The 288,358-nt window shown below is 41.9% G+C and overlaps 3 protein-coding genes across 13 annotated transcripts; 2 read left to right on the plus strand and 1 right to left on the minus strand.

The window, feature by feature from the left end:
* Positions 1–77,171: 77,171 nt before the first annotated feature.
* On the plus strand, positions 77,172–233,192 carry FAR2 (fatty acyl-CoA reductase 2). Of its 4 annotated transcripts, none has more exons than XM_087766300.1 (12): positions 77,172–77,294; positions 144,607–144,841; positions 193,619–193,794; positions 196,489–196,668; positions 202,375–202,552; positions 203,464–203,508; positions 208,962–209,080; positions 211,837–211,904; positions 218,283–218,454; positions 223,474–223,603; positions 226,072–226,199; positions 227,764–233,192. In XM_087766300.1, exons 2-12 carry the CDS (start codon positions 144,653–144,655, stop codon positions 227,924–227,926), a joined length of 1,548 nt encoding a protein of 515 aa, XP_087622426.1. In that variant the 5' UTR covers positions 77,172–77,294; positions 144,607–144,652; the 3' UTR covers positions 227,927–233,192. The 4 variants fall into 4 exon arrangements, with proteins under 4 accessions (XP_087622426.1, XP_087622427.1, XP_087622428.1 ...); XM_087766301.1 differs by lacking the exon at positions 77,172–77,294 and adding an exon at positions 77,856–77,982; XM_087766302.1 differs by lacking the exon at positions 77,172–77,294 and adding an exon at positions 78,367–78,453.
* Positions 233,193–263,206: 30,014 nt separating this feature from the next.
* LOC148054722 (uncharacterized) lies at positions 263,207–270,365 on the minus strand. 3 transcript variants are annotated; one of them, XM_087766294.1, is made up of 5 exons: positions 270,289–270,365; positions 269,692–269,764; positions 267,203–267,862; positions 265,360–265,461; positions 263,207–265,279 (listed from the first exon to the last, which is right to left on the minus strand). In XM_087766294.1, exons 2-5 carry the CDS (start codon positions 269,762–269,764, stop codon positions 264,972–264,974), a joined length of 1,143 nt encoding a protein of 380 aa, XP_087622420.1. In that variant the 5' UTR covers positions 270,289–270,365; the 3' UTR covers positions 263,207–264,971. The 3 variants fall into 3 exon arrangements, with proteins under 3 accessions (XP_087622420.1, XP_087622419.1, XP_087622421.1); XM_087766293.1 differs by lacking the exon at positions 270,289–270,365 and adding an exon at positions 269,963–270,092; XM_087766295.1 differs by lacking the exon at positions 270,289–270,365 and adding an exon at positions 268,068–268,133 and having other exon boundaries at positions 269,692–269,823.
* A 9,498-nt stretch (positions 270,366–279,863) lies between these two features.
* Positions 279,864–286,069, plus strand: LOC104021888 (uncharacterized). 6 transcript variants are annotated; one of them, XM_087764474.1, is made up of 2 exons: positions 279,864–279,881; positions 281,114–285,286. In XM_087764474.1, the coding sequence occupies exon 2, from the start codon at positions 281,125–281,127 to the stop codon at positions 282,109–282,111; it is 987 nt and encodes a 328-aa protein (XP_087620600.1). In that variant the 5' UTR covers positions 279,864–279,881; positions 281,114–281,124; the 3' UTR covers positions 282,112–285,286. The 6 variants fall into 6 exon arrangements, 5 of the variants coding, with proteins under 5 accessions (XP_087620600.1, XP_087620597.1, XP_087620598.1 ...); XM_087764471.1 differs by lacking the exon at positions 279,864–279,881 and adding an exon at positions 280,452–280,532 and having other exon boundaries at positions 281,111–285,286; XM_087764472.1 differs by lacking the exon at positions 279,864–279,881 and adding an exon at positions 280,463–280,532.
* The last annotated feature ends 2,289 nt before the right edge of the window (positions 286,070–288,358 follow it).

Consider the following 288,358-nt stretch of genomic DNA (forward strand, 5'->3'; position numbering starts at 1 on the left):
ATGGAGATAGGATGCAGAGTGAAGCCCCAGTTGTTGAAGAGGTGGCAGTCACCGACCTGCTCCTCCACCTGGATGCTCACAAGTTCATGGGGCCAGATGGGATCCACCCGAGGATACTGAGGGAGCTGGCAGAGGAGCTTGCCAAGCCACTCTCCATCATTTATCAGCAGTCCTGGTCAACTGGGGAGGTTCCAGATGACTGGAGGTTAGCAAATGTGACGCCCCTCTACAAGAAGGGTCAGAAGGAGGATCCAGGGAACTACAGGCCTGTCAGCCTGACCTCGGTGCCGGGGAAGGTCATGGAACAAATCATTTGAGTGCCATTATGCAGCAAGTGCGGGACAATCAGGGGATCAGGCTCAGCCAGCATGGGTTTATGAAAGGGAGGTCCTGCTTCAGTAACCTGGTCTCCTTCTATGACAAGGTGATCCACCTAGTGGATGAGGGGAAGGCTGTGGATGTTGTCTACTTGGACTTTAGTAAGGCCTTTGACACTGTCTCCCACAGCATTCTCCTGGAGAAGCTGGCTGCTCACGGCTTGGATAAGTGCACTCTGCGCTGGGTTGAAAACTGGCTGGACAGCCGAGCCCAGAGAGTGGTGGTGAATGGAGTCAAATCCAGTTGGCGGCTGGTCACAAGTGGTGTTCCCCAGGGCTCAGTGCTGGGGCTGGTCCCATTCAACATCTTCATTGATGATCTGGATGAGGGGATTGAGTGCACCCTCAGTAAGTCTGCAGATGACACCAAGTTGGCCGGGAGTGTCGATCTGCTGGAGGATAGGAAGGCCCTGCAGAGGGATCTGGACAGGCTGGATCATTGGGCTGGGGCCAACTGCATGAGGTTCAACAAGGCTAAGTGCCAAGTCCTGCACTTGGGTCACAACAACCCCATGCAACGCTCCAGGCCTGGGGAGGAGTGGCTGGAGAGCTGCCTGGCGGAAAAGGACCTGGGGGTGTTGGTCGACAGCTGGCTGAACATGAGCCAGCAGTGTGCTCAGGTGGCCAAGAGGGCCAATGGCATCCTGGCCTGTATCAAGAGTAGTGTGGCCAGCAGGACCAGGGAAGTGATCGTGCCCCTGTACTCGGCACTGGAGAGGGCACACCTCGAGTACTGTGTTCAGTTTTGGGCCCCTTACTACAAGAAGGACACTGAGGTGCTGGAGCGTGTCCAGAGAAGGGCAATGAAGCTGGTGAAGGGTCTAGAGCACATGACTTATGAGGAGCGGCTGAGGGAACTGGGGTTGTTTAGCCTGGAGGGAAGCAGGCTGAGGGGAGACCTTATTGCTCTCTACAACTGAAGGGAGGCTGTAGCGAGGTGGGGGTCGGTCTCTTCTGCCAAGTAACAAGCGATAGGACAAGAGGAAATGGCCTCAAGCTGCGCCAGGGGAAGTTTAGGTTAGATATTAGGAAAAACTTCTTCGCCGAAAGTGGTCAAGCATTGGAACAGGCTGCCCAGAGAAGTGGTTGAGTCTCCTTCCGTGGCGGTATTTAAAGAACGGATAGATGTGGTGCTCGAGGACATGGTATAGTGAAGACTTGGCAGTGCTAGGTTAACGGTTGGACTCGATGATCTTAAGGGTCTTTTCCAACCTTAACAATTCTATGATTCTATAATTCTATGATTCTATGTATAATCTAGGATGTATATAATGCAGGAGGTTTGGGAAATTTTGCTTTACTCTTTAATAGTAATGTTGCTTACCTGTTCATCTGGGTATGGGGAAGGCACCAATAAATTATCTATGCTTCAGCAGGTTCATCATCATATATCAAAGATTAGAAACAATAGCTGATAATTCTTTGCCTATGATATAGAAGACTTTAATAATGCTGCCTCTTTATTGTCTATATCTGGCTAAATAATTTTATGGAAAGAAGACACATTGCATAGCAGTGATACAGCCAACTCCTGAAACAAGATAGCTGAATAGATAATAAATGCAGCTTTAGGTCTTAACTTCTGTTCTAGACAAGAGATAAGAAAACCTCACTGATTCATTGTGATGATACCTAATTTCTTAACTTTTCTTTCTAAGAAAGATTTAAAGAAAACAACAACAAGTTTTAGGGGGTAATGTTTAGTGGGACTGATATAGCCATCGTTGTATCATGACATGTATGTACTTGAGTTTAAAGACAGTGAAAAGATACTTACAGTGATGACTGACTGGTACTAAGCTTGGTTTGAGTAAGAGCGGGGGTCCAACCAGCCAACCAGTCGCTCACAGAGAGTTTGGCCATTCAGGCAATGTCATCCTAAGGTGGTGTACCAAGGTGAGCCATGCCACATAGAACAGCAGCAAAGGTTTGTGTATATCCAGGTTCCTACAACTGATTGTTGGGTAACCTAAGATCCTGTTAGGTATTATTTTATTTATTGGAGCCAAAGTGTTCTTGGCACAGGAGGTATAAGACATTCCCCTTGCCCTCCTTAAACCTACCATCTGGATCTATTTATGCTTGGTGTAAAGTTCCTAGGAAATGACTCAGTATGACTGGAGGTTGAATGCGCCCTCCCAAAGACGCCAATGTAGACAGAAACAAGTGATAATAAGTTTGACTGTTCCTTTTCTTATTTCAGCAATTGATACATAAAAATGTTTTGAGCAAAGTTGTGGGTAGAGTTAAATTCTATATTAAATCTGACTCGGCATCCTAGACTGAAGTGTTAGCTTTTCTGCTGCTCACCTTGCTAAAACTTTTGCCCCGTGTTTGACAGGCACCTCAGCCAGGCCCTGAAAACTACTCATCCCTAGATCAGGACAGAGCACCACCTATCTTGGTCTTGGCTTCATCTTAAGTATTGTCAGCTTCAGGTTGTTGCAGTCTGCTTTTATGCTTTTATGCTGTCTGCTTTTATGCTTTTTAAGCATATCTGTAGGAGAATATCTAGTTCTCCTCCTCAACAATACTCACCTGCCACTTCTCACACTGTCAAATCCTTCATCAAGTGCAGAAAAAAAAGTCTCCATATAGCACTTAAATTTTCAAATTTAAGTGTTTGCAAATATCTGAAAATTAGGAACAACCTGCCTTGCCAAGGCTACAGAATAAACAAGGGGACTTAACATTTCATTGAAACTATTAAGACATAGCTAAAACAGTGGCTAGTTTCTCTTCTGATTTTTCTAGCCATGGCTGGCTGAACTTCTGAGCTTAGGGCACAGTCTAATAACAAATAGACGAGTTGCATAGTCCTGTGTTAGAATGATACTAGCAGCATTTCTCAGGTACTTGCGGCTATTTCCATTAATTTACAAGAGTTTTACTCCAAATGTTGACTTTTCTGTTTCAATATAGACATGTAGCAAGTGCAGCTTGGGACATGAAACACCTTTCTCATGTAACTGGTGAGTTAGAGCTAGAGTTTTGCCCTGGATCATTCAGGCAGCCTGGCTATCACCTTGATCTGAAATTTTCTATGACAGCTTTTGTTACATCTGCAGCCAAGAGTTTATAGTTGAAGGAGATGAACCCATGCAAGGTTCCACTTCATAATTCCACTGAGTGACTCTTCACTTGCCTTTGGTCTAGTCTTCACACAGGCACATTGTATTATTTGCAAAAGACAATAAAAAATTCTTACTGTTCTGTGACATTGTGAAATAGAGGGAAAAACATGATGCAGTTAAGCACTGTTTAGGCAGGAAGAATGAAACGTAATCCTTGTATGCTTAAAATATGTGAGTACACTTGCTCTTATGTGTGAAGGTGCAGGAAAGATAGCATAAAATCCAGAATAGTTATAGAAAGAATCAATTACTGTATGTGTGAATATGCTAAAATTTTAAACACCGCATGGTAGAAATAAGGAATGGTCAACCATTTCTCCCATCTTTTCCCCTCATCTACCTCCCCAAATTTTATTTATTTTGCATGCTGTAGGGGAAGACATCTGTTTTTTCTTCCTTACTTCACTCAGTGCTCACTTCCATTAGAGTGCCTGAGGAGTTGTGGTGCACCACTGTCACTTCTGCTGGCAGTCTCTGCAAGAGAAGCTGTGAGCTCCTGCATTCCCCACTGCCTCTGGCCCAGGAAACCTCTGCACCACAAATTGCTGGAGACATGGGAGAGTATTCTGAGGAAGTGTAACTGTATTTGTGCTATTATACTCTTCCTTAGGCATCCACTTTGACTGCTGGTTGAAACAACATACCACACCAGTTGGCTGAGCTGCTGTGCCTGCTCTTTTGTTCACCCAGATTTTAGCCTCCACTAGAAACTCTTGATTTAGTTGCACCAGAGGAGGTTTGTGTTGGATATTAGGAAAAACTTCTTCACTGAAAGGGTAGTCAGGCACTGGAACAGGCTGCCCAGGGAAGTGGTTGAGTCCCCATCCCTGGAGGTATTTAAAAGACAGGTAGATGTGGTGCTTAGGGACATGGTTTAGTGGTGGACTTGGCAGTGCTAGGTTAATGGTTGGACTTGATGATCTCAGAGGTCTTTTCCAACCTAAACAATTCTATGATTGTATATTGCATACAGCAATGAACAAAGGGTAGGGCCCCCTGGCCACCAAGATATTCATCAGTATATGTTCATGAAATAGGAGACACATGCTTCCTGCTTGTCCCCCAAGACCCTTACTGTGCTCTTCCAGAAGGGCTAAAAAGGGACAGCAGCAGCCATAAGAGCACAGCTGCCTAGCTGAAAAGGAGCTGTGACACAGATAGATGGATTACAAAACCCCCGGGCAAGCCTGGGGCAAGCAGAAGAGCAATAATGCAGGGCACTTACTCCATGTCTCATGCATGTTTGAAAACATCTAGACCACAGAGCCTTTTTTGTGTGAGGTAAGAGATGGATGCTAGCCAGTGTTTTTCCATAGATGGATTGACAGGCAAATATGCCATGTGTAAAGGCTGGATGATGAAGCAAAGCTGGATGATGTAGCAATTGCACAACTGCAGGACAGTAGTTTGACTGTGAGAAAGAAAGAGGCCTTGAATATCTCCGTTTCAACATAGGTCTCCACAATTATAATAAAGGCGGTATAAGAAAATCAGGCAATCTATGTAAACTGGCTTCATACTGTACATTTACTAATACTTTTGTCCAGAGCAGTTTGTAAATGTCATTTTAGTGACAGGAATGCTTTCCTTATTTCTCATCAATTTTTCCCAGCTGAATTTAATCCTATTACTCCACAATATAAACTCTCTAATCTCTTTCCCTTCTAGTGTTTATATTTTTCAAGCTTCTGCAAAGTCTTACCTTTTCCCCCCGGTCCCCCTCCTTCTTCTGCCTTAGTTATTACTAAGCCAGGCTGCAGACAAATGGTTGGTTGAATCCCTAAAGCAAGTTATGACAGACATGCGTAAAACAAATACACATATACACACCCTCAACCGCCCAGAGCGTAGACAGGATGCAGTCAAAGCTCAGCAATTACTGCTCCTCGCTGCTTCAGACTTTGACACATAATAACATGCTCTGACCTAGCTGGGAGTGTCCCGCTAATCCTAGAAATTTTTTAGTCTTTAAATTGCACAAATGCAAGAAGCTGACACATCTCCAGACTGCATTAAAATCTGGAGAAAAAAAACTTTAAAACTATAATAAAATACAGGTTTTGAAGCTTATTGGGACTGATAAATTCCTTGTGCAACCTCTGTCAGATCCATAAAGTATAGCAGGGATGTATTTGATTCAGTACTTTCTGAACAAGATTTTATAAACCTAGGTTACTGACATAGACAGACATATGCAGATAGATACACATACACACAAGTTTTTAAATGTTCTGGTTTTTTGTCAGATACAATGTCAGGAAAGAAGACGACTGGTTGTGGACTTGGGAGATTCCCTGTTTTCTTTGCCTTGTCCTGCTAAAAATTTTCTGTACAATGGTAGTCAATTCATTTCAAGTCAAATTTTGTTATGATATCCAGTCACATAAATACGCACAGACTGCCCAGAAACATTTTCAAAGGTGCCCACCTATCTAACGTTCAAAGCTGGACACTTCTGAAAGATCCTGTCCAAAATTTGGTCTGCATCTCTTTTGGGGCATTCTCCATTCTCCCAGCTAGAAAATAGGAATCATAAATTCTTTCTTCAGAGTGCGGAGAGGATGATGCAGAAATTAAGTGAGAAAGCTCACTGAGGCTTGAATCAAAAAAGAACAGCTTCTAATAATGGGTTGGGATGGAGAGGTCTTGTATCAAGAGTGTTCTTTGTCATGTTGGGACCATCACAGAGTGCTTTTATTGTATATTTATTTTTAGTTAATCTCCATACAATTATGCCAACGTGTTCATCTTTTTAACTAAAAAGTCTCTCACTTCTTCAGCTGCAAGAATAGTTCATATGACAGCGAAGGGCACTGGTGAAAGTTAACAGTGATGTACATGATCTGATGCTTTCCTAAGTAAGAGTAATAATTGCACAGGGAATTGGTTTTGGGGATGCGTTTGTGGAATGTGAAAGCATTTCTCACTATGGCAATCCTTCCTGTTTGAACTGGAAATCTCTGTATTGAACCATTCTCTGCTTGATCTCTTGTCTATTCCTGAGACCATTCCCCTTCCTCTTTTCTGAGTCCCATCTGCTTAGAGATGGGAAGTTAGCTGTCCCTGTTTAAACACAAAACCAGGTTCACCTCAGACAATTCGCCCCCTGTGACAAATGGGCCTTGAATGAATTACAGCATGTTAAAACTGCTAGATTGCTAAATTGCCTTGTTTGGGCCTGCCTTGCTGGCTACAGTCCTCAGAACTGCTAATAGCATTAACAAATCAACAGAGAACATATCTTTGAGCTTTCTCAGCAAGAAGACCTTTTAATAAATAGTATTCAGCTAAAATGTTTAAAGCAGGTTCTAGATTTCAAGCAAATTCTCATATCAAACACAGACAATGCATGGAATCAACTGGAATAAAAGCTATTGTTGAATTAGTCCTCCTCTGGAAAACTATAAAAGACTTTACAGAAGAGCTGCCTACAAAGAAGCCTTCATATAGATTTCGCTTGCTTGCAGATACATAGAGATTCTTTTGCTGTTGTGTGACTATCTGTTCGATTTTCCCTTCACTGCATATCTGTTTCACCGCATCTAGGCACACTTTTCACCAATGCAAGTAGGACCCACACTGAAAAGAAGAAAGAAAAAATCAGAGTCAATGCACTCCAAGGACCAGTGAAAGTCTAGGTGAGAAAGAAATCTCTATCTGCTGTAACCACAGGCTTGTAGGTATCCTGGAGGAAGTTTCTAAGGTAAACACAGTACTGATAAGGTTTATCAGCAAACGTGTCATCAAACACCACAGTGTGCAAAACAGCCTTGCTGTGAATTTACCCACAGAGACTGTAGGAAATGTAATTCTTCCTCTGCAGCACTACCCAATGCTCTGTACATTCTTGTGGCCCTCTGATATGAATGTGTCTTGCCCAAGGCTGTATCTGCCTGCGCCTGCCCAAATATACGTGTTGGGGATGTACGCCACTCTACCTGCATGAATGCCCAAAAAGCTTCTCACTAGAGATGACTGTTTTCTTGTGAAAAGTGCAGATAAAAGATATTTTTTTTGTTGTTTTCTCTGAAGATTTGACTGTCTTTCAGCAATTGTCTCAGAAGCTTTCATTTCCTGGAGTACTATTTCAAAAAATTTGTATTTAAAAAAAAAATATTACTTTCTGATGAACACTTTCATTTACTTGACATAAAGTTTTCCCTAAAAGCCTAAACTGAAGTGCTTGTGTGGAAAATATGTGATTTGTTCCACTCACTGGAGGTAAAGTCCTGTGAAAATACTGACTGATCATCAGCTCTCCCCGTCACTAGTAAAAAAAAATCTTATGATGGGAATTCTCCTTTTTTTCTCCCTCTGTGCAGTCTTTCCAATATCCTTAGTAAGACCTGGAAAACAGTTGATGAAAGTATAACTTATAACTTTTATTTAGGCCTTATAGGAAGTGGAGGTTTTGTTAAAAAAAAAAAAAAAAGAAAAAAGAAAAGAAGAAAGAAAGAAAACAGATGGATTTTTGTTCCTCTGGAACTAGAAAACTATGACTATTGTATAGGTAAGAAATTGGCTTGCACAGTGTCCGCATCGATCTCTCAAAATTACCAAATGCAACTGGGGCAAAAGCTATGTTGAAAATATGCTACCTGAGCATATCCGTTGACTAGAAAGAGTGAAGTCATAACAGCATCAAAATTAATGGGAATTCTGCCACTGACTTTTCAAAGAGCAAGCTTAAAGCCTTCTACCCAACAGCACTACATTTCTTTGTCCCCAAAGTATCCTGAGCTACATGGTCCCTTTTTTGACTCACACCTCCAATGTGTTCTGTACTTCCCTTTTTCTCCTACATCCTACATCCGCAATGACACAGAATAATCTCTAAATAGAAGCAGCAGGTAAATATAATACTTCAAAGTAAATCTTGTTTTGTTAAATGTAACAGGTGAAGGGAACATCTGCTCTAGTTAAGTTCCAAAATCCATTCTAATATTATTTTTCAGATGCTCATGCGTTTCTTCACTGACACTGAAATTTTCAGAACTTATGCTCAAGCCACAAAGACATGTGTTTCCATCCTCTCATTCTTGAATTCTTACACAAAAAAAAAAGCATAGAAAAGAGACTATGCTTTCTCTGTGAAGAAGTTTAAAAATGGCTGAAGCAAAAATCTTCAAGGTATCTTGCTTCCTAAAGTCCAATTTTGTAAATAATGCCAAGTTTGCGAAAATGGTTCTATTATTATCATATTAAGAGAGTTAAAGATAATTATCTGAATGCACACAGTAAGACATTTCTATTCTTCATCCTTGATGCACTTTCTGAGGATGTTAACTAAGGGATATAGGTGTCGAAGACTTGTTGCCTTTTTTTTCTCATATAATTGTGTAGTAGTTGAGACTACTTTTTCCAGACAATCTGATTTTAAGATCTCACTAACACTGATGAGCCAGATAGGTCTTTAAGTTGTTCAGTTCAGCTGTTTCTGAGTTTTACCTTTCTAACTGAGCTAATAACAACTACAGCTAAGAAAACCACCGTAAGGTGGACACATGGATACAGGCTGGGAGTCTCACTCAGTGTCTGAACTGTGGTTGTTCTTGTGTGCTAGGAGCCTCCCATACCTGCTTCCAAAAATTTCACACCAATGCTTCGTGAAGCTGCACTGTCCTCACATACTCCTTTCCAGGCCAAACATCACAAAACCAGTAATTAACAATCAAAATTAACATTATATGACTTTTCAGATATTTATATCCAGTCAAGTAAGTAGCCAGCCAACACTGTATATTAAAGTTCCTGCAGTACCTTGCATTGTTGTGTACACCTTCAGGTCTCCCTAAAATGTCAGTATCACCTTTGTCCAACAGAAGCAATTAGTAAACCTATTAATTCTATTTGTGGTGTTCAACTCTGGAAATATTCACAGGCAGTTCTGCTTTTGTGTTTTACTGCCACGGTGCCTCAGTAGTGCTGTCCAAAAGTGGAACTTAATGTGCACGCAGGTGGATACTCTGTTTTCCAAAGAACAGTAGCTAACATAGAAATGCACAGAAGACAGAAAGATATTTGGTGCCAGACTTTTTTCCAAAGACACAGCTCCATATAGAGGGCTGCATTGTTAGATTATTTGTATCTGTACATAAATTAAGGTTTCTATTCTTTTTTACTACGTTATGTATCAGTTCTGTAGATTCTTCCATTAGTTCTCCAGTTCCCAGAAAATTACCTTACCTGCAACAGTACCTTTCTTGTATCTCCTTTACAGTCACTAAGGGCATAATGTGGGACACCTGAGTCCTTTCTTGTCTACAGTCTTCAAAGAAAATCTTCCCTGTCCTGCTTCAGTAAGTTCACAGACCACTCCCAACAAAAAAAAAGCCTTGTCACTTCTTTTTTTTTAACTCATCATTCACTTTTTTTCCTCAAGCAATATTAGAAATGATGTTTTTTCCATGAAGTTACTTACTTTTAGTTGATATTATTCTTCAGTGTAGGTTAGCCTATAATTTCACTTATTTAACTTCTATTACCTTGTAGCTTTATTTCAAAGATAGAATGGCTTTCTGTCCGGACCATTAAAAAGAAATTAATTTCATCTGCAGGCTCATGGTCCATTCTGGCTATGAACAATTTGTCTGATGAATGTGAATCTTTGAGAGTCAAATCTCTGAGAGTCCTCTTATCTTTCTCCAAATACTTATCTTTGTCTTGGACTATCATGTGTGTCACAGCTCTGTTTACTGATTTCATGACTTCTGACAAGCTCTGCAAAGCATTCGGCCATGAATCTCTGTTTTCAACAGTCCCCCAGGCCCATTTTTTACAGCTTTGGAGCCTTCCTTAAAGGAGTCAAACAGCATGTTTTATAGTTTTGTTTTTAAACCATTTTGCTTGTGCTTCCCTTTCTCATGTCTTTAATACTGTTCTGTAATGAAATAGCTAGAAACTACTGAAAACAGCAAGTACATCAAAAGTAATTACTGTCGAAAATCAGATTATCATCTGAGGGTCTCTCTACGGTTGGTATTTTTTGTTTACGGATATAGACTAAGGTGCTGTTCAAAATATTATCAGTTGTCCTGCATATACTTTAGAGAGTCTGACTTGACCAGAGTTGCTTCATTCTTCAATTACTCAGTTAATTTTACTGCTGATATTATGCATTACCCAACATTGAAATCTGCTTCAAATGCTAGCTTACTGGCAGTGCAAAACATCCTTTTGCAAAACATAACTAACACATTTCGGTCAGAGCCTCTGAAATGTGCAGATCCCTGTGGTTGCTTGGTTGAATGGTGAATGTTAAAGGCTATAGCAGGAATGTTGATGAGCAGCAAGAACTGAACTGTGAAAAGTTTGTAAAACAGTAGAATTACATTCCATGATATCTGAAATGCCTGTAGCATAGTTAAAACTGGGTACGTTTCCAAAATGTTTGGGTAGATTTTCCAAAGACATGGACTTGACACAACCCAAGTAGGAGATTTTAATCTTTGCATCCTCTATTCCACGTCATCCTCCTCCACTTCAGCTTCCAGGAAATGGGAGGGTTAGGGATGAGTCACTGTCAGTCTCCAATGAAGCACTTCCCATATCAAGACTGACTTTCAAGAGCTTCATTTGCAGGCCAAAGGAACTGGCAGATTTCAGCCTGGTGTCATGCCTGTGCCCTCCTCTCACTTCAGAAATACCACTGCGGAATCACTAAATGACAGTAACATAGTCACTACTATGCTAAACTGGCTTTGGAGAAGAAAGAGTGTTATGCATTTACAGCAGCTTGAAGTGGTTTAGTAAAGAGGTTGTTCATAAGATTTAACCCTCTTGGGTGTATGCACCAGAGCATGAGACGTTCACATATTCTATAAAGAAAAGAATAAAACAAGCCTTAATCTCACTGACTTTCTCTATGCAAGATAGAAGGTAAGGTTTCATGCAAGCTTTTAAAATGCTCTAGGAATAATTTTTTTATAGTTTATGAGGAGAGGGAGGTAAGGAAAGAGGAGTTAAAATATATAATTTAAGCGGCTTCCAAGAAGAAATGGGGCCTTTCACTGATGTTTCAGATGGCAACTGCTTTGCTAATGCCATATTGGCATAGCAGTAATGGAAAATATGCCTCAGCGGAAAAAAAAAGAAGGAGGTTTCATCATTAAAGGTGTGGCAAAAGGTTTTGTAAATCAAACCATAAATCAGTCAACTTTTACTTCAATTAGCCCAGCCAAAAATACTCCTATTAAAAAAAGTCACTTCAGAGTTTAAGGAAAGCCATAAATCATTGCCTAATCACAGATTTTAGTACCTTAGAATAAAGTACCCTCCCAGTACTGCCCTCCATGCTGGCATGTGAGTGGAGTTAATAGGGAGCTTGCCAAAAATTTTGAAGTGAAAACCATAGGGGTATTACTCTTTCATTCAAAAAACACATTAAAGATCTTGGCTATAAATCTTAGCGTGACCTGTGGCACTGTTTAATCAATTTACTTCATGCTCTCAAGGGAGATAGTGTATATGTTAGCCTGTGGTCCCTTTCTGAACATATGCAGTAGACCCTACCACCTTCCTGACAAATGCAACTGCTAATTATTGAACAAATTCACTCTAGTGTTTTAATTAAAGCAGTATTTCTTATTTTAATTTGTGACACTGCGTCAGGTTACTCAGGGCTCTGTGTACAGTATAGGGAACGTGTGGAACAAGTCAAGATGCTATGGCAGTCAGCAAGCTCTGAGAAATAAAAGTTGGTTTCCTTTCCAATTTACAGCAATGTTGTGTATTATGGACACCAGCCTTGTGCATTTGATTCAGGATAAACCTTATATCCCACTTTTCGGAGAAAATCATCCATACCTGAGATGGTCTTTTGGAAGTGGACAATGGATGTATGCCAGATAACATAAAACATTCTTTTTCTGAATCCAGCTGGTTCAGAGACCAGAAAGTCATAGGAATACTGCAGAAAAAGTGACTCCGCTGTGTACTGTACCTTTGATTAGTAACAGAGATAAGAGCATTTGAGCCTCTTACTAATGCTGAATGTCAGCTCCTCATTCAAGCAAGGAAGCCTGCCACAGTTATGCCTGCTCCTCATCCTCCAGAGCACCCAAAAATTAACTGTTGCTCATTATCACCTAGCATGTAACCTTCTGCTCTGCAAATCACTTCACAGCTTAACCATGGCCATCTCCATCTACAACTCAGTATCGCTAGCACCTTAAAGCCCATACATGTATCAGGACATAGAAGGAGCAAGAACAGGAGAACCTGTGGCTAGGAGTCACATCATGGTGTCTGTATTGCTGAGACTTTCCTCAGTGTTTCATGTAGGACTTCTGCTGGCCTTCCTCAGGGGAATAGGTTTTGATTAAGCTGAGAAAGCTGGTTATTTTTCTGTCTTTGCTCAGATTTGTGATGGGCAAACTCCCTTTCTCTCCCAAGCCCTTGGGAGCTGAAAGTATGTATGTAATTCCATCACCTTGTTCTACAGTTAGAGGGTGTTCCTGATGGCAACATGAAACAGTAAGCAAAGATCCACTATTTCTTATTACTTTCACAGCAGACAGAAATAATTAGCTATTTCTAAGCTATCAAGATTTAGCAGATATTCATCTGAGCTCAGCAGTCAGTGAGGTGAATCTGTCTGGGGGAAAAGAAGCTCTTCAAAAAACTGTCTTCTAATATGATGTGGTCTTCAACAAAATAAATCTGGTCTCAAAATTTTATGACTGTCTGCAACTTTGATTTTCTTCTGAAAGCCAAATATTTCTGACCACAAAAAACAAAACAAAACAAAAAACATCCTTTCCATTTGCAATTGGGAAAAAAAGACTAAGGCCAGCCTAGTGGGTTCAGGATTAGTCATTATGATTCACTTCATAAATAGCAATCCTGGTTATTGTAAATTTCCTATATCTAGCTATCTAGTTTCCTTCGGGAAACCTATACTTAGTTGAAAACAGAACAAATCTAAGGCCTCAGTCTTTATATTTTAGGCTTGATATTGAGTGACATTTTGTGGCCTCTTACTGGCTGAGGATCCATAACTTATTTTCTGTGGAAAGTCCAACAAGTCCCTTCTGACTCTAACCATTAATCTTCGAAGCCCTCCATTGTTCTGCATTCCCACCAGGCACAGAGCACTGTGGTCAGGACAAACTCTGTGCTAGTAGAGAAGACTGCAAAGTTATTGTTTGGTTTTGTTTTAATTCCTCTTTTAATGTGTTCAGTTTTCAGCATGCAGCCTCCTTTTGTTTCAGCTCTAGGGTTGGGTTTTCTTTTAGTCATTACTTGATTTAGTTTTCTCCATTTTTCTTATACTTTCTTATACTTACTATACTCTTTATGATACTGCTGCCTGCTTCAAAGGGAATTGGATTTCTTTCATTGTATGTTTTTAACGCTGGCTTTCTTTCATAGTATATTTTAAAATGTTTATCAGCTTTGATTTTTTATTCTTTATAGTGGTTTGAAAAATGTATTTGCTGCTCATGAAAGGTACCAGACCATGACAGCACTAGAGACAGAAATCTTTTCTTTCTGCTACCCTTAGAGTACCTATTTGAATTCTACAGCACAAGGCACTTCTATAAAGTTTTCCATCTTCACAACTACCTCAAATACTGTATAATCCTCCATGTGCTAAGAAAACGATAGCATCTTTTACCTGCATGAACAGAGTGTGTAAAGGTCTTGATTAATTACAAAGAAACATCCAAAGTCTGTGCATGATCTTTAAAGTTTTGCTGATGCCCTCTCAGGGGAGGCAATGAAGCAGAAAAGAAGGAACTTAAATAGGGAAACAGAGGCCATACCCAAGTAATTTGCCAGCAGCAAAGGGGGAAACAGTGCCATAGCCACAAAATGCAGGCAAAAGGATCTGTCTTGTCTTCTGTGGTAGGTATAGAGGACAGGACTAAATGTCCTTTGCCTAATAAATAGCTCTTCCCATTACTCCGTGTGTAGCTTGGAAGAATGTCCCCATTTTCCTTGCCTCAATAAGTTCTTAAAGCCTTAATTACAGAGCTCTGAGAATAGGCTGAGAGAACTCAAGGAGAAAAGAGAACAAAGAGCCATCATCAGTGTAACATAGCAAGCTTATGTTTGGAGACCTTGTATTATTATACTGGCCAACATGTATTCCATGTACCTTGTGTGTCATTTCTCAGTAAAAAGAGTTTCTTTTCAGGGGGCTGAGACCACCCACATGAATGGGAAAGTACCTTGGGATACATGGTCACCTCAGGCAGGTCCACTGAACAGGAGTTTCCCTACTGCTGCTGAGAATTGAATTCATGTTCATAAAAGGGTCTCAAGACAGCATATCTGGACACCCAAGATGGACAGACACCCTTTCCAGGAGTTTCTTAGGACTCTCTGTATAATTCAAGTTTCTGCTTACATACCACCAGTGAGAGTAAAGAGCAGCTGTTAATTTTTTTTTTCTCCTGTGTGTGAGTAATAAAACCTCCTGGTTTACCTTGAAGCCCCTCTAATTGACTCCCTAATACTGCCAGTGAATCACATATAATCCTGCACTCTGCCTGCTTGGAAGTCAGCAGCAGATTCAAGCATTGCAGGGCTTTCCAAGTCTATGCGGTCACCCCATTCATCACTCATGAAAGCGACAGCGAAAGACCCGAATCTCAGGGGACCCTCTCATCTTTACTTTACTCTGTTTGTTTGTTTATTTTGCCACAACACAAGCAGTAGCCCAGGTAGTCTCAGAGGAGACCACTGCTCTTAAGACCAGGTTTTCTAGAAAGAGCATTCAACTTTTGGGTTGCCATGGGCCTTGTTTTCGAATTAGTGAAGCCAAGATTTTTCTCCCCTCCACCACAGCTCCTTTGTTAGCGTGAAATCTAGTAGAAGCAAAGTAAAAGTAGCTCTGTTTATTTGTTTAATAAATAAAAATAATAACAATAACACTGTACATAAATGAAAAGGAAAGGTACTTCCTGTAAATTTCTGAAAGCTTCTGAAAATAGTCTCAGGACTCAGCCAAAATTAATACTGTTATGTAGCCAGAGTTTCCATGAAAGCATCTGTACCTGGGTGCCTGTACAAGTAAAATTGTGCAAATAACTACAGCTTCTTTTCTGGCCAAAATTCTGTTACATCTCAACAAATGAACTCCCTTTTTTTCTTGCTGGAAAGATGGCAGTAACCTTTTTTACTTTTCCCCAAAAGCTATTTAAAACAGTTCTGGTATAAAGAAAATTGTGTTGTTTCGTTAAAAGTTTTATTACTGTCATGGTGTATTCAGTGCAGTAGCCCACTGCCACCATTTGGTTATTCAAGGCACAGACTCTCATGCACTGAAGGCTTTAGTATGCCATGGCCATCTGGCAGAGTTTGCTGCCAAGTAGAGGGAGTGGTGGGGTAGGACATATGTCCATGGCTAAGACTGCTCATTTCAAGGTCCAAAATATTAGTGCAAGCTTTCCTTCTGCAGTACAATAGATTACTAATGAAGATGATGCAAGGCAAGAGCTTGTAGCGCATTCTTTTACCTCTGCCACAGAGCAGCGATGGCCCATGTTGGGATGGGTCATCCCTGGGAGAAGTAACAACATCTCAAATTGCCAGAGCTTACTCCCAGAGGACTTTTCTGTCAGTGTGCAGAGACAGATGGGATGTTAAAACATTGCAGCATTAAGTGAACTGCTCAAAGTCACAAACAGAGCCTGTGGCACCCAGAATATTGAAAAAGGGGTGACACAGCACTGCAGCTGGTGATGTGCTGCCTTAGCAAGGGCTTTGTATTGAGAGAAGTCCTGCCAGAAGCTTGCTCAGCAGCCACTGTACACTGAACCTCCCCTCCATCTTCTGAACTACCATGGTCCTTCACCATCAAATGACTTGACATTACATACAGCCTGTGACATACAGTTCTCTGATGTGCTTTCCTCTGCTTTCCTCTGCTTAGAGAGATGCTGTGTGTTTCTGCTTCCAGTCTTTTCCAGTATCCTGTTTATGAGCATCCTGGAAGCTGGCAAAGCTTAGCTTGTGTCTTGGGAAAAAGATGGCCTCAGGGAAGGAAGAGGGCAAAAGAAGGAGAAAGTGCGATTTGTGAAAATAATTCCTTAGAAACAAATAGCAGTGGCTCATGTTTTGCTGTGAGTTCTTAGAGGTGTCACTGTCACTACTGTTGCTATACACTGCTCTTTGAAAGACTATTTTGATAACTTCTGTTACCAGAAGAGTGATTTCTTTTTTTCACGTCATTTGTACTTATTTTTATAAATATGAGCAAATAAATAAATAAAATAACTCCCCAGTCAAATAGAAGCTCTTCCTCCCAACTGCTTTCATAAAAAGTTAAGTAAACAGATGGGCTTCCTGGCATGTCTGAAGTGGATGTGTATATCATATTGCAGGCAATGGCTCTCTGTATCATCCAGGCAGGATTCACATCTTTGATGTACGGAAGACAGCACTTAAGCTAAATCTCTAGGTAGCCCTGAAATCACACACAGTTGGCTCAGAAATAGAGGCTGGGCTAACTACTTCCTCTCATGCTGTACTGGCTGGTTTGTTCTTAGGAGCCCCTCCTCAGTTTCTCTATACATCGTCCAGGTCAAGCACATCTGGCAACATTCACTCTCAGGAATAAGGAGCCCCAACCATGGTGATCAAAGACAATTACTGCTCCTTCCCAGCTGAGAGATCAACAGTTTCTTGTGCAATGCTATCTTTCTCTTTACCACACAAGAAGGAAAAATGCCAAATATTGAAACAATATCTTTAGAAATCTTTCATGAAGATCAGACTTCTTGTGATTCACCCTTGAGAGGCTATGAGGCAGGCTTCAGAGCCTAGGTGCAGGAAAGCAGCATGCCATAGCATGTCATTGCAATTTTTCATCTGACACTGGACAGGAGGACACAGACACTGGTGCAGTTTTCTCACCTGAAGAACTTCCCAATATATAAAACAGTTACCAGGCAGTTATCTTGCAAAGATCTGAATGTTTAGAGTAGGATACATGGGTCAGAAGCTGAAGGAAGGTGGAGGGGACACCAAACTGGGTTCTATATAGAGTGTACTATTTTGAAAGAACAAAAAATGAGGATTTTTTTTTTCCATCTTGTGACAGGAGGTTTCTGTTTTATTTGTTGATAGCTTATTATTTCTGAGTGCAAGATAGTCTTCCTTGGTATACACCTTTAAGATGGAGTGGTTGGGCAATAGAAAGGAGAACTGCCTCTTTTCCTTGTCCTGATTGTTGGACAAGAGAGAGAGTGAGAAGACTGCTCCTTCCCTGAGAGTATCTGAACAGATACATTCTGGGGTAGGGGGACTGCAAGCATCAACTCTGAGTTGGGGAGAAAATCATGGACTGCTAAGAAGAGCAGGGAGCACACACCGAGCCAGGCCTCCCAGGTGATGGAAAGAGAGGGGCTGTTCCGAGGGACCCAGAGCAGTCTGTGCAGAGCTGCTGTATCCCAGGAAGCAGATGTTGCACATCAAAATGATGTTGTGCTATGAGCAAACCTGAGGGAAACGGTCACCTTGCACAACCAGCAGGGAGAATTCTTGTCAAATTCCTTTATTTTAGTTCAAGTTAACCTGAAGATCTTATTTCTCTACATTGTAAAAAGATCCTTTCTTTAGTTTATATTCTCATAAATCCCAGCTCCAGAGTTTTGAAATTCCTTCTGGTGTTCTGGGGGGATTCTTGCTTTAAGGAAAATATACAAGCAAGTCTCCCTCAAATTTCTGGCTGATTCAAGGTCCTGTCATAACCAGTTTGATCCTAACTTTGGTCAGGTGTAAGTCTAAAGAAAAAGATTGCGGTATTTTTTACTAAAAGAGTGGTAAGAAATTGCTATCCTCCAAAAACATGTTGGGGAAAATATATAGCACTGTATATAACTCTATCTTAGTTTTAATTCCTTCTCCTTTTATCAAAACTGACCTGAAAATTCACTCCTCTACTTTAACTGTCCCAGTAAAAGTCTCCAGCGTAGGCCATTCCTGAAGGTGGTAAAAAGTGCTCTACAAAGACATGATAGAAGCTGAAAAGCAGTTATCACTTTTTTTTTTTTTTTTTAAATTTGCAAAACTTGAAAATGGTGTGAATTAAATATATGCTTAATAACTAAAAAAAAAAAAGCAACTGACAGAAAAGTATGTTGCTGCTGACTGAAAAAAAAACAAAAATCCCAAAAAACCCCCAAACAAACAAAACTCAAAACAAAAGAACAGATTAAACACCCGTCACTCCCCGCCCCCCAAGGATTTTGTAGCTTTGACAATAAGAAAACGAGACTGGCCAAAAGGATTCCTCAGTCCCAGTATCTTGTCTCTGGCAGTGGACAGTAGTATCTACTGACAAAAAGATATAAGAAACAGGTGCATATTTCTTTCGAGTGTAACCTTTCCCTTTACATGCTATCCATTCTTCTGGCAATCAACAGTTCAGAGATTTCCTGACCAGAGGATGAAATGATACTAAATACCAGATTCATACCAGGGCTTTCTTCCACAGCCTGCTCAGTCTAACTTATACCCATCATGATGGCACAATTTGTGAAGAAAACCATTGCTGCCTGTTCAGCCATTCAGAAATTGAACCAAGTTAGAAGGAAATGACTGTATCACAAAAATGGTGTGAGAAAGCTGTCACACAAGTTTGACCTTCAGAAATGCCCTTACCTTAGACGTATGACTGCAACCACACTTCCTAATGTTTTGGTTGTAGTTCTAATCTCAGATTGCAAATAAGATCCTGAAATGCGCCAACTTGGAGAGCCAGTGACAGGTAACTGTCTGCTGAGAAGAAATACTTATCTGTCAGGTAAGCACGTGATAATTGGAAAAGATTTCTGGAGTATAATAGGTTTAAAATTTGTTCCCCGGATTCCTTGGGAACTGGGAAATATGCTTTGAACAGAGGAACTGAAGCTATTGGGCAAGAGTAATTCACTTAACGGCAATCAGTGGTTGTGCTTCAGAAAATACAGCATACTCCCATAATGAAACTGTGGGGTAGGAAAGAAGAGAAAAAGGCCAATTTCTTATTTAGTTTCCTTCTTTTACCACACACGGCCTGAGTTTGCTCTGGGACGGAAAATGGGATCTTCTGGGTATTTAGCTTAAAAAATAAATAAAGCCAGTTCTTCTATTAATTGTCTTAAGAATTATTAAACACATAATTAAACTGCCTTTTCCTTTGCTCTCTCCTATTGAACCAGACTACCATAAATTTTGTAGGAATACCGGAAAAAAGATACTGAAACAGATTGCAGTTTTCAACCCTTTTCTGTGCCTAATGCTAAAAAGGGGGATATAGGGTTTTGTTAACCATATGTTTCTTAATTATCTTCTTGATATTATATTTGAGACTAGGAGGAAGAGGAGAAATTGGGTGACTTGCCAGATGGACTCAAGCAAGGAAATACTGAGTGAAGAGATGGACACCCACAGTTACAAGCAGAAAAGAGATCCTCTTTTTCTGTTTCTCTGAATTTCAGTACTAGTGTGAGGTCCTGGATTGACAAGCCCAGAGACTTGGGTCTCCTGTTTAGCCGCAGAAACATTATACTGTGGGTTAGCTTTCTGTTTTTCCAAAAAAACAGCCACAACACTAGAAATACTTCAAAAAGGTGGGGGGAGAGGAGCGGAGAAGAAGGAGTTGTACCAAAAGATTAACTAGACGGTACAAAGCAAGGGGAACTGAAGGAGGCAAGAACAATCCCATACAACATTCCAAGTGGTGGGCTGAGAAATGGGAGCAGCTGAAGCGTGTTCACCAAGTTGTCGTGCAGACAGGAGGGCAACCCAGGCAGCCAAGCCCATGCTGCCGGGAGGGTGGGGTGGGCTGGGCTGCTGGACGGGGGGCTGCCTGCCAGTGCTTGCTTTGGTGCCACCCGGAGCAAGGCGCTGGCGGAGGCAGGTAGGAGGGAGACAGGGGTGCTTTGCAAGAGTCGGCGTGCTTTCACCTGGGGTTGTGTGGGAGGGGGAGGGAAAGCGGGGTTTCTCCCTGCCCTCCCTTGGGTACTGCACTTTCTCAGGCTTTTTGACAGAAAGGAGCAGTTACATGAGAGACAGGCTGGTCCTTGGAGCAGAGCTACAAATGATTAATTGTATCAAGAAAAAGAAACAGTGTCTCCTTGCTGAGCTTTGTAACGGGCTTCATATAAATTTGCGTGAAATATTATGTGGGATTACTGCAGCCAGCCAGGAGTTCGGCTTCAGGAGCCAAGAGGAGGATGGGACCCCAGCCAACAGGAGAAGCAGGAGATGAAGTGGATCGTGTTTGCCAAGGCTAGGAGGAAAGCCAAACCATAGCTACAGTAGCATAGTAATGAGAAATGGGAATTGCATTCAGCATCGGTTCTTCTTCTTATCGTGATCATTATTGCTCTTAATCTAATTGTCCTGTCCTCCTCCCCGCCCTTGCCGCAGGCCCCAGCAGAATGTAGGATAACAACAGAAGGTAGAGAAAATAGCATATAAGAGTTTAAACATAATCCTGCTGGAGCCCACAGCTGTTGTTGCATGAAACCACTTACCCACCCACTAGTGCAGACCAGACTGCTCTAACAGACGCTCTCTTCTTACCCGGGAGGGATGTAGGGGTGACATGGGGGGCAGAGAAGGGAGAGGGGTGACACAAAATGCCGTTTTCCAGGTAACAGCAGTGCGTTAAGGACAATTAGGGAGAAGTGAGACTTCCGGACAACATTTGTCGGACCCTCCTGCTTTCTCCCACTCCCACACAGTTAGTGCTCACTTTGGTTCCCATCTTGGTTCCCATTCCTCTCCAAAGCAGATCTTGCCCTTCAGAGCTAGAGAGGGCTGCAAACACAGCTGGACCACTGGCTCTTGTCCTGTCCCTGCACCTGGGGAGTCTTTGGTTGATTTAAGCAGAGAAGTCTCACCTGGAGCTTAACATCTATAAACACATAAGGTGTGGCAAAATTTAAACTGCATATCTCACCCTTATTTCCTTCGGGGAACAGATTGCAGTCCTAGACCTGAGTATCCTTCCCAGAAAGCTGTGTCTGGATCCAGACTTGGCATCCTCAGTCTGTAATGGCCTGAACTCAGCCTCTTCCCCCAGAAATAGTTCAGATCTTGAACAACTTTGTGCTTTGGGACTCCTTCTAGGATTTCTGATTCTGCGCAAAAACATCTTGGCCTTTATGTAGCTAATAACTGGTGATGAAGGACCCAAACAGACTTTCTGAATATGCATATTATCACAGCTGAGCTTCATGCTGAAGGTGCTCTGCAGGCAACAGCCCCTCTTGGCAAGCCAAAAGGGAACCTTATCATTAGCTGCGCCAAATGGAGTGGCATTAAGCCTGCTTCAGCCAGACATTGGGCTTTGCCTAGCTCCGAGGCCTTTACACCGTAGGATGTGCTGCTTTCCCCTGGGACTGAGACTTTCTCAGCAGGGGTGGGAAGTGGGGTACACTCAAACCATTATGGAACAACCTACAGTCCCAGCCTGTGTGCACAGACAGCCTCCAGCCTGGCTAAGAAAAGGGTGTGGTTTTTCTCTCTCTTTTTCCCTCCAGCTGGAATGAAATGTGAAATCTTCTCATAAACGCAAACTGAGAGATTCTTGTTTTCTCGAAGGACACAGGGCAAAGACTTGAATTTCTTCTCCCAGCCAACACCGGGGGAGTTCCTCTCCTGGAGGGAGGGTGCTTGCCAGCCTCACGGGGCATCAGAGTGCCTGGAAAAGGGCAGTGCCGCCAGCTGGGGATTCATCCCTTTGCTCTCCAGAGACACCTCCTTAACATCAACCCTGTCTCCTGTCATATCACCTGGTCAGTGTGGTTTCTCTCCTGCCCTTGCTCATGAAGAAAGGCATAGGTTTTCTGGTGTACTGTATCAACACTAGTGCTAGCTCTATGCTTTATTTGAGATTGCCGCTGTCCAGAGAATCTTTAGAAGAAATCATACACAGCTTTCATTAAATGTTTCAGGAACTGTTATGTTTCCATGTGCATAGAAATATATATTAAAAATTTGGCCTATGTCACACATGTAGTCTCACTGGGGACATAAATTAAACTTCGCATGTTTAGAAGAAAAATCCACCACTAAAGTAGCTCCTCTTCAAAAAAGATTTGAAAATGAACTGGTTTTAGGTTAGTGAGAATGATTCCCTGTAGAAGCAGACATCCTGAAAGAGTAGAATATACACAGATGGGTTATCTCTTGTTTTGTTTTCATTTCCTTTTGCAGTCTTTTTGCATTTTAACGAGTTAATTTGGGCACTGCAAACTAATGTTGGCCGTGCATGTACATTCACTAGACTGCCCTGGGCTCTCCCTTTGCAGAAGTCAGGTCAATACCAAGCTCTGCATAGAACCACCTGGAATCTGGTAGTGGTGATTTTGTTTTGTTTTGTTCATCACGTTCTGCCTCTCTCATAGGAAAGGGTTTCTTAACTTGGTCTGAACTGAGACAGAGTGAAAAGTAAATTGTTTGCTCTTTTCCTTGAGGCTGAGCCCAGAGTTTTGTTTTCTTAAAGTGTTCAAATGAGCTTCAAGTTTTGTGATGTGGTGAAATACAATGACCTATATTTCTCTGTTTTAACAAAAGCAAATTTCCTTCCGCTCCCTATACCTCTTACCCCTGCTCAAGATAAACAGATATGTTTCTGTCCATCAGCTAGCAAATGGTAAACTTTGTTTCCATCTCCCTGAGCACCTTCTGAGCAGCCGTCTAACCTTCCTCTCTTTCCTTTTCATGTTTGACAACCACATATGCAGGGTTTCAGGCAGACACTCCTCAGAAGCCAGTACCTCTAGGCTACTCAGGTCCTTTACTGCACATGATGCTGGAATACAAGTAGCAAAGATCAACTCCCTCTACATAGTAGCTCCTCACCCTTCTATCTTTCCCCAAGAACCAAAAGTCTTCCCCTTCACCTGTGAGGGTACCTTTGCATTTGCCTATAAAAAACCCAAAAGTTTTGATTAAATGATTCTGTATAGTTGGTTTTGTTACCTTTCTTCATGCTGCATAGAATGCCCTGATATATAAACAGACGCGTACAAACTGTACACCCTAGTAGAGAGGAGTGTGTTTGCTCCTGGCAGGCAATAGCCTGATACCAGGTGAGATTAAGCAGTAGTAGGAACTGCAGCACAGCTGTGATCTGAGCTATAGAGAATTGGAGTTGAAAGCTGAGTAATAAGCCAGTTTATCTGGGCTCCTCCATAAAAGAGCTGCTGCTGTGATGCATATGCAGCCTAATGGCACTTGAAGGGGTTAATACACCTGGAAAGTGAGTTTTCAAATGAATTCCTTTTCCTCTTGGCCTCAACATAAGGCAGTGCTCTATTAGACTTGACCTTTTTTAATGTGAATTAGCAGCTCAGTGGAACAGGATCCAGAACTCAGAGTCCCTTCCCTCTTCACATCCATGCATTAATGTAACAAAAGCAAAAAGGTGTCAGCAAGGCTAAGAATAACTGAACAGATCTTGTGCCAATTTGGAATAAAATATAGGACCCTCCAGAAGTGGAAGTAACTTGGTTACTTCTGAACTCTAGGTAAGGCAGGCATTTTAACTCACCCCCCTCCAAACCACAAAAAAATGAAACATGGACAAATTCAGGTACTGAATTTAAAATAAAAAATAAATAAAATAAAATTAAATGAGTCAGCTCATCGTTTTGGTAGGACAAACAAGAGGGAATGCCAAATTATCTCTCTAGAATATAAATTACCTTTTCCCTCCTGAAACAGATTTGCTCAATGACTTTAAAATATAAAAGTGCCCCCTCACCCCATTTCCACTGCTGTCCGGGGAGGGTTTTCCCACCCATTCCCCTTGCTCAAAACATTTCATCAGTCTTGTCACCTTGGTCCTACCCTGTCTCTTGAGGTAATGGATGGAGCCCAGCTAGACATGAAGATGTGCCATCCAGGAAACCAGACCAAAACTGGTATGTTTAAAAACGTGTTTGAAGAGAGCACAGGATGACAGGGAGGGGGGAGAGGGGGCAGGGGATGTTTTTCAGCCAATGCTTTCCTTCCCCCCCTTCTCACAGACGCTTGCTGTTGTCCAGCAGCCCAGAGAAAGATATATATATATGCACATATATATTTCTTTTTTGGTGGGGGGGCTGGGAAGGAGGAATGATAACCAGATCCTCATGGCACATATGTCTTTGGGTCCTCATGGGAGCCACAGCTGTGCAAAGAGGGGAGAGTGAGGGGAAAGGGGGGGGGGTGGTGGTGTCCAACTTCAACTTTCTAGAGATGGAGTTATTTTAAGCAATATCTTTGAAACAAAAAAACATGTGTTCTCCGTTCTGCAACGCACCGGGCAAGGCTCAAACACCGGGCTGGGTTGCCCAGGGTCGCAGGCCCCGCCAAAAAAAACAGAGAACTCTGAGGTGGGTCTGAGGCGAAGCTGGTCACCAGCGAGGAGCGGTGACGCAGCCAAGCCTGAAGGAGCGCGCCCCGGTTGGCAAACAGGGACCACAGTGTTGACTGCCCCTCCGGTATTTCCCTTCCAGTGCGCTGCGCGCTCGGTGCGCACTGCTACAAGCAAATGTTCCATGATGCGTGGATGAAGGATTGGGGTTCGCGTACTGGGCACGAGCTTTGTGTGCCTTTCAGGCTGGAATTTACTTTGATTTGTTTTTCAGGTTTTGATCCACCCAGGCTTGGCTGGACACTTTGCCGGTGAGGGGAGTGGTGACACATCGCACCCCACTGTGGTGTCGCGCTGGCCTTCTGGCCCGCCAGCCTCTGTGTGGCCAAGTCCAGTCGCACACCGCTTCCCCGGTTAGCAGTTCACACCGTCGCACTTTGGTGCCTCTTCTGCACCTATAAAAACTGACTTCCACACACCCTCAAAGGCAGCATTTAACTACGGTTATACACCAAGCATAGGTCTGGATGTTAACTTCCTCAAAGGCTAAGTGTTTTCAGACAGGGAAACATTGGTTCAATCACATCCCAAAAAGCCAGGTGTTATTGTTAACCGAGTTTTAAAAGCTGTCTCATCCCAGAGAGGAATTAAGCTCCATTTTCAAGTAGAAACAAACCAACTGCTTTTCTGAGAAAGGACCAAACACCTCCCCCACTCAAAGCTGTCATACTGTTTTTGACCAGGTGGAAAATAACGCCCTTCACCCAGCACTTTATGGAGGAAAACTGGTGCAAGGGAGAAGGATTCCCATCTGCTAGTGGTTTTTGGAGTGTTCTCACATGCTGCTGAAGCTCTTGGGACTCAGAGATGCATACGAGAGGGAAGGGGAGGCACAAGGCCATCCTAGAGTCTGGAGAGAGTAATGGCAAAATCGTCACCCTTTTTTCATTCCTGACTGTGTTCTTGGGAGCCACACAAGGACATATGCATGGGTTGGGGGACAAGAATAAGATAGGGAGAAAAGAGATAATTGCTACCTCGTTTGGTATTTTAAGCTACTGATCTCCAAGTTTTGCACCTAGCATGCAGAAGGTACAGCAGTTGAGCTTGGTGGAACTTCTTACGGTAAGGGTGTTTGCATTTGTGAAAATATGCAGACCGAGGAATAAGGCTTCATTCAAATGCCTTTTGTTCACTAAATGATTATTTTACATCTGAATTTGCTGAGTGCCCACAACTGGAGTCAGAGGGGAGCAGAGGGTACTCAGCATTCCTGAGAATTAGCCCCAGGATATATAAGTATTGCATTAAGTCTTCTTAGCATTTTACAGATTTGGCTGATTTTCAAGATCTTTAAAGCATGACACCATACATTTGTCCTACTTTGTCCTTTGGTGTGGGTGTGTGCCCATGGTGGGAGTGCTGGTATAGGAATTTACCTCAAAAGCAGCCTTTAAATCCAGCCTTTTGTTTTCCCAGGAGTATTTGTTTATACAAAGGCTTTGTTATGGCAGTAAGCACTAATGTGTTTGAAAATCTGTCACACAGTAATTAATTTATCCTCATTGCACCAAGCTCTTAGATAGGTTAGCATTATCCCCATACTGCAGGAAGAGAAGTGAGGAACAGAGATTAACCCATGAGGAGCCTAAGTAGATTGTAGGAGAGCCAGAAGAGGAACACAAATCTCCTGAATTAACAGGCTAATGCCTTAACCACATGAATATCCTTTCTAAGGTTTTATTTGTTGCCATATCCTTTTTCTGCTTGATCACTTAGGACAAAATGACCCGTCCCTAGATAACATTTTATATGCTGGAACTAAAAATAGGAATTCTCTTCTCCTACTCTTAAATTGTAGCATTGTAAGCATACAGCATGGGAACTTGTGTGAACAAAACTACCAGGGATCAAAAGGAAAACCAGATAAAGGCCAAGTGTGGGAGAAGGCAGCAGCTATGGAAGGAAAGAACCTTTGGAAGTGTCTGCAGGGGATCCAGCTCCAAATACTTCTCACTGTTCAAGACTTTTCTTGCCATTTCACTCCATGCCCTTCGGAGAAATAAACATGGGATTGAAGAGTATTTGTTTTAATCCTCACATGTGATGCATGTACGTGCAAAGATTTGCCATGCTATTTCTTTAGCAAGAATTCAGTCACCTAGTTGGAGAGGCACAGACCAAAAGCTACAGGAAAACAATCAGATTTTCTCCATTCACTTCATTAGGTTTTTGTCTTTGCCTCAAAATACAGCTTTGCTATAGTTTTTGAGTGACCATAGAGCTGAAGAAAGCCTGGGGCTGGCGGTTTCTCTGTAGTCTTTGTAAGTACAAGGAATACAAGATTCTTCATACACCCCACTGTCACCTCAGGCTAGTTTTGCAACAGTTTTGCAGTGCCAATCCCAGGCCTGCCAAGTCTCACAGTTTCTGGTTGAAGATTCACTCAGCTGGCTCCTTTCTCACAGCCCCTCATTGCAGGTCTGGCACTTCACTTAGCGTCGCATCGCAACTTCTCTCTGGCTCCAGGAGCCTCTTATACCAGATGGAGCCAACTGGCCTGCCAACCATCCAGTCTGGGACCTGGGTTTCCAAATAAGAGGTGATTCATCTACTGAGACTGTGTCCCTCTGACTCTACCGTCCCAGTCCCTTCCAAGGAATCTGCATAGAGAAAAACCCCTTCAGTGCAGGATGCCTTTAGCCATGGCAAGAAAAGCCTGCCCTATCTCTCTGTTTCTGTTGTGCTTTCACTTTACAGGAATCTGGGTAGTGTTTAGGTGTTTCATTAAGGATTGCTCACTGCCAGTGCCTGCTATGGTGAAATCAGGGCTGCATGGAAGAGTGTATGCAAGATGAAGTCACCTTCCTTAGAAGAAAATGGGGTCCTAAATTATCTTTGGGTCTTGAGGGAAAAGCTGTAACATGCCTTAGAGCAGGGTTCCCAAAAGCACTTGGCTCTGGTATCAGAATAAGCAGTGGCTGTCACATATATGCATGAGCAAGAGGAGGCATTTGGCTGCTCACAGAATTAGAACCCGCCACCTCTTTGGGAATGTTGGCCACAGAGCAAATTTATTGCCATATACCGCACACTTACTCCTCTCCTATTAGTGTGGCTCTGGTGTAAGAGTTTTTCATAGCAGCTACAGAACAACTGGTGGCATTTTGCAATAGTGTAACGTGGGTGGAAATTTCTTACCAGTCATCTGACTGAAACAAAGCCAGGTGTTAGCTGAGATAAGGGGCTACCAGATTCTAGTTGAACTCATATGGCTACGAGCAACAAGTCACTTGACTGTTGTGTGAGAATGTCCCAAGAAGTGGGAGAGATGAGCATGCCTTGGGCTCATGCTTGTAGCTGAGCCCTTTAAAGAGGAACCAGGAATCCACACATGTAGGTCCACGGTCATTTGGGAGAAGTCCAGTCGAAGAACCTTCCGTCTCATTAAAAACAAAACCCCATGAGCTGCTGTAATCGGCAAGTAATCTGAAGGAAGCAGGTAATACTGTCCTTCAGCAAGAACAGTTCATGCATAGTTAGCAGGATTAGAAAAATAGAGCATAATGAGTTTTTTGTGTCTGGGTGGATAATGAATGCTTTTTTAATGTCTACAGGGCTTTTACAGGTGAAATTTGAGCCAGCAAATTGGCATTATGCCAAAGCCAGCTCAGCTCCCCTCTCAAATTGGCTGCAAGGCACAATCATATTCTCTGTTCCTTCTCTCCCCTTTATCTCTTAAAAGGATAATTCCTGAGAATTTACATTAACAGGCAGACTTGGGGAGGGGAGTGGGTAGGAGGGCTTGCTTGCTTACTTTCTGGAAAGTACTTAACTTGAGGTCTTCTGTCTCCTCTCAGGAGCCATTTAGACCTCATTTTTTGCACAAAGGGAGGTGGAAAACAAAATATCCTAATATTCCTTACTCTCTAATCTTTCTAAACAGGCTTAATGCAGAGCATCTCCCTTCCTCCTCAGCCTCTGTTGTGAGAGGCTCTGTTTTGCACAGCTCCCCTGAGCAGTTCCTGAGCAGATGATACCACAGTCAGAGCCAGAGGTGGAAGTGGTAATGTGGAGAAAGAGGCATATTGCTTTCCAGTTTTGCAGTTTACAACCAGTCAGTGACATTGTCAGTGCTCCCTGGCGAGGTCATGCTGTGTTTTTCGGGGCTCTTGTTGGACATGCAGCCCAGGAGCAGTTTCCTCCTGGGACGGGGGCTCAGAAGAGGCTGCAGGCACACAGTCTTGGTGGGAGGACTGCGCATCCATGCATGGATGCATCTTGTAAGCTAGGATATATATGGTGTTCAAGGCAGTGCTTTGGGTGCTCCCAGGGACTTGCAGGCCCTTTAAAGGACTGACCTGGCAAGTATATGTCTGGAGAAGGCACTGCTCTGTTCTTTGTTCCTCTGGTAGGACATGCATGGTGGTGTGAAGGAGGAGGTATTTTCTCTTTGCCAATGAGCAGAGAAGCCTCCTAGAAAACCACCCGCTGCCAGTGTTTCACAGTGAATGTTACCCACATTATCCCTGGCACAGAAACATAGCCAGCTTGGAAACAGACATTATGAAAGAAAAATAATGGCTCAGCATTTCAGCCTCAGTGGTACAATGGGTTTATTTTCACTGCACCATGGAACAACCAGGAGAGGTAAGGTTGCTGAGCTGTACTTCTGGACCTGATCTAGTATCACAGAAAGACTTTGTACCATGTGGATGTGCCAGCTTGACAGGAGCAGCTTGCCACCTTCTGCTGTGTGCTGCCTTGACTGCTGCAGACATCCACATTCACAGTTTTGCTCACTCTCTTCAATACCTCTGCCCTTCCACTGCTTCATCAGAGCAGCAGCTTCCCCTGGCATAGGATGAGATAAGAAAGGGGTGCATTGGTCCTGTTTCTTTCTTTTGTACCAGCAATTCTGACATTTGGAAGCCTCTGTCTCAGTATTCAACTTTGATTCATCTTTCTCTGTTTTACCAGAGGGTTTAATCACCTCAAGGTCATTTTTTATGAGATGGGTGGGCTCTTTTGTCTTTTTTTATTCTTGGAACATCACTGTAAGTGTGATACAGAAGATGGCTGCTTTGAGACTGATTCAATGCCAGGAACATGAGCTGAACTGCTACCTCAGGTCAAAAAGTGAAAATAACTAGGTTACTTTCTTCTTAGCTCCTAGTAGGTTTGCGTTTGTCAGAGAAATGAAACCAGCTGGTAACCTCTGTGTAGGAAAGCTCCAGGCTTCAAACACCACGAGAAAGCTTCTCATGCATTGGCAAGGTTGTGTGTATCTCTGTACACAAACCATCCCAGGACTTTGACTAACTGTTACTCCAATTGCTAATCCTTCACTTTCCTGTCCTAACTAATAAAAATCAGGCAATCATCATGCATGTCCAGCTATGGGCGGGATGCTGCCTTTGTGGTCTGAAAGCCAGTCAATTTGCTGTCTTGATATGGAAGGTGTTTGACATGGATGAAAACTCTGTTTCTGAAGCATGTGTCTGGTTCAGGAAGAAGAAATAATTTTTGAGCCAGATCCCCCAGACAACCTGAAGAGCAGCTCAGAAGTCACTACCTTCTGAACTGTGTTATAAGAAATTTTTATTTAACCTCATTTGGCTTTGACCTCTGTGTCTCCCTGCTTGCATCATATGTTTTGGGGTTTTCTTTTATTCCCAGAGTAACCAAGAGACATAGAGTAAATAAAGGAGCCAGTAAAACAGACAAACAGAAGTATTTGCTAACCTATTGACTCACCATTTCCTGAAATCAATGGGGAATTTAGAAACCAGAGATGGAAAAGCCCTATTAAGTAATCTTATCGATCCCACTGCCAAAGCAGGTTCAAGAATGGGACATTATTAGCCAAGCTACTTTTCAGTTTCCAGTTCGTTCTTTTAAGTGAGTTGATTGTATCTACATCAGATAGTGCTAGAAGAGAACAGTCTAATGACCTAAAAGCTAAAGCATTTGCTTGGCTCTTCAGACCCTTGTTTACTAAGTTCAGCTGATGAGACGGTTGTGGATGATGAGCACTGCCCTTGTACATAGTTGTCGCCCTAAACAGCGATAGTTATTAGAGGTGAGTTTTACAGATAAGTGGCTGAGTATGAAAAGTAAAACCACTAACAAAAAAACAAGACAATGAAGTCAGAAATGGTTTGAGAGGAGAAGCAAATAAGACACAAACAGAACTTGATGACTGAGCAGAGGCCAAATATGATGCTATGAGGATTTGTTTATTTCACACCAGTTAACCCTTGGATTAAACCAGTCAACAATTGCATTCATAGAAGCTTCACAGCAAGGAAGCTTGCACTAGGAAAACAATTCGGGCTCCAAAGTCTAGGGGTGTTCAGCTCAGTAGCTTTGTCCACATTGTTCTCATTGGTTTTGTTCCATTCCTGGTGTTTGCCAAGAGGATCCAGGCTTTTCTATTTGACATCATTTTATTTCACATTAATTTAGAGCTGTTGAAAGGTGCTGGCTTTTCTGTCTTAGATGCTGGCTTCTCTTTATACCTATGAGCCAGGCAGCAGCTCAGCAAGCTTCCCCCAGCTGTCCTGCCAGGACATCCTAGTCCTGAGAACAGAACTCATTGCCCATTTCATTCATCCTCAAACCACTAAGTCAAAGTGATCATTTCACAGATCCTTAGATTTTAAGGCCCTAAAATGATAATTCTGAACATTTATTCTTGTCACCTGCAATGTAGTATGTGAAATTATAAATGGGATATGACAAGTAACAATTTCCACACAGGTAGGTAGGCAGGATTTTTCTACCCCTTTCTCCACTCTCCATCCCAGGCAGCAACAACAACAATTATAATATAGTGTAGTAGTATAATATAAACACTACTGAGAAACTTAATAGAAACTTCATTGGTCATTACAGTAGATCACCACCAACTGTAGCTGAGCTTCATTTTTATTAGTGATAATAAGGCGATCATCAGGTACACCAGTGATGGAGACCTGACCAGGTTTTAATTTATACAATACCTCCAGGAAGAGGAAAGCCTGTTAGGCTGACAGCTTAGTCCAACAGTAAATTATAGAGAGAATGTCAGAGAAGCCTGTGCAAGAGCTGGTGCCTTTACAGTTCAGAGGCATCTCAGGGGCATATTTCCTCTGTGCTGGCACTTCAAAGGAGGATGGATAGTCTCTGAAAGCAAACATTGAACGGTTACCTGATTCCATCAGATCATAATGAGGTAAAACAAACAAGAAATGGGTACTCTTTGAAAGTCAGAGATCATACATAACCAGAATGTCATAAACCTACTTAGGCCTCCTAAGCATCCATGGGACAGAATATAGAAAGCTCTGGGTGGGCTTTTAAGCCCACACATGGAAGGCAATTGACATAAAAAGGTCCCTTGGCAAAAAATAAAATCTTTACACACATGGGAACACCAAAAGGGTTGCGTATAGTTAGTTGCTTACCTGTTTATGTTAAGGTGCTTGAAAAGCACATTTGTGAAACTGTCTTGTTTCTCTCAAGACTTTACTTTCAAGACCTGTGTGATTTGCCATTCTAGCATTTCTTACCAGCTATACATCAGAATAACTCTCCTGACTTCAACAAAAAAATATCCCAAAACCTTTCAATGCAAAGATTAGAGCGGGCTAAGTCAGGAGTAGGCCTAGTTCTGATGGACATCCAGATTAGGCTGTAGACCTCTACTGAAATGAAGAAAAGTAGTCTTGGTTTTAACGGGCAAGGGAAAAAACAGAACAATATGATTGACTCTGTAATTCCCAAAGACTTGTTTTCTTGTTTATGCCAAGCCAAAATTACATCACCTACATTATTCCTTTGCCATCCATCTCAGTTTTCTTCTCACCCCTAGCCAGATACTACTTAAATTCTTTCTCTTCCTCATTCTCCTATTTAATTTTGCCTTCTAGCTGGAAAGAGTTGCCTCCTGAAAATATAGCTTTGCTTAAAATATATATGCACTTAAATGTGCAAACTATTTACAAACACAAATGTGCTATGAAACTAAATATATCATATTTACTAACTATTGTCATAACACAGGAATAAGGAGGTATCTTGGAGGTAACTGGCTTTCATGCATGATTTCCAATTCTGCACCAAAGTGAGAAGCTCTTGTCGCTCACTTGCTTCTGAGCCTGGTCCTGAGGAACAAACACTGTATGGCATAGGCTTTTGTGTGATATACTGCACACTACCACTTGTGTGATATACTGCACATGATAGCAAATTGCAGAGAATGTCACAGACCCAATATAATCATGTATATTAAGCCCTGATAAAGGATCTCCTAGGGAGCAAAGCATCTCCAGGGTAGAATTACAGTCTGATATGCTGCTGAGTGGATTTTATTATTAAAAATACATGGTAAATTATAGGCAACATATGCTCCTGATTTCACTGATTTTAAAAATAGAAAGTGAAAGCTCCCAGCTGGGGGCACAGCTGCTGCTAAACACTAGTAGAAATCATAGCCAGGAGTGTCAGTTGTAAATGCAGCAGGCTGCAACTGAAGCGGTGGGAGAGTTTTGTTTCTCCTTAGTATGCAGCTGGATCTTGGCCGGGGGGAACCTTCTCCAGTGCCTGAAGGGTCAACTGTCTCTTTTCTGAGGTAGATGCAGACATGTTTAGCTGTAAGATTCTCAAATATTGACAGTGCTTAGCCAACACTGTACTTCCAGGAACCTGTTGGTTTTGTCACTATCTTTTAAAATCATTCAAGTCTGAGCACTTAAAAAATGCATCCATATGGACTGTCAGGACGGAGCTGGCTTCATGACACCAGGTGCTGAGGTGAAGAGGAAGGCCAGCTATTGAGGGCTGTTGAGCGCAATTCTCATGACCTACAGAAACAGTGAAGGGAAGAATGGAAGTCAAGACAAGAATGGAAGTGATTTGCCACAGGAATCATGTACCAAGGGGCTGTGTTGTGCCTTTTGCAAAGTGCCAGCATCTCCCCCAAGTAAAGTTCTGCTGCCTTTTAGATGGAAGGTTCTGTGGGAAGGAAGCTATCGTACGTGGGCTATCGGGAGGGACAGCTGTGGAGATCAAGTGCCTCCTCTTCCAGCAGAGAATAGCTTGCGTTGAGTTATCATTGCAAATGTGACAGTCGAAAAACCTGTCCTGTGCTTGTTTGTGCTTTATTTGGGTTGTTTAAAATGCACCTTCTTGCAAAGTCTAATAAATTTCAGATTCAGCTTCCTTCCAATCTTCTGTACAAAGTGGAAGGCTTTTGTTTAAATGGACTTTAAAATGCTAATGTAAACAGTCCTTTTGCCTCTCCCCTTTCAAAAGAGAGAAAGAACAAAACTGTGAAAAGTGGTTTTTAGCCTGTTGGTGAGGCTCTGTGCAGAGTCTGTGTAATGAGAGACTCCAAGGAGAACAGTTTCTACACAGCTGCTGCCTCTTGATCTTTAATTTCTGCAGTGCTCCTGACTTACAGCAGGGAAAATAAGTAATGCTATCTTGTTTAATCATGCTGTCTCCTACCTTGCTTAGCATTTAGTAACTGGACTGGACCACCTAACTTGAGGACCTGCTTTAAAGGCAACTCTTTGATGGCAGAAATCCTCGGTTGGGAAATTTTTGAGACAAGAGCACCCTCTAATGGAAACAAGACAGAAAGAGCAACCACAGGCAGCTACAGTAGGGAACACATATTTTCTCTTCTCTGAGTAATTATGCTAACCTTTATGCAAGAATCAATTCCTCTCTTATTCTCAAAGGAATGGTTAAATATTCTTCCCTTTTTAATGTAAAACAGAGAAGAATTTTTTTCACTGCAGATTAAAGCTTACAAAAAATAACCACCTTCTACTCAGAATCCAAAACCACTTCACCAACCTGAAAGGCTAAATAGCATCTTGGCATCTTCTGGTCCCAGCTGTAAGCTAGAACAGGAGCTCTGGCCGCTGAGGAGGCCAGAGCCCACCTTTAGATTGCTTCTGTTCAGGTTAGCTACTTTTACTGATGGAAACTGCAGCAGCAGTTTGTGCAATTTCTTGCACAATTAGTCTAAAGAGTCCTTTCATACAAACCAGTGTAGGTGCTCAGTGTGAGCTGCAATTGAATTGCTAAGGCTATGTTAGCATGCTTACTAACATATCAACAGAAGTGTTTCACGGATGGTGAAAAGCAAAACAGAAAGGCTATGTCACACAACTAGGAGGTCTCCCAATGATTTTGCTGCCTGCCACTACACGCCAGATCTCTCCTGATTCTCATACAAGAAATGAACGATGGTGTCCCTGCAGAGAAATAAATTCCACGAGTGTTTATGAAGTTTCTTGCCTTGGACTTGCTCTTTCTCACCCTGTGTGCCATCGTGTGGTTACAGGGGGCTAAGAACTGTGAAAAATGCATTTGTCACCGAGGCCCTGATTTGTATGTTCTTACAGTATCAGAGGACTTTTCAAGGGTGCCACCGCATTTGCTCGCCATTTCATCATCAGCCAATTTCATTTTGCCCTGAGCGCCCACAGGCCTATGTGATACAAAGGGTGTGCAAGCCCTACGAAGCCACATCAAAGAGAAGAGGTGTGCTATGTCCAGGCATGCCGGCTGCACCTACTGAATGAAACATGTTCAAGCATTTCCTGAGAAAGTCTGGTGAGTCAAATCAGGCCAGGATCACATCCCAGCTGTGTGCATCTTCTGTTTTTCTTGTGTTATTGGTCAATAAAATAATTAACACTGCTTCAGCTTCAAAAATTGTATGTGTAGATCAGTGTTATGTCTGTATCATAGCATCCACATGGAGGCTGACGTAGTATCGTAGTTAAGGCTGCAAAACAGTTTTTGCTCCAAGCCCAGTGCTTTCCCTCACTCCTGAGTTTCTGAAAGGTTTTACTTTCTAGGCTGAAATTTTCCATCACTGAGCTCAGCCAATGGCTTCTGGGAGAAAGACTGAGGAAAATCCATTTGACCATTCTGTGAAAGTGGAAAACAAAACAAAACTTCTCTGGAAAATTATTTAGAAATATATTAACTTGCACATCCAGTGAGGAAAACAGGAGCAGAAAACACAGCTGTGCTTCAATTAGGAAACTGATTAGAATTTTTTAAGGGCATGATTCCCCGTTGAGTCATACTAGATTTACCCTGATGTATCTCCCCTGATTTCACTTTTCGCTTGTACAGATTTAGGTGACAATGGAGTTAGATACTATTTTACCATGGCATTAGAGTTATCTTTTGATGTGTGCTGTGAATGCGAATGTGTTGTTACTTAGAGGAATGTGAGTATCATCACTGCGTAAGCAACACATACAGTCCCTACCCTTTGGCCTGTGCCGTGAGGCGTAGGAGCTGCCCCGCTTTGTGACACCACAGATCTGCCAAACAAACTGTACTGTTGCAAGTGTCATTCAAAACCTAGAAATCTAGAGAAGACACGAGAAAAAAAAATTCCCCTTGGGTGAATTATATCTAATACAGAGCTCTCACACATGATGATGATAAAGTAAATATTATTTGGTATGTACACCCTGTGTTGACTTTTTGTGCATATGCTTATATTATCGCTAGGTAATGAGGGACACAAGAGGCAAATAGATATTCCTATAGAATAATACTACTTTGTTCACATTTCTACAAATCTCAATAACAGACATACATGTCCCCTTCTTTTTATCTGTACCTGACTCTGAGCAAAAATTTAATATTCAGATGACCCTAAACATAAAGGATGAGTTCCCACACTTTTGTTTTGGTCACGGTGCCTCTCAAGTTACCCACAAAACGAGGCTGGCGAGTGGCAGTGGTGTAGTCATTTGCTGCAGTGGATGCCACGGATCAGGCCTCCGGTGAAACTTGACAGGGTAATGCTGATGAATTGCATCAGCTGGAAGTCTGGCTTGCTGGTGTATTTGGGAACTGTGGTGACGGAGGTGACTAATGTGTTGCAGTGTTTCTCAAGCTTTGAGGCTGAACATCCTGAGGAAACTCTGATCTCAGAGCAAACCTGAAGGAAGTGCCTTGTGTATGTTGTGGGAGAGGAAGGCTAGGAGGATGGATGAGAAGGAAAGGATTTTTAGGGGATTTCTAATGCTCAAGACTTGGCAAAACCAGATCTTGGGACGAGCTCACATTAATAAACAGAGCTTGTTTTGCTGAGTCTAGAGAAAAACTGACTTAGTGAGAAAGAAATGAAAAAGCTCTTGTGTTAGAAGTTTTAAGATGTGCTAGAAGTTTTCATAAAGAAATAAAAAAAACCAAACAAAAAAAAACACAAACAGGCAAAAGTTCACATTTCTACATCTCTTTTTTCTGCTTTTTGTCTTCTAGTCTTTAAACAAATGGGTCTTTTCTAGAGAAGGTATTTAGTGTTTATGTCTTTGGACAAGAAACTTTTGCATGAAATCACTTTGTGAAGCTAACCCTTACCATGGGGATCCTGGCCCCAAGCCTTTGGTGTGGCTGAGCGCTCTTATCCTATGGACAAACTAAATCGAACAAAGCCCAAGTGGGCTGCGGCATTTCTGGAACTCCTCCCTGCTTCATTCGGCTGCTTCGGAGTGATCAGCATGGTTAGTCCTGTGTGATGGGTAGACCGGGGGATAAAGCAATAGCATTTGATTTGCCTGGGGCAGAGAAATTGCTTGGGCCAGTGAAAGTGAATTAGGCAAACTCATTTTACAGGCCTCCATCATGCACTTCTTTAAGAACATCATCCAACTTACCTCCCAAGGAATTCAAGCCTGGAAATGTCAGGAAATGCTGTAGGTCAGGAGAACAATGGTATGATGGAAAAGACATGGAGGGCAAGCTTCAGTGTGACCTAGCACATTAACTGCTCATAGTAGCCACTGTAAGTGTCTCAAAGTACAACTGTTTGTCCCCTGACTTGCGTGAGCAAGACATCACTAATGGTAAAGGGAAGAGTGGGGGGAAACAAAGCCCCTTGCACGTATTGCTAATGCACACAGGCGTTTGTATCTGGAAAGCTTAAACGTGGGAGCCCTCCTGTGGTAGTTCTTCAGAAATATGTTTTTCACCAGGATAAAACAGTCACCAGAAATGTGTTGAAGTCCAAGTAGAGAGCAACACAGTCATAAAAGAAACCTCTATCTGTGCGCGATGGGTATGAGTGTGCATGTATACACAGCTACTAAATGTTAGCGGGCAAGCCAGCCACATGTTGCTTGTGTTGGGCAGATCACAAAATTTAACCTGACCAGCCCCATGACAACTCGGCAAACTAAGCTTAACCTTGAACATCGAAGCCATCTGCACCTGTGTGAGTCTGACATGCTCACTGCAAGCACAGAGCCACTGCTCCTGTTTATTTGAAAGGTTTGAGAGTAAGGCATATTCTCTTTGCACCCAGAGTGTCAAGGTGAACCAGCCAGCAAAGGAAGGCTGAATGCTATATGTGAAGTTACCCCTGCACAGAAGTCTGGCCTGAAGCTGATGCGTGACTTACAGGACTTATCTGAAGCCTCTAAGAGAGCCAGATGGCCTGACTGGGCCCGAAGCCATCCCACACTGCTGGCGGTGAATTAGCAGATCAGGCTGAGAAGTCACAAGAGAGCACATAGGGCAAGTGCCACCAGCAGTGGTCATGCTGTCTGGCAGCTCCATCCCATGGGATGTCAATGAGGTAGTGCCAAGGGGAGCTCATATGGTCACACATGGCAAAGGAGTGCAGATACAGCCGAAGCAAAACTCTCTTTGGGGTTCAGTGATTGCCACCCACCCACCCACCCAGTTCACCCAGTGCTCACTGGATTTACAGCTGGGATAATTACCTGTCAAGCTGCGCAGGGTGATCAGATGGGGGGCTCTTGGGTGTTTCATTCTCTGCTGAATTCACAGTGGTTATTTCTGTCACAGCTCCTGGTGGCTTGCACTGCCTCTGGGATTTGCACTGGAGACTTACAGCTCTGGCCACCCTGGGCAGATCATATTTGTCAGCTGAGGGTGCAGAAAAATAATTCCACAATAAATACTGTTTTCTCAGTATTTGTGAGTGGAGGGAGAGCAGGACTGACCTCTGAGGGAGGGAACAACTCTCCTATGAAGAAAGGCTGAGAGAGTTGGGGTTATTCAGCCTGGAGAAGAGAAGGCCCTGGGGAGACATTATTGCAGCCTTTCAGTACCTAAAGGGGGCTTATAAGAAAGATGAGGACAAACTTTAGCAGGGCCTGTTGTGATAGGACAAGGGGTAGTGTTTTTAAACTAAAAGAGGGTAGATTTAGACTAGATATAAGGAAGAAATTCTTTACTGTGAGGGTGGTGTGACACTGGAACAGGTTGCCCAGAGAGGTGGTAGATGCCCCATCCCTGGAAACATTCAAGGTCAGGCTGGACAGGGCTCTGAGCAACCTGATCGAGTTGAAGATGTCCATGCTCATTGCAAGGGGGTTGGACTAGATGACCTTTAAAGGTCCTGTCCGACCCAAACTATTCTACAATTCTATGATTCTATGATTTCGGGAGCAACACACATTTAAACTGCATAAGCTGGTCATGAATCCCACTCTCTTAGGGTGGTGGCTTCATACCTGCATTGGTATGCACAAACTACTGTAATGGCTGTAATCTATTAACAACAATGTGTTTTAACTGAAACAGACATTTATTAGTTACTGATATTTCACTAAGATGAAGACTTCAAAAGCATCTCTCTAAAGTCAGAAAAGACAGGAATTTCGGAATATTTATATCCAAAGTTACAAAACTGTTAAATTTTAATGAACAAACAAAAAGCCTTTTGAACAGAAGTAACACATATTGCTACATACTGCAAATATACGCACTGGTTAACCAGCACCCACTTTTATGCAGGTTCCAGACCGTGTTCTGAAACTCATTTGGTTAAGCTAGAGCTTAAACAAACTTGAGTTTGCTTATTCAAGGTAGCAGGATCCAAAGGACTGAACCTCAGTGTAATTATTGTGTAAGAGGCTGTGTCCAGGAATTTTAATGGAAAGGACCTGCTTTTATCTTAGATGCTCAAAATAAGAACAGGGATGATGACGCTTTAAGTGACCAATGATCTTTATGGAACAAAGCTGTATAATAGCATAAGTGGGATCAAAAGTATTGATCGATCATTTTTGTTAGCCAGTGAATGTCCTTTTTATTGTCGATTGTAGCTTTTTCCAATGCACACATGTTATAGCAGAGGCTGGCACCCTCCAGTTTCTCATATGTCTTCTTGGTAGTGAGGTTCAATATGACATATTTACATCTGGTTGCCTTTTTTTAAGAAAAGTTGCTGTGTACTAGTATTTGCTACATTTGTTAAGAGAAATATTTTTACAGATAAGACAGTGTTTTATGTGCACTTACGAAGACTAAGAAGAAAACCTGTGGACACTTGTTAAAGTGCTTTCTAAGGCCAAGAAAAGAATGTGTAGAAAACTAGCGGTCTCTAAAATGCTGAAACAATGGGAATTCATACCATTTCATTTCCTTAAATCAATTCAATCTCTGAAATACAGATATATAGAAGTTTCCAGATCATATAAAACATCAGGTTTTCAAATGTTTTGCATCCTAGGATAAAAATGTCAAAATCCTAATTCTTTTCAAAATTATTAAAATTCTTGAATATTTTGTTTGGGATACCTAAGCATTCCTGCTAGGGCTAACAGGCTTTCTGACTGCTTGACTCACTTGGGCCAGTCAGATGGCTAGCAAGGCAGGGTACCTGAAGAAAGTGAGCACATCAGGTGGATTTGAATAAATCAGTATATTCCCAGTCAAGTCCCTATTATCCAGCATTATGCTAGAATCTGGTGATCAGATCCATGAGTGGACTAATGAATTATCTAAGAAGGCCATGGCAAATCATTTAAATGTCTGTCTAACTCTAGCCATGTGCAAAGTGTGTTGCCTGATGGGAATAGAAGTAAGTTTTAAAGTGTAGGTTTAAATGTTTTGACTGACTGAGGGTCAAATGATCCCAAATTTTAATCTTCTATTTAATATGATAACATAAGGCCTTATATTGCAGAATGATAGCCTCTTATTGTGATAAATCAAGGTTTTGTCTGTATTCTTTGTGGTGTCATTAGCCATCATAATCTTCTGTAAGTTGCAGCAGCAGAAGCTCAACGCATCTTGCACGGCTGGGCGCTGCTGTGTTCTCTTACTCACGCCCTGGACACCTGACCCCATCAAAGAAACAGATAGAAACTATAATTTTGGTGTGCAGCACTAAACGATGACAATTAGTAGAACCATTTCTCTAATCTTAGGTGCTGTATTAAAGGATATAAAATTTAATTCAGCCATAAAGAGATGTTTTGGAAGATATTTTAATCTCTCTGGGTTGATGAATTTGCATCTTTGGTAAAGCTAATTGTGAAAATCAGGGAAGGTAAGATTTTGCCTGTTGTGGATAAACACATGCACAAAATATACATGCACAGATACATAAATAAAAATTTAATGCTGTTTTCTTTTAATTATATTTTATTTTTTCTTCCTTTATGTCTTGCTTTGCTCTTATGCAAACATATCTGGAAGAGAAGTTCATGCATGAGGAGATCACATGGAAAAGGCCTAGGGATCACTGATGTTTCACTGTCAGAAGCTTCAGTGAAACTTAACTAACACTTAAGTGTCCGCTGCTGAGGAATGAATCTGACCTATAGTGAACTAATATGGTAAGTCTTGGTATTTTGAGAGTGGCAACAGCTGGCAAGTTAACAGTCACCTACTGTGCAAGCCCAGGACATTTTTTTCCCAAGCAAAGTTTCACAGGGCTTCCTATTCTGAATTCACACATGCTAATAACGTAATTACACATCTTGTTTGTTGCCACTGCCTAATTATAAAATATAATTTTCCTCTCCTAACAGAGAGGAGGAAGTACAAATATTTTTATAAACATAAATCTTGATTATGCAGATTGATATTTACAAAATTAGGGCTGAGGATGCTGTTGTATAAGGACAATTTCCCATTACAAGAAAAAGCAGTAAACTAAAGTGGAAGATTGGGATGTGTCGTAACATTATGAAAATAAAGGAAATCCTTCGAGGAGACTAATGATTCTGAAGGGGTCTGGCATAAGTCCAGCCAGGACTGGTCCTGATTCCCTTGTCCAGGCAAAATTCTTTCTGGAAAGGATTCTTGTCTTATATGCTCCTTTAAAAAGTCTCCTAAAACTGTACTTTTTTGTTCCAATTTTTTATGATTTCAAAATGAGAATGAAATTTAAATAAAAAATGAAAATGACAAGGCCGAGTCTTAAAAAAAATGTAAGTCAGTCAGTTTTCCCTTTCATGCAATATGTTGTAATGACTGACATTTGACAAATGCTCTTTCTGATTTGTACGATGTCACCTCCTTCCCACCTTCCATGGATAATTGTGAAATGAAGCCTTGCCTTAGAATTTTATCAGGGAATAATTACTCCATGGGTATTACTGTGATCAGACATGACCTTGCTAACTGCAGAACAAAAACAGAAAAAGTAATTTGGCTTCAAAGAGAAGAAGTTCTGTTGCTCATGCAAGTATCTTTAATAATATTTACTCAGAAATGTACATACTGGCAAAGAAAAATGTAAAATGTTTTCGTTTCTGCATGTTTGTCCCAGCATGAAAGTCCCTCTTTAATTACTTGCTACAGCTAGCTCCCTGCCAAAAATGGGGAGGAGGGCAGGGGAGGGGGCACATGGGGGAGGGCTATTTTAAAAAATAAGAAGTTTTCAAGGCTCTTTTCCTATTGTTGTTTGGCCATGATTTTGCTCCTTGAGAGATTCCAAGATAGAAACAGCTCTTTGCCATTCTTCACAAGTGGGGTATTGAGTGTGTATGTACAGCAAGCACTGCTGCTGTGGCAAGGAGGTGTCTCGCTCCAGCTATAGCCTTGTCCTTCCTTCTCTTTCTTTGCTGTTGTATGCTCCTGGAGACTTCAGAAAGCTGAATGGTCTTTCTCCTACATACTGTGCTAAATTATCAAGGCTGAGCAGATACTGCAAAGACCCTCAGTGCCGCCAAAATTGCAAGATCAGGGAGCTCCTTGGATCTTTTTGAGTTTTAGTAACAGCCTGTTCCCTTTAACGTGGTTTTGACAGGCTGCATATTGCTTCTCTTTGTACAACCTGTACTTTTAGAAGTAGTAAGGTATTTGTGGGTGTCTGGCGAAGGGATCTCAAAATCCCAGCCAGAATGTAAACAAAATACAGTTCTTCAATAAAATTCAATAAATATTGGCCAATATAAACCTGCAAAAATCAGACTGTGCCATGCAACATTAAACCTTGTGAACTGCTGAAATCCCTCACCTCGAGTCTTTTTCAAAAGCACCAGAAAAAGTATGGTCTCATGTACACAAATACACAGAGACTGTGTTAGGATGGTATGTAGAGGCCAATTAGTGTAGTTGCTCCGTATTTTATGGAGCAATTTCTGAATCTCTGTGCATTTAGAAGATGAGGTCTCTAAACCCTAATTCTATTGTCAACAGTGTTTTCTTTGGAAAATAAACTGCCTTGGCTGAATTTGGAACTGCTCCCAAATTCAGCTTAGTGCTCACTTCCTGATAAATGGCAGTAGAAAATTTAGACCAGCTAACATAAACATTAGCATCTGTGTCCATAGAGAGAAGGTCTGTGTAATAATACTGGGTGGACATCACTCAAAGAATTGTGTAAGCTACTTAAATACTAGAATCCACTGTCCTTTATTTATATAGCCCTGACAGATGGCTTGTCTGAAAAATCCAGCTAGGCTGTAGGGCAGCACTGCTCCAATGGCACTTGTCTAGGTCCAAACTAAAAGTATATTTTGCCCAGATGCCATGGAGGCCTTATAAATGTGATATATTCAGAATTCCTGTGGGAAAGCTTGCACTTCTGAAGATATTATGAAAAAGCAGCTTGTGGTGCACAGGTAGGCTCCCCAGCTGTGGGAGACGTATGCAGAGCCAGGCAGAGAAGGACATGACACTGTCTTTCCTTCTGAGAAAACTTTAACAGCAACTACTGGATACTGATAGGATTACCCATCAGATAGATAGTGCTAAGATCTAACTGAATATCACTGATTCTCGAACAGAAATGTGATTGGACCAGTGCTACCAAGTCACTGCTGAAAAAGCTATGAGGGAGCAATTTCTGTACACAGGGAAGTGCTAAGTTAGAGGGAGTGGGGGGGGGGGGGGGAAAGAATAAAATATACGGGCATCAACTGTCAGAGAACAAAAAGTTCTTCCTTCAAGTAGCATTTGGATGCCCTTGACAGCAGCATCCTCACAATATGCACAACTTGTATCACTACTGTCTTGCAGTAGTGCTTGCACTTCTGTCCACATCTCTCCCTCCATGCTCATGATATCACCATCTGCAAGGCGCAGGATGTGGGGGTTGTGGCGGAGGAGGGGAATGTGGCAATGTAGTGGAGAGATGGGCATAAGTTCCTGGCTGCATGGAGAGAGGACAGAGCAAGCTGCTTGGAGTGTTTGGCCTGTGGCAGGAAGGATGGCCCAAAACCTGTGTCTGATCTCCATGGCCACTGGGCCCATTTGGACTATTGTGTGCCATTTCTCCTTTAGCTATTCTGTACACCTTCCTATGGATGCTCTCCATGGTTGAGTTTTACAGGAAAAGCTGCACTTGTACCATGAGAGGGAATGCCTGTGATATCTGGCCATCACATGATGGCCTTCCAGTTGTCTTGACAGAAAGACCTAGAACACAGGACATATGTATAGAAACTATACAGAATAGGTTTTTTAAGCCTGGAAAAGAAATAATGGGAAAGGAGGTGGAGGTGCTACAGGATAAATACCAGTCTAATGGTGGCAGAAAAGGAGGGAATTCAGAAATTATTATTTGCTATTTCTCATAGTACAAGAAGTAGGGAACATCCAAGGAAATTAGCAGGCCCAAGGGCCAAAGCAAACAGAAGGAAATGCTCCTTTACAAAGAGCATAAATTGTGGAACACATTGACACAGGACATTGTGAAGGCCAAAAATATAGTTTGGTTAAAAAGGAAGCTAGATAAGTTCATGGAGAATAAACCCCTAAAGAGTAATTTAACTGGCATGCTCCAGCTTTAACCTTCTACTGAGGAAGCCCTTGAAATACCTCCTGCTTGAGGCTGCAAAAGTTTGGCAGGGTGAGAGTTATCTCCATCCTTGCTCTGCTCTAAGACTTTTTCCAAAGCATTTACTGTGAGGCACTATCAGAAACAGGACAGTAGACTAGCTGGACCTTTGGTTTCAGTGTCACAGTTCAGTTTCAAGGCACAGTAGGTTGTGGCTGGAAAGTGGGGCTAGAGGTATTTGTACAGTAGAGGCTGTGTGGTGACTAATTACAGAGAACCCAGGGTCTGCACTTTCAGGTCAGGACACCATCTGTGAAGCATTTCCAGCCTCACCACTGGTCTGGTGTTGAGGAGTCTGCTAGAGTGAAAGGTAGGCAGTGGTGTGGCAGGAAAACAAGAGGTGGAGTCCAGGTCCCCAAACATAAAATAGACAGCCAATTCACATTGACTTCAAAATGAAATAATTAAGTGACTAAGTACTATAGACCCATATCTGGGCTCTGATGTTTATTATTTGCATTTCCTTAACCATCTTTAACTTTTTGATATAATTGTATAGTAAGGGAAAGAAAAATAAAAGGAATTTCTTCTCTCTTTTTTTTTTTTTACTTTCCATTTATAACCAAGCAGATGTTTTCTCTATTTTTAAGGAAGGATCCACACATAAAAATTCCTTAGGCAGATGTTTTTCTGTATTTCTCTGTAGCCAGATTTTTTTCCCTTACCCGCAACTTTCTCATTAGTTTAATGCAGCAGTGATGATACAATGGAGGACACTGGTAAGCAAAGGTGAAAATAAGCTATAGTGGTGTCTCTGCTCACTAATTTCACTCATCTGTTTGTGTTTTGATATGCAAATCAAAGATGGGAACAAGCAAGTGTCCTGGAAATGTTTTAGTTCCCTTGAAGTTTTATTATGTCTGACAGGAATTTGAGAAGTTGTGACATTTATCCAGCATTTCCAGACACACTGGGGGCTGGTCAGAATTATTCTAGGTAAACTAATGGACATCTGGCATGCCCCTTCCATCAGGCAGACCATACACACATGGAGTAGGGACCACCCTCACCAAAACCTGCTGTGACGCACCTCATAATTTTCAAGGCAGAAATGCCTTGAATGCTTTTCAATGCCTTCAGAATGGAATAAAGGGGAAGGGACCAGAGGAATGAGTGGTCCTGTGGGGACCCACAAGAGGGACTAGTGTTGGCTCCAGTCTGAGGCGGTAAATGAAAGAGCAGGAGTCATCCACACATTGTCCTCACTCAGCCAAATTTCTCCACATTGCACACTGTTGTGACTCCCTGAGGCTCCTAGCTATTGCTGCTAGTGTTTCAGTTTCTGTGGGAGAGAGCACTCCATTCATACTCTGTTGTATGTCCTTTAGCTTTAAAATGTTCCCAACTGATCTTCCATCCAATGAACAAACCACTACTTCATGTGCTAAAACGTCTTTCAAGAGAAAAGAAGTGACTATCAGATGTCAACATTTAGTTCTTCCTTCTTTACAGTCAAAAGACTCCAAGGATTTTACATGCGAACAATAATAAATGCAATCTGGAAACGGATGAAATGAGACTGGAACAAGCTAAAGAATATTTCAGAGGCAAATGAAGATACTAATCAGTGTATTTTCAAGTCCTTCCCTTGGTGTGACTGGCTGAAAATATTAAAATTCATTGTAAATGTTTTCAGTGTTTCCTTCCTGCCCCTTCTTCTAAACAGAGCATACATCAACTTTCAGAAGTTATAATGATGGTTCAAAAGCTATAGGCTAGATCCTCAGACTATGAGCACTTAGATTGAATCAATGGAGGTACAGCCATAGAAACTAGCTGATTATCTGGCCCACCATATAATACATCAGGGAAGTCAAGTAACAACATAAATTGTAGTGACATCTCACTAAACAACATCCCAGTGATGAGAATTTTCAATGATAAAGCTCATCCCTAGTCATTGCAACTGTTGTTCTGTATTTTTCCCTCAAGCTGCTCTGTACTGACAGGAATGTGAGATGACCTTAGCTCTTTCTTTCGTGCAGAATCAATACATTGCTTGCACCAACCCTGGTCATGAAATGACCATGGACCATGAAATGTTTATCTGACTTGCTTTATTTTATGATACACCGAAAGTATTTCCAAAATTAATCCGGTCATATGGCTGAGATAGCTAAATAGTTACAAAAGTTTGGGCAAACCTGCCAGGCCTAAATGTACTTTTGGTGAGTAGTCACCCTCATCTATCATAACAGCAGCAGCAAGAGCAGTGACTGAAGAAAAGAGGAAAATTGTTTCAGCTTCCTGGGAGCAGTAAGAACTGTGAGCGATCTAGTATGTGGTGGTTCTCCTACTGAGGAGCAGAAAGTCACTGAAAAATATTTTGTAAGGAGGAAGAGCAGCTAACTCCTCTTTCAGAAGAAAACTGCAGTTTGGAAGAGGTTTGCAATAGCGGAGGAATTGCAGTTTGCAAAGATCTTCCCTGAGCAGGCATCTTGGGGTAGATAACAGAGCTGCAGAAATTGGTGCCAATAGCCTTTAGGAAGATTGGGGGTTGGCTTAGATGACCTTTAAAGGTCCCTTCCAACCCAAACCATCCTATCATACTATGATTCTAAGATTACTGCTATCACAGAAGGGGGTTGACAGCCAGCTGCCCACATAGTTTTCCCACCAAGAAATCAAAGAGACTTTAATATGGTATGTATTGCTCAGAGGGGCACATTTATTATTTTTGGTATGTTGTTCTGGTTTTGTCTGCTTTGCCTCCAAGTATTTTTTTTAGATTCTTTGTTTCAAAGTAAAAACCGATGAGTCAGTGAGTTTCATCTAATTTTCTAAGATTTTGAGTGGAGCTGAGAAGCTGTTTGCTAATGATTGCTACAATGAACTCTTGATGATAGAACATAACCTTGGTAGAATGACTATAAATGAACTCCATGTCTGTTTATTTTTATTAATGCATAAAATCACTTGCATAAACTTTACCTACCTACAAGTATATCTAAATCACAGAATCACAGAACTACTGATACTGGGAGGGACCTCTAGAGATCATCTAGTCCAAACCCCTGCTCAAAGCAGGGTCAGCTGGACCAGGTTGCCCAGGAACATGTTGAGTCATGTTTTGAATAACCCCAAGGATGGAGACTCAATAACCTCTCTGGGAAATCTGTGCCAGTGCTCAATCACTCTCACAGTAAAAAGTTTTTGTCTTACGGTTAAATGGATTTTTTTTTTTAATATTGCAGTTTGTGCCCATTGCCTCTTGCCCATCACTGGACACCTCTGAGAAGAGTCTGGTTCCACCTCCTTTAATCACCCTATCAGGTATTTATACACATTAATAAGATCCCCTGAGCCTGCTCTTGTTCAGGCTAAACAATCCCAGCTCTCTCAGGCTCTCCTTGTATAACAGATACTCCAGTCTCTTAATCATCTTTGTGGCCCTCTGCTGGACTTGCTCAAATACATCCATGTCTCTTTTGTGACGAGGAGCCAAGCACTGGGCACAGCACTCCAGATGTGGCCTCACCAGTACTGAGTAGAGGGGGATCACCTCCCTTGACCTGCTGGCAACACTCCTCCTAATGCAGCCCAGGATATCGTTGCCGTCCATTGCTGCAAGTGCATATTGACCCTCAAGTCCTTTTCTGCAAAGTTGCTTTCCATTTGGCCAGTCCACAGCCTGAACTGGTGCATGGGGTCATTCCTCTTCAGGTGCAGGACTTTGCAATTCCCTTTGTTAAATTTCCTCAGATATTTGTCAGCCCATTTCTCCTGCCTGTTAAGGTCTCTGTGGACATTAGCACAGTCATTTGGTGTATCAGCCACTCCTCCCACTTTTGCAAAATCTGCAAACTTGCTGAGGGTGTACTCTGCCCCATCATCCAGGCCATTAATGAAGATGTTGGACAGTCCTGGTCCCTGTATCAATCTCCAGGGTACGCCACTAGTGCCTGGCTTCCAGGTGGACTTTGTGCCACTGACCAAAACACTTTGAGCTCAGTAGTGCATCAGTTTTTAATTCACTTCACTGTCCACTGACCTAGTCTGTTTGTTGAGGAAATCATGCCACCTGCCAGGAATTATGCCATCGTCAATAGGGCTCGGCCCCAGGTTCCTGCTTGAAGAAGATGCGTTGCTACTCTGCTGAGTAAATAAGTGGTTCATTTACCCGACATGCGGAGCAGCTCAAGCTGGGTGCCTCCAAAGTGGGACCCCGAACAAAGAAATCCCTGGGCAATTATACCCTTACAATCTAAATTCCCCATGCCTCACACGACAGTTCTCACCAGTAGTAATATTAGGGTCTGGGGTCTTCCCAGTCTTCATTGGGTCCCTTCATTGTCTCTAGGCTGGCTATTTCTTCTCTTATATCTAAGACTGCTGCATCAGCTGATGATTGTAGTGGCCTTCCTTGCTTCCTTATCTTCCAGCTCGAACCGGCTCTGGGGCCTTCTTTTACTTAATTAGGTAAAAGTTCAGCATATCTGGGTGAAAGTTCACAGCTTGCAGCCTAAGGCTTCAGCAAATTTAGCTACTAATGCTAAGCAAGTTATGCTAAGCAAGTTCTATATAAGTAGTATACTAAATTACACAACACTGTTCATGAGAATATTATGGGGGACAGTGCTGACGTCATCTGGATGAACATCTTCATCTAGGAAAATTCCATGGTATTAAAAGGACTGAGGGCCATTGCAACACCCAAAATGTATCTTGCTCTCTTTCCATGAAACATTATTTTCATGGATTTGAATCTTTTGTTGTAAATTTTTTGGCTTGGTTAGATGTATTAAAATGTTTTATGGCCTGTGGAATGTGGCTATTTGTGATGCAGTCATTCTGTGGATGCAGCTTTCACAGAATTTATCTGCATGCGGTTCAGGGAGCAGGCCCTGCTAGATGTACACTATCTTTTTCCAGGAGCAGTACTCCTTCGATAACAATTCTGGATAATTTAGAGGGTGTTGTTGATATGCCATTGCTTATGCGTATCCTGTTTCTACAATAAGATGTGCAAATGTCTTCCATAAAAGAGATGTACAAATTCTACAAAGTTTTTCCAACAAAATGCAACATAAATATTTGGCTAAGAAATTTTAATCCTGGAATAAAGGTTTCAAAAGCTAAAATGAAAACATTGTCCCTCCCATAATGATCAGACAAGTCACCATGTGCCAGTAGTCACTGCACTCACCTGCAATCCAGTCTAGCATTCTCATCTTCTAATTACTCCTTAATATTTGTAATAAGGTATTTATTTGCAATACCATACAGGTATTACAGAGCATAGCAAATCAAATTCCACAACCAAAAAAAAAAGACATAATTAACAAGCAGCCACTGCTGAAGTAACATTAGAATTAGGTATGTATTTCAGCATAAACCACTTAGTGATTAGGTTCCTGCCCTGGATTTTACTTAACTGTCTTCTGCGGAGGAGGATGAAGGGAGTCAGCCAGAAATTTTCTGTATATATGGAGCAGCTATACAACAGAAATATAAAATGGAACAATTGTGCCTGTATAGAGTGCTTAGTACAAAGACTTTTATCCCAAAACATCTCTTGTTTGTTTGTCTAGTATTTCTAAAGCAATAAAACCTAAAAGTAAAATACCATTTGCAATAAAAATAGAATAAGCAATTCAATTTTTTTTCCAACTTTCAATAGGAAAAATACATTTCTTGTTGAAATCAACATTTTTTTTAGATCCCTGACTTGCCTTCTTGCCTCCCTGCCCCAAACAGAATGCTGCCATACAATGAATTTAAAACCTCTCTGCACAAAAGCACTCTGTAACTACTATTATGCCCATAAAAACATGTGCCTCTGAAAAAGTACACTGACAAAGGTGGAGATTTAAAAAAAAAAACAAACCAACAACAACAAAAACATTGTCCATGTCAACCAAATCTGACTGAGGAGTAAGAGCCTGAAATTTGTGGAAATGAACGCTCTGAAAGAACAGCTGTGAGATCCTACGAGACCTTAGAGAATCAACGTGGAGGGGACACACCTCTAAAATAAGCTTCAAATTTTGCACTCTGTTAACACCAGAGAACCCCACTCTGAAACTACAGGTATAGGAAACCACATTTCATTCCTTCTGTTGTTCATGAAGGAACCTGGATTTTATTTTTTTTCCAGGGATACTGAAGTTGCAGTTCAGCAGAAAAAATGTAGATTTGTCTTAAGACAGGCAAGGGAAAAGGCTCCACAAAAGGAGGTCCAGAGGAGTCTTGAAGGGATGAAGCAACTGAGAGAAATCAGCAAATCATGACAACCTGTAGGCAGAGGGAGCGCTCCTTGTGTGACTGCTACAAAAATGGAAAAGATGTTCAGTGAGGAAAGGAATATGAGTTTGTGAATTGTACTGATTTTTCTAGAAGACAGCAGTTAAAATGAGGTTTGACAGAGAGCCTGTCATAGAGAAGCTATTGCTTTCTTCCCACTAAGCATAATTCTCTTTTAAACAAAAGGTATTGTTCTGTGCAAGGGAAAATATAAAGTGTCCCACCGTTTGTACAACCTGGGAACAAAAAGTAGAAGCAGTTTCTGTTTTCCATATTCCTGGGTAACCTCAGCAAAGCTGGCCGCATCTTAAAAGTTAAAGGAGCTATCAGTGAAGTACTTTTCTCAATTTAGCCATTCAGAATATTAATGTGTGTGCCTGATGATAGAGAAAAATGTGCTTTCTTCACTCTCTTCATCTTTCACCAAACTATTGTGTCCACAATTTCTTTAGTTCCCAAACTCTGACAATAGTTCCAACAAAATCCCTTGTCATAGAATCATAGAATGTTTTGGGTCGGAAGGGACCTTTGAAGACGATATAGTCCAACACCCCCTGCCATGGGCAGGGACATCTATCAGTAGATCAGGTTGATCAAATCCCCATGTTACCAGCAAAAAGCAGGTGCAGATCCCTCAGGGACGAGGTACGACACTCAGCAAGTGAAAGCTTTGGCTTTGTTGAAAGTGTAGCATTACCACAGCAACAGCCCCAGGACACTGATGCTAGTAAAAATGGTGACCCAACACAGCGGAGCCCTTCTTGAGGGTGAAGCTCAAGGGAAAGCACTGCAGGGGTGGGTAATAAAACTTGCACCAACTAACTTATCATACATATGCAATGTCTTGTTTTGCTCATTAGTAACTTGCTGATGTAATGCAGGTGCTGTTGTCTGAATTCCGAGATCTGCAGCTGGCCGTCATGTTGGCGCCTGTGCAAAGGTATGTGCACATGGGGGGAAACAAACTATCCTGGGTTACTGTGACAGGATAAGATGTGCTTGGGACTCTACATACTCAGATGGGGGAGGCAAATTATGCTGGGTTACCATGCCAAAGTCTTCTCACACCCTATACCCCATCCAACCTGACTGTAAACACTTTCAATGATGGGGCATCCACAACTTCTCTGGGCAACGTGTTCCAGTGTCTCACAACCCTCATGGTAAAAAATGTCTTCCTTATGTCCAATCTAAATCTACCCTCTTTAAGTTTAAAACCATTGTCCCTTTTTCTGTCACTACAGGCCTTCGTAAAGAGTCTCTGTTTTTCTTCTAAGCCCCCTTTAAGTATTGAAAGGCTGCAATAAGGCCTCCCTGAAGCCTTCTCCTCTCCAGGATGAACAAACCCAAGTCTCTCAGTCTTTCCTCATAGGAGAGGCGTTCCTTTCCTCTGATCATTTTTGTGGCCCTTCTAACAGGTCCATGTCTTTCTTGTGCTGGGGACGCCAGAACTGGACACAGTACTCCAGGTGGGGGTCTCACAAGAGCGGAGTAGAGGGCCAGAATCACCTCCCTCCACCTGCTGGCCACGCTTCTTTTTATGCAGCCCAGGATACGGTTGGCTTTCTGGGCTGCGAGCACACATTGCCAGCTCATGTCCAATTTTACATCCACCAAGTACCACCAAGTACCCCCAAGTCCTTCTCTACAGGGCTGCTCTCAATTAGTTCATCCCTCAGTCTGTACTGATACTGGGGATTACCCTGACCCAGGTGCAGGACCCTGCACTTGGCCTTGTTGAATTTCATGAGATTTGCATGGGCCCACTCCTCAAGCCCATCAAGGTCCCTCTGGATGGCATCCTTTCCCTCTAGTGAATCAGCTGCACCACTCAGCCTCGTGTCATCTGCAAACTTGCTGAGGGTACATTCATTCCCACTGTATATGTCATTGATGAAGATATTAAATAGTATTGGTCCCAGTACAGACCCTTGAAGGGCACCCCTCATTACCGGTTTCCACTAGGACATTGAGCTATTGACTGTAAACTCTTTGGACATGGCCATCCAGCCAATTCTTTATTCACCTAACAGTCTACCCATCAAACCCATATCTCTCCAATTTACAGGTAAGAACATTGTGGGGGACTGTATCAAAGGCCTTACAGAAGTCCAGGTAGATGACATCCATAGCTCTTCCCTCGTCCACTGATGCAATCACTCCGCTAGAAGGCCACTAGGTTAGTCAGGTACAATTTGCCCTTGGTGAAGCCATGTTGGCTGTCTCTAATCACCTCCCTGTCTTCTGTATGTTTCAGCATATCTTCCAGGAGGATCTGCTCCATGATATTACTGGGCATGGAGGTGAAGCTGACTGTGCTGAACCCTGTCTCCTTACTTGGTACCTACGTTAACTGAGATTCCCACACGATGCCTGTTGGGTATTAGCTTTGCTTGAGCTTCCTTAGCTTCCAAGATCAGACAAAGCCAGTGTGGCCTGGCCCTGGTCCCTGTGGCTCCACACCAGCCACTAACTGGCCTGTCAGGGCAAAGCAGCAATGTCATGTCTGTCCCAAGTCTGTATGCTGTCCGACACTCCTCGCCTGTCTGTCATTGGGCACTTCATGCTTGTTAACTGTGTTGATTTTTTCTCTATTTTTCCGAGAGCTTTTCTGGATGCTTTGTGGGGTTTTTCTGTCTTTAATATTTGTGAAGGTTTTGTCATTCCCTCTTTTCTCCTCTCATCCCCTGCCCACACAAATCCTGTAAAGAAGCTGGTCACATCTGGCTCCTCATATGCTGCAGGTACAAAGCTCGAATCAGGAAAGTTAAAAAGTGAGGTTACTAGGCAGTCTACTAGCGATGCCTGAAAGCTTGGTTTCTGGAACACTCTCCAGACTCTATTATGGGTTATCACCAGCCAGTGTGATACAACAGATTTTGATAATAACAAGCATCCTCTTCTCACAGAATGTCCCTGCTAATAAGGGAACAGACCAGATAAACAGAAACTACTGACCTCAGAACAAGAAAGTCCCTAAACTTATTTAAAAAAAAGATAAAAGAAAAAAGTTGGAAGGGGCAGCACACTTCACATCCCTTGGTAACAGATTTTCTTAACTCCTCAGGTTCGTGGGTAGTCCAAAAATCCCCAAAATAGTCCAAACCAAAATGGTTATTTATCATTGGTGCTATTTATTGATAGCATTCCTCAAATCCACTCTTGATAATGCATATAATAGGTAATGGCAATACAGGCAGTGCATGTGGTGCTGCTCTCTTGCTATTCTTGTTCTGTAGGCTAAGAGTTGTTTTTGAAAAGAGCAGCTTTCTGAACATCATTTTAGAGGACTGATGAGTTTCTGCACTTGTATGAATCGCAAAAGACCCTTAAAAAATTCCCTTACTTATATCATGTTTGAGTCCTGTCTTCCCGTTGAAAGGCACCTACTTTTATGGAAAGGTTAGCTGCAAAGTGTGTATGTGAAAAAGATGTGTTAGCTCCTTCTATTCCATGGGGATACTTTGGTGGGATGCACACTGTGTGTCACATGATAGGGAAGACGCTGCACAACCTCTTCTCTCACCACCCCTGGCCATCAAGCACATCAAATTAACTGTGACAGCTCAAGCTTCTAACCCCAGTTAAAACAAGAGTTGCCTTTTATCTTCACTGTCATTTAACATGAGTCAGCTAGTAAGTTATCTGGTCTAAGCACCTCCTTTTTTTGTTTGGTTTGGTTTCTAAAGCAGCCATGCTCTAAAACACTACATTCATCCTCTTGTGTCTACAGAACAAGCCACAGCCGTCACGCGGGGCTGTTCTGACATACCTTGTGTGTTGCAAAAACAGAGCAAGCAAGGGGAAAAATGCCTTTGTCTCCTTGACTCATGTATTTTGTTACTAATAGTTTAATCGGACCCTACTGCAAAAACTGGCAGAGCCAGCTTTGCTGATGATGGATGAGGGAACTAGAAGGTTAGTGATCTGTCTGGGCTGGAACCAAGTTAACTAGACAGACTAAGGGAGTTGTTACCACCCTTCTCATCCCACATCATAAGCATTTCCTGGGTGTGCTGTTAGGGCCACATGATGGAGAAAGTAGTTCAATGGTGAATCCCTTGCATACACTGTGGCTACACTCCTCTATGCTGGTGAATAAGGTGAATTAACCCCTCTGATGTATCCTCCTTAGCTTTAGGAAGAAATAGTTCTTCATACATGCACAGATATTCTCCTGCATTTACAATACTACTGGGTTGCATCCTTGCATGTGCAAAGGGACAGGTACTGTGGCTCAGATGTATATCCTCACCAAAAAGCTGTTTGGGAGGTTTAATCACTGAGCCTTCTGACTGTTATTAAAAACTAACCAAACAGCTCACGGTGCAGCTTAATGTACCTTGCTTGGAAAACATAACAAAGCAAAATGGAAAATTAATCTCCCCAAACCAAAATGCACTAAGCAACTGTAAATTATCATAGGTTTCAAAGGAGGTGTGCCCTGCTCCAGCACTATCAAAAACTGCTTTTGATGAACTATATGGCAGCAGTATAGTCACCTCAGTGTTCTGCTGAGTGAATTTGTCTGTAATTAAAAGGGGTTCAAGAAAAGAAAAAGAACAGAGGAAAATATTCCATACCGTTGCTTTGCACCTTATTCAAGTGGAGGTTAGATACTACTATTCTGTCTTGGTAGCATTTTGTGCTGCTGTAATTGACTGTGCCAAGTAGATGGCAGCAAAGAAGCCTTTTAAGAGTAAAAATAAAAGAGGACAGAGTCTACCAAAGCATGGCAGGGTAATAAGCTGAAACCAGAGTATAAAGGGAGGCATTGGTAACTGAGAGCACCCTAGAACTGCTACATAAGTGCATCAGACCATGCAGTGCAATGCTGCAGGATGATCTGTTTTCACCTAACAGAGTTAATTCAGTTGATTAAATCTTACATGTTTGTTCAGCTTTGAAAATGGAAAACAGTACATAAGGCTTTCTCACAGCAGCGAACTTTAGATCCGTAACGACAATCTTATTAGGCTGTATCCAGAGAAGTGATTTTCAATTTCGTTTAGTTGCAGTCTTTAACAATTTTTCACTGCAGGTGCAAAATCCTGTAAACTGAACTCAAATATACTGTGAAAAGGTTTGCTGCTCTTAGGTACACCTTGCAGCACCCTTAGTTGTAGCCATGGGTCACAGGATGAGATTATTGCTTTACTGTTGAGGAAAAAGAAAGGAGTTGCTCTAGCATGCCATTCAGGACTGAACTGATGCGCTGCGTCAGCCTCTGTAGGAGCCTCCCTCTTTTCATTAACTGCCAAAGGGCTATGTGAAGACAGGTCTGCTCTGTCTGAAGCTACCCGTTGTGGGGGGAAAACAAAGACAACTAAATATATCACTTACTATCCTAATCGTTCACTCTAATCAGGATCTCCACTTCACAGAAATTTAACACACACGCACGCACACCACCACCACCCTCATCCCTCTCATTTCCTGATGCAAAATTTTATTTATCTAATGAATAATATTTAGGGGGAGGAGGGTTATCCCACTTTGTTTTTCCCATTTGTTTGTTTTCTCTTTCGCTGAGCCTTACTCAGATCAGACATAGGACACCATAATCACTCGGATAAGATGTTCTCTTGACTCTTCATGTTTTTCAACACATATTAAGCATATATGAACTCCTCCTGAACTATGTATATTTAAAGGTGACCTTGCTATTTTCTCAGTGCTCTGTAGTGTGACAGATTTGTCTCCATGCAAAGTCAGCATGGTAAGACGCATAAAGAGAGGCTGAATGGAGATTCAGAGATGAGATTAGGCGGCTGCAGACTGAGGCTTGGATGACATCTTGGGTTATTACTTTCCTACCTAGAAAGATATATTTGATAATTACATGTGGGAATATGGATGAGAATGCCAGGCACCTCAGCTGAGGAAACTTTCTGAGCGAGGAGTGGAAGGGAAGAATGAATGGAGTCATTCAAGAGGATTGAGAAAACCGGATAAAGAGGAAAAGTGTATATTTCAAAAGAATTGTCTAACATAGATAATATTCAGTCAAGAAATAGTTTTGTTGTTTATGCAAGGGGTTTTATTTTTGCATGGTTTGTATCTTAATGATGTATTGCATCATTTCAATGTCTTTTATAATGTTGGAATATCCTTTTCTTCATCAAATAATTAAATACAGTAGCCAATCAGTACCAAGTGAAATACTTTTTTTTCCCCTCTAAACACTTGCACATTTATGCTGTAGTAATACTAGTAACAACTGGTCTAATATACTATTATTTGATTTAAAGAAGAAGATATTTCAGTCATCATTAAGAGACAACTGGCCATAATGCTTAAAAAACACCTCTACTGTTTTATTTCACATGAAGTTAGGTCATCAGCAGTACTATTGGTCTAATGTTGTTATTGTTATTAAGGAAAAATCATTAAATACTAATACTTTCTTAAAAAAGTAATGTTCTGGTTGACACTTCATATTTCAAACTGCACTTTTAAAAATGGCAAATTCCCTAAAGCGATTTTCTGAGCTCTACAAAACAAAATCAAAGGAAAACTGGTTCCACAACTGGTTTTCATTCCCAATCTGAACAAAGACAAATTTGAAAACTTAATCAGAAAATAGAAATCCAAATCTCAATCAGCTCTACTAATGAGTATCTGCAGAGTACTTCATTGTACAGACAGTTTATATGATCCTTTCTGGCTTTTTTCTCACAGAAGAGCTGCAATAAACTTATCACTTGTAAAATGTCCTGAGATATGCACTGGAATTTGGTATGATAAGATATAAAATACAAGCCAACCTTTTGGAATTTAATAACAACCACAAACTTGGTATAAAAAGTGTTTTAAATATCTGAAAGTTTTATCAGCCCTTCTCTTTCTGCTGAGGAAATTGAAACAGCAGGGATTGCCAGGAGGATGGCAGAGATGGGTACAGAAAGCAGGCATCATGACTCCCAGGTCTTTGTGTTTCTTGGTCTAGTGGTTAGAGTACAGGTAGTAAAACTAAATGGACCATGAAGAAGCTTTTATTTAAACACGATAGCTCAAGAAATGAATAGGAAATATATTCCAATTTAGAGAAGGTGCTTTAGAGTTAAATAGATTCAGGAGCAATGCACATGAAATATTTCCTCTTTAAAAAGATTTGTGTTCATGGTATTGAGCTTTTAAAACTCATGTCATAGTACTAAAAACCCCTACTGGGATCCAAGGCTTTAGTGGTAAAAATAAACTGTGTTCAACACAGTGCTATGAAACTATTTGTTAGATGGACAAGGGAAAAAAAAAGAACTAAATCAAGCAGACATTAATCTGGCATTTCAAGTAGGTCAGCCAGAGCAATGCATTTTATTTTTATGTTTTATTCATGCTACCTCTTTCTCCTCTCCCCATCTCCACTTAGAATATACAAACGATTGAGTCACAAAAGCTCTGTTTCCAGGCAATCTAACTCACAGCAACAAGCAGAACAAGTTTTTAAAAAATCCATTAAAATATTAATCTAGAGAAGAAAAGTGCCTCCCTTACAGAATCTGGAAGAATGGGGCTCCAAGGGCAGAAGATGCCCCAGCCCAAGATATTAAATTTGACTCTGAGAATGTGATGCAGCTTGTGATAGCTGGAGGTCGCCAAAACGTATGCCTAAACATCATTGCTGTCAGCGGTGTATTTAACTCACTCTGTTAAGTGTTCCTTTGAAATCACTGCAAGAATTGAAACAGCATCTTTACCTGGTATTTCCTTTGGGGGTCTGTTATCAAGACATTTGGGCATCTTGTGCCCAATGAGACTTATTCAAGCCTCATTTTTTTGTCTTGATGTACAGATTTTTTTTTCCTTAATCCATTTAATAATGAGTTTGGAGAAGGTTTTTTGAGTTCTGTATTGAGCTGTCTCCTTTTTCAAGCTGCCAAAGCTACCACTAGGCATGATTTTAAAGTCTCAGTTCTAAAAATCATGTCCCAGGTTTACCTTTTGTTAATATTTCCACTGAAATCATAAGACAATTTTTACCTAGCTTTCCTTAGAGCCCTGCTGGGACACGCATATATGTATACTGTCTCTCCTGCGAAATTCCTTTGAATTTCAGAAAGAATGTTGTAAACAGGATTTTTCACACTTTTTGCGAAATGCTGGAAGTCTGCTTGCTTGGGTGTATGCACAGATTTTATTCTTACAAAACAGAGGTAGTCTTGCTTATTTATAGCAACCTATGTTTTCAAAAAGAATTTAGACCTTGATCCAACAGACCTTTAAATCCACATGAGCTTGTACCTAGCTGTATAGTCTTAGCTAATAATACACTTGTAAAGGTTCACAGGTTTTGTTTGTCAGGAAGAGTATATGTCAGAAAAATGTCTGCAAGTCTTCACGTATATTTTTACATCATTCCCAAAGTGCTCTGGCTTTAGTAAATACAGCTAAGAAAATAAACTTTGAGGGACTATATTCACACATTGAAAGTATTTTTAGAATTTTCCTCTGCTTTAAATTATCTGCAGCTTATAAAAATGTTTCTTAAAAGCTAGAGCAACATATTTGAAAATGGTAGGCAGCTGAAGAAGAAAAATGTTTCTGGAAGTAAACAATTTCAAAAATTCCTATTCTCTCATGTTCCATTTGAGGATTTTTGTAAAAGCAGATTGATTAATCTTCCTGTCACATTTATGAGGCTGATATGTTTTAATATATTCATTTTCCAGAGGGAGAAACTGAGGTTTAAATAAAACAAAGCGAAGAGATCATAGTAAATGTACAACAGTCAAAAATAACAACTAGATACTTTGCCTCCCCACTCACCATATAAAAGGTTCTTCTTCTGTGCTCAAGAATGATCAAAGCTTTGGCTAATAGTCAGACAAGGTATATTAGAAGCAATTCATTATGTGAGCATGCTAACCCCAAGGGCATGTTTTCATCCCAGCACAAAGATAATATTACTTTGCAGGCCTGAACACTGACAGCACATCACCAGAGAAATGCAAGAAATCTGCCTTGGAAGCAGCAGAAAGCTTGAGAAGTACATCTCCCCCAGTGAACTGACACCAGCAGAATCCTTACTAAACATATTTAATGCTGCATCGTATGATTACCTAATGTATGCTTGCAAACCACTGTTGTGTATATTTATTTTTGCTTTTCTGTAGTATGACGTAAAATGCTGTTTTTCTTTAAAGATTATATGCAGCAGGTTTTAGATTCCTCTTACATATGGCTTTCAACTTTGTTGTGATGAATAGAAAAGGCATATATTTTCACTGCAGTTTAAAGCCATGGCAGGAGTGCACTTTTTAATTCCCTCAGAAGTCCCAGGAGCATTATGTTAGATTTTCCTTCCTTTCCTCCTTGGACTGCAGCATTTCATAGACGTACTCTGAACCCTCACATTTTTACTGAAGCAATAGTGATGATGAGTGTTTAGTGGTTGTATCATTTCATGCCCATGAATTCAATCTTGAAATTAGTATGACTGAAGAAAGACAAACTTAGTTTTAAACATTTTAACAAGCTTTCTCTCAGTTACTCACATTTCTTACGTTGTCAGCATGATACTAATTCTCTACTCTTCCATATTAACATTTCAAGTGTAAGATGTTAGGATAATCTTTTAGTATACTAGTTTAAAGTAGATGAAGCTAGATTTTTTTAATATGAAATCTAGAGATATTTTTCTTGGTTGATTTATTTTTTTCTTTTTTTTTTTTTGTTCTTTTATTCCTTTCTGTTTACCTTAGAAGCTCAATTTCTTTTTTCTTTTTCTTTTCCCAGTTCCCTTTAAGAAAATCTTATTAACATTCATAAAAGAAACAATAACAAAATGCCACAGAAACCATATGAAATTCTGCTGAAGAAAATGTCATGCTAGGAATACAGTGAATAATGATGACTTGATGTTTCAAAGCCCATGCCAGGAGACTGGTGGGGATGAAGATTGTGAGGAGTCCAGGAAAAGAGCAGCTACTGTTGCCAAGTAAATTTCCCCTTCAGAGTGGAAAGCTGTCATCCTGTCTCTATTAGGACTTCCCTTCCTTTCTGCCTAATGATGAGGAGCATTCAAACAATGCTCTTTTAATATTTTGGAGGTCCAATAAATGTAGGACATTTGCATACGTCCTGAAGTCTCATATCCCCTGCTCTTCACCCCATGATTACAAGAAAGGTTTACATGATACCCCGTCATCAGCCTGCAAGGCTGCTCAGAACCATCTTTTTCTTTTGCTCAATACTTCAGTGTCTTTGCCTTCAGACCCAAACTGCTCTCCACAACTAAACAGGAAAGCTGAGTCATGCAATGCGTTTTCCTTCTGAGGAGTAGGCAATTGTTTTCTCATACTTCTTTCAAAGCTGAATAATAAATAAGTCTCCTTTTTGCATCAGACCCTGTACCTTCAGGAAGGACAGCACTTGGCCTTTTGCATTGCAGATTTTAAGGGGGGTGATTTCTAAGCCAAATATATTGCAAAGCTAGACCTAGCTGTTATCTGAACAAGGAGTGCATAGAGATGGGGCGCCCTGCCCAAGTCAGATAGTGCAAAAGTCCACCAGCCATCCCAGGTGGGGTCTAACAGCTTCTATGGGTCTCTTCAGCCTCCACCCCCGCAAACTAAACCTGTACTGGTACCTTGATTCCTGTTAAATTTCAGCTTACATACTGATCTTTGAAAATCTTCCCCTTGGCCATTAGGCAGAACAAAACTCCTTTGGATACAGCCTTTCAAAACATCAACTGTTTTTCTCTCACAACGGAAACCTACTCACTACCATTGGCAGCTGTTGGATATTCAGTGCTAAACTGGGAAGAAATCTAAAATTATTTTAGAAGCATAAGTTTAGACTGTAAATTTTGGAATGCAGTAGAGTATGTTACTTGAAATCCTCCTGACACCTTTTTATACATCCTAATGCTATAAAAAAATATCTAACGGAGGCACCATATTACCTTAAATAATGGATGTTTATATACTTTAAATGAAGCAGTAGCATCAGTTGCAAATGTTACACTTCATTCTCAAAACAGAAACCTTTGCCCCCGTGTTAAACATCTGGGACAGGTTCACTGTGCTGTGATGCCGGACCACTTTCTATCTCTCTATTCAAAACACCCAAAAGAGAGAGGCTTTTCCTTGATCAGCCTTCTTCTGTGGTAAGGCTCTCCAACGGAAGAAGGTAAGTTTGTCTCCCCTCTCTCAGTAGCAGCAAAGTGGGGTGGTGCAACAGAATCTGTATGTTTAGGGATGGGGAGATTTACAGAAGGACTCAGCTTGGGTCTGAAACACACCGAGAGCAGACGTACATATCTGACATGGTCTCATATGAGGGAGCATTGTGAAGAGTAGCTTTAAATATGCTTTCTGGAAGAGGTCCCAAAGAGATGCATGCTTACCGAGGTGGGACAGGCGAGAGTGGAGTACAAACCATGCTCTCACATAGAGCGAAGTGTGGCTGGAGCTGGAAATCAAGTTGATTCAACAGAAAGTTAGACTCTTAGCCCACTAGAGTGTGGGCAGTCTAAAACATGGGCCATTTGCATTTGGCTAGAGCCTGGTAAGGGGAAGGATGCCCCCACTGCTGGGAAGAGCAAGGTCTGAGCTCAGAGTGGGGGTAGGTAAATGGCAGCAGAGAGGCTGAGAAATAAGCACAGCTGTGATGAAGACTCCTTCATGTTGTGTCCATCTATGGTCAGGGTCCTTTGGAACCAGCTGGGACAGGCTGTGTCCAGCATGGGGCAGGCCCTGGTCTCTTCTCACAGAGGTCACCCCTGCAGCCCCCACTCTACCAAAACCTTGCCACCCACACCCAATAAAATCTCATATAGCTTTAACGCTATAAACTCAGTGAATACCACCACGTCCCATGCTTGCAATCCACTTCAGCATTTTACTACTGCAGAAAGTCTGTCTTCCAGGGGACTATGAGCTTGGTGGGGCAAAGACTCTTGTCTTGCTCTGTTCAGTGCCTCACCTAGTAAAGCCTTGACTCATCAATCAGACTTGATTCAGAAGTAGGAAAAGTAATCCTGCAAAAAGCCTGGATTGCTGAAATTGTCTTTGATATCCAGAATTCATTATATAAAAACTTCTAAACTCAAGAGAGCTGCAAACAACAACAAAACTTCTTAGAACTTGATTTCAAATATACTTTTTAAATCTCTTTAATCTCAGTGAAATGAGTGCAAGATTATCGCTCTGTTAGTTTCTTTGCTTTCTATACTTGTTACCTGTAATTTCCCCTCTCTTTCTGTATGATGCTAGACAAGCAAATTTACCATCCTCTCAAGCTTTCCTTCTTTTTCACACGTACAAACAACTTCTTTTTATGTAAGAAGGATGGGGTGGACATTCTCAGTAACCAATTACAAAATCACACATGCAGTTTGGAGTTCTTTGTTGTTTTATTTTACTTTGAGTTTTTTACATTTGTAAGTGCTAAAGCTCAATCCAGATTTACATATTCAGAAACCTCCTTTGGCCACACTTGTACAATTTAAGCAGTAGAGCCTGAGAAGCACCGCAATTATCACTAAATGTGTTTCCAGTCCTATATACGTTCTGCAAGAGCCATGCATCCTGATAGCCCAAAAAGCACTTGGTCAGAAAGTATTTATGTATAGAGGAGGGCAATGCCTTTCTCTCTCCTTCCCTTATGAGAATGTCTACTTAGTGCCTTGCTGTGTTGCACACTAACAACTGACTTGTGTTACCTTAGTCAATGTTTGACATGTCTTGACTCCATGTGCCATCCTATCAACTTCTGTTATAGCAGAACATTTTAACACAATGTAGTCAAAATGCGGGCTTGAGTAACAGAGCTCATCACAAGTCTGACCAGCATCACTTGAAGCTCAAGAGATGGTAGGATTTAGCAGACAATGGAATTGCTGAAAGTCCACACGCACACTCTGTTCTGAGCTGTTTTGGGCTCAAGGCTCTGTTATTTCATGTGTGCACATGGTGGTCTGAGATGGAAATGAATAGCATTTGCTTGTCTTGTCTTGCTTACTTTATGACTCGAAATGAGTTTTAAAGCCATTGACTCTCATGTTTCAATAAACAGTTATTCTTTATTCCTAATGGAGTATTGAATGCCCTCAGGATCAGGATCTTTTCCCCACCGCCCACCCCCAAATGCCTTTAACTTTGGAAGATAAGAGCTTAACCAGACCTTGTGCAGAACTAGAAAAATTGCCATCAAGTGGAAATAAACAAAACATATAGATAGCTGTTGAGGAACAACACCCCTTTCTGCAGGTATATTCCACTGTTTTACTAGTTCAAATACAAGTGAATTTTTAATACCAAAAGCTAGATCTTTTGTTAATTCATGATACCTGATTGTGCTGTTAGTAACTAAATACAGTAGTATAGAAGAGAGTGAAGTAGCTGATTTGGAACCAAGCTATCATTGTATGCTATCAATCACTGATGTTCTCTAAAGGCAAAAAAAATGATTTGTCAATATGATACAAAACATTGCTACCAGACTAAGAAAGAAAAGATCCTGGGTAGCATGTGAGAAAGAATTATTGATAACTGTAGCTATTATCGCATTGAACCAAGAAGGTCATGTCTGTGATACAATGTGTAGGATTGAAATGTTTAAATATATATATATATACATATATATTTTTTTTTTCTCTCACTATGTTGCTGTTGAGTGATAATGAAAAAGACAAAACAAAACCATCCAGTCATCTCTGTCCAAATTACTACTGGTATTTGAGCTTTCTGATCTTTGTCTCAGTTGCACAGTTGATTGGATATGGTTTCTTCCTTTTGTTCTGGTCATCTGACTTTGATATTTACTGGTTCAAAACCAGAGCACTTTGAAAGACAACAGCCAAAATAGCTGAGAGGCCTATTTGATTCTGAAAAACTGAAAACTGAAAACTGAAAAAACCTTGATCTGAATTGTATTTCTGGCAAATTATTTCTGCAGTCCTGCATAATTAGTAATTTAAGGCTCGTTTTTTGTTAAACTGCATGTATCTTGGTTCAGCTGTGTTTACTGTGATCTGCACAAGGACTGGATATTTTACTGCAGTGAAAACAATGAATGAAGGAAGATCATCAGAACGATTTAAGCTGCCTGAAAATTTGACTCCTTAGGTTCAATCATTTGCTAATAAAGGGTTTTATTTAGTTAAGTTCTTCAGGCAGCCCAAGGATTTGACTGTTGGGATGTGTAGAATGTGATTTAAGCTAGCAATTGCCATTGTCCCATTAAAGAAAAGTAAATGGAGAGCAATGTTGCTTCAGGGTGTCTCTTAAAACACACACACACCCCTTTTCACTGATTTAGGTGATTTTTTGTCAATAACAAAAGGATGATGATCTACTCAAACATATTCTTTTCTCTGTTTCTTCTTACTGAAGAGTTAGATTGGGCAAATGCTGGGAATAGACATCTGCAGAGCCAAAGGAGCAACATAAATCTTCTTGAGGAGGCTACTTGAGAATCAAAGCCACAGAACTGGAAGCTATTAAACCAGAACAAAAACTTCCATTTTTCCGTCCTTTATTCATCAAGTTTATCATCATTTGTGACCACAGGAAAGAACAAAAAATTTGTTTTCTCTGTAACACAACCCTGCTGTAACCTTTGGCAACTGGTTGCTTTTATTTGAGCATTTTTTTAATGTTCAGAGTCCCTGAAAGCAGGATTATACTTTTAGGTACACATCAATCACTTATTGGCTAATACTCATAGTAGATAGCTAGAACTAATGTGATACTAGGCTAAGCACTAGTATGCCTACTACTCCCATGCAGGCAGTTCTTGAGTCTGCTGGCTGGGCAGCAGACAATCTGATGGGAAACTGCTTGTCTGTGCTATTTATAAAGGATCATCCTTATTCTTTCTGAGTTGCCTTCTGATTTTATGATGTTTCATCTTGAGGTCCGACACTTTTCCATGTTGCTGTTTTTTCTCTTGATTCACTATCCCTCTCTCAATTTCACTTAGGTCTTTATTTTCTCTTTTCTTATCTTGCATGTGATGCTCTTCTACAGCTCAATAAAAAATCATTTTTGCAAAGCTAGCCAAGGTCATACAGCCTGTGCTTCTCAGTAGGGGGCTAATGGTCAGGGATCGGTGAGCCCCTGTACTATAGATCATGCAACAGTCATTTGTTCTGGAACTTTATAGGTGTTTTGGAACCCAGTAATTAATAATATTTACCAGATAATTGGATTATAGCCCTGCTTCTAGTGATTTATTAAGGGTTTGTCACACTTTGAATCCTTCTGCTGAAATGCTGAAACTACCTACTCATACCAAGACAGTTTATGGCAAGGATTACATCAGGAAGAAATGCCAGTAAGGAACAGAAAATATTTGAAGAAAGAGCCTGTGCTATCAAACTGCATGAAGACAAAACATCTGCACATGTTAAGAAATTAATACTACCAAATGAGACATAGAAATGAGAACCAGAAAATCAGATTAAAGAACGTGTTAAACATTTTCTCCTTTGTATACGAATTTGTAGTAGAACTCTGTATTTCTGATATGGATCTGGATTTTTTTTAATACTAATTTGTATCTTTGCTAGCAGAAATACTTCAAATGTGCAAAAGCATTTAGCCCTTGAACAATGTTCCTGCTTACTCACTCCCTGGTAGTTCCACTAGACTCATCTTTCCTGGCAAGCTTCAAGCAAGACATCTGCTATGTCTTCTCTTTTTGCAATTCACTTTAACTGTCTTTTGTGCTGGTATTTACTCTTGTTTGTCCCTTGTTTTACAATGGCATTACAAATCCTACAAATAACTGAGAAGGGGCTTTCAAACCATCTTGCATGGCCTGCTAGGCCTCACAGATTTGATGCCAGTATGCTTATTGGACTATGATCTACTTGTTTGTGCTGTTGCACCTTGCTGTTGGCTTTCTTTATCTGATTCTCTGAGTTGTTCCTATATCTATCTGGACGCCACTGCACTGAAGTGGGTGACAGCTGCATCAGTGCCAAAGACCTCCTTGTCTACATATGGCACTGCTGCACAGTTGCCTTCAGCTTTGTCACTGTCGCTCTTCCAAATCTGGAACTACGAAGTGCACACAGTAGCTCACTACAGGTTAGACGGCCTTGCCTTTGCTCTTTGTGGCTTTCTCATAGCTGAGCTTAGTCTTGCTTGCCAGTGTTAGTGGCCTCACACACTAAGCCCTTTTGTTAAGGAATAATGCTTCATCCCCAAAGATGCAGATGGAATGATACAATATTCTGTAGTAATTGTATGAATAAACTGGGTTTGTGCTTTCTTTAGATTAGTTGCCACTAATGCGGCATAAGGTATATGACACTTTCTCTAGTATTCTCAAGGAATATCTGGTAGTCCATATCATGACCTAGACATCAGCAGGGAATAATGAATAGCATGATTGTATATATGAAGAACTGAGTGCCTTCAGAAAATCTAGTGCACGCCTCTGACTTTCTGCAAAATACCACTAGGTGTCCTCTCATAGTAACTTTATTCACGTAATATCTATCTAATGATATTCAGGGATGTGAAAAAACAATAAAATTAAAAAGCCTTGTAAATGCGTACCTCAGAACTGATTTTTGGATTGACATCTGCAAGGCTTTTGAAGCTCAGTTTCATTTCTGAAACACAGGAAATATGGCGGTGTTTTCAGCTCATATTTCTCTGAGGTATTCATCCAATTTCTAGATCACGCTATTTTGGATAAAGATCAAAATAATTTGGAGAAATAATAAAAAATATGCTATAGCAGAAAACTGCTAACGTGTGTCTGTCACCTGGAGATTTACAGATCATCCAATCAGGAAATAACCAATTCCACCTTTGGAGGCCTATTAGAAAGATATCAGTTGAAAGATTACAGTACAAACATTGTAAGGTCTATGCTTAAAAAAGCAGGATTAAGGCTTATGTGACAAGGAACCTATTTCTGGATGGCATCAAGCACTTCACAGGAAGTGGCTTGACATTTTGTGATGTCAGGCACTTCAGACATGTACAGACCGTTATTTGTTTAGGCATAATTTGACCTGAAAACATGAGATGCTTCGTTAATTCTTTGCAGTGCTATGACGTTTCACAGCTCGTTATTCATTATTCAGCACTGACACTGAATTGCCGAAAAACAGCAGCTAACTTCAAATCACAGAATCATAGAAATCATTTAGGTTGGAAAAGACCCTTAAGATCATCGAGTCCAACCGTTAACCTAGCACTGTCAAGTCCACCACTAAATCATGTCCCTAAGTGTCACATCTATACATCTTTTAAATACCTCCAGGGATGAGGACTCAACCACTTCCCTGGGCAGCCTGTTCCAATGCCTGAATACCCTTTCAGTGAAGAAATTTTTTCCTAATGTCCAACCTAAACTTCCCCTGGCCACAACTTGAGGCCATTTCCTCTTGTCCTATCACTTATTACTTGGGAGAAGAGACTGACCCCCACCTCACTACAGCCTCCTTTCAGGGAGTTGTAGAGAGCAATAAGGTCTCCCCTCAGCCTCCTTTTCTCCAGGCTAAACAACCCCAGTTCTCTCAGGTGCTCCTCATAGGACTTGTTCTCTAGGCCCTTCACCAGCTTCGTTGCTCTTCTTTGGACACGCTCCAGCACCTCAGTGTCCTTCTTGTAGTGAGGGGCCCAAAACAGAACACAGTATTTGAAGTGCAGCCTCACCAGTGATGAGTACAGGGTGATAATCTAAGTGCCGGGTCTTGCTCTTGGATAACAACAACCCCATGCAACACTACAGGCCTCGGGTAGAGTGGCTGGAGAGCTGCCTGGGGGGGGAAAAGGACCTGGGGCTGCTGGTTGACAGCCGGCTGAATATAAGCCAGCAGTGTGCCCAGGTGGCCAAGAAGGCCAAGAGCATCCTGGCTTGTATCAGAAACAGTGTGGCCAGCAGGAATGCATCGTGGTACATTAGCCTGACCTTCTCAAATTTCTGATTTCCTTGAAACCTTTTAACCTTTAAATTTCTGTGCACTGCAGTTCTTGCACTAGTGGGATTATTTTTCTAAATTGACATTTGTCTTTCTTTTTTTATTTGCATTCACAACTTGCCATCTTCTCCATCCGCTCATGCATTAAGACCACATGAGGAAGTTGGAAGTGGGCTAGATTACTGTCATTTAAGAAATCTACATGTCCAAAGTCTCTCGGCAGCTTTCCATTGCATAGCTATGATTTTTGTTCATCATAAACAGCAGGTCTGAATTAAATTCAATCAGGCTGACAGGTGACAAGATCTGTTAATATCATCTTCTTACTTTTAAACATTAACTGTAGGCTTAATTTTTAAGTTTCTTTTCAGAGTCCCTAATCTTCACCTGTACCTTGGGTGAAGGCTAATAAATTATTGGGAAAAAAAGTGAACCTGCAAAATGTGAATTTCTTGTATTAAGAAAAAAAAGCAACAGTACTTAAATTAATTAATACCCTTCCACCCCCAAGACAAAAAAAAAAAAGGGAAAAAAAAAGTTAAATATTTATCACTAGCAAAATGATTTTTTAAAACTTGTTTGTAATACATGGCAATTAATCTTCTATTTGGAGTTTGACTCATTTATTGCTTTTCAAATGTCTGTTACTCCACTAATCAGAATTTTAGGATTTGTCTAAAAGATGATTCAAAAAACATGTCTTCCATTACATTTCAGTTTGCTTCACTCACTTGGTGTACGTTATAGAATCATAGAATTATTTAGTTTGGAAAAGACCTTTAAGACCATTGAGTCCAACCGTAAAGCTGGGGACAGACGTAGTGATGGGTATTAGGTGGGGTATAGTGATGGGTGTGTGACCCTTGAAGATTAGCGGACCTATCCTGGCTCAGCATGGGTAGGAAAGAGGGGCTGTGCATCTGTGTGACTGCTGTCACGTCAGCAGCATTGGAGCATACCCACAACCCAGAGAGTGTTTGTGTGAGGACAAGTTGGCTGAAGTCCCCATAGCCTTGAAAGAAGACCACGCTGGAAGCTCTGTGTGGGCAACTCTGTGAGTGTGCTTCCAGCCTCCCGCATGGACAGCAGCAAAGCAGAATTTCAGGTGAGCAAGTCCTGAGTCAAGTTTTATTTGCTTCATTTTGCTTCATTTGTGCCATCACCCAGCAACACAGATCATGACTCTGGCCTAATAAAAATGATATTAACATGTGTGGTGTGTGCACACTGGCCAAGTTGTAACTATGGGTCTTATAAAAGTTGCAGAAGATATACCCTTTCCCGATCCACAGTAACAACCTTATTGGAGAAAAGATTAGAGGGCAAGCTGACTTGCTAAGTCAGAATATCAGAACTGTGTACTGGAAGCCATAGAGATAACAGGTGTTCATTTAACATTTGGTTGCTAAATAAGCATTTATGTAAAAGAAATTTCAAACCAGTCCCTCAGATCAATGAAGCTGGGCAGCCATATGTAGGAGCGACTGGCTGGTTAAAATTATTTTAATAAAGACATGATTTTCTGGTATCATCACACAGGGCTTAGAATAAACTTAATAGTTATTGGATTTGGGTTTTTATTTTTTTTATTCCCATAGGCCTCCACCCACAGTTATTTTTTTCATGATAGCTAAACTATCTCTGTGCTGCTCTGCCGTCTGTTTTATACATGTGCTCTTGGAGCAGGTGATCCTGCTAGCTGTGGTTCAGAATCTTCATCCGAATAAGCAGTACATTATCAAAATGCAATTGAGTGATAAATGTAGAATTATATATTACCTAAAATCAGCTCCTCTCAGAAGTTCCCTTCCTGTATTGCAGTGGTAACAGGGCAACTTCAGCCTCGAAGCAACATAAATATCATGGGTCAAGCTGCAACTTTTTAAAGCTATGGGTAGAAATTTCTGGGGGGAAAACCAAGGTTAATTAATTTTGTATGCTTTGTGTTATATCTCTTTTCCTCTCTGGATGGAAATGATTGCTTTGCTCAGAGTACCTCACAAAGATTGAATCGCTCTCATTGCCAAGAATTCAGAGAAACACTGATATCTGCGAAGGAGCCAAAGAAAGCTTACCTTTTAATAAAATGAAAACAAAACAACAAAAAAATTTATGCTCAAGAGTGAGTTTTGAGAACCTGTAACAAGAGTTTCCCAGTGTATCAAAGTACTTGCTGTCCTCTTCAGAGGAAACTGCAGATGTTTTGGCTCTGTACTGTTCTCATGCTGTTCATCCTTGTCCATCTTATCCTAAAAAAGCATGTAACACTTGTTTTCTATACACTCCCTTCAGACTTCAGATAGATTATTATTGCTTCTCGAGCTGATCAGCATCTGGAGAGTACATGTGGAAAAACCCTATCTGAGACCTTCACATACTCTTTTGGGGTTCTTTAGTCAGAAATACAATCTCAAAATGAAATGCTGTAGTTTTCTAAGCAAGCAATAAACTTTGTGATTTATATCAATCATGACTAGAAAACTGAGTTTGAAATAAATATTTCAGGCATGGCGTTTTAAACATTTGTTTAAAAAGATTTTCCACAGCCAGCTGGGAAAGATCCATCGTGAACCTAACGAGCCCATGCTGAAACGTGTACATGAGGGACCGCACATGTGCATTGTGCTTAGCATCTCCTGGATGCTCCTGCAGGAGATGGTCTTGCTTCAGTAACTGTATGATTATGACAGCAGCACCCCCAACCACATGTGGAGACACTTCAGGAGCAGTGGCTGGACCTGCCCCTACCTCAGAGTTATTCTCCATGTTCTGTTTTACTCAAGTGACTTCGAAGAAAATCATCTTGATGTGAGAGAGGAAGGTGGCATTGAAACTTACCTTCACAGAAGCACAAGGTAGAGACTGACACAGAATTCTCTTAAAGGGTATTTTCAAAACAGTACTCATTGCATAAGTTTGGTACTGTTAAATGAGTCCTTTTAACTAAAAGAAAGGCCACAAAATTAAACATCAAATGCCCTTAGGAAAATAATTTCTTAAAAATGTTATGAATCATTCCTTGTGAATGCCAACATATTCATTACTCTGATAAAGCTTACTTTCTCAAGCAAGTATAAAACCAGAAATGTTATCATGATGTCTTTTTTCCATTTGCTTGGAGAAAGAGTGTTTCACATAGGCTGTGAAATTTGAGAGCTGTGTGGCCTCTTTCTTGCCCAGAGGGTTGTGCCATGGACACGGTGAGGAGCTGGAACAGTATGAGCTGTGCATATTTAATGAACAGAAAGAGTTTTACAACGTGATCAAATCCTTGCCTACCTGAATTTTCTCACATGCTTCTTGAGATGTTCTTTGACTAGATCTTGATCCTGGTTAAGAGAGCCTTTGCTAACAGTGTGCCCCAGGAGAATGAAGAGATGTTTTGTTTGGGGCTGCCGGATATGATGTCAACCCCAGATTTCCTCATCTACTAACTAGCAGACAGCAAACCTCTCTATAAGATAGTTGTTAAACGTGCAAAGTGTGCAACATTCTAAGCTCTTTCCTGATATGAGTAGTATATGCTTAGGTGGCAATAGGATCTAATGCAAGACTGCATCATTTTACCTGTAAGCATGATCTCAATTGTGGAAATTAGAACATATCTTTGCCCAGATAAAGCAAACCATTTTTCTGTCTGTGGGTCAAAAGCCAAAGCAGTTATTCTCATGTCTCTGGTAAACCAGGGATGCTGGTCAGCACTGCAGCTAAAGCCAGGAGTCGGAGAAGTCTTTGTCTGAACTGAGGAACCGTCTTCATACCCTCACGTAGCTGAACTTGGGAAGAAGAGAAGTAGTTTACATTTCTCGCCTTGATGATGCTCTTGTTGAAGTTGAGGCCTCCTCTGGTATCAAATAGGGGAAGCAGGACTAACTCAGATGTACCAAATAGGATTCACATAGATATTAATGAGTAGGACTGTAAATGTTAATACTTCCTTGGTTGGTGTAAAGGGCATCAGATCTTCCCGACAAAGTAAGGATGAAGACTCCAATTTCTACTGTTTTTGAGGTCCATGACCATTACATCTAATTCAATCTGTGAAGTACTCGTATCTGAGAGTATATACACTTTCCAGAATAATCCTACTAGATTTCCTCAAGCTTTCAATAAAATAAAAGTATTTTTCTCTGTTGAAATGAGGCATGAAAAAGGCAAGCTTGAAAAAAGTTGTTGAAGAAGGCTGAGTGCAACTAAAAACCAGGGATAAAATAAATTTCAGCAGACAACTTTAGCAATTTCTATTAGAAAAATAAACAGTAATATTAAAATGGCTGCTGAACCTTTACCCTTGGATTCCCTTAGATTTCTGATATGTTGATAGCCCTAAGCATCTGGATTTTTTTTTTCCAGTTTATAGATCTTCTGGGCTCTTGTACTATTTCTTCAGACTAAGCTGCTTTGCTCACATTTAAAAGAAACGAACAAAACCCCATATCTGTGCTTACTATTTCCAAAGTTGTTGAAAAGATTTTTGTGGCTAATAGTAATTCCATGTTTGGGATAACAGCTAACCTCAAAATAAGCAATAATACTTCTCAAGACCTGGTCACAAATGTTCTCTCCACCTTTTTAAGACTCAAGATGAGTACTAAACTGATTTTGGGAGCTCAACCAAGTGTGGGCACCATACAGAGTTACTGCCAGTGATGTTTATTTTAACAGCAATGAAGTTCTTTAGTGCTTCATCTATTAAAAGACATCAGCATCATAGAGTGGCTTTTAAACTAATCAGCTGTCATGGGATTTTTTTTTCTCGTAAAACTAAGATATACCACAGATAAACTGCAACTAGGCCAGTTACTTGACTATAAATTAATTTCTTAAGAAATTGTATGCAATTCATTTCTTTCTGTAAATGAGCAGATCAAGCACTTCGCTCTGGCATTTAGGTGAAAATATACCCCTGATAGGATAGGAGTCTTTCACTAATGGCTTGTGAATGAGTTGAGGTTTGTTGTTAGGTATTTAAGTTATTACTCTGTGTAAGTGCTTCCTTGGTTTTGTGCTCCTAAGGCTTTGTTGACATTCTCTTGAGGTCTCTAACTTTTTAATGATGTAAAAGTGTGTAAATCAAGCTTGAGGGAAAATGAGTTTCTTGGGTTTTGGCTTTTTTTCAAGGAGACAGTACGTACTGTTAAACCTGCAAAAGAGGTACATTTCATTTTTAATCCATAGGCTATTCAAAACAAAACTTTTCATACCTAAACCATACTCCTGAATTTGGCATATGAAGGGGGAAAGAACCACAAGGCCTCACCAGGTGATGTTTGTGCTTTGGCCAGTGTTGAAATGAGACACTGAGTAAGACTATGTCAACAGGTTACAGTAAGGCATAATTGCATCTGCTACAGATCTGCAATTGCAACAGAAAGATTATTGACTGACCTTGAAGGAATTAAGCTGCTCAACCTTCCCTAATTTCCATGAAGCCATTGTAAAGTTCCTTAGTTCATCATCCATAAAAGATGAGCGGTTTTGTACTAAGGCTAATCTGTCCCAAAGATACTCAGTTATGTGTTTCAAACATTCAACTCTTTCATCTTGATCTTCTGCCCCTTGGTAATCCATTAGATGTAGAGTTAGGGCACATTGTCAAAAGAAGTGAGGGAAATGCGGTTCCAAATCTTCCAGTACTAGCTTCATGGACCCTCGTCAGGCAACTTCCCTTAAGCAGTTTTGCATCAAATCATTTAATGGTAGTTTGATGTAAAATTTAACTTTCCTACTTTTACGTCTTCCTTATATTGCTTTAGATAGAAGTTCAGGTGGATGCAATCTCTAGAAAAGTCGGTTTCAAACTCGTGCCTCATCCTTGTGATATGCACTAAAGTCCCAGGCTTGCAACAGCTCTTTCTCCAGCTCAGTCACTGCAATTAATGACGGAATTAAGAAGGTTACTCAAGAAAGAACAATGAAGGTTAATCTCTCTCATTTTTCCCTGAGAGCAGAGTAGCCTGGAGAGCTTACATTTTTTACTCCTTTTAAGCATTTGTGATGTAGTACTTTAACTAGCTAAAAGGTATTTTTTTCAGCCAAGCCTCTAGATTTCCCCCAGCATTTGACACATTTGAGAGCTGCATTACTACCTTCAGTTCATTGGTTCAAAGGGTAGCCTTCTCAGGTTGGCACTGTTTTAATGATTCTTTCTTGTTTCTTCATCTCCTTAACCAAATTATCCCCTCAACTTTTTTCTAGAGATTTCTGGGAAGCTATTGTGAACTGCCTTTGACATGCTACCTCTTTAATGTCCTAATTGGCTCTTAGTTGGGAACCGTTCTTCAAGACTGCCTGCTTTTTCAAAACTTCACAAAGGAATTTCTACAGGTTCGTAGATTTGAATGTACTTTGTCTCCCATGCAATGATGTCTCTTGAAAGAGTTTCTGCAAGAACTGATGCTTATCAAGTTCTCTATTCAATGTCCTGAAAGATAACGCTAGCAATAGTTCTCTCTCATTCTGTTCTTCCCCAAAACTTTCCTTCTGGTTATTTTTCAGCCTGCAAGTTCATCGTCTTTGAACAAAGCCACCCCTGACTGCCTATTCTAATAATTCACATCTTTGTCTACTCATTCCCCATTTTGGTGCCAGGTAGTCACCTTCAGCTGGCAGTTCAGGTATGGCTTTTTCAGTTTAGCCAGAAGCCTGGCCAGTCTGTCAAGACAGATGTTTGTGTTAAAGACCGTTTACTCAGAATTATCCCAGCAACCATCAGTCACTCTCTGCACACAGCTGGGACTTCCTTGGGTAAGAACCACTTCCTGTGGCTTCTTTCTTTGCAAGTTCCCTCCTGCTACATTTCCAATGAATGAATCCGAAACTCCTTTGCTAGAATCATAGAATCATAGGTTGGAAAAGACCCTTAAGATCATTGAGTCCAACTGTAAAGGAAATCGTAGGTTGGTTTTGCTTGTAAAGGAAAAAATGAAGTTGAAGCCAGAGCTTCCACTCTCCTGTTGAGTTGCTCCAGTCCATTGAGATAGCATCCACTTATTTGTGAAGGCAGCAGCCTTTCTTCCATCTATACAAATGATGAAGCCGATGTACTCTACATCCCGCCCCTTTGCATGGAATGAATTCCCTGAACGGCTCTATCTGACCCCATGCATATAAGCCTACTCCAAGTCTGTAGGTGTAGCGTGGAGAGCGTTTGACATAGATCTCATGTCCTGGGCAATTTGGACTCTTATGGTCCACATTGGTCTTAGAGCCCTATGCCCAGGTGTCACATTAAGAGTAGTGGGACGTGTACTGTAGGGACACTAGCCAGAAGGAGGTGAAAATGTGAAGGCTTTGGAGACTCCACCTAGTCTTACAGGCTTTAACTACTAGCGCCCAGGTGTGCAAACAGACACAGGGAGCTCTCATGTGGAAACGGCAGGCACTTGCAGCCTTTAAGCTTCTCAGGAAAGGAGCTAGAGGCTGGAGAACCTGCAACTGTGGTTGTAGTACCTAATCCCTGTGCGTGTGGAGTTCTGCTCACAGCTCTGATACTGATTGAGTCATCATTGGTCATCTTACCCAGCCTCTCTGGGGCTGGCTTTCAGCACTAATAAATTGAAGACAGTTAGATAAACACAATCTTGTAAAATTAATTAATGCTTGTACATACCATAAGTGTAATAAGAGGATATAAAAGCACCACATCTTGCTGATTCTCATGTTGGGTTGAAAAGATCTTTCTAAGGGTGTATCTTCTATAGCTGAAGTGAGAAAATTAATATTCTGGCAAAGGTAGGTATTCGTGGCTGAGTAGGTATGCTGCATGTCTCGTTTTTTTCCTAACGCTTGTAAGACAAATTGTGTAATTAACTTAACATGCCGATTTTATAACTCTGTTTCTGTGTACAACATTCTTCCCGATCATTTTAAGCACAGAGGTAAACTCTGCTTCAAGGTGAAGAGAGAAGGAGGTGTAATAACCTTGGAGGACACCCGAGGGACCACCTGCCCTGCCCCTTCGTCGTGGATTTAGAAAGCTTTCGGCTCCCCCTTCCCTGGCCGTCTCCTTGCACCGCCCGGCTGCGCGCAGGGGCCGCAGCCCGCCCCCCCCTCCCTGCCTGCCTGCCTCCCTCCCGCAGCCCCCGGCTGCCCGCTCCCGCCCAGCGCTGCCGCCCTCCGCGGCAGGCGGAGGCGGGGGGAGGACGAGGGCAGGGAAGGGGCTCGGGGAGGCGCTGAGGAGCCGCCGCAGCCGCCGCTCGCCCCCTGCGCGCTGCCCCGGCCCCAGCGAGCCCGGAGGCGGCCGCGCCGGCAGAGGAGCCCCGCCAGCCCGGTAAGGAGAGGAGCCCTCCGGGAGGGAGCCTTTTCTCGCCCGCTCTTCTGACTTCCTCCGAGGGCTGCTGCGGCGTGCCCGGGTACCCTGCGGCACGGCTGGCGCGGGGGAGCGGCGGAGGCAGGCTGCGCAGGGAGGGGGTAGCGAAACGCGGCTTTGCCTGGCTGCTGCTGGGCGACGCCGGCAGCGGCGGGGAGCGGGGAAGGAAGCGCGGCCTGAGGCGGGGGGCCACGGGGCCGAGCCCTGCCGGGGGTGGCCCCTCTCCCCCGCCCCCGGTGTGCTTGGCGTGCCTAGCGGCTCCCGCTGCAGAGCCGCGCCGCTTGCCATTTAGCCTGCGCTCGGCCGCAGGGAAGCAGGGCCGGGCAAAGCGGAGGAGCCGAGCCGAGCGGCCTGAGCGGGTCCGCATGCCCGGGCCGGCAGCCTCCTCCCCGGGTACGCGCGGCCCCGGCCGCTCGGTGCGAGAGGCGGCGGAGGGGAAGGCAGAGCAGAGGCGCTGCTCCTCCCTCCCCCGGCCGGATATATAGTATCAGACCCAGAGGGGGAGGAGAGGGGTGTAATTTTTTTTTTTTCTTTCTTTCTTTTTCTCTTTTCCTCCTCCTTTTTTTTTTTGCCGGGAGTTGCTTGTGTGCTAGGGAAGGTGGGGCAGGGGTTTGGAGACAGGAATTGATCGGAAAAGCGGTAATTGAAGGTAACAGCCCGCTGGGGGAAACTGGGGGGAAGGAAAAAGAAAAAATCGAGGATGGGAGAGAGGAGGAGGAGGCGGCGAGGCTGTGGAGGGGTGATGCCCAGGAGGCGAGGAGGGCGGCAGGGGGAGCCGGCCGGGGGCGGCGGGGCCGGCCCGGCCCGGCCGCAGCGCCCGCGGCTGCTGCGGTGGCGGGAGGCTCCGCCGGGGCCGGGCCGGGCAGGGCAAGTACCGCGGCCCGGGGGCAAGCCCCCACGGGGGCAGCGGGGAGCCGCGGGTGGCCGGAGCGGCGCGGAGCCGGGCCGGGCCGGGCCCCCGGCGCTGGGCGGTGCCCGGGGGGGAGCGGCGGCCCCAGCCCAGCCGGCGCTTCGGCTTCTCCTCGGGAAAGTTCAACCGGAGTGCAACGCGATGAATGAGGAGAGGAGTGTGGTGAGCGGCTCCTGCTCTGCTTCACAGCAGGGTTTCCTCCGAGTAGGGGTAATCTTCAGTGTGATGCTATAAAAAAAAAATAGGAAGATCTAATGTAATTTTAGGGGAGGCTTGCCTTTTTGTTTTCCCTGCTGTTAGGCCCATACGTTTTTTTTTTTTTTTTTAGAGTGTAGTATTAGACAGCAATAGAGTTATAGTTGTATGAGGAGGGCTCCTTATTCTGAGCCTTGGTGCTGTTTTCTGTCTCTTGATCGGGAAATTACTGGATACCCCTACTGCCCACCCACCCACATGGCACCACAAAGATTTAACCCAAATTTTGTTACAGGATCCTGTGAGGATATCCTCGGTTTTCTAGAAACTAGAGACACGTGACCTTGTCTTGTCTTATACGGTCCTTTACAGTAACGGTGTTACTCAGAACAATTTGCTTTTACGTGTTTGCCTCGGAGCCTTTTAAGGGCATAACTACAGAGGCAAATAACTGATGACAGACCATTATCTTGCAGTGGGAAGCAGTAAAACTAAATGGGAGTTGCTTCACCCAGAAATATCGCACTATAAATTCAGTCAAAAGACTAGTTTTGTATCCGTTTAGACTGAGATGTTGCTATCTTTGAAGGTCGTTATTGGATTAGAAAAATGTACTCCAAAATCCATATCTGCTCTAATCCTGGTTCACTTGAATTTGTGTTGAAATAAGTGTAAAATGGAACGGTTAGGTGATCTCAAAGGTGCAATAAAATGCATGGCCTTTCAGAAGCTTTTAATACCAAAGCTCATGTTGCTTTAGCACGTTACTTTAGAGTGTAACTTTCTGCATGTGCTGGCGTTCTGGGAACCTTCATCTCCGCTTGATAAGAAGCTGATGGCGATTCAGAGATCTGCTGCTCGAGTTTGTTTTCATTTGCATCTACTGTATCAAAAGCGTCATCGTTTCCTTCTTACCTGTAATGTTCTTGAACAGGAAAGTGCAAGTTCTGTTCATTACTGTATAAAGTACTCATCTTCTCTGTAAAGTAACTACATAGTTTAAAAATTACACTGATAGTTGCTTTAGAGAAGCTGTAAAATCCCTGTTATAATGTAGTGCTTTAATCTCCAGATCTATTGTGTTCTCTGCCTCTGATAAGCTATAGTTTTGTAGGAACAAGTTTTTAAAGCATTTCCTCTGTGGTTTGGGGTGTTTGTCTAAGTTAAAGTCACCATAAACTTCAGTATATAGGTGATGAGAATAGAAAATTTGGGGGAGGGAGAGATGCACTCACTCAAAGGTATCTGAATTAAACATGAAGCAATAGCAGATTTAGGCCAGCCTTTTACTATATTTAGAGGATGTTCGAGGATGCATCTGATACTGTAAGGAAGCTGCAGATTCCTCAGTTCTGCCGATTTGGGTTTCGGTTCTAATCCCTATTAAGGCTTGTTTAGATTAGTGGTGGGGAAATGTAGTTTTAAAACATATTGAAAACCATGTAAGAAAGGCCTGAGCAAATAAAACCCGTAGCATGTCAGCTGGGCAAAAAAAGAAGAATCTAGAGATAGACTGCCAGAAAAGTAGTAGGGAATGGCCTGTTAACAGAGACACAAAGTTTGCGGCTCTGTTATGGAGGCAGCTTTGACTGATAAACTTGCAGTGCTTTCCCCAGAGTCAGTTCGGATCTGACAGACCTGGATCTTGGGGGGTGGATGGGTGGGTGGATGAGGCTGGGGAGGTGTGGGGGTGCTGGCATGAAGAACATGACAGGGCAGAAGGATTGTGGCAGGGAATATGGGTAAGATGACCAAAGGCACAAAGACTGCCATTTGGTCTGCGTGGTACGGTAGAGGAGCATGAATGAGTGTCCCATGTCTTCATAAATCTCTCTGATACCGCTGATTTCAAGTCCTGTGGCAGTGCAGGTCCTTGCTCCAGTGGGGCAGTCTGCAACATTAGATTGTAATTGTAAAAAAACTTTTCAATTTTTTTTCCTTACATTCCACGTAGGAAGCTCCTAATTCTGATTAATTTGCCAGTTTTTTTCCCCAATGACAAATAACTTTGATTTCTACAAGGGACAGATCATGTAAATGAGGACATAGGGAAGAAGAAAAAAAATACATGTTTTGAAATGAGAAAGGGAGGAGAGATACTTTTTTTTTTTTTTTTTTTTTGTGATACCACAGATCTGAGTAGTTCATAGAAGCTGAAGGGCACTGGCGAGTAGCTCAGTGGGGTTGGGGAAACTCTACTGATGAGTGCTCAACTCATCTGGGGACTATTGCTTATCTTAGTATATTGTTTAGTTTTGCTGTGTTTGTAGAAAAATGTTGGGGATAATTGCTGCAGGGGATAATGTTTGCATTGCTCTGTAGCTGCATTATTATCCCATTATTGCTATTAAAAATGATATCATTCTTATTCCCTAAGGTCCTGGGTCCACAAGGGAGGCTTAAGAAATGAAAGTTTGAATATTGCAATGCTGTCCAATGAGATAAACATCTTCTAAGTTATTAGCGGTAGGTCATGGAAAGAGTTAGGCATCTCCAGACGTACCTAGAAATAAGTATTGTCTGAAGCATGCTCACTTCCCTGGCACAGCAAGCTGTTACACAAAGGCAGTCCTTGGCTGGGAGGTGTTCACCTGTATTAAGGTGAAGCTGAGTTGGAGCTAACCAAAACTTGCCTCTCTGCAAGGCAAAGGCAGTGGTTCAGCAATCATTTTAAGTTGCCATAAATGTGGGCTCCTGCCAAAGGGTCTGCCTGCCTGCCTGACCTCTGGCTACGCATTCCTAATCTTGCGCTTGTGCTGGTACTATCACTTGTGGCCAAATGCAAATCTGCTCTTGTTGTTGCTGTTGGCCTGGTTTTCAGTTGAATGAGTTCCAGGGTTGACTCGATGCATGACTAAAATGCACCGAGGAGTCAGCAGAGACGTGCACTTGGGGGAAGAGCAGGCTGGTCCTCGTTGCACTTGGTAGGAGTCCCATTTGGACCAGATTAAAAAGATGATGGACCTGCAGCCTAACAAGCTTGCTCAGTGCAGTGTTAACACTTCTGCATGGCTTCCAGATTGGGTTTGGCTTATATCTGACCAATTTGGAGAGTGAGGAGAGGTACCTGTCTGTCTCCAGTCACCTGTGTAGACAAACTCTTCAAGGGCCTGACGAACAGAGTGAAAGAGGAAACTTGAAGGACAAAAAGGTGTTTTAAGTACTTGTATTCTTGAAGGAGTTGGGGCCTTACTCTGGCATGCTAAAAAATTACCTCCCTCTGTTCAGGATGTAGAGCTCTGAATTCAGGTCTTGGGATCAATTCTGCCACTGACCCAGTTTATACCCTCACCACCACTCCTGTTGCTTCTAAGTCTCCCTAGCCTGTATTTAAACTGCAGATGGCTTCAGCTACAGTCTCTCCTTTTTACTCTGTGTTTCCACATGGCCTGTGCTGATAAAGCCCAGGTTTGGGCTTCATATGAATATGAGCCAGCAGTGTGCCCAGGTGGCCAAGAAGGCCAGGAGCATCCCGGCTTGTATCAGAAATAGTGTGACCAGCAGGACCAGGGAAGTGATTGTCCCCCTGTGCTCGGCACTGGTGAGGCCGCACCTCGAGTACTGTGTTCTGTTTTGGGCCCCTCACTACAAGAAGGACATCGAGGTGCTGGAGCATGTCCAAAGAAGAGCAACGAAGCTGGTGAAGGGCCTAGAGAACAAGTCCTATGAGGAGCACCTGAGAGAACTGGGGTTGTTTAGCCTGGAGAAAAGGAGGCTGAGGGGAGACCTTATTGCTCTCTACAACTCCCTGAACGGAGGCTGTAGTGAGGTGGGGGTCAGTCTCTTCTCCCAAGTAATAAGTGATAGGACAAGAGGAAATGGCCTCAAGTTGTGGCCAGGGGAAGTTTAGGTTGGACATTAGGAAAAAATTTCTTCACTGAAAGGGTATTCAGGCATTGGAACAGGCTGCCCAGGGAAGTGGTTGAGTCCTCATCCCTGGAGGTATTTAAAAGACGTATAGATGTGACACTTAGGGACATGGTGTAGTGGTGGACTTGACAGTGCTAGGTTAACGGTTGGACTCGATGATCTTAAGGGTCTTTTCCAACCTAAATGATTCTGTGGTTCTATGATATCGACAACAATAATTTCTCAGCATGGGATGGTCAGAGCAATAGGGAGCAGTCATGGGGGAGCACTTCCCTAGTTTGCTCTCTCTTGTGAAGTCTCCTGGACTTTTGTGAATCAGTCCCCATGGACTGCTCTGTAGTGCCACCGTGGGTCACCATGCACTTGTGGCATCTCAGCCCTCTTTATATGCAGCCATGTCTGGCAAAAGTTCACTTTCATTTTGTTATCTCAGCAATTTTTTCCATTCAATTTTTGAATGGTGAGCCTATAACTCATGGTGTTTTAACACCATCTGAGGGACACGTTTTGTCTGTTTTTTGTGTGTTTTGTTTTGTTTTTTTTATTCTCACGTTTCAGTCTTCCTTTAGAAAATGTAGTTGTCTGGGTGATACACAGTGTTAAAATTACAGCTAATTAGGTCTTTACACAGTGAAATAGTCAATAGTAGGATCTTGTGTGTAGGCATGTAATTAATGTTCTATTGGTAATTATTGAAAACTGGAAGTCCCCTCTCCCTCAAATCTCTGGCTACATTCTTTTTTGTTAAAGCAGGAGACATATCGAAGGTCTTGCAAAAATACTTGTAATTCGACTATAACTGTGTTCAGTTCTAAGCTTATATTAGCTGTCTTTTGCAAGAGTTGCTTGTACGTGTGTTTCTCTGTGTGTGTAACCATGCTTAGGCAGTTGGAAGAGACTGGAAATTGCCTAGGGCTCTGTTCTTCCACCCATGCTCACAGAAAAAGATACCTTATGTCACAGAAATACACTATTGTGTTTAACTCCAATGTTTTCTCCTTGCTGAAAGTAATTGTGGAGCAGCTGTACCCGAAAGAGACGCATATTATAGGTTTTCCTCATACTTAAATTTCAGTTTTAACCCGTTACACCAGTATCCGTCACATATCTGCTTTGAGAAGCAGTTAGTTGTCCTGTGGGGTTAACGAACAAATACAAAACTTGATGACCAGTTAATGCATGCAAGAATGGCAGGACTGTTTGCAAACTGGGTGCTTACAACTTAATTTCTAAAGCTGTCTTTCAGCCTTGCCTTATCCAAGCCCAGATCCATGTTTTATTGTGCCCAAAAGTGAGAGGCAATTTTACCATGGGTTGTTCTCTGGAAACAAATGTAAGTTTTTGATTCGAGGTTTGAATGGCTTGTGTCCACCTTTACAGCAAACTCAGTTTTCACAGCTGTTTCTGCAATGCTGTATAAAACTGGATTGACAGCTCCCCTTTTTGTTTTATCTTCCTGAAAGCAAGCATAAACCCCGTTGACTGCCGGAAAGAAAGGTTCCCTGATTTCCTGTAAAGAATGTGGATTTATTTTGCCGTAGATGGTTCAAGAGGGCCTTTTCTTACTCAGGGGATACTGAATATAAATACATTGTAGTGTCACAACTGTCTCTAGAATATTCCTTCAGAAACTACCTTGATACTGTGAGTGAAATTATGAAAATATAAATTGATTGCAATTTTGTAAACAATGCTATAGATTAACAATAAGGGAAAGATTCTTACAAAGCTATATATTTATACAGTTTAAAGAAATGGAAAACAAGAATAAGCGTTACGTTGACGTTGAGTCAATCAGACCTGGTTCTGAGGAAAATCTGAAAAGCAGAGATGCTATGTAGGAAAGGTACTGGCTGTTTTCAGGAGCCTAATTCCTACAACACACCTTAGTAAATCATAAAAGAGAGATTCTTAATTTATTCACAAAATGTGTAGGTATTAGCAGAGCACAGCAGTCTTCTAAAAGGTTCTTTGAGACGGGTGTACTGTGGAGTTAGCAATGGGCTATACAGATGGGTTTGATAGTAGCCAGAGGTGGTACTGTTTAATGATTCATTGGTGGTATATGAAATTGCCCGAGTCATCTTTATAGGTGTACTGTGATATCTCAAAAGAGAGTTACAACTGGCTTTAACTAGTGGTATGCTACAGCTGATGCCGTCTGCAGAAAAGGACAGTCTGAAGATAGCACTGTTTTCTCATTAGTCTTTGCTCCCTAAGCACAAGTAACAATGACTTGGAGAAGCTTGTAGCTGCAGCAGTCAGCACTGTTTTGGCCAAACACACAACCCTCATTTGGAAGTATACTTTTCTGTTACTGCTCTCATTAACATATGAAATAATTTTTTTGCCCACTCTATCTGTTTTGAGTTTTTATATTAATAATTCTGCTTCTCTGAGCTTTGCTCCTCATTGCAGTGTCACTCTATGACTAATGACACAAAATTATTCACCACTAGTGAAAGTTTGTTTGGTTGTGCAGGGTTGAAGCATCTGAGATGCCTCCTTCATCACCAGGGCCTTCAGACACAAGAGCTAGTGCTTTCAGCCGAGGTCTGTACTGGAAGGCAGGCATGTGTGCCTGGCTTCAGCACTGGAGTGTTCAGTGATGCTCCCTCTTGGATATCCTCCTCTGGTGTGGTCAGAAGTAACACGTTCAGAAGCAGCTCCCAGAAGCAAAGTGGTCATGATCTGTGGTGAATAACCGTAGTGCTAGACTGCCGAAACCAGGAGCTCTGCCTGCTCTGTTCCTGGTCGGGACCAGCAAACACAGAGGTGGTTTTGTGGCCCTATCTGGTGATCACCCGGCTGGTTAGCTTGTATCAGTGGCTTGCGATGGGCTCGGCTTCTGCAGCGAGGCAGAAGCAGTTTGGAGGTGGGATGAAGAACGTGGGTGAGTGAGCTTTGCCGATCTTATGCTAGCTTTGTGGCAGCCAGCGAGGTCGGCTGCTGCTGGCTTGCTCGAGTGAGGCGAGGGAAGAAGAGGAGGGGAAATGCTTTCCCTGCCAGTATCCTGTGGAGCCGCTAGGACGGCGGAGCCAGGGACTGCCGCAAAACTTTTCAAAACCATCTGCTTTTACCACCTGTCATTGCTTATTCACAAACACGCAGTCTTACTGGGCATTAGTATTAAAAATCTTTCTCTTTAAGTATAAAAATAAATATGTTTCTTCTGAAATTCCCCCATTATATGCCTATAGCTCAAGTAGGGGGCTATTGAAGCGCTCTGTCGTGAAGGAGGGGAGAAAGAGAGAGAAAAGGACTTGCCTGCCCAACATAAAACACTTTCTGATAATGTATGTGCTCACAGTACTGTCAACGGGACTTATTTTTGTTATCAGCTGGTCTGAAATGTATGGCATGATTCTATTTAAACCTAATTTTAAGGACAATTTTGAGGGTGAAATTTTGTTACAGAAGGAGCCCTTAGCAAAACTTTTATTGCCTGCACTGACATCAGCTTCTTCATTGCTTCTAGCTTTAAGTCAAGGGGAACGTCACAGTCCAGGACTGCTTCTAGATTTCCTTTGGCTATTGAATTGAATGTCATTGCTGCAAAGCACCCAACTCCTTTGTTGGACGAAAAATTTATGAAGAGATTGAGACTGTTGGTCCCCAGGCCATTAATAAGATACCCAAACTCTCACGTATTCACATTTCTAAATTGAATGTGACAGACAGAATTATACCCTTAGTTAACCCTCGCTTCATATAACTGCAGCCTCACTGCTTTAATTCTTTCTGATCCTGCAGACTGCAAAGAAACAATTTGCTTGCTTTTCTGACAAAAGATCTATTTATGCAAACCTGGAGCTCTGATAGCCATGTAGTCTAACACTGCATGCAGTAAATTCCACTTCATTCCTGTGACTGCAGCTGGAACTTCTCAACCTAGCTCTTTATGTGCCCTATGATCCTTTTTCCAGTAATGTACATCATTGCTTTGATGTGGTTCTGCTTGTACTTCCCTATGGAGCCCTTCAGTTTGCCATCTGCAGGAAGAAATGAAATCCCAGGTCAAGACGTTACAGACATTGAATGACACTGTCTTCTACTGGTGACCTCCTTCAAGCCCCCATTGCTGCTCTCTTTATTAGATACTTCAGAGCAAAGTGACTAAGCTAATACACTCCTAGTATGGAACAAAATGTCAGTGATCCCCTCTGCGCTTTTGTTTTGTGCCTTTGTTTGCATTTGAAATAAACTTGATGACACTGTTGCAGAGAGGAGAGGGCAAGGAGCCCAGAGGTACCAGGGTGTTTATGCCATGCTCTGTTGTATGTATCAAAACAACCATCAAATCTTGCACCTAGATGCGGCAGTCAAACCTGTCAAGTCAGTGGAAAACCTTCAGGGTTCTGCAGGTAACCAGTAGCTTTTGCCATAACACTGTCTAGTTGTAGTTTTAATTTTTTTTCACTGTTATGTTTATGTTCAGTGACTGCTGCTTTGTCCTGTGTATCCTCAAAGCAGCCTGTGGGTTTCTACTATACTTGAATTCAAGGTTTCAGGGCATCCTGAACAATATATTGATTTGATGGGAAATGCTGGATCTTGATGCATTTCTCAGTTAATATTTTTTTCATCTCCCCTATTCCTAATCACTGTGTTTTCTTCCAGGCATTTTGGTGTGTTCCTTTGCCTAGTTCTGCTCATCACCAAGCTGACAGAGGAGAGGAGTCGTGTCCTTAAAGACTGATTTCATGCCCGAGATGTATCACTTCACCTTCCTTTTGGCCTATCACTGACCCTACATTGCTATGTAGCATCAGGCAAACTGCTAGCTATGTATTAATCCCTCTGGCTCAGAAAAGAATTTAACCCATCTCCACCATATTTTGAAGCTGTCTTGTGTTTATGCTAAAATGGGTGCTTTACAGGCACCTGGTTCAAATCCTGCGCGCTGCTGTTTGCTATAGAGTCGAAGTCAGTTGATAACGCAGAGAAGGGATGTTCAGTTCCTGTACTGGAATGCTCCATGCATGGGGCATCAAGTGTTTTGGTCCAGCATTTTTTTCTGCTGAATATTTGCATTGGACCATATACAACTGCAATGGAAGCAGTTGCTCATCTGCAGAGGGTAATACTGAATTCACTACCAATGGAAAGCCTATTGCTTTGGCTAGCTCAGGGTTTTTCAAGAACTGATTAGGCGTTGCTTACTGCTGATGAACTCACCCACAGAGAATTTCCAGCAAGCAAGTCAGGGACCAGATGAAACTATATGCTTCCAAGATGATGTGAGAACATCCCATATTTAAAGATGAGGTCTCTGGACTCTATCAACAGAGTGATACTGTTGAACCAACCACTTCTGCAAATCTAAACTCTGATCTGACAGCAAGTCAATCACAGCATGCAGATGTGTTAGCTGCTCATACTATACCACTTGGAGGGGGTCTTGCTTCTCAGGTTCCTTTTGGAAAACCTTTGCCTGTTAATATTACATTTACTGCAGCTTTGGTTTTCAAGTAATAAATGGTCGTATTTCAATAGCCACCTTTCTGCTGGTGAATCATAAAGAGGCTGAAGTTGCATTAATACTGAACACTTCTCTGAAAGGCTAGATTGCCCCCAAACCAGGATGGTGACATATGTAGGAGGACAGGTTGCTTTGTGACTGCCTCTGCTTTGCTCTTGAAGTTAAATATGATTTTAAACTTTCAGTCCTACAGGTTATAGGCTGGCACATCTAACTATCAGTAGTTCACCTTAAAAATTGGGTAGACAGGTTGAAAAATGAAAAAAATAATATGCAATGCCAGAGTTTCCATCACTGCCGATAGATTGCATCCTTGAAGATGGTAAGTTCTTGCCTTCTGAAGCAACAGAATCTGCATTTATCAAAAAACAAGTACTCTATTTGTCACTAATATTTAATTTCCATGGCAACCTACGTAACTCTTGTTCTGGGAGATGAAGTAAGGTGATCTGAAGCCCTTCATAGGAACTCATCTCTGATCTAAGGTTCATGTGTTCAAAATGTTAAAACAGTCACCATACTGTAAAAGTAAAGCTATCTTTCATTAAATGACAGGGTGCCTTCAGAGAGAGTAGTTCTCCTATTTTCCACACACGCCTACACCTAATGTGACTAATGTGATTCTGACTGTGAGCCCTTAAAGTGCTATGCAAATAAAAAGTGGAATTATAGAAGTAGGTCTCATAGCATTCTTAGATATATAGCAGGAAACTTATATCTTGTCTCGTGGGTAGCAAGAGTAAGCTGAATTTATTATGTCTGATAGTTAGAAGTAATCAAGACAATAGGATTCTTTTCACGTGGTGCATGCAAGTCCTTATACGTCCTTATAGGTATTTTTTCAGAGCTTTGTATAAATATCACCCTGTACTGCTGACTCATTTATAAACCTAAAACGGGCACCTCCTTGCACTCCTTTTTTTCTCTTTTTGTCTGTTTTTCCATCTTTGAAACTCTTACCTGCTACGTACAACCTTGTGTCCTGTCCATGCAAAATATAGTGCACAAAATATTCTGCCTGGTATACTTCCAATGTAAATTGCTCATAATTGCTAATGGTAGCTTCCTTTAATTACAGAATTTTCACTAGGGTGTCCCATAGGTGTTGTTTTTTTTTTTTTTTTTTAATTCTGTACAGTGTTGTGCAAAAATACTACCAAACCAGATCTTTCCACTTGCACTAATAGAGGTATTAGATCTATATGACACTTGTTTTGAAGGTTCAGGAAGATTAAGGCCAGGAAAATACGTTAAGAATAACTATAATTCTGTGATGAAAAGGTCATACTTCATTGCCTTATGTTTTTAAAATGTAAAGTTTTCCATACTTTCTCCTTCTGCCCCTTCACTAGGAGAGCTAGCTCTCCAGTCAGACTCATTACTCTGTCCAGTTTGAAGATTTACCTTCTTTTCTTTAAAAAGAAAATTCTGAAAGAATCTGACTGAAAAATTAAGATAAAATATATCAGCTTTCTGTTTTCTTTGCCCTCCTGTTCATAAGCTGTAAACCTACAACTGTAGAAGCTACTTTTTTGTGTTGAGTGTTTCTTCATTGTTCAAATCAGCCTTTTAATATATTGCAAATAAATATTTGGTGTAGTGTTAGCAAGGGAACATATGTTCTGAGTCTTAGGGTAAACATAGAAATTATATTAGTATATCTCCACCAGAACTGCATGATATGAGAATAAAACATTTTGGGCCACAGGTGAAGTGATCTCTATCATTTTGAGAATGTTTTCTGCCAGAACATACTGATTTTATTGGTATAGTAAGCCTCTTGCATCTGTACTTTGTTTTCACTCATATGCTCATTGGAGATGTGCATTTTCCATGTAATATTGTGGTATTAGTACTTGAAAGAAAAGGGGGCATATCAAAGGACACAAATGATAATCTGTGGTGCAAGGGTATGTGGAAATTACGTAAATGTGGTGGATTTCAAGTCACAGATTGGTCTGCTGGTGTGCCATGTGCTGAATGAAGAGGAGCAAGACAGTGCTTTGCACTTGTGTTTCCCACTTCACTGTGAACAACGAATATGATTTTAACACTGTACAAATGCATTGTATTAACACATGGTGTAGGGTGTAGTGTTTAAAAACTGCATATGGTGGAAGTGGCTTGCCGCCTTCTGTTCTAACTTAGCACTGAGAGTTGGCAGCAGCACAGTGGGATTTGTCTGAAGACCTCTGGCAGCAGTGCCCTAGAGAACATTTGGGTCCACTTGTTTTTCAACTCAGAAGCAAGTAGTGGCAAGTCTGCAGCAGATCGTTGGTCCCTCGTAAATTCAGAGGAAAGGGTATGTAACAGTCTTGTACTCAGTATTCAGGGAGGTTGCCTTGCAGGTTTGTCAAGACAGCAGTGAGATCTCTAGTGTCAGTGAAGGGGACTCTTACTGGGTCTCCCTCTGTCCCCTGAAGGAACCACATCCTAGCAGAATCCGAATGAAACCTAGTAATTTTAGACCTGTTAAGCAAGTATAAGGTCATGTGTCAGAACGGTGAGTTATTATTTTTCTTCATTCCTTCAGTTATTTTGGAGATACTGTTAAGAGTATGGTCAAAAGTTTTTTCTTTGTGCTGTGGGTATTTCTTAGCTTTCTCCTCCCTTAATCAGTCTTTAGAAGCCTAGTGCTCTGAAGAGTTGGGTTCTCTTCATTCCAATATCACTGGCTACTTGTGAGAAGTACTTTTTGCTAGATGGCTGCTCATTAAGATTAGGGGGTAAAGCACTTTCCTATTTTATAAGGGTGAGGTGAGGGTAAATACTGTTTTCTCAGAGCCCAAGCAGTGTGGAATTGAGTGTGTGGGCAAGAGATGACCTGTCTTGCAATGTGGTCCACCAAGCAAGAGGCCATGATAAATTCCTATTCCAAATATGATTTTGTACAAAAGCAAAGATTACCTAGGAGAACATAATTAAGCAGTGCTGCACAGGAAACAAAGAATATTTAACTCTTCAGAACTACTCAGAAAAGCTGGTTATATTAAAATCCATCAGGTTGGATGGGATTTATGTTAGCATACTGAAGAACATGAGCGATGCAATTGCAATTCTGTTATCTGTGAAAAAAGATGGCAGAGAGGTCCCTGAAGACTAGGAAAAGGCTATCATTACACTCATCTTTAAGAAGAGGAAGAAGGAGAGTCCAGGGAACTATAGGCCAGTCAGCCTTACCACAATCCCTGGAAATATTATGAATCATGTCCTCAGGGAATTTGTTTCCAAATGTGAGAAGGATGAGAAGGTAATAAAGAACAGTTGACCCAGATGTACCAAGGGCAGGTTATACTTGACCAACCTGAGTGCCTTTTGCAATTAAATGACTAACTATGTAGATGAGGGGACATCAGTAGATAGAGCATTTCCTGACTTTGACTTCAGTGAGGTTTTTGTTGTTATATCTCATTAAGGAATCTGTGGAAGTATGGGCTGGAGATATAGATTGTTAGATTGAAAATTGCCTGGATATCTGGGTTCAAAGAGTAGTCTTCAATAGCTCAGTGTCTCATTAGAGACAAATAACAAGTGGCCTATGAGGGATTGGACCAGTAGTATTACATCTTTCTTAGTTACCTAGATGGTGAGACAGAATGCACCCTGAGAAGAGTTGTGGATCATATTAAATTGGCAGGAGAGAGAGTTTAATACACCAAATGGTAGAAATTCAATTCAGCTGGACCTTGAGAAACCTGAGCTTTGGGTTGACAGAAACCTCATAAGTTCAGTGAGAATAATTGTGAAGTTCTGTGCCTGTGCAGATTAAATCCGTGCAACAGTACAGGCTCGGAAACAACTGGCTGAACAGAACATCTGTGGGAAAGCAGTGGGATATTATGGTGGCTGTCAAGTTGAAAATGAGCCAGTGATGCATTTTCATTGCAAATAAGGCAAATGGCATTACAAGTATGGCCAGCGGATCAGGGGAAGTTATTATTTTCCTCAGCACTGTTGAATACTGTGGTTCTCCGGTCAGTTTTGAGGTTCCTCAAATGGAAAGGAAGATGTTTAAAAAATGGAGAGAGCATGCAACGGAGGACTACTAAGGTGATTGGAGCCATGGGACCCATAATCTATGGGGAGAGGTTGAGGACGTTGGGCTGGTTTAGTCTTGAAGAGGAGTTACAATGACTATGGAACTGAACTTTTATTAGTGGCAGATCATAAAAACAAGGGGTAACTGTCACAAGTTGCAGCTTGAGAAGTTCAGACTGGACATTAGGAAAGAAGTTTTTCACCAAGGAGTAGTGCAGAACTTCCAACATGTCACCCAGAGAGGTGGTGGAATCTTTCCTTGGAGGTTTTCAAGACGCAGCTAGACCAAGCTGTGGATGACCTGATCTGGCATTGGTGACAGTCCCTCTTCAAGCAGAGAGCTGAACTAGTGATCTGCAGAGATCCCTTCCAACCAGCTTTTCTGTGATTCTAACTTCAAAGAAGTTAAAGTCTGCCTAGGACACCAGGGCTGTGCAATGCAGAGGAAAAATTTTGTAAGGTTGTGACAGTTGTATGTCCACAGTGGTGGATGTGGAATGGTGGACAATGGAAGCCCCTCTTCTACAAAGATTTCCTCCCTACCATCAGCTTGTATTGTATCCATGTACAAGGTGTACTTAACTTTATATGATATTATGTGGTTTTATATTGCTTAGCCATTTTCAAATTTCCTGCTCTTTTGACATGCCTTTGGGAAAACCACAATGTTCGCATGACCACAAGAATCTGAGTAATTTTTATTTCAGTTGAATAAAGATTATTTATTAAGAATTACATTTATTTTAGCCATTCCTTCTCTCCTCCTAGATGTGCTAGGAGCTGTAGAAATGTATAGAAATCTGTTGTTCAAACTAATTTGTCAGAAATAAGAAAGAAAGAGAGAGACATGAGAGAATCAACTGTCAGGATCATAATAGATCTGTTTTCATAGATCAGTGTTGATGATTGATTGTTTTCAATTGAATGGATTCCTTCTTTTAAATCTGACTGCAGTTGTGAGCGCTGCAAGATTTAATTGAAGGAGCCAACTCATGGAAAGGGGAAAAAATAGTCTACTCAAAGCCAGGATAATTGGGAGTATGGTTTTATCAATAATCCAAGGTGGGAGTGGAGACAGACAGAATGGGGTCAACCTTTGCATAAGAAAGGAAGAAACGCCCAAAGTCCCGGTTCTCCAAACCCACAGCCGAAGTCCCACTGCTAGAAGCCTGTGGGTGGGAATGTCGTGGTGTGCCCTGGGCACCAGCCCTCTCTTGTGGCTGGCCCGGAAAAGGTATTGCAGTCATACGTTGGTCATCGTTGGTGGTTTATCTGACTCTTAGATAAACACCAGTGCCAGCTGCATTGGGGGTAGAGCTATACAAACGTGGCTATATCACTTCAGGGCTGATTCCAGTCCCAAACCAGATTTATTTCTTTCACTTAATGCCTGAGCCAAGAAACCCTGCAGGCCTAAGATTGCTGGGAGTCAAACCAGTTTAGGGGTATCAGATCTCATTTACATTGCTTGTGATTACATAGAGAACAGGAGGGGAAAAAAAGAAAACCCCCAAAACATTCTGTGTACTGAGTCCATGAGGAGTCAGTTTGGGAAAGCCTGGATTTAAACTCTTGACTTTAGCTGATGTAAGCTGATTCAAGGAACAACACTCAAGTAACTAAAACAAACAAAACCTTACTTAACGTGCGGGCATGGTCTTTCATTTCCTTGTTCAGTGTGTTTCTGTGAAATATTTGCCCGAACTACGCCTATGTGATTAAAATAAGCATTGCTGTTGATTTACTGTACCCTTTTCTGCTAGAGTGCTATGTCATAAAAAATAATGATATGTAGAAATAATGGTCTGAGTAGATGTGGATTTCCTTCCTACGGTTGGTATTGCTATAGCAACACTTCCCTCCAAACCATGACTAATTACAAAAGTTGCCATTGATCTTATATGTGGGAAATTATATCTGTATTTAGCAATGAACACCCTAATGTCAAGTGAAATAAATACTTGCTTTTCCTATCGTCCCCCACCAAGCCTTGATTTTCATTTCAACAAAATAATTTTATTTTTAGGAAATCTCCTTTATCAATTTTTCAGGAAGTTGTTGCTAGATGTGAACACAGTTTTTCTCTCTCAGGATTTAACACGTTTGTTACAGCTTAGTTTAAGCATCTACATTTGCTGCAGAAGTTTTACTGGAAAGATTTTTGGTAGGAATGTCTCTGCTGGATAAGTTTTCACAAGAGGATAATTAGTACCTAGTCTAGATCTCCGAGGAGACAAATCTGAAAAAAGGAAATGATTTACATGTGGAATATCTTGAAAGTATTTTTCAAAGAGAATATGTTCCTGACAAATATTTCTGGTATAAACTTAAATCTCATTATTCATGTAATAGGAGGATGTGTATGCTTGTATTTGTTTTCAATCCAGAAGTAGAAGCAGCAGCCAGGGAGTAAGTGTATGCACAAGAGCTGTCTAAATAGAGAGTGTGGGAAGCAAATCAGCACCAGGAGGTTAGATTTCTTCTGGCGATCTTCACTGGGGCTTCCAGATGTGCAATTTAGGCCTAGTCAGTGAGAACTTCACTGAGAAATGTCTGTTTTCTTGCGAACTTCAGTATTGCAGAGGCAATACAAATAGTGCAATGAAACGGCCCTCTCAGAAGAACGCATTACTCAGCTTTCAGTTTCAGATAAACCGTGCCACAGAGGCGTGCTGGCTCCCATGCATGCTAGCTCGTTGCAGTGCCGTGCTGATACATCTCTTCAGCCCCCGGGGCCAGTGCTAGCCCAAAAACAGCTTTACAGCTTTCCCCTGCAGTCTGAGCCAAGAGCTTTTTGCCAGCTGTGGAGTTTCCATACTACGAGGCATGAGAACAGAGGGGATGCGGGGCAAAATGCGGAAGATCTCCAGTTGTTTTATATTGATCCACATGCCATCAGCGTTTAGTGGGGACTAGTAAGTTCAACCAGCAAAATTTAGGCTCTTCTGCAGTGTGGTCTGAGTCCTGGGGGCTGTAATAGCTTGGGGATATATCTGGTCTGGCACTGCATCCAGGCAAGTGTTTTTCAGTAAGGCTGAGCTGGGAGCAGCTCAGTCCTTTCAGCAGGTGTCGGCCTGCGTTTGGCTGGGCTTGCTAGTTCATCTGTGCCGCCTCTCCTGCTGTTTGGGTCACTCTGCACTGTGGTCCCTAATACGCCTTTTACCTGTCATCTTGGATATGCTGCCTGAACGTGAACTGTATTTGACTAGAGCCAGCAAATCCAAATCTGATTGTTAGACTATGAGTATAAACCTCCAAGCCCCTAGAAATTAGCATATATAAACCTAATTCTGATTAAACTCCCTACATTATGCAAGAGCATTTATGAAATGAACTTAGGAAATACAGAGTGACAGCAGCTAAGGTAGTAGTGCAATATCATGTAATCGCAATTTGACCTGGAAGCTGAGGGTTCATTGTTACAAAAACAAATGCATAAACCTGTTTGGGGCTTTGTAGTTCTCTTTTGTAGTGTAGAATTCCTTGGATATGATCTTCTATTTCTCCAAACCTCTGAGCGGCCCAGCCGGTAAATCCCAGCAGGGTTTGCAGTAACGAATGATAGGCACGTAGCTTCGAAATAAGTTGTAACATTACCTGGATTTCTTGCTCCTGTTTGTCTTGTAATATGTGGCTTGTTGGTTTAGGCCGTTTTAAATTCCACTTTGTGCTTAGACTTTGGACTGGGTTTTATTAGAATGATTGAAGGCTCTCAAGCTGGAACGTGGATACGGTTTACTGAAGGACCTTTTTCTACGTAGTATAGGTAAGAAGAAGTGTTCCTGGGCCCCTTGTACCAAAGTGACACTGTTAATATGATCCCACCCCTTCTCTCTCTCCCTGAGTTATTGAGAACGGACTCATCTAAACCTCAGGCTGTAACTCACGTGCTCCTCTCCTGAAATTGCCCCTGCAGAAGAAACCCAGTAATACCTCTCTCTCAATGTGCTCGGCATCCTAGACCAAAGGAAAAAAGAGGCTCTTGTTATGCCATAAAAACACGTAGAGTAGACGTAAAATCAGTTGTGTCTCTGGAGAGAAGGAGAGGGAGTGCAGCATATGGCTAACGCTTTATCAGCAGGGAGCATCACATTGCACAGATGTTTTTTGGAACCTGAAAATGTTTAAAACGAAGCTGGTTGCTATGTGATTAGCAGCAGCACCGTGTGGACATCTGAGAGTCATCAGAAACATACCAATGTCTCTAAATCTTGTAGTTAAGCTGGTTACAAGTTAGTTATCGCAGGAATCAGCATGGGCTTTATACGTATAATACGTGTACAGTCAGCTCCATATTTGGAACATTCTTCATAATGGTAATTTTATATAAACACCAGCATGGGATTACAAAGTATAACATGGCATTTGTAGGCAAAACTTTTTATGGGCAAAAACATACCTAAAACTGGGTCCCAAAGGCAGTGAGCCACTTACCACACAGGTCTGTTAAGTCTCATGCTTTATGTGTAAGACTGGGTCTGTTGGTCTCTCTTCCCTAAAGTTCTGTATTTGTGGATGGCTTCTCTCTGGCTCCAGGCTACACCTGATGGCGAGAGTTGGTGGAGCTGGAGAAGCATCATTGCACTGGACTGTCCTGCAAGCCAGGTGTTGCCTCCCAGCAAAGCCTACGTGTGTCATGTTGGGCATTCAATGTTCGCTTTCTTCGTGATCTGAAAACTTAATGCATGCATCACAGGACCCTGATGTATCACATCTTTCCTCTATGCTACTGCAGAGTCTGTCTCTCACATTGGTGTTGGAATAACCTGGATCATGTCAAGTGATATTTTATTATTTCTTGAAGTTATAGATTAGATCTGCAGTGAAAGTTCAGCAGAATGAATGATCTACCTTGGTTTATGGTGACGGAGATTTTTGGTTTATTTTTTTCATGTGGTTAAAAAAGGTGTTTAAGAAAACTACAGTTGCAGAGAACTTGATAAGCAGGCTACAGAAATCTTTTTTGTGCAGCAGTGCAGGATAATTTAGGAAAACAAACAATTGTTAATGTTTGTTCTGATTTCCTACTAGAGAATACAATATTTCTAACTTTAATATCATGACTATGGCAATGTTCTTTCTAAGACCTTAGCTCATACTTCAGAAGATAGGGCTGCATATGTAATTTTGCTCCTCTCGCCACGTTTCTTGGTCCTGAATTCTGACATTGTCAAGTGGATTGTTTTCATAACGGCTAAGCAACAGCAAAAACCCAAACCACAAAGCATTATTAGACCAGCAAGCTGCATTTCCATGGCCTCCTACCATGAAATGGAGTCAGTCTGCACGCTGCAAGTGCAGCGAACTGCAGAAACATAATTTGGCAAAGTTTGAAGGCAAAAATTTCTTTGGTTTTCTTTATTAGAGTCTACTGTCTTATTAAATCTCATAGTTGTGAAGGCAGTCGGCTTGTTTTTATGACCCAGAATAATTTCAAACCTCAGTAAAGAGAGTGTACTGTCCTACCTGTTAGGTAAATGCATAGATTCAGTACCTCAAAACTGCTTTGCATTTCCTCCAAATGCTGGTAAGTAATTGTTCCTGTATGCTGCAAACTGGAAGGGAAATGCGTTACAATGCTGGATGCAATTTTATTAAATGACTCAAATAAATGGTTTTCATTCAGGTATTAAACTTGTCAACAATAGTAGTTTAGGGTTTTTTCGAAGTTGTTGAAAATGCTTCATTTTCTAGTTTAAAGTGCATAAAATGCTGCATAAGTACAACTGGGCAGTAAACTGTCACTTTTCTTTTTAAATTTGTCCACTGTAAATTTTGCTTTGTTTAATGAAGCCTATAAACTGAGCAGATGAATTGGGAGCATGTAACCTTGGAACCCTTCCTCCGTGCCTGACTCATAGACACTGATTTAGCTTCAGGGGTGATTCTCCTTGGATTCTGTTATCCTCAAATGGCATCAGTTTTGCCAGGCTCAGCTATTCAGGAAAAATAAATCATGTCCTCAAAAACCATGAGAAAGTACTGAATAAGAAAACAATAGGACAAATGAGCAAATCTGTTTGAATTCATGGTCTTTAGTCTTCTCACTGCAGTAATCGAGGCTATAAAAGCAGAATTCACATGTAATTAGGGAGTTCAGGAACTGGCTATTCAACAAAAGCACTACTGCAAGGATTGTTCTAGTATTACTAAGGACAGGAATACTATAATATGGGCGTAGTCTGTAACAGATACTTAGCCATAGCTAAAAACAGTATATGTTGTGTTGGATGATGTCTACTGGTTCTTAAATATTGTGCAACTTTCTCCATGCATAACCTGTCAATTCATTCTGCTTATAAGCAAGGCAAAGTTTGGTTTTTTTATTTAGTTGAGGGAAGTTGCCACTGAAATCACGTAACAATTCATTTTTTTGCAAAAATTGGTATGCTATGGGTACAAAATGTGCCAGGAAATGTAGTTTAGTTTATCTTCTGGGTTATTCCGTGGTGCAAAATACAGTCACAGCTGACCCAAGAAGATCATGACAAGGGACAGCTGAACTCTGTATAGCTTTCGTTTTGATCCTTGTGGTTTGTTTGGTTTGGGGAAACTTAAGCACATTGTTTCTTTTGAGCACAGTGTACTTGGCCTTGTTGGTGTTAGCTCAAAGCTAATACTGTAAATAAAACTGAGTTTTTGGTGGTATGCAGTCAAGTGCTCTTTTGCACCCTAGACTTTGGTTTTTTGTGTGCTAGAAGTAGAAGGGGATGAGAAGAGCTAGTTGTTGCCAACTCGTTCACACATGTGCAAGAATCTTAATTTATCAGTCTTCTTCAACCCCTTGTTTTCCCCATTTTTCATTTTAAAGCTTGTCTTTTGATCGTTGCGAAAGATGGAGAGGGAAATTTAACAAGTTTTACTCAACCTCATGCGACAGTCATCTGTAAACTTCAGATTTAAGAAGTATAGGTCTAACCACCTTTTAGCAAATTTGGTCTGGGTAGTTAACATTTCAAACCAGACTAACTTTATGCGGCTTCTAGTGTGAGATTTTGTGCAGTTTTATTTAGTAATAAACACCATTTAGCTGCTGCTGATTTCATCTTAATTAATCTTACAGCTCCTAGGATCATGTGTTTCAATACAGTCATGGTGAACTTTAAAGTTAAGATCTGGCAATCCTATGTGTAAGCATCTCCTGAAGGGTGTGTTTTGTTGTTTCTTTTTTTTTTTGAGAAGGGAATGTTTATTCTCTCTGTTTCAAAAGCTTCCACATCTAATATGTAGTGTTTTGATTTACAAAGCAATTTATTTGCATTTTCTTTTTCATTAAAAAAATCATTGAGTGTAATGGTTTTCAGTTGCAAATTTGTACTGGCATGTAGTGGTGTAATCTTTGTTTTGACTATTTGCCACAGCCCAAGAGAGATGAAATGTTTTGGAACATCATGCTTTTGCTGTCTGACAAGTTTCCTCTAAGAGAAAGCAGACAGACATTCGTCAGCAGGAAAAGAAAGGGCTAAAGGGAGGAATGCACAACAACCACCATTGAGAGTGTCAATGTTGTTCTTTTCATGTAGGCTTGTGCAGGTACTTGTGGTTGGTATCTGATGGCAGAGTGAAAAGATGCTGAAGTTCATTCAAAGTGTGAATTATCATAGGAGTTAAAGACAGCATTATGTTTTATTTATTAATATTTTATGCTTAGGCATCTTGGGCTTTTGAATATTCTGTGTCTTCTGTCTACACCTGTGATGCATATTCGGTTAAAGTCCTGTTGTCTAAGCAGGTACATATAGTTCTAAATGTCTTTGAAGTGATAACCTTTTAGAACTTTATAATTTGTTTCCATTTGAAAGATGTGCTTCAGATACTGTCCTGAACAGGAACACTTTCCAAAATCATGGATTTAATGAGGGCATCCTGACTTATTCCTTGCTATGTTATGGCATGTATTATATCCTTGTAATTCTCTTACTAGCTCATTCATTCTGAAAGTCTAGCAATGATTTTTCAGATACGAGGCCAATAAAATTAAACCAATTTGTAGCTTGTGAAGGATAGTCAAGCAAAGAGAAAGTATGTGCCAAAAAGGAGTGTTATGAAATTTCTCTATAATTGTTTTGAAGAGGTTTCCTAACAAGAGTCCTTTCTGTAATGATTTTTTAAAAATTCCTTACGCTCATAGGAAGTTTAAAAAATTCTGCTGTAGCATGGATTCCAGATGCAAGAAATTCAGGTGCATTATTTCCTTTAAAAGAAATGAGTGTAGAAAATAATATTTGAAGTGGAAAGCCAATCCTAACAGTTTGTTATGGAGCATTTACCGCACCTGTGTATAGTGTCACCTGCCTTAAAGATGATTGGCAGTCTGCCCAGAAATAATAAAAGGACATCCATTTCTAGTAGAAAGAAGGTGTTGCCAAGCTGGCTAAGGGATGCTATGAATTTGGTACAGCAGCCGAACCTCTGGGAATTCAGTACTACTCTACCCATAGACCACCAGCACCCATTTCAGCAGACCTGGCGCTTTATCCCCATATGAATTGCCTTTTTTTCTCCCCCCCCCCCCCCATCTTTTGCTTCTGTGAGCTTTTATTAATGCTAACTTTAGAAGTTCAAGATGGCCTTGGAAACATCCTTGCACTTCAAGCCCTAAGGCTTTCACAAGACTTTCTGAGATAACCTTGTACTGCTCAACCCTTTGCTTCTGCTGTGTTCTTCCAGTGGAAACGGTTAAACTGATGATGTGGGTTTTCTCTTTAGGTGTGGTTTTACTCTAATAAGTGGCATGCTCTTATGTAGGGTACAGTCTATAGCATGTTTGAATTACTTACAGTGCTTGATTTGATTACCTGGCAGTTGGGAAGTTTGAAAGACTTCTCAAAAAAAATTATTGTAGAGGAAATATATACGCATAATTTCTTGTTGTTTAATTGTGGTTAACAATGTGCCCAAATAAAACCACAAAACAAAACCTGTGTTTCACTCCAGGAAGACTGATACTCACTGTGCACTAAAATTCAGAAAAACATTTCATTAATTACAAAATTATGTATCTTGGGTGAGTCTCTGGTGGACCATTGACTCTCCTACCTTGAACTGTGGCAGCACTAACTGCCACTCAGCTGTCCTTGCTAATGTACAATTAAGCCCAGTTTCGTAGTTTCGGATGTCGTTTGGTTTGGTTTTGGTTTTGTTTTTTTGTTTTTTTTTTTCCTTGCCAAGCAGTGCATTAAAGCAAAACCACTTTTACACATGCATGCAAAACATGCTTCAGTGTCATCTGAGTCAAACAGATGCTTGACAACAGAGCAGAATTCCGCACTGTGCTTGTTGAGTTAGTAAACTTTGGGTACCACAGATGCTGACATGGAACGGGTATTAAAAGTAACCAGCTTCTACTGGGCATTTCCCTCAAAGGCAAAAGTCAAGGGACTGCAAGAAGACACCTTCCAGTTGATCAGAGCCCTAAAAATCCTACTGGAGCATGAGCTGCTCTTCTCCTAGGTCACTGCAGATCTTTGCAGCTATTTCTGGATACAGCTCTGAGACAAGAGAGGAACTGGAAGGGTTGAGAGCATCAGTTGTGCTCCTGTTGGCAGCATCTTCTGTCGCTGAGTGCTGGAGGCTGAGGCTGAACCCAAAGGGATTGGCAGGAAGCAGAGCACGCTTGGAGGAGCTGCCTATGCCAAGACGTGATTCTTTCTTTTGAGGTTTGGCTAGAGATGCAACTCCTGGAGGGCAGTTCTGCTGACGTGGCGAATACCAAACTGCTATTCAGAGCTGAGCAGCTGATATAAATTGAAGACAAGAGTGCAGTGCTTTGCAAAATCCATGTGCTTAGCTCTCAAAGCTGTTTTTGAGAAGATAAGAAAACAGAGAAAGGCTGAAGATGCCACTTCCACTAAGCTATATGCCTGTATCTTTTAGAATTAGAACTTCACTAGACTGTAAAAGGCCCACAAGACCTGGTAAATGTGCGTTTGGAAATTCGACAGGGCAGCACCCTCTCCATAATCCCTAAGTGGGTTTGAAGCTGAGCACTACTGTATTATTTCTGTGATTAATGAGAACAGCTAAAACCTAATAACATTATGGAACATAGTCATATCTCTCGCAGGCTTCCTTTCAGACAACTGAAAAAATTTTTACAGCTACTTTTAAAAACTAATTTCACAAGTTGGGCTCTGAATAGAGGTAGAAAAGTTAGGAATTTGTATTTTACTAATTCTAAGTGGAACTGTGCAGAAGGAAAAATTCCTTAGGAAGGGCAGTTTTCAGTTTGGCTTGAAGAGAATGTAGTAACTTGGTTTGTCATGATGTCTTTCTGATTTTTAACTCTGAACAATTTCTGAATTTATAAACATCAGACGATTCCTTGTCACACATTTCATTTGACAAAGATCTGCTCCCCATAAGCGCCAGGGAGAATCAAAACAACTACCTTAACTTCAAACTCACTGTTATTCAAAATAGTGCCTTTGAAACTGTTCTGACATTTGGCCGCGCACCCAGGTGCTGCGTTTTACAGCCTAAGGCAATACATTTACATACACGGCAAAAGGAGATCTGATAGTCAGATATAGTTGGAAACATTTCAATAAAACAAATTTTGCAGATTGTCTGCTCCGGCATATTTCTGCCTGCCTCCGAAGGATCCGCAGTGCCTGAACGTTGTTGTTCTGTGGGCAGTGCTGGCATGGCGTGCTGCGAGGCACTAGGCAATTTGTCATGGAGAGGGAAAGGGACAGAACCCCGGGAGCCGCAGCTCACGGGGAGGCTTTGACCTCAGCCCTCGTCTGCAAGCATCCCCCCACTGGAGTGATGGAGCGGAGAGCTTCGAGGCTCCTTGCTGAGGACCAAATATTAAGATATTTGTGGGTTTATCTTGGGAGGGGTAGACTGAGTCAAAAACTGACATTGCAGGTGTTTGGCATAATTTAAAAAGTGTTTTGGTTATTGTTGTCCTTTTTTAAATTTTTTTTCTTTTTTAAATTTTAAAGGGTTGTGGGGGTTGTTTTGCTCCTGGCACCGCGTGTTAGTCCTCCTGGAAGGGCACCGCAGCTGAGAGCTGCTCGGTGTTCCCTACATCTTGCTGTGAATATACAGTAGCATTTTTGAATACAAATACTGATAAAAATAGTAATTATAAATAATTAGAAAAGTCTTTGCCTAGGAATTACTATCTATCCACCTACAGGAGCACTGTAATGCTGTAAACTAGCACTGAATAGAGCATTACGATGCATGTGTGCACCTGCATGTATGCTAAACACCTCTTTCCTGATTTGTGTAACACCTGTAAGAGGATAGAAGGTGGGGTTTTTTTACAGCCCTACCCGGCTGCTAACCCTTGTTTTTAACTCTAAAGGTTTTTGGTTCAGGTGAACAGTTGTTAGGATTAATGGTTATTGGAATTAGGGAGAAATGTACCATTTAACTGCAGTGCAAGCATGACTGTGTATTCAAGCTGACTTACTACTTTTGACTGTTCTTTAGCAGTGATCATGCAATTTGGGGCATACTGCTTTGTCTCTCTTTTTTTTAAATCCTGATAAAACTTTAATTGTCCCATTATCCTCCCACATGTTTTGCTCTCTAGCAGGTCTCAGGGATGGAAATGTACTTGCTACAAAAGTCAAAGGTGAATAAACTAGGAAAGGTGTATGCAAATTTTTTTTCATTTGGATATGTTACATATTTGTTATAAGTCTTGTGTTTCCTGAGATCTCTTTATTTATTAGGGGATATTTTTTTGTACTGGTGAGCCTAAGAGATGATCAACAAGAATGCCTTCTTTTACCAGCTTTTGAAGAATTTTCACCATAGAAAGGAAAAGGAAAGAAGAGAAGGAATATCTTACTTTTTTTGGCCCCAAGCATTCTGCAGTAAGAATTGCCTCAGCTTCTGTCAAACATGATATTTTACCTTCCTGGTGAAAAGCAGTAGTTCTCAATGTGTATGCAGCATCCCAGCATGACAGGCTCAACAGAAGCAAACCGCACGTGACAATAGGAACACCATGGGAACTTCATCTTATGTCTCAGTGGTGGTAATACATCAAGGTTTTTGTGATCTCTCTCTCAGAGAGCCTGAAAAGACAACTGTGTTTATATTTAACGGTAGCTGTTTGGTTTGGTTTTTTTTTCATCTTGGACTCTGGTTTTATTTTATATTTCTCACTAAACTGTGCGTCTACCAAAATAGGAAAATTAGAATGTTTTCATTTGTATTTATTAATAAATGCTGGCACAAAAACTTCAAAGGGGGGTAATGATTAGATAACATAGGAGTGACAACACGAGAGTAATCTTGAATTACAACATTAAACCTAAGGGCAAAGACATGGGAAGTTCAAATAAGTGCCAAGACTTGTCGTCTACTCAATTTACTGGCTGTTTTATGTGTTTCATGTTGCCCCAAGGTAGGATGACATGGAAAAGAGCAGAAGGTATCAGCATCTATAAATTCTTCTGATTGGTACCTGATGTTATTCTCCCTGCCTTCCAATCTCAACACCCAGTGTGGTGCACAGTATGAACCCACTCCTTTCCTAAGCAGCAAATTGATCAAATTGGCATAAGCAGTGTTTCTGAACCTTTTCTGATTTGTGAAAATTAAAATATATACATCTCTATATATTCTTTCTACCTCTAGATTTTGGCGGTCATTCATAGACCCCCTTAGGAGTAGTCTTTGGCCACAGTCTAGGGCATCTGGATCAGTCGCAGAAAACCAGGAAAGAGATGTCATGAAAGAAGAGCGTTTGTTGCCTGCTAGTTCGATAGTGTCAGGCTGAGAACATCTTTATTGTAAGGTATACAAAGAGTGATTTCCAGCAGAGAAGACTGAGCAGCTGTTCCTTTCCTTGCTCACCCTTCAGAGCCACTGATTTCGCAGATCAAAGTACCTAGAGTTTTATTGCCATTAATGTGCAGGATGTGCACGTAACAAATCTCGTTGCTGGAGATGGGAAGAAACGAACAGTTTCAGTCACCTATCATGTCTGCCCACCAGCTGGGAGGAAAGTGAGTGATTGCTTTTCTAAACTTGAGAGCTAAGCTTCAGGAAGTGACTTTCCGTAGTAGCTGGAGTACCTGTGTGAAAGATTAAACGTAAAGAGCAGCCAGATGGGGACAGCTGGAGGCATTCAGTGAATGCTGTTTTAAGATGTTTCATAGCAATACCATAGAAGAGCGGGAGGCTTAATTAGAAGTTGTTAACAAGTCATAAATCTTTCTTAAAAATAACTTTTATGTGACTTCCTAATTTGGCCTGTCCAGGTACAAAGAGTAGAAGCATTTAATGGTACCTGAGAAATGGAAGGAATCCTGCTGTGATTGGCTTTTTATGTAATGCCATATTTTTCATAAATGAGATATACAGAAAGCTTTTCCTTTGCTCCCCCCCAATGTCCTAAAACAAGTGGAAGCCTATGTATTTTGGATTGCTGGCTTGTGGCTCTATTTTTTATTGGATAGCAGTTATTAAACATGCTTTTTCATTTCTATACATGTTTCTCTGCTAGCAAAAGAATATTACAAATACATGGTATTTACAGGTATGATTTTTTTTTTCCAGGTAGCTATTATAAAAGCTCATGTGATACTGTGCCACACTGGGTGTGTCAAATAGGTACATGAAATTAATTATAAAAGCTGCCATACAGAAATCATTGTTCCTGCTATGAGGTGTTAAGTAGAGCTAATTGGAATATATTTCCTTTCAGATATGCATACTTTTACTGTTAAAACATCCTTCCAGCTACTGCTTTAAACAGTCGGGCTCTTCTGGTCAAGAACTGTCTTCTTGGTTTATGTTGGTGCAGACTTAAGTGATGGGTTCTGGGCCCATGGCTGCAGTTTAGCAGTGTGAGTTGGAAAAACAGGTTTTCTTCATCAGCTTTCTGCACCAAGCAAATACACTTTGCAAAACAGATTAATAGAATGAAAAACACTGTTTCTCTGAAGAAAAATAGGTTTTAATTTTCTGCCAGCCATAATGTCGTCTCCTTGGTTTTTAGATTTGTGTTGTTTCTTAGCTGGGCTGAGAACTACACCTCTTCACCCTTGGAAGGGATAGTTTTACTCCTGTAAATGTGTCTATAAAGAAATTACAGTCCTAAATCACCTGATTCATAGTTATCTCCATTTATTAGGTACTAAAGCCCAAATGCACATAGAATACCAAGCTGTTAGACGGGAAGCTTCTTAAATCACTGAAAAAATTATTAGCATCGAAGCTGGAGTTGTAAGTTGTTTCTCTTCCCTCCAAGAAGAGGGAGTTAAAAGTCTTCCTTGGGAAAAAAGCATATTTATGGTTAAAGAACACTGTGTGGGCTTAGCTGTCATATCTTTCCATTGTTTTGTTTGTCCTTTTTTCTTAAAATACTGGTAGATATGTGTTTGTATAAAAACTCCACCTGCCAACTATTTTTCTTCTTCCTTTCCTACCTAATCAATCTACTAGTAAGACTGTAATTAAGAATTAGGGTTGCAGGGGGTGTAAAGTGGGAGGGACTAAGCATCTTGTATCAGATATCTATAATGTATTCTTCCACCCTTTTTTCCTCCTGATGTCAGACAACAGCAGTAACAAAGTGATAAAAACCCTTCATCTAATCATCCTCCGCCCTTCCATATGGATCACTGTTTGTTATGCATGGTCTTACCACTCTATCCCTTTATCAACTGCTATCATCACACCCATTTTATCAGCCTCAAAATGTTAATCTGCAGCTTTGATATTGTTCTACTGGTTGCTTGCATCTTGCCATGGCACAGTGCCTTCTTTTGTGAAGTGCCTGACATGGGGTCATACTGCAGTGCAGAGGCATGCTAACATAGATGAAGGTAACAGCTGTGCCTTGAGGCAAGGGCCTCAAGGTAGCTCTTGTAACAGCAACCATCATCCTCATATGAAGCAACTGCTCTTCCTTGCACCGCAGCAAGACAGGCTATCATAATTGGGCTGTGTGCTATAAACTCTACATTACAAAGAAACTGATGTGTGGATTCAGTCCACCCATCTTGGGATTGCTTGGAAAAAATTGCCTTTCTGTCTGTCTACTTTCTGTGGGTGCAGCAGCACACACCCATGATAAGGCAAAGTTCCTAACATAATTTGGGGCACTTGTGAAACACTGGAGGATGTAACAAATACTGTAAGATACGTGCAGACCAAACAAGTTTCACACACTGCACGTGAGCTCTGGAGTAGTATCTGTGCCTTACTAGTACTTTTCAGGGCAGTGCCACAATCATTCCCTTGCTCCATGTTTCCACGTGCAGTGTGAAGGGTTCAACCCAGTCTGGTATTTTTTCACCAGCTGTGTCTCAGGCATGTTGACATGGTAAGGCAATGCAACTAGGGAACCTTGCTTCCAGCATTTTCTTCTTCCTGCAGCCTCCTGTGGTGATACTCCTCTTGTTACCGTATCTAGGTTGTGGCGACCTGTATGCCAAGTGAGGAAAACAGTGTTGGGAGACCTGTATTCGGATGGTTAGCCAACCACTTTGCTCAGCAGCTGCTTCCCAGATGTTGGTTATAACAGTTGGAAGCGGGTACTTCATCTTGCAGCAATCTCATTAGTGAAAGATACACCAAAAATGATTTTCTCCTCTGGTGTGCTAAGCAATGGGCAGCAGCGTGCAAGCCAAAATGAGCATGTATGGATAGATACCAGTAACACTTTATCTTGTTCCAGTGGAGATGAGTCTCGTCCTCCTTTTCTCTGATTATTACCTGAGAAAGCTGGTTATGTTCTGTACTTAACTGGTTCAGTTCCTGTCCCCCTATGTTTTTCCTCTACCTACTCTCTCCATCGTTTTCGCATATAGCAGGCATGATTGCCATCGTTGCCATTTCTTTGCTGAAGGCCTTGAGACTACTGGCGTGGCTAATAAAGCCTGACAAACATGACCAAGACCACCTGGAGGCTCTCAGGTGGCTATGCACTGGGCTTCTCCACCTTCCTGGTTTTGGGAGGTGTTTGCACAAGGTCAGCACAGATCCTTCTGGATGGGAGTCTGTGGCACACCATACTGGGAGCATCCTCCTGCTGCATGCGTGAGGCTGTCTTTACCCATGGAGACCACCTAGTCTGTGCAGCAATGCCTGTACAAATAAAGTAATGTAAGCAGTTAGTCTTGGCATGTTGTTGGCGAGGTTTGGTGATGGGCATAAAAATGACTCCAGCAAAGTTGGGTGCTACTGGTGGGAATTCAGTCACCATGTAAATACCAGTAAGGGGTTGGAGAATCCTAAAACTGTGTGTGTGTGGTGAGTGTTCTCTTTACAGATCAGTCATTTCAGAGGTGATCAGAACAGTCAGGAATGCTAAGAAGGAAAGATTTTTGGATTTCAGGTAACTGAGCACAAGGTATAACATGCAAGGAAGACTGAGGTGATTTGTGCCATTAAGGCTTTCACATCAGACCAACAAAGCGTGCAGCTGCGTGTAGAGGAGCAGAAAAGTGCCTATAGCCACCTGTGCCATAGGAGATAGACAGCACTTATGCTGTGTTAGTAATATTTAAGGATAATGTCCTTGGAGTCAAGATTAGCAGAGCTTTACTTTATTAAAATTGTTGCAACTTTGGAGTCTCCGTGATCTTAAACAAGAGTTGAAGGCACATACATAATATAAGCCTATTGTTTCAAGAAGGTAAAATAGCAGAAGCAATAGTATACAGTTTGTAAATTTTCTGTTGGCTAAAGCAATGTTTCATTAACACAGGAGATACAGAAAGGGAGAGTCTCTGCTTTTAATAGCATTTTTCAAGGATTGCAGCTTACTATAGCACGTCTGTTAACTGTCCTCCACCTTGCTACACCACGATACTTGCACTGGCAGATAACAAAAGCCTGGTGATAAATGAAGAGGCTGCATTCCTATGCAGGTGAGCTGGGAGAAGCCAGAGCCCAAGCAGTTCTTCCATGTTTTGATTTTCACACCCATCTGGGGAGAAGGAGGGAATGCATTGCAACTTGGATGCGGGTGGCTGTGGCGCATGCTGGAGATGTTTCCATCCCTCTTTCTGGGCCAGCACCCCCAGTTCTGCTCCTGATAATGTCTGTGTGTGCAGGTGGGAGCTGGGCAGAACGAAAAGGAGCTACTTCTACATGGCCTCTTGTTCTTTTCCTTTCCTAAGCAAGCATTAGACAGGGTGTTTTTCTACAGTTTTTTGAAGTATGGAAGAATATAGCTCATTTCTGGGCAGTTTACACAGGCAAAGGTGCAGTTGTTGGATAAGGACTATTTGCTGCTCTAGCTAAAGAATTCAGGCTAATCAATGTTCAGATCAGTGCTAGCTCTGAAAAATCAGAGAGGAAAAATGACTGGCTTATGAATTTGAGGAGGAAAACAGTTCTGGTTAAAATAAACTGTTCAGGTTGCCACCCCACCTCCCCCCAAGTGATAAACAAAAGTGATAAATGTTAAAGCAAAGCTGTTCCATTTTTGAAATTTTGTAATAAAATATTTAGGGTTTGGGGAGCTTTTTTATTCCCCCCCAAATAATTATATGAAACTGACACCAAAAGTGACCTAACTCTAAAAACATTGGCATCACCAAGATCTTCATGTTTCACCAAGAAACTTTCAGTCAAAAGTTTTTGCTTGCCTCTAGTAGCACTTCCTAATAAACTTCCATCTGGGTAGGAGTCAGTGGAGATGCATCAGATTACTCTTACATTTAAGATGCTTGAGCTCAGTGCCGATGAATCTGTTTCAAGGTGCGCGTGTATTGTGCTGTCTTCACCATATCATATCTGACAGCTAATATACCATAAGGAAACAACACTGCATGAGCAGCCTGTTTCACACAAGGGGAGTGTACTCTGATGAGCACATCAGGGGGCTAAATCAGGGGCATAAAGGCTGAAGACTATGGATGTAGCTCCATGTTGCAGCCCTTCATCTGCCATGTCTACCTGTCCCTAGTAGTCCAACGGGGGCCTCTTCCAACACAAAATTTTAGGATCATCTGCTTAGTAAGATCTTCCATCTCCCTAGCCTTTGAGCTTCTTTCATCACTCTGGAGTACTTAACCTACAGCACATAATTAAGATATTTTTGAGAATATCTGTTTATTTTACAGAGATTGCAGTGACAATTTAGATGCTTGTCTGTCTTGGCTTTGCAAGTGAAATTGTGACTCTCTGAAATCTACTCTAATCTACTCTGGTTTGCTTCTCAATTTCTGCTTGAGGAGCAGATACCTAGTCTTGTGGGAGCATCACAGGTTGGTCTGTCTTCCTTCCACACCAGGACGGGGCTGTAGCTGCCCTAGTAAATGCATCATCCAGGTTTTGCATTAAATCAAGCCTGTGGACCTAATTCATCCCAGCAGGTGATAAGGAGCACCAATTCTGTTCTTCAGTCGGCCCCAAGAAAATCCTCCTCACATTAGGAAAACTTCCTATCTAGCCAGCCAGCTGTTTTTGAAACACAGTCCTAACCCTCAGAGCCGGAAACACGTTTGTCTGCCAACTGAGAATCAGACTGTGTCGCTTACTCCCTGCACCTGAGTGATGTTGCATTACAGAGTGCATCACAGCTGTCTTCCTGCTCCTACACCCTTTTTCTTGCAAAACTTCATTATATCTTCATTTCCTCCTCCCTTTTGCTTGGGATCCCTCCTGCTATATTTTCAGAAGGGCACTGGTTCCTGAGAGCAGTTCTGCATGGACCAATCTAGGAAAAAAGTCCTAGGTCAATTTTGGTAAAATATTGGTTTGCAATGGTTAAAGCACTTTAATTTCTGTAGCCAAAATCCAATCATATCCATCTAGGTCTGACTCAATAGCCGAGATACCTGTTTCCAGGTGAATCAAGTTGGGGAGAGCCCTCAGTATGAGGTCTGACCTGTAGTGACAAGCTTTAACGTCCCTGTCACCATGCCCTTGATATGACTGTAAATAGCCATCATCTTAGGCTTAACGCACTGACACCACTCACACCTACTGCTAAGTGGAATGCAGCCTTTAGGATGATAAAACGCCTTCTAAATATATATTCCAGAAAAGAAACAAAACTTCTACCTTTTGTTTTGTTATGAGAAAATAGCCAAAATTCTAATAGTTTTATCTAAAAAATCGTAAACTTTGAAAAAGGTAATGGACAGGTTTTCTAACATCCTCTAAATACCAGAAGCACTGAGTAAAACTGTGGTGTTTGAAAATCCCTTCTAGTATTAATGTTATTTATTTGCATCATTCTCCCAGCTGCGTTTCTCCTAGATGAGCTGCATTTGTTTTCAGTGTGAGAACCTTCCATTCCCATCCCATTGCCACTGGAAACACTGGTACCCATGTGGAAAGACTTCTTAGTGGGCAGGATTTACCTGTGTAGTTACACGCTTTTCCTCATGAGAACATTTACCAGATTTAAATAAAACTGTGACTAAGCAAAAAGAAGTTTTTTCTTTAAACTTTCTTTGAGTTACTGACAAAATCTATCCTGACAATCCAAAGAGGAGGAAACACCACCACCCCTCCCACCCCAATTTGCTTGGCAAACTCCTGGCAGAACCTGACAAGATTTGAGCTTTTTGCGTGCGCACGTGCGCGTGTGTTGGGTTTTTTTCAACTATCTTTATGAAACTTTGCTCTTTGGTGTTGCTGGTGAATAGGGCGTGCTGACATTCAGCAGGTAGGCCTGGGAAATGGCAGAGGCATGGAGGTCATTTTGGTGCCTTCATAGGGTAACAGTTTCATCTAGTCAAGGTATGGTTTGACTAAAACAAGAATTAAAAATTAAGGGTCTTCCTGTTCAGGAAGAGAAATTGTCTCCCTGTTGCAAAGACCCATTTCCCTGGATGTAAAATAGTCAAAATAGCAAGGTGCTGCCCACAGCTCTAAGTCTTCTGCAGTTCTAAAAGTTGCACATATTCACATTTATGTTCTCCCTCTTAAATCACTTCTGTTTGTTTTCCAGACGTCGTATTTTTCACACGTATCCAAAATGACTGTCTGCGCATCCAAATCCATCTCTCTGCTTGACTTTAGGAGGATCAGTTTGCTCCAAGTCTGTTACTTTGTGCCACTTGCTATCTGAGATGCTCTGTCCCTTGTGTAAAGTGGTCGCTGTTAGATCAAGATGGGGCAGAAAAAAAAAGACAGCTAAGAGATTATGTTAGTTAAGGGTACGTCTGTGCTGCTCAATGGAGGGCTGTGCGAAGAGCAGTCACTGGGCTGGTACTTCTGTCTGTGTCACGGCAGTACCATGGGGCGTTATGAGCTTAGATCTTCAAAGGTACATTCAAAACTGTCAGCTGGCAGCACTGCACGAGGGTTATAGGAGCAACGTTAATTAAGCAAGGAGCAGCGCTGTCTGGAGCTGATTTTATCACTCCCAGTTCGGGAAGCAGCTTGGTCACAGCTGGACCAGGGCATCACTGCAGTTCTCTGCTGCAAGGTGCAGGTCTGCTCTGTGGTCACTTCAGCAGGATATAATCTTGGCTGCTGGTTCTGGTGCTACAAATGAAAAGGTCTGGTAAACACAGCTCTACAGAAAGCAAACTGTGTTGCTTTGGTGAGTGTATCATGTCTTTAGAGTACTGACGATATGGTCATTTTTGTTGTTTTGTGGGGAGAAGGGATTCTCTTTTGGGGTTGGTTTGTTGTTTCCTTACACTGGTGTTTTGTTTTTTTATTAAAAAAACAAAGGATCTGTTTTTTGTGCATAACAGAAGAGCATTGTGTGAAGAGCACTGTTAAGCATGGTAGATGTGGAATGATACGTGCTGGCTGTGTTTTATTGTTTTGAAAACAAACATGCCTCTCCTCTCTATCTGCAGTCTGCTGATTCAGTTGAAGAGGCAAGGTCAGCTTTCATTTCTCTTCTCCATTCCTTTCTTTCTATATTCTAGAAATATTTTAGAATATTCCTTGTTCACTGCCAGAGGGCTTTGTGCTTTCTTTGTTGCCTGCTGGGCTCAGCTCTGCAGTCACCCAGGGCTCCTGGGTGCTTCCTGCAACTTCTGCTCCACGCCCCACTGCATTTTGAGCTGGGACAAATAAAAAAGCCTAATAGCTGGGAAGGAAGGAGGTAGGTTACAGGTATGCTATAGGAGGAGGCAGGGTTGCCAGCAGCAAGAGGACAGATCATATGGTTGTATTTCTGTTTGTGTGAAAGATTTAAAAACTGGCCAGTGACCCAACAGTTAAAGTGATGGTGGCTCACATACCGTCACAGGGGACTTACCATACCTCACGCTGTGAGGGACCGCAGCCGATTCGCTGCAGAGAATCACAGCAATTCAGGCGCTTTTGGTGACATCAGATTTCTGAAGAGCGCAGCTGGTGCTTGGCAAAATGAGAGCACCCACTGCACAAGAAGAGTCAAAGCCGTGCACCAACAGAAGACCAGACCTCAGCTAGAATGGGCTCCTGCTGAAAGTCCAGTTAATACCATTTCACAGTGGATCACTGAGGGCCTTTCTGAAGAGAAGGAATTAACACCTTCAAATGCCGCTTGAAGTGTCTTGGGCAACAAAGATTTTAAATCACCTCCCAGTTAGATGACTGTTGCAACTGAAAACAGGCAAATCCACACCTTTTTTTCCAGGCTATTGCAAAAGACTGAAGAGGAGTTCGTTGTGGTGACAAATGTCACACGGCTTGGTGTGAATCCTTGATTCTGTTGAAAGGAGCAGTCCTTCACCACTGACTGCATTGGAGCCAGGATTTTTGTGCCTTTGTGTATTTCACCATCTTCTAATCTCAGGAAGGGACTGGGAGCAAAGAAAGCATTGCTAATATTTTCAGTTACAGTTGAGTATTGTCCACGGGCAGCTGTAAAATAAGACCATTTTTCTCTCATGAACTTCCTGGTCATCTGCAGCTTTGGTGGCAGGTGATGGATGATAATGTAGCTGTTAGGGCAGCCAGACAAATGAGAGAATTTGGAAAGCTGCCTTGCCTGAACAGATGTTCCTTTGCACAAATTTGGAAAGCCCCTTTGAACAGATAGTATGACCAGCTCACCGTGTTTAATGGCTTTAACTTTCACGTCAGAGAAATCAACAATTTTGAGGATGGAAAACTTCTTAAAGTACCTTTACTGTGGTCTAATTTAGTCAGCGAGAAATATAGTAAGCACCCAATTATGATATAAGTAAAAGTGACAGGCCTTTATCCTATTTCTATCCCTTTCTAAGCACAGCAAGAGGATTATTTTAATGAGATAATGAGTATTTTACTTTGTAGTGATATTTGGAATAGAGAAATTCGAGGAAAGACCTGAGGACACATCCTCAGATGAAATGGTAAATATTGTACCATTATGAAGCCAGTCAATTTTTTAAGCTTTCCAATGTTTGAAGTATTTCTTTAAAAGCAGATGTATGCTGTCTATCTCTGAGAGTACTTTTCCTCTTCTTGCTTGCACTAAAAGCGATACCTCGCTGGCTTAAATGTGCTGCCACCGATTGAACGTTTGCTGTGAATTCTGACCAGCAGATCTCATCTCCTGCATCCCACAGATGTCCGTGCGTGAGTGCAGCCTTTCCTGATGCACATGGAGAGAGTCCTGGACTCGAAACCTCCCGTGTGTATTGCTGTGTGCAAATGTGCTTGCTAAACACCTGGCCTGTGGAGGAGTTCCTTTGATGTCTTAGGAATGGGGACAGAACTTAGAGCTCCTGTTGTTGCATTTCTGAGAGCTTATATGGTAGATGCTAGGCTTGAGAATAGTGGAATGAGGTCCAAATGATTTATTTAAGGATTAAATATTTATATTGTGTCAGGTTTTTGGAAGAGCTCCCTACTTAGCTGTTCCCATATAAAACCTGAAACGAATCTGGCCATTAAGAAAAAAGGTTCCCTTAATACTGCCAAAAGATTAAACCTAATACATACTTGGTAACAGAGAAAAAGCCTGGTTTCTCCAGTCCTAACTTCATTGCACATGTGAAGGCAGTCTGAGGCTTTTCACAGATTCTGCCAGATGTGGTTATCCAGCAAGTTCTTATTTCTAACTATATGCATTTCTGAATTCCGAATTACAACAACAGTAAGCCTAGGCTTGGATTTGTTGGAGCAATTGAGTCGGGAGCGTTCCTCGGCCTGCCCAGAGCTCAGCTCTGGATGGGGGACATGCCACCTGAGGGAGTTTGGGATCGGTGCCTCCAGAGCAGCTTCACTGGCAGTAAACATCAGGCTTTTCAACCTTCTAGAGTTTCCAGGTGAATGCTGTTGAACCACTCTTATTTTCTCTCTGTCGTGTATCTCCCCACCTTGCAGCCTGCTCTCCTTGGCCTTCCGTGCTCCCTTGCCCCTCTCCGACCTTAATGTAGTATCAGTCCTTAATGCTGCGTGGCAGAGCAAGCTTCCCTTCCCAACGCTCAACTAAATGCATCTCGTTCCTCACTGAAGAGAGGGGCAGCCTAAAAACAGGTTTGACGCTGCCAGTGATCTGAAGGAAACATCACTCTGATATCACTTTGCTTTAGTGTTATTTTTTTAGTATCTACAGATGTTTCCTTTGCCGCTGTTAAGTTTGATGAAATCTGTTTGTATACCAAGTATCTGGGAGTACCAACAGCCTCCCTGAGTAGGAAGAGCTGCAGATAAAATGTTATTTTAGATGGCTGGGTTTAAGTGTGTGTAATGCTGTCTGACTGGTGCATGTTAACCAGAAGGACAGGTGAGGAAATCCTGTTTCAGATTATAATTATTCAGTGTAGGTTGCAGCTGAACACTGATCTCTCTTGCTAGCTTTCCAAACTAAGTGTGGCTTTGGGGAAAGAATGGACAAACCAGTACATACCCTGTCCAGATGCATTCGCAATTTTGGCTATTTCAGTTTCAGAGTTAGAAGAAGTAGGGTACACAAGTCTCAAGCCTCTACAACTACAGAATTGTCGTACCTAATATTGGAAAGTCATGAGTCATGTTATCATCCTGTTCCCATTTTCCTCCCTCCAAAGAGATCTAAAATGATAAGAAGCTGCATGCTTAATGATGCCCTTTGAGCCTATTAACTTTGCAGGACAGGCTCTTTCACTGGTCTTTGTACAATTAGAAAATCAGTATTTCAAGTGCACAGAAAAATGCTTTTTTTCCTGAAGACTCCTCAGAGGTCAGTGACTTTTCTTACCCTCCCTTAACCCCTCAGATTCTTTTAGTCCCCAGCAACCTCTGGCTACACTCATAGTCACCCTCTCTTTCCTTTCCTCTCACTCTGCAGCCTTCTGCCCTCTCTGTTCACAGCTCCCCAGAGTACACAGCTGGTGTGCTAAACTGTCTGCCCTGTTAATGCTTCCTTGTCCTCTGCTTCTCACTCCAGATTTGTTCCTCCTCCAGCTTATTCTGGAATCCCTCCTTAAAAGCATATTTCTTGAACACCAGGCTCTTTTTTTGCCCAAAGGCTCCCAGTTTCACACCACATCCCCCCAGTAGGATATTATCTTCAGTCTTTGTCCACAATTTTTGTTTTCTGCAGTATCATTCCTTACTGCTGCGCATTCACAGATCCTCTCACTGTCTTCTGTCTGGGCTGTAAACAAATAACAATAAGCCTGGATTTACAGTAACTGAAAAATGTATGTTAAGATTTTTCTTAATAGGGCAGGTTCCATCCTCTTATAGAAGCTGTAAAGAAATCAAAGCCCATTTGGCTTTTCGACCAAAGATGGCCTCCTTCAATTGTATAGAGAAAAAAAAAGGATACAGTGGGCATTTCGGACATGTATGGGAAGAAATAATAAGCCTCTCCTTTATTAATATCACAAGTAATAACAAAACCCACCACCTAAATTCAGATGTGTGTGGGGTCAGTATGAGTCAGTGTGGAGCTGAGTCTACAGGCAGTTTTGGAAATTTTTATCTTTTCTCATCTCAGATGATGGATGCCATTTACAGCTGTAGTTTGGGAATAAAGATGTAGAGGAGCACATTTACTTTGACTACCATTTTGTGTGAGTTCTTTCTGCACTTTTCCCCCGGCTTCCTTCTGTTGCATATACAGGATTCAGCCTGACTTTATTAATTGCCATCAGAATTTTACGCAACAATTCCTCAGCATCTTCAGCAACTCCAGCAGCTGTTTTCAGTTTCTGTTTTCTCTAAGCAGCTAAGAACAAGGAATTGCTTGTAGTTGGGCAGCAACTAAGAAATTGTTTTGTGTATGTTTTGCAGAAGTTTCTTGCTTTACAGCGTTTCTAATATGTCAAAGGGAACGCACCCAAAACCAGGTACATCCTCGTTCCAGCCTAATGACTAGGCACTGAAAGGATCCTGTAGAAGAATGAAATTCACCATAGCAGATCTTTTCTGCTCCATTTTTCCCCATTTGGTTTCCAACTGTCTCCTGGACTATTTCTGTGCATCTTTGATCAGATCCCTTAATTTCCTAGTGCCTAAGTCTAAATTTAGTACAACACCATTTCTCTACCTTACAACGATACAGTAAGTTGGAAACTCCTTTGTATTGCTTGGATTAGAAAAGAACAAAATCTGGGAGAAGTTAGTAAAAATCTTTTTGGATTTGGTTTTGTGGATTTGGCTTTGTGTGAGGTTGTCCAGAAAGTCTCCAATGAAGAGAATTGGAGCCCGGTTGTTTTAGGGTCTAGTCTAGCAGAGGCCATTCTTGAACTAAAAGCCCATATCATGAGGTTAAATTAATTATTACAGTGTATATTGTAATAAATACAGCCAGCTGTCTTGCACCTTTAACAGTTCTGAAAGTAGATGGACATCCCTTCCCTTATTCCTTAACTGTGAAATTCCTCAGAATATGTGGGAAAGTCAGAGGGTGAAAATTTGAAGCTGTGGAGTGATATGAAATAATTTCTGTGTAAATCTCATTCCAGTATATACTGTTGCACATCTTAACAACAAAGATGTGTTTCGTGCATTTTAAAGTAATTTAATTAAAGTCTACCAAAGCTATTCAGGCTACCTGGAAACTCAGCTTTCATAATTTATTATGGTACCATTTCTCTGCAAGTCTTCTTTTGCTGAGAATCGGAGAGTTCTGAGTTTCAGCCATGCAGGTTTCCTACTTTACAGGGCTTTTAAATGTTGCATCTTTTCTGGTTTGACTTTATGAAGAAAAGAAAAAATGAAAGAAAAAAAAAGTCAGGTCAAGCTGATGACCTAGGAATCAGCATTTCATTGAAACTCCTATATAGCTACCCCGGGAATGCTCTAGGGAAGCAGCAGTTTCTCTATATTTATTTTAAAAGTGGAATATTACAGAGCTAAGGAAAAAAGCACTCAGGGGAGAAGGAAAGAGATCTGCAGAACAGGAGAGAAAAGCCCAGAGCAGCAGAAGTGTGATGGCTGGTCGAAAGACAGAGAATGACCAAGACAACTAGTAAATATTTCACAAAGCAAAGACAAAATATCTTTTTATTTATCTTTTACTGGTCAGGAAAATATTTTCCCTTAAAAAAAACTTTTCAGAACTACTCAGAAAAAAGCTTGCTGACTAACACCTTTTTGCTTTTTTTTTTTGACACATCAGAATATCTTCAATTGAACCTCTTCTTTTATTTATATAGTGTCTATCTGAAACTCCTATTCATCTCTAATCATCTCTCTGCTCTAGGTGAGATAAAAACTGATTTATTTCTTCTGTTAGCAGTTAGAGGTCAGTATTCCCTGGCAGTTTTGTTGATAGTATTATCTTTATATAAAAGATTTCCTTTCTGCCAAATCCCATTTGTTCTTTTTCCCACTTCAGTAAAAGATCTTTCCTTTTTAACGTATGTGTTGAGTGAGGAGCAATGGGCCTTCATTCCCAGCTCTTGGTGAGAAGCTCAGGCAGAACTGGGGAGACAAACCTCCATGAATGTCCTTTGGCTGAAACTGCCTTTCACAGGTGGACTCTGGGATGGTTTGTTGCCCAGAGGTCCTAGTTTCTTACTTTGGGTACTCTTTCCTTCTCAGTTTTTGGCCCTTTTTGGGCCAGTGTCAGTAAGAGTAAAGCAGTATAATGCAATCACTCTGCCCGTGCATCAGAGGCACCTCAGAGTTAAGGGCCCAATAGTTCTTGCTCCTCACATATTCAGTAGGGAGAGATAGGAGTATCCAACAAGGAGAGTTAGAGTCTCTTTCCATTGTTTTTTGCTGTCTTTTTTTTTTATTGTATTTTGGGGGCTGTCCTCATTACTGACCTTGAGGGAGCAAGCAGAGCTATTGACACAGGCAGCCAGGAAGAGCACTGGCTGTGCATGTAAAGGAGCCACTGCTCATCCCAGCTTCCCACAGAAACCTGCATAGAAATATGACTGCAGTAGTAAGAGTACATTTTGGGTTATCATTCCAATAAAACAGCGCTTCAGAAAGATGTAAAAATCTGCTCCCAAGGTGAAAGGAATAGAACAGGCCAGCTCACAGGCTGTGGCTTCCAGACAGTGAAGGCAAAGCCTTTGTCTTTCTTAATCGGTCCACCTGCTTGGGCACTCCCTGATTTTAGTCATTCAGTAGCTATTTGGAGGCTTTCCTGATGCTGGAAAGATAAAAGTATTTCATTTGGGTTTTCATAAGCCTGTCATTAAGCAGGCAGTGTTCCCTTGACAAAAAGGAATTGTTTTCTGGGGAGCAGGTTTAGGCAGGAGACTGAGACATCTCAGGAAAGGCTCTCTGGCCAAAATAATTATTAGGCTCCATAGTAACCTATTGTCCAAAACCAGGATTTGTTGTACTAAGAAGCTAGGTGTTTGATTAGTGCACTAAGAAAAAAATGTATACAGAAGTTACATAACTCCATGAAACTCAGTGTTTTTGAAGGTATTTTTATTTCTTTATGGAAAGAGTTCTTTTTGTAGCTTGGAAAAACTATCTGCATTTATATCTGCCTATAATGTTTAAGTTGTTTTTGTCTAAACTGCAGGATAATTTGCTTTGAGTTTTGATTATTATTTTTTTTCATCATCTTCACAAGCGTTAATCAAGACTGTTTCTAAGGCCTGCACTCAGGGATATTTGCCCAGAGGTCAGCATACCATTTACAGCAAGCAAAACTGAATGCCAGCACAGCAAAGAAACTAATCTTCAGCTCCCCTTCCCCTTTTATGTGTTTGTTTTCTTCTTCCTTGTCTTTTTTGAAGGAAAAATGATATGAAATGTGGTTATAATCATAGTAATAAATAATTATGGAAGCATAGAATGGTTTGTCTTCCACCTCTGGAAGTTTCTTTCTTCTGGTCCATCCTGAAGATGATCTCGACATTTGCCTTTTACTGTCCATGAGTCGGTTCTCAGTCTACATGACCTTCCCAAAATACTAGAGTATTTTCCCCTGATGACATTGGCAAGCTTGTTCAGCCCCCTTGGATGCATCCCATTCAGTCCCACAGACTTGAGTAGGTCTGCTGTGCCTGGGTCCCTCACTCCATCTTCCTCTACCAGGGGTAATACTTTGTTCCCCATACTCTGCCACAAGACACAGGCACAGTTCTGAGGGCAGAACTTGCGATTAAAGACTGTACATTTATATTTTCTGCACAGACTTAGCAGAAATTTAGAATATTTCCTCTACTGAAGTTATGGTTTGCTATCTAAATATCTGTGTATGGTCATCAGGACTTCAGTAATTAAGCAGGAAACAAAAGAATAGTGATGGAACCCCAGTTTATCGGATCCCATGCATTAGGGTTTGGCATTTTTTGCAGATAATCAGAGTTATTCTCCTCAAACTAGACAAGATGAGCTGTTACTTCATCAGATTTTTTGAAAGGTTGCCATTATACTGGAATGTACTGGGTGAGTTGCCGCAGTGCATAAGCAAAAGGGAATGAAAAAAGAAAGAAAGCTAATTAGAAAAATCTCTTGTGTTTAGTGTACTTTCATCTATTGTATAAAAATATGAAATGTAAAATATTGTATATTAAATGTAGACACTTCTGCGTGAAGTTGGTCTAAAGAAGCTTGCAAAATGGAGATTTTTATTTGACCTTTAAGTTGCAGGAAACCTGAAGTGGTTTTAAAAGGCTTGTGAAGGTTGTTTGTTTTTTCTTTTTTTTTTTTTACTTCCAAGGTGAAGACTTTTAGCTTAATCTGTCTTTGCAGTTCTGGCTAATTTTACTTCTATGATTGTGCTGTGCCAGGAGAATGCAGTGGTCAGAGCATCTTCTGCCCTAAGATTCTCCAGCCCCTGTAACTTGCATATTATCTGCCATGAGAGAAGAGGTGCCACTCTAAGAGAATAAGCAGTGGATTTTATGAGCAACCTAAACCAAGTTTACTTTCTACACAGGCACTCCAAAGAAGTTAAGGGTTGACAGTGGGTAATAAAATTAAGTTTGGCTTTGTGGCATGGTGGTGAGAGAAAGGGAGGAGAGATGAGAAAAAGGCGGATGCAGCTCGGTGGTAACTGGGTGCCCAGGCTACTGAGAGCAAAAAGCGAAATGGAGGTGAACCCAATGTAGTTTCACGTTTAGGCAAAGACAGTGATGCTTTCCCATGAGGGAGAGGCGTGATGCTCTGTCTCATCTATCTCTGATAACAGTCAGCAAACCAGAGGGAGTTTTTTAAAGAACAGCTTAAGTAAAAGATTTGGCTAGGAAAGATATATGAGGAAAAATTCAATAGTAGAATACATAGCAAATACTGATTGAGATGGAAGGAGGAGGAGGAATAACTAGAGCTGATTTAAAACTCGGTGTTTCCTTCCCTCAGGGAATTCTGCTAACTTCAGCATTTATCTTTATGCTGGATAGGAATAAAAAAATCTCATTTTTGTGCTAGAATGGAGGGTTATGAAAAATGTTGGTTTTCAAAAGGATGGTGTGGGTTTTTTTTTTTAAAAGACCAATTTGACATTGTGTCTTCCTCCACTGCTTTTGATGAGTCCTGGGAACGGCAATTCAGAAATGTCCTCATTGATCACTATGAGCTGGGGTCACTGGCCAAGCACTTTTGTCCTGGTGAATCAGATTTATGTGCCTCCTGCTCTGCATCCAAAGAGCCCTAGCAGAGTGGAGGTCACAGCATACACCAGGATTAGCATGCCTGTGTCTCTTGGGAGATACGGTCCATCAAGAGGCCCCGCTGATAGTGATAATGAGAGCAAGAGCTACGTAAGCTAGAGCTGTCATTTGGCATAGTGGCAATACAGGTGGATGCAGATCAATGTCAAAATGAGACAAGATTTGACAAAATGACAAATCCGAGTAGATTCTGAGTGAGCTTGGCTTCAGGAGAAACATTTTGCTTCAGCAGTTTTGATGGAAATAATCTAAATATTTCAGTAAAATGACTGAAAATATGTTTGTAAAATAAAGAAAAAAAAAAGAGAAAATTACCCATAAACCCCCAAACTGGCTTTCCCATATAAATGTAGAATCAGCAAAGTTATTGTATGTTGTGACATGATGGAATAGCTACATGTTGTGTATAACAAGTTGAGGAAGCCATGTGTGCTCTCAAAGGAAAACTGCAGCACATGTAATGGTCTAGGTACAAAAAGGAGGGTAAAATAGATAGTTTATTGAAGCTTATTGAGATGAAAAGCAGGTTTTATAGAGAGAGAAGCAGGACATTTATGCAACACTATATCAGATTTAATTCAGCTGTGTCACAAAAATCTCCAGATCAGCATGTGTACTTCATCCATCGGTTGTACGACAGCCATCAGCTGTTACCCTGCAATGAGTACTCTGTGAAAGGGACATTTATTCATGTGGGATAGTATTTAATCAAGATGGTCTTTATGTAATTTTGAGGAAGAACAGGCCTCCACAGTAGCTCGCACAAATTTCTGTCGTCGTTGTCAGTCTATAAAACATCTGCTCTAGGAGTCACAGTAACAGGAAGGAAAACAATTAGCTTGTTTCAGGTGTTATGCTGCAAAGATATCAAACTGATATTTGATTATTTTTTTAGCCTGTAGGCTGAAGTGACTACTGCATGAGAAATGGAAGTTACAGTGGATACGGAATAATGACGTGCAGACGGGTCAGAGTTGGTCCCTCGATGCACAGCTTTGCTCCAGGGGACCAGCGTTCGGCCAGCTGCCGAAAGCCCCGCAGGAGACAAAGGCTTTTCCCGGGTCTCTGAGCCGGGAGGTTCCCCATGCCGATGGGCAGCACAAACACGAGACCGAGGGTGGAGATCATTGAGCTCCTTTCTTTTTGAGGTGGTTCATGCCCTTCTCCTCCCATCTTTCTGCCTACAGTCCCCTGTGAGTCAAGGGAGGCTTGTTTCGATAGGAGGTTAGTAGATACTCAGTCTGTTTGCTTAGGATTGTGGTTTAAGGTGCTTATATAAAAAAGAGCTTGTTGCTTTTACTGTGTCTTGACTGTGTCAGTATTGTTCTTTGTAAGCAGCAGGACAAGTTATGTGAGTAAAACATACATATTTTCACTTGTAGTTTACAAAGCTTTTCCAGAAAATATGTTGGATGCAGCTGAGATACGTGTATCCTCTGTGGGGAGAGAAAGCAATTTTTATTTTGATTCTGAGTTTCTTGTGCTTTCCTGCTGGACTGACTGGTTTTGCTCTAGGATAGGGCATAAGGAAGAACTGCAGCCCGAAACCTGTTTGCTTTGATATGCGGAGAAGAACGTGAAAGCATCATATTAGGCTATTTCAGTGGAAATGAAGATATAATGAACTCTGGAATAGGAGGCTTTTTTCCTAGGCATTAGGAAAGGAGTGCTAAATTGTCTTAATAGATTGTGTTGTGTGCATATCAGTTCTGCTCTCACAGACTGAAACCTGAGTTATGATGAAGTTGTTTTGTGATTAAGTGACTCATCTTTCTGTTCAACTGAAAATTAATAAAAATGCTAAATCGGTTGCGCAAAGAACAGGCTATATCTTCTAGAAAGAGCTGTCAAATAAAAAACTGGTCATGTTGCCTCATCTTAGCTATTGTGTCAATTTGTCTGTAGCTGTTGCAATTCTTCTCCTGTGTTTTATAGTACGCCATGACTGTGTGTGTCCAACGTATCTTGGAGCCATTGTATTTCCTAATAACTAATGACTTCTCCTGCAAACCTTACAGTACCTCCCTTATAGCAAATAGAAAGGAGGGACTAGCTGATCCCTGTCCTATGCTATAAATTGCTAGAGAGTTTGGCTGACTTTCCTGACTAAACTGACTGCAGGCAGGTAAACTTCTGTAAGAGCTGATGTTTTCAGGTAAGCCATGTTCCTAAATCCTTGCTCTGTAAGTGATGATAGACCTTCTCTTCCATGCTGGGTTGGGATTCCCAGTCCTCGCTTCTCTGTTATCATCTCCTCAGTTGGGACTTGCTCATAGAAGCGGTGGATTAAGGCTGGCGGTGGCTACCAAGGTTTTGTTTTACTCCTCCTTGCTTGGTGACCATGGAGGATCTGTTCCTCTTATAAGCTTCCCAGTTCAGAAGACAGCACTGCAGGTTGGACAGAAGGGCTTTGAAGGGAAACAGCAAAGCACCCATGAGGAGTTGAAAAGATGGCCTGAAATTATTCAGGTGAGACTTCATGTGAGTCCTGAGGAAAGTTGTTTGTAACTGTTATGATTGCTAAATTTTAAAATTGGAGTACTTCCTGAAAAAGGTAGATTAAATGTTCCTGCCAAGAGGCCAGAGTTTCCCAGTGTGAAGGCCTTGGCAACAATACAGGAGAAACAAATTCTTGCTTTTTCCTGCCCCTGCCTCTCATCCCACCACTGTCTCACAAAGCCCTCAGCGGTGCTGACACAACTCTTCTTCAAGCCGCGTTGTAAACCAGTCCAGTGAATTTGTTTAACTCACAACTTGATCCCACACAAATTCTTCCTGCACAAGTAAAGGGGCAAGAAAAATACGGCCTGAGTTGCTAAAGGTAAGAATTTCTAAAAAAACTTAAAGCTGCTGCCAAAACCTCTGCGTTTAGCCACAGTGCTACTCCAGAGACTGATGAAAGAGAACAGTTGAAGATTAGTGATGGTTTTGCCCTGTGAAATGCAGTGCATTGATTATTTCAGTCTTACTGTCAGAACTGAAGAATGTTGCAATTAAGGTTTATGATTGTTCAGATTTAGCAAGTTAATTGGCCCAGGCTCTGCCTCGGAGTTAAACTTCAGGTGTTGTAAATTTGGAGGGATCAACCTGCTGTAAAAAAATTGTGGCTGCAGTGTAAAGATGATCTAAGAGCTTCAGTATCACCTATGGGCATCTCTGTGCTCTATAGTGATCAGTGGCGCTAATAGCTTCTATGGAGCATTTGACACCTGGCTAACCTGACGTCTCACAGCCGGCTGGGAAGCCCGGCATGCAAAGGTGCCTTTCTTCTACTTTCCCTTGCAGTTCATCATTTATCTTTTAGGTCATAGGTACTAGTTTTCTGTCACTGTTTCTAAGGATGATCTACTTGTTCTGTGAAATACTTGATTAAAGTTCTCTCTCTCCTGCTAAACACTATGACTTTCTAACCTGAATTTGAATGCTGAAGCTTTCTAAAGTTCTTGAAAATCTAAAAAAAATCACTGACTTTTATTTGTAAGAAACAGATCATCCAGTCTCTTTAGAAGTGGTCTCTTTATGCTGTTTGAGTTTTGGGTACACAGGATCACTATATTGCATTTATTCTTCAGCCCCTTCACTTGTATGTGAAATGTGTGTCTTGACAGCAACCTTTTTATCCTCTGTGTTATTAGAAGATTTCAACTAGATCAAATAATTTGCAAGTAAGTGTCATGTAAATTAAATTTTTTCTCCAAGCATGAATCGCCTACCATGTCTGTACTGTATCTATGGTTAAACTTCCTTCTGTCAAAAGACTCTCTCTATATTCACAGGCACGATTTCTTTCCCCTCCGGTTATTTAGGACTGCATCTCTTGCAGGACATCTCTGTCGTTCAGTTGTTTAGATCCAGATTTCTTGGTGTGTGTTCAGTATAAAATCAAAGAGGATGGATGTGGTGGCGAAACCATTAAATCTCCCAAAACCTACGTTGGCTTCCAGTGCAAATTAAGGCTGCCTCAGTGCATTGTTTTCTGTGGCTTCAAGCACCCTTCTGATAAACTGAGGATCCTTGGGTCATACCATTTCTCTGACTGCCACCTTTTTTCTCTGGTCATCCTATTGGGAAGGGGTCAAGAAAGGGAATTGGCAAAAATTATAACAGAGAGCCTCTGTAGACTGTGATTACGCAGCCAGGAAAAATTCTCAGGAAGCCAAATATGCTGAGTTTGGGGCTGTTTTGTACTGCCAGGGGAAAAAGACATTTCTCCTAAAATAGGATTTTATGGTACAGAGATTTAAAGAAATAAAATTTTGAGCAGAGTGGAGCACCTCTCCTGTTTTGTTTTGCTTTGCTTTCACAAGCAACAGAGCAGTACCACTTTTATGCTATCAAACTGGAGAGAAAAATTGATTGATACTACCTCTAGGCATGTTTGTTCCCTACTCCTCTTTTCCCTAAGAGATGTACTTGAGCGGGAGCCCTACTCTGGGTGCATGTGTGGGTAAATATCTCTGTATGCAGGAGGTGTCCTGCCTCAAAGACTACTTTTTTGCAAGGTCAGCATGTGTTTTGGCTGTTAATAATATAACTTTTTCTTTCTTGTGGCAAGCATAGTGCAGATATGTGCTACATGTTATGTCCCCGCCCAATTAAGCTGTGTATTTTGGCAATGAATTTCCAGCCTGGCAATCTGCATGTAACTCACTTCAGCCCTTCTTAGTAGGACTCTTATCTGGACCAAAGATTAGTGGTAAAAAATCCAAGATGGAGAATATCCAACAAATGTTGCAAGTCTTGGAGGTGAATAATTTGTGTCTGAAGAATAAGGACAATAATGCAATTGGTGATACCTTGAAGAGGACATTGCACCTTTTGGCTACAGTATGGAGAAGCAGGGACTGACAACAGTTTATTTTTTTTAGCCTGCCATGCACATATGTTGTTATACCAAGTCCCTTGACATTTATTTTCACAGCATCTCTGGGGTTTGGGCCGAGGACAGACTCTGAACCCGCTTGGGATTTTCCGTGCATTGCAAAGATCCAGAGCCTGAGAGTCCTGACTTAAGATGCAAATCTTTTGTGTTCTGCTTGGCACAAATTAATTAACAGGGTGGTTGAACTTATTCTGAATCTCAAAATTTTAAGTGCACAAAATAGAGAGATGTAAGATAGAGTGAGCCTCCTTTGGGTGTCTTAGTGCAACGGAGCTAAAAGCACCAAAGCACCTTGGTAGTGTTTCCATTTCAGAGCTAGTAATGTTTGCTTGATATTTATAACCTCAGACTGTGAGCTTTGTCTCCAAGACCATGAGGTCGTACAAAAGTCAAAAAGAGCATTATTTCTTGGAAAACATAATAAAAAAAAAATAACCAGGAATTGAGTCATAAGTTATTTTTTCTTAAATGATATGGATAAATCCTTTTAGAAGGGTTCTCAATGGCCCTTTATTTCTGTTGTTATGTTTGATCAAACATTAATGCTTATGTAGTCACAACATAGCTAAATACCTTTACCTTGAAACATAACAATTTCCTGTCTCTGCAAGAGAGGGAAAGGCTTAAAAAAAAAATCAGGAGTCACCAACACTCTGTATTTGTACCTAAGCTTGAAATCACTGGTGCACAATAGCGCAGCATTTACTGCAGTGTTTTATACTAGCATAATGTAATTAATTGACTCGCATCTATTTTGAGATATTGCATCTCATGTATATTTTGTTACTAACTTTCTGAAACATCAGTAGCTGCATCTATGTTAAGAGAAGACTGCTGCCAGAGAGCAAGTGGCCGCATTCTGACAGACAGCTGCCTGTAAGGCTCAGCACGTGTGTAGATGGGGTGCTGCCCGGAAAAATCTGGGCGCATACCTGACTCCATCTGAAACATGCCGTATGCCTTTGCATATGTATTCCTGTACCTCTCTCTGCTATGTGAAGCTATGCTAATATACCATTTGCAACTTTTCTTGTGCATTTTGAGGACCGGTAGGTATTAATCAGCCCAGAGGTGATTCATACCACTAGGTAGGCTGTATGGCTTGATATTTTGAGGGGTGAGGATCATTGCGGTGGCAGGAGGCTCGCTGGGTGCGGGTCCACAGGATTGTACTTCATGAGCTGTGTGAAGTCAGCGCACGTATCTCGTTTTCAGGATGTATTCCTGGGTCTGTAACTAACCTAATTTAAAATTATTCCAAAATTTAAACTGTGGGTTGACTGTAAGAGGACTGTGTGGGATTCCCTGGAAGTAGGAAGAATTTCTTTATCTTACAGATCATGGTAGGATGAGATTTGGGTGGGAGGGGGTGAAGCCAGCATTGCAAAATATGTGGACATATTTCTTTACCAGATAATTAAGATTTTTAACTTCTAGTCAGTCACTGAACAAAAAAGGAAAGAAAAAAAGTAATGAAAAAACTTTATTCAATATAGGAGCATGTAAATTTTGAATGCAGTTTCTTACGGACGAGAAGGTAATTTGTGATCCAGGAAAACACGTGCACTAATTTGAACCTGGTGCTGATTACAACAGGATTATTCAAGTGCTTTAAACTTAGCTCAAACTTTTCATGAACATTTAGAACCAAATCGTCATTGAATTACTTCTTTCCAGTCCCTCCTTGCATTTCAATGCACAGCGGATGTATTAGGTGACATTAGTACAGCCTGACTTCTGTTTATTCAATGCTAGATTTTTTTTAACTTCTATAAACGTGCCTTGTCATCTCTCATCCGCTTGTCATCTAAATGTTGGAGAAGGGGAGAAGAAAAAAATCGGTCCCTGTATGTGGAAAGGGAGGAAGAGTTTTCTCTGTGCCAGTATGTGCCAGCCAAGAGGCATTTTCTATTTACATTTTATTGTCTCTTCTTTCTGGAGAAGTGTGTTTCAAAGGCTCCCAGTGCTGCAAAGCTCTCTGCTGCCTCATTACGCAGAACCGCGATGTGCTGAGCAAAGTTCCTTAATGCAGCTTTAAGTAACCCCAGGGAATTCTCTTTAGTTTCTTCTTCCTGCTCTTTTCTCTTTATCTGAAGAGTAAATGTTTGTGTTTCTTGGAGAACTTTGGGGAGAGAAATCTGCAGACTGTGCTGCCTATCTTCCACAGAAAATGAGTGAGGAGATTTAAGGAGTTTATTTTCCTTGCAGTTTGTGAGAAATTCTAATTTGGAAGGGTATTATTTTGATCTTCTAGTTTGGCTTCTTCCACATATAATTATCATTTCCCTCTTGAATCCACAGTTTGGTCTGTGTGCCTCTTGAGTGAGAGGAATAACTACCTGAGAAAAAAACCCAAACAACGAATGAAAACTCACCAAAAAACCAAACAAAAAACACCAACAAAAATTTTTTTAAAGACTTTTTTTATTTACATATGCACATAATACCAATGAAATTGCAGTACTGCAATAACTATTTTGATAAAATCAATGTATTTTACAGCATATATGGTCTTTCTTGCTGTTGTGCTCTTTGGCTTGTGAAATGGAAGTTACTTCTGACTCCTGTTCTAATATGACCTAAACAATTTCAAAGAACTGAACACAACTCACAAAAAGAGAAAAAAAGTGGCAGCTTGGCACTGCATCATTAATTCATTAACAGACCCTGTGAATTGCCTTGCTTCTAATCATGGGAATAATAAAATACACATCTACTTTGTTTCTCAGGGGTATTTCAGAGATCATTAGTTAATGTGTATAAAACAGGGTATGAGTGAATACACTGATACAATAAAAGAATTTTTAACAGCATAAGGGAGGGATAAACATTGCTATGCTGTGTTTGCTGTGACTGTGTTTGCTGTATTAGTGGTGTACGTACACAAATCCGGAAAAAATATTTTCATTCCAGTAACTTCTAGGTGACTCAGCTGTGACCAGAGACCTATTCTGACCGGTACTATTGCACTTGCATAGTTCCCATCCCAAAGGGCTTGGGATGCAGCAAATCTGTAGTCTTTGCTGGAGGTATATATGTTTCAGAATATTGCACCTATCTCTGTATTTTAAAACAGCATACTCGGGCTCGCTTAACATTTGCTTTTTAGTTTTATTTCTGTTTTCTCAGTCTGTTTATCCTGATAGAAGGGGGAGAGATGTGCTAATTAGAACACTTGGAAATCCTTAAAGCTACCTGATGAGGATCAGGAGGTCACAAAACATAAAGGATCCAGATAATTCTGCATAGTAACACACTGTAATACATACGAAGGAAGTGGACAGAAAGGTATTCTGCTAATTAATCTTTTTTTTCTTAATAAAGCACTAAAAATACTGTTTCTGCATAAGGCAGTGAAGTATATTCAAGTCTCTCCATTTCCCTGCAGAGCAGTTACCAATTTGTTAGCTGACATTAGTAGCAAATAAATCAAGATTTCAAAATGGCAATACAAGCTTTTTTCCTTTCCCACCCAGAACAGGATTCTTTGCATTATATATGACCTTTCGCTTTGATCTCTTTTCCCACAATACTGAAGGACAGCGTCCACCAGCTGAAGGGTAACTAAACTCTCAGAAATTAAGTAAAGGTTATATTTAGTATCAAGAGTGCAATCAGTTGAATTATGAAAGATTTTCTCGCTGTTAGTAGCATGAGTTCTGCTTGCTCTTAACTGGGTTTCAAGTAAGGGAAGAGCTGATGTGGGCTAGAAAAAGAAGTTTTAATATATTTGTAAGAGCAAATAAGACTGTGATTTCTGCGTTTTGTTGATACCTTCTTACGAGCTGCACCTTTAAACTTTATCTCAAAATATTATGGCATTGGCTTGTTGCATATGAAGATCTCTTAGGGACTGACACTGAGTAAGTTGTCAGATCTCAAGAAATGAGAGGCTCTCAGTCCAGTTCCTACTGAACTAGCTGCTGCTTGACAAAAGCCCACCTTCTCCACAAGTTTTGACTGGGACCCGTGTTAGCAGACTCCATTGCCAGCTAGCCACAGTGTGCCAGTTGGCAAATTCCATGAGAACTATAAATTTTCCAAGGCACATGAGGAGACCCTTGTAAGTTGTTTTTCATTTCTTTCAGCTGTTGGTTTCTTCTTAGCCTTAAGGAAACTATTTTTTGGAAAAGTTCAGTTTCCACGTCATCAGTGTCGAAGATCGCTAGGATATCACCCAAGAGTAGTTTGGCTCAGTGCGTTTAGAGATCACAGAATTACTGTAAGTTTTAAGGTGCTCTGGGTAGTTCTGGGCATAGCCCAGTGAAGGGGTCTCTTGAGTTCACACACTCGGTTCATTGTGAGATGTAGGTCTACTGGTAGAAGCTGAATGGGAAGTCCCCCATAAACAGACTGACTCAGATACTAATCACAGAATCCTACAAACTCTTCTCTTTGCTGCTCTCTTGCCTTTTTCTTATTTTTTTAAAAAAAGAAGCTACGTGAGACTGCAAAGCAGTCTTATCTTTCTGTTGGTAGTAGTTAGCATCCAAGATACGTTCACCCTCAGCCTACCCGTGTTCAGTAGATTTCCTTCAGTTTTCCACTTTGATCAAACACTAGTTTACTCTGTTGAAAATCCTAGCAGCTACCTTGGAGCTTCCTATTAATACAGACTGCTTGCTTTCATATGGCTAGTGAAGCCTCTGGCTTAGCTGGGCTTCTTTTGTATTCCCTGTTCAAGTTTCCAGAGAAGGCAGCCTTCTTGCTCATGCTGCTCGTGTGCTGTGTTTGTTGATCCCAAGAAAAAAACCTCCTGAGCTCTTAAGATGACATTTGCTGTGAGAAGGCGCAGCGGCAAAACTAGTAGTCTCACTGTGCACTTGTAGCCTCTGAGGCTTTCATCCCCTGGCCCCAAGCTATCCTACAGCCTCGGAAGCAGCAGCAGCGGTAGTCAGCTGTGCATTGTAACTCTGTGCATCTCTCGTCTCGCTAGAAGCAATAGATCAAGGATTAAAGAGGTCGGGAGTGCATCCCCCACAGGAACAGTCCGGCAAAGCAGGGGAAAAGTCTACCCAGAACGGTGAGGTGTAATGGGAGCCAGAAACACCACTGAATCTCTCCGAAATGCCTTCTGTCTCACTGACTTCTGTCTTAAGAACCAGGATGCTTTGCTTTTTTCCTGTATTCTATATATAAAGTCTAAGGGTTTTTTTGCTGTTGCGTTTCCTCACCCTCTCTTCAGAAATAGGCAAGCCCCATACTGGTGTCTCCACTGCCCGCCTCCCAGCGCTCCACGCGTGGGTCCTTGTAGGAGGAAGCGGCTTGCTGGTTTCTCCTCGCTGTGGTGTCTGTGCATTTCCAAGGGGAGAATGAGATGTTTGTCAGTCGATCACATTTGCACAGCAAGAATCATGACATGGCAGCATCCTGCCAAACTCTGAAACAGCTGCAGCTCTGCTGCTGTAGCTGCCTTAGTACACACCCTTACGCTGCCTGTGCGAGGTTGTTATTTTAGTGCCAAGGGCTCTGGCAGCAAATATGTCAGTGTATCGCGGTTCAGATTCAGGTAGTGCCAGAACTGTCTTCAACGAAATGGGATGCAGGGAATTACTGGAGAGCTGGTCACTGCTGCTGGTGTTCTGGCTTGCTGCAGAATAAGCCAGCTAGCAGCATGCACTAAGCAGCGTAAAATTCCCTGCAGACTTCCTGGAACAAAATAAGCTTTGGCTGCATTTCTTCCCTGTTCCTGAAGGGCTTGATCCTGCTCTGTCTGTGGAGAACTTCACTTGACAGGAGAATTTTGCATAGCAGAAGCCTGGACAGCTTCTGTCCTATTTCAGTGGCTGGACACAACAAATGAGTGCTGCTGTTGTCTGATGGATTGCTAGGTGCCATCAAATGCTCTAAGCTTGAACAATAGAGAAATGTGGGAGAAATGGGAAAAAAATTTCTTTTTGTTTGTATTTAGCCTGAGTTTTGATGCAATGATGAAGTAGAAGATGTACAGGCAAAACTGAGGTATTTCCATTGATAATGCCCTCTTTTAGGTTTCAATATAAAAAAAAAAAAGACTTGATGGTATCTTAAATCTTTGGGTTTGAAAACCTATATCTATATTTATATATGCTTTGCTATGAAACTGATAGTATAGGCTCTCACGTCCATCTGGTCATCCTTTTAAGAAGATTCCTCTTAATGGGAAATATTCCAAGTGTTTTTGTCTTTCAACTCCATCCAAGGCAAGAGTAGGGTTCTAGGTTGCTCTTCATAAAACTTGAATATAAAACTGCTCAGACTGCTGAGCTTAGCTTTCTATTGGAAAGAGAAATGATTACAGTTATTTAATTAACCTTAAATCTGAGGCCGAACACAGCAGGTAATTTTTTCCACTTTGTTAGATGAGAGATCTAAAGTGTGAAATTTCATTTTAGCTTGCTGTCACAGGACTGCTAGACTACTTAGTGTAGTCACCACGTTTTTCTGTTAAGCAGCATACACCACATTACTATGTTACCTAAGCTCATCAAGAGGTTTCACTAACAACATGTCAAGAGCTTCTCAGCTGATAAGTAGTTTCCTCTGTCTTATAGGGGAGGTATTAGCAAATTTGGACATTATGGAGGGATGGAGGAAAAGGAATATTTGTTCCATTACCGCTTATAAAACTTTACAGTAAGAGGTATTCTATAGCCACTAGCATGTAAAAGATAGTTGTGGTCTTGATGACCCAAAAATGGTTGCGACTCAAGGAGAAACGCAGTTAACAGATTGTTGCGTCTACAACCTAAAAATGGTCTTCTATGCATGCGTGCATGTGCAAACACAGGTATGTGCATACACATTACTAAAGAAAAGTCTTCTTCAGTAGAAGCCTGTATGCTTTGGAAAATCCAGAGAAATTGAGTGGAGGACTCTGAGGTCATTAGAAACTAGAGAGGGTAAACGTGTGTACGTTTGAATCCCTACAGGTTGTTTTTTTGGTTTTTTTTTTTTTTTTTGCAGCTAGTGTCATTCAGTCATTTATTAAATATTTTGCATTTGTTTTGGAGCTTAACAAACAAAAATATGTATTATTCTGATAAATCTGCACAGGAGTACAAAGCTACTCATCTTTTTATTTGCAGCTTCTACTGGACATAGCTGTAAAATAGTTGTAACAATAGGAAGGTAGCATGGCATAGACAAGTGTTCATTTTTTAAAAACATAGTCATTTGAGGGTCATCACTGTGACCACGTTCCTGGTACACTGTACTCAGCTTGTTCTTTTGTTATTTTCTGCATTTTTTAGGTTTTGTTATAAAAACATATAAATGCAGTTCAATTTGATTTCATTAAGACTGCTAAGCATTGTGCTTATGTATTTACCTGGGAAGAGAGCTGGATGGAGTGACAGTAGAAGAGGGAGAAATAGGGGTAAAGCAGGAATCCCTCAAGAAGGTAGTCTATCCATCATTACATGACATAGATTTACTTACTAGATAATGCTTTACTTCGATCAATATTTCTGCTATCTCAAAATCATGAGTGAAGACCGTTCTTTATGTCGTGACAATGCCTTTGTGAAGAACATGGTTGCTGTAATCACATGAATGTTTGCATTGCTACTATCAATCACTACTTTTTTTTAATTTGTTACAGAAATGCAGGCAGTTTTTTAATACTTTCGGTTTTAGTTACCCAGTCTATTTTGGGGCCACTAAGGGGTGGTTTTCCATGAGTCCTGGAATGTAGAAATCGTCCGGGAGGGAGCAGTGCTGCTGCTGGTGCTGGCCTTCACAGCAACTGTGCTAGTTGGACTGTTCCAGAAGCGGGGCTTGAAAAAACCACCAAAACACTGCAGCCTCCTGTTACCCTCAAATTGTATGCAGATGTTCTTAAACTGCATCAGTCGTAGAATCAAAAAATCATTTAGGCTGGAAAAGACCTTTAAGATCATCAAGGCCAGCCTTTAACACAGCACTGCCAAGTCCACCATTAAACCATGTCCCTAAGCACCACATCCACACGTCTTTTAAATACTTCCGGGGATAAGGACTCAACCACTTCCTTGGGCAGCCTGTTCCAATGCTTAATAATGCTTTCAGTGAAGAATTTTTTCCTAATACCCAACCTAAACCTCCCCTGGTACAACTTGAGGCCATTTCCTCTTGCCCTATCGCTTGTTACTTGGGAGAAGAGACCGACCCCCACCTCGCTACAACCTCCTTTCGGGTAGTTGTAGAGAGCAATAAGGTCTCCCCTCAGCCTCCACTTCTCCAGACTAAACAAGCCCAGTTCCCTCAGCTGCTCCTCATAAGACTTGTGCTCTAGACCCTTCACCAGCTTCATTGCCCTCCTCTGGACACGCTCCAGCACCTCGATGTCCTTCTTGTAGTGAGGGGCCCAAAACTGAACACAGTACTCGAGGTGCGGTCTCGCCGGTGCTGAGTACAGGGGCACGATCCCTTCCCTAGTCCTTCTGGCCACACTATTTCTGATACAACCCAGGATGCCATTGGCCTTCTTGGCCGCCTGAGCACGCTGCTGGCTCATGTTCAGGCGGCTGTCAACCAACACCCCCAGGTCCTTTTCCGCCAGGCAGCTCTCCAGCCACTCTTCCCCCAGCCTGTAGCGTTGCCTGGGGTTGTTGTGACCGAAGTGCAGGACCCGGCACTTAGCCTTATTGAATCTCATACAATTGGCCCCAGCCCAACGATCCAGCCTGTGCAGATCCCTTTGTGGAGCCTTTCTACCCTCCAGCAGATCAACTCTCCCACCCAGCTTGGTGTCTCCAAATCCAACTCTTCCCACAAATAGTGTAAATGATAGTGCCACTATTTTTGATGAGGGGCAAGAACAAGTGGTGGAAAAGGACAGGAAGTCTTCGAATACTGTGCTAAGACATGCTGGATGCTAATACAAAGTTATCAACTGAGATCTCTAAAGGAAAATCTATGTCCCAGACCACCCCGATACCCGGGAGAGATTCACAGACTTTTGACTTAATCACCGAGAGACGTCCCTTTTGCAATGCTAAGATGCAGTGTGATTGGTGTGCAATGCAAGGGTTTTGATTTAGGGGTTCGGGAGAGGACTGTGGGTTGTAGAGATCCCAGTCACAGCAAAAGGAGAAGGAGCAAGGTGATAATGGCTGTGAAGAGTGAGCTGGTGGAAAGAGAAGGGAAAGGATCGCCTGCAGAAATGCTCTGACATAGAATGTCTGTATTTAATTATGCTGAGGCAGAGCAAAGACTGTTTTCTAGTCCTGATCTATGCACAGCACCTAGGCTTTGATCGTGTAACCTGCTCAAAGGCTTTGCAACAGCTAGCTCTAAGTGAGCGCTGCTTAAAAGGGAGAGTGGGTACAGATGCTGACCTGTGTGATACAGAAGGGAGCCTGCAGAAACTGCTCCTTTGATGTCACTGGGAGCTGCCGTTCTTACCAGTAGGCTAACTAAACAGGGGTAAGGCAGAATATGTTCATATTCGAGCTACTGAGAAATATTTGTTCTTTAAAATCCTATGTCACATATGTAGGTATGTTCTTATCACAGTTGCCCTGTCTTAGCTCTAAAACGCTTATAGGCTTGTTTTCATCAGTTTTAGAGAAAGCATAGTGAGACTGAGAGAGACTAACAGGTTTCACTGAAAAATCAAGAGGCTGCTCCTGGGTTACATCAGTGGCCCTTATGCTTCATTCATTCTTCTCTAATTCTTAACAGTGATTGAACAGTTCAGACTACTTAGGAGAGTCAGCTAATCTGTGCAGCTGTGCCTATAATGCTTAAGCAATGACCAAATCTTGAAATTCAGGCTTTTTCTCTACATGTGGGTCTGTTCCGTGGGCAGCTATCTAGCCCAGAAGCCACAACTCCCAGTGGTTTCCAAAGGACTGAGAGCTGCTGTCCGCATGTCGTGTAACATTCAGCAGTTCGCAGGATCCGGCTGTGCACGCTGCTCCTTGTCTCTAGCTCTTAATTATGCTGTCACACTGCACTGTCTCTTTAGATTTAACTGTTATAAATTGAAATGAATTGCAAAACTGGTGTCATTTTTCAAGTCATGAAGCGTTTCCGGGAGCAATGAGAGTTTTTCCTTGCTTGTCACTATTTGGGTATGCTGTTATGGAATTGAGTCGGTACTGTTGGCAAACAAAAAATTATTTGAAGTATATTAGCTGGAGAAAAGTGATTTAACCTTCAGGCTGCTAGCAACAACATTTGTATTCGGTGTAAATTGCTTGGAGCAAAATATCTTTTGTAAAGAGGATTATCATCAGGAGTTCAGTCTGGCTGTAAATGTGCCCATCTTTGAATCACAGGGTTTTATTTCTTTGAGCTGTATTAGCATCTATAGTGCCTGTACAAAGGATGGATTATGACCTTACTTTTAATTGTGTAGCTAAGTGAGGGAAGGTTTATCTTTGCCTGTTTGCTATTGTTGTTAGGTTGTTAGTGCTATTAATAACTATGGAAGTTTAGCAAACCATAAGGATCTTTTAATTTGTTCTTAGATCAGCCATTTTAACATCCTCTTCGCTTCATTTTCTGCCATCAGTAAAGTCTCCCCTACCTCTTCTCAAACATCATGTACTACACAAATCTTTATGTGCCTAAAGGCCTTTGAAAATATGTTACATAACTTCAGTGCATCCTTGTTGGTTCTATCTGCTTGTTCATGTTAGCAGCGCTGTTGTCAAAAATGTTGTGCAGTGTTGAACTACAGTCTGAGTCACTGTTATTTATTACTGAAAATGCAGAAAGCATTTTAAATATAAAGGCTCAAATCTAAACTAATTCACGTTGATCGCAGCTGAAACGTTGGTCATTGCAGTGGAAATACACTGATTGCGAGTTTGGCCCAATAAATTAAATCAATGGAGCTGAGTGACATAGCTTCCTCCCAGTGTTACTGAGAAGCCAGGATTTAAGTCACTGTGATGAAAAGCAAGTCACTACTTCATCTATTGCTAGCATGCATGGTGTGGGACTCTGCTCTGTGACTCTAAGATCCACAGCATGCTCTATTACTTCCAGGTGTCCTGGGACTAAAAATAATTTGTGAAATCTCTGAAGCAGAGCTTGGTGCACAACAAAACCTTGACATCCATATAAAGTATCTCAAATGACAGAGCATGCACGACTAATGCACCTGCATACGCCTGAGACATGAATTGACGGATGCTGTTACATCCCATGTTTCTAGTGCAAGCACATAAATGAAACATGTAGATGCTTATTACATTTTCCTTTGTCTTTTTAATTTTTATTCCTTAAGCATGGAACAGAGCATTCTGTTACTGAAGGAATCAGATGGTTGGAAAGTTGCTTTGTTTCAGGCTGGACTTCGCTCCATAGGTGTGCTGGTGTGCAGGTGTTGAACTTCTAACGCTATTCCCGCTTACTCATCCATGCAAATGTTCTCCTTGGATTATACTGATTTGCGTCAAACCATACAACTGTTATATATGCATTAGTGTTGGAGGAAAACTGCTTGCTGTTCAAGTATCCACCTCTACTGGCCACCAAAGTGAAAAGATCAGGTTGTTCCTAAGTTCTACAGTCATAATCATGGGATTATTTACTTGCTGATGATTAACTAACAAGAAATTATACACAAATGCTTTCAGGCAAAGAAAACATATTAGAAAGAATTGCTTTTATATATTGTAATTATGTGCATAGTTTGTGGAGTCTCTGTCACACACCCTGGGGGGAAAAAAAAAAAAGAATTATATGAAGATACATTGTTCAGGCATGCCCAGTGTTCAGTCCATTTTAAACTCATAAAATAATTAATACATTGAGGAAGCAAACTGATGAGATTGAAATAGGCTGTGACCACTTTATATTGCTGCTTCTGACTTCAGCTGTCAGAGGAATTTTTCTTTCTCTGCATGTCCCAGGTTAATTATGACTCCTCCAGAATCCTGATTAAAGAAAACTGTTCTATGTATGATTGGATATTTGTACCCAAGATTAAAAATTTATATTCAGAAAGTGGCCAAAAATAGTTTTGTCTTAAAGGACTCTTACTGTCTGTAATTTTGTTTTAAAAAATATTGTCATTAGTTGTAATTTTAGTTGAAGCTGGTACATTACATTTAATATGATGTCTAAAAGGCTCATCTGAGCAGTCTGATCCTCTTGTTTACAGAAGTTACATCCCTGCATAAAGTTGTGAAAATGCACCAGATACAGGAAAACTCATCAAAACCAGACTAGGTAGAAAGAGATGCCAGAGAGGCTGTTTGTGAATTTAAGTATATATATACAAGCATACAGTCCTGTGCTCTTGCACACAACTAAATATCTTTTTTTTCTTTTTTTTTTTTTCTTTTTTCAATTTGTGCTGTTGAGTTGAAAAGGCAAATATCTCAACAGACAAGCTTCTGAAATGTCTGCTGTCCTAGTTGAGTAAGGCATGGAAATCTTAGCAGTGGTCCAAACCATAGTGAAATATTAACAGCCTCCAGTATACCCATCCTTCATTGCTCATGCTCCATTTTGCCATCTCTTGTTAACACCCTGCAGCCATGGATCTGCTCTGGGCAGCAGCAGTAGCAGCAGTCGATGAGGTTCAGATATACATTTCCCTTCCCATTGCTATGGCTTTGATAGCAGGCTAAATCTTGGGATTACATCCTTGTAAACTGAATGCAGATTTGGCATCATTGAACTGTGTGGAAGATGAGGACAGTGTATTAGTTGTTTTGTTAAATATCCGTACAATTGTATCTGTTCTTGGTGGGGGGAAGCTCTGCTCTACTCTTCTGTTGGGGATATGAGGGTTTTCTTGTGCAGGAGCAAAGTATTAGGTTGGTAGGATTCCCACCTTTCCCTTTTCTTGTGCTTTGGCATATGCCCCTGGCACAAGACTGTGGCTTCGTAATGCAGTGCCGTAGGTCGTCCTTTAGGACTGATCCAGAGGAGACTGTTACAGGCATCAGTAACAGAGCTTTACCCTTAAAGCAGCTTGTGTACTTGTGTCTGCAGAGATGCTCAGTGTGACTCCTGGCTGGCTGTCCAAAGAGTGGTTTTTTCACACTACGGTTGGAGATGAGTCAGCATCAGTGAGATTTATACTGCTGCAAAAACGCTGTGTTCAGTAGTTCAGATGGCATCAGTGATCACTTTCCTGCTCTAATTAGTGTCTAAACCATCAGTTGCCTGTAATTAATCACTTGAACAGGGCTTCAGGAAGCCCTTGTGTGGGCTTTTCTCCACCATTCAGTTTGCCTCCAGTCACTTTTGGAAGAGACAGGAACCTCAGGCTCTGAAATAGTTTTTATCCTTTTTCACCCCAATAAGGGTCAACTCACTGCAATTGCTGACCATGGTTCAGACTTTGAATAGTTTTCTCTTACCGGATGCTTAATCCCTTACGACTTAATTGACTGGGAAATAGTTAATGCCCAGTATTGACTGTTTATCCCTTAAAATGAAAAGCAGGGTATAAGCTTCTGCAGGAAACAACTTTTTCTTCGTTTACTGAGTGTAAAAAGTCAAAAAGGAATGCATATAGTTCTTTGTATTTTGAAGCAGACATCCAAAGGGTCAGGCATTACTTGGATCACGCCCTTTGACCTTAGAAATCCTTTGGTTCATTAAAATCTCCATAACTTCTTCAGTGCTTTCTTTACAAAGGCCAAGCAAAATCAATTAAAACAGAGAAGAATAAATTCTGTTACAAAATCACACTCTTAAAAATATAAAAACCAAAGATGGTTCTGAAAAGTAAAAAAAGTCAATATTCCCTGACTAAGTTGAAAGGAAAATATCTTAGCAATTTCTGTAAGGGCATATCCTGAATATAAACGGGAATCTGTTTTTGAATTTGTTACCTAGTAAAAGCCTCTTGAAATTTGCTTAGACAGTGGAGATTCAGGGATCTGTCTTCATATCGCAGATTGCAGCATTGTGGCTTTTGTGTCATGATCTCACAACATCAACTTGTTTGTGCACATTAAACAAATAAACAGATTTTCTTTGCTGATAATTAGCATGGCATCAGATGGATGCAAGATTATTGCATTTTCTTCTAAATTAGGAAAGGGGGGAAAAAGTACTGCAAGGAGACACAAAGCTGATCCCATAATAAGCAAACACCATCTCATTCCTCATGGCTTTTTATTGTGGATGAAGCCCTGAGCAACCAGATCCAACTCTGAAACTTGCCCTGCGAACTATATGATGCCTGACTTGGACTGCTTTATTACAGAAAACAGAAAGGATGTGGTTTTTCTTACCGTGTCTTTTAACCCTATAAAATTAAGCCAATAATCAAGAGGAACAGCAGATTGCATTAGTTCAGTTTTTCTGTGGCTGTGTTTGGTGCTTCCATTTTCATCATACCAGAATGGTTTGGAAGATGCAATTGTTTTCCTGACTTTTTTGAGACAAATGTTTAAAATGGTCTTGGACCTCAGACTACATGGGGAAAAACTGTCAGTTAAGTGTGTGTAGTCTTTGCCAGAAATATTTAACGAAATCTGGCTGCATGGCTAATGTTAGGGACGCTTCAAAGTACTGTGATTTTTTCTTTTTTTTTTTTAAACTATTCCAGTAGGTATGGAACATCTGGACAAAAGAAATGAAGCCCCATTTGGATAACTCAAAGAGAGAACCCAAATGAAACAACATAAAAAAATTTATGTCCACATTCTGAAATCTTAACAGTTATTCTTGCAGTAGTCTACAATTATAATGCAAAGCACTGATGTTTAGTGATGCAGGTTGGAAATGTTCTGTACTACTGAATTGTGGGAAGGAGACTAATTCCTGTTAAACACTGCGGTAATATCCAAGTCTGCAGTGCGAAGTACTTTATAATTGTACCATTTTTCTAGTAGAATATTCGGTGAGGTTAAATAGATGCGATCTTCTGAATATGAGCTCAAAGCAAGTATCCGGTCACTGGAAGAGCTCCTATATTTCATCATTTTTTTCCTTATGTTCAGTAGAATTTGTATGGCCTCTAGTGACTAGGACTTCTCTCATTAATTTTTCTGCTTTGCAGGGCATGTGTCGTACCAAATTTCTTAAGTCTTTTGCCACCTACGTCTTCGTCTGGCTAAACTAATACCTACTTTAGGACTTACACACCAGGTTCTGCAAGTTCCTGTCTTCCAATATCACTCAGTTTTTCCAAACCTGAATGAGATGTGACATTTTATTATAAATAAGTTAATTATCTAATAGTTTAACCTGTTTGTTTAACTTCCCAAGTGGCTAGCTCTTTGATAAGAACAGGTTTTTAATAGGCCTAGACGAGCCTGCTACATTCATTTAAATTGTGTTCCAGGCCATATCTGAAAGTAGGCTAATACCCGAATTCACTGAGCCAGAATACCCATAGCTACTAATCTGTAAAACAGTGTCCTTCAGAAGTTTTTCTGCTTGACCCACTTTCTAAATTGGATGGCACACCTGATGATTTGTTACGGATAAAGAAATTTGGGGATTATCATTTGTTCGATACTATGTACTGCAGTCCCAGGCAGCACTGGGAAAGAAGAACAATGTTTTGTTGGGTTTGAGTCCCTAGTTTATCTGTCTGAGCTATAGCCTATTAGAAATACGCATTCAATATTTCCATGTAGCAGTACAGTGATTGTGAAAACTGGCAAATTGGTATGAATGCAAAGTCAGGTCTGGGTAGGTGCATCAGCTGTAAACCCAGTTAATGACAGCACATTAACACAGGCTGTGGGCTCCTTTTCACTGTTGTGAGTGGTAACGACTTGGGGATCGCAGTCCAGCTAAGCACATTCCTGAGCGTTGCAATGAACACAGTACACCTTGTAAGGGTTGATCTATGGTACTTCTCTTGATTCACATAGCTGGTGGTCAGTTTTCTGGGGTAAGATACTTTGCTCCACCCTGAGGAAGGCATGGGCTGTAGGACAAGCTATATTTCTCTCATGGTCCCATGCGATGAAGGGAATTTAACCTATCATCACATGTAGCTAAGGTTCTTACAGTATTTTAAATTCTTTGCTGTTGTTCATTTCTGTTGGTCCAAGCCAAGGACTCATATAAGATGTTTCTGTATGAAGGCTTGCAGGTTTTGCTCTTAAGTTAGGCTGCTTCACTGTCCCTGAATCATAGAATCATAGAATCTTTAAGGTTGGAAAAGACCCTTAAGATCATCGAGTCCAACCGCTAACCTATCACTGCTAAGTCCACCACTAAACCATGTCCTCAAGCACCACGTCTACCCATCTTTTAAATAACTCCAGGGATGGAGACTCAACCACTTCCCTGGGCAGCCTGTTCCAGGGCCTGACTACCCGATCCGTGAAGAAGTTTTTCCTAATATCCAACCTAAACTTCCCCTGGTACAACTTGAGGCCATTTCCTCTCATCCTGTTGCTTGCTGCCTGGGAGAAGAGACCGACCCCCACCTCGCTACAGCCTCCTTTCAGGGAGTTGTAGAGAGCAATAAGGTCTCCCCTCAGCCTGCTTCCCTCCAGGCTAAACAACCCCAGTTCCCTCAGCTGCTCCTCGGAAGACTTGTGCTCTAGACCCTTCACCAACTTCGTTGCCCTCCTCTGGACACGCTCCAGCACCTCGATGTCCTTCTTGTAGTGAGGGGCCCAAAACTGAACACAGTACTCGAGGTGCGGCCTCACCAGTACCAAGTACAGGGGCACTATCACCTCCCTGGTCCTGCTGGCCACGCTATTCCTGATACAACCCAGGATGCCATTGGCCTTCTTGGCCGCCTGAGCACGCTGCTGGCTCATGTTCAGGCAGCTGTCAACCACCACCCTCAGGTCCTTTTCTGCCAGGCAGCTCTCCAGCCACTCTTCCCCCAGCCTGTAGCGTTGCCTGGGGTTGTTGTGACCAAAGTGCAGGACTCGACACTTAGCCTTATTGAATCTCATACAATTGGCCCCAGCCCAACGATCCAGCCTGTACAGGTCCCTCTGTAGGGCCTTCCTACCCTCCAGCAGATTGACACTTCCACCCAACTTGGTGTCATCTGCAGACTTAGTGAGGGTGCACTCAGAATGGTTTATTATGTTTCAGAAATGCAAGACGGTTAGTGAGAACAGGGAATCTTTGCAGACTGCAAAAATGCAGCAAATGCTATATTTCTGTCTTGGTATATTTGCATTTTGTTAGCATGCAGTTGACTCATGTCATGTTGAGAAACTTGAAATGGCCAACAGAGACTCTGAAGCTTCTGCAGGAGGAAGAGAAGATGTTTGTCATTTAATCAACTTAGAGTTTGAGTTGGGATGGCTGGGGACATGTAGGCCTGAAAACCACTGTATCTAATTAAAATACTTAACTGGGACACTTCATGTGGGAGCCTAGTCATGTCAGTCCCCTTATATAGTCAATGCATCTCCAAAGGGCAGTTCAAACAATCTAAACTCTCCAGAGAAAGCATATGACATCTATGCTCCTTAGAGTTAAGTGGGATGAATTTGAGGCTTAACAGCCAATAATGGGTGATGACAGACACACAGGAGCATGGTATTGCAGTCTTGCAGAGCAATATCATTGCACTGTATCGTCCGTCAAGGGGAGCTTTCTTCATGGATTTATTCCAAGACAAGAGGAAAAGGCTGAGCATATTGCAAAGTGGTGGCTGACAAGAAAAGGAACTGCTTGGAACAGTGGAATTAAAGTGGAAAACTTTAATTTCCACCTGCAGTGTTTGTGAGGAGATCTATTTCTACTTTGTCTTGTAGGGATGACTGCATATCTTCATGGCTGCCACTTCACAGTGTACAAGACAAATGCTATTCAACTGCAGTGAGCATCTACTGCTAGGGGGTCTTGAACAGCACAAGCTATGTTCTAAACTGTTGCTGCTGCGTACAGCTGTGGTATAATATGGAGGATGAGGCTGAGCTTGATTTTTTAAGCTTCTCAGATTAACCTTTTTAATTTTTGTGGGTTATTTTCATAATAAAGGCCTTTAAAAGTATCATCTTTAAAGTTGCCATTGATTGACCTAATGTGAGCTGCTATAGCTGACTGGGAAAGGTTATCTCAGACTATAATTCCCAAATAACTGATCTGTGTCTTGACTCAAAAGCCTTTAAAGCTTTATTTCTGCATCTTCTCAGGTACCTTCTGCAGGAAGTTAAAGGAAGGACAGAACAAGAAAGCACCATGTCTTCAGTTTCAGCTTATTACAATGGAAAGACGGTACTTATCACAGGAGCTACAGGTTTCATGGGCAAAGTACTGGTGGAAAAGCTTCTGCGGTCCAGCCCTGATGTAAAAGCAGTTTATATACTTGTCAGGCCAAAGGCTGGACAATCAATGCAAGAGAGAGTGGCCAACATGTTGAAATGTAAGGTAAGTTTCTATATTTTATTCTAGAGTCTAATCTGAAATCCATTTAGCTGGGTGAAGCAGAGGACTCCTGTTGTACTCAATTCATGAAAAACAAAATATCATCTTCTGCTGTAACTTGTGTATTTTTGTTGTGTCTATAACAAAAAAAAAATCATACATGAATGCACCTGGATCTATCTTATTTTGACAGGTAATGCAGGATTTTTCAATATAGTGATGTAATTCTTCTTCTTTTCTGCTTTTCTGTTTGTTGAGAATTATTTTTTTCAAAAAGATATTCTTAGAAATTCCTTTTTGCAAGAAGACTAGCATTTTGCTCTCATGAACTAACTCCTTTCCTTCACCCGCTTTCAAAGCATAATGCTTGAACATTCAAAAGTGAAACTGTGAGTCTGTCACTCCCGACTCCTTTCCCTTATTGGGGCATTAAACTCATTTCATAAGACAAAGCCTAGTGGCAAGGTATAGCGGGCTGTGCGTTGCTGCAGAACAGTAGAGCATCTGCCATCTTCTGATGTCAGCTCCAGTTTAATCTTACTTATGAAGTGATAAAATACTGTAGCATTTGAAAAGGGTGCTTTCTGAAGTTGCTTGCAGCAGAACACAAAGGCTAAGACAGCCCTGTGAGTTGAAGAACAGACCTGTATGACCTCCACCTGTGTGGGTGGTTTTGGTGAGGAAAGCCAGATCTCTAGTGTCAAGAAGGATGACAAAACCCTTTGCTGTAGTGAATGTAAAGATTTGTAAGGAGACGTTACTAGACCAGGTATCTAGAGTGGAGTTAGCCTGAGGACCTCAAGGTCCTCAGGAGCTTAGGCCAGTGGTGAGGTCATGAACTTCCTCAGCCTCCTCCAGCTCTGGTAAGTGCCAGAGTTCAAGCTAATGGTTACTGTCAACGTGAATTTGTACATAGCTGATGTGAAATGAGGGGAGGGGACAGATCTGGCCCTAGTAGGCAAAGAATTACTTGGAATTAATCCAAGAAAGATCAATGTATCTTTAGAGCATTGGTCTAAAACGTTGAACGAGGCTTGACTGGAAGAGTACTCCTCCTAGTTCTACTGGAGTTAGAGGTAAAATAGGGCTATAGATAACTTACTTAGAGACAAGTAGGTCTGGAGAAGGCTTGTGTTTTTCCTCCTAATGTTTTTAGGTATCAAGCTAGAAAATCTTGAGTATGTCCAACAACAGAGTTTCGGTTTTTTCTATTTTCAACAGAGGGTAGGAGGTTATTTTCCTGTTCAGGAAAAATTATGATATAAAAGGAAACCACCACATTGGTTGCTTTTTGCAAGTCTGTCTAGTGCACAATTTTTCATTACTTTTCCTTTCAATTAATGTTTTTCAGCTGTTTCTACAGCTTTCAGCACTGAAGACTTGGGACTGAATACCAAATGTGGTCTGTTGGCATGGTTTTTTACCTTTTTTTTTAAGTCACTAAGAAAATGGCAAGCCAAGCTATTTTTCAGGACTTCTATAAGCTTTGTTTGCATTTTCTGCATGAATATTACTGGCTTATGCCTTTAGTTGGCCACCACAGCTTAGTGGTGGTGTTAGCTATAGGTGAGGTTCCTTAGCAGCTATTTTATTGTTCCAGCTGTACTAAATGTACCCTTTCTTTTCCTAGCATGTGTCAGCAGTTTTAGACATGTCAACAGCAAACAGGACTTGATAACCTCTCCCTGAACCTTTGAAAGCCTGCTTCAGTGTGTTTCAAATGAACAAAAGAAGGAGGCAAGTCTCTAACTTAGGTTGCTGCAGCCTTGAAAAGAAAAAAAACTCTAAGGGTATGCTCACAACTCATTCAGGTCCCCTCAAAGAAAGAGGTTTCTTTTTGATGCTGTTCTTTTTAAAATAAAACAAAAATACTTCCCTAAGGCAGACACCTAACTCTTCAAGGTTATTTCCATGTGAAAATGTTGACAGCCTTTGTTTCTTTTCTAGATGTGAAACCGTTAATTCCAGTAACTGTTAATTTCATGGCAGATGAAGAGGGCAAGAAACATTATTCTTAACATTTTTGCAGATTGTTTCCAGTTAATTTTGATGTATGTCTTTAAGCCACATAATCAGTCATTCACAATCTAGAGATTCTGCTTTCCATTTACAGTTGTGGTTTGTATTCTCCAGTTTGGGAAACCCCTGAGCTATATAACAAATAAAAAATGCAGCAAAAGCTTGTTCCAAGTCTTCAGGCAACATTTGCATTTGACATTCCTGATCATAATCTTTGATGAAAAATGCATATATTTGAGTATGCACAGGAAAATTCAGAATAAAATCCCTTCTCTTCCTTACGTGTACATATATAATTTCTAATCTCCATGGCATAATTATTCTTTTCCCCCACAAACTGTTGGATTTAATGCAATGCAGTGTTTGTATCTGGTTTTAGGAGAAAATACTTTATTTCTACTTTCATATTCTACCCTATGTAATCTTCTCTACTGACCAATCACACATTCGCTTTGAAAGTAACTCTTTCTTCTTTCGCATTATGCCTTGACCTGATATTATCCTCTGGAATTTCTCATTTTCACATCCAGAAGAGAAGTTTCCCAGGAACCACAGGAACAGAGAAAAACAGGTTGCCAGCTTCTAAATATTCTAGACAAACAGACAAAAATAGTATTTGGGATGAAATAAGATGAAAGTAGAGAAGTAGATTGGCAGGAATCAGTTGCACTGCATAATGCTTAGGTTCTTCTGGTAAGGTCCTCTGGGGACTCCTGATTTTTGGTAGTGCTTAATATATTAAAAGAAATTGCCTATGATTTTTGATCTCTCTTCGTATATCTCTTAGCACAATCTATGTAATTTTTGTGGTTTCTATCATATCTACAGGGTTTTAAACTTTGAGATGTCACATTTATGAACTGTCTTGTTCACAGTGTGTACATGTAAATGTGCTGGAAGATTACTCTTGTTAAATAAAAAAGCAACTGTAAGTTAAGAAAAGGTGTGAAGGGGCAAAATGCCTTAGTTTGTGCTTTTAAAATGTTTCTTATCTGGAATTTTTCAAATTCTGAATCCAACATGAAGAGTAAAATACAAAAAATAATTTGGGCATAAATCAGAACTCTTCCACTGTATTCTGGAGTAGCTGAACAGATGGCATTGAAATGTAATATAATGCTGGTTTTCCTCAGATCTTGTAAAATTAGTTTTACATGAAGATATGTTATAGGATTAATGCAAAACGTATAATGAACAGATACTCAATTATCTCAGCGTCAACTCCAAAATGAACGTGTGCATTGAGGAACGTGTGGCTCACGGTGACCTTGCCTATTTATGAAAGGAGATGTTCTATTTTCCAGCAGCGAGTCCCTAAGGGAATCAAGCTATTAGCCTGTGCTTAATGAAATGCCATGTCTGCATAGCACAAACCGCAGCTGTTTGTTACACATTTCAGTATCATCTGCTTCACCCTGGATGTGTCCATAGATGTGGATCACAAGGCAAAGCTTGACAGCGCTGTTTTACTTGTTAGTTGATGGGAGGTATATATTTATCAGAGGAAGGAAATTGTTTCAAGGAGTATTTTTTGTTGTCTAATGCCTCTGCGTGCAGAAATAGGCAGGAATGCTTGAAGCAGTTGTCTCAGATTCCCTGGAGAGCAGTTACTGGGTTAACGCTGAGTCACTGGTTGTAGCTTTCCCGTTGTCGCAGGGAGAGCAGAGCTTTTTCCATGGCCTGCGTGCAGTGAACTAAGGCTGCTTGCTGCTGCCAGGCTGTTTCTCAGGTCTGTTTGTTCAGTGCTCCTAATCAGAAAGATCAGTCAAAGTGGGGATTGGAAAAGACTTGTTAATGTCTCTGATAATTCAGAGAGAAAATGGGGAGGCTGCTGAAAGTGGGGAGCAGATGTTGCTGGGTGTGACCAGAAATACTGTAAAATGCTACTGCTTTTTCATATCGTCCAACCACAGTTAACCCTTACGGTTAACCTTTATAGTTACAGTGGATGGTACAGATAGACCTTCTCTTCCCTGCCAGGCTTTGTCTGGAACCAGACATTATGATGGGACTGACGACTGAAAACAGCAGAAGTCCAATGTTATCAGACGCCTTTGCCCCTTCAGTATTTCTTTGTCACGCGTGCGATGCTTATCAGTAAATATACAGCAGGACCCTCTGTTAGCCCTATAAATTTCCCCAAATCATGCTAGATTTCTCTTTTTCCATCTCCCTTGACTGTCCCTTTCTCCACTCCCTTGCTCATGCGTCTTCCTCATCACCATAAGCAGTAAAGGTTCTCCATGCCAAACCAGTGCAGTGTCACTCCCTCTGGAACAGTGTCCCCTAAATCTGCTGTGACCACTGCCATGGTGCGTAGATCAGTATTCAGAACAGAGTAATGAGTTTTTTTACTTGATGGAACGGGATCCCACTTGCTCAGTAAGAGGTCTGGAAACTGCTAATTGGAGTGAAACAGAGCTGAAGATGTTTTCTGTTCTATTATTTATTTAGATTTTGCCTCACTTTTGTCAGTAGATTATGAGACATAACTCTGGTATTTGTGTACCAAAGGAACAAATCTGTCATTTTAACAAAAACTTGTTTCTTACTTGACCCCATGGTTTTTAAACCGTGTGGTAGAGAGGAGCTAAATCTCAAGGATGGTAGCATAACTGACACAAATGCAGGCAAGGGTCTCAAACCATTCTGTGCCTCTTTACGAAGCTAACACCATCTGCTGCCTTGTTCCATTTCATTTCTTTCTCTTCTCCAATTTGTGTTTTTGTTTGAAGGAGGCTGGTAATGTTCTGCTTTATATATTATCAGCTCATAGCCTGCTTCCTACAGCACAAGGAAAGGCCAACAAGACAGCTAGTGCTTCCAGCAAGATAACCGTTCACACTGGACAAAAAAAGAAGCCACCATTAGTCCTGAGTTCAAGACTCACTCACATGTCCCTGGTGTCACTTTCTGCTGTTGGATGTTTGCAGCCCTGCTGCTGCTGCTGCCCCTTGGCTCTAGGCTCTGCTGGAACATGGGCATCTGGAACAAGCAAAGTGCAGTGCTGTTGCCTTTTCTGGGTGCTGTGCCAAAGCTGCAGCCTTGTATGGTGACAGCTCCTCCTCATTTGATGGACATCCAACCCATGTCATAACTCAGGGTGTAGAATCTCACCTGTCAGCTTTCAGCTAAGTTGGGAGATATGGCAGCCCTGCCTCCTCTTTCATCTGTTCTGCAGGCAAAGCCATGCCTACCAGGAGGCTAATGGAGAAGCTGAGAAGCACAAAGGCCCATCTTATTATCAGTTAGCATCAGCAGAACTTGGTTTCCTACACCTCCTTTCTCCTTTGCACTTGCACAGCTGTCAGCACAGACTGCATTCTGCAGAAGTGCTGGAAGGGCAGCTGGGTGGAAATGGCAGGGGTTTTTTAATTTATTTTTTTTTAATGCACACTCTGATGTCAGAGAAGAAACCATGGTAAGAGCAATGGGGAAAGAAAGATGGTGGTTGAAATTGTGTCCTCCGTTGCATCAGTCAGATAAATTCAGGCCGCAATCTGCTGAGGAAGAAAGAATGTCTTTGAGTGACTGAGGCAATTCCCAGAGAAAAAAGGCTCATTGCACAGTTTCATAGTCATACTGCAGTTTCCATCACTACTTAGTATACATGGATGCTGCACAGTAGCTTAGAATTTCTTCACACACTGCATAAGTTGATCAGGGATGCATTCAGAGTTACGGATTTAGAACAACCCTAAATCTTTGCTCTGTGTGTTTTGTTACACTTATACGTGACTAATGACAGTATTAGAAATAATAATAACTACACTTTTCTGTATATAATGTACTACTTTGCTAAAAATTTCCAATGTGTCTGGTGAGTCTGATTCATCTCGATGCCCTTTTGCAGACTGATTCCCTTTAGGATACTTTAATTTAGAAATGTTAAAAATGGAGCACCTCAGATCAACAGTCAATTTGAAAACGCTTGCATATTTGAAAACGCTATGTCCATCGTCCTTTTTTTAGGACCACAGACTTGTTCTGTATGGTTCTGTGTACATACAAAAGCAGGCATGAAAGAAATGTGGGGAGGTATCTATACACCATTCTCGAAAGATGAGCCCTCATTTTTTTAATGAAGCTGGAGAGAAAATGTGGGTGACAGGATTGTGATGCAAATTAGACATCCAGGGGCAGAGAGAGGAAGTAGTTAAATAATGAGTTGGTGATATTGCTAAAGAAAGGGCTTATGTTTTGGTTATGAGAAGTTACAACGAACATCAGGACATCCAAAAGGAGAGATGTCAGCGAAGTTCAAAGATGGCAAAGAGAGAGAGAGAAGTGGGTCAAGAACAGAAGAATAAGGGGGTAAGTTTATGACATAATGGTGACACTAGTGGAAATCTTAGTAATAAAGGAAAAACAGTACAGACATGGAAGATAAAAGGACTAATAAAAGGCTGCAATAATATGAAAACTTAGGAAGAGATCCTGAAGAAACAATTAGAGGAAAAAAGAGAAGACAGCAAGTCTGCAGATGCTATCAGAGATAACATTTGGAAAAAAAGAGTGTGCAAAAAGCATCAGAAGGAAAGTGTGAAGAGTAGGGCATTAGCGCTGGTGAAAGTCAGGGCAAGGGTCTGGAAGAGAATGGGGTTGAGGAGCTAGAGGGAGGAAAAAAGTAATGGAGGACTAGAAAAGGATGTTGTTAGGGGTGAGGGAGAAGAGGAAACCTTCTTTTCTGGTACTGATATATTATAAATTTAATTTGCCTTATGTTGGCATTCAGGAGCCATAGCTATGCAAGCACAGGTCTTTGTCCAGAAAGTCTTTCAGTCTGAATGAAAAGCCTGGTAAGGTCATGAGCAGAAAGGGGAGAAGTAGTTTAGGGTGATCAGAGAGCCCACAGGAGTGAATCAATACCATGACTTTTGAATTATAGAAAGGTTTATGCCTGATTTAAAGCCGAAACCCTTGTGTCTGTCTTAGAGCTCTGTTGAATTCATTGTTTCTCCTATATTAAAGTGATCAGACAATGTTTTCCTGCTTATCCCAAATTTTGTTAAATATGTTAATCTTCATTGAGCTTTTAGGAGTATGGGAGAGGAGTTTTTAGGCCTCATTTAAGACAGTCTGTAAAAGAAGTCTTTCATCTTTCACTTAGATGTTACTTTTAAATTTTTTTGTGGTCATTTATTGAAAAGGCAAAGTAATTTGTTGATGAATATCTGTTGAACTACACAGAGGTTATTCTCTACCCCTCTGTCTTAATTGTGTTGCAGAATAGGAGAGGTTAAGTATGAGAACTGCCCATCCTGTTCTCTCTTCTCCGCAGCTCCTGACAGTTATGCAGAACTACTATTTTATTTTGCACAACAAGCTCTAAACTCCTTCTTTTGTCCAGTTAAGTTGTCCATTTCTCTCTTGCTCTCTACCTGTGTCATGACATCATGTAGACATCCCTGTGGCCTGACTAATTCTCTGTTCCTCCCAGCCACTAATATCAAGAGTCTGAAAGAGGTACTGTTCTCCAGTTTCAGGGGAAAATAAAGTCTCCTTCTTGTCTTCTAATTAAGATCAATCTTTGATACTGTCACAGTACAGTAGCTATTTCCAGGAAATTTCATCTCCTATTTGAATCAGTAGGGAATATGATAAAACCTCTGTAGCGTCCTTTAATATTTCAAAATAATAATTCTATTCACTGCAGTTTCAGCTAGTTTTTTTGTGAACTCAGAAATGCAAATCTCCTTCCTTTCTAGCTTGTTTTCACACTCCTCTCTCTACAGCTTTTCACAGGATCACAGAACTGCTGACGTTGGCAGGGACCTCTGGAGATTGTCTAGTCCAACCTCCTGCTCAGAGCAGGTCAGATAGAGCCAGCTGCCCAGGACCATGTCCAGCTGGGTTTTGAATATCCCCAAGGAGGGAGACTCCAGGACCTATCTGGGCAACCTGTGCCAGTGCTCCATCACCCTCACAGTAAAACAGTGTTTTCTTATATTCGGGTAGGATTTCATGTGTTTCATTTTTTCCCCATTACCTCTTATCCTGTCACTGGATACCCCTGAGAAGAGCCTGGCTCCACCTTCTTCTGTACCCCTTACTATAAGGTATTTATAAACATTGGTAAGATCCCCCTGAGCCTTTTCATCTCCATGCTGACCAATCCCAGCTCTCTCAGCCTTTTCTAATAGGAGAGGTGCTTCAGTCCCTTCATCATCTTCATGGGCCCTCACTGGACTTGCACCAGTATGTCCTTCTCTCTCTTGTGCTGGGGATCCCACAACTGGACGCTGCACTTCAGATGTGGCCTCACCAGTGCTAAATAACGGGGAAGGTTAATCATATGGGCAGTGCTGCTGGCAGTTAAGTGTTGGGTTAATCAGTTCTACAGTGCTTCCTTCTGAGGAGGAGGAACCCATCCATCAAATCTGACTTCCAGAGCACTCTATAGATTCTCTTAACAGTAGCAACAGAGGCAGAAAAAGACTGTCACCAGGAGTTTCAGAGCATCTTATATGCCATAGACCAAGACTGAAATAATATTTTTTCTGTCTGTATGTGTTTGGAGCACAAATAAGTTATAGATAGAATCATTTAAGTTGGAAAAGACCCTTAAGACCATCAAGTCCAACCACAAACCTAGCACTGCCAAGTCCACCACTAAACCATGTTCCTAAGCGTCTTTTAAATACCACCAGGGATGGGGACTCAACCACTTCCCCGGGCAGCCTGTTCCAATGCTTGACAACCTTTTCAGTGAAGAAATTTTTCCTAATATCCCATCTAAACCTCCCCTGGTGCAACTTGAGGCTGTTTCCTCTTGTCCTATCACTTGTTACCTGGGAAAAGAGACTGACCCCCACCTTGCTACACCCTCCTTTCAGGGAGTTGTAGAGAGTGATAAGGTCTCCCCTGAGCTTCCTTTTCTCCAGACTAAACAACCCCAGTTCCCTCAGCCGCTCCTCACAGGACTCATGCTCTAGACCCTTCACCAAGGCATTTCTCACTGGGAGAAGCTGGGTCCCTCATTAGACGGTTTCTCCTTGCATGCCTGCTTGAATCTCTCCTTGAAATATCAGGCTCTGGTCACTTACAGATGCGGTTCTCTGGTATTATCAGAATGGTTCCTCCTGATGTTGTCCCTTAAAAGTAGAACTCACAGTGCCTTGAAGCTCTAGGTGGGATTGACCTAACTGTATGATGTGTTGTCTTTTATTACAACAAGCGATATGGCTGAAATACAGACAAGCTGTGGGCCCTGCCATTTGTCTGCTGGTCACAAGCTCTGCTAGGTGGTACAGAATACAAACCTCAGTTCTGTCACCGCCGAGGAGAGTTCACAGCTTAGTGCTCCAGCTTTGCAAACTGTCTTCGGTACTTCAGCTCCTGGGGGGTATTTGCAGTAGTAAAGTCAACTTGTGTTTCTTTTTTTAAATGTACTGCAGTTTAAAATTTTCTCCCATTATACATTGCTTGCAATAGTTACACAATAAATCACAATGAAATTAAGATTGTTTAACTGACATAAACTGCTAAATGAAAAACAAGGACACAGCGCTAAATGAAACTGTAGAATCAATGTGAATTATTCTCAGATGAGTAATTTTTTGAAAGCAGAAATGCTTCACAATTCATTTCAAGAGTGTTTGTCTTTCATTTTGTGAATTAAAATGTTTTGGTGTCAAAACGTGACACATCGGTTTCCACATCTTTTACTAGAAACAGCTGTTACAGGTGTTGAAATGGCACATCCGCAGAGACCAGCAGAATGACAGCAACACAGATACTTGTCCAGGTGCTAAGGCACTTGCAAGACAAACCCAGCATGAAGTACGGTGGCCCACCATCACTGTCTGACCAGAGGCCACCCGCCTGGCAGTAGCTGCCACCTCAGCAGAATGCTGCTTTGCAGCCCTCCTGTGCAGGAACCCCATCTCTCTTACCAGCCTCTTACCACAAGGTGCCTATGATCTTTGCTAGGTCCATGCACAGAAAATATATCTTGTGCAAAGGGTCTAGAAAGATCTTTTTCTGGAGCTCAGCTTTCTATGCGCCTGCTTACTTGGCTGCAACAGCAAGGGAGTTAATGGTTTCTGTCTTGCATGTCATTATTCCACACAAATACCCACCACCTACAGAATGATATGTAAAAGCTGGCCTTCATTTTTGTCTTCTTGGTTTCATACAACTTTTCCTTGGCCTGGGTTGGAATCACAATAAATCATCAGATTTCAAAAGGGTATTTTGATTGGTTGGTTTTTTACTTAACATCACTTCATGATGTTAAGTAGATCGTGATCTAAACAGCAACACTTCCAGGGGAGAATATAGAGCCTCAAATATAAATGTTCCAGAAGAATCCCGCTAGCCAATTGTATGCTAATGCATCTGTTGCTAATGCAATAAAATAAAATTTTAAAAAAAGCTGAAAAGAAAGGAGAAATCTCTCCGTTTCACATTAGATCTCTAACAAGAGATGTGCACAAATTTAAATATAAATATTCAAGTATTCTGCTAAATTTGTAAAGATACCATGCTTAATTTCATGCAGTTCTTTGAGAACTCCAATGGCCAGGAACCTCATTTTATCCAAGGGACATTATAGACAAACTTAGGCAGTAAACACAAAACTGTGCTCTGCACACAAATGCAAATGCACACATATGCATAAAGGCATCCTCTTTCAAGCTAGCCATTTTTGTTTTATTTAATGGCGGATATGCCAAGGGATTAGTTTGTTAATGATGGTGTCTGCAGTGAAGAATTCTGCCAGCTGATAAATGACAAAATAAAGAAGAATTCAGCCCTTGAAGCAAATAAGCAGGCAGTATATTTAGAATGGTGCGATTTAAAAAACGCTCAAAAATAAGATTTTCTCTTGTCAATAACAGCCTAGAAGTTGCAGTCATGCTGCGTTTGCTGCTGTACGTAAAAAGAAATGCATTTTTAGTTCTCCTTCAGCAGTGATATTTTGGGACGCTTGTAGACTGTATCTACTTAACAGTATTTTTTCTTTGATATGCAAGGGTGTCTTACAGAAGAAGGAGGGAATCTCATCAGGGAATTAGCAAACTAAGATTGCAGTAGAGTCACAACTTTAAAGTATCTTCATAACATTGCTTGAATTTGCATTTATGCCTGTGTGCTTTCTGGTTTGCAGCCAAGGCCCAGTTCCTGAAATTAGTGGAATTTCTCTTGGTATCTTCATTTAGCTTTGGTTGAGTATCTTGTGAAGGGTGGATTTCAAAGAGAAGGTGGGCCCAAATAATAAATCACAGTCGTCCTTTCAGTTATATGCCATTGCATTGGATTTTCTTTTTGCTCTGGATATTTTGTTTCTTATAGCAAAAATGTATGTATGAGTTTTATTTCACTGCCAATACTTCAACTTAGAGATGATAGCAATTTAGCCATAGTAAGAAGTGCTTGATACAGGAATGTAAATGCAGTTAATCACTCTTCTGTATCTGGGAAACCAATACTGTCTGACTCCAGTCTAAAATTTGCCTTGGAGGATAAGCAAGTTAGACAGTTTCTGGGTTTGAAAGCTACCAAAAGCAAGAAACAACAGTTTTATTGGTACTGCTGACTCTCACCCACTTCTTTTGCCCGTGTGATTGCATCTGAGCTTGACCCTGTGTGTGAAGTTGGAAATGGAAGTAGTATCATAGAATGGTTTGGGTTGGAATGGACCTTGAAAGGCCATCTAGTCCAACCCCCCTGCAATGAGCAGGGACATCTTCAACTAGATCAGCTTGCTCAGAGCCTTATCCAGCCTGACCTTGAATGTTTCCAGGGATGGGGCATCTACAAGTAAAGGGAAGATTTAGATTCTCAATTCCACAAAATTCACTTTTACGCTAGTCACGAGATGTCTCCATCCAGAAATTCATCCCTTTTTGGATGTCGATCTCCTTGCCAGCAGAAAGCTTTCAGCATTGCCACCACTGCTGTCTGCATATCCTAAGTGGTAAAAGCCAAGGAAGTTGAGAGAGCATACATTAGAGGTATGGAAAAAATGTGGCGCAGGGGAGAGTGAGGGTAAAGAGTTCAGCATGGCATTTTCAAAGAGGACAGGATAAGTACAAAGAGCATTGAAGAGAAAATCTCCACTCCACAGGCTCGGGAGTTTACATCAGTAACAGAAATCAGTTATTTCCCAGCAGCTTTTGCTGGCATCAAGGCCATGGATCAACATCATTAGAGAAGTCCTGTTTGGCATCCTTTGTAACCCTCTGATTTCTCCTGTATCCCAGTTTTGCTCAGGCACACAGGAGAGCTGATCTTTTAGGCAGCTGCACAGCATGCTTTTTGTTCACAGTTTTGCCAAGTGACCCGTTCACCAACAAGGCCTTCAGCAAACATGTTTTTAAACAAGGTTTGTCATTTTGCTGGTGCCCGTGACTTGGCTCTTGACATGTGCGAGTTGGCACGATTCCTTTTTGGGCTGTTGCACTTCAGAAGCACTGGATGCCGATGGAGCTGCTCATGTACCAAAGCTTATATGCGGGCTTGGGTTTTTTGCTTTGAATTGGGGCTGAATAAGGACACCTAACGTCAGGCAACAACTTGGCCTGCAAATCATAGTTAAGAATGGAGGCTTATCTTTTTGTTAAATGCGTCGGTAGTGGAGCTATCAGCCAGCACCCAAAGAGCAGAATTTGCTATTTGGTCATTCAACAAAATATTAAGTCAAGTCATGTTTCATCCTTCATGTCCAATTTTATTACATGCTATCCCCTGCTGCTTCTTCCAATTTTTCTTAAAGAAAGCTTTTCTGTTTTCCTAAATTTAACCCTGGCCTTCCTTACCTGTGTTTTTTCTTATCTGGTAGCTGACTATGACTGAATGATGGAAGCTAAAACCAATTTTATGTCAGAAGACCTTGCAAAGAAATGAAGTTTGTTGTAAACAAAACATTTCAGTTTAAGAAGAAATCCTAGATACAGTGGGGCAGAGTCTTCAGTCTTCTATTTTGACTTTTCAGTCGAAACCTTCAGACCTGATCCCTGGGTAGTACTTTCTACAAACAAGGTTGTTAAAATACTGGGGAGACGGTGGGGGGAATATTCTGAGCCTTAGGACCCATAAGAGAGAGCTCCCACTTGTGACACAGTACATCTTGATATGCATAGTCCAGAGCATTTGATCTTCTAGGCATCCTGCCTGCAAAGAGGAGTCGCTGGCTCATGCATCATCCTTCTCCCAGTCCCTGGCATGGAGCTATGACTGGAAGAGTGAGAACAGATGCAGGGTATCCCTGTATACCAGAACGCCATGATTGCCAGAAGCTGGTCATAAGGCTGTACAGGTACTGACTGCTGCAGTATGTACCAAACAATTGACCCCAAAACTGATCCTCCAGAACATCAGACAGCTTGAAAGTTGGCTGAAGGTCACCTTCGACTGCAGTTTACTCTAGCAAATCCAGCCTATTGTTTTTATTTCATTTACCAAGCCCATTAGGACTGCCAAGTATATTAGGGAGAATGCTTTAAAAAATGTGAAGTTCTGACTTGCATCATTGCATACACAAATCAAAATGTCTGAATTGTGCCAAGGAACCCAAGCGTGCAAATTGGTTTTTGGTAATTTTCTGGGGGACTTGTATTAGGCCTTTTGTGTTCTTTCAAGGGAGCCTGGGGTGGGGGTATTATTAGTGTTAGCCTGTTGTAAATTGATTTTACTTCTTGAAAGAAAAACTGCTGTGGCAAAGCTGCTCTTCCATTCGTAGTTAAATGTGAATGATGGTGTGATTACAAACAGCAACTGGTTGACTGCAGCCAAACATTCAGAGTAAGCTGGTCTGATTTTGCAGAGGAGAACCCTGGTAATTCTGTGAACACAGATGATTCACTGCCACAGTCTGCACCGTGGAGGTGGCTGTCCAGAGCCCGTTGTTTCTGACCAGACTTGTGTTTGATATGGAGTTGGTATAGGGAAAGGGTTACTGGTCTAACTAAATATTTTTAAAATCAAGGCATGCCTTATGCACTTTGTTGAAAATTATCATTAGACTGATTTTTAATCCTATATTTGCTTAGTTACTATAAGCTTCCACTTTAAAAATCCTAACTGTAAGATGACTGCTTCCAAGGTGTACTTTTGTGATTGAATGTTTTCCTACATCACCGCACCTAGTGCCACACCATGCCAGGTGGGACTTTGTGTCAGTTTGACAGGGTTTCGTGCATCTCTGTTCCTGCCTGGCTGCCACAGCTTGTGCCCGTACTTCTCCTGAGATGGAATTACATAATTTCCCATGTTTTTATTGCCCTGCGTGTTTATGTCACCTTACCACAGAAAGTTAAAATACCTGCAAATCTGCTGGGAACCTGCAGCAAGCAAAGTGACAGTGGCTTCTAACCTACAGCTACTGTGGTTATTGACGTTGATTGTGTTGGTGGAGGCTGTGATGCTGAGGTACCTGAAGGAAGAGCCTGGGTATTGCAATGACAAATATTTTACGAGCCTTGCAGTATTCGTTTTCTTTGAAGAAAGTTGGTGCGTCTTTCACTGGTGCGTCAGTCTTGTGCTGTAGCTTGGGTCTGTTTTATCCTAAACTCAAGGAGCTTGTGTGGAAGCAGGTGCCACTGAAGGGTTAACAGAGTCTTGCCTTGCATTGATACAGACTGAACTGGGTGAGTTTTGCCAAGTGTATGGCTCATTACTTACAGGCGTGATTTAGATGAGAGAGAAAATTTAGAATGATCTCCTTCTCATACATTAAGCTTTGGGATAATCGCTGGATTAAGTAACTAGTTTGCCTGTCAGTTCCTAAAATATCCCAGCAGGCATGTGATGGGCAGTGGTGTTGGAAGAGTTCAGATGTGCCCAAAAATAAATTGGTAGGGTCAAAAGCTTGAGCTTGGAGAATCGGTAACTTATTTAGTGTTATGTGCAGTAAGGAAAAATGAGAACTGGGAAACCAGCTGATGCCAGTGCTAATCTGCTCCCACAGTGGCAGCACACTGAAATGCTTAAAAGAGCATAGAATTATAAAAACACAGAACTGGAGAATAGCAGAGGCCCAGAGGATGCACCAAGGGCAGTTAACAAAGGATAAGGGCTCTGGACTGAGACCAAGGCAGGCATATGCTGCAATGCACAGCACTTTGTACCTGTGATAAAAAGAAACAAGGTTGGTCGCTGGCAGAATTTACCAAAAATCTATGGTCATCATTTTTCTCCCAGTCTGCTGGGGGCATGCATTTCAGAGGAGAAATTACTGATTCTAGTAACTTGCATTTGTCCACGTCTGATTGCACCAAGATTTAAAGGCAGGGACTGTGCTTTTTTCCGGATGGGACTTCTGGGCACTGCTGCAATATAAATAGCAAATAATAATAGCAAAACCAAATAATGGCATGTTGCTTGTTTAAAAGCCAGACAGACCTTTGATACTAGCTAACTGTGCGTGTACATTTGATCTGCATTATCGTGTGTTTTCTTCTCATCTCTCTTGCCTTTCTGCTGGTTGTCTCCTTTTGTTGCCACCTTGTCTTAAAAGTGGGGTTCCAGAAATTAGTTTAGGGGCAAGGTCTGTTACTTTGGTTTTGTATCTGCAAAACCCTAAACTCTGTTTTCAAGCCTTCATACTAATGCTAAGCTCAGCAGAACAGGAGCCTGAATCTGGCTCCAAGCTGGGCATTACTAGGCATTAAAATTGTATAATACGACAAGTATTGCATAAATATAAGCAAATATTTATGGTGAACAGTCAGTATCTTCCTAGTAGGGAAGGAAAAAAAAATGTCCCCCCAAATAGTTTTTGGCAAATAAAACATGGATAAGGATGAGCAAAATGGACTTTTGTATTGAATTACCTGGATTGCTTTGGTGGAGCTCCAACACCAGGGCCCTAGAAAGAGGAAAAAAAAGACAAGCCCCAAAATATTTTGGGATGACCTCTTCTAAAATAACAATTCACATTTTTGGTTCAGAAGGATATTTTTACTTTGAAAATTATTTCAGATTTTTATTTTTAAAATTGTGGAACTAGGGCTCAAAATTACAGCAAAAAATTCTAGTCAGTGACATTTTTGTTTCATTTCATTGAAAATTTCCCCTTTGATTCAAGCAAAAATTAAGTTATATAGGTTCTCTCTTTGATAGTGACAGCATCTTGAAAAATTAGGTGTCCAGAGGGCTCTGTAGTAGTTTCAAGTTTAAACTAACATTTGTTTATGAAAGGTGTGTAGCACACACAGTAAGCATGTAGTTAGACTCCTCACTCAAAAGCTTCATGATCCTGTCTGTAAACCATCTCAGTCTGACCTCTTTAAACCTTTTAAAAAGTACTTTGCTTTCTATTCAAGTTATTTGAGTGTAAACTAGGCTGCAAGAACATACAGTAGGGGTGCAGTAGGGTAACAGAAGGTTTTATCATACTGCTTTCTGCAGTGACTACCCCTGAACCAAGTGCTAAAGTCATGTTTCACAAGACCAGGTGAATACGACTGTAGTGCTTCTGGCATTGCATGTGCACTGACACCTGAGGAATTAACTATCTGAATAATTTGAGCAGGAAAAACACTTTTATGTGTAGATTTCTGTTTGGGGAGGTTGCTTGCTTAAAGGAAATAACCTTTTAAAAAATCTGCTCTGTTACCTAGTATGTTGTATCCATGCTGGAAAGCACGCTGTCTCGCTGATGTTTGTCTCCCTGTTGTATGTGGGCACTTCCCAAGCTGCTGTCCTTGCTATGATCTCCAGGAAGTTGACTTTACTAAAAGCGTGTATGTGTGTATGTTTTGCAGCAAATTTCTTTGCCACAGGGGCAAAGAGAGTATGAAAAACTATATATTTCATTTATTTGAGAAGCCTCCAGGCTTTCGAGATTCTAGAGGACAGCCATTCTTATGGCTGGAGAAAGGCAAATGTTGCACCCATCATCAGAAAGATCAAGAGGGACAATTCAGGCAGCTGTAGACAAGGCAGTTTCTGTTCCTGGAAAAATCATGGATTGAGTTTTCTTGGAGCACATTTCTGGGTACATGAAGGAGAAGAAGGTGACTGAGAATAGTCAGCAAGTATCCTTGCCTTGACCAACCTGATCGTGTTCTGTGATAAAATGGCTCAATCTGTGGATGAAGGGAAAGCCATCGATATCGTTTACCTTGACATTAGCAAAGCTTTCAGCATAGTCTCCAACAGTATGCCAACATCCAGAGTGGGATGTTACAGTGAAGATGGGGAAAAGAAACCTGGCTGGACAGTCAGACTGCAAGGGTTTAATTGGTCATGCTCTGCCTGGAGGCCAAGTATAAGTAGAATTCCCTAGGGGTTTATCTGGGGACCTGCCTTGTTTAATACCTTAAAAAAAAAATGTATCTCCAGGTTATACTGCATTCTTTATGCTAGGCTACTGATATCTGGCTGTGCTTTCATAAATATCTGATTTGGGAAGCTGGAGAGGGGAAACAGAAGAATAACCTATTCTGCATCTCTGTGCTCCTGAGGCCTGGTAGCTTTCCCTGGTCTTTTTATACATCTCTTGGCTTCTACTCTCTTGCCACTAATGTGCAGTGTTCAGTACAAGGAAGTTTCTGTGTGCGAGAGGTCACTCACTAAACGAACCTTACTCAAATAAGCGCTTCCAAGTGCGTCAGGCACATCCTGGCAGGGTGTTTTAAGGCACAGGAATTACTGCAATTGGTGATGGTGAAGCAAGTGAGCAGCTGGCAGCAAAGGGATTGAAATAGATGCAGTGCCAATAACAATACTAATATGTAGCTTCCGACCAAAGGTGTCAATGGCATACTGGAGGCCCGGTGTGATTAAAGGTCTGGTATAATTAAAGCTCTGATTCAGTGAAGGGAGTATGCACCTCTTTTAGTTTGGAGATGTGAAAGATACATATCAGAACTTCGTATTCTTCCTTCAGGACAACTACTTAAATATCTAGATGAATCATAATTTCAGTCTACCCCTTCTGTCAAATAAATTAATATTATTTTCCCTGTTTTAATGAGGGACAAAACAGATGTACAGCTTCCAGATCCAGTGTGGCAAAAGCCAACCTATTATGAAACTTGTAGTGAGTTCCCGTTAAAACGAGGGTACTTTAAATAAAATACCTGCTTAGGCATTTTCCTGAAGCAAGGTTTAATTGACCTGTGTCAAGCTCCACAGCCTGTCAGTGGAAAGCAAGCAAGGGAGCTTCTGTCTCTTGAGTTCTGATTTGTGGCTTTAACCCAAAGACCTTTGAAAGCAGGGTTAATCTTCCCTAGCTTTAGCTTCTGAAAGAGGCATTTACTTAAAGGGTGCAGTTTCATGATTGACCTGAGCCAATCGAAGTACCTGCTGACTCCACCAAAAAGGATGGTTTCACCACATGCCACATGATCTGGATACTTCCCGTATGCTGCTGTTAGCCCTTATAGACATCTATAACAAATCAGGTAAGCAATTGGTCTGACTGAAAACTCACAGGCAACCCTTTCCATTCCCTGCACAAAAAAAAGCCCCCAAACCTGGCAGCAGTAACCAAAAAAATACACCCTCTGGCTGAAGATGTAACTCCTGCCTGTACCAGGTCAGCTCCTGATGTGGCCATCAAACACTGGTAGCAGCAGACAGGAAGGCAGGGGAGAGGCTTGGACTGTCAGTGGCAACATGGAGTGGGACTTAGGCTCTCATAAGGAAAGAGGGTAAGTACACATGCATTTAGTCTTAATTCTTTTGCCTAATCTGGGCAGCATTTTAGACTGAATGCCTAGCTTTTGAATGCCTAAAGCTAGAAAAGATGTTCCAGGTGTGTGAGGCATGGAGAAGAATATGCCAACGAAAGAATACTAAGCCGTGATGTCTTTTCCTGTGCTGCAGGTAAAAGCTCTTACCCAGCCACAGGATTCCACGTTGCACAGTCAAAGAAAAACAATGTGTTTTAGAGCTCATTCATGTGGCTGCTTGTTCAAATATGCTTTTGCCAGCAGGTTTCTCAATCAAACTTCATACCTAAGATGCAGCTCAGCTTTCTAGGTACACTATTCAAAGGATGTTACCCAAGTTTCTAAGAACATGGAGGTGGAGCTAGTAACTTCTAAAATATTACCATCATTATCACTTGACAACCTACCATGTCACACACTCTCTGCATACATGATACTAGGAGAACAGTGCATCCTTTTGAGAGCTAAGTCCTAAACCCACAGCACACCTTCTCTGAGTTACTCAAGGATTCCTCTGTGGAAGTAGTGCTTGCTATTTTATAGTTCTTAAAGAAAGGGATTGTCTCTGCACGGGGCTCATGCTATGCTCATTAAAGAAAGGACAGTCAGGTTTTGATTCTTATCTTTCCACTGATTTAAAGTACTAGTCCTTACCTTTTCACATCAATTATCAAAATACCTGACCATCTTTTTTTTTTTTAATCTGTGTGGAATAAAGAGAAGATTTTAATCACTTTATAAATATGTGCCAAAATATTGCTTTAGCATCTCTTCCAAGCATCAAATAAGTAGTTCTTTAAATGTAATACGTTTGAAAGACTTACACTAAGAAAGGGTGCACAAGAGATCAAGGCATGGAACTTCAGAAGGGGAAAAAATTATTGTATGTGAAGACTTATATATGCTAAAAATACATTGTGACATGTTCTCTGTAGATATTACTCTCATTCTAGTATTTTTAACCCAGTATATCTGATCCTTTAAAAGCTTGATGTCTGCTGCACATCCTGAGTGCTGATTTTGCTTGTGTCTGTTTCAGCATGAGCAGAAATACAAACTGTGATCAAAGTCAATGTTCTAGTTTTGGTAGTGATGTCCAAAGGACATCAGAACTCTATACGCTGTATCCTGAATACCAAAGAAATAAAGAATAAATCAAGTTTACTGCAATTCAGAATTGTTAATGTAGTGCCTGTATGATTTTGAAGGAGTTTTATCAATGGAAAGTCTCTGAGCCTTTAGGGAATGGTAATTAGATTCTTCTCTGACACATTTTTTCCATGTGCACAGTACATTGAGTGAGAGGACAGTAACCATTCTTAGCAGCACAGAGACCTTGATCTTCAATAGGGCATGGAAGCAGTACATCATTCTGTCATCCTTCCAGAATTCTTCCTTGTAGCCCTTCCTTTTGAAGCTTGGAAGATTATCATTCTTTCTGCCCTTCCCCCATTGCTTCTTCCTTTTCTTTCTGACAGGCAGGCTTTGTTGCTTTGGGGCCTAGCAACCCATTTCCCCACTTTCCACTAGCCCCAGAAATCTCCAGGGAAAGTTTTGATCGCAATATCACTCTAACATCAGCGATTCTGGCTGCACCATTACATTTCCAAGTCAACCCTGACCCAAATCCCGTGTCCAGCTCTTCTTGTATTTTCTGTTTAATGATCTGTAGACCATTACAACCATCATCTGCTCAGTTCCTTCTTCGCATACCTCCTTCAGCTCACAGGATTGTCAGGTCACCTGTCCCTCCCATGTACCCCAGCAACTATAGTCACAGTAAGTAAATTCTTTGCCATTTTAGCACATCATTGCAGATGCAGAAAGGGGAAAAATTAGAGGTGAATTTGCTGAGGTTCAGGGCCTGCTGATTATGTGTTCCTGTGGAGAGTGAGCCATCACCACATTTGGGTGATGGCCAACAATTCTCTTTCCTCACCAATCTACACTTCCAAGGCTCACTTTTCCCACTAGGAGCAACGCAGGTGCTTTCAGAGGTCACACTTTAAACAGGGTGGTAGAGCTGCACTCTTTCCTATCAGCAACCCGGAGTTTTAAGTGCAGTCTTTCTGAAAGTTGGAAGAAATGGGTGTACATCTTGTATGTTGGATTTGGGCTGGGGAGTGCTGTTCATCATACACAGCTGATGGTTTGCACCTGCTTGTTCACTCGCATGCAGAGTCTGGAGAACTGAAATAAAGCAGCTTGCCTGAAACGCTCACAGCTAGACAGCTTTCACAGCCACTGCTGATTAGTTTAGAATAGCCAGTCTGAGTGTGCCTGCCCCAGAGGGTTCCCCGAAGAGCTTTCCTGACTCTTTGATATGCTGGAACGGCTGCTGGCCAAGGATGTTCAGAAGGAGAATGTTTGGTTATATCTTAACTTGGCAGTTGTCTCAACTGGTGCACTCTGCACATATGGCCGGACATATGTCACGCTTGAAAAGAGGTGACTGAGAGATGCCACTAAACGTGGTGCTGGGCAGTGTGCTGTCCCCTGGTCCATACACGCTACACTGTCCACCTTGCTGAAGAGCCTGCAGTAGTCTGTTTTCCTTTGGCTAGCCTGTGCCCTGACGAGTGTTGAATAGTGTTTTTAATAGCCTAGTTTGCAAAGTGAGAGGCAAGCATTATCTCCACTGATATCTTTTGACGTTTGAGTAAAGCAAAGAGGGGGGGAATGACCTCAGTTGTTCAACAGCAGTCTCTTGTTAGAAACAAAATCTTAAAATAGTGTTTTTACAGCTTGTCGTGGCTTAACCCCAGCCAGCAACTAAGCACCACGCAGCCATTCGCTCACTCCCCCCTCCAGTGGGATGGGGGAGAGAATCAGAAGAGTACAACTGAGAAAACTCGTGGGTTGAGGTAAAGATAGTTTAATAGGTAAAGCGAAAGCCGCGCACACAAGCAAAGCAAAACAAGGAATTCATTCACTACTTCCCATCGGCAGGCAGGTGTTCAGCCATCCCCAGGAAAGTAGGGCTCCATCACGCGTAACGGTTACTTGGGAAGACAAACGCCATCACTCCGAACGTCCCCCCTTTCCTTCTTCTTCCCCCAGCTTTATATGCTGAGCATGACGTCATATGGTGTGGAATAGCCCTTTGGTCAGTTGGGGTCAGCTGTCCCAGCTGTGTCCCCTCCCAGCTTCTTGTGCACCCCCAGCCTACTCGCTGGTGGGGTGGTGTGAGAAGCAGAAAAGGCCTTGACTCTGTGTAAGCACTGCTCAGCAATAACAAAGGCATCCCTGTATTATCAACACTGTTTTCAGCACAAATCCAAAACATAGCCCCATACCAGCCACTAGGAAGAAAATGAACTCTATCCCAGCCAAAACCAGCACACAGCTATATCAGGCATCTTCTATAAGACAGTGCTAACTCATCTCATGCTTACTCTTGTGAATACTGATCAGATATGTACCCAGTAACAGCCTGTCCGGGAGGACCTGGCCAGCTGACCTTAAAGCCCATCTCCTTTTAGGAAGCAAGGCCCTTTATTCCATACCCCTTTGTATGTCTTTTCTCCCTCTCAGCATAATACACATCCCTTACTCCTGAATGCCTGTCTTTCTCCAAATGGGATTAACTATTTGCTCTCCTTTCCTCCCTCCCTCAGGTGAAGAGTTTTCTGTGCACCTCTCTTCCTCGTACCTGGACAACCATGCTAGAAACTTATTTCTCACCTTCCTTTTCATCCTTCTCTTTTAGTTCCTATTTTAATTACTTTGGTTTGGGGCTGCCTAACCTGTATGAACTGGTTATCTCCTGTTTTTAGGTATTTCACTACAGAGTACAAGCACCCAAATTGATGTTTCAGAGTAGAATAAGATTTGAACTAGCATTGTAATCTCAACAAATCAACCAGTTTAAGTACATTTGTATTTTCCAACTGCAGCTGCAATGTGAACCCCATATTCAACAGTGTCAGAATCTGGTATCTCACTGGGACAGAGGATGATCTTACGAGATCACTTCCAACCCTGTTTTTCTTCATTTCTACCTGTGAATGATAAACAATGCTATTTTTTTTGAAAGAACACATGCACACTGAGGCCACAGTCTACCCATGCAAGATGCTGAGTCACTTACCTGAATGCCATAATATTAATCTGAGAGTCCTTAGCAGTTCTGGGGAAAAAAAGAGAACTAGAACTTGTAAAATTTACTGCCCCATAAAAAGGAAAGCAACAAAACAGCAAGTCAAATACACAGCTGAATTGCGCTGCAGATATAGTAGCCATGCAGCCCATGGCTACTAAACCACAGTAATGCTATGTATTTAGGGTTTGTCCAGCCAGGAAGACTTCCCAGTAGAGCTACTTCAGTATCTTGATATGCTGAGCTAACCCCACTTGGGGCCCTAGAATAACTTTTTCACTTTTGCTCGTGTCTTTCTGGAAGTGGTTTAGGCGATATATATCTCTATAATGAGAAGTTGTAGTCACAAAGATATAGATCAGTTGTTAAACTGCCTGATGGAGACAGTTCCTACATCAGGCAGCTGACATGTTTCAAAGGTTATCATTTTACTGGGAGCCTTGAAACAGGTGGTGTTGCCCTCAGATTGTTATCAGAGAGAAGTGTATTTAATGTTAATTTGCTGTAAAATATTAACCATAAATAAACTTCAGTGGAATTTGTTGTGGACATGTTCCCATCTCCTGAGATACACTGCAAATACACTCACATCTCTGGATATAATGCATGTCACGCTGAGAACTGAAATGCATAAAATAAATGAACTTGTGTAATGTTCACTTTGCTATCAACTGAGTGAATTTTGCTGCAAGCTTTAAGCAAAATGACAGCTTCTTCTTTCTCTAGCAATTTCAGTGTTGATTAGTGTCAAATGATTATACTGCTCTTAGCCTATCCACAATTTTTTCATAATATTGTAATATCTCCACCTAGTTAAGTTCAGGAGAGGAAGGTGAACCCTTATGATGTTCTGACATTCCTGTTTGGATGACATGATTGGAAAAGTTTCACCTTTCTCCCAGGTAATCTAAATTGGATCAATCTAAGTGGATTAACACTAGAATAAAATTGTTAGAGCAATGTTAGAATTTATCTGGACCTCCATTTCTAATTATGTTGCCATGACGTTGTGTCAAAATTTGATAGATCAGCCTGCAGACCCACACTGATTACTTAAAACTCATTGTGTGAACAGGGGTAAATCAAGCTTTAAGCACTGCCAGTGATAACATTAGGACGCCAGTTGAAAGAGAAAAGGTTTCTAAGCAACATCTCAGCGAACCATAGACCATCCTGTCCATCGGACATTTTCCCTTGCTTTTGTCTCCTTCAAGACCATGTGCCGTTAAGTCCTGGGAGCAATGTCTAACCCCACATCATTGCTGTGGTCCAGCCCTCCTGCATCTGTGTCTCTTGTGCCTTCCCAGCACCACCACACACCTGCTGCAAAGGAAATGGGTAATAAAATAGTGTTTATTACCACCGAAACAAAGCAGTAACAAGGACAGTAAGGGAGGAGTATCCTGGAACAAAAACAAAAAAAGCAATAACCACCCACAAGTGAGGGTGCTGGGAGCCTCAGCACACTGTGCTGCAGGAGCTGCTGCTGGCAGGGACCTGGCTGGGTGGCACTGGGGAAGTGCCAGGGGTGGGACTGGTCAGCTCCCAGTGTCCTGGACCCATGCAGGTCAGGAGGGTAAAAGGTGGGAACAGGGGTGCCATGAAGTGGTCCCCATCCAGGTCACAAGCAGCCTTCCTTCAGCGCTGCCTCCAGATGCAGGCTCTCTGCTGTCAAAGTTGCAGTGATGTGCTAATTCCGTCATCATCCCGTGAAACAAAGCGCCGACATCAGGTAACCCCTTGGCACCTCCGGCCTGCACTCGTTCTCAGCCGTCCTCCTGAGAGCACCCATCAATTTCTGTTTGCATTGCCTTCAGTGCCTAGCACCACGTCATCAGAGGAAGACTTCTTTATCAGCTTTTTGCAGAAATTAGATAAACATCATCCTCTCTCCTCTTCCATTCTTTTCCTAATTTCAGTGTAGACCATAGAGGAAGGAATTAAACCTGTTTATGTGTAGTAGGAAGGAGGGGATGGAAAATTAGATCACAAGTTTGAGGGAAATAGTCATAGCAGACTGCTTTTTTAAATTATGAACATCTAAAGAGAAAATTCACAGAGTACGTGTTGCTCTGTAGGAATCAAGGCAGCCATTTCAGAAGGTCAGATTCAGCTCATAGCAGTGTCAGTGGTTGTGCTTTTACACAAGCAAGGCATGTCTCACTCCAGTTTTGAGGCTATTAGGCCTCATTCATCACCCACTTATTAACAAAAAGCATAGTCCTTAATCTCTGCTCCTGGTTGCCACGATCGTTCCAGGGTGCGTGAACTGAAGGTGCCCTGGAAAGTAGGATGGAAGGACACTGGAGTCGTGGTGCATGGCCCAAGAAGAGAAATTTTTAGCTTTTTAATCAAATGTACACAAAGTGCTCTATACACAGCAGAGGAAGGCGTTTACTAGTATGCAGTTTAAATAGGAGGAGAGGAGAGGAGTAGAGAAAGCATGGGCTGGGGCAATTGCAGTGCATGGCACTTATGGAGAAGAGCATATTGCAGTCAGGGAAAGATGAACTATAGCTGTTAAAAAAACGAACACACTCCTGTATGTCCTTATTTTATGACTGACATGGCTTAGGAGGGGAACTGGGTGTTACAGAGAGGGAATAGCTCCTAGAAATCTTCTCTAGTGTCTGAAGGATATTATTAGTAGTATTCTTAAAAAGAGCCATACCCAGCCTTCTGGCACTACAGAGGTTTTGGAAAAGGTAAAAGAGGAGCAAAAATACTGTAGTATGGGCTCATGTGAATGTCCTGTGAAGAGGAGGGGGTCCTGGGAAGGAGAGAGGAACCACCATGATTCCCCATATTTTTCCTTGCCAAGGCACAAAGAAAGAGCGAGCAGCAACACGACTGAGGACAAAAGCAGAAACAGCAGCAGTGATATATCTGTGAGTCTGTGTAATTTCATTAAGCATTACAAGCAAGGCTTCATTTCAGTATGCATGAAAATATCCAGCTGCTTTCTCCTCCTCTGTACCAACCGCTTTTTTGGTAAGGAGCAAAGCCAGGAAGGGACAAGGCCAAGGCAGAGTGCCTCTGGCCCAGGGCAGCGCCTGTCCGTGCGGCTGGGACCTGTGTTCTGTCCTCTCTACGCACTCCAGTCTGTATTGCTCCTTGTCTTCAAAAAGCAATGGCATTGGTGATTGATCTTTTGCAGTCCTCGTCACCTTCTAATGCTGTAATTGTAGAAAATGCGGGTATCCTAATGGGTTACAAAATCTCACCTTTGGCACATTTGATTAAACACCTGCACAGGTATTCTTAAACTCTTCCTTGTTTCGTTTTTGGTTTTGGAATGTGTTTGTGCTGCTGGAAATGGCAATGTGGGAGCCCATCTGCTTGTTAGGGATAAATAGTAAAATTGTAGATTATCTCCAGTAGATATTTGTCAACATTGCGCAGACTTGTACATATACAAATCTGGATATCACGTTTGAAATTAATTTGAATACGTTCATTTAATTTATTCTCCTTTAATCATTGCTACTGCTTTTTAAACGTCTCCCTTTTGGGGAGGCTGTTTGGGAAATAGTGATTATTTTGCATGCGTTAAGAAACCCTTCCCCCTGTATTAGCATGGATTTCAGTAGGAAAGACCAGATGATAAAAGAAATCAAACTGATGGGCCAGGAACAAAGGAAATTGTGGGCTTGGCAGTGAACCTGTAACCTCCAGCAACAGTAGCTGGAAATGTTTCCTTGGAAACCAGGCTGGAAACCAAAATCTGTCATATTAAATTTTCAATTTAACTGAAAAGCCAATTGTACATGATATTAACTCTCCCTGTGTGCCATTGTGTATTTTAAATAGCAGTGAATAACCTGAAGTAGATGCACATAAATGGGAGCATGTTTCTTGTTGCTGTGAATCTGTACATTGTCTTCGATTCAAAGGTGAACATTTCCCCAGTGACAGTAGGAGAAAGCAAATAATTTAAGTAGAAGTCACAACTTTCACACAGAAATACAGGCTGTTAAGTTACCCTTTGCGCTAGACTGAATCAGTTGCAGGAGAAATGCATTTGTATGTAATTTGCCAAAATAAAATGTATGGTTAGTTTCCTTGGGAGGTTCCAAAATGATATTTTAGAGAATGTGCTTGATTCATTTATTAACCGGGGGCGGGGGGATGCTGAGCAACTATTGCAAGAGCAAGCAAACATTTTTGATGCTAGAGGCCCAAAGGTGCAGCTAAACTGAAGCCTTGCTTATGTCTGCAATAAAGTGCAAAGATTAACCTGCTGCTGAAGGGGACATGAAAACACAAGCTCTAGCAATCCTAAAGCACTGGTTCCCTGCTGCTGTCCATAGCAGTGACATACATTTAGCCTAATGCAATTGAATGTTATCCATCCATTTACACAAAATGGGCAATATGAAAAGCTCTTGAAGAGGTTCTTTTGAGATCTGAGATCCTTCTGTAAATGTTTTTCATATACCATTACACTCCCGCTTCAGCACTGATTTGGGATCTGGACTGTATCAAATGAGAGTTGACGCAGCTGCCTCTCTGTTGATCTGTGAATTGCAGAGAAGATTCTTTTGATTTTCTACCTTAGTTGCTATACATGTATTTATGTCATTTGCCAGCGTCTGCCTCAGTCTCACATCAGCCACTCCTTGGTCCATCTCAGATGTGTCCTTTGAGGACTGTTTTCACTGCTTTCCTGTTGTTTAGGTGAAACCCCTGGATCACCAAGTGGCAATTTCCACATTTCCTTTGTTAACTCTGCAGGACATGTTAGGATTGCTACCTCTAGGTAGTTTTCCTCCAGATAAATGTTAGCTACTGATTAGAATGGGTCAAAAACAGTTGGGGGTGGGGGAGGGAAGGCATGAAGAGCAAAGCAGTTATTTGTACCCTCTTTCCTTGTAATCTTGGAGCTGGAAAGAGTGATCTTCCCAGCCTGCTTGGAGGCAATCAGAGGCATTCTCCCATTCACACCACCGTTGTTTCCCGTAGGGCTGGTACCCTCTGGGGCTGGCATTGCTCTGCCTCACCCATGCGCTTCCCCCTTCCTTCTCCCTGGGGACCTGTGGTCTCCTGGCAGCCAGACAGAAAAACAAGGAACAGTGACAGAGTACCTACAAAAAGAATAGATTCTTCCACAGGCCTGTCACCCGAGCTTGTTACTATTCACCCCAATGTATCCTGCCTTTATTAAACACAATTTCTTATGCTCCAGTATCAGAGAGATAATATTCCTAATCCTAAAATGTGTGTGCTGTATTTTTTTTTAAACATAAGTTTGACTTTGAGTCAGTGCCATAATTTTAATGTTAATTTGGCACGCAAATGGCAGCTCTCGGGAAAGAAGCACTTAGTTAAGGAAGGAGTATCACCTTTTAAAGGATTTTAAAATAGCTAGGTTCTCCTCCCAGTTGCTGCTTAGTTATGTGACCTTGGGTAAGTCACTTCAAATCTATGTGTCTGTTTCCTCCCCTGAAAAATTATATGGCTTTTCTTTGTAAAAACTTAGTGAAGAAAAAGGCTACATAATAGGTATTAATGGAACATTTAATCAAAAAAACTATTTGCAATCCAAAAGATATGTCTGGAGACCCTTAGTTACCCTTCTGTCCCTCCTGTCTTAAATCTAATCTGGACGGTTCAGGGACATGTAATCAGTGCCATTCCTCGGCTGCTCACATAACTTTGAGACCGTTCTCTTTCAGTTTGCTTTCTGTGGGCCGTGTGCCTATGGAAACAGGGAGTTCCTTGGAATGCAGATGCTCTCTAGGAAAGCAGTCAGCTTTGTATGCTTGACAAGAGATTGCTCATGCACTAATAGATGTTCAAATCCCTGGCATCAGGAGAATCAACACAACATGAAATGAGAGTGGCCAAAGCCATCTATGCTAAAAATAAATAAAAACAAAATAAGATAAACTCAGTGCCCGGCAAAGGGGACATTCAGTGAAAGTAAAACGAAGTTCAACACTGAAAAAGACTGTGTTACTAAAGAATAATTGGATTCTGGAATTAATTGTATGTGTTGTTATTGAGGCAATGAAATGAGGTTTCAAGCTGCACTAAACATTTGTATGGATAAAAATATATTACGAGTAAAATATATATAGAAATACACTGTTGTAACTTAAACACTTAAACCAATCCCTTCCTCCTATAAACCAGGATGAGACCTGACTGGGAAGATGTGATTTCCTGGCTGCCTGATGCAGAATGCTTACATCTTTGAAACATCCCTTGTAGCTGTTGTCAGATGGGGGCTAAGAGCAAATACACCTCAGATCTGCTCCTGCATGGAGCAGTTCTTGTGCTCCTGGATAATTTCTCTGCCTACACCTTGTTTTGTGCTCCTGTACTCTTGACAGGAGCTGCATTTAATTCACGCAGTGCCCCTTTTCCCTTCTTTTCATTAGTTTTCATTCAAAGAGCAAGGCTAGATTGATTTCAGCTCCAAAGGCATAGCTGAGCCCCTGTAAGGTGCCAGGGCTCCTGAGCTGCAACACTGAAAAGAGGAAGATCCAAGAAATGCCATTTCTATTCTGAAAACTTTAGCATTTTGTTAAAAGAGATTAGATTTTCTCTAAGGCCAGCAGCATGCCTTCAGGGGGTTGGTTCTGCAGGTCATTTTCGGAACTGAGTGGAAATACCGTATAGGTAAAGCGCAAAAGAAATGCTGTTTCTTTGATAGCATCCCCCTTAATCTGAAAAGAGCAATTAGTTTTCTCACTCCTTCCCAGTTTGTTTTCTGGTGAAGGCATGGCGTGTGTTTACTCATTCACTTCTCCGCTGCATTTTGTCTTCTTGCTTGAGTGATATAAGTGAAGGTGACAGCTACCCAGGGTGCACTTGATCCTGGTATTTGGTGAGGCATGAACGCGTAGCGCAGGCTGCAGTCTAGCTTCTCAGCTGTCGTCTATGTCCTGCACTTTGGATGAGGCCCCCCAGATAAGGCCCACACTTCGTTGTTATTATTTGGCAGATGTAACAGATTTGATGCAAGATGATACCTTCACTATAGATCTATTAGCTCTTTCAGTTTAATCTGATTAAACTCTCCCAGACACTTAGGTAAAGTAGAAGGGATGAGTCTGAGTCAGAAAGATTAGGTGACTCCTGCATGATCACGAAAAGGTCAGAGGCAGAGGAAGGAATTTGAGGGGCATCACCTCTAACTCGCACATAAACACATTTAATGAAATCAGGGCCCAGGCTCTGGAAGAGGAAGGAGGGCTGGTACAGCCTCATTCACTCTCTCCCCATCCCCACTTATTGCACAGGTCTTGAGCTTTTGGTACTGTAGCAAGAGAGTGTGAATCAGCAATCAGTACAGAGTGGGGAGCTGAAGCTGGTAGATCCATTTATAAATCCCAGATCAGTGTGTGCCCTGGTTTTGGCTGGGATAGAGTTAGTTTTCTTCCTAGTAGCTGCTATAGTGCTGTGTTTTGGATTTAGGATGAGAATGTTGATAACACACTGATGTTTTAGTTGCTGCAGAGTAGTCCTTACACTAAATCAAGGACTTTTCAGCTTTTCATGCTCTACCAACTGAGAAGGCTGGAGATGCACAAGAAGCTGGGAGGGGGTACAGCCAGGACAGCTGACCCAAACTGGCCATACCATATGATGTCATGTTCGGTATATAAACTAGGATAAAGCTGGCTGAGGGGACACTGCTTGGGGACTGGCTGGGCATCATTCGGCAGGTGGTGATCAATTGCCTCCTGCATCACTTGCTTTGTATATTATTATTATTATTATTATTATTATTATTATTATTATTATTACTTAATTATATTTCATTTCAGTTATTAAACTGTCTTTATCTCAACCCATGAGTTTTCTCACTTTTACTCTTCCAGTTCTTTCCCCCATCCCACTTGGGGAGGGAGTGAGTGAGTGGCTGTGTGGTGCTCAGTCGCTGGCTGGGGTTAAACCACGACAGTCCATTTTGAGTAATCACGTGTTATTCTATGCCATCTAGGTCATGCTCAGGTCTCACACTTTCCAATACGCTCCAATTAATCACCACCAATTTTCCTTTCTTTTGATGTATACACACAGATATCATTCCCTTAGTTTATGGGCCATCCCTGCAAAATGTTCGTTATGTTCATTTAGTCCATGACTTTGGGCTCCATCTGTCATAACAGTCCTTCAGGGCAGGAGAGACAGTGTGTGGTGTTGGATTGTTGCAGCTGAAGCCAGTTCTGGCTCCATTATCCCTACACTTTGCTCAGTTTTCATCCAAGTTCATCCTTCATTAATCTGGGTGATTCTTACTGTAATACCATTGATATGGCATACAGCCACTATAGAAGTGATGATATACGATGTTATATAGCAATTAACATCATACAATGTAATTTATTGGCTATTTTCACCCAAAATCAAATCCCTTTGAGGTATACATTGGACTTCCCCATCCTTCTTCATCACCTATCAGGTGCACCCAGGTCCTTGAGCAAAAGCAGACCCACAAATGGGTTTGCCTTTGCCCGAAGCAGGAATAACCCAGACTGTCTTCCCCAGCATATTTTTATGTGCACTACAGGGACTTTATCCCCTTCTACAGTACATAAAAGTTTTGACTGGGCAGGGTCAGCCTGATTGGCAGATCCCCTAGTGTTGACCAGGTGGCCTTTGCTAAATATGTATTCCAATGTTTGAATGTCCCCCCACCCATTGCTCTCAGTGTAGTCTTTAACAGTCCAATTGTATTGTTCAGTTTTCCCGCAGGCTGGTGCATGGTAGGGGATGTGATATAGCCACTCCATGCTGTGCTCTGTGGCCCAGGTGTCTATAAGGTTGTTTTGGAAGTTTCTGTTGTCTGACTCAATTCTTTCTGGGGTGCCATGTTGCCATAAGACTTGCTTTTCAAGGCCCAGGATAGTGTTCCGGGCGGTGGCATGGGGCACGGGATATGTTTCCAGCCATCTGGTGGTTGCTTCCACCATTGGAAGCACATAGCACTTGCCTTGGCAGGTTTGTGGATACCTTTCCTTCACACCTGACAGGAGTCGCCTCCAGAGGCCGAGGACTTGCGCCCGTTTTCCAATCACTTTTTCAGTGCCCCCTTCCATAGAAAGGGATCCCAGCTGCTTGGATTCCCTACCCTCTAATTCCAGGCTACTGGCCCCGTTATCCCAGCATCGGCGCAGCCAGGTGGCAATGTGCTCGCCTGGATGACAGCTGAAATCTTTTCTCCTATCTCGCAGCTCACTCAGAGAGAGGGATTGGGTGGTTACCATCTCATTTATGAGTTCTTCCTCTTAACCCCAGCCGCCGACTGAGCACCACACAGCCACTCGCTCACTGCCCCCGCAGTGGGACAGAGGAGAGAACTGGAAGAGTAAAAGTGAGAAAACTCATGGGTTGAGATAAAGACAGTTTAATAACTGAAATGACATATAATTATAATAATAATAAAAAAAAAAAGAATATACAAAGCAAGTGATACAGGAGGCAATTGCTCACCACCTGCCGAATGATGCCCAGCCAGTCCCCGAGCAGCAGCCCCTCAGCCAGCTTTCCCCTAGTTTATATACAGAGCATGACGTCATATGGTACAGAATATCCCTTTGGCCAGTTTGGGTCAGCTGTCCTGGCTGTACCCCCTCCCAGCTTCTTGTGTATCTCCGGCCTTCTCGGTTGGTAGAGCATGAGAAGCTGAAAAGTCCTTGATTTAGTGTAAGGACTACTCTGCAGCAACTAAAACATCAGTGTGTTGTCACCATTATTCTCATCCTAAATCCAAAACACAGCACTATAGCAGCTACTAGGAAGAAAACTAACTCTATCCCAGCCGCAACCAGGACAGTGTGTTAACCTCTGGGTCAGCTGCCCTCTCTACCTGAAGCATGGATATTTTACTGCAAGGAAACCTTCAATATGAACTTTCACATAAAAAAAAAAAAGAGCTATGTCCTCAGCTGAAATACATGGTGTCAGTGGAGCTATTCCCAGGCTGTGTGATCAGACTGTCTCCATTATGCATGAAGGGGAAAACAATAGAAAAACAGTGTTTCCTCTCCTAAATGTTTCTCAGGTGACTGACAAACAGAAGTTGGACAGATTTCCTCATTTGTTGCTTGTGATGATACCACCATGGCTTAGAGCATCATTTCTAGGATTAAATTCTGACTCTCAGAGGGAAGGGTAGACAGGTTCACTTACCCTCCAGAGGCAGTCCTTGAGTAATGGGTATTGCACGTAAACGCTTTATAATAATTATGAACAAAGACATGAGTACTTGTGTTGTCTCCCTAGGGATTCATGTCACATAGCTTGTTATAGTCATTTCTTTCCTAATAGAAGAAACTCGTTGTAGGCGTAATTCTACCATGGTGTGTGGGAGGGAAATCTTGGGGAACAGATGGTTCTTGATGAACAGACTCTAGTGACTAAGACCAACTCTCAAAAAAGAATGAATCTATCAAGCTGATTTGCTGAAGAATAGAAATATGAAAGATAACCATAATATAAACACAAAAATTAACTATGAAGCAAGGCTGCCTGTTGTATACTTGACAGTGGTATTTCTCCGTGGTAAAGAAATTGCTTTTCAATAGCTCTCCTATGCAAAGGATTCTCTGAGCTGTTTCTTTTTAAAATGCTGATGTATTTATCATTGAGCACAGGAGGGCAGAAAACCAGCCACTTGAAACTGGGAACGAAAATAAAGAATTCTGCATTAGCAGAAATTTTGCCTCCACAGATTTGCGTCTATCTGCTTGAAGGTAGTGTAGGAAACCATTGAGAATTTCTGAGGGAGGTCAACGTAAGTCTAGTTTTTACACGGTATCTCCAAAGGTCTTGAGAGAAAAAATAGAGTGGAAAACTATACCAGGGGATGACCGGTAGGTACCTTTGAGCCACTGGTAGCAATTTAGATGTGTTGCCTTGCCTGGGCTGCCTTCTATGACCAGCAGGTCACTAGGCAACTGCCTAGGATCCTCAAACATGGGAGGAATTAAAGCAACAGGAGACTGTCCCAGATGTGTCCTGCTGCAGAGCGGTGGGAACCGCAAAGGTGCAATAGTGATTGCCTGCCTGTGAGGCTAGAAGTGCCCCTCTCTGCAGCTCTCTGGGGAGGTGGTAGTTTGCATAAAGAAAGACTCCCGAAAACATCATCCTGTAGACCCAGTACAGTTAAAACGGACAAATTCTTCAGTTAAGCTAATTTCAGTCCACTAGCGTTAATAAAAACGTACTTATTCCTTAAAGGTCATGGTTTAATTATCAGTGCCGATAATGACTTTCATGAGCAATACAGAACAATTTCTGACACCAGGTTGCTGAGCGGGTGGATTAAAGTCTCTCCCCATGAAAGAGATTTTCCCCTACAAAAGAAGTACCCAGTACTGTGGACTACTTGCTCAGTCATGAGTAATCTCTTAAGAGCGCCTTGCCAGCCATTTGATACGTTGGTGTTTCATTTTCAGGGTGTTTAACCATCCCACCAGCTGGGAATTAATTCGATAAACAGCATCTCGATTTTATCAGTGTGAGAACTGAAAGCAGTTAAATAAGTGGCCCCTTCTTACTTGGCAGTATTTTTTCAGGAGTCATTTGGTCGCTATATTTACTGAAATGCAATTTCAGGTCTATTAGCCCTGCAGACGTAGCACAGCTCAGGAGGAGATTATTTTGAAGTCCAAATCTACAGCGAACTTTTTAATTTAGAGGTGGCCGGAGTGTAGTGGGAAATTCTCAACCAGACCTATAAACCAGTTGTCCAAGATACTCTGCTGCTGCTACTAAATATGAAGCAGACAAGGCAGAGTTTCACTTGGGTTTAATAGAAGCAGTACTAAGCAGTCTGAGACTTAATACTACTTACCTTTGGCATTACAGTAAAAATGTCCATTTCTTTAAAAAATTACTGTATGTGCTCTGAACCATTCTTAGCTACAATAACTGAAATGTAACTGCAGAACTAAAGGCTACTCATACAAAACATCCTGCAGTAATGTTTCAGAATTGGCATCTGGCCTTGTAAAATCATATTCTAAACTGACAAGGTCTTTTGAGCAACATGCAAGGAAATGCATATCTCCATGGCTGCAACCCCAAACGTATCCCTTCAGAAGTGGACTTTAATCTTGGATATGATCTCCTGAGCTTCTTTTTGTATAAAGGCACATTGCTGATCCGTACCTCGTAGGACGTAAATGGCTCCAGCATTTTCAGTGTCATTGTTCATTAGTCGTTATTTCTCTTGGTTCAAAGAGTGATGATCGGATATTATTATATAATTTGAGCCTCTTCAGGAGATGCTTTTACGCACGTGGAAGGGAAGGAAACACAGTGTTTTAGAGAGTCATCTCTTCCAGTGTAAAAGGGAAGATATTCTTGGTTTAGTATGTTTTTACTCTATCTGAATTAGATAAAATTGCAATGCTCTGAGTGATGAATTGAGTAAATGATGGAGAGATAATAGCTGTGCTATTATCCTTGGAGAGAAGATGCCAAAACTGAATGCTTTTCATTTGAAAGGGATGAGCCGCCATAAAATGTTCAATGTAAAGAAAATTGCACGGACTGGGATTTTCCTCCCAATACTTCTTTCCTCAGAGCCCCACTAACCTGGTGAGTTAAAACCACTTTTGCTGCAAAAGAGTCTGAAAACAGCATACCGCTGAAGTTAGAGGAATCCGTATATGAGATACTTGGCCATTAGCTTGCATACAACTGGAGAATCCAGACACAAATTCACCATTAGGACATGTGCTACCTCGGAGACCATTTTCTGCAGCTATAGCACAGCAGTACTTACACTTCCCTGCTTGGGCACCCCATGTAGCTGCTCAGGGGATCACAAATTGCATGTGGAACTTGGGGTCCCAAAGAGGCGGAAAGTAAGTGATATTGCAGTACCAGAAAAAGGTACTGCAAAAGGAAAGCATGGGGGAAGGCAGGGGACCAAGAGAGTAAGAGAGTCATCATATCATAGAATCATAGAATACCAGGTTGGAAGGGACCTCAAGGATCATCTGGTCCAACCTTTCTAGCACAATCTAGATGAGAATGGCCCAGCACGATGTCCAGCTGAGTCTTAAACATGTTCAGCATAGACCACTTCCCTGGGGAGATTATTGCAATGATTGACTGTTCTCACTGGAAAAATTTACCTCTCGTGTCCAATTGGAATGTCCCTGGGAGTAACTTGTACCCGTTACCCCTTGTCCTCACCATGTGACTCCTTGTAAAAAGGGAGTCTCCATCTTCTTTGTAGCTCCCCTTTAAGTACTGGTAAATGGTGATGAGATCACCTCTAAGCCTCCTTTTCTCAAGGCTGAACAAACCCAGCTCTCTCAGCCTATCCTCATACGGCAGGCTTCCCAAACCCTTGATCATCTTAGTGGCCCTTCTCTGGACCCCCTCCAGCCTGTCCACATCTTTTTTGTATAACAGGGACCAGAACTGTACACCGTATTCCAGGTGTGGCCTGACAAGCACCGAGTAGAGAGGGATAATGACTTCTTTATCTCTGCTGGTGATGCCCTTTTTGATGCAACCCAGCATCCTATTGGCCTTCTTGGCCGCAGCAGCACACTGTTCACTCATGTTGAGCTTCCTGTCCACCAGGACCCCCAGGTCCCTTTCCACAGAGCTGCTCTCCAGCCAGGTGGATCCCAGTCTGAGCTGCACTCCTGGATTATGTTTTCCCAGGTGCAAGACCTTACACTTGTCCTTGTTAAACTTCATAAGGTTCTTGTTAGCCCACAAGTTGCTCCATCACAGTTGAATTCAGTGGAGAAGATCGGTTCATGCTGCCATGGTTCCCTCAGGTTGACCGGGATGACACCGTGAAGCCATTCTTTAAACTCTTTAAGATCATAATATACCAGCAGGCTTGCCATTTTTTTACACAAATGTGAGAACGAGAAGTGTCATGAGCTGAGCACAAAGGCAGAGAACACAAAGATAAATGTTTTCTTACTCTGTTAAAAGTGCTCTGGAGCCTGTGAGTTACAGGTGTCATTTGGTGGGAGGATGGAGACAGAGACCGGTTGGGTGGGAGTCTGAGCATCCATCTGAAGACAGGGTGAAGGCTGCCCCTGTTGATTAATGGATAGAGCTGGTCTTTCAGGCTGGTGAGCCAAAGGTGGTACCCATATGTTGCTTTATGAGTCTGACTCTCCCCTTCAGGTTGCAGGCTTGAGGCATAACTGAATTAAGAGACTATGATGTTTTTAAATTAAGCAATGCACTACTAAGAGACTAATAAAGCAATTAAATGATAATTAGTCCAAAGGCACACACAACTATAAAGCTACTAATTATCATTCTTAAGTCTTATGAATCACACCCAGCTACTATTGAATTACAATTCTATTTCCCTTCCCTTCCCACTATTTAGAATTAGGATGCAAGTCTATCCCTCCTTTTTCCACTCTCACACACCAAGTTTTTCAGACAAAGATGTGATGGAGGCTCCAGCAAGTTGTCCAGTGGGGGTCCCTTTGGCATCCTTGTGGACTTGGATTCAAAGGTCAGCTTCATCACCATCTGTAGGTGTCCACACTCCTACTGACAAAAAAATCCTGTCCTCCTTTATGCTGTACCTGATTTTATATCTTATCTCCCAGTTTTCTATTTCTGGATGCATCTTTTCAGCAGCCTTGCACCTCTCCTTCTCCATCCAAACTCCTTTCAAATAAACAGTCTGTTCCCAGTTACTTTTTTCCTAGTTGGTCCCATTTCTGCTGCATCCATACCCAAGTTCGGTGGTTTTTTTTCAGTGCTGTTACTTAGGCAATCTTGACTTTGTATTGTGTTACTTATATGGTTGCCTCGGTACAGGTGACTTTGCAAGACTTAGCACCCCAAAACTCTGCTACCAGTATCCAGTTCATACTGTCATCATATACACTCACTAAGTTACCATATACACTCACTAAGACAAATCATTTTATTTTCGCCTTAACTCTTCCACCTAGTTCCAATTAAGCACAAGCAGTTTCTTATCTTGTGCATAGTCTGCATACCACAGCACCAGAGGAACGTATTTTTCACACTCTGGTTTTGTGCTCATGTAGCCTTGTTGTACTTGAACTGTTTTAATCTCTTTCCTCATTCCCAGTAGAGGCTTTACTTAGTTATGAGGCTTGGTGCTCCATCAGGACCTCCTGCTTACAACTTATCGCTCTGTAGTAATATCTACAGAAAGCTGTATGCCCTGAGAATGCTAACTTTACAGGCCATGTAGTTTGGGGCAGATCTTTAAAAATACACATGATGTGTTGTTTTTTTCCCCAGAGAATCTGGGGAATTGATGGGCTGCCTCTACCGAGTATGGCAGAACAGGTGGAGACTTAACGTAGAGATGAGTTTTACTTCCCTCAGTTAGATACATAGCCAGGATGTACAGCCTCATGCAAGTAGTATTTGCAGAACATTGTGTTTTTCTTATTTGTGAAACCACTATGTGGGATGAGAGGTCCATTTCAGTACAGGTAGTTGTTTGTGGTATGTTCTGATTGTTTCTTCTTCTCTCCTTCAGCCAGGGTTTTTCACTGGTAGATTAAAGCATTAAAGTAATTTATAACTTCGTAGGACTAGGGCCAAGGTCACAGGCTCATTAATGGTAATCCCTACTCAGGCAGACGGGGAGACTTTTGTGTACAAACAACTTTTTGTTTTTCAACCTAGTTGAAAACGTTGCTCATTCTGGTGGCATATGGGCAAGTGATTTGTTACACCTGAAGCATAATTAGCCCCAGTGCTCATTTTTCTGCCTTGTACGAACTGGGTAGCATAAAATTAATTGGTGAAATCTAGATCTAGAAGCCAAGGGCAGGGCATGAAATGAAAACATGAATGCCATTTCAGCTTACATGAATTCTCCTCTTTGGTCTCCACTGGAAGGAGTATGAGCTGAAAATATATTTGCAGAAAGAAGTAACTTTTCTATTAATAGATGTACAGTATTTGGGATATTTTGTGAGTGAGATGAAGACTGCAAGTCAGCGTGAAAGATGTCTTGAGTCACAGATCCTCTGATCAGAAAGTTGTAACATTATGGCTTTACCTGGAATAATTAATAGGAGTGCCAGAGATGGTAAGTCGGGGTTGTAATGGCTCATTACGCTTCAACAGTCTCTGAGAGATGCCAGAGTGAGCTAAAACCTGAGCCTGGCTGAAGGACATTTACGGCTTTCCTGATCCTCTTTAAAATGCATGCGTGTTTCCTTCCATACTAAAATATCTGGATTTCTCTACCATTAAAAAAAAAAAAAAGAAAAAGAAAAAGGAAGAAAAAAAGAAAGAGAAACTCCTACCTGACTGCAAACAAAATTCATTCTTATCTTTTACCGCCTTATAGAGGAAGAGTCTTGCAGGGTGCGTGACAAATCATCTGGCTTGTCTCTTACCATCAGCCCTGTCAGAGCATTCTAGTCAGGTACAACCGCAGCGGCAGGGTAGGGAGAAAATTTTCACATGGTGTAACTGAGCCATCTGTGGCAATGCTCTGATCTTTGTACCGGGAAGTGAGCGACATCTGCTCCTGGTAGAAGTGTTACTATCACAAGCTGACATTAAATGGCCCTCCTAACAACAGGTATCTTCATTCTGAAACAAGAGTACACGTCCTGCTTGTTGAGACCCAAGCTAGTGGAAAAGGGAGTACACATGCTGAAAGGCTGGTATGGACTTCATGGGCCAAATTTGCCTTTTCCTTACATCAGGATAATTTGACACAGTTCAGTGGGACTGCTTATATTTTTTTTTATACCCATGCCAGGAAGAGGTGAATTTTAAAAATATTTATTATGGGCAGAACCAATTGATCCAAGCACTGTCAAAAGAGGTCTTGAATACAGAAAGCGGTCCATATTTTGTATAACATGTAAGGAGGTTGGATTCAGAGAGAAGGTCTGAGCTGTGAATCCAGATGTCAGGCTCGCATGTGGGCTTCTGCAACCATTTCTGGAGGGTTTCCACGGATTCTTCTGAGAACTGGCCATAATCAGAGGCATTAGTTACAGCTGGTGTCCGGTAAGAGTGGTACTTGCAGAGCTACACTGCATTGTAAGTAGCTGGACACTATTTGGGCAGATGGTTCTGTCTTCTTAAAGTTTTAAATTCCCTAAGCTGTAGGCTCCTTGGATGGAAATCAAGGATTACTTGTAACTCTCTACTTCCTTGCTGGCTTGGAATAGTGACACTACAGAAAATCGGTTTATAATGGTAAAGTCATCCTTTTTTAGATGTTTTCTTAGAATCTCAACTGTTTTCTTCTTCACTGAACTTGCTCTCTTTTTCACAAATGCTTTCACTTCTTGTAGTGTCCCTGCTCTTCCTATTAGTGTCATAAATTGTATTACCTTCTGTTCATCTCCCAGTAATTTTCCAGTCTGTTTACTTACTGTGTGTGCTGCATGTAGCCTTACTATGAGAATATGATTATAGTTAAGTGACAGCAGGCAAAGGAAGCAGATATTTGACAGGCTGAGGTACCTGGGTGTAGTGCTTTTCTTTTAAGCACCAAACAAAAAATTACATTGTCATGATGAACATAACAAAAATGTATGTGGAATGGCATAAGAAGGCTGAAATATTTGTATTGGACATGAATACAAAAGAAAAATGATTAAATGAGAAATGGTCCTAGGTAAATGCAAAACTTCCATGTCTAAATGGTTGTACTGTTTGACAACATCCATAAATTGAATGTTCTTGGGACGAATTTCAGGCACTGAGACCAGCTGCCATGACTTTCTTACCTTCCAAAACATCATGGCCACATCTGGGATATCTGTTGGGAAAAGCCCTGTCCCATGCTAACTCCTCACTTGTGACCAGGGACTTGTTCATCTTTCTGGTAGTTGTTTCAGGCCAAAATTGTGCTAAGACCCTTCTAACAGTGGAACAATATAGATGATTGAGTTTCTGTGCCCAGGGCATAACCGGGCACAATTTAATTTCCAGGTATAGATGTTTCCACAGAATTCATTGGCTCTCTTGGATGGTGGAAGGTCAGCACAAGGCTCTTACCATTGGCTGACTGCCTGCTCCTCACATCCCAGAATCTTCTAGCGTGGTTCATGCTAGAAGAGTGACTTACTCTTCTACTGTACTCATTTCCCAGATGTCCAGTTCTCTACACTTGAGTGCTATCTCACTACAATGTTTAAAAAAATCTTTTTTTTTCTATTTGAGTAGCTTTAAATATTTGATGCATTTGTCTTGATTTGTTGAACTTCTGTTGCATGTGATTTTTGGGGGGATTTTTATCTCCCTTACACTTTTAATCAAGGTGAATTTTGGTGCCCACATTACCTGTGATCCTCTTCATGATGGCATTCTCTCCTTTATGCCTCAGGAAGAGGTCAGGGATCTTAAATAAGTGAGTATGGAAGTGCAGGACATCCACCCTAGGTTGCCACAACTGCTGCAGTTATTCCTTTGGAAGAGCTCTTTTGTGGGGCCCAAGTTCAGAGCGGAGTATCTCAAGACTTTCCCAGATGTACTTACAGGAGTTGTAGGGCCCAGATGCATCCACGGAGTTGTCCTTGAAACAAAATTTTGAATTGCGTACCAGCTCTGTGTATTATACAGGTTATGTGCTGGTTGCCTCAGCTGTATCTGTGTGACAGCTAATGTGCCTGGTTATCTTCTTTGGAAACAGCATTGTAGCAGAAGGAGAAGTACCCTCAGGGTCTGGCTGAGATAAGGTTGCCTGAATGTCTCTAGTCGTGGGGATCCCTCAGTGACTTTTTGGCAGAGCTTTTTTTTCACTAAAAAGTGACATTGAGTTACTGTGCGGTCTAACATGCAGAGGCACCACCAGGCAGACCCTAAGACTTCTGTGGGGCTCAACCAGTTCCAGTCATCAGAGGATATGATCGTTTGTATAAACAAGGACTACTACACAGAGGTGATGCTGATGGTGTTGTGCTGGGTCAGCTGTTGTGCAGCTGGCCGAGGATGCCATCCTGCTGTATTTCATCTGTGATGGCCACCTCATTTTTCACATCATTCCGTCCTGTGAAGCTTCTCAACTGAGAGTGACTCTTCTGCAGCCAGGACTGCATCTCACTCATTTGCAGGGCTGCACTGTGTCTTCTTTCCTTCTGTGTGATCTAATGAGCCAGGCATACCTGGTCAGCCAGATGTGTAGTTGCGGGTAGCTCTGTCTGGACTGTCTCTCCCTACTAAGGCTCCATGTGAAAGGGGGTCGTATCTGAAAGCACTCTTTGCAGCTGCTATCTACATGTGGTCCCCTCACTTCCCCACAGTCTCACTCCACACCATCATCTGCATGACCATACACATGAAACTTATATTTTCAGATGGGAGGAACCTCAGAGTTCTGCACCTGTGATATATAACATGTTTTAATGTAATTATAAGTGTGAATGCATTAGAGATCACACTGTCTAGTTGCTCTGCCAATCCCCATAGACTCCTAAAAATCAACCTGATTTTTGTTAGGAACTTTCAAATGGGAAAGTAATTTTTGGTCATTTCTTTAAATGTCTCCAAGAAGTAGGCATCTATGTTTGACCCAGCCTTTACTCCTGGTTAGCCTTGGGGACTCAGCAAACACTCCTGAAGTTCCCTGGTGCTCAAGCAAATCTGGCAGTGAAACTTCAAAGATCTCTAATTAAGGCAATGGGTATGCAAAAGCAGATTCAGATCCTATGTCTGGATAACTCCGTACTTATTAACATTTCCAAGTACATACAGTGATTCTTTAAGAAATCGGTAGTGAATTCTGCATGGCAGGAATTGAGGAAGGGAAGATGGACGGGACTCTGGTCATAGCCTAGTGCTCCTGCCATCGTTTGGCAACTGACTCCCCTTGCACCTATGCCCACATTGGGACATAGCTATGGAGGAGGGATGAGAATGAAAACCATTCTGGAAAATGCAGGGGAAGAAACATGTTAAATGGTTCCTGTAGGAAAAGCTCCAAGTGTTACCATCCTCCTTCCCTGCACTTAAATTTTTCCCCTGTTTTAAATGTCAAGCATACCATCAAATGCTGGTAGTGCTCTCTATCTAAGTACCACACAGTGGCACAAGAAACATCTGTGATGAATGTAGGAAAGCTCCATATTCTGTCTGTGACTTGTCCACCCACCTATGAGATGGTACTAGAGACCACAGAAAGCTTTTCCATGTCTGTCAAGTGCCTAATGCTCCTGTCTACAACGCCTGTCTCTGAAAGAGCTTCTTTACTCTTGCAGATTAACTGACTCGTAACCCAAGTGTTCTTGCTAGAAAACAGCTGGCTTTGTCAGCAGCCAATTTTCAAGGAAATTGGCTGTTTAAAACCACATCCTAAGTAGCTGGCTATACATATTAGCCTTAGCTGACCTATATTGAAATTTACTGTCTGTCATCTCTTTGTTTCTGTAGTCTTTTATCTTTAAATAATCAGCTGCTTTGTTTAGTAGATGTTGGTCATGGGTACTGTATTTCCACTACATTAGCTCTACTCAGGGGAGAGTAATAGCTCTAGATTGAAGCATAAGCCATTTGTTTTCCCATAATGAGGAACACTCTGCTGTATGCTTTCTAACTGATTAAATGAATTATGTTTTGTTTGCCTTGAGAAGAACCATACTTAAAAGCAACTTTCTAAAGAGGAAATGAGGCAGAGAGCGAAGAAGGGGGAAAAAAAGGTTCTATCCTGATGAATGCTTCCCGAGCTGCATTTTCACACATTTCTTGACTGAGGAATCCTGATGCTTATTGCTGGAAATGTACCAGGCTAAAAATTAATTGCAGGCTAATTACTTTATGTCAAGAAGCTGCCCAATTATTTCTCAAATTTGCTACAATGGCAATTCTAAAAGTAGTTATGTACCTTCCTTTAGGGCTGTATTGGAGGATTTTATCAGTGGCAAACACAACTGGGATAACACCTTTCATCAGAATAAAACTGCAGAGATCAGGTGTTTTTAAAGAGTTATTTTCATTACTTTGGTACCTGCAGTAATTCAGATTTGTGGTGGTCACTGATGTCCATTTATGATACTGCCATTGAAATCACAGAGGATTATATGCACCAGGGTGTTACTCTGTGTATCTATATATAGGCTGTTCCCTAGCATTTATACAGCAGCACTCTGTTCAGAAGAGAGACTTTTTAAAATTATTCCACAAACTCAGTGGGACACCTTGTTCTTTAAAGGAATTGTTGCCACAATGTTTTACCCCTTGGCTTATGTCTTGCTTAGAATAAATCATATTTCCTTTACAGAAGCAATTCATGCTTATGTTCTCCTGAATTATGCTAATCAATCCCTTCCATTTCTTTATCTGAAAGGACGGAAGCTTTTTGCCTTTTTTTTTTTTAATTGAACTCTCTCAACCTTAATCTTCTCAGTAGTTCCTCATATATGAGATTCATTTTGTGGGAATTCTCTGATTTTTCTCCATTTTAAATGTTCTCATACAGTAATGCCTTGAAATCTGCATACTATAATGTAAGTTACCATCTTTTGCTAATCCTCCTAGAGAAGCCTAATATCCCAGCGTGTATTAAACACACCTGGCCCTACTGTGCACCAGAGAAGACCATTTTTTATTGGTCTTACCAAAAAAAAAAAAAAAAAAGCTGGCAACATCTGGTTAAAATTGCGTGATTTGGATTGATCATTGGTTTTGTACCACAGGAGGAAAAAAGGTTACCTTTCTAGGTCAAACGTAAAAACTTGGTGCTTTCTGGGTCAGTCACCAAAGTGTTCGGCCCTGATGTAGCAGAGGGAGAGCTGTGAGTGCGATCACTGAAGAGGCAGTCTGTTGCAGAAAGGAGCCACAGCGAGTTACAGACTCCACTGGTATCGTGATGAAGAGCAGTAGCCCACCTTCACCATGGCTTGCATTGGTGGGACATGTTTATTCAGCACTTCAGAAGATGAATCCTTCACATTAGGGGAGAGCACAAGAAATAGATAATGTTACCAAGCGAACAGAAGAACTCTTTCCTCTCCTACTTGTGTTTCTCAGTGAAGTGCCATCCTGCATGCTGCCTGCTACAGTAAGCTGTTTTTTTAGGGGTGAGGACTGATACGTCTAAAAAAGGAAGGACTACCCAGGCTTCTTTGAAAGGCAGTTATAAGACCAAACACATGCAAGTTCCTTTTTAAAGTAGACCATGGCTTAGGCACTCTACTTTTCATTATTTTTTATTTGCTTCACTTAAAATGTCTCCTGAGGAAGAAGCAAAGCCTTTGGCATTTTACATTGTTCAGTGTTTCCTTTATTTTTCAGCTGCACTGTTCCATAGATGTGCAATTTGCCCTTTCTTTGAGGTTTTTGTATCTTTGTGGTATGGAAAAATTTCTGATTGAAAGATTGATGGGCAGAAATCTCTCTGAACAATTACATGCTTTAAGGCAAGAGCAGAGAACAGTGAGTTACAGATGTCCTTCGGGAAGGGAGATCAAAGCTTAAGTAGGCAGGAATAAGGAAAGAGATGCCCATCAAACACACTCAAATATAACACTGGGAGAAATTCTAGATGTCCTGTTTTCATAATAAGTGCTTGACAATGTAAATTGAAATCACAGAGATTAGATTATTATAATAAATGGGAATCGCCTGATTATAACATAAGAAAAATTCAGCAAATTTCAGAGTGAAATTCTCACCTCTGTTGAGGGACAGCACAGCCTATGGAGAACTTGCATCGTATTTTGAGGATTAAAATGAGAATAGCAGCTATTAGGTTCATTTACTCTTTTTTGGTCAAGGCAGCAGTGTTGCCCCTGGAATGCATTAGGATGCTCAAAAAGACTCTGAAAGTAGGATACTGATTTCCCTCAGTTTAGTTAATATTAGACAACTTGAAATCAAACATCTTTCCTTTCTCTTCACTATAATTCTGTGGCAATTCATGTATCGCGTCTGGAGTATTGCTGACTTGGCCAGTGTTTTCATGCAGTTCCAACCGTACAGCACGCCAGCCCACTTCTATCCATTGAATATATTTTGTATTGGCAAATGGCTTCTAAAAAGAAAAGATGGAACAATCCTTAGGCCACAGGCAGTTATTGGGGATTTATTATATATGCTCTGGGTGAGTTAATCAGAATTTAGAGATGCAATTATTGTCTACCTGCAGACTAAGGATCATCTTTATGTTAAGCACTCCTTGAGCTCTAGGAAACAGTATAGAATAAGCTGCATTTGTTTTGTCTTTAAATCTTCTTACACTTTCCTGTAAGGCACTGACAAGTCTGAAATCATCAGATGCCATAAAAGAGGCAGCAGACTTTGATTAAACAGCTGCTCCTGTTATCTGATTTAATGGTGACGATGAACTGAATGTTCTTGTGATCCAGAAGGTTTCCTAAGCAGTATGCTGATTTGTGAGCTTGCATTTAGAAATTGCCTTCATCCTTCAGAGAAATGCAGTGAATCATTGGAGGGGGTGAAAAACTACAGCTGTTGAGTGGCATGTGGTAGTCGGCAATACCTAGCAGTAGGCATAGAAATACTGAAAGGAATATTATCTGCGGTGGGAATGTCAGGAGGAGATGGCATGTAGGCAGAATATAACTGTCCAAATTCGAGCAAGGCTGGCACTGCGGAAATACTACTCTTCTTTTTATATACCATGACTGAAATGGAGAAAGGGCTGATTCATTCTTTCTCTGCCTTTGCATTGTTTATGCCAAAGTTAAACAAGTACAAAATAACTCACTGGGTGGAGTTTTACACTCTCTTTGCAATAGAACAAACAAATGCAGATTTGTTCCTAGAACTTGTTAAGAGATAGCTTTGGTCTTACATGGGTTCTCTGAGAAATCTTTCCATTTTGTGTCTCATCAGGATTTGGTCGTGTGCAGTCTCTCATGAGATGATGCATATTTGGACAGCCACTCTAGCATCCTCTTGTTAGAAGGCAAGCTTTTTACAGACATTAATGCTGCTAGTATACTCCCAGTTCTGAACATAAGTCATTGGGAATAGAGTTCCTACAGTCCAGCTGGCTCTCACCAACATCTTTGTCCATGATTAGCTTTCTCTGCCTAGAAATGTATTGTCTGGCCTAGAGTACATTGCTGAAATACGCATGTAGTTGGGTGCAACTGAGAGAAATTAAATGACATTTTCATGTCCTAACTTTTGTTAACTTGCTCAAATTTCAGATTTATGAAGGAAGGATGTGCAGCTGTGTGTTAAAGAAAAATACATGAAGTCAAGTACACAGTGTGCTGCATAGTGGGGAAGGCTGATGATTTTCTAATCACTTCTTTATCCCTAAGAACATCAAGGTTTATCTAGATTTGATTGTCAGATAAACAGAAAGATGGTAATCCCTTAGTCAAACAAGAAACTGTTGCTATTAGTACCAATTTGATCTTTCATACATCTTTTTTTTTTTTTAGTATGTTTAATTTATGTCACACAATTCATGCTCTTACATAAGTCAAAGACAGAACAACCTCTAGGAAAACAAGAGACCATGACAGTAAGGAGCTTTACAAACTTTGTGTTACTGTTGAGTAAGCTACAGAGTAGAGGAAACAACCAAAAACCACAAAGCTACTGAGAAGCCAGCTGGCCCATCCTCCTCCCCCAAGGCGGGATCAGCTATTCCCTGCCTCTCCTAGCACTGCTTATCTAGACAGTTCTTAAATGCATCCAAAGGCTGTGGCACACAGCTTCCACCGGCAATCTGTCCCAGTACTTCGTCATTCCTGTCAGTAGGCTAGTTACCTTTGAAGTGTGGTTATCCTTTGAAATCTAGATGATACCTCTTCAGATCCCACAGCCTCTCTATTCTATTTATTCTTTCTACCCTTCTTGTTGTCACTCTGCCCCCAAAAGGGAGGAGCTTGTTGGACTTCACTGTGACTGTTATTTCAGTTGAAGTTGCTCAAATCCAATAACGCTGGCCAGCAATACAAAACCTTTAGAACAGACACTTCGAAAACTCAAGATGATTTTTTCAAATCTTACTCCAGCAAACTCACATAGCATTTTGAAATTCAGACTTCATCTTCTTTGCCTGTGAGATTTACCCAATGAAAGGTCTCCAGGTGTAGCCTACAGTAGCTGTCTGCTTTCATGGCGCAAGCAGAACTACACCCAGACCTGCTGTACTGTTATCAGTGACTCTGAGCTACCCACAGAGTAACAATGGGAACTGAGGAACGGCTGTTTCTACACAGACACTTTTCAGGTGATGACAGTATTGATTTCCTTTTCCTTTCAGAAGGATTATGCACAGTTGTCTTGCTGTTCAGGGTACCTGCTGTCTTGGATCTTAGGCAAAGCAGGGTGCCAAATGCTGGTTTTGGACAAGCCATCAGACAGAATGTATATGGAAATGTAGGGATTTTTTTAGTGGACAGATGCACAGTCTTGTCATTCTGCAGAAGGCTGGGCAGAAAACCTGTATTGGAAAGAGCTATGGATCATAGACGTAGGAAAAAAAGGGCTGAAAGACAGCTTGAGAGGCCAACTAGCTGCACACTTGCCCAGTCATGCAAAATTGCTGGTGGCAGTCAGCAGCCTTAGCAGTATGGGTTATTGAGGTTCGCGATCTTTCCATCCCAAAGGCAGCTCCCTGCAGGACTCATCTGACATGAACAAAGAGTGACAGTCGGCAAGGAGCAGCAAAGGAAGAGGAGGAGCCAGAATGTGCCCTGCTCCCCTCCTCAAGTCCTTTGTAGAACCATCAAGAAAACTGCTTGAGTCTAATGCTTCACAGGCTTTCCCACTCCATACCCTGCCCTCCTCCTTTTCAGCTCCTGTTATGGTCCTACAGGCAGGCTTTGAGGTCAAATAGCAAGTGGTTGCAGGAGATGTGGAGATACAAGAATTTCAGTGGCTGTCCCAGGAAATGAGTGGTGCAGAGAAGATTCATTCATCTCTTCAGGGAGATGCCTTACCTCCTATATTTTTGTTCTGTTTCCCCTGTGAGATTTTCCCATGGGAGGGAACAAGTGAATTAACTATTTTATCACCTCCCTCTGAAAGAACCAGGCATTCTCTTTTGTGCCAGTTTCATTGATTGATGTAATCAAACTGGCTACTAATCAAAGTGATCTCAGTAGCCTAATTCTGTACCTGATCTCTCTCTGTTTGTGCTTCAAGGTCTTTGACAGGGTCCGAGAAGATTGCCCTAATTTCCACGAGAAGATTAAGCCTATTAATGCTGAACTCACTCAGCCCAAGCTGGCCATCAGTGCTGAAGATGAGGAGGAGCTTCTGACCCGGGTCAATATTGTCTTCCACTGTGCAGCAACAGTTCGCTTTGATGAACCCCTGAAGTACGTCCTGCTTTCTGTATTTGCTAAGCATGATTCAGAATGCACGATAGCCCATAGCACACCATTCAGTGCATCTCTTGTATAGCTGTGGTAATAATTCTCCATTCACGTTTTCATGCTACATGTGGTTCTGTGCTGAATGTGCAATGTAAATGCTTTGAAAATGTCATGTGCATATGTGCATCAAAAGTGAAGTATCTTGGCAGATTTCCATGGGAACAGAAGGAAGTACTGCAAGCTTGGGTTGTGATATAGTAAGGGAGTGAAGTGTGACCTAAAATTGGGATAGGGAAAAGCGCGTTTTAGGTCAAGAGGGAGATGTTTTGGCAGAACTAGCTGGAGACAGCTTGAAGTGAAACTATGTTGTGTCTGTCTCTAAAGCTGGTGTTAATGGCCTTTCTTTGTCAGTGAGTAACTGAAGAGGGAAATGAGATGCTGTTGAAGGAAATAGCCTATCACAAGCTTTAAAATACCCAAGACTCGGTGTAATTAACTGTTTAAAATAAATGCTTAATTTCTGAAGGAGCTCCCTTGGGAGTGCCTGTCCAGGCAGGCTTTCCATTAAGAAAGAACAGCAGAAATAAGCCACTAAACCAAGACTGGATGTGTAAGTGCTTCTCTGCAAATTGTAAAGGTCAACAAACCGAGGTGGATGATCTGGATTGCCAGATCTTCACAGTTCTTTGCGAAACACTAAATCTGTGAGAGTAGAAAACGCAATTTTTAATGTTGGTCTTCATTTGCTCGTATGTAGGCTAAATAGATATCCACTGTGTCCACCACAAATAATTGCTTTTTGCAACAACTGATTAGAGAACCCACCAGAAAGGAAGCAGCTCTTGATTTAATCTTGAGCCATATGTAGAACCTGGCTCAAGATATAAGTAGCAAAGCACTGCACTGCATTAATAGCCCTAAATGTTCTTAAATCAATACCCAAATGAACATGCTATAAAAATACATCGCAGTGGCATGACACATCAAAGGGAAACTATGTTTTTAATGAGGAGGATAGCTAGAAAGAAGTTAAAAGAAAAAGTTAAAATGGTCATCTGCTTGCAGGCAGTGTAGAAACCATTTAAAGGCTGATTGCATGTGATCTGTTAAAATCTCTCTAACAGAACAAGGAAAATCCAGCATGATTAAACGGCAAAATACGAGAAGTTGTTAAAATCAAATTAATCCTAAAGTTCTAGCAAGTTAAATGTGAAAGCACAATATTGCTGCTCAAGTAAGAATTTTGAGCAGCAGCTTGCTAATGACACAAAAAAGTAAAAACATTTTTTAAACACAGCAGAAGTCCAAATCCTACCACAGAATATGTAGAGACGATAGGTAAGGGAGATGCAAAAGCACTGCTGTCAAGATACTAGAAAAGCAGCAAAGGAGAAACTAAATGACTTACTGGCATCAACAAGCAGTACATTTAGGGAATTCTCCAGATGGAACTCTTGAGGGCAGAAATCTGAGAAACTGTGTTATATTGAAATACTAGTAGATGCAATTTTAATATAAATAGAAAAAATAAAGAATATCAAATCACCACGATTAGATGATATTCCCCTAGAAGGCTAAAGGAACTCTGAACGTCTCAGCAGAAATCCGTGCTGGGCCCGTATTCCGAGCACAATTCTGTTCACCCGCTCTCAGAATGTGTACAATCGAATAGAAATGTACACAGAAGAGTAACTTTCATATGAAGGGTGGCTAAAGTAGACGTATTCATCCTGCTAGAAGGGCAGGAGGAAATAGAAATCTATAGAAAATGCTATTCTTTAATAGCAGCATGCTAAAAAAAAATAAGTATCTCTGGCTTTAGATATTGTGATCCAAACATTAATCATACTCTTAGGTTCTGTCTTCATTTATTTGGACTATTTACAATTTCTTTTCAATGGCAGCGTAATTAATTTCTTTAGTGTACGCTGTACTTAATAGCATTATTCATAATCATGCACATGTTGTTGAAAGCTTTGACTCCTGGGCTGAACAGATTGCATATTCCTTAGCCTTTTCCCTTCTGTGCAGGCAAGTGTCTTTCTTCCAGTACAGAGCATGTAACAAAGTTGAACGTCTGTTCACTGAGATCCATTGCAGATAGTCTCTAGGACAACTTCTAGCTATGCTGGCTGCTTCAAGGTCAACCTTGTTAACCAGGACTCTTTTTCTGTTATGCTTATCAGTTCTCTTCTCCATTCCTTGAGAATTTAAGCTGTTATCTGTAATTGTGTCTTCTTTCAGTATGAATCCGTTTTTCTGGGCCCAAGGACCCATTGCTTCTTACTGAAACCATGTGTTCATCTGGTTTAGCAATGGTCCCTTAAGGAGAAAGTCGAATGGGTACCATAGGAACCATAATGCCTCAGTGGTCATGTGTGTTGGAAATATTTGTTCCAGGAAGGGGTGGCAAATATGTCAGATGTAGAGTTGTTAGTGAAATGTTGCCTCTGATCCTTTGAATTGAGTAAAAATATTTAAAAATATTTGAGAGAGATTCTGTGGCCAAAACAGCGAATCCAATGGCGTTGCTTTGAAAGCTGATTTAGCCCTTGCATTTCATTGAAGCCTTCCGCTCTGCTGTGACCCTTTCTCTTCCCTTACTTGCCTTTTCATTATTTGGGGTTTGGATAATGCTCAGCTTTGATATATTCTTTCCAGTGAAATGCATTTTATTCTTTCCCCTGCCCTCTTTAGACATGCCCTGCAACTGAATGCAATGGGCACGCAGCGGCTCCTAGAGCTGGCCCGACAGATGCAGAACCTCGAGGCCTTCATCCACATCTCCACCGCCTATGCAAACTGTGTCCGGAAATGCATAGACGAAGTCATCTACCCGCCCCCAGCTGAACCCAAGAAGCTCTTCGATTTAGTAGAGTAAGTAGGAACTGCATTGCCTCTTCCAACGTTGGTTTTGCTTCCTTCTGCAGAAGACCTCTGAATTGTTTGTATAACCTGTCCTGTGGGATTTCTGGTCATAGTTGCTGTTATTGCTGTATGGCCTTGTCTATATGCACCATGCCAGCAAGAAATGCTGGCCATGATAACAGCGAGACCAAGGAAAGAGGGAGCTTTCATTCTAGGTGGTTTTGAGGGGTACTTTCCAGAGAATGCCATTCAGTAGGTCTGTCCTTTCTGGATTTTCTCTTGAAACTAGCTTTACTGAGGTTTTTTGAAAAGAGAAGAAATAGAGACTCTGTTTTGGAGTCTTTTTGTCTGAAGAGCTGATGAAGCCACACTTTATAAATATTTGGTTGAGCCTAACAATACTTCTCCAAATACAAAAGTATTAGAAAATAGCATTAACCTCACTTAATAACCCTGTGATTTCAGCTACCTCTATTTTTTTCCATGTACCGTTTCAAAAAAGACTGTGTGATTTCATGAGCATTCAGCATTGAATAAGTTATGCACAAGTACATTTGCTATCAGGAATGGAGCTGTGATGCTTCTTTCTGTAAGATTCAGCTCTGTTGCTACCTCAGTAAGAACTGAAATTTTTCATATACCTTATATTCGTTTCTTTATCTCTTCAGCTTCCCAATGTTGTTTCCACTTATTTCAACAATCCTGTGGTATTAAACTGGGGTTATATGGGGATGAGTCAGAAACAGGCTTTTTTAGAAAGAGTTCAATGTGAGAATCCAGGACTTCAAGGGAAAAACAAGAAGTCTTGTTTAACTGAATTTACCAAAATGAAGAATAATTAGAAAGAATAATAAAATCTGCTGATAAAGGCCCCAGGACACCTTCCCCTTAGAAGAATTTTTCCACAGCTGTAACTTTGTTTTCATTTGTTTTCTATTGCTATTCCACTTGTGTGATACAAGCAACTGACCTGTGAACTAGTAACCCAAAGAGCTGGTATAATATCTTTCTTCTCCTTGATTTAGGGTAATAAGAGATGAGATGAATTTATGTCCAGCAGGAGAACCACTGAGGTTTTATATCAAAAAATTGTTTGCCAAAAAAAAATTTTGGCTAAGCACTACTCCAGAAAATTTAGTACAAATCAGTGTTTTCTTATTTTAGTTTTTCCAGTAGCCCATATTCTTGGATGTGTTTACTTCCAGCTAGTAGTCATCTATCATTTATCATTTATTCAGCAAGTGGAGCGTGATAAAAAACATGAGAAATGTCCTAGTGCATTAGAGCAGAGGGCTGCCTGGCCCAATATCTTGCCCTCAACAGTGGCACTGGGAGATGCTGTTTAGGATAACTACACAAGCCTGGATACTTTTTGCAAGCCATTCCCCTTGTAGCCTCCCAGAAACCAGAACTGTAGTATGAGGGCTGTTACATCCTGTTATTTTTTGACCCATTTTTTAATCCATTAATTTGTTTAATCCCTTTTTGAACTTTCTGGTACTCTGCCTCTGCAGTCCCCTCTGGGAGCAAGTTCCAGAAGTTTACTAACTAACTGCTGCGTAGAGACGAGCTTCCTTTTACCGCTTTCAAGCTGTCATGCTAATGTTTTCATTGCATGTCCCGTAGTTGCAGCATTGCAGTATCTGCAGTATTTGCCCTATTCACTGCCTCTGCCATGCTGTAAATCTATATTGCATTCACCCTGGACCTTCTCTTCTGCAGCCTGAAGAGTCCCAGAATTTTTACTGTCCCCTCATATGCCAACTGATATGTCTCCTTGATAATTTTAATTGCCCTTTCTCTCTGCGTTTTTTTAACTCTGCTCCCTCCCTGAGATACAGGGGCCAAACAGAACTGCGTGCAGTACTCAAGGTGTGGTCATTCAAAGTTTTATTTAAATATCTTCAAAATGACACCATTTTCTTGTTCTCAGTACCTGATGATATCCAACATTTCATTGACTTTTTTGTCTGCTGCTACTCATTGACTTGGAGATTTCATAGAGCTGTCAGCTGTGCTTCCAAGAGCTCTTGCTGAGCTGCAACTTCCAGTTCTGAGTTCAGCAACCTCTAAGACCAGTTTAGACTGCTTTTCACTGAATGCATTAGCTTACCTTCGCTTACAGTGAAGCTAATCTGCCACCTTTTTGCCCAGTCACTCAGTTTTACAACGTCCTTTGGAGTTCATCACTATCAATATTACATTTCATTGCCCCAAAAAACTTACCATCACTTGCAACTTTGGAAACAATTAGTGTTGATGGCTCAGATAAAAAAGACTCCAGCAAAGGACTGAATGCTAATCAGAAACGTGCAGAAGTGCCTGGCTACCCCAGAGGTTGCTACTTCAGCTGCTTCATATAAGACACTAAGAATTTATTTATCATAGTTTGCATGTGCAGCAGAGAGGATGATGTTTGAAAGGAAGGTTGAGCGACAGAGGATGGGCATCAAAAGATGTGTTCTTTGATGTGTTTGGTTGTTTTTTCTTAGCCACATGATTAGAGATGGTTTTTCTTTTTTACTACATTTTTTAATTTGTTTTACAGTTTTTCCTATGTCCCATACTCCAGAAGTTCACAACCTTCTGGTACTTTTAGTGAGACAGAAGTCACAGCATGCCCTCAGCTAGGATGGCATCTGTTTCTTTACAGTATTTGCAGGCAGCGTTATAATTGCTCACAGCAAAGACAACCACTGCCTTCAAAGGCACTGAAATCAGGTGGGCCTTGTTGACAATCACTGTCGTCAGGGTCATAGGTTTGCAAGGCGTTCTGCAAATCAAAGGCAATATATGAAAGAGATGCATAGGGTTGCAGAGCGTGTGGAAGAGCAGGATAGGGAAAGTCCCTGTGATGTTGGGATGACATGATACAGGCAGAATGGGAGAGAGAAAACTCTGAGAGACTGTGAAGGGGATTATGTGGAAAGAGAAGACAAAGCAGGGCTGGAAGGAGATGGGAGAGATACACCTTTTATTATTTACCATGTAAGTGGAAGAAATAATATGTAGATATCTGGGTAAAGAAGGTTTCAGAGACAGGAGATTAACAGATATTAGCATGTTACCTTCAAAAAGGCAGGGGAGGAAAAAAAGGAGACAAGAAAATATAAAAAGGAGACAAGGAAATGTAAACAACCCTTGTCTTAAAGTGGTTTTCTGCAAGTGCATTAAGAGGCATGATCACACAACCGGATGCAATAACAGATCCATTTAATATTGCGTTTGGCCATGCAATTGATATATGCTTATGATTCTTTATTCAGTTGAAATCCCAAGTAGGACTCCCAGCTGTTTCTTTTTCTGTTCTTATCCTCCTATTATATTCCTGCTTTCCAGTATCTTGATACTTAACCTGCAAGTAAAGCCTTAGGCCTAATCTGTGTAAACCGAAAGTCACGCTTCTAAGTGCTGCCAGGCCAATAGAGGAAACATAATCTGCCACATCAAGCAAGGTTTGCATTAATCTAAAGCTGAGGGAAATCAGCTTTGAAGGGTGCACTGAGGTAAGGAACACAGCGCACAGCGAAGTGTAGGCTGAAACAGAACTGTTTTCATTATTGCAGAAAATGTAGATTCATCATCACTTACAAGAAAGAGAGTCTTATTAATGCAAAGTGATTAACACTGAAAGTTATGTTTTCCTATGCCAGAGCAATTTGGTGCGTATATGTGGTGAAAGAGGAGGTTACTAATTGTTCTGTTTAATTTGCATCTCTTGTTTTTATGGGGCAATTGCAGCAGTGAGAAAAAGCAGTAGCTTTGTGATTTAGCATTTCAAAATCTTCAAAGTAGGTCACAGAGGAGTGGGAACAGTTTGCCTCCTGAACTGTCAGCTCAGTGCTCCTGTGATGGTAATGCTGGTAGATCAAATCACCTGGTAGGATGGTACCCTTGAGACAGGCAGGAGCGTGGTCCTCTTGATGACCACTTAAAGTAATGCAGAGGCCTGTCTGGAAGGATGAGGGCAAGGGGAAATTGCTTCTCCTTGTACTTCTACACTTGTCTTTGCGAGAAACGCTAACCTGTAAGCCCCTGTTATTAAAAATAAAAAAAGAGAGAGGAGGAGGAGGAGGGAAAAGAGACTTGTACGCAACTTAATCTGAGTTCCCAAATGAACCTAGTCTTCCTTCAGGCTCTGCAGAAATAGACATCTACTTTTGGTAGGCTGGTAATTAATTTCTCAACAGATTCAAACAATGGCAATTTATGTGAGACCCTGAGGAGGCTGGGTTCAGTGGCTGCCTAAACAGGCTTTGTAAATTAAGTCAATATTGTGTGCTGCTTATAGCCTCTGTGTAGTTCAACTTCATATTTTCTGCCTTGTTTCTGAAGCATGGGACTAGGGTTGCAAAGGAAAGTATTTGTGCTTCCATAAGGCTTTTTTATTTAAAAAAACCCGATTGCTATATACTAAAAACTGTCAGACTCTTTTTAACTAGTTCCAAAACTTAGAGATTCACTGAATTCAACCCTCCCCTGCAAACTGTTTTGCAGTTTCCGTGAATCAGTGTTTTCTCATACAACAGTTTTCTTGTAATATTTCCATCTGTCTGATGAGAGCCATCTGAAGAACTGTGTGCCACCTGAGCCATCAGGTGTTCTCATGTTTAAGCTGATATGATCAAGTAATTCTCCAGGTGTGACAGTCTCCACCTTATTCCTCTCCCCTTGACCTCCACCTGTTTCTGAAATTGGAGATGTGGAGAGGTGAAGCAAGGATCTGCAGGAAACGGTATCCTTGCAGTGCCCCTGGGAAGAGCACACCCGTTCAGTCTGAACTATAAGTTCATTGACTTAATTACAAATTGGATTATAGGAGTTAATCTTTGATTCTGCGGTGTAACACCAGACTGCTGAAAGCCTGTCAGGGATTGGCAGCGGTGTGCAAGGGCTCTGGAAGTACAGCCAGTTCCTGTCCTTTAGACCCAAACGCTGGCAGGACCAGTGATGTCTTGATGGTATGCCAGGGAAGAGCCTTTGAGCCTTAGGCCCTTGCTGCAGCACCATGGTGGTAAGGGCCACTTTTTTAATGGTATATATGTAACTACTTCTGATTGATTAGATATTTGAATACCTTAAAAAAAAAAAAAATACTTGGTGGGGTTTTTTCGTAAAGCCGCTAACACTGACAGTGTCTTAATTTCCTAGGTGAACAAGACAGTGGAAAGCCAGTAGGAAGGAGCATCTAACATTGTAAACTGTGCTACTGGAATATCTCTGTAGTACCTTGTTCTAGCTTTTGAGACCTTTGTAATGCTACTTGACTCAGTAACTCAAGGTTACCAGGAATCTCCTGAAATGTACTTGGGAGTATATAGGGACCGTGTTGGCTAAGGATGAGTGCTACTTAGTGAGAGTGCTAGGTTGGAAAGCTCCATCAATCTGTAGACCACAGCTATATCTACGTTACAGTTTGTGGTGAAGTGTAAAGCACACAAGAGTTTGCTTTAGAATGAGATTGCATAGATACCTGACGTTGAGCTGGACATCATAGCGTGAGGCTACCGAGGGTTATTTTGCACTTTGAAGACAAAAGTAACTTTTCTTCCAGAGAGCTGTTCTAAATCCAAACCAGTTGCTCCTTGCTTTATCGTACGTGGCTTTGACTTGCTTATCCTTTGTTTCAGGTGACAGTTCCTGTCTCGCCGGTTTTTGCCTCAGTCTTTTCTCTCTCTGCGTGGTGGATAATGACATTCTCCTTGTTTTCCATAGGTGGTTGGATGAATCTATCATTCAAGATATCACACCCAAGCTGCTTGGGGACTGGCCCAACACTTATACCTACACCAAAGCCTTGTCCGAATACCTGATACAGCAAGAGAAAGGAAACTTGAACATCGCTATCATCAGGCCATCCATCGTGGGAGCTAGCTGGCATGAGCCTTTCCCAGTAAGCGTGAATACATTGCAATTACCTACTGAAAGCCCTTTGATACAGCTGTAGCTGCAGTACTGTCAGGAATTTGTCCTTACTTGTAGCAGTGTCTGCTTGAGAAACAAGTGCTACAGTTCATAGGAAAGTGCGTGGAAGAGATGGAGGACCTGTGCTGGAGTAGAACAGCAAGCGTTCTTCAGCATCTTCAGGAAAGACTCTTGCCTGCAAGTGGAAAGAACACATTTAAGCAATAATAAGAAGAGCTGGGATAATAATAGTACAAAATGCTGGACTTGCAAACTACAGTTGTCCAGACAGGCACACAGGGGAGTTTCTGTACTAGCTGGGGAAACATGAGATCTGAGGGTCAGTCACAGTCCTGATGCATTCTGGTTCAAGTCTTTGCATGGTCTAGTGAGCCTATTAATGAGGTCCTGACGAGCACCCTAGACCTCACGGGGTCCTTGAAAGCATTTGATAATGTCATGTGCAGTTACCTAGTAACTGGATAAAATCAGTCTCAGTGACATCTGCGTGTTGTATGTCAGAGGGTATATGACACACAGACTGTTTCCAGCAAGAGTGACAGCACCAAGACACTGTAGTGTTTAAAGCCAGAGTTTATTCCTGTAGCCAAGTTATTATAAGAAAGAAGCGGTTTCTAAAAACAAAATTTGTTTCTGTTGTTGATGGGTAAATTGCAGAGAGTATGAGGTATCATACAATGCATCCCCTATTTAAAATCAATCAGGTACTTCACACTGGTTAGCTTCTTGGCAGCTCTCCCAGGTAGGCTGGCATCCGTCTTAACTGTTGTCTTGGTGCTTCTTTGTCTACACCACAGCATTGTAGCCCTTTCGCCATTTCGAAGCCTGTGTAAGCAACGTGTCACTGAAAGAAATGATAATCATTCTTCTTTGTTGCAGGGTTGGATTGACAGCTTCAATGGGACAAGTGGAATATTTGTTGCGGTATGTCTATATATGTTACCACTTAAACTCCCCTTAAAGTGGAGTTAGAGTTACTAAAATAGCAACTTTAAAGTTACTCTAAAGCCCCTGTTAGAAATTGTGTGCAAAAAAGGATCATAGAAATTTTCTGAATCTGGTAGAAAGATGTCACACACTTGCCGTACCTCTGTTTGCCTGTGGGACCCAGAAGACTGTCTATTTATGCTCTGCTCAAAAAAGGACATTGAAAGAGTATTCATGGTGTTTCACTAAACGTGAATTGTACTTTTTATTTTTGGACAAATTTGGCCAAATTTTCAAAGAAAGGGCTAAAGATGCATCCTTGAAAACTAGGGGTAACTCACAAATGTCAAAGCTTGAATCTTAGAACTTAATTTTACAGGCTGGATTACTGCTACATGGCAGCATTACTTATGCTTTCATTTATTTTCATATGTATTGATTCTAAGTCCACTGCTATAGTTTGTGACCACTCTACAATAACAAAGACTCTGGGTCTCATTTGCCATTGCTTTGTACAGGAATTCTCCGTGTGCAGAGTACATCTAAATAATGTGTGTAACTATCAATTCAGACTTTGCCAGTCACATGGATAATTCACTATATTCTTGCTTAACCCTGCTGTAAATAAGTACTGTGCAAAATGGCGAGGAGCAAACCCCTAAGATAAATCATTAATAACTTGATAAAATATTCCCTGTAATATGAAAACAATCATTACAATTTAACATATGAAAACAGTAAAGTTGCATACCATTTCTCCTGGCTTGTATTTTTTTTTCCTGAGCTAAAATCACTGCCTTAGGTCTATTTGTCAATGCATAACACCGTATAGCTATGAGCAGATATTTTTGTTCATGTATGATTTGTCGAACTTGATTACTTTGTAAAATCTATATTGTAATCAGTCTGATGCAGCGTATAAAAGGATAAAAGTAGTGTGCAATCATAGGAGAGCAGAATAAAATCCAAATATCTTGTTAAAAAAGCTCATTTGTACCTGAAGTAGAGCATAAATAGAAACTGTTACAGTTACTTCTGAAATCCAGAGGACTAAGTGAAATCAGTGGGTATATCCCAGCTAATGCTTTTATCTGAAACCCCAGTTACACATTTCAGAGACACTCAAAAGCCCCCGAATGCATCATTTGTGTTCGCAAAGTGTTATTAGCTCCTATTCATCTCACAGTTTCTTTAAAATAATTGTTTCTCAGCCCTTTACTCGTTGATGACTGCTCATAAAGCTTATACTACCTCTCTCTGCTCTACACACAGCATCTTGTGCCCTTTTCTGTGTTCTTGCATCATGTCTTGTTACCATGATAAAGAAAGGTTTTGCAGTTCCTTAATTTTGCAGATCCATTCCTTACATTTTCATGTGACAGGTTGTAACTTCTGTAATGATATCCATGAGGTTTGGTTTTTTTATGTTTACTTTTCAGCATTAAAAATGTCTATCACAAAAATTTATCCAGACTTAGTTTGCAAGAAAGACATTATACAAAAGATTTCCATTGTGTTGCTCTTTATTCCTTACCAGTGAATTACCTAAGTCACAAATTACAGCAAGTTGCTATCATACATGTATCATATGCTAGCATGTTATGAAACACAGGCCAAATTCATGTGCTTTCAGCCATATAAAAACATGCCCATCAAATCTTTTGTAATTTAAAAAGCATTTTTTCCCCTTCTTTTTTCTTTTCTTTTCATCTGTCAACAAGTAAAAAACACCTAATGGTCAAGTATTTGGAACTTTTGCCCATATATCAATCTTTTTTAATAGTGTCCACTTTAGGAACTTACAGTGGAGCTTGCATATAGTTTGTATGCTTATCCTTTGCCACTCATACCAGTAACTAATATTTTCTTTCTTCAAAGCAAAAATTTCTAGCCCTATTGAATGCAACAGCAAACTTAATGGTGGTTTCACTTAGGCCAGTTTTCACACACAGATGCCAGCTTGTATCATTATCCCCAAATTAACTCTATGGAAAGTAAAGATTTTGAGATTCTAGGGTCACTGTAGTAAATAACTTCCCTTTATATAAAAGCTTTGACTTGTACTCAAATAGTTTTGAAATAGAGATGGTATTTTTTGGTTCAGGATTGAAGCTCTGAGATTCTTCAATATAGGAAATAAAGAGACAATGAAATTTGTGTCATCTGCACTGAGCTCTTCAGTGATTAAATATGAGGATTTGATATGTAACTATATCGAGACTTAACCAAGAAAAAGACAAAAGCAATGACAATAGGTGCAGGGTGTAGAGGCGAGGTGGTTGTCCGTGTCCAATGCTTCTTTGGCCCCATGGGCAGTAGTGTTGGCTGCCGTCAGTCAGGAGCAGAGACTCCATGATGTGGAGAAGCGAGGGGGGATTGCCAGTGCTGACAGACAGAATTTGTCTTGTGCCGTCTCCAGTTGCTACTGAACTTAGTTGGACTGGTACTAGTTTTCCGTGAAAGGTATTTATTATTAGGAAGCCCAAGAGACTTTTGGTCTTCTGAGGGGGAAAAAATAAATACACGTTTTGAGTTAATGTGCTTGGATATGGTGAATTGGTAAATCCTGTTTGGTAGTTTGAAAATTAACCCTTGAGCATGGGAGTTATGCGTTAGTTTGATTACCTGGAAGTTGTTTGATTACAAACCAGCTGTCTTGGACAACTGTATTTCAAAGTGTATTTATTAGTCAAGTAGCTTTATTAGCCTTAATTAAGGAAGGAAAAAGCAAAAGGGAAGTGTTTTGGTGTTCGTGGTGTTTTTTTTTAAAGTCCCCCCATACTAAAATATTCACTTTCAACTTCTAACCCAAGCTCATCTTATATGGAGAACAACCCCCAGATTCAGATTTGGCTCAGGTGATCTTTGGGATCATCTGAGCAAAATCCGAACTCCAAACCTTGCAAAGATTTTTTTTTCTTTTTCCCCCCTCAGTCATCACTGTAATATTTGAGTCTGATCATTTCATTCCACAAATAGATATATTTCTTTTAAATATTCATAAAATATGGGAGTTTGTTGTTCTTGATAGGCTAATCATGTTTCTTTTACCTACAGTTGCTCCAGCTGCTGTGAGGAGAAGCTTTGTTGATTGAAGAACAAAATTAAATTAATTACATTTCCGCTGGACTGTAATTGAGGCATTTTGTCTCGCTGTTCATATTATGTGTAATGACCTTCCTCCCTGCAAGGCAGTGAAGCTGTAGGGCAGAACCGTGGTTTAATTCATGTTCTGGACAGTGACTGGCCCCAAAGCACTTCAGCTGGGAGGCTGTCCAGAAACGTGACTCAGACCACCAAATGGTTTCGGAGGCTTCAGCTAAAGTAGCTTCTATTTCACGAAAAACATGTCAGCAACTCCAAACAGAAATCAAGCCATACCTGATAAAGACGTACCAAATCATTTCCAATGTAAAAAGTAACTTAAAACACTTAAACCTGAAGTCTTTATTAAATACACAGTATATTAAATATCTAATTCATTCATGTGCATATGACCATCACAAGCTGCTCTGAATACAGGCATATTTGCAGCACATCCATCAAACTTCCTAGTTTTGAAGCCTGACCTCAAAAAGGTCTTTAGGGTACCTATGAAAATGTGATAGTTGATCACGCAGTGGTCTCCTGTGGGCATGTGTTCACAGCAGTGAAAAATTCATAGCTGAGCTTGATTGCCTCCTTTGGTTCTTTTTGCTTTTTTTCCCCTTGAAAAATCAGTAGTAGGAACAAAAAAAAAAAAATCATAGGGGTGTTTCAAGTTAAGGTTTTAATGTCTAAGCATAACCGTGGTTCAGCTTAGGGCGGCAGAGGTAAACTGCATGCCATGGGGTTGAGGAGAATGCTTGGAGTCATGTGGGGAAGCTTGCATCGTTGCCTCTGAGTCTGGCTGTCTGTGATCCCTCTGCAAGCTGCACCAAGGATGAGACACAACCGCTCATGAAAATTAAATCAGTCATAAGTGGTCTTCCCTTACTTGCAAGCTGTGAAATGTAACAAAACCACCTGACTATAGAAGGGGAAAGAGGGGGAGAGAAAGAGAACAAAATAACCCAGATAAACACCTCCCAAACAGGGGATGTGGTGTCCCTGCAAATCCACTGATTACCATTAGACAATGGCACATGCTTTACGAGTTACTATCAAGTCTTAAATGCTTTTTTCATCACATCTTTCTTCTCCCCAGACTTCATGCAAGTGGTTTTGCGCAGCTAGGCACTTCCTGTCTAGTTGCTGTAGCAAAACTTTATCTTTCACAGCTGGAGAGATATTTCATGATGAAATGGGAGTCTCAGGTTGGAAGAAAAGAAAAATTCACTAAAAAATTTGCTTTGCCCTGACTTTTAAATATTCCTGAATCTGCAGAGCATATTCCTTTGCCCCTTCACTCAGTCCTTCCCTCTGGTTTTACATGGATCTAAATTATAACAGTTTTTTTTCCTTCCTTGCTTCACTAGTGCTTTTTTATCTTCCCAGCTCTTTCAGTGGGCCCTCAGCTTCTACTTCAAACTCAAATTCATCACGTTTTATTTCCCACATACTAGATAACTTGAATGCAACTGTGACTCGGCTGTTGCAGTTTCTTTTTTTAATTGCTCTGTTCAGCCCTCATACCGGGCACACTAGGTTAAGTTCCTTCGCCCCATTTCACCTCCAGGTTTCTATGTTTCTGAAATGTCCTGACTGATTCAGTCTGCCACGGTGCCATCTGTTCATGTAAGCCTCTTCCAGCCTTGTCTCTCCTGTGGAACCTCCAAAGACTAATTGGTCATCAGGGAAACCCCTTGATAAGCATTCATGTTAAATATATACATTTTGGGGAGCCTGACCCCTGACAAATGTACTTCCAACCAAAGAAAAATGAAAATCTTCTGTTCTTGCCTACCTCTTCTCTTTGGTTTTCAGTACTTAGTATTTTCACTCATTCATTTCCTGCGTTTCGTTGTATGCTGAGCTCTTCAAGGCAGGGGCCACGTCTTGACTGTATCTTTGTGCTTAACTGACACAGCTTTGGAAAACAGGAGGGTGCGAACACATCCAAAGGAAAAGGAGTCAACTTTTCAAAAAGCCTATCGATGTCATTTCCAAAGTGACTGTTGTCTTTGAGGGACACTCAGACCTCTGTCTGCCTCGGTCACTTAAGAAAATGGAACTTCGGGTATCACAGGGAATTTTACTGCAGTGAATTCAAATATGTTTCTTTTTTAAGGTATTGAGTTAACTAAGAGTCACAGCTTTTCTTGTTATACACAGCACAGACGTCATCATGTTTTAGACTTCCTCTGAAAACGCAGAGCAGTGGGATCCATGTGAGATCCATCTTTGTTTTCACAGAAACCAAATAACCTTCTGCAGCAGATGCCAGGCTTGAAAAGTGTTAACGTGACAGTCTGTCCTCAATCCAAGCTGATGAAACCTTACATCAGTGACTGTTTTCCTTTGTCCCACAGGCAGGCAAAGGGATTCTGCGGACTGTCATCGCCAACAACGAAGCAGTGGCAGATATGATTCCCGTAGATGTTGCCATCAACCTCACCCTCGCGGCCGGGTGGTACACTGCTGTGCACAGGTGGGAAGGCATCTCGGTTTCTGCCGGACTTGGGCATTTACTGCCTGCACCTGGACTTTAAAGGGAACCAGATACTAATTGAAAACTTGTGCAAGGGCCTTGTTGATTCATTTTCTGGTTCATGTTTTCTTCCCCAGGTTGGCAAGGACTAAGAGTGTAGCAGAAGCAATAAAGGCAGGCTTTAGAGTTAGGAAATCTCTAAAGCTACAGGTGGGACCAGTTTCTCAGAACAATGTAAGCTCAGCTGACAAGTCTGTCTTTCAGAAATCACTTTTCTGAAGTCCAAGAACTTTACTGCAGCTTTGCAGCAGCTGTTTTTTGGGCCTCCTTTCTTGGGCAGCTACACTGAGTCGCTTTTCAAGTGGCTTCTGGAGTTTTCGTGGTGAAAATGCTCTGCATGTTTTCCTTCAAAAACACGGCACAATATAAATATATTATGGGCTCATATGATAGGGGAGATGATCTAAAAAAAACCCCATTCTTTGCATTGTTGAAAAGGGTATGTGTAAGTGACATTAAGGTTTTAAGATCTTTTCCTGTGAACCTCTGGCTCTGACCTTCAGTCATTAGTTAGGAAGTGCTACAGAGTAAACCACATGAATTATTCTGGAGGTTTATGCAACTCTGAGAAACCAACACCAGGCAAATAAAAGGGAGAAATATTTTACTTTGAAAGACAGAGTAAGCCCTCTGAGCTGAGGGTAGAGAAGAGCTGCATATGTAACCTAAATACAGGGATCCTAAAATGATCTTACAAGGCAGCTCACCAGCTTTTCAGATTTATTTTTCTGATCATTTTGTCCCCCTCCATCAGCAACAGACAAAGCACCACGGTCTGGGGAAAATAAATACAGCTTCTCCTTACACACACACATCCCTGAGAGCCCCCATAAAGCTGGAAAAGGAGATGAATGTGCTGATGAGCGGTATATCAGCATGTGGGTAGACTTTCCTGGCTCTGGCCATAGTAGAAGTGCCATTTTTTCTAACTTTTCATTGGCGAAAGATACATGCTTTTCATCTGGTTCCCACACAAATAATTATTAGGCTGAAGGAGCAATTGCAGAACTTGGTTTAAAGCTTTGTCTAGCTGAGCACAACCTCAAGGTTAGCAATCTGTAAACAAAAAGACAAGAGCCTGAGCCTTCTGTAAATTTAATTTCTCTGAGAGAGTTTTGGGTTTAGGTGCTGTCTTGAAGAATAGCATGTATGGTTTAAATTTTTAAAATTTTTTTCCAAATCGTCTATTTAGAAAGTATCCTTCAGAGCAGATGACATTACTGAGGGCAGTTCAGTTCTAAAACTTAGCAGAGAATTGCAATCTTCATTACATAGTGTAGAAGCTCTACAAAGCTCTACACTCTACCAAGGTCACCGACTCAGCTGGAGGGCGGAGAATAGAAAAAAATCAACAGAGAGAGACTCTTCACTGGAAGCTGGGAAGATGGAGAAATCCTCTTCATTGGTGTTTAATGGGCCTGACGCACTGGAGTAAGTGGAAGTCTATGCATTCACTTCAGTGCACTTTGCAACAGGCTGTGTATATGGCTCAGCACTAGGTGAGTTTTCTATATGGGCACATATTACAGATTTAGTCCTTAGTGAGCTGCCGTATTGATTTCCATAATGCAGAGTTTCCCTACATTAAGCACTGCTGTGCATTTTTATGTTTAACACTCTATCAGGCTTCTACTCAGTAATTAAGAGTTACAGGAGATCATGGATTTGGAGCTTGATACATGTCTATTAGTCCTAACCATCCGTAGAAGTCTGCTAGGGGTTAGTAATAACGATAATACACAGTCAAATGCCGTGATTTCAAAGCATTATTAAAAAAAGCACCATTAAAACTGTGTGGTATCCAAATGCATTTTTCAGGTATTACTGTGCGAGATTTTCTGTCCCAGGCTTAGGGGTTCTATCTCCTGGTCTCTTCGGTCACAGGAGTTTTGAAAAGAAAAGCTCCTCATAGCCAGCCTCCCCCAGTGGAGAAAGGCACCCTAGGAGCACTGAGACACTGTATCCTCCAGCCAAGCTCCTGTCCCCTGTTCAAGGCCAGATCTCACTTCTTTTATCATTTCAGCAGATGGCTCCAGCTGCTAATGCAGAGTAAGGACAATGCTGTATTGATGGCCTCACTTGCACCCTTGGCAAGGCAGGCTTAGATCAGAAAAGCTGTTTGACTAATTCTTGCCTTGTATCAAAGGAAGAAATAAAACAAGTACGATCTATGTTCAGTTCCACGCGCAAATAACAGCCAAGCTTTATTTGGTATTAAAATGAGAATTTTGTTGAAATGGATTGATTTCTAATCACCACCCTGACAAAGGGAGTTTAAAAGTAACACAAATCATATCCATTAAGTAAGAGATTGCAAAATACACAGTGTGTCCCTGAGGTTGGCTTGGGCCAATTATTTACAGTATACTAAGAGAAACTATTAAAAAAAATATCAGAATTTAGTTAGTATGCATGCTTTTCTTATTGTTTTTATAATTTTTGATACGTGATATATGGATGATTTTTCTTAAACCCCATCTGTCTTAATTAACTTCATATGGTCTTCAGAATCTGACTGAATCTTATTAAAACTTTGTGGTTTATACTACATTTTCATGTTTATGAAAAATGACCTGTGGTTTTTTTTTTATGAGCTGATATTACTGTTTCTTGGGCTGTTAGCTTTCGTGCTCCATTAATAAAGCTTTGGGTGCTTTTCTTCACACCTTAAAATAATACTTCTTTTTCTTTTCCAGACCAAAAAACCTGTTGGTGTACAACTGCACAACAGGTGGAATCAACCCTTTCTTCTGGGGAGAAATGGGTAAGGTCAAATTTAAATCTAGAATGTGTCAAACATCAATAGCATTCTTCAGGCAGACTTTGAAAAGGTGGTTCCTACAGTTAGGTGGCATTCAGCATCTGCCATTCAGACTGCGTGTGGGAGGCCCAGCTGCAGTCAGTGAGGGACCTGTGAGCAAAAGCTCCTGGTGCTGGGCATTCAGCTCAGGAAAGCATCTATTCCGTTTTCATTGTGGGTGTAATCACATAACAACCCAGCAAAGTACGTGCTTTGCTGCACTGAGGTATTAAAGTGATGGAAAAAGGAATAGAGAACCAGTCCCTTCATTCTATGAGAAGATGCTCTGCATAGCCGTAACAGGTCGTCTTCCTTTTCCAATTGCTGGGGTTGCTGGGTTTGGGGTACTTCTTGTGCTTTGAAATCACTTGGAGAACCTTGATAGTGAATCTTGTATTCTTATAAAGGAAACTTTAGCTTTCAGAACACAGAAAACCAGTATATTAAGGAAGTAGAGCCGCCTTTCTTCCTCTATCTGTGAAAAAAATTCTAAACAGAAATAATTGGTGTAGACTTGAGAAGGCAGGCCTTGAAATGACAGGTGTGCTTCAAGAACATTTTGCCTTTTGTTCGTGAATTTTGTCAGAGGAAGAATTCAAATTATTTTTGTGGCTGACTTTTCTTCAAGTGGGTGTGCTTCTGAGGTAGGAGTGAAAGAAAGGGAGACAAATCCTGACATCCTTGCAGTGGAAAACTCACACTGAAGCCAAGCAGCAGAAATATTACATGCAGTCAGTACATTCATGGACAGATGTACGGGGCCTAATTGGCTTTCTGTTATACATTAATTCATATCTTCGTGCTTTAGATACAGGATGCTGGCAAATCACTGCTGTGGTGTTTCACCTTTCAGCCTTTGCTTTGCATTTGTCTTTGCATTATTTAAGTGGCAAACTCTAAGTCAGCAGAGAGTCAGACCATAATTGCATTTTCAGAACAAGGCTTATCTGAAAATCCTACTAATGTCCTACCATGAGATTTGATGAAGTGATCTAGCAGGGAAGAGGTTTCAGCAACTGGCTGAGCGGTGAGAAAATCACACCAAGTTCCTGACGTATTTTTTTATGAGGAAATCTAACACTGTAATTTGTCACAGTCTGAGAGAAGAGGTGATGCTTCATAGATGATTGTTGGAGAATGTAGCCAATCTTCATAACATGTAAAGTCAGATCTTCTTTTACACAGGAGTAAATGCAAAGCTCTTCACAGACTGCTATGTTAGGCAACAGCCATCATAGCACTACTACCTGAGGTTTGCCTTTCTTAACCTGTTTGCAGTGTAATTTTGCTGATGAAAAGAGCAATGTATTAATGCATTGTAACTGATCTTATTCTGTGACTTTGCTCATAACTGTGGATTTAGCAATGAAATCATCTGAGTGCAGCAGAAGCTTGCATAAGCAGTTCAGCTGCGTGATGGGACTGAAGGCAAAATTTTCTCCTTGGGTGACACTGTGGAGCTCTTTCTACCACATGTTGTATCCACAGTTTTCCCAAGAGCAGCAGGCTGCAGAGGGGTATTAGGTAGACTCACAAAGAGGAATTAGGACGGACTATCGAAGAGCAAAATTTTGCCCTTAAAGACGTTGCATGGTTTAAGAAATTAGTTTGGGAAAGGTTTATCACATTAGGATGTTAGGACTGCAGCCATCCAGTCTGAATTCTCAATTCAGTCTTCTACCAATTTCTTTTTGGTAAATACATACAATTCTAAAATCTGCTTTATATACAACAGACTTTCTCAACCCATTCATATTACTTTCTCTGTCTACTCACTATGACATGGCTTCTAGGCAGCCAGTCTCATGGCACGCACTTCCAACAGGCTTTTCAGAGCCATGACCTCTCTGAAATAAGAGCTATCACCGAGTAGCCCAGCCCCTGCACAGAAGGACTGAACTTCACCCACCAGTTCCCTCCTTCGCAATGGGGCAGCATCTGCCACTCGAGTTGTCACTTTCTCTTTTGAAAAGCCTGTTTCCAACTGTGTTTAGCTCTGCCAACCTTTCAGGTTGAAATAGTTGAGGCCATGTGTCTACCTCCAGTGGTTTTTCAGCTTTTTCAGAATTTTTTTTTTTCCCCAGCGTGAAAGAAGCTGTTTGATGCAAACATACAGGAGACACAGGATCAGCAGAGGGGAAGAGAGTCTGATCAAGGAGTCTGGGGAGGCCGGACTGGCACAGAGTCTGTAACCGATCATCAAGGTGGAGGGTTGTGAGAGTGAGACTGGAAGCTGATGAGAAACAAGGGTGGGGAATGGGAGTCATCTGGCGTGGGACTGAGCGTTTTAGTGCAAATCAAACATGGGGTTTGCAAAGGGGAGGACCTGGACTACCTGGTTAGGGAGACTTACACCAGGACCAGCTGTAGGAAGACAGGCCAACACAACAGAGTAGGGATTTTTCAGGGGGAGAGGAGGAAAGGAAAGAAAGATCAAACAGAAATTGAGACAGGAGTGGGCTGAAGACGCCCTGGGTAGGGAACAGAAGTGACTGAGATGGGGACATTTTGAGTGCAAAGGTGATGAGCTTGAAGGGAGGGAGGGAGGAGAAAGAGAATCTAGAAGAGAATTATTTGAAAAATATGTAAGTCTAGTTAAGAGCTTATGCTTAAACATCCATTGCAGACCAGTTTATTCTACCAGTTACAGATACAGACAAACCTCTAGTGTTAAAAGGAACCTTAACTGATTTCTTTCTTTTCCAAATAATGCTATGCCTTGGGATTTTTTTCTTATTGCCTTCCATTACTGCTGTTATTTTCCCTGCTATTACCAAAATGTGGTTAGACAACTGAGTATTAATCTGAAGAAGCATATTCTGCTTGGCTGCAATGTAAGTCTTGCTAGTCTGACTTTGTGAAGTACATTTTGCAATTTCTGCTCAAAACTAAATGTCAAAGCAGGCTTTAAAATGGTGTTCAGCATGGCAGAATTTAATTTCAATTTATACTTGACAGTCTATCTAGGCAAGACGGGTGTCTGATTCTCCCCCTGCTAAATTTGCCTTTGAGTTGTAGAGTTTACTGCTGTGGTTTTGTGCTGTGGTCAGAGGGAAAGACCACCCACCCGCTAAATCATTTCAGTAGCTCCTAGAGGTGATGTGTTTCTGGTTCGGGGTTCTCTGCCTGCCTGACCTGTCTGCCCGTCTGATTCTTTCTCTCTCTCTCTCCAAAACAAACTGTTAGAGCATAAGAGGCTTGCTACGCTTGCAAAGTTGAACACTTCCCAGAAATGAGGAGATAGTGCTGAGTCAGTGCAAGCCAGGGTAAGGGAGGTTCATGAAGAAAGCCATCCGTAGCATTAACTCTTCCAAGTTACGCAAAACTGGTGTTCTCCTGACTTCCTTCCAGAAAGTGTTTCACATTGGTCTCACTGCCTTTGTATGTGCATTTTAAAGCAAAACCACTTTCATTCCTGACTTTCAGAATTTTTCTCGAGTTTTCAGCAGATATCTCATCTGTTCTTGACATATGTGCTTTTCGCACTGAGTAATATCACAGCATAATACTGCAGCTGCTTTACTACAGCTGCATTTACCTCTGCAAGCCTTTAGTAACCAAGATAAGAGTGTTGCTGATTCGTGTGAATTTGGTCTATGGTCGATGATCTGAAATGGCAAGGGCTGCATTTTCCACTTACTGATTAGTTCTTTCTTGCTATCCTGACCAAAGATGCCAAAAATGCAAAGAGAAAAGAAAGGCAGTAATGTCTTTAACGTGTTTCCAAAGCGAAACCTTCTCAACCAGTTTAAAGCTGAAAACTAGATTGGCAGTATATTAACATCAGGATTTGAATAAACAGAGCCATAAATGTGTTCTGCAGAAAATATCAAAACTATCACAATTCCAAAATATCAGTGGTTCCCAGTGAAACTGATAGGTTTCTGATAGGAACTGAAGTGACCAAATGAAGCTAAGTCAACTTAAATATGGATAAGCAGATGAGAGTTTGTAAGTAAACTTGGATTTAATGTGTCTCTTGGAGAAACTTCCTTACAGGGAGAAGCAGCAGAGTTCATGCGATTGCTCTCCTGATCCATGAGCTGCTTGAATGGGCACAGCTATACAGCCCTGTCCAGACTGGGAGCAGATCTCTCTATGTTTAAGCCCACTAGGGCTTTGTCCCAGTATAATCGTAGTAAATGGCCATGCTGCTAACACAGAGGGAAGAAACCCCTCCTGCACTGCTTGGCCAGACACAAACTCTGCCAAGAGCTAGGCCAGGACAGCGGCTTCCTTCCCAGTAGCCTATCCGAAACTGTTTATTGCCACTCTGCTTCCAGGAGTAAACACCTTTCCAAATCTTCAGTAAAACCAGTCCAGCAAGCCCTCCCTGCCAGGCACAACTACATGGGAAAGTTTAAATAGGAGGTTTTTGCTTATCCTTGCCATTTTGACAGAGCATGTGTATGTACAGCTCTGCCAGCACAGCTGGGACAGGTGGCAATCCGGTTGGTAAATCTGCCACTGGGAAGAGCAGCCTCTCCCCAGCTGGCAACGCTGTTGACATATTTATCAGCACCCTGCGTGGATCCCCCTCCCGGGGCTGGCAGCATGGCTGATGCTGTGCTTCACCTCCACAGATGCTCTCCTGCAGATATGTGTGCTCAGCGTGTCCGTGGTCTCAAAGCTCTTGGTGGGTGCTCGCAGCATGGAGGCAGCCTCTCCACTGCCCACCCGGTCCTCTCCCTGTTAGATTGTTGTGGGTCCTGTACGTGGTGAGCGCAGCTACAACAGTAAATAAACTCTCTGTTTCTTTAAAAAACTAATCCACATTCTTAACCTGCTGCTGCAGAGCTGGGGCTTGGGGCAGAACCCAGTGGGGTTTAGAGAGAAAAGACAGAAGGAAATTGTTCTTCTAGAAAATTTCACTTCTGATTATATAGCAACAGTTTTGACACTTGCACCTTTCATTTATGTCAGTGAGAGAACACACTGCACAGGGTAAGATTTCCATACTGCAGCCCACAGGATGGCCACAAGATAACCACATCATTGCAGTGTGGCTACGTGAAACAGAAGGGATGGCAGTCAGTTCTAGCTATTCAGATGCAAGATGAGTTTCAGGAGAACTGGTCTTCAGCCGTTAAACTTGCAGCATACGGGACACAAAAATTAACAGTGAACTTGCACTGAAACTGAATTGTACTAGTTTAAAAGTCTTTGTTGTCTAAACTTAGCAGCTAAGTGTCTAACAAGTCTCCTCTAGTTGCTGTTATTTAGAATGAGTACAGCAAAAATCACTACTTGAAGTGCAGTAATGAGCTGACTGCAGATACACAAGAGGACCGTCTGAATATTATGATTGGAATCTGCTTATCTGAGGATGATCTGGATATTTCTTCTGACTTGTAAATTCTCATCTGATTTTCTATTTGTAACATAAGCTTAGAGAGTAAACTATAATATGAGCACAGATTATGTCGTAACTCTCAAATTCATTTTTAAAAAAGTAAAAAAAGCCCACATATTCTTCTTTGTTGAGCTCACTGGTGCTCAGGAATAGGAGCACCATCTGTTTATCAGTCCCTAGGATGATAGTCTTATATGCAACTACTGCAGTTCTGTTAAGTCTCTGCAATATGCAAATGCCCCAGATATGCACATCTCAATGCCACTTCTGTGGCACTGTGCCGTCGCAAGACCTCAGAATCAGGCCCAGCGTATTTTGTCCCTTCACATACAAAGGGAATGAAAGATTACTACCCTATCATTAGTTTTCAAGTTAAGAATGCAAGACAGTTTGCTGCTTTAGTGCAACCAGCGCTCCTCTGACAACAGGCTGAGGTATTTGGTGTTGTGGGTCAGATGTGGTTTGAAAGGGTATAATGAAGTCTTTCTAGAAGCAGCACCCTACATGTGTAAGTATTGACACCAGCCCTTTTGAAAATGTCAGAAATTAGAAATGTCATTTTTGTTTTGTTCTAGCAGATCAAAGTTTGTTTTCAGTGATCTGAAGATACGTTAACACATCAATTTTTTCTACATCTACTGCAGGTGAAAGCAGAACTGCAGTTCCTTGGTTTGAAGCGTTTCAGGCTACAACTCCCTGCTTTTCTTCCATTACGTTTTTGCGTTTTGATAAGGAAGTTTTTGTCTGCCGCTATTAAGTCTAGAGTCAGATTGTATTTCAAATAGGCGATAGATGGAGTCATTAATTGTAATGCTAGAAGGGACCATGAGATGGTCTTGTCCAACCCCTGGTTACATAGTCTGCAGAACTGTAGGTGAAACACGTTAAGCACCATAACCTGGGGTTTACTGCAGCATGTTGGTATGGTTGTGCCCAACTCAACTGAAATTAAGTGCCTGATTTTAAGTAAAATGCCTGTTCCCTTACAGAGCAGTATGTCATGTCCACGTTCAAAAGGAACCCACTGGAGCAGGCCTTCCGAACACCCAACACTCACTTGACGTCCAACTACTTGATAAACCAGTACTGGATAACTGTCAGTCACAAGGCACCGGCCATACTCTACGACCTGTACATGAGGCTCACGGGGAGAAAGCCTAGGTAAGAAACCGCACGCCCTCAGCCTCCTGCACGCCTGCCACTGTTATGGAGAGCAGATCTCTAACAAGTTCTGAGAACTGGCTGCCTCAGCCTGGAGCCCCTGCTCTTCATCTGGAGGAGATTGCTCAAAAAGAAAAGGAACTGCGTGGCTGTAGCTAAGTATAGCCTAGGGTTCCCACTCTTTCCAGTACCTGGGGGACAGCACCTCTTTTAAACTCAGCTTTAGAGACTTCAGAGGTTCCCAAGCCAGAAGAAGAGGACTGATAGTTACATTGTCCCCTGTATAGCAAGATTTCCACCATTGCAACTTTCTGATGTGATTACCTCTATCTGTCATGAGTAAAGACTGAAGCTTGCATAAGGACTTGAGACTGGCAACATTTAGAACATTCTAATATTTTTTTCCCATAAATCAGATGCATAATTAGCAGTTGCCTGCACTGGCCCAGCACCCTGAAATCTAGGACGTTTCTGAGTATGAATAAATTCTGAATTGTATTTACGAGGACAGTTTACCATTACAATTGGTATTTGAGCCTTGGCAGTGTCATGGCTTGGAGGAACACAGGCACACGTGTCCCATGTGGAAGGAATCGTGGTGTTAATAACTCAGCCAACATCATCCTTTACTCCCTGCCACCACAGAGGAGAATTTATTGTGCAATGTAAGAGCGGCATGCCAGCACTGTGTTGATGTCAGCTGCTCTGTGCTGCTCTGCTAGTTAGAAAGCTGCCTTCAGCTATTTGCAGGGAAATCCCTGGCTGATGTATTGCTCTGATTTCTCTCTGATATTCTGCTACAGAGGGAAATTGGTCCATAAAAAGAAGTCCAGTTTTCCAGGAGGCAAGAATTACCCTAGAAAAAGAGGTAAACTGAATATGAGCAAGAATAGGCTGGAATCTCCAAACTCTGTTGAAACAGGCAGCAGTAAGATCTTGGCATTGCCATTACACTTGACGTTTCTTTTCATAAAGTTGATTGACATAAGTAGCCATTGGACATTGGCCACAATACTGTACTTAAATTTCAAATAGAGCTCAGCATGAACTCATGCTGAGAAAGATATCTTCTTCTGAACTTCAAGATTTGCGACCTGAGCAAACAGGGCGCAGCAATGAACTTGTGAGTTCACCAAGTCTTTTTTTTTTTTCTTTCTTAATATAATTCCCCTTTTCTTTTTACATGATACTTAAGCTCATGCAGGTATTGCTGCAATGTGGTAGAGAGCATAGCAGCAGCTCATTCATTCTTTTTTTCACAGCTACCTAAATATCAGACCTTTATGGTCTAAGGGCAATAAACTACATCAAATAAAAAAAAAAAATGTGTCACTGAACCTGCTTTAATGTTTCCCTTTAATTTTTCCCTCTGCTTCAAACAGAGCACCTAGGCTTAACTATCTTCCCACTTGCCACTCCTATCTATTGAAGTAGAAGCTATCTTCACGGCAGTTTCTCAAATTCTTTCCATGACTCTACCAGATTTGCAAGCAGAAAGGAAAAAATTATTTGCCAGGACAAAGACTCAGGCTTCAGTTCTCTACTGTATCCATACTCAACTCATCGTGAGGTGATGAGTTATCATATGGAATAGGTTATCTGGGAGCTGGTTAAGGTTTTGCAAGTCTACTGTTTATTCAGGGCCAGCCTATGACCTTCACTGATTTGAATTGCAGGGTAGTTCAGAGGAACTCAGTTGTAGTTCCTCCTGTAGTTATCACACGCAGTACCCCATCTACCAAAGGGTAGGTACAAGAGTCATCTCATTCAGCTTTAGACTTTTATATAGTGCCTCTCCTGAGAAGCTTACTTTAAGTGTTAGCGCATTTCACATAAACTGCCAGATGTCTAGCAAAACTGCCCTAAATGTCTTACTGTTATTGCTGCACATCCATCCATAACTTAGAAAATGATGTGTTTTATATCATTAGTAGTCTCTTGGGGCAATCTGTCACACCTGAGAATCTGCTCATGCAAGGCTCAGTGTGGGAGCAAATAAAGAAATCATTGCTGTAAACAGTTTTCTAGAAGGCAAGACGAATTTCTGAAGTGTAGCTAGTAAAGCTATCAGTGACAGCTAATGCTTGCTTTTTTCCTCTCAGTTCCTCCACAGTGGAGAATGAGATTTTCTACAAGAAATCTTTGCCATAGCCTCTCAGAGGCTGCAGAAAAGAATGTTTCTACTCAGTTGACGTTCTTCAGTAGACCATTCCTTCACCCAGATTAGTAAATATTTTGAATGTGGTCACAACATTTGAGCTCAATCAGTCAGCATGAACCACAGTTTTCATACATACCTCTTTAGATGCTTCATTTCTCTTTTTGACCCTTACTTTTAGCCGCTCAGATATGTTGCTTTGGGTAGATATACAGTCAGAGCTTATTCAGCCCACCTTGACAGAAGGCCTATTTTTCAAAGCATAAGTAGGGACACACAGTTAACGCTCATGATTTTTTTCTGATGGTTTCCATTAACCATCAGCACTTTAAAGATATTGATGGCTTTTAGGGAGCCAGTTTGAGGGGCAACTTCAGATCTTCGCAATCTAGCCATATACTTGGTTTCCCAAGTTCCTAAAAGGTATTAAAATATTCACAAAGCTTTGCCCCATAGTACTTGCCTCCACAGGCACAATCAGGAAGATTAATCTGAAGTAGTTTTAAAGTAGTTTAGATGATAAACTACATTCAGTCAATGTGCACATAATTATTCAGAATGAAGCTTCCCTTAATCTGATGGTTTGCTTTGCTTCTAAAATGAAAGCCACTTTAATTCTGAGTAGGAGTGCCTATGTAAGGTTTTAGTGCTCTTTCAATTCGCTTTGGGTAAGCTGCACAGTTCTCTGAATTGGTGTACTCATTGTGTCTTTTTCTGCTGTGCTTAGTGCTCATCATCGTGGCAGTCACATCTGCACGGAGAGAGGCCAGCCTGGCACCATTCTTCCCCAGACTGCCACCTTTTATTTGTCATGGCGACTTTGTAACCCTCTGGGCAGCTCAAAATTTCTCATGAAAACAGCTCTGTTTTCCACAGAAATCAGCCTTTTAATGCCTTCTCTTGCCCTTATACAGTCTGAGAGAACGTGGTGTTCTCTCAAAATTGACCGAGCGCTGTACATCACACTTTAAAACAACTGTCTCCCAGAGGCCTTTTGTACTCATGACCATTGGGACAACTGTAAAATAATCCTGCAAGGTAGGACAGCATTACTGTCATCCCCTTTTATATAAAAAATGAATAATAAAAAAAGGCCAAGACACACGAGAGACCTGAACCTACATTTCCAAAGTCCCTGTTAAGCAGCCGTGCCCCTGAAGCAGCTTTCATCCTCACCAGGACACTCATGCTCCAGGAAGATGGTCAAACAATTCCCCAGCCCCCCCAAAAAAAGCCTATGGACTTGGATGATTTTCAAGGTCATCCACCAGGCGTGCATGCTGTTAGATCCTTCCTGTATAAGGAAGGACATAAAAAACACTCCAAACTGCCACTATATTATGCAGAGAGAGGAATGGCCTTTAAGAAAAATTAAATAAACTTTTTAAGAGAGAGAGATCAAAAAAGACCAAAGACATGAAAAGCATGCTACCAAGCTGGGTGTTGCGGTTGATACTCTAGAGGGAAGGGATGCTGTCCAGAGGGACAGGCTGGAGAGGTGGGCCCATGCAAACCTCATGAAGTTCAACAAGGCCAAGTGTAAGGTCCTGCACATGGGTCAGGGTAATCCCAAACATGGATACTGGCTGGGCAATGAGTGGATTGAGAGCAGCCCTGAAATGAAGGACTTGGGGGTATTGGTGGATGAAAACCTGAATATGAGCTGGCAAAGTGCGCTCACAGCCCAGAAAGCCAACTGTATCCTGGGCTGCATAAGAAAAAGCGTGGCCAGCAGGTTGAGGGAGGTGATTCTCCTCCTCTCCTCCACTCTGGTGAGACCCCACCTGGAGTACTGCGTCCAGCTCTGGGGCCCCCAGCATAAGGAAGCCATGGACCTACGCAGGCGGGTCCAGAGGAGGGCCACAAAGATGATCAGAGGGCTGGAGCACCTCTCCTATGAAGACAGGCTGAGAGAGCTGGGGTTGTTTGGCCTGGAGAAGGCGCCAGGGAGACCTTATAGCAACCTCCCAGTACTTAAAGGGGGCCTACGGGAAAGATGAGAAGGGACTCTTTATCAGGGAGTGTAATGATAGGATGAGGGGTAACGGCTTTAAACTGAAAGTGAGTAGATTTAGCTCAGATATCAGGAAGAAATTCTTTACTGTGAGGGTGGTGAGGCACTGGAACAAGTTTCCCAGAGAAGCTGTGGGTGCCCCCTCCCTGGAAGTGTTCAAGGCCAGGCTGGATGAGTCTTTAAGCAACCTGGTCTAGTGGAAGGTATCCCTGCCCATGGCAGGGTGCTTGGAACTAGTTGATCTTTAAGGTCCCTTCCAACCCAAACCATGCTATGATTCTGTCTGAAAACTGGAGTTGAGCAATTGACTTCAAAGCTTGTCGATGCTGCAGATGCAGTCACCTCTGTACTGGAGCTAACTCCAAAAATCAGAGCCTTGCTTCGAGAGCCAACTCAGAGAACAGAGGAGCATTTGTGTGGTAGAAGGAGAAGTATCCACCTTGGGAGGCAAGCAATAGACCTTTGTGGTTTTGCAATATCTGCTGTGCAGACTTCATACTAGCTCAAATGTGCTCTTTACCTCACACATGGTATGTGATGTAGATGTGGCCTCCAACCCTTGTTAGTTCAAGCCAGTAAGTTAGGCATCAGTCCTGCCCTGGGAAATGCATGTTTGCACCCATGTTCCAGCCAACAATAAAAGCTGGACAGCTGTTAGGCTCAAGACTCAGCTGGAGCAGTTAGACTTGCTGAGCAAGTTCTCAGCCTGGTGAGCACCAGTGCAGCACTCATCAGGAATTGCCATGCCTATTCATCTGGATTGGCGAAAACACCTACAGAGCAAACCAGCAGCTTTTGCATAAGGTCAAACTTCCTATCCACCTCTGATGCTCCTCCTCTGTTTCAGAATGATGAAGATCATCAATCGACTGCACAAGTCTATGATGCTCCTGCAGTATTTCTCCACCCAGTCCTGGGATTGGTCTTCAGATAATATGAATATGTTAATGAGTCACCTTAACACAGAGGACAAAAAGGTAAGTATGTCCTGAATATGGATTGCTAAACTCCAGTTCTGTTCATCTGCAGCAATTATTTTTGGTATACTGTTGAGCTTATGAATGACGTCTGCCTAGATGTCTGGAATTGACTTTAACTTGAAATAACTTATTTCCTCCTTGTTTTATTAAATAACTTATCAGGAACCTTCCATTTATTATAGGAGAATGGTTTCTCCTGAGGTGTATTGCTCTTTCTTCTGAGACAGGTCAATCACTGCAGTCTTTCCAGTTAACATGGCACCTCTCTACCTTTTGCTCTTGGGCTTCTATTTGGCCTGTAAACAATCTAGATTTGTTTCCACAGACAAAATGGACTGTACAAAGGGAACATAACTTTATATCCTCAGTGACCCAGCTGTACTCAGCCCTTTGAGTTGGAGAAGTTAAAAGCACCATATGTCACAATGGCCACTTTACTACTTCCCATGTGGTTTGCTACATAGACTGGAATACCCAGTGGACAGGAAAGCTAAGGACATTAGTTTTTTGATGGACACATAATATTTCTCTTTCTAAGAGGAAAAGGTGAATTCCAGTTTTCAAATCACACCTCTGGGCCCTGAGAATTTCAGGCATCCCCTTTCATGGCGTGATATGACCATGTTAACTGATGCGCTGTAGAGGGGGGGCCCCAGAAAGAGTATCACTGGTAATGCAAAGATATGTGCTATGGGGAATTTCATTGTAATTAATTAATCACTGAAAAACTGCGTAGCATTCCCAATATCTTCTCATCCTAGTTTTCTAACTGTCTCACTTTTGGAAAACTAGGAAGCTCCTTTACAACATCACTTTCTCCCTCATCTCTTCTGGCAGTCTGTAGCTTTTGCTGGGTGATCTAGATGGGAATTACCTGAAAGATTTTGACATTTTCATCCACACTGGTTTTAATGGGCACCGCACAGGGAAACTTACTTAGTTAATAGATAGTGTTTTACCCTGAACAATATGAAAAAAGTTCTTGTTTGATTTAAGTCTCCAGAGAGCAATTACTTTGCAGGATGTCAAGCCCTGCTGTAGTCTTTATAGGTTTGAAATACTACTCCTTAAGAATGGGATTGTAACTGAAAGACTGAAGGAATACAGAGTAGATTTGTGATAAGCTTGAATGCACCTTTAGTCAGTATCTCCTTGCAAAGAGATACTTAGGCATTCACATCAAACTGGTGTCACTCACATCATGAAATTCTTGCGCAGACTCCCAGTAGTAGAATCAGGAGTTTTCTTCCCTCGTCTGCAGAGGGAATGCATGCAGCCAGTTCTGACTTCTAAGGGCAGTGGCACTGCTGTGACTACAGCAGATGTAGAGGGAACTTAAATGGTATGATAGGAGTTAGTTCTGAGGCAGATATAAACAAAAAATTACAGCATCAAGGACTTAATGCAAGCTAGACAGAGTTTCAGGCTTACCAAGCTGCTTATGAGAACTTTGTGAGATGCACCGCATCCACTGTTGCCACTGCTGCGTTGTGAGCAGTATTCAAGCTAGATAGTTTATGGGCGGCACACGTTCTATACATATCTGACAGACACACCAGATCTACACCGTAGCTAACCCCCTGTATTTCACAGAGTTAGTTAGCTAACCCCTCGCTGCTCAAGTTATTGCTGGTCTGATACCAAAGCTCTTGCACCAAAGCAAATGGCCTGGATTGGCATGGGGATGAAAGCAAGTTATTTTTCTGAGTGTCTTCCCCTTTAAGACCCTGTAAATAAGAAATGCCATTCACTTCACTCATCCATTAAAAAAAAAAAAAAAAAAGTCTACAACAAAACCTCTTCTTTACAAATCCTTTCTTTGCTCTAATGGACAGGCAACTGCCTGAGAGCTTGCTAACAATTTTTCCAGTATAAGCATCTGAAATTAACGGGGGTAATTAGCTCTGCAATGTGATTTTTTGATGCCAAACACCAGAGTAACCCATTTCTTGGACTTCTGTTGATCTAGCTGCTGAGAGAGAGAGAATGTAGCGCAGCAGAGAGTAATACTGATGCAGAGGCACCTGTTGACTCAACATCCAATTCATTTATTTACACATAATTCTAGTCACTCATTAAAAACTGCATGGAGGTTTTCATATGAATCCATTCACCTGAGTGGGATGGCATTTTTCTTCCACGATTGTATGTGTGTATGTGTATGTGTACATACAAATACATGTATTTATGCCAAAATTGCCACCTGAAAGATAAACTTACCTTTATTTTCTGCTAGCTAGCATTAAATTTCTGCTTGCTTTGCCCACATTGTAGCTGGGTAAGACTAATTGACAGCTGTGAAATACAGTCTGTTAGTGCCCACGTCTTCTTGGAAACTTGGTGACTTTAAGAACTTCAGAGAGAGGGTCTTGCCAGGAACAGAGGTCAATGAAGAGTTGATGCTTAAAGTGAACATGTTTTGAACTCTTAACGTTTAATTTCTGCTCTTTGTCTTTAAATCCCAGTTATACAACTTTGATGTTCGTCAGCTGCACTGGTCAGAATACATTGAAAGCTACTGCCTAGGTGCTAAGAAGTACTTGCTAAATGAGGACATGGCTGGCATTCCAGCAGCAAAGCAGCACTTACGAAAGTAAGTCATACCCAATGACAAGAACAAGAGCTCCTGGCTACCTTGAATGGCTTTTGAGGAAAATTATTCTAGTTACATTGCAATAATTATTGTTGAATAATACAGAGATGAACATAGCATAGCTTATTTCTTATGGCAGAGGGTTGTCAGTATTTCATTCTTCCATCCTGTAAGAAAAAGAGGACTTCTGATGACACTAACGATCAGGGGCTAGATATTATGCCTTCCCAGCAGACGACCAAGTAAGGAAGTTACAGTGCCTAAGAGGAATACACGAATGCAGATGATCTTGGTCATTCAGAATTGCAATACAAAAATAAGGGTCAGATTTAGATTTTGTGAAGCTCCTAGAAGTTTTTAGCAATTCAAAGACATTGCATAAAAACTTCAAGCATTTGTATGATTTTAAATTTCATTTTAAAGTTGAAGTTTCTAATTCCCTGGGGGCAATGGGCAAAAATTCTCCAAAATCAGTGGAGAACTTATGCATTCAATCCCTGGTGACGGTTTAAGAGAGTCTGAATGAGCAGTTTGAGATTGTCCTTCTATTCAGTTAAAGATTGTGCTCTTCCTTTCTCCAGCCCTTTTACTGAGAAGTGCAGGCAAAAGGAGAAGGAGCAGCTCTCTTGGAGTTAAGAGCCTGGTTGTTTCCTTTAAGAAAACCATTCTTGTGCACTCTTTTATGCATTCTAGAAGCATAAAACAGCCTGTTGCCATAGCAAGGAATCCTAAACAAGCTTTTCATTTATGGGTCATTTTTAAAGGATTTATAAGAACCTCTGTAACAGGCCAGTAACTGCCTCATAGTCTAAATAGGCGGTGTGGTATAGTGCAGTGATAAAGTTTACCAAAAAAAGGACTCTTAGAAAAATTAAACCAGTCTTGGGGACATTAGGTACAAAGCTTTCTTCCCTTGGTCAGACATTGTGAAAGTGAGAATTAGAGAACTGCAGAAACTTTTGCGTGACAGAAAGAGGACAAGGTGATTAGCATCTTAAAGACCCAATAATACCATTTAAATATATGGTGTAAACTGTGCCCTCCCCCAAGCCCCCAGTGCTGCGGTACTGCAAAAGTGAAGACCATTTATGATCATTGAGTAATTTCCCAACATAAAAGGCAAGGCTTCACCCAAATAGGAGAACCTTATTCATCAGCTCCTGCGAAGGTCCTCTAGCCTGCCACCAGTCCTGGAAAGTAAAAAACAGCCAATATACCAAATCAAAGCAGAAAGTATTTGACCTAGACTATCATAAAGAGACAATTCTCAGTATGACTTCTGTTCTGGTTTGAAATGAGAGTACACAGAACAAGAGAGGCTTGCAATGCAGGTATTCCACTTATTCCATTAATTATTCATTATACCGTAACTTCAACACAGTCCTTGGCAAGACAGTAGGGACATCTTAGGCACAGTGTCTTCACTAAAATAGGAATGGAAAAAAGCCCAAGGGCCACTTGTAAACAGGATTTCTTACAAAATTACCGGTAGCAAATGAAGCAAGCTGGTAAGCTTTTTGTTGTTTTTGTCTTTCTCCATAAGACGCCTCTGTCTCTTTCTCAGGCTGAGGAACATCCGATATGCATTCAACACCACCCTCCTTGTGATCATCTGGCGCATTTTCATTGCAAGGTCACAGATGGCTCGAAACATCTGGTACTTTGTGGTGAGCCTCTGCTACAAGTTCCTTTCCTACTTCAGGGCATCCAGCACCCTCAGGCACTGAAGCCGTCCATCAGCAACCAGCCTCTTCCAGAAGGACGTCCATCTCCTTTAATCAGCAACTATGGGCATAGGGGTCTGAAAGTAGCAGAAAAATCCACTCCCTCCAACAGCAGCCTGCATTTATTGTGCACTGTTATATGTTCACCTTTTTAATTTTAACTAATGCTTTAATACATGGTGGTCTTTCTTCTGCAGGACCAGGCCAATTTTTAAAGCCATAACTGAAGCTTTAGGAGCAGGTCAAGCTGGAACCGTTCATCTAGAGTATGATGTGCAAGAGTAAGGATTAACCAAAGTCATTGTCTTCCCATGTACTACCTAGGCTATCTTAATCCCATCTTCTTCCTCAAAAGAGGCAAATTTAAAGCATACAACCTTGGAAAAAAAGGATGCCATCCGAAAAGACCCAGCCAAGGAAATTAACCTGTAAGAGGTCTTGCTAAAGAGGCTATTCCTTCATTCTCATTCAGTGAAATGGTACATTATTGAAAAACATGATTTCACATTTTCAGTTTTTCAAAACTTACAGGGGGAGAAAAGATCAGTTACGCTAGGCCAGTGAACACGCTGAACACTTTTCAGATCCTGTCTTGGTACTGAGGACTGATACTTTCAAGCCATAACTGAAGACACACATAGAATTCATGTACCTGTGTTAACTCTACTCACTCACAAGCTGCTTTCTTATGGAGTGGTATTTTTTCTTTCTGTGATTAAGGTTGCAGTCTATTAAAAAGCCCCATTCTTGCATTTATCACATTTGCTTGGAACACTTTTTTGGCTTGAAAAATGCTGTATTTGCTCTGAGGATGAAGAGAAGACTTCTTAAAAGATTGACGGAGAATTCAGAAACTATTATTTTTGAGGAACAGGTCTTTTTACCCCTTGGATTTGTTTGCAGAAAACCTCTCTCCCTGTAGCTCGAAAACAGCCTGATACTGTCCTTCACGCTTTCATTACAGCTAAATCACTTTGCAGTTGATCACTTCCACTGGCAAAGAAAGTGTAAAGACATGTATGGAAGAAATCCCATCAGGCCAGTTCTGCTGCCACTCCTGTCAGTAGGAATTTAAAAGTCTGAAACTTGTTTTCATTGAGAATAGGAAAGGTTTCATTGACTTCTGTGTAAAAACAGTCATGCACTGTGAAGGTAATGCATTTTGTCCTACGTTGTAGTTTAGAAAGGAACCCAAGGATCTTCTTAACGCTCGTGGCTATTGAAGATACTTGTTTCACCTAGTGAAGTATGAATTCCTGTGGGGGGGACAGAGAAGGAGCGAGCCTTCTTCAAAGTAGCTGGTGCAATGACAGCCTTAGTGTAACAGCAACAAATTTTCAGATTTTCAAAGTCAAATCTAATACTGGAATATTTTTTATTCAGATAACACTGAATAAGCACTTTAAGATTATCAGACTTTAAAGCAGCTAGTTTTTTTAAACAATGCAGCATCCATTTCTCTAGTCTTGTGTCATGCTAGCTGTCTGAAAAAGTAATGCTACATCACAAAAAAATGACACAGTTGCTCTTTTGAGAGCTGAGAATAGCAGAGTGTTTACAAAGCTGGCATTCTTCAAAAATTATACTTGTTTTTGGCAGTGAAGGCAAGAGCAAATTATGATGACAGTATATTTATATCTTAGGCCTCCAAGCTAGTTCAAAAGTCTTTCTAAAGGTGCAAGGAATTCATCTTCCCCCGTATGCCCCAGAGGTCGAGTTTCAAGCAATTGCCAAAGGATGCCTGCAGCAGAACCTGACCAGAAACATGGTGTCCAGAATGGCAGAGCTCCAGCATTCCCTAGCAAAGGCCCCCGTGTTTGTCACACATTACTTCTGATCTATGCTTAATTAGGTCAAGCACCCGGTTTACAAAGATGCAAATTTTTAAGCTCTTGCTTTGAAAACATACTTTCAAAGTGAAACCATGCTGGTTGTTAGCTATGTGTTTTCCAACTTCAGAAAGCTGGCAGCGCATGCTGTGCATTGCAGGTTAGCAAGGTATCACTGCCTGGGGAACTAGGAGCTACGGGTTCAGGCACTGCGGACCAGACATTTCATGTACAGTGCTTCCGTAGCAGTGTATATGGTGAAGGTTAGCTGCGTTATACTTTGCTAACTTGGCTATGCAGGGACTGTGGCTACCTTTGCGGGGTAAGGCAGGTTGCTGTAGGGATCCCACTAGAAAGACTGCATTCCCTCAAGTACATAACCAGGTCATCAGCCAGCTTCCAGTCTTCTCATATGAAAGGCTAAAAAACAAAAGAAAACTGCAGATTATTTTGAAACAAACTTTCATTAAAAAAAGTAGGAAAGAATTTTAATTCATATCGTAAAAGTCTTAAGTGCCTGCCTTATATACAAAGAGAAGCAACAGCTAAGGGGATCGTAAGTCTTATGCTCTGCACATGACAGACAGAAACTTGAGTCTCTCAGAAAAGTCAAATACTGCAGACCTGCTACACCTACAACTGGTCTACATCAGTCAGTTCTACTATGAGTAAAGTGTCCTGCCTTCCCTACCCCAATGCTAGTCCTGCCATGCATTCCTCACATATGCCTGTAGGCATTCATTTATTTGCACAGGCTGTATTGTCCCAACAAGTCTGAGACGTACCTTTGCTCACCTGAGCATATCCGGACCCGTTTTCTGTACATTCAAAAAGATGCTTCAGGTTTCACTCAGAACAATGGTGATATCACGTTTTAAAGCTCTTCAGCATTTTGCTGAAGGTAACAGCCACACCAAAGCTACTACTCAGCCCTGAAAAAACAGCAGGAGCTGCTTGAGATGTTGCAGAAACATAGCTGTTGCAGATGGTGTATGCTCTTCTGGAGACCTTTCATAGCCCACGCAGCATTGCCAGCAGCTGGCTCCAGAGCTCTGGCCTTGCCTGGGGGGGAATCAAGCTGCTAGCTTTTCTTAACACAGACATAACGTGCAGTCAAACTCGAATCTTTAATCTGTTTTCTTGTGGCTTGAGATGTTTTCACGTGATTGTCTGAACCACAGAAATATTTCAGAAAAACCTCAATGCAGAGAGTGATGCGTGGCAGTGACCTTTGGGTGCCAGTCATGACTGCCATCATGTAGAGCTGGACCTGACATAAGAACTTGTTCTCACCTCCAGCAGTGACTTATCTTTGATGTTTTACTGTGTGCTCCTCAGTGTATTTGTATGTGCTCTGAAGAAACCCAAGCCTTGGGGAAAATACCTAAAAAAAACGCACCGAGTGACAGCCACTTCCTTTCTTCCCTATTCTCTCTCTTGCTCTTTTGTGTACACTCACAAGCTTTTGACAAAAGAAAAGCCAAATACAGTTGTTATTAAGTTAAATCGGAGGTCCTGTGGTGACCATGCACAAATTAACGTGAACAGCTCAAGAGTAGATACTACTCATGGCTGAAGGCTAGAGCTTTTAATACCTGTGGTTGAAGCAGGACTGAGGCTTTTTTTTCCTATAGAGATAGCATGGTCAGTGCTATGGGGAGGAGGAGGAGGAGGAGGAGGAGGAGCGTTCCTGCAGCCTCTGCTCATAGGCAGCAGAAGCATTGCTAGGCACAAAGCATCCAGCTCAAGGAGAAAAGAGAGACTCAAGGGATCAGAGAAGTATGAGCTGCCAAACTCAGAGGACTCTGCATCCCAAGGAGTGGGGGAAGAACTCCATCAGCATTTTATCAGTTTGGGTTCTTGTAATAAAATGTACGAACTAAAAGGCTCTTCTGTCCTTCCCCCAGCTACCAACAGGCAGCATAGAGAACAATATTAGCAGTCATTCTGCACAGCCACAAAAGAAAATATCTGCCACAAGACAGTATAATGGGATTATCCTCTGTAATTGTTTGTACCCTGTGAACTTGCAGTGTTATCTATCCCCTCACAGTGTCAGAAGCCTGCAGTGCTGCTACAGAAATAACACAGATCACTGCTGAACTCAGTGCACTGTTCTGTTAGTACTATGCATATGCACTAGTCTGTAGGCTATAGCTATGAACTGCTGTGCGAAAGCAATGAAACACTGAATATCATTTCACTGTCAAAGAGCAATGGGCATAAGCTTGCAATTAAGAACTATCTCTTTTTTTATTAAATTGCGATAACAAAAAAACCCCAAATCCCTAAAATTAATCTGAGTTTAAACTCCGTTTTGACTAACAACCAAAGCTGTTTATCTCCAGCATGTCTGTTACCAAAAAAATAAAATTTCTCACCCCTCCACCCTCTATCCCAATAACTTTTTTAAGAAAATACAATTCTTGCTTGGTAGAGGGGAGCAGTAACAGACATACTGGTATATTACAGGGTGTTGGCACATTACCCACCTCCTCGAGAAATTTGTTATTTTACATTTTCTAAGAAAACATGATTATGTATGCCTGTGTGTATAGTTATATCTTTCACCATTAGTCTCCTCATACAACAAACAGAGATGGTAAAAACAGCAGAGCTCATATTGAAATGTCAGGCTGTGCTTGTTTGGTATGCACTGGCCCAAGACGAAGTGATTAAAACCCACCCTAGTTTCCAGTGTAAAGGAAATCTAACCTGTAGTACTATTAATCAAATCATCATCATGAATAAGCAACTGGGAAAAGAGGGAGGGGGGCATTCTTTTGTTTGTAAATAAGCTACAGCTTCATGGTCGAAAGCATGCTGTTGCTCTTCCAGCGTTGATGTTCTACCGCAGAAAGCAAGGATGAACTTTTATTACAATTGGACCCTTTATTCTAGTGCAGAGTAAATAACATACTGTACATTCCCCAGAAGCTAAATGGTGAATATCCCATTTGATTACAATGGTGCTAAATATCGGTATGAAGGTGGTACAGACTTACTTAAGAGAATTTAAAAAAAAAAACAAAACAACATATTTGGGGAATAATTAAAGATGTACTATCCCACTTTTCTCTATTGCTTAAAAGTCAACTATGAATTGAGTTGGTTTGTTCAGATTAAGATGAAACTGCTTATAAAAGGTTTCTTGTCCTTACATAATCTTGGCAGACCCCAGTTTATAGTAAAATATGTACTCTCCCACTGTCCAAAGTTTATATGGTTCTATCTGCTATTTCTATTCTCTTGTTAGCTATGAGACAACTTACTGTTATAAATCTTAATTACAAAGTTTCTAATGTTAAGGTGTAATCTTTTGAGCTCTCAAATCAGATCAAATGGTAAAGTCACAAATTACGAGAACCTCAGCCATAAAATTGTTAATATGATGTTTATGTTATTTTAAACATTTAATAAAACAAAATATTTTAAAACTATGGGCACTTTGCATCGCCTGAGTTGCTAAAGGAGATGGTTACTTGCTAGCCAGTGCAGTTCAGCACAGGCTGCATGTGCATCACATCTGTACCACATCTGTACCACAGCTGCGGGTGTCGCAGCCTGCATGGAACGGCAGCCCCACCTACAGGCAGCTGCCAGCACAAGGACCTGCTGCACAGGCAAGAGGAGAGAAAACCCCAAATTTTGGAAGTAATGACTCTGGGACGTCAACCCAGATGATACATATGACCTGGAAGGGTCCATCTCTGATAAAGTGTCTTCCAGAAAGTGATAAGTCTTCCGCAAGGACAAATTGGTAATAACCCGACCAACTTCCTGAACAAGATACCATTTGCACCTGAGAATATTACCCCAAATTCTTAGTTTTACAAGGTAAGGACTTACACTTGGTGTTAACACCGTAATGTTCTTCTGGCATAAAGAGCTTTTAAAGTCCAGAGAAATATGGTATGTTTTTATTTCAAGACCCTATCATACAGCGAGAAAAGTTTAAGGATGTTGTTGCATAGGCATGCGTGGCGGGTAGGAAATAATCATGGCTTATAAGTGTTTCCAAGAAGCGTACACAATAATGCTTCAGGCTGTTGGGTAAACTCTAGCAATTCTCAAGATTGCCAAGAACATTCTGACTCTATGACAAATACTTCACTGTACTTCAAATGATGTCTCTGAGGCCATTTGGAAGCACTGGCACAGTAAGATAATGAAATCACCTTGACAAGTAGCAGGACTAACTAGAAAGTTGTTTGTTTGTTTTACAAGTAGAATAGTTCCTACTTTTTCCAGTTCTGAAAAAAAAAATCTTTCTTGCTGAAATAAAATCGTCACAGTTGGGAACTTCAATAGTCAAAAATCTCCAGCTGCCCAAAGCAAAGACACTGTCTCAAGGTCTGAGTTCAGGCACTCTGTCAGTGTATTTGTGGACAAAGAGAATGTTGCATCCCTCAGAGGTTTCTGCTATCATCAGCTCTTCAGGGGGGAAAAAAAAAAAGTGTTTATATTTTAACATTAAAGCTTTAGTCTAGCAAATGTTTCCAGCTATCTGCATTGGAAGAACCTGAAATCAAAACACCTCCATTCCCTTGGCTGCTGCAGCAATTCTGTTTTCAAATGCATATGCCCAGCACAGCCTACCACCAGTCCACTCCCATCTCCTCTAGCTGGCCTGCTGGATCTGGGCTCATTCCCCAACAAAGAGTCATGACAGGGATATTATCTTAGCTTCTTCCAGTGCTCAGCAGGAGCACAGTGGGATCAAACACCCTGAGCGCTGAACATAAACTGTAATTGTTCTTTGTTTCAGTACCTCCATTTTAATTCTAGTGACTGCAATACCTTGCAATAATCTCATTTCAGAAACTTAATATATACATACAAGTATATATGCCTCAATACATATGTGTATAATTATATATATTATACATATGTCTGAGGTCTGGTGAAAATATTTGGCATTTATATATCTGCGGATGAACATACGAGTGGACATAGACAGACAGACACACACAAAATTTTGGAAGGCAGGGAAAGAGGGCAGATTTAATCTAAGTAGGGTCAAATCCCCATATAGCTGCATTTCTGGAAAGGGAGAGGAATGGAATTTTAATATTGATTGCCATTACAATTATGTGTAACAGGAGGGCAGAAAGGTGCAACTTTGCTGTAAATAGTGCCACGCTATGCACTGCCAATGGATGTAATGGGACACTAATTTAACAGAAAACGTAGCCAGAGCTGCCTTAATTTCACTACAAAGGTAACCTATGTCTTACCTTATTTTTAAAATCATACATACTCAGTGACCAAAACTCTTGGGTTTTTGTTTTTTTTTCCAGACATTATTTTGAATGCTAGAAGTTAAAATGCCTTTCAAAAATGTCTGTTGTTAAATTCCAAGGGGGCTATGGGGGACCAAGACTTTGAGGAGGTAGATGTGGATGGACGAGTATTTTTCAGTTTCCATCCAACACTATTCAAGAAAAAAGCATTTTGTTATCATAAAATTAAAAAAAAAAAAAACTTATAAACTTGTTAGTTTTCAAAAGAATTGTTTAGCAAAAAGCACACTATGAAGTATTTTCACCATGTATTATTGATAAAGAAGTTTTTGTCAAGAGTCAGAAATCATTTTACTAACTCTTTTCCAAAAATCATATTTGTTGTAGAAAGTTTGTCATCTTGGACTCATTTCACTAAATCACAAATATATTTTCCTTTAAATTTCTCCAAAAGACTTTTTTTTTTTTTTAATTGAAAAACTGGTAATACCTTGATAAAAGCAAAACAAGAAACAACCAGACCAACTCTGAAAAAAAGGCATGAAGATTGAGGTGACATCTAGCACATATGACTAATTCTGGACGAGAAGTTTTTCTTCCTGCCATGTAAACAATCACGCAAGCAGCCTGTTACTCATCATCGCTTGGCCGATTTCTCCTCAACACTGTGGTAGAAGTGGTCCCGTGGAACGTACAGCACGTAGAGTGCTGGCAAATACAGATAGCGACCTCTTTTCAATGACACAGGCTGAGACATAAACACACTTGTGTCTGTACGTGTGTATATATATATATATATATATATACATATACAAGCATATATGGGGGTGTGTGTACGGGTGTGTGTATATAGATATAGATATAGATATAGATATAGATATAGATATAGATATAGATATAGATATAGATATAGATATAGATATAGATATAGATATAGATATAGATATGAAGTGTGGGTACTACAAATTCTGCAGATCTAATCCACTGCTGCAGGCAAGGGAACTTGACTCATACCACCACTAGGGCCAAATCTGCACCGTCACATTTCTCAAAGGCACCTCTTTGCCAAGACAGCCAGTTTGTCTCTCATTCTGTTGTCCCCAACCCCAATAATCCTTCTGCTACCCCAGCTTCACATTTTTCGCATTCTTCTAGAAGTCATGCAGCTCCCAAATTTCCTCTCTCCTCACAATCTGTTCTCTCTCCCCACTCCATGCACATGTCTTGAAACGTTTTGATTACAATTTCTTTATGATAACGGTATCTTTTGTATCAGAGAAGAGGAAGAAAGAGAGGAGGGTCCAGAGAGGCCCTGGGGTGTCATTGGGCCAAGATTAGAAGGAAACTGGCTCATCACAGCTTCACTGTGAGAGGAGAAGAAAGAGGGCTGAGCTTGATGCTTCTCAGTCCCCAGAATATCCACTTGTTGGTCCATAGCTGATGTAGGCTAAAGCAAAAGTAGGAGTAAGGAGAGAAAGAAGAGGGGAGGTGCCTCAGTTTGCACTGAAGGACTCCAGATGAAAGGCATGGGTTTTTCTCAACCTTTGCATAAGCTTCCTGGTACCGCTACGGCCATCACAACCTTGTTCCAGTCTTGCCTAACAGAACTTAGCATGAAAAACAAAATCTGACCCATGCTATTCAGGTTAGAAAGAAATAATTTTTCATTCTTCTTTTCAAGTTAATGGCAGTCTTAGTGGCATTTGGTATTGACTTTATAATGATGCTCTTTCATCAGAACAGCATTTTGCCAGTCTCACTCTAGGCTTCGTAAGATTTATACTACATGTCCTGGTCCAATAAGAAAAAAGAAGGATGTTGAAGGCTTTTTGTTTGTTGGTTTCTGGGGTTTGTTTGTTTTTAGAGAACAAACAGAGGAAAGCCTTTCACCCTTACTAGTTTCAAAAATAAAGGACAGATAACACACCTCATTATGTTGGTCTTCTGTAAAGAAAGAATAGATAATGTCTAGTAATAATCTCTCACTTCCTTGCAATATAGCAGAGTTTAATGAGAGAAGAAGTCACAGCATTATCATGAGCCTTTCCTTAATGAAAGTTATTTCAAATTCTGAAACCCAGGGCATACATCAAAGACATTGTTTTCATTTTGTTAGCAAAGCTTTTCTTAAAATATCATTTTCTTTTTTTTTTTATGTAAATGTGATCTTTAGGGAGGGGAAAAAAAAAAATCAAATTTCCATTAAGATGCATCAATGAATTAAAGCTATCAGCGAGAAAGTTCAAATTCATTCTAAAGAGCAAAGACTTAAAGGTCAACTTGCAGACTTCAATATTTAAAGCTTTTCTTCTGACATTCTGATGACATAGTATTATCAAGCCAAATAATCAATTGAATATACTAGGGAAACTGTATTACTATTCATTTTCTAAGAGAAGCAAATCAGGGAGGAGGAAAATGAGGTAATGTAGGACAACCAATCCTTAGCTGATACACCATAGCTTAGATGACAGAATAAGCAGCAGGTCTCAAGGGGAGGGATCCCAGCCATCTCCCTCAACTAAGGACAACCAGAAGTTACTGTCGTTCATTAAGAATAGACCCCACAGGTCCCACTTCATAACTGCCTGAATCAGGATTACTTGGCTCTGAAAAGTGCTACAGCACAGTGATGAAGTGGATTTCTGGACTCTGGCATTGACGCCCTACCTATTGAGTGGGATACCAAAGCAAAGGAAGCAACAGCTGCCTGCAGGTCAGTTGAATGTCCCATTCAGAGCCATGAGAGGGGCAAACGCTCATCTCTTGCTCTTGCCAGAAGTGACCTGATGATACAAATTCCCATAACTCCCTGCACTGCAATCTCAGAGCTGACTTGCTCCTTCCAGGGAAACAGCACACGCTGCACTGCTAATCACATGAGCTTCACCCAGACCCAGATGCAAAAGCCACATCGAAAGTACACATCAAAGAAATGCATCTTCTATAAAAATGACCCAGAATGAAGATTAGTCAAGACAGCATCAAGGCAATAGCTCTGAAGCTGCCTTTGAAAAGCCACCTAGTAGTGATTTCCGTAGGCTGCCAAAACAAAACACAACAGGGGAAACCACATCAAATCACCTTAACACCATTATTCTGCATCCCTACCCACTACCCACACCAGTAGGTGTTCAGGCACCACTGAGGAAGAGGAGGGAGTGAAAAAAGAACATCACAGATGAAGGTCCACTGACAGGGACTGCAGGCACATGGATACAAGTGACAGTCTGCCTTTGCAGAGGGCTTTCAACAGAAATTCCCTCCGCAGCTGGTGACCCGACTTCTGTGTTTCTGATTCATTTCTCACTGCAAACTCCTCCTCTCCCAAAATGAGCTGTTGGGCTCATAACCGCTCCTGAGAGAACACCACCTTGGGAACCACTGGCTTAGGAAGGTACTTGGGGAAAGCTGCTGCCAAAAAGTGCAACATAATTAATCGGACTAAATGTATATAAACTGGTTAGAGAAATCAGGGCTGGTGAAAATGCCAGCAAAAATAGCAAAAAGTTTTGTAGGAAGAGGTTGTGCCTGTAGTTAGACCAGTAAATGTAATCAGAAAACAGGCAAGATTTGAGGTACGCAAGGCAAATGTTTTGCTAGTTATAATGCTGGTCCTTTGCCATTGTTATTTGTTGCTGTTTCTGACAGTATTTTCTGTAGAAGACACTGAAAAGCCCCCAAAAGAAGGGGCGAGTACCCCAGTTCCTCTGCTAGTTAAATCTTGACAAGGACGTAATAGAAAGCTATAGTATGGCACAATCTTGCAGAGAAGGGAAGGCAGATTTAAATGTCTCCATCTTGTTCTTCCTCATTGCCTCAGGCCTTCAGAAATGAAGACATTTTAGAACTTGAGGAGCTAAAGAAAAATTCACAACTATAGATAGTAAAAACTAGAGTTTGCAATTGTAGAGTAATACATAAAAGTTTGGCTACTTGGAAGCGTGAATGGCAGTAACTTATGCAACAATGACTACGTTTATGCAACACTGAGTTTAAGGGGAAATTTTTCCTTGAGTTAGTCCTGTCTTCACAATCCATGATTATCGATCATTTTAGCACATTTTGTTGCTCCCCTCCCCGCAGAGGCCAATGTGACAATTGGTCTGGGAAAAGAGAAATGTCAGTTGCCTGTGGAGGTCTCTGGAAAGTTTGCTACCACTTACCACCTCTGGGGAAACTCTGTTGATAAATAAAGGGCTGCCAGATAGGATACGCCAAGAAAAATACTAAGAAAGATTAAGTCAACAAGGGCAAATTCAGCAGTGAACAGACTAATAAGGTAAACTGGCTTGACAAGGCAAGTGAGGCTGAAGTCAGGGATCTGATACTCTCAAGTCAGGAAAACAATTACACAAAAGCAGGGCTAGGCAAGATAAGTTAGAAAGTAAAAGAGAGAAATAAACAATTTTTTCATCTTGCTCTAGTGAAAGAAAGCAGATATACCCAACCATATTACTTACCATTTATTATTAAACTCAGGTAACACAGATTCACTTCATGTGCCAGTTTATAACCCCAGCAGGACTACCTTTTATTAGCTGTGACGCTTGTGAGCAAGGTGTCATAAACAAAACCTTTAAAGTTCTGCGTTTTGTAATGATAAGTAATGATTAATCTGGGAAGCAGATTTATCTGCCCCATAACTGCACTGCCAATGCTTCACATGAGCCACCCTGGGTCTGGCAGCCAAGTAAGCACAGCTCTGCTCCCACACCGGTTAATTAAGGAAGCGCAGTCCCCATGGGAGGCAGGGCCACCCCGCTGGGTGATTCTGGCTGTACCACCTAGTGCTAAAAGAGCCCTCAGTCCCGTGGGCAGTAAATCCTAGCCTTGGCTTGGCAGAGCGCTAACCCGAGTATAATGCTTTCAAATGAAAGCCAACTCATTTATAAGCAAGTCAGAGCACAGGACAATTTGTAATTTTGTGCATCGTCATGTCCCAAATTCATCTGAACAACTCCTTCCAGAACTACTGGGCAACTTGGACATGTTCCTCCATCCAAGCTGACCAAAGTAAGGGGAGCTAGAAAAGATGTGGTTCTTCTTTGGGCCCAGATATCTTTATATCCTGCAGTACCACAGAGACAGACAAGATGAAGAGATATCCTCCAAACCCCGTGCTCTGCTCCTGGAGCCTATCTCTCCAGCCCTTACCCTCTTTGATTTCTTAGGCTCTTAGAAAGCCAGCTGCCTGCCTCAGCAGCCAAAGTGAGGAACCTCCAGGGAGCTGTGCAGGACAGATTTTTATTTGTGGCCTGCTCCACATCACCTAACTGTAGTCTGGGAAGTAGCCAGGGTTGCATTTCCCAAATGCCACAGTGCCCCGGTACAAAAGCACTCAAAGTTACTCATCACATTGCAAGAGTGTCTTTCCATAGATATGGCTGCATCCTCTGATGGGAAGCACCTGAGACAAACCTCACAAGCCAATTTTGGGACATAGCAGACGTTCACATGCATAAGTAACTACCTAGGCAGCAGCTCTAAAGAAAATTACATCTGTTTGTACCTAGTCCAACAAGTCGGTCAAATGGCTGCTTCTGGGCAGTCTAAGCCGCACATTCCCAGCATGCTGTCTTGAAAAATAGGTTGTAATCTTCCATTGGTTTTGTTGAGTTTTTGATTCATATTTTTAATTACATTACCATGGAAAAAGACATCAGAGGCTTAAAGTTTCTCCTTTGCTGTGAGGGAAAAATTTGTTTGTGTTTTGTAAATCCAGTCAGATTTCTATACGGTGAAAATTAACAAACCCTGAGGAAACTGAGTTCTGTGATACGACCTGATCCATAGTGCAACAACTCCTGCAAAAGGATTTAGTTTATGTTCAGTTTATCTACCATCCCACTTATCTTCAAAATAAAGCTCATGGGGTGACAATATGTTGAAAATAAGACAAAAGCTAAGCACAGTAGTTAGCGTCAGTTCAGTTCAGGTCACCCTGAGTCACCAAACACTGTAATCACCTTTCCAGGGTTTTTTCTCTCCTTCCACCACCCTTACTTTCCAGCTTGGTCACATCCTCCCTCTCCCCCGTGAGCCACTGCAAGGCCTCCTTACCTCTACTCCCCTCCTGGAGCTGTGCAGCTTGTTATTTCCACCTCAGCACCGAGCCTGAACATCTCTGTACTGAATTATCTCCGAGGTCTTCAGGGCATTCTTCCCAATTCATCAAGGTCATTTCAAATTCTAATCATATCCTCTGATGTTTCTGCTCTCACTGCCAACCTGATGTCATCTACAAAGCTGAAAAGCACACAGTGTACTCCAACTTCTAGATCATAAATTAAACTCCTAGGCAGCGCCAAACCCTCTCATTTCCCCACATCACTCCTTTTCTCCCTTATCCTCCCCCTTTTAGCCTCACATCCTTCACAGGGAAGCTTGTGCTCAGCTGCTACTGATAGCCAACGCTATGGACTAAGCACAAACCCTTGCTCTCTTCCACAGGAGAAGACAGCGCCCTGCAGAGCTGCTCGCGGGTGCAAGCAGCTGCCCCACCACCACCGCTGCAGATGCATCCCTCCCCAGCCAGCACAGCTGAACACACACCGTCCCACCTCGCCTCCCTCCTTGACCCTCCTGCAAGGCTCACCCTACAAGCGTCGAGCCTCTTCCCAAAGCAGCACTGCCTGCACTTATTGGTGTGGGGCTGTGACCAGCCTCGAGCAGGGTTAGCTTAAAACTCCCCTGGCGCGGCTCGATGCTGCTTTGTGAACTTCTGGTGTGCCTCTGAGCATCTGCCCTCTGCCCTTTCCCACTAAATGAGAGTCTCCCAAAAGGCAGCCAGTATTTGCCGATCAAAAACAGAGGAAACAAAGCAGGGTTGGAATATGGCTACTACTTCAAAAATAAGTAATAAATACAAAAGGCAGGGAAGCCTTGCTAATTTTTAACTAAACAAGGGGAAGGGAGAGAGGGACAAAATATGGGAGCAAAGTAGCAGTAAAGGAAGTTAGGTCTCTTTCTGGGGAAATAAAGTGGGATACAGTGGAGAACTGTGAGAATGGCAAAAGTCACGGCCATGAGGTGGGGACCACACTGAAACCAGGAGATGTCACATTCAGCTTTGGGCCCTCCACTGTGGGGCTGTCTGAGACTATGATCCAGCTGCGGGGGGGGGATGGAGATGAGCAGCTGCGGTAGTGGTAATGGACATTGTGGGAAGTAGCTGAGGAGATGGGGACAACTTTTTTGTCTTGAGGGAAGAAGCAGGTTGAGGAAGACCTACCAGTCCTATCTCAAACCACAAGCACAAAGAGATGTACAGACGGACACACACTGACTGCCCTGTTCAGGTCAATTAATCACCCTCTGCAACAAGGGAGGATGGTGCTTCAGCCCAGGATGCTGAAACACCTCACCACATGCGCACACAGCAAAGCCGTGAAAGCAGAAGAGTCTCCTTGTGACCAGTTCAACCAGAGAGCAAGGAAATGATGTGGCAGGCTAGATGAGCCAGGGCACTAGAGGGAGAAGCCAGCAGAGAGAAGAAACAGAACAGCAGAGAAAATGAAGCTCGCTCCTGTGCTGCACAACCAACAGCTACACAGCCTCTAAGGATTTCTCCCAACATATAGAACCTGACCCCAAGAATGGCCCCAAAAAACACAGAAGGCTTTTCTCTGGCCAGCCCCTGCCTGTGCCAGGTTGGGACTGCCCAGCCCTCTGCTTTTCTTGCCCTGCTCCAGCTCCAGGCTCACTCGGTGCCCCCCACCCGGCAGATCTGCTCGGGAGCTGTGCGGCACATCTCCTCCACGCACGTCACGGGGAGCACAGCCTCACAGCGAGCAACTTTTGTACCCACCGCCCATGGGCCCTCCCTTTGTGGAGCCCTACACAGTCACTTAGAGCCCTCCTGAGAAAAAGACCCAGGTCGTTCCATGTCCATGGAAGGCAAGAGTCAAAACATATGCCTAAATGACATCGGAAATAAGGTTAAAATCTTTCCCAAGTCTGTGTTTTTAATCACTTGTAAAATGTACTCAATTTCCTTTTTCCTTTAGTTTGCTGAAATATATGTGAATTTGAATTAAGCAACTCGTACAAGCCATAGCAGAACAGAAACTGAAACCTTAGAGGATTTTTTTTTCAGGAATTGACACAATTTCTTTTTCAGAAGGCTTTAACTTCAAGTCTTAGCAAGAAAAATCCTTTTATCAAAATATTCTTTCCAACCTTCAGATTTTAATACAAGCTTCCTATTTTCTAAAATATGAGAGAGCCTGAAAATCAATAGATCACACTGTGCTTAATTCCTTCATGGATGGAGCCTGCTCCTCAGAGGTTCTGAGAACTTCTCTGATGTTACACTGGCTGCAGTCTTACTTGCTCTGAAATACTGTTTGCAGAGATGGACAAAGTAAAACTGAACCCCGAACTAGGACTTCTAGCCTATGATCAAAACTATCGAAGTCTAAAGGCTCTGGAAGAATACTTACCAATAAGGCAATCAACTGCCAGTCTGGATTTTGCTTAAATCTATTTGATCTAAGTCAATTCATGTAGGTTTTGGCTTACCACCGGGATGAGACGGATACAAACAAACAAATAGACAAAGTAAAATAAAATAATAAAATAAAATAAAATAAAATAAAATAAAATAAAATAAAATAAAAATAAAAAAAATAAAAATAAAAATAAAAATAAAAATAAAAATAAAAATAAAAATAAAAATAAAAATAAAAATAAAAATAAAAATAAAAATAAAAATAAAAATAAAAATAAAAATAAAAATAAAAATAAAATGTACAGCCAAACTACAACAAGCTTAGTTCTAGGTTGGTAGCCTAATACTACAATAAATATGAAACAATAAATAGCCATTCTCAAAGTATGAGTGAAAGTTGAGGTCCGCCAGGTAAATGAAAAGAACTGTGGAATTATCAGCCAAACATTTAACAGGTTCAATACCATTAGGTAAAACAAGCCATTTTATCAGAAATAACTCCAGTTGCTTTGTTCAAACTTAGTACAGCTTATCATTGTTTTGTTTTAATTTATTTCAGTGAGAACTTCAGCAAAAGCAACATCCTACTTATTTTTTGTTGTTACCACAGTATATTCCATTACTAGGTTTCAGTTACGAGCTACTTCTGAGGGTCAGTGGTAACAGCCCAAAATATACCCTGTTAGGTCGAAAAGCAATCAGATGGTCTGTACATCAGTGGGCAAAAGAGAATGGAAAGATGCTGAAGATTAGGATGGAAGCAGCTGATGTTTAAAAATCAAACCATAAGAAAGGGAATTCTTAAAGTTCTGTAAGTTAAGATTTATTTAGAAAAAAGTGAAAGTGAGAGATAACAACATGAAACTAAGAAAGGGATGGTATTTTCCTGATTCATGACCAAGCAATCCCTCCATCAGCAAGATTCTGAAAAGCTTTAATGAGTAATAGCAAAACGAAGGAGAAAACTGGGAGAGAGAATGTGAGCTTCGACGTTTCATAAAAGACAATCCCGGTGGTGGGATAATAAAAGCAATAGCTACATTACTGTTATTTATTTTTTAATCTTTGGCATTAAGGTGAGTCTAATATATCTAGAAAGAATTTTTTTGAAAATATTTCTCCTAGGCTTCATTTGCATGATTACTGACTCAACATAAAGAACATGAAAGAAAGCAAAAGAATTAACTAGATCTAACATGCATTAAAACTAGCTTCTATTAGTATTTCTTCTAATAAAGATATTCTTTAGCCTTAGAAAGCAGTATAAAATCAGCTAATGAGCAATACAAAATAGGAAATGTGTTTTGGTATGTAAAGCAGCAATTCTCCGCTGTTGTTTGTCAGGATTTGTTTTATAGCAATTGGCATTTTATTTGGAAGTGCTATGTTCTATGATAAATATGGAACTGAACCGTTGAAAAGTTTTACTAAACTAGACACATATATCATTTTTATTTACTTCTTGGCAACAAAAATGGCCATGAACCCTCTGACTCTGTGCACACTGGCAGTCTTCCATGATCAAGTAAAGAACCGAGACAGTTACACAAAAAAAAATTCAGGAACATAAGTTAGAGGTTAAGATACTCACTACCCACACCTTTTTACACCAGTTACACTTAAAATATCAGAGCAAAGTTTTAGATCTCATGGTAAATTCAGAGAGAGACAGAAATAGCATTCTCAATGGGAAGACGGATGAGATTTTCCTAACTGGGCTCTGAGACACACAAATATTGCAAGATCCGGTCATCTCTGTCATTAGCAAAAAATGACTGAACAATACTTTTTTCAGCACATCAGCACTGCATATTTAAGTATCATTCTTACAAGATGGAATTTGCGAAGTAACATGACTTCACAGGCTCATATGGCTTGGACAATCTCCAAACCCGAGACAGCACGGAACCGCACACTCAGTACTGACGGAGGATGCTACAACCGAATGTTTACTTTCCTTCCAGGGCAGCCTTGACTGGGGGCATGAAACTTGCCCTGGGTGAATGGCACAACCCTGGGGAACCAGGCGTTAAATCTCATGCTGTACGGGCATTTTGTCATTGTCAGAAGCACACCTTTCAACTGCTCAATTAAGTTACACATTTTCATGAATGTCTGCATATGTGTCATTATAAAATGAAAAAATTAATTATAAATTTATCCCTAGATAACAGTGGAATTCACTTCAGCACACCAATTTTGGCAACCTAAGCCTTTTCTATTTTTTTTACGTGGCACAACTGCAAGATCTTTGTACGTTAATTACTTTTTATAGCATCATTTAGCCTGCAGCATTCCAAATAAAAAAAAAAAAAAATCAAATTTCCCTGCAGAAATTACCCATTCTAACCCCACATTACTCTGGTAAAACTTACGGAAACTGTAAGACGACTCTTAGTTCAGTCACCACTATAAAAATATCATCGAAGTCATATACCATTGATCCTTATTTTACACACAGAATTTTCTATACGACTATTATATATTCTATATGAATTTTATATTTTATTCTATATGACTAATATATGCTATATAATAATGATATATGATATATAATAATAACTCTATATCATATATAATAATAATTCTGTATAACTAATATGTGATATTCTAATTTCTATTCTATATGACTATTTATATTCTATATGAATTTTCTATTTTCCTGCCTTAAGTGTCCACGTATACATAGTTGCACTATTATTTTTTCATTCATTTAATTAATGTACCTAATACTGTAGAAATTACATTTAATCCATCTCATATATAGGAGAACCATTTCCCTCACAGAGAACAAAAATTCATTTTGTTACAACATGAAGAATATTTACCTGTTCCTCCTGGCAAAGAGAATTGGTTAAATGATTTATCCATGAAGTCCACAACTTCTCATTCAGCTAAACAAGAGGGAACAATCCTTAAATCCCTAGCCCTAGCAAAGCTGAAAGCAAATGTTCCTTACCTGGGCACTAATTCTACTTATTCACTGACATAAATTCAGAACCATAGATGTTCAAGGAACTAGTTCTAAGGAAAAAATAAGAAAAAACACAAAAGTATTCCAAAGAACTAAGTTTTAAACAATATTACTTAGAAATATTAATTATTGACTAGAAAAGTCAAAATAATGGAATAAAAATATTGCATGGAAAAATACAGAAATAGTTTAATGTTATAAAGAAACCAGGAAAAAAAAAAAAACAGTCTGAACATAGAAATCCTTTTAAGATGGTAATAAACAGCAGTGGGTGGCATTAAACCTTGCCCATATATCAGTGAAGTGAAGGTGCAAGGAAAAGAGTTTTTTGTTACCTGCGGGTGGAAACCTCAGTAAGCACACGAGCCCACTGCCAGAAGAACACTGCTCCAGGGCAAAGCCCATCTCTTATTCTCTAATCACTAAGAAAATGCTGAATTATCATCAATTGAATTATGGCAAATATGGTAAGTGGATGTACATAATTTATCATCCACCCTAGGCAGAAAATTTGCAATGTTTTAATTGTTCTTAGAACGTGCTGTCATCTCTTGCTCTGCTGCTTCTACTCCATGCCTACTGGATTGATAAAGCACATTAGAAGCAACTGATGGAGTTCAGCAATGCTGAGGACCACCCAACGTCATTTATTTTAAAGACTGAATTAATCCCAAAAAAAGACACTGTAATGATATTTCAAGAATGAACTCACTTTACATGACCTCCTGTCAACTGATCTCAACGAGGGATGGGATGGGATAGGATTTCATTCCTAAAGAAAGGCTGTGTCATTATGCCACCAGCAGGGATTCACAGGAAAAGCAAGGAAGAAAAGTAGGAAGAATGGAGGTGGTGTTCAAAACGTGGTGGTTCAGTGCTTCAGACACCTCAGAGTGATGGGACTGTGCTATTACTTATTCATTCTTTTCAGTAACTGCCTAATGGGTTTCCTACAGAGCTTAGGCATTTTCCAGATGAGGCATTTGCTGAGCAGGGATGTTAAATTAGCAGCTGCATGTCTAAATTTCAGCATGTCTAAAAATCACCCACTTCAAGCCCTATAGTGACCTGCCAAGACATCGAACTTGAATGGAAGCAGAGGAACTGCAATGCATGAATTTCCAGCTCCCCTCTTCAAGCGTCTATGCCACAGAGCCTACTTAACCCGCATTTGTGATCACAGCAACTTGTGTGCAGGGTAGACTCTCCTGGCTGTCCTGACATACATGACAGTTTGGCTGCTGCTGTCATTTTCTGTTGCCAGTGGTTCAGCAAAGGGTCTAGGTTTTCTGTGTGGAGTTCTCAGCAGGTTCTGTCTTGAAGATGATCTTGGTAACTGGCTTCCTCCACTGGACAGTAAATGCTGGTCAGCCCAAGTCTCTTAGATAGCTGTCCCGAATAAGCAGCTGCTTTTCCCAGCTAGGCCTGTGCCATTGCTGTGTAGCAAAGGGAGGACACCCGCATCTTCTTATTCTCCTCCAGAAATGCTTACCATGATGAATGGAGGGGACGGAAGGGAGTAGGAACACTTCCACACTCCGCTCTGTTCCGGTTATCTGAATGACACCCAACTTGCCCATGGAAGCGGAAAGGGGTAGGTCTAGTTTATAACTGGCAAACATTTCAGGGCAGGAAAAAGCCTTGGAGGAAAAATGGACCAGACTGTGAACATGGCCCTGCACTGAGAAAGGTGACTGAGGTGGCCACTGTTCAGGATGCTGAACCTAGACTACACAGTTTAGTTGTTCAGAAAAATCAACTCGAATATTGTGATCATTAATCTACCAACTCCTCCACTTAGAAGAGTCTTTCTATATGCCAGGACATCATGGCTTTTCTCAGCTTCTTGGTTACCAGATCAGTAGATGTTTATCTTGTCCATCAACTGTAAGATTTTAACAGATCATATGCCTTAAGGAGGAGTCCCACATGTCTTAGGACTCACCCCAATTCTCCTGCCTCCAGCACCCGGCTATTTAATGGTGTTGAGAAAGAAATCCACCTGCTTTGACATGATGATATTCTTGTCTAGTCATCATCCTATTGTATTGCCCACAAAGCAGCTGCAAGAAAGAACTTGTTGGAACCAGCCAGGTTCACAGAGAAGACCAACATGATGTAGATAAACAGATAAGAGTGTGCACATCTCATTACTACATCAAGAACTGTCGTTCCCTTTAGTAGAAGATTTAAGTCTCTGTGCTGACATCACTCCTGAGGCTACATGCGAATACTGCCACCATCTCATGAAAAGAAAGAAATATGCATGGTAACAAGCCATGATTCTTCTTCTAGAAAAAAATTGCTTGAAAAATTGTGTGTATTTGTTTAAATTTAGGTAACTTTTTGCTTCCTTAAAACTCCTTCTCTTTTACATTCAGTGTGTTTTGATAAAAGAGTGCCATCTGTGTGCTCTCATGCAAATGACAGCAAAAAGAAGAGGAAAAACTTTGCCTACAGATAAGGTAACACAAAAACAGAGAACAGGACTGGATCCATCAAATATCATAAGGAAACAGAACAACGGTGAAATTCAGGAATTTTGCCTATGACTTACGAGGAGTGAGACAAAATAGCGAGAGAAAAGATCCCAGACAACATCCACTGCCACAGGGGACAACAGGCAAGTTGAAAGTCCATTCCTCACTTCTCCTCAAGAAGAACCCAAGACACATGATGAGAACTTGTTATCCGCCACCCCTTTGCCTCCATGCTGCACACATGTGGTTGTGGCCAGGCCACACCTGGACACATGTATTTTGGCGTTTGTGAGTACATGAGTGTGAGAGTATGAGCGAATGAAATCCATGCAAGAATGAATGTGAGTGGGTAAAAGCAAATTGCCTAGATTGTTCATTAAAAAAAACAAAACAAAAGAACCACCAGAAAAACATTTCCATAAACTCCCACATTGAGTTACGCTCATTTCCTACATTAGCTCTTAGCTACATGGCAAATGGATGATGTGGCCGAATTAGTGCCCGGGAAAGCCATGGAATAGGAAAATGCCGTGTTGTCTTTTCCTGTGGTAAGGTAGAAAAGGGGCAGCAGCTGACACAGAGAATGATTGATGAGCATTAGTGATACAGAGAACTGCTATGGGATAAGGAATAGAGAATATCATTCTTACAAAATGAGTTAAGCAAGAGCCCTCTTTTAATCCCAGTAATATTCCAAGACATTCTCTTGCTCAGCAGAAAAGAGCATTACCATAAAAAGCAAACATATAAAATGATCTTTCAAACTTTCTAATGAAAGGTAGTCAGACTTAGTTTTTTTAAGCTATTTTTTCCTCCAGATTGCAGTTAAGTAATCAGAAGCCCATGTACACTTAACGCCTTTACACTTTAATGGCAGAATTCCCACCGACTTCAGCAGTGAATGGATTATGTTTCTGAGCTATACAAAAGGCGTATCCACCAAAGCAAAGGCTGCTCGCCATCCTCCTCTTACTGCAAAGGAGAAATGAGTGAACTGAATCAAGTCCTTGATGTGACAGTCCTTTATGCCTTCCAGAATCTTAAAATTTGGCATGATTTATTCAGTCTACAAGACTTATTTGGTGATTGTGCTTTTTTTTTTTTAATTCTTCCTTTTCTTCTTTTAAAAAGATGCATATAGCTGGTGGAAGGAACTTTTCAAAAATGTTTTCTGTGAATAAAAATCTAAATCACCATTATCACAAAAATGTGAACAATGCCAACAGAATAGTCAATGATCATAATTTAAAAGGCCTACTTGATTTTTAAAAAGTAGTGTGTATTTATTTCTGAAGAAATTTATGTATCGCTTGGCTTGCAGAATTATAGAAATTTATTGATAATATTTCACATTCTGTTTGATTTTGATGTAATTCCTAACTTAAAGATAATGTTGCCTTGTATAGTAGTGATTACACACTGAACTCCCTAGTCTTAAGCGTCTTAATTTTTGAATAAAATAAGACTACATTTTTCTGCTATGGAAGTATTAGTTTTGCTATTTCTAAAGCTCAGAGGCTTTGTGGCACTGTGTGTAAAAAAAAAAAAGCACTTTTTAAAAAATGAGTAACACCGTTTTATATCTTTAAGGACTTAAAAGTGTTTAACAAAAAAAGCTATGAAGTGAGGTGGGAAGGTGAAGCATGAAACACTTTAAAAAGAACTTAATTTCCTTATTCAAAATTCTAGACCTTGGGAATTCAAACCAATCTCAATTTTTATCCTTGGGAGCCAGTGATCTGAACACTGAGAAAAGCCAAAATAAAAAGGGCAAGGAAATCAATCATGATGGGCTGTTTTCCTGTAGCTTTTCCTTACCAAAAGGCAGCTGGACTACTTTTGGTTTTCTCCAAAGCATTTTGAAAGCATTTAAGAAGAGCTGGACAGAAAGCAGCTTTCTGAGAAGTTAGTTTGTCCAGTTTGGGATAGTAAAAGGCGGGTATACTTTACAAAGAGCAGGCGAGAACACCCCAAGGTTGACAGCTCAGAGCCTGGTACCTGCAGAAGTATCAAAATTACTAACAAGTTGGTGTTTATTCTGTCAATCTGTGGTAATATGTATTTAAAAAGTTAAGATTTGACAGTTCTGTATTTCTTAGTCTGGCTATATTTTGCATTTATAAGAGAGATTTTGCATACGTTTGTGAACATATCAGGCAATGCTAGCATTGGCCATTATATAAACAATCTATTTGAATCTAAAAACAATGAGAGATGATTATGTTGACTTTCTTTGGTGGTTTTAAAATGCAAGGGAAAAGAATTTAGGTATGTTTAGTAGAAATGGTTATTTTGCCACCGCAGTGGTTTCAGCTGGGATAGAGTTAATTTTCTTCCTAGTAGCTGGTATAGTGCTGTGTTTTGGGTTTAGGATGAGAATAGCCTTGAGAACACACTGATGTTTTAAGTTGCTGCTAAGTAGTGTTTATACTAACCAAGGATTTTTCAGCTTCCCATGCTCTACCAGGTGCACAAGAAGCTGGGAGGGGACACAGCCGGGACAGCTGACCCAGACTGGCCAAGGGGATATTATATACTGGGCATGATGTCATATGGTATAGAAACTGGGGGGGTAGCTGGCTGGGGGGGGGCCAGCAATCGCTGCCCGGGGACTGGCTGGGCATTGGTCAGCAGGTGGTGAGCAATTGCCTCCCGCATCACTTGTTTTGTATATTCTTTTATCTTTTTTTCCCCTTCCTCTGCTGTCCTATTAAACTGTCTTTATCTCAACCCATGGCTTTTACTTTTTTTTTTTCCCCTGATTCTCTCCCCCATCCCACCAGGGGCAGGAGGGTGAGCAAGTGGCTGTGTGGTGCTTTGTTGCCAACTGGGGTTAAACCACAACAGCCACCTATCTTCTCTTTTCTAACTTTTTTTTTTTTAATTTATACTTACAGATCATATATAAAACAAGCTAAGAAAGATATCTGGAGAAGGAAAAAATTGCCACTGAAAAAACTGTGTATTATTTTTAAAATGGTCCCTATAAAACAGATATGAGGAAAACATTTTACACGTGTTATTATAAATGCTCTGTAGAGTGACTCTAAATAGAATAACATAGTGTAAATGCCTGAGGAATATATTTAAAGATGCTATCATTTGAATACTTGGCTGCATGCTAATGAATATACAAATAAGGATATGGGAAAATAGCACATGTAGCACACACCAGTATTTTCATACAGAGAAATAACACAGGAAATATTTTAAGTAAATATTTAAAATGCAAATATATCTAAAGAAAAGAATCCAATGCACATTATTTCATTTCCATCTTTTTATAACGATTGCTAAACCACTAGAGCAGGGAAAGATTTTATATCTTCATGTGAAGTATCAGAAGTTGGCTATTAGATGCTGTATTTGCTAGACAGACAGTTGTATGTTGTCTTTAAGTGTTGTACCATAAAATTACCTGGAATCTTTTTTTTGCCACTTTCCAAGGCATATGAAATCGGTTGCATTTCCCTCACCACAAGATTGTAGTATTTGTCCCTCTTAAGCCTACACTATAACCATCATAAGAGCTTCTGGGCGATATTTGGAAATGTGCCTGAACAAATGGAAAGAGGAAGAATGATAAAGTAAGGACATCGTATTTCCAGAAATTAGATGCTTGCAGTCTCAAAGAACTGACAGTAAGATCCCAAGGCAAGTAAATCCTTGGAGAACAGGCAGTGAGAAGATTAGCAGTTTCTTAAATGACATTAAGCGCACGAGTATGCACTATCTCAAACTAGAGGAAGGACAAAAGATGAAGAGAATAAATATGACAAGCCACAGATTTCCCCACTGGTCTGAAATCACAAACAAGAACCGCACAGGAGGTGACAAGTAGGTCAGATTATGTAAAATAATGTTAAAAAAAAAAAAGCAACTGCAAGTATGGCCAAGCAACAAAAGGTAATGCAACTAGAAAGTAGAATAGTGTGAAAGCATTCTATAATATTATTGATTGGAAGACAAAGACTATAGGAAGAGCTGATTCTCTGTTCAGTGAGATGGGGGAAGCATCAACAGAAGAAATCAAGTGTCTTTGCTAGAAAGAACTGCAGAAATTACATAATTAACACAATATCAGCAACAAAAGGGTAAGAACTCAGGTTAGAGCAGATAGAGAAGAGGTTACAGAGTACTTAGGTTGGATTCTTTAATATCACCTGTAGGCTTGAGCAAGCTGAGGTAGGCTGGTAGATGTCATGGAGAGCTCAGGAAAGATGGGCAAGATTGTAAAAGACAGACCGAAGGAAATACAAAAGGAAAAGGAAGAACCTGGGAACTATTTTTAGTGAGCCTGACTTCAATACAAGAACAATACCGAAACGAGACTTAGCAGTCACATAGCAGTTAAAAGGGAAAAGAATAATAGACAGTATAGATTTGCAAAACCAAATTATGTCATATCAAATTTTCTCTTACAAAAGAGTGAGAGGCATTGTTAAAAACAGAGGAGTTGAAGATGGCATACAGTCTATGCTTTAAAAGGTTTTTGATATTATCTCACATGATTATTCTCATGAATAAGCTAAGGCGAAAATACTATAAAATGAATGCAAAACCCGTCAGAAAATCACAATACTTATTTGCAAGTCAATGTTAACCTGGGAAATAAAGGATTCAACAGATTCATTAATGATTTGAATGATGAGATACAGAGTATATTCTTTAAAACCACAGCTGACCACAAGGTGGGAAGGCTGCAAGCACTGCGGAGGGCAGGGTTAGTTAGAACTCAGAATATTCCTGTTAAATTGGAACACAGCTACTAAAGTTAGTGAAAATTATGTCTTTCAAATTAGAAATACTTACATGGATATCTAATGTATTATATATATATCTAATATAGCCTAATTATTAGGCTAATTTCAGAGATAGTTTTGAAAGGATTTTATACAAATGAACATTGTTAATTTTCCAAACTCAAGGACTTAAAATTATAAAATGCTATATCAAAGCTTTCTATCCAAATGATGTATTATGACAGGCTTTTTAATTACTTGGGTACTATTTTTGCATGAAGAACCACTGGTTTCTTCTGTGAACTTGATGGATGAATGAGAAAACTCTTCAAGATTTTTTTGTGCCTCTATTACCTACGTGCGGTCTTTCAAGCTATTATGCCACACAGTTCAAATTCTGCTAAGCCAACAAAATAATTCATTTCTTTATTCGTTTTTCTGTGACACTTATTACTGCAATACCTATAGGCTCGATTTGTTTAGATACTGGGAATGTTAATCATTTCACCAACTTCAGACATGTTGAAGGTAGTTAATCTAGGCTTCTTTTTTTCCCCCGCAAGGAAGAGTAGACCCTTCTACAATGTGATTTATTTGAGCTGCTCCAGGAGTCTATATTAGGATGCTGCATAAAGGTCTACTGACAATCAATAGTATTCAATGCAACAAACTCATTACCATCTATATCGTAGACTATGAAGTCCAGGGAAAATAATTCAGTTTTATTGCAAAGTAGTATCTGCAACCCTGAATGGGGTTTAATATGGTTTAAAGCACACAGGGAATTAGCCACTGCAGAATGGGATCTGGAAAAGCTGGGAAACTGAGCAGCACCTAAGACTGCCATAAAACAAGTCACATCCTCCACAAATCAGACTTAATCCTGACAAATAAAGGAAAATGCCCTGAAAACCAGAAGCTGGACAAAACAATAACCTTAGTTTAGAGCAGCACCAAGGAGTGGCTACTACTAAAAGCAGAAGGGACTTAGCACCATTCGCTCAGCTGCAGGATATACCCATCATATAGCCCTATCATGGCACCATTTTGTATGTAAACAGAGAGAAAATCTGCAAGGATCAGACATGATTCCACAGGGCAGAAAAAGGCTATCACAGCATAGCTGGGCTTGTGGGTGGCTCCCTCCACAATCCTTTATTCACAAATGCAATGAGCCACCAGGACCCAGCTAGAAAGCACTGTCCCAGAGGTCTTTTTGAATTGCATTTCAGAACACCTTAGGAGTTTCTCACCTCTAAGAGCAGGTGTGTCACCAGGATCTGTGCTGTTGAATGACCCAGACACTTAATGCCCCCTAAACGTGTTCAGCCTCTAGGGCTAGCAGTGCACCATTGCCCAACATGGGAGAAGACAGAAGGGGCATGGTCCTCCTTGGGGTGGCTGGATCAGTCAGGAATTTTCTGTAGCCCACAGCATTTCCAGCAATAGCCCCAGAATCATTACATCCCTGCCCAGGTCTGGGCAATGACCCTCTGGGATAAGGATCCCAGCACCAGTAATGGCTGTGCCAGTACTCACTTAATAGATCACTGCAACAGCTTCTCTCCTAGAGTTTGGACAATGTCTTCTCCAAGTCTATTTGACAGAGGTTCTCAAGATACTATGATAATGGATATACCATAGCTATCAGGTGAGGAGTTCCCATTCTGTTTCACAGACTCACAAAATCATTCAGGTTGGAAGGGACCTCAGGAGGTTTCTAGCCCAAACTCCTACTCAAAGCAGGGTCAACACTGAATTCAGACAAGGTTACTCAGAGCTTTGTTGAGTGAGGTCCTGAAAACCTCGAAGGATGGAGACTTCACTACCTCTCTGGGCAACCTGTTCCTATGCTTTGTTATCATCCCAGTGAGATATTATTTTCATTGCATACAGTAGAAATGTCCCCTGTATCAATTTTTGACCATTGTCTCTCGCTTCATCTGCTCAATACCCTGTAGGCAGTGGGAGAGCACCATTAGGTCTCTCCTGTGCCTTTCCCAAAGCCATCCCTTCCCACAGTTCAAGAAGCCCAGTTCCCTCCACCTCTCCTCACAGGTCACTTGCTGAGCACCTTTTTGGACCCACCTTATACTCACAGAAGTTTATTAATATACTTGTAGTAGGTGCCCCCAAACTGGATGCAGCATGTCAGATGCAGTCTAACAAGTGCCAAGTAAAAAGGAATAATGACTTCCCTGGATCTACTGGCTACATTTGTGTTGAAAGGGCCCAGAAAGCTGGTATCCTTCATTGCTGCCAGGGTTGGCAAAGTTCTTATCATCAGAGCTGCCACATAGCCGCTCAGGCCCCTGTTGTTTGCACCCCAGGTGCAAAACTTTGCATTTGCATTTTTTTCATTTAATGATGGCTTGCACCTGAGCAAATCACCTCCCCTGCCCAAATTAGTGTCATTCTGGGGACTTGATGAGGGAGTCCCACGACACTGCCAGCACGTGCCACCAGTCCTTCAGGCTGAAGATGCTGCTGGTGAGCATAACCATATCATAACCTGTCCTCTAGGCTATCCACTGCTGCAGCTGAGTCTAAACAGCACCCCGCTGTTTTCCCTGCTCCGCTAACCTCCCTCCTGCTCTTGACCAGCAGTCTTACCACCTCTGCCTAGTCAGGCTGCTGTCTTTCCCAAAAGGGCCATGTCTCACTCACCTCTCGGTCTAAGCCTTTGGAGGTGGCAGTACTGGTGTGGTGAAGCTCAGACAGCAAGGAAATAAACTGTGATTGAAAGTTGAACAACTGATAGCAGTCAGGCGAGACATCTGAAATTCAGAACCTGCGAGGGAAACGGGGTGACCAAGACAGGAGAAAAAAGGGCAGTGGGGACAGAAAATGAGTAGATGGGGAAGAAAACTGGAATCAGGTGTGTTAGACACGGAGACAGGGACACAGAGCTGCATGGGAAACATTGGAGGCTCCTGCTCCACAACATGGGAACACTGGAAATATTCAAGGAGAAGTTCTTAAGGATTTGCCCCTGTTAAAACATGGGCAAAACAATGAGTTTTTCAAATAGCTTTGCTTTTTGAAATACCTGAGCCCTCAGTATTCAGGCACTCCACTGACCATGAAATGTGTACTGGGATCATTTAAATAGAAACATTAATGCACAGGAAAGATGACAAAACACAATTACAGACACAAAGTATAACAGTGTCTTGAGAGATGAGACTTGAGTGAAGCGACATGGTGGAAATGGTAAATATCTCTAAAGATAAGCAGAAAAGAATAAAACCAGAATTTGTGTGTTGTTTTGCTTTTTTATTGGTAGAAAAGGCCTGAAAGCAAGGGTTTTTTTCTTTTTTCTTTAGTCAATGGATGCCAATAAACAGCTGGGCTTCAGAGATGAAAGAAGTGCAGGAAACGAAGCCTGACTGACTGTGATAGATAATTTGATTTTTATGTGACCTAACTAAAACTCTCAAGGTCCACCTATTCTTAAAAAAAAAAAAATAAAAAAATTTAAAAAAAAAGAACCAAAACCACACAGATACAAAAACGCAACGCTCCCCACCATGCACAAGCAAGAGGAATGTGTTGCAGATGAAAGATTATTATCAAGGATGATATTTACTCTGCTTGTTTAAGGCTCTAGATTCCCAATGACTATCCAAACTTCCCTAACTGAAGCTTGCAGTTCCTTCAGCTCTGCTTCTATGCTAATTTCAGTTGCTAAAATATTAATTGCTTTTTTGGAAAAGATCTATTTGCTTTCATGGCAATACTACAAGGGACAATCCTTGCTATTGGATTATTGATTTATTTGTTCCCATTTCTTTCAGTTGTGCCTGATTCCAAGAGGCTACTGCAAATGAATGAATTTTTATCTTGCAGTTCTTCTTACTTTTTAAAGATTTCATCATGTGTGGATTCATAACTGTATATAAAAAGAAGAAATAACAATAGGACTAATTTCATGTGAACAAAAGATGAAGAAAACAGCCCCCAAAACCTTATCAGAGGATGTTATTATGGTCAACAATTATTTATTTGGAGTTGTTTAAACATATTCTGGGAACCTTACAGACTAAACACTACAAGGCAAACACAGCAACATGTAAGTGACAGAGGAGGAGGGTTTGGAACTGATGAGAAGTGGAAGAGAGGGATCAGCTAAACTAATGGTAAACCAGAGTAATGAATATGGGCACTGAGTACTTCCACAAATGGGGCAAAAGCAAAACCTGTAGCCACTTCCTCAATGAGCAGGAGCTTGACCACCACAAGTCGCTTTGTTAGGAGCATGCCACGGCCATGCACATGCAACCCTGCTGAAGGGCAGAGCTGAAGTGGCAAAATCGAGCATATTTTACACCATTTGGGATCCTGTGTGAATGCTACCAGCAAAAATGGAAGTCTTCTGTCACTGACTTCAGCTGCCTCATACAAAAAGGCCTGTCAAGAAATCCTTGCGAGGCAAGTTCTCAGAATGAGCAACAGAGATTTAAGGGGCTTGTTCAGCAGCTGAATAGCAATGTAGGCCATCTGACAGCTCAAACATAGCCTCAGCACAGACTTTTTCCCTCCAGGAAGCTGTACCACTTCAGCTGTGCTGATACAAAATGGTGCAAAGCCTCCTAAAGCATAGCAGCAGCTAGATTAGAAGGAAGCCCAGGTCTTTAACCAAGGATGCACCTAGCTTTCACTACCTTCCAGATGGGATTTGGCACCTAATTGCCTCCTAGGAGAGGGACAAGGCAATGCATTAACCCACTCCAGTTGCCTCTATGCTGTGATAATTGCACCAAAATCTCTATCTGTATCCAAGCACATGCTCACCTTCTCTCCCCTCCAGCTGCTGCAACCATAGGCTTCAGGAGTAAATAAGAATTAAAATTCCTTATTACCATGTAAGTGAAGATAAGGACCCCAAAGTTGCCTTGGGGAGCCAAGAAGGGAATCTGAGTGACATGGGAAGAAAGATGATATAACCAGGGAAGGAGGATGTAAAAATAAATTTGCACAGACTGGAAGAGGCCGACATAATTCACAAGAACATCTGAATATGGATCTCTGAGCTAGAGGGCCTCAAAATCCCAGGACAATTTCTGAGCCATCAGGGAGACAAGCTAGAAGAAATCAGTCAGATTTTGAAACCTCTTTGCATTCCCACAGGAATTAATTTAAATTAAATTGTTTAACCGTTTTGATTTCTATGAATATGTAAACTTCAACAAAAAGGAAAAAAAAAAAAAAAAGAAAGAGATGTCTGTTTGGAAGTCTTTTAAATAGCACTTCAATATTTGCCCTCAGAGTAGTGAAATTAGAATTTTTAAAGTGTGCATTCGAAGACACTTAAATGATAATAATTAAGCCTTATTATTGAAAGGGGAGCTACAGAGTATTTTTAACAAGTTCTACACACCTGGAGGCAAAAAAGATGTCTTCACTATGTTGGTATTTACAAATAATAATTCTTCACCTGCCAGAGAACTCTATTCGGAGAAGAGTAGGTCTCCAAGTACAGAAACCAAGTCAACAGGAAAAAACAAAACCAGATGCATCCAAGCACTAACTAAATGCATAAAATCCTGCCAATAGCCTACTATAACACCTAATTTTATTTTTTTTTCAAGTAACTCTCCACTCTACATGCTTCATGACTAGCACCCTCACAAGTTAGACCCTCAGGATTTTCTGTACAGTGTGAGGAAGAAAGGATGCAATTTTCATGTTGCAATGAACACTGAAAACTGTGATTACTTATCCTCCACTGGAAGTGTTTTCTGCATGCTTTTTAATACCCAGGCTGAGACAGGGTTAAACCACAGAGCTCTGCACTCATTTCTGTTCCCAATCTCATCATCAAGAGCTTTGCCCACTGAAGTGTGTTTCCAAGCTAGCCCCAACATAGGAAGAGGTACCTGTGGGCTGCCATCCAGGCTGCCACGTCATGGGGGAAGGACACGAGGGGCAAGTGGGAGGACTGGTGGGACCCCAAGAGATGGGCCAGGCATTAAGGTTGTTTGCTCACTAAGGGAACCAGGAAGAGGCTGCCAGGAATAGGGAAGCGGATGTAGGCTGAAAGCACCACCGCTTTCTTATAGTGCCACCTCCTACGGCTTGAACTCTCCTGCAGGGATCGAGAGGCTACCCACACGGAGCTATCAGTGCAGGTATAATGTATATACTTGCCCAGCCAGTAATATTTTACAGTCATTTTACTTTCCTTCTTCGGCTGTCTGGATGCAATATACATCTTCTCCTCTGTTTCTCCCAATACAGCTGAGGCTTCTTGAGGCTGCTCTGCCTATGCTACCTTCTCCTGTTCCCTCACTTCCCTTCTTTGCCTTGTTGTGCACACAGGGAATATGCATGTTTTCCCAGATTTGCTTCCTTTGTCATGATTTTTTACAAATCTGTAAAGAACGGCTTTCTCTTCAAAACAAGAACTACTATTTTTATTAAGTAGAGTTTAGAAAAAGGGGTTGCTAGTTTTGCTGTAGTAGGAACAGCAGTAAAGCACTGTAACACCTAGCTACAATGTCTATAAAGAATAATAAGTTACATAATAAAACAGGCATCACCTTCCTCCTACAACAGTTTAAAGCTGATAAGATTCTGCCAAATTTAGTGGAGTTTTTATGCATATCCTGCATCCCATTCATAAGGGCGAAATAAAGTCTGGTAACCCAAGAAAAAAAAACCAAAAAACAGCAACAAAACCCCTCTAAGAACCCCTAAAGACAGACACTGATGAAGACAAAGGTGTTGCAGTTCTTGAGGAATCTTAGAGAAAATAAGACTGAAGAAGGCCCTCAAGATTATCTGTTACCTACTTTGGCATGTCTTTCTTGGAGCATAGTTCACATGGACTAACAAAGCTGTCTTCTTCAGATGATGCAAAAATCTGCAAGTCACCTATCAAAAACATTGCTTTCATCAGAGAACTATTAGTGAGCATGACAGTAAGTATGGTGAAAAATATCCAGTCTGAATAATACAAGTAAAATGTAGACGTGCAATGATGTGAGGTTAGTGTTAATGTTATTTCTGATTTGCAGATAAGTCACCAAGGGATTGTGTAATGCTGGTGAAAGTTATCCACTGATCTTAGTAACAGATTACAGGAATGAAATCAGTGAGAGTGCTGTTATTAAGAATTTACTCCACAACTTATTAATTTATCACAGAAAACTGTTAGCATTGGGGCTAAACCAACTATTTTTTCCCTTGTTAGGTAACTCTGCATCCAGAGAGAATCTAGCACATTTGAGGATCTTGCTATCACCTTTACTTACCCAAGACTGCAATTCACAAATAGGAAGGCAACATGCTAAGATTGCAGGAGGCGTGGCAAGTCCACTTGCTGGTAGGGAAACTTGATAATGGGATTGAAGGATTAATATGTTACCGGTACTCTACAAATGGGACTTAATAAAGAAAAGGCCCACGATAGTCCCAGAATAGTCCAGAAGAAGCACCAGAGAGCAGAGATTGTTCTTGAGCTGTCCCACAGTGAAGAAAGCCGCCAGATGACCAGACAAATAGAAAGATGTTGCTTCCCATAATTAGTTGGATTTTTTTAAGTATCAATATTTGGTACTTTTCTTGTCCTTATCTCTCTGCATTTCTTACAACCCTACCCACAGTCTCTCATTCTTCTTGTCACCTCCTCTACCTACGTTATACTTTCCTGCACAGAACAGGGCCAGAGACACCTTTTGATCAGCTTGGTACTGCTCTCTACTGCGCTGACGACAGTATCCGTACTGCCCATGGCTGTACCCCGGGATTACGCACTCAGCACAGACCTGATCAGTGATCATACTGCTTCTTGCAGGTGCTAGTGTCATTGGTGATACGGCACTGGACTTCACCAAGGAGGAGTTCTGGACAAAAGAGAAGAGTGTCTCTAAACTCCAGCACACCACCTCTCTTCTCAGGGCCCACTGACTCTTTAAGGACTTCACACGCGTGGCAGCTCTGCTCTGATACTTTACTGGAAATAGCACTGCCCCCTTCTAGGCACTGAATTTTGATTTGTACCGATTCGTTGCTTGATGTTGTGCAACTACCAGATTTCTATTTTTTTTTTTTAAATGAAAAACTCAAAAGCTTAAGGGAAACAAAAAATCATTGCAGGACTGGAGTGGTAAGATTGGAGCAGAGTCCCACAGGTTCATCACAGAAGACTGAGGTGGAGGAAAATACAAATCCCCAGCTCTAACAGGCCTTGAGCAAGCCATTGACAGAAGAGCAGCACTAAAGCAGTGAGAGCACTTGTATTTACAAATACATTTCCTACTTGTGCCAAGCTCCCGAGCTACGATAACTTAAAATGGAATGGAAATAGATAAACGTGATCTTAGACTCCCACTTCCTTCACATGGCTAAAACCAGGATGTTTTAATAGACTTCTCCTTGGGAAAGCAGACTGTAAAAAGGACTGCATTTTCCTGCCTGCAGAACTCCAACATTTTGAGTACGGAATGAATTCCAGCCCTTTCCTTGCACACACATATTTGGTTAGTTGTTTGGTTTTTTAACATGCCTTAGAGAAGCAGATGGACATGATTTAAGATACTAAACTTCCAATCCTAGGACTTGACAGCTGTGAGAGAAGCTCACATCTCCTCCAGATTACCTTTCACTCGTCCACACACTGTCCAGTTCACGACATCAAATACACCTGCACAGACCACAGACTCAAAGTTCACCAGGAGAGCATCTGTGGTATCCTCTTGCGTATTCCTGGACACGGCGAAGCTCTCCAGTATCCCTGGCAATCTATCAGATACTGCCCCACACACCCTTTTACATCATTGCCAGAGCACTGCACAGAAGAAAAGGAGGCAAGAAGCATTCTAGATACCTTCCAACATGGGCAAGAAGCCCCCAAGCCCCACCTGACCTAGTAATAGGCATATTTTTTAGCATCAGAGGTACTTTTCAGAACTACCTAAGTGCCTGGGACGATAGGAGGAGAAAGACTTCTGGCATCCACTCTCACTTGTGTGGAAGGAGAGAGAGGTAACCCGAAAATAGGAAGTACGATGGTTTCCTGTGCTCCTCTGTATCAACACTTCCTCCAGTCCCCGGTACACTTGCAGTTCAGAGGTATTTCAGGACTTTATCCTCAGGTTCAGATGGGACCCAACAAACACATTGGAGAACACCAACGCAAAAGGATGTAGCTCACCTTAGGTTTGCTACGAACTGCTCCTGACCCTGGCAGCTACAAACAGAAACACATATACAAACTCCCTCCCGACAGGCAAAAATCCTACCTAAGCCCTCAGAGATTCTTCCTACCTGGTCTAAGTTGCAGAAGCGGAAGACTTAGCTGTTTTCTTTTTCGAGAGTTTCCAAAGACAGAAATGTAAGGAGATGCCTAGATGCAGGGAAAAGGAAAGACAGAAGGAGAAAAGCAGAAGGAGCCAGGGAAGGCACATACATTAGACTAACTGAACTCCAGGTATCAAAGTCTAAGCACTGGTGCTCTTTTATGAAGGACAGAAGCTCAGCAAAGATTCATTTCTAACAAAAATGCAACATTTTAATACTGAACATCTTAAAAAACACTAAAATACAAACTTCAACCATTGCTTTGAAGAGCAGATTCTGCTTCTAAGCAAAATGAAATTAAACATCCAAGAAATTATGAACAGTACCCCAGAGTTTCCATAGAATGTTAGCAACTCTTATCGGAGCTCTTGAGTCTTGAGCCACATGACTCTGATATGCTCAACTGATGGGAAATAAACCCCAAACACTTCAGTACAAGTTCACACTGAAGGAGTGCCCTTAAAGGCCTCTCAAGTTGTCTTAAACAAATATCCTACTGAGTTAAGACTAATAACAAAATCCTACATAATAAAAAACAGCGTGTGACTTTCAGTCTGTATTCATACACACACAGAAAGAGAGTCATACCTGATCCCACAGAGTTTTATCTTTGGACCAGAATCTGATATCATTGCACTGTCACCAGGAAGATGACTTGTTAAGAGTAGTAGTGTTTCCCATTCTTAAAATCTACATCATATATTATTAATTACTAACAGTGCATCCTTTTAACAAGACATCATTAAAAAAAAAAACACAAAATCAACAACCCACAAACACAACATCAGTTCAAGAGAAAGACTGTTTGGCAGAGGTGCAAGTCCCAAAGTTTCTTTATCCCAGCAGCTGTTCAAAGGTAAGTCATAGTTAGCTTTTTTGCACTTTTGAAGCTCAAAGGCTCTGACACTGCTACTAGCCTGTGTCACTGACAGAAACAAGGAGGTAGAAACGAATAACACTACTTAAAACTCTGCACTTACTAGCCTTAAAAGGCTCTGTCAGAGTCCTGCAGGAACAGGGTGAGGGGGAATCAAAATAATTTCCCCTCCCTCTCCCCCCACAGACTTCACAAGATGCTGCACCTGAGCTTCCCAGTGTTCCTCCTCAAATAGTAATTATTTACTCCAGTCCTACCCCCAATGAACTAATACAGAACAGTCAACAATATGTCATAATCTCAATAGGATATGAGAGAATATCTAAAAACAGAACCAACTGAGTTCACCTTTGAACAAAAGAACAAGTGTCCTCTAAACCAATTTTCCTCATAAACTCTAGTAAGTAAGGTAGACCTGAATGGTGGTATTTTGTTGTTTGGTTGTTCGGGGTTTTTTTTTGTTTGTTTGTTTTTTGGGGTTTTTTTTTGGGGGGGGGGGCAGGGAGTGTTTGTTTGGTTTTTTAAACAAAAAGCAGAAAATATTTTTTGTAGTTTTAGTAGTGATGCTGGCCTAAGAATCAGCTAAGGTCACCTCATTTAAAGCCTTACTGAATGAAGGAAGCTTTTGCAAATGGATTGTGGGAACAGAGGTGCAGTTAAATTGAACACCCTTACATAAGCATGTTGCTTACCTCTATATAAATCAGACTTAATAGGACTTGTTTAAAGCATCCCTGATGATTTTATCATTAACTTCAGCTCATTAGGAGAAGTCCAGTTGCCCAAGTACACGTTAAAGACATATCAGTAGAAAAAAATATGCTTATGTTCTATGCATTACCTTATATATGGATGTTGCACTTAACTACACCCCGGTGATAAAGATATCTTGAGCTGCCTTGACAAAATACATTACTGGCCAAAATGTCTGCATGCTGCAATGAATGAATGGGCAGTGGATTTTATCAGCTGCTGTTTGTTGATGCATCTGAGGCATGTATCTTTCCAAGTCTGAGTGTATGGTCAGCATCTTCACGGGTACTACAATTTCAACATTACAACACAGAGATAACATGTCTGAGTGAGAAAACAATACAAAACAGTAGTCACGTTTGTTTACATTGGACACATTCACAGCACAAAGCTGATCAAGTAGAAGCTGCAGGATATTGAGAGACTGGGAGCTGAGAGGTAGGTAGAATTCCAGGAGCAGATGACTGGGATAAGAGACTGACATTTTCAGGGAGGAGACGGCTGGGATTAAGAAGAGGAAAAGACAGAGACGCCGCTGCAGCTGCCTGCCGCCCTAGCAAAAGTCCTAAGCTATAGACGTTTGAATTAATGAGATCATTGCCTGGGAGGAGTATATTCAGTTGTTTCTGAATTTCTTGCAGGACCTGCAGCTGACTTTGCTGGTTCAGAAGCAGCATATCCATATTTTCCCTCATTTTCTTCACTGTACAAAGAGAGGAGAATGTTAATGCCTGCTATGCAAAAATACTTCGTATGACAATTTAGAAGCCTTTTTATACTTACACTCTTCAAGAACAAGATTCAAGTGATCCATCTCACGTTTCTCTGCACCACACCTTTGCTCCTCTTTATGATGCAGAGATGTAAATTCAGAATGGTTTGCATCTAAAAGGAAGACAGCGTAAGTCAAGAGCCCACTTTATCACCAATTGCTAGGGCAGCATTTTAAATATGCTTTCACGCAAGGAAAAGGCAGCTCAGTAGCGAACTCTCCTCTCACCCACATTTTAAACTTAAAACTTCATTCAAGTCACATGTTGGGCCAAACTAAGCCAAACCAGAACAAAGATTAGGCAGATATAGCCCCCGAAACATTACAGACTTGGATTTTATCACTATCAAGATACCTTCCTCTTGCTTCCCCCATACGTGTGTTGTTTTTTTTTTGGGCAGGGGGGAGGAAGCAAAGCTAGAGCAAGGGAGCCGTTAAGGAATAGGACAGCTGAGATTTAGTTAAAAGGTACTTAAATAATAAATATGTAAACCTCTTCTTTCAGATCGTAATCAGATACAGAAATCAAGTTTCATTCCTAATCCACACATTGCAAGGCCAATGTGGCATATGTTTGATCATAAAAGCAATTTTATTATGGAGCTTCAATTACAATGATGCAGTAGCTAACAGTTACTCCCGAATAAGTTTGCACACTTTCTTTTGAAGCAGGTATAGTATTAGGCTGATCTGATATTAATTATTGGCCAACTGCTAGGGTAAAAATGAGACTATATCTTTTTTTTTTCCTTATGAATTACAAACTCTTACGTCTAAAAACAACTATCAAAGCCCCTCAAGGAAAAAAAAAAATAGGAGTGTAAAGGCCCATCTTTAGGGCTCATTAGCAGAGTTACTAGGCCACCTCTCTCTATCCATGCACTGAGAGGTCTCAAACCCTACCTCAAGAGCTCAGTTTTGCCATTTCATTATAACTTCATTATTATTTCCATTGTTAAGACGAAAGGCTCTCCTGCTCAGAATTTTTTTTCAGGAGGAAAACCAAAATAAAACAAATAAAAAAACCAACGAAACAAACAGAAAAATGTCACACACAAACACCTTTTTCTCATATGGCCTTATGTCTTAATTGTCCTGCTGTTGCATGATCTGGTGGTCAAGGCCCCAACACCCAGAACAATTCTATGGGTAGTTAGGCAAGACCCAAGATTAGAAGTTAAAACATTTTTGACCATGTATAAAGGGACTGCCCATGTAAAGGTACAACAACAGGAAAAAAACACATCAGTTTTTATACCAGAGTTTCTGGTCATTATAAGAACATGGAATACTGCAAAATCCAGAAAACTCCATACTTTAAACAAGTACCTTTCCTGACAGCTTATGCTATACTAAGACTACTATGGCAGGATGGCCAGCAGAAACTTCCCACTGCAGACAAAAAAGAAGCTACTCATTTAATATCCACATATAACAAAAATTAGCTGCTAGAGATTACCAAAGCCCTGATTCACAGTCTAAATCCCTTCCACTTCCCTAAGCTTAGTATTTTGTTGGCTAAGCGCTTCTTAAGATCTAGAGCTAGACATCAGGCAACCCTATGAAGCAGGAATTAGTGGGACCTGAGAGCTTTCCAGCGTCTAAGGTCCCAGGCACTCTTCATGGCAAAGCCTAAATTTCAACTTTGGCATTTTCAAGGCACTTCTTCAAATGACAGAGATAAATATATTGTATAGGAAGAGAAAAAACAAACAAACAAACAAAAAACCCCACTAATATCCACATCACAGAGGGGGGAAGTGTTTAGGAACAAATGGAGACCACAGTATCCAATACATCCCCTGTGAGTGTGTACAGCTTGAAATAAAACTCAACAGATCTTAATTCAGTTACCTGCTGTCTGTTCACTGGGTCTCTCTCTCAAATGAATCCGTTGATGTTTGAGGATGTTTGAGCACAGACAGAAGCTATTTCCACACTCGGTACACCTATAGGGCTTCTCATCCATATGGACTTTCTGATGCTGGAGGAGAGCTGCGCTTCCACTGAAGCTTTTCTTGCACGTGGTGCAGGAAAAGGCTTTCTTTTTTGCATGGGTTTTGCGGTGAGAGATAAGGCTTGAGGTACAGCTAAAGGTTTTCTCACATTCCTTGCACTTGTAAGGCCTCTCCCCGGTATGGATTCTCTGGTGCACCACCAGGTTGGCCTTCCTGCTAAAGCTCTTCCCGCATTCCACACACTCAAACATTTTTTCTCTCGTGTGGGTTTTCAGATGGTTCAGGAGCCTGGAGCTCCCCTTAAAGCCCTTCCCGCATTCTGTACACTTGTAGGGCTTCTCTTCTGCGTATGGTTTCTGGCCATCAGCGATGAGGGCGAGTTTCTTGGAGCCTCTTTTTTGGTGAGGGGGTTTCTTACAGGCTGCCCTCTGCTGCTTTTGCAGACTGGCTGCCCCCCAGTCTGAGCTGTGGGCTTCAGGTAGCTGAGGCAGTACCTCTTGCTTAAGGTCTTCGGGGATGCCTCTCTCTTCCTCGTTGTCACTCGAAACGCAGTCCCCTGATGGAGTAAGAGAGCAATCTGACACTTCTTCCCCAAGGCAGATAAGCTGCTCCTTGTAAAATAACTTAATTTCTCAGGCCTAGCATCAACTTGCACCAGATTCCCCTTTTCCAGAAAGATAGGGAAATGATGCAGATTGAGACAAGACGACAAGGAAAAGAAAAAGTGACACAGGGAAGAAGAGAGAGGTAAAAAGACCTACCTCTTCTCTTCCTTCCCCTCCCCATTTCCTTGTTCTTCCTCCCCTCAGGGAGTTAGCAAAGGAAGACTGCCAAAATGAAGGAAGGAAAAGGAACATGCTGAAACATCTTACCAGTCACAAATATCTACTTTTAGCTATTTGTTCCTGCAGACTTTGCTGAAAAGCCTTCCAGCCTGCTAAATTAGGATTAAAACGCTGTTTTAAAGCTGTGCATTTGAGTGGCATAGTTCAACATTTAAAAAAAAGTCCCCTTAGCCTTCGTTAGGCAAAAATCAATAGGGAGGTTTAGGTTGTTTCTCACTTGTGTTAGTTAATATTTACTGAAAATTTTTAAATTACTTCTTTTACAGGTTGGCATGTCAGGTTTTTTCCCTAATTATCACAAGAACAGTTGTAATTATTATAGGGAGACCGTATATTCATGCATCAGAAGTCAAAGGAGTTAGATTTTTATTGATAAAAAAATAACTAATTACCAATTATCTATTACTATCTCTTTCATATCTAGATCTAGCATGACACCTACTTTTCTTGTAGTGACAAGCTAAATAAATTGCATTCCAAGGAAGCTCACAGGAAACATTCAAACATGGCCCTTTCTTTCCTAAAGAACGCAACCTATATATTTCACAAATGAGTATGTATGATCATGCACCCCACAGTAAGCTTTGGTTATCTTACTCTGCTGACTAAATTTTATATTTACATCAGTTCAGCATTAATAGAATTATAAGCATCACCTGATACACACTTATCTGAGTTCATTTTTGCAAGCATCTTAAGATGTTTACTATTAATTCAAATAGAGGACTTAGGCATTAACATCTCTGATTTAGCATTAACATATTTAGTTACTCACACTACATATACTTCCATTTAACATGTGAAGTTTGATTATTCCACTAACAAAAAAAACCCCAGGCTTTCTACAGGCAAGGTAAAACTCTGCAGTGCAATTTCAGTCCTATCTCTATGACACCAAGGAATGAGATTCTTAAGTAACACGCCCTTGAAAGGACAAAATGCTCTCTATTTACATGGCCACAGCAGCCAAGATCTAAATGCAAGCAATAAAAGAAAAACACATGTACTGGGGGAGGAGGGGCTCATCTCTCATATTGAGGAATTACACCTGAGAGGTAGCTTTCTCCCAGAAGGGTGAAGACTCCTGCTCACAGGAGCAGTCATTCCCTCACTCTGCAGCCAAGCAGCTGATTATTCCTAGAGGCCCATGCAGAGACCCCAGGTCTCCAACAGTGAGATGAGAACCGAACAACACTTCATTCCCATCCAGAGCTACTGCTGGGGAGTCACACATTTCAGATTCAGCTATGCCACTCCTTCAGACCTTCCTCACCCATGAAAAAGCCTGAAAAAGAGAAGTGTGCTGGCTTTCATTCACTCCAGATGAACTGTCCTGTCTTACTTTAAAACAGCTGCTAGAAACCCACAGCAGAAAGAAACACAAAATACCACTGACCACCTTGCCCCAGCCTAGCGTGCCATACCAGCCTAGCAACCCAGGCCAGAGCAGCCAGCTGAGAAGGAACACAACGTCCCCAGCACCACTTGGTGGAGCCTCAAGCTTCCCTCCGGGATTTAGCTAGCAGAGTTTACATCTCACCTGTATATTCTGCAACACAACTTCTCCCAGGCTCCTGGAGAAGACAGAATACGGACTCTACTACTGGCTCCATCTAGGAGAGGAGAGGAGAGAAAAGGAGAGGAGAGCTGGAGCGTGAAGCCTTCCCCCCACAGATGAGAGGAGGAGGAGGGGAGGGGTGGACACAGGTGCAGTGCATTTTGGCAGTACCCACAGGCTGCCTAAAAGGGGAAAACTAGCACGTGCTATTGAGCACCACCTAAAGAGGAAGACGACAGTTTGCTAGGAAGACCTGAAGTTTGGTGACTTGCAAGCTGGAGAGCTTAATCAACAGAGGAGTGTGATAAAAAGCAATGTTATCGAGCCTCAGTCTCCCGTGTAACACCAACAGGCCCTGTCTGGGAGCTGCATCGGCTCCTGGCACAGACCCCCCTCCTCGCAGCCTCAAGACCTCGCGCTTTTCCCCAACCTTTAATGCACCCCCGCCAGCTAACAGCTTCCCCCCGCCCTCCAGAGCCGCTCAAAAGCGCTCTGGGCAGCACCTCAGCCTACCCCAGGCCTGCTGTTGGGCCGCCGAGGGAGCCCGGCCCCCTCTCGGCAGCTGCCCCCGGCCCGTACCTTCCCTCCCGCGGGCTCCCAGGCCGCCTGCCGCGCCAGGGGCTCGGGCTTTGCTCCTCCCCGGGCCTGCTGCTGGCCCTCCCTGGCGAGGGGACGGCAGCAACTGGCACCGGGGAAGCGGTGCGCCCCACCCCACCCCTCCTGCATGGGGCCGAGAGGCCGGGGGAGGTGGCGGGGACGCGGGGCGGCGGGCCCGGCCCTTGCCCCGGGGCGCGGGCCGCCAGCGCTGCTCCCCGGCCCCGGCAGCCTCGGGGACGCCGACCCCGGTGCTTGCCACCCGGCCAGGGCTGCCGACTCGCCCCGGGGAGCCCTGCCCCGGCGGGGCCGGCGGGAGCTGTTCCCGCGGGAAGCGGGTAACAGCCGCACCCCGGCTGCCGCCTGCTCACCAGGCGCCCCTTCGGTATTGACACCCCCTCGCAGTATGGCACGGGCTCTTCCTTAATTGTCCCGCAGCGGGAGTTGAGTGCTGCCTAGGGACTTTGTGGTTCCATGACCTTGCACTCTGGCCGCTGGTTGGGTTCATCCAGGCCTCACTGTGGGGCTGCTGTGAGATGGGAACCGTTGCGTTCATCACCTGCGCGGCACAGAGCGTGGGCGAGGCTCCGCGCCCCCTCTAAGGACGGGCAGTGTTGCCCTGGTAGAAGTGCTAGCTTTTCTCCAGCGGCTTTCGTGCCTGGTGGGGTGCAGCTTGGCAAGGTGAGAATGGAAGGCCAAAAGGAAGACCTGCCCTGTCCCAACGGAGAACACGCAGCAGCTACCATGGCAAAGAGAGGGCCCTGAAACTCAAGAGCTCAGAAACGACAGATGGACGTGGTGGTCACCCTTTCACATGGAGCTTCAGCAACTAACCACCCACCAGCACCTCTCCTCAGGGCACCCCCGCACCTCTCCCCGGCCCTTGGGCTCCCTCGCTGGGAGGCAGGAGCCATGGGTGAGGAAACCTGCTGGAAGGCATCACCGCCCCGTGCTGGGCGCTGTGCTCCGCACCCTTCCCACCAGGTCCGTGAATTAGTCACACCTCCCTAACAGCACAGGCTTCCTCCAAAACATGCCTGGATGGATGGTGTTTTATGGACTTGCATGTGCTGCAAATGCAATGCTGCAGGCTGGGAGCGGAGCAGGGCAGGAGAAGCGACTCTGTGATTCTGCTCCTTCCTTTCCCAGGTTCTCTGGGTACTGAGCTTCACCCGTGTATTTTCCACAAGCTGGCCTTTTCCACAGCTTAAATTGCCCCATAGTTCTGCTTCCCTGTTTTATCCAGGGATATCCCCAGTTGACCTTCATTTCCATAACCATGTGCACACATATCAAGAGCTCAGTGACCAAGGTGGGCTTCATCTTTCCATTCAAATGTGGAAACAAAATATTCTCCACGCGCACATTATAACAGAATATTCTGTTTGCTTTCGACAGCTGTTCCTTTCCAAAACGTGGTTAAAGTTTGTCAAAGCTGATATATTCCAAAAAAGTATTTCAGTTTTGTTAAAACAGGTTTTGAAAAAAGAAATACTTGCTGTAAAAACTCTCCTTGTAATTATACCTAAGAGTCAAATATAACCACATAACTCCAAAAACTAAGTTAAAATATCATTGCATTTGCTTGCAAAGGCCACAAGAGTTAAATGCCACTCCCTTCCTACCACATGTCCTACTCCCCTCATCTTCAATGAAAAAATTAAGGAATTCTCCCAGGAGGTGCCAGTTCACCTTATTCTCGAGGCAGAAGTTCAGAGGCAGACTAAATCTTGCTGACAATCCTTCTTTCCTCTGGAGGAGCCTTTTCTTCCCTTACAGTTCCTCCTTCTTTCTTTCTGAAAGGCAAACACCTACCATGGGAGAAATAAAGCAGCCAGCGTCTAAGTAGAGATCATGATGGCCCTGTCAGAGAACGGATCCAAGAGTGACCTGCAAATAATTATGGCCATAATAATCCTCGCAGTACAACCACTACAGACCCTCCTGCTGTGACCTACAAACTGTTATATTTCTACCCACATAAAGCTTAAAACAACGGTAAGGGAAAGACCTGTTTATTTGCTCTTTGCTTACACAGTGCTTAAATAGAGAACAGAGACAAAACTGTGTTGCCACTCATTATCTTCCCTGATGAAGAGCCAAACTGGTTGCTTTTCCATCTCAGCAGTGCAGAGCTATTTGGAATGTACAGGTGCCCGGGACCTCAGTGGCATCTGTCAGGTCACCACAGGGTAATAAATTTATCAGCTTGAGTATTATGTGCAGTCCTTTCCTTCCGCAAATGAAGAAGCAGAAGTCATGGTTGAAATATTTTTTTCCTCTCTTGAAATTCAGTGGTTGTCTAATTTTAGCTGTAATATATGAAAAAAAACAACAGGTGGAGATCTACTATTGTACTATATTTATATTACAATAGCTCTTGGTGACCTTATACTGGACCAAGACATAACTGTACTTTGGTATTGTACGAATACAAAATGAAACGGTGTTTCCTGCCACAAACAACTTGCAGTCTAGAGTAGCATTAAGCAATTCCCTCAAATGGAAAGCATTTTCATATATAATAAACTCTAGCATGATTTATTGCATGTTTTCACCATTTTGTAATTGAATACAGCCCAAATTTCAGCTTTCCAAAATCATCCAGGACAAAAAAGGCTCACCACATTCCCAAGGAAACTAAGAAATTACATAAAGCATGGCTATACACAGTATGGCTATTTGAATAACTGAGGATGCCAAGAGCGCTACTTACAAACACTTGAAAAATTGCAATGTACAAATAATTGGAAAAGCATCAAAGGAGTTTAAGATTAGGATTAAAGCATGATTCACCGCATTTATTTTTACTCCATGAATTTTGGTTTTGGTAGTATATTGTAGATGCATTTTGGAGTTTGGCAGGCTCCCTGGTTTTGAGGATTTTCTTGCTTTTCAAGGAAGAATAATGAAGTGAATTTCTCAAATGCAAAGGATTTGATTTTTGGTGATTGTATACCACGCTTACAGGATAGGAGAATCCATCATGGGAAGCACAGACTCAGGAAAAGACTTCAAAAGCCATGGTGAATATCGGCAGAACATGAGCTCCACTGGTGATGCTGGGGTGAAACGGCTAACATAACTCACAGAAGAATAAACCAGGGAACACTGCATAAAACTAAAGCCACTCAAAATACTCACCCCGTATTTGTTACTCGGGCAATTACTACAGCAGTAACAGATTAGCTACTGGGTTTGAAGAAAGAACTAATACAAAAAAGCTCCTTAGCATGTATTAACCAATCAGTCATCCTTTCTGCCCCCCCCACCCCCCCCAAAGCCCTGTGGCACTTAATTGGCTGGTACCCCGCTAAAATCTATGGAAATACTAATAAATAAAGGATATCAGAACCTTGCAGGCTTGAATAAACTTTAGTAGCAGGAAGAGGGTGAAAATGCAGAAAGATGGAAGTTCTGCCTTCAAGAAACAAGGAGTGAAGCAGGGAGTTTGTGTGGCTATGTGGGGCATTCTCCTTTAAAAGCCTCAGGGAGCATTCCCAACACCAATGGACAGATAATTCCTTCTAGGAGCAAGTCCTGACCCACCAGAAACTTTGGGACAGCCAGTCTGTGGGTTTTCTGCACGGTACAACAGATGCAGGAGTTAATTCCACACACACACTCTGTAAATCAATAGCACTTCATTAGTTTAAATAAGTAGACAAATTAATAAAAAGCTTTTCCGCAATAAGTCTAGTCATTAAACTTTGATTTAGCAGAAATTTAACAAGAAATATAACAGCAGATAACACTTGTGTTAAGGACTAATTATACTCGAAAGCAGAGAGTTTCCATTTTAAATGGAAGCCATTTAAATGGCTTCAGAGGTATGAAAGAATAACAATTTCAGAAGATTAACCCACTTAGGAAACAATTCAGTTCCATCGCAAAACGGGTTGAAAAGACTGATTTAATATCCTCCAAATCTGCCACCACCTGGGCAATCTACGAAACTGCTTTTCAGTCAAATGCAGGCAGACATTGCTCTCAGCCTTGCCAGGTCTGGCAGAAAAAAAAACCACCGAAGCCATGGGACAATTCTGAAATGTCCCACCTGAAAAGCCAGAGGGTTCTGAAAACATTGGTAAATTCTGAAAAGCCGGGTAATGTTTCCCCAGCATTGAAAGCGTTAAGTCAGGCACTTCAGAGGCATCTAGGAGAAGTCCCATGTCCCGGGTAAATCTCAGTGGGACCCGGAGATCGAAACCCTTTAGAATTCCTCGGCTTCTCAGCAGGAATGCAGTCACATCCCACGTTTACCCCATATGTCCCGAGACCAGGGTATAATTTGACTTATAAGGTGCACCAGTAAAAGGAGTATGAAGACCAGAAAATTACTTCTTTGGAACCCTTCCAGTAAAGAAGCCAGTCAATGGATTTAGAGTCAGAGTAAGCAAAAGAGCCTCTTCTTTTGTGCTTAGAGAAAGTGAATGAAAGGAGCATTACTGGAAACTACCACTGATTTTGGTGTAGCCGTCATTATGACTCAGGAGACAAAGAATCACAGATGGGGTAGATGATAATGCAGTGTTGAAGCCACAGTCTGGCCCAACAAAGCCTTGATCTGAAGTAGTGGCATATCTTCATTTGCACCTGCATACTAGAGCATGTAATCTACTTGCAAAGATAAATACGTGTTGTGACTCATATATATATTAAAAAAATAGCATTGTGCTGTTAGCATTAATCCAGCAGATGCATCCCCATTTCATGCCTGAAGTCCTAAGAAAGCCTGCTTCTCCAGATAATGTTTCTCAAAGTTTGCTTATTCCTAGATAATGAATTTATTCTGACTGAATTGGGACCAAAATACAGGAGAGAGAGGGAGTTCCTGCACTGAACAGCTATCTAGGGACACTATATGAAGCCTGACTTTCACCACCCATTCCTTCTCTTTATTTATTCAACAAAAAGGGGGAGTAGGGTTCAGTCCCAGGTTCTCTGATGAAGACAGAAGCCCATTATCCCAAGGGCCAACACACACTACAGTAGTCACATGCAACTACACTTGAACACACAGCCCTGCCAGGACACCATCTGCTGGTGCTCAGCTACATTAGGACCTGCCCACAGTTTAGATAAGAAATCAACTGAGGCATTTAGCAGTACCTGCTGATGGGCAAATCTCAGGGTTGCTGCTCTGGGACTCGCTCCCCAGGACTATAGCACTGTTGATGTATGCTGCAAGTCTCACACATAGAAAAGGCACAGATTGATACACTAATAATAACATTCATATCCACAACTGAGAGAAGTGTTTTCAGATGCTTCCTCCAGGCTCTGAAGTGCCAGCTTCATTTCCCTGCTCTGCCAGTGGTACCTTGCATAAGCTGTGTAGTGCCAGAGGTGCTAATATTTTAAGTATCTCCCATTTGTTGACTGGTGCAACTAGACCTTAGTCTCTGTTCCCCAGTCAGGTATTAGTAAAAATCACACTACCTTACCTCCCAGGGAAGAGGTAGCTTGTCTAAGATGATTGTGAATATAGCTCGTCCAAGACTGTGAAGTGTTTTACCTTCTGCACAGAAAGGCTCCAGGACCATATTCCAGCAGCAGAGTGGAGCAGTGCAAGAACAAGGACAAGGACCGACAGAAAAATGACCTAACGTATCCGGTGCAAAGTGTTCATTGCCTGTGAGATCAAAAATTAACTCTGTCATACTGAGCTACATAAGACATCTGTGCAGCTGGCAATCATTTACTAGCTACATCTGTCCATAACTGTATCAGCTAAACTCTGGATGTGAAAACTGAACCTAGGCACAAGAAAGACTCTCAGTCATCAAGACTGTAGATGAAAAGATTATTAGAGTGTGGGGGACTCCACATTTCAAACAGCATGGGATGATACTGACTAAAATTATACATTTTTCATTCCACCTTATGGTAAGGAGCAAGTGTTGCCGCTCCTCTGTGTGAAGTACAAATTACATGTCTGACACATGGTTTTGTTTAAAGAGGAGTAATCGCTAATCCAAACAGATTTAAAGACTAATACCACAAGGTGGATAGAGGTTTCTCAGCTAGGGTGCCTTCTGCAGCAACAGACCCAAAACGCTACGCACAGATGAGGAACATCTGTATATAACCATTAAATAGCTATATCAGTAACCACCAAGCACAGCAGTTTCATCAAACCAGCACAGGGCAAGAGGTGGATGTAAATCCGGAACAAAACTGGAGGTAATGGCAAAGTAGTAGAAGTAACCAGCTAAAACATCTGAACGGATAAGGCCATGACAAAATAAAGAGAGTGTTGAAAAAGCCTCGACCCTCACCTCACTTCAAAGTCCCAAAGGAGAGGAGGCACGTAAGTCTACGGGGAACCAACAGGACACCTTCCAATGCAACCAGAACTGCAGTGGGCAGAAGGAAATTGTCCGTCAACACAAACAAGAAAAGGGAAACGGGTTTGAAGACCTTTATTCTTCACAATCTGTGAGATCTGGAGAGCCACAGCTGAATGTAGTTGACGGCCACAAACCTGTGATGGATCCTGCCATAGAAACCATGGCAAACCACCACGGCAAACCACCACAGCCTGGGACACATGACACAGGATGAATTGTTAAAAGGGAAGAGAGAGGCATCTACACAGCTTTTCAAAGGAGGAGGAGAGGAAGGAAGAACTCGGGGAGCTATCAAGAAGCCAGTGTCTGTGACCCGGTCCTCCTGTAAGACTTTATCGTAATAACAAGACAGTTTGGTTTGGGAACTAGAAGGCTGCATGTTATTAGTCAACATATCGGAGGACACGGAGTACTTGAAATGGGAGAGAGTCTGGGCAGGGAACGGTGTGAAAGCAAGAGCAGCCAGCCAAGATGTTAATAAATATTTTCTTTGTGGTTCTGTTTTTTCAACTAGAAATATTTTAATGTGTTGTTTTGGTTTTTTTTTAAATCTGAGTGTATTTTTTCCCCCAGTTAAACCTATTTAAATTAAACACAAAAAGATGGCCATCCATTTTAAAGCCCAGATTTAAAATAACTTATAAAAATAATGTGGCTTATATTACATTAAAACATAAATTGAAGCACACTATACCTGTTGCCAAGGTCTTAAAGAAAATCAACCACAAACTCAGACAATATTAAAGCCAGAAAGCTTAGTTTCCCCTTCCAATCTGAATAATCATTAGTGTGAGATTTATTACAATTATCATCTCAGCTTCTTAGGCTTTGTTTAATAAATATCTCAACTTTAAACATAAAGCATTTCTCAGATCTATTCATCATATTTCACTTATAAGACAAACTGAAAATTCTAGTTTTTTCAACTATTCCAATTCCACAAACATCTTGTCAAGTCTGGAATAAACAAAGGAATTATTTAATAAATAGACAGTGTAATTCAACAGTTTACAAAATTATGACATTGAAAATTCATGTGGGTTAAATAAATAAATACATGCATGTTAACTTACTACTTGTGTGTATGTGTGGTGTATTCTCCTCACTAACAAAAAAGGGGTTATTTTGTGAAAAGATTACTCTCAGTTTAAGATTTCTGAATGTTCAGCAAACAATGAGAATCAATCTTTCCTTGAGTGAAGAAAACCCTTAAAAAGTATGCCTACAAAATATGATTAACATCGCTTACTTAATTCAAATTTGCTCACTTAGTGATTTAAACTATGATTAAAACCCTTACTATAAATTATTTTGGTATGAATTAAACTACTATAAATTATTCACACCAAACCATCCTGCTGTCATCCTCCAGCCTGTTACTGCTGTTACTCTGATGACGCTCACCTCTCTGAGTATTACGTTTCAAAGCTTTTAGCGATGCGTCCCTGGCCATCTTCCCAGCTTTCCCTTACCCAGTGAGAGACTGGCTTCATTTCCATTTCCTTCAGCCATGCCACTCCAAAGATATGGAAATACTTCTTCTGAGAGACAGAAAAAAACACATTCCCAAACAACTGCAGCTCTTCTTCCTTTTTCATTCCCACTTCCTTTCTGCCTCCACCCTCTGTGAGGTTGACGTTGTCCTGTCCTAGGATCAGCATCTTCTTTTGCATCGGCACGTAAATATTCCTCTGTGCTGTGCTCCCACAGCTGCCTCACTGACAATTCCATCCCAGGTCCCATCTTCCCTACCTGTGATTACGTTCCAGGTATACCTCCCGAATACCAGATCTCCAGCTTGCGGAGAACAGGCTGAACACAGTTGCTACCACATTCACCACTTGCTCCTTAAATTTTTTTTTTCAAGATTTTAAGCTGTGCTCCCTCGCAGCCCCTGTGAAAGCCTTTAGCAAAGGCTTTCTCCTCCTCCAGCTGACCACACCAGGCACTCTGCGGGTATGTAGTTCACTGATCCTTCCTCTTGTTTTTCCATCTCATGGAACACATTTTCTTATTTACACAACTTAATTTCTCTCTTGCAATGGCTGATTCTCCTGGTCAATGACACTTATCTCCATGAAGCAACATTTGGGTATAAGGCTTGCATAACAATTACTAGACAGAGCTGTTTAAAAGGGACTGGGAATAAATCAGAAAACAATTCAGCAAGCACAGTGGGGACAACAGAACTGTTTCCCCACCATACCAGGTCAGAAGGAAAAGTTGTACTAAGTTTGTTCAAGGGCACCAAAGCATAAAAAAGCCTTTTGTTTCTTCTGCTTTGAATAACTGTGGAAAATGCTAGCATTTTAACACCGATTATTTAACAATTGTAGTCAATTTTTTAAGGAATATTCATGCCAGTATTTAAGCACAGAGGCAAGTATCAGTTCTGCAAACCTTTGCATCCAGAGCCAAAAATAGGTGTGTCAAGTCCTCTTGGTTGACTCACTGCTTCCAAATGATGTGACTCAACTGCGCGAGTGTCTCATGAAAATCTAGGCTTATGTTTTACCTTTTAGTAAATCCAAAATTTTTAAATTTTTTCCCCATGCGCTCAGAGTTTCCTTTCATCAAAACACCCACCATTCCTCATTTATAGAGCAGTTTGGGAACACGTCAGGCCCTGGAATTTGGGAATCATAGAAACATAGAATGGTTGGGGTTGGAAGGGACCTTTAAAGGCCATGTAGTCCCCCACCCCTCGCAATGAGCAGGGACATCTTCAACTCGATCAGGTTGCTCAGAGCCCCATCCAACCTGACCTTGAATGTTTCCAGGGATGGGGCATCTACCACCTCTCTGGGCAACCTGTTTCAGTGTTTCATCACCCTCGATGGTAAAAAATTTATTGCTTACGTCCAATCTAAACCTACCCTCTTTCAGTTTGAAACCATTGTCCCTTCTCCTGTCACTACAGGCCCTGGTAAAGAGCCTTTCTTATCAGCCCCCTTTATCTACTGAAAGGCCGCAATAAAGCGTCCCCTGACCCCTCTCTCTATTCTGAAGCCAGAATAAAGCAATGAGGGAGGAAAGAGAGACAGCTGTGATACAAAGGCACGCCGGGGAGCCTTAGGTGAAGGAAACAACCGAGGCAACAGAAAAATGTGGCAGCGGGAGGAAGCTTGTGGAGGCTGCACAGCAGAGGAGAGACTGCGGGACAGCACTGCAAGAACTGGCAGCCATGGCACGGGCAGGGCAGGCGAGCGGGACGGCCGAGTGAGGGTGCCCACGAAACCTCCGTCCTTTTTGCCTCCCGCGGCCCGGGACTGAGCGGGCCTGCGCCCCCACGGCGAGGTCCAGCCGCGCCCAGGCCCCGCTGTGTGACCGTGTCGGCGTGGCGCCTGGCCGCAGACCGGCTCCAGCCTCTCCTCCTTCCTTCCAAGCCCCGGCATGGGGGCAGGAGCTGGGGCAGCGCCCCGGGGCAGGGAGGGCCCGGCGGCGGGGCAGGGCCCGGCGGGGCGGCGGCTACCCCCGGGGGAGCGGGAGAAGCTGCGAGGTGCGCCCGGCTCGGGAGCGGCCGGCGGGAGACGCCGCGGGCGGGGAGGGGCTCCACCGGCGGCCGAGCCCAGCCCAGCCGCCCGGCCGGGCCTCGCCTGCCGGGGCCTCCCACAGCCCCGCGCCCGGCCGGGGGGAGCCTCCGTCCGCCGCCGCGGTGCGGAGCGGCGGGCCGGGGCCCGAAGGGTTACAGCCGTAGAGGCCGGCGGCCGCCTCCCGGGAACCGCAGGAAGTGCCGGCGGGGCGGGCCCCGCGCGGGGGAACTCCCCCTCCCCGCGGCCGCTGGCCGGGCCGCGCCGCGCCGCGCCCAGCCGGGGCTGCGCCCGGCGCCCCCTCCGCCCCGCCCGGGCCGGGCCGGGGCCGCGCCGCCGGGCGGAGGTGAGGCGGCGCGGCGGGTCGCCGGCCCCGGGCGGGGGCAGCCGAGGGACCGGGGGCCACGCTGCGGGGGGGCGGGGGTTGGTTTTCCCGCAGCGCCCGCCGCCGGTGCTGCCCGCAGGGGAGGGCGGCGGGGATCGGGAGGGCCGGCCGGGCGCCGCTGCCAGGCCCCGCCGCTGCCTGCCGGCCTCCCCGCTCCGCCTCCTCCCCCCGCTCCCGGCAGCTCCTTCCCTGGCCCCGCGCCTCGGCCTCCCGTGCCCCGGCCCCGTTCGCCCGGCCCCCTCGCGGGACGCTGCCGCCGGCGTTAGGGGCGGGCGCCGGGCGCGTCGCCTCCCCAGCGCCCGTGTCGGTGGGGGTGGCGGGGGTGGCCTCGGGCGGGTGGCGGGGAGCGAGGGGCGATGGAGCCGGTCCCGGCGCCTTCGCCTCTCCCCTGGACGCGGCGGAGCCGGGACGGACCGGGCGGGAGGGCGCAGAACCTGGCCGGGGGCCGTGTGGGGCGGCTGCGGTGGCCGAGCTGGGTGGCGAAGCGGGGGTGCGTGACTAAACGTGTTGGTTGTGTTTGGACTCTCCTTCTGTCCCAGCAGGTGATGGGAGCATGAGTGAAAATGAGGGGGATCTCCAGCGAGATGGGCTGGAGGCAGCCGAACCCTGCGGGGCCATTTCGGACTTTTTCGTGAGGGAAGCTTCTCCTGCGGGCTGCGGCCAGGAAGCGTCCCGTCCGAGGCCAGGCCTTCTCTCCCCAGAGACGGGGCTGGAGAAGAGTTCTCGCTGTGGTTTTCGCAAGCGGAAGGAGACAGTGGTGCACCAGCGAGCATTCATGGGAGAGAAGCCCTACATCTGCATCGAGTGCGGGCAGAGCTTCAACCGCAGCTCCGACCTGATCCGCCACCAGAGGATCCACACCGGGGAGAAGCCGTACATGTGTGCCGACTGTGGCAAGAGCTTCAGCCGACGCTCCCACCTCATCCAGCACCAGCGCGTCCACACGGGTGAGCGGCCGTACCAATGCAAGGACTGCGGGAAGAGCTTCAGCCAGAGCACCCACCTGGTGCAGCACCAGCGCAACCACACTGGCGAGAGGCCTTATGTCTGTGCCAAGTGTGGGAGGAACTTCTACCAGAACTCGGGCCTGCTCCGCCACGCCAACTTTCACACGGGCGAGAAACCCTACAAGTGCCCCCAGTGCGGGAAGCGCTTCAGTGACAGTTCCAACCTCATTGCCCACCAGCGGCTCCACACGGGCGAGAAGCCCTACAAGTGTGCTGACTGCAACAAGTGCTTCAGTGAGAGCTCTAAGCTGGTCATCCACCGGCGCGTCCACACAGGTGAGAAGCCATATTTGTGCCCTGACTGTGGAAAGAGTTTCAGCCAGCGCTCGCACCTTGTCCAGCACCGTCGCACCCACACTGGGGAGAAGCCCTACAAGTGTGCTGAGTGTGGGACCTGCTTCAGTGACAACTCTACCCTCATCCGTCACCGTCGTACCCACACTGGGGAGAAACCTTTCAAGTGCTCCCACTGTGGGAAGAGCTTCAGTCGCAACTCCTACTTAGTCTCACACCAGCGGGTGCACGTGTGGTAGGCAGCGTCACTAGGTGTGCTCTGGGGGTGATCTAGGATGCAGCTCCTGGTCCAGGCCTGTCCAACATGTGCTTAAGGGACAAGGGGGTGGGCAAGGGTGCGACTATACCAGAGTCCCTGGATTATAGGCAGCTGGCCAGAGTAATGCCTTTGGCCCATGTTGCCCTTTTCATTCACCTCGTCCTCCCAGCGCACCTCGGGCATGGACGGAAAGTGAGCAGTGTTTGCGGTGGGTAGTTCTGCATCCCAAGGCCCTGTCATCCTCTTTCCCCGGTACTAGAATCAGATGCCATCTGCCATGTGGCCAAGGTGCAGGTGTTTTCTCCCACCTTCCCATGAGAGGTGTCTGCCTGGGAGCCTGAGGAGAGAACGTGCAACGTTCATGGTCACGTGATGAGAAGCTGCTTCGTCACGCAACAAATGCACGTGTGGTTTTGTCAAGGGAAATAAGATGGGAGATGGGGTCCTTAAGGGGCTTTGTTCCACTTGCAGCTGAAATGTTGTGACCTGGATAATGCACAGGTCTATGGAAGCTCACCAGGCTCGTGGTCTAAGCCAGCTCTGTGTCTCGTACAGGACTCAGAAAGGTCAAAGCTAAGTAAGTCCTGCTGAGGAGCTGGAGACTGTGTTATGCGTATACAGCATATGGGCCAACTTGAAGCACAGGCAAAGACCACTTGAGTCTGCTTGTGAAAGGAACATGTGGGCATACCCTGAACCAGAGAAGCAAGGCATGCCTGCAAAGGTTTTCTGCAAGTACTGCTTGGATGGTGGCAACGAGGGAGCTGCAGGATAGGGACATGGCCTGTTCTGGAATCTCAGAACTGGTGGGTAACTGATGTAGAAAACTATCATACCTGGAGACTTAAAAATAATCATAATTATACTTGCTGCTGCTCAGACTGTGGTACGCAACTTGACAGGTATATGGAGGTCGCCTGTAAGTTTGTACTGGTAGCCTCCTCTTTCTGCAGAATTTGGTTTCACAGATACGGTTCAAGTGGGCTGGTGTAAGCTGTGTTGCAAAATGGGACAGAACAACAGTGTACTAGGACCGACCTGATTCCATAGCAGTATTTCTCAAGTCCCATTTTGACCAGTGTGTGTGTGCGTGTGTGTAAATAACATTTCTATGTATTCGTATACGTATGAACTGGCTTTTATACTAAGTGTATCTTCACGCTCATGTGAGCGATCATGCGTGCACAAACCATGACAGTGGTCAAAATGGCCTGCTGTGTGATGCTATACCGTACTTCTCAAAACGCTAAACATACTGTATATATTAGCATTTCTCAGTAAGAAGCTGGGAGAAATAGGTTTTGTACCAAAACATCTGAATTTTCACATCAGGACATTCAGTTTTACACTGATTACTTTGTGTGTGTGTGTATAAGATCTGGAATTGAGTTGGTTTATTTATATATCTATATAAAAACGTGTGGCCCCTATGGTTGCGAGGAATGACTTCTAAATGCTACTCAGCATAGTGCTGTCCCCCTCGTTTTACACAGGTACATATCAGTGGCAGTTGTAGGATGTACCCCCCTCATGATTTTAACTACAAGGAATTGCAGTGCAACACTTTAGATTGTTTATATTTTTGACTGTTTTGCTGCTGATCATTTTAGTGACAATACCTGACTGGCGTGCTTACCCAGCACTGCTGGAGCTTAGAAAAGATTTCCGGTTTTGCAATGTACCTTACTAATCCTGCAACTGGCTCCATGGCTTCAGTAGGTCTCTGGAAAAACGAATGCAGACTGAAGCCAGTGAAAGGACTGGAGCTGTGATGGAGAAGAGATGAAGGAAATAAAGATGCTAAGATGATCCATGGACTTGAGCAGCTGCTGGCCAGGGATGCTTGTGAGAGGCTTGCTCTACAGAACTTGCTGCTCTCCAAGGGATTGCAGGGATCCTTTCTGCAAGCGCCAGCGACTTCTTGACACTCAACTGCTGATAAAATATTATGTTCATATAGTTTAATAAAAAGGAGCTGTAGGGAGAGCATGAATTTTTTTGCAGCTCCTAGAGGAACAAGGCACCTTTATGTGCAGCTGCTCAGGGAAGTAGAAGGAGCTTTCAGAAATGGGGTGGGCTTTGTTTACACAGGAACCAAAGCCTTCGTTTGCAAATGCACGTTTTTGCTTTAGCTTTGTGTTTGTTTGGTTGTTGTTGTTTTTTTTTTTCATGAACAGCTTCAAACCAATGACTTCTTGATTTCTATTGCACTTCTGAAAAGTGGTTAGGAAATGTGACTAATGGTCATCTAGTTGGTTCCAGAAGTGTCAAGATTTTCATTTGCTAGCAGACTTTCAGAAGGGATACTACAGCTCTCAGTTGGTAGGCTCATTTTTAACTGAATTCAAAGGTTATGCTGCAGTCCAGCTGTAGAACTGATCAATTTGTGTGGGTCTGACCCATTCTAGTTTAAGTTTCCTAAAGGAAATCTACAGCACTAAAACTACTAAAACTGTCTGGCTGAGAAGTCCTGCTTGTGAGGGAAAGGCATCTTGTGAATGCAACTTTTCTTTTGGCAATCTGAACGGAGCCGCTGTAGCAGATCAGTGAAATCGAACACAGGTCTGCAGATAGCTGAGCTCAACTCAAAGGGAAACCCTCTCACATCGAGATTCTGGTTTGAGAAGCCAGCTGCTGCTGAATATGCCTTTGCAGCAGTCCTCAGAGCATTTCTTTTCCTTTCTACATGCTTTGTGAAGTGCTGTGTATACGTAACAGTGTTCTATAAATTAAAAGGGTTGACGTGCATTCATTTCTAAAAGATCTTAATGAACTTATTTAAAACCGTATGCCAAATCAAAGTGGCCTTAGGGTTCACAGCACATTGCCAGTGCAGTAGTCTTAGCGGCTAGGATTGGATTGCTCACCAGTGTAAGCACATTTCTGGAGTTCCTTTCCACAGCCACTGTTCGTTTTCCCTGTTCAGTGTCACTTGGCTGAAATAATTCACTTCCCCTAGCCTGTCTGCCCTTTACTGTTTGTGATCGTCTAGCTGGAGAGGAGAATCTAGGCACCACCCTTCCTTTGCTGTTGCAGAAGTTGCAGGGTATGTTCCTCTTCTTCCAGGGATTTAATCGCTTTGTGGGCAGCACAAGCTTACAAGTCAAATTCAGAAGACAGAGGTATGGGCATGTGCAAAAAGTCAAGAACCAGGTGGTTTACTTTCACAGCAGCTAGCTCACTGGCTTCTCTACCAGCCATCTCCTCCCTCGGGATTATAGTGGGAGACTACTGGAAAAAGCAAAAGGTAATTAGCTACTGTCATTCCAGCAGACCATCCCTAGCGCACCATCCCAGACCTGTGGCACCAGCTGGTGCCCAGATCCTCCTGCCAGCTGAGGGAGCTCTGTAGAATACTGTAAATTCCTGTTGTGGTAATGGTGCTTAGATACTCCAGTGAGACTATGGCACTTTAGAAATACCTAAGATAGACAAATGGATGAATGACGTCTCTGAAATAAAATTTTTCACCCTAGTGTTCTTTGTTATCCCATCTTTTTTTCTTTCTTTCTCCCCAGAGTGACCTCCTGAGCATCAGTTTCTTGGCCCCTGGCAGGACCAGGTTTGGAAATACAGGTGTCATCCTTCACAGATGGATGACTGTTACTTAGCACAGCTGCTGTGCAATGCAAATAAGAATCCGGAGGTGAGGGATATTCTTGGAATTGGTCTTCATTTTCATCTAACATTTCTGCATGAATCTGAAAAGCCGGAGGATGGCACACAGTGCTCACCGTTCTTTTGCGAGAGAAAGTGGCAGAACCTTATTCTGCAGTGACACACCATCCTGCTGGTAGATGAACCTGGTTCTAGCAGAGCTGCAGCTGCAGAGATTATCTCCCCAGTTCTGTCACCTGGGTTGTATGGGTCCAGTTTTCCAGTCCCCTGCTGACAAAGTATACGTGATAGTGATGAAAACAAATTTATTTTGATCTTGGTCAAGAGGTATGTTTTATGTGTTTAATAAATTTTTAAAAGCATTTAATGCGTAATCTCCAAAGCAATTTTTGAGATATATCAAACAAAAGTGCCCTTGCATGCACAGAAAGCTGTGTTCTTTCTGGGCCTGTTTCTCCTTTAGCCCAGCAACGCTGGTCTGAATAGCCAGAGACACAACAGCAGGAGCCTCCATCTCTGAAAAAAAAAAAGGAAAATACGGGATATAGAAGGCCAGTGGCGTCCTGGCTTGTATCAGGAATAGTGTGGCCAGCAGGACCAGGGAGGTGATAGTGCCCCTGTACTCGGCACTGGTGAGGCCGCACCTCAAGTACTGTGTTCAGTTTTGGGCCCCTCACTACAAGAAGGACATCGAGGTGCTGGAGCGTGTCCAAAGAAGGGCAATGAAATTGGTGAAGGGTCCAGAGAACAAGTCTTATGAGGAGCGGCTGGGGGAACTGGGGTTGTTTAGTCTGGAGAAGTGGAGGCTGAGGGGAGACCTTATTGCTCTCTACAACTCCCTGAAAGGAGGCTGTAGCGAGGTGGGGGTCAGTCTCTTCTCCCAAGTAGCAAGCGATAGGACGAAAGGAAATGGCCTCAAGCTGCACCATGGGAGGTTTAGGTGGGATATTATGAAAAACTTCTTCACGGAAAGGGTAGTCAGGCACTGGAAGAGTCTGCCCAGGGAAGTGGTTGAGTCCCCATCCCTGGAGGTATTTAAAAGACGTGGTGCTTAGGGACATGGTTTAGTGGTGGACTTGGCAGTGCTAGGTTAACGGTTGGACTCAATGATCTTAAAGGTCTTTTCCAACCTTAACAATTCTATGATTTTATGATATTTGAGGAGATGGAGCAAACAGAAGCCAAAAGAGGCATCTGCCTTGCTGCTCATGCACTCATGTCCCAAGCTCTAAAGGGCCTTCAGCCAGATTTTTTAGGGGAAGCAAAATTTTCCTCTTTCTTCCTGAGGCTTGCTGTGGCGGTATCTGTAGCTGCAGATAGCTGACTCTGTGCCTGGGGGACATGTTGGGATGGGTGGGACAGCATGGTCACAGCACAGTAACCCTTCAAGAGTAAGTGAAAGCAGGCCATACCAGGTCCAAACATCCTCATGGATGCAGAGTGCAAAGATGTGCAAACTCCTTTGTTCCCTTCCCTTTGGCACTCTCTGTGCAAAGCACAGCTCCATTGGATGTAAAGGTTGGCGTTGCTTAGAAGAGAGTTGTCTGAATAGCCATACAGACAGGCAGTTCAAAATAACTCTACCACACCACAGCAAACCTCGACTGCACAGCCTCGAGGAATTGACTGAAGTAACTTTCATCCGAAAAAGCAAAGCTACTCGCAGAACTCTCAACAAGCCTTGGGAGGCTGGACCAAGTAAGGTTCTTCTGCTTGGAAATGCAGCTGGTCTGACCCCTGGCAAAGCTTCCTCGGAAAGGTTTCTATGGGAATACTGCAAGCACAACTGGCCTGCACAAGCCTATCTCCCTGCCCTGGGCATGGGTAAGGGTAAGGGTAATGGCATGGCATTATTAAGAAGGGCAACACAGCCAAAGTAAAGGTGTCACAAGGCGTTTTGCCATCGCAAAGGTGAAGGGTCGAACCAGGCCACCATGGGAGGGAAAGGGTGGGCAGAAGAGATTGAAATGGGATGAACAGCTAGGAAGAAAGACTGGGGAGTTGGATTTCCTGAAGCTGCTGGGAAGATGAGGTGATTTGGAGGTGGTAACAGCTGCATGGGAGAAGGGTCACCATTCTCCAGACCCCCCAAGTAATTGCTCATTCATATCTGGACTTCTTTTTTTTTGCTTTTCAGAGCTCTTGCAATTCTGCTGCTGGTTATATGTTGCTTTGGGCTATTGCCTGCTATGTCTCTACCTCCAGCAGACCATCACCAACATACTGCTGAACTCCACCTAGCTATGGTTCAGCTGTTTGCGTTTTCCCATCTCTAAGCACAGAACCACAGAGGAGGCTTCTCTGTGTCAGTCCCTATTCTGTCAATGTTTTCCCTCACAAAAGGGGAGTCTCTCCTTGCATATCCCAAATCACCCTAAAGCACATACAACGTGCATCTGTCTTTACAGAAGGCAGAGCTTTTGACAGGCCTATGTAATTTGATCTGCCTTTTCCCAGACTTAGCAGAAGATCTTCTTTTCTAGGATGGCGACTGAGAAGTTGCTTCCCACAGCTCTGCACCTGGCTGTTGTGCTTAAGAAGATGCCTCTTTGCTGGTCACCTGTTTTCTTTTCTTGCCTCATTTCTTTAACAGCTGACCTTTGATTTCT

The sequence above is a fragment of the Nipponia nippon genome, unplaced genomic scaffold (genome assembly GCF_047370975.1).
Source record: "Nipponia nippon isolate SJK-2023a ecotype South Korea unplaced genomic scaffold, ASM4737097v1 scaffold_3, whole genome shotgun sequence".
Classification (NCBI taxonomy): Eukaryota; Metazoa; Chordata; class Aves; order Pelecaniformes; family Threskiornithidae; genus Nipponia; species Nipponia nippon.

Bases quoted from the DNA above. Each gene is read 5' to 3' on its own strand.
- LOC148054722 (XM_087766294.1), bottom strand. From the start codon at position 269,764: ATGGAGCCAGTAGTAGAGTCCGTATTCTGTCTTCTCCAGGAGCCTGGG. The intron at 267,863-269,691 runs GTGAGATGTAAA...TTACTCCATCAG, and splicing joins TTGTGTTGCAGAATATACAG to GGGACTGCGTTTCGAGTGAC. The intron at 265,462-267,202 runs GTAACTGAATTA...TCTTCCTTTTAG, and splicing joins ACCCAGTGAACAGACAGCAG to ATGCAAACCATTCTGAATTT.
- FAR2 (XM_087766300.1), top strand. From the start codon at position 144,653: ATGTCTTCAGTTTCAGCTTATTACAATGGAAAGACGGTACTTATCACA. The intron at 193,795-196,488 runs GTACGTCCTGCT...TGCCCTCTTTAG, and splicing joins CGCTTTGATGAACCCCTGAA to ACATGCCCTGCAACTGAATG. The intron at 202,553-203,463 runs GTAAGCGTGAAT...TCTTTGTTGCAG, and splicing joins GCTGGCATGAGCCTTTCCCA to GGTTGGATTGACAGCTTCAA.
- LOC104021888 (XM_087764476.1), top strand. From the start codon at position 281,125: ATGAGTGAAAATGAGGGGGATCTCCAGCGAGATGGGCTGGAGGCAGCC. The intron at 282,108-285,197 runs GTAGGCAGCGTC...CTCTTCTTCCAG, and splicing joins CACCAGCGGGTGCACGTGTG to GGATTTAATCGCTTTGTGGG.